The sequence below is a fragment of the Pteronotus mesoamericanus genome, unplaced genomic scaffold, assembly GCF_021234165.1.
Source record: "Pteronotus mesoamericanus isolate MK-2021 breed Mesoamerican mustached bat unplaced genomic scaffold, CSHL_Meso_final contig_27, whole genome shotgun sequence".
Lineage (NCBI taxonomy): Eukaryota > Metazoa > Chordata > Mammalia > Chiroptera > Mormoopidae > Pteronotus > Pteronotus mesoamericanus.
The window spans coordinates 22091863-22335655 of record NW_026555115.1 but is presented as its reverse complement, the minus strand read 5'-3'; the positions used below and the strand labels follow the sequence as shown (position 1 = coordinate 22335655).

General features: G+C 37.8%; 3 protein-coding genes and 2 pseudogenes across 13 annotated transcripts; 1 reads left to right on the top strand and 4 right to left on the bottom strand.

Moving 5' to 3' along the window:
• Positions 1–310: 310 nt before the first annotated feature.
• Positions 311–123435, bottom strand: LRCH3 (leucine rich repeats and calponin homology domain containing 3). Of its 7 annotated transcripts, none has more exons than XM_054575165.1 (21): positions 123155–123435; positions 69484–69628; positions 68379–68505; positions 58818–58923; positions 53114–53250; positions 51935–52044; positions 41840–41933; positions 40816–40936; positions 38192–38337; positions 34301–34377; positions 30174–30222; positions 28999–29148; positions 26184–26231; positions 25199–25252; positions 18952–19023; positions 12544–12592; positions 11803–11913; positions 10341–10459; positions 9596–9733; positions 8628–8705; positions 311–1502 (listed from the first exon to the last, which is right to left on the bottom strand). In XM_054575165.1, the coding sequence occupies exons 1-21, from the start codon at positions 123414–123416 to the stop codon at positions 1359–1361; spliced, it is 2337 nt and encodes a 778-aa protein (XP_054431140.1). In that variant the 5' UTR covers positions 123417–123435; the 3' UTR covers positions 311–1358. The 7 variants fall into 7 exon arrangements, with proteins under 7 accessions (XP_054431140.1, XP_054431144.1, XP_054431138.1 ...); XM_054575163.1 differs by having other exon boundaries at positions 1359–4495; XM_054575169.1 differs by lacking the exon at positions 18952–19023.
• A 5165-nt stretch (positions 123436–128600) lies between these two features.
• FYTTD1 (forty-two-three domain containing 1) lies at positions 128601–158346 on the bottom strand. The gene is made up of 9 exons (XM_054575162.1): positions 158127–158346; positions 152998–153126; positions 143564–143712; positions 138249–138361; positions 136385–136481; positions 135916–135977; positions 134399–134473; positions 133230–133356; positions 128601–131532 (listed from the first exon to the last, which is right to left on the bottom strand). The coding sequence occupies exons 1-9, from the start codon at positions 158227–158229 to the stop codon at positions 131434–131436; spliced, it is 954 nt and encodes a 317-aa protein (XP_054431137.1). The 5' UTR covers positions 158230–158346; the 3' UTR covers positions 128601–131433.
• On the bottom strand, positions 140695–142109 carry LOC129071810 (high mobility group protein B1-like; annotated as a pseudogene).
• Positions 158347–158559: 213 nt separating the features above from the next.
• On the top strand, positions 158560–231589 carry RUBCN (rubicon autophagy regulator). Of its 5 annotated transcripts, none has more exons than XM_054575161.1 (22): positions 158560–158927; positions 183177–183330; positions 200033–200116; positions 201599–201758; positions 202379–202485; positions 203374–203530; positions 204114–204647; positions 206038–206082; positions 208145–208240; positions 208912–209027; positions 209761–209971; positions 210462–210563; positions 212977–213051; positions 219228–219288; positions 223960–224092; positions 224747–224892; positions 225483–225547; positions 226005–226243; positions 226766–226827; positions 227282–227435; positions 228527–228620; positions 228847–231589. In XM_054575161.1, the coding sequence occupies exons 2-22, from the start codon at positions 183292–183294 to the stop codon at positions 229023–229025; spliced, it is 2859 nt and encodes a 952-aa protein (XP_054431136.1). In that variant the 5' UTR covers positions 158560–158927; positions 183177–183291; the 3' UTR covers positions 229026–231589. The 5 variants fall into 5 exon arrangements, with proteins under 5 accessions (XP_054431136.1, XP_054431132.1, XP_054431133.1 ...); XM_054575157.1 differs by lacking the exon at positions 158560–158927 and adding an exon at positions 167299–167558; XM_054575158.1 differs by lacking the exons at positions 158560–158927; positions 206038–206082 and adding an exon at positions 167299–167558.
• On the bottom strand, positions 188643–189350 carry LOC129071808 (pre-mRNA-splicing factor SPF27-like; annotated as a pseudogene).
• Positions 231590–243793: the final 12204 nt, after the last annotated feature.

Sequence of the window (243793 nt, the reverse complement as noted above, 5' to 3'; positions counted from 1 at the left end):
TTTACATGATAAAAAGAGCTAGAACATTATGCTCAAATGCATGCATTGATAAAGAAAACCCAGAACAGTTAACAGAAAAAAATCTAGGTAACTAGTATCTTCACTAACTCTACTTGGTTTATAAAGGCAGTGTATACCAAAACACATCAAGGACAACTAAAAGGGGATCAAAATATAAGGGAAGAAAGATCTAAGTGGCTTAAACTCCGTGCTCTCTCCCACCCCCCACCCCCCAAGGCTCCTGACTTTGTGTTTGTGTTGCGGGAGACCTTGGGCCCTTTTATTCCACCCACAATTGAGTAAACACCACCACTAGTGGTGAGGCTAAATGGAAAGACAGCAAGCTGTTTTTAAGATGCCACAAATACTTTATTTCAGCCATGGGAACCGGCAGTTACCTGAAAGAAATGTAAGACTCTTGGCTTTTCCTTTATTCTTTTTGCTTTGTCTTCATAATCTTCCATTAGTTGGGGAACTGGGTGTGTACTGCTCTGACTGGAAGGTGCTGACAGGTCCAGGTATCCTGGGAGCAGCATTGGGGAAGAGGGTGGGGGGCGCTCAATGATGTCCATGCAGATGATGCTGAGCAGTGCATTTCACTAGCTTGAGGATTTGGAACCTTCCTCTAAGTGTGGTAGGCTGGAGTTGGGGAGAGGGCGTTAGGACACTGGCCTTAAATACAACTCTATTTGTTCCATTGTTTTATTATGCAAAATCTAGACCTTCTACATTGTTTTTGTTTTGCTTTGGACAGAACCGTCCATGTAGTCATAATATAGTTTTTGATTTTAAATGTGTCTGAAAAACACAGTGGAGTCGTTACTCCCCCAAATCATACAACTATCTAGCTTGCGACAGTGGTCTCCATTACGTGAAATACCCGGAATGTTTGTGGAAAATGAAGACACCCAGGCCTCACTCTGCACCCTACTGAATGAGAGCCTGTACATTAACAAATGCTCCAGGACATTCGATTGAACAATCAAGTTTAGACACCAGTAGACTCTTGGTCTTGGAAACAGATAAAGAAAATAGCATGTCTGTGCCTTCAAAAGAGCTAAATATCCTTCTGTGAGATCCTTCTGGTATGTGAAAAAAACTTACCCCCTAGAAAGAACTGCCCGTTTAGGCTTCAGTGTTGGGTTCTTGGTAATGACAGGACTAAGTTTTATTTGCAAAAATGATGTTGTCAAAACAAGTCAATGGAAATGGATATAACCTCCCCTAAAATGGAGAAATGAAGCAAAACATCCCTGTTAGGAGACATGGAAACAGTCCCTTTAGGCAGATGGCTGGCAGCAGCAATCACGTTGCCCTGTTCCATTTGGCCAGGCCGGTGCCCAGCGTGCTGGCAGCCCTTACACAGCAGGTAACTGGTGCTGGTGCTGCGGCGGCGGCGGCTGCTGTTTGGGTGGGGCAAGTTCCAGGAGAGCCTGGACCGTCACTGCAACCTGGCTCAAACCTTTCTCTTCTAAAATGTGGAGAGGCAAACATAATTGCTCCTGAAATGGGAGAACGTGACATAAAAACACAAGAGAAAATAGGATGAACATCACAGAACTGAAAAGAAAAAATAAGCATCTCTTCTTCCCCACATAATGATAACCAAGTGAGATATGAAAAGTCAGTACCTGGGAAACTGACCTCTGTTAATACGAGTTACATAAAGATGGTATCTCACACTATCACTTTATTAACATAACCAAAAGTACATACAGATCATTTTGAAAACTGGAAAATGGACAAGTTATATACACTTACACATACAACAGAAGATAAATAATACTACGGAGTGAAAGCAACATTCTTCATCCCTAATAAATGAAAGAGCAATGCAGATCAATATGGTGAAAATAGAAAAAGTTACACATTATTTCCAGATAGATTGCTCAAGCCTGAAAAGATGTAACATGGTAGGAGAAAGCACTTTGGAAATTACATACCCTAGGAATACAAGATTGTTTCATGCCATCCCAACACTGCACTAGACAGGTTGGCCTGCTTTGTGCATTATACTCTCTTGACCGTGAAAAGCAGAGCTGTCCTACTCAGAGCTCCCATACCGGTCAGGGATCATGGGAGGAAACTGAAGTGTTTCCTTGAGATTTAGATCTATTTGAGAAACTTTCCTCTACTTTGGATAATTCATGGAAGGCCCAGTTCGAATTAGTTAAAAATCTGAATTATAAAATTAAAAAAAAAATTGTATTTGAAAAAGTAAAGTATTTCATATCCTGCTGGTATGTAATGAATAAATTATACTGGAGAATTATGATGTGAGCTTACTCAGGAATAACTTAATTACCATGTATTTAAAAACCATTTACATGTTTGCTTAAGGAAGTTAAATATTCTATCTTGTTTGTCTCATTAATTTGTTTGGTTAATCCTTTTTGTAAGAGAAAAAGACGTGTTAAGAGTGACACCTATCACTGGTTTTTCTTTTAAGAAGAAATATTCAGAAAGAAAACAGATTGCTCTCACAAAGGACAAAGTGGGATTGTGGTTTCATTTAAAAAACAACACTGTACATGTTAAATAAGATAAGTGGATTTTTCTCAACTTTTCATTGGCAGTTACTGTATTATTAGGAAGATGTACAAAGTCAGTTGCAATAAAAAAATATACCAAGTATTTATTGTGTGAGCAGTTATTGGTCCTTATGCTTCTGTCTTTTTTTTAAAAAAATACTTATTTGATAAAACAAGATAACTGCAATCTTTTGCTCTTACAAAACTATAACTATGTATAAATACTTTGAGTATAACTGCAAGTATGGGTTAACTACACTTAAAATGAACTTTCAGGGTGCTTTGCTCTTGGGAGAGACCTAGTTCTTGGCAACGCCTTTGCGGCCTGTGTGGCCCGTGACTGAGACACGTCCGCAGAGGCCATGCTTTCCAGGCGCACGGTTGCCTTCAGCTGCTTAGAGGGAACCTGTATGATGTGAAAAGAATGCACAATCACTCCCTCAGAACCACACATGAAACAATGTATTTTTTGAGGTTTTTTTTAAAGGAACAAAAGTCTACAAAACTGAATGATCTCTGACTCAGAAACATGTTAAAACAGCCCCATCAAATCTGAAAGGCAGTACTACTGTATAAAACTAAAGTTTTCAATACAGTTTTCAATGTTTTGGCATTAACAGTAAACAGTTTTTTAATGTGGTAAGTAACTGTCTCATTAAACATGGAAGAAAATGGAAGCAATCAGACCTTCAGGCTGACTTCTACAACAGCATGTTATATACTCCTTCATACTTGTGATCAGTTGTCTCATTTTGTTAAGAGAGTTTGGGAGATTCCTGAATGTTTAGAAACACTATGAGAACTAGAATCTGCAATTATAAAGTAGTCTCAAGCATTAAGGCTAGCAGCTAATATACTAATAAGCATTCCGAAAGCGACAATATTCACTGCTGCCTAATACTTTACCTACTACTACTGTTGATATACTCTCCTCAACACCTATAAAATACAAGTTCACCTATTAAGATGGTCCAACTGTATTGGAAGTTACATAAATTCCAATTTTAAATTCTCAGTAGGATTCTAGAAGTGAAGTTCAGTTAAAGATAAACGCATCGTAAATCTGGACAGGTGCCGATCCCTGCAGTCAGTTCCAGATCATTTGCTTGTTGTGTACTAAAACGTACACATTAGGCTCAGAAAACAATCTAGAGAACCTATCTGACCTCTGGACTGAAAATTCTGATCAATTTAAAAATTTAAAAATTGAATGACTGGTGCCTTCCAGATGCCAAAGAGCCAAAAGGGAGATTTCAGGGCCCAGTTCAATGCAAGGATTTAAGTGACCACATGCCCCCTAAACCAGAAAGGGTACAACTATTCCCCTTATGAGCAGCTGTTGAAAATGTTCAGCAACTTACAATTTCAGCACTTAAGTTGTGTTCAGGTATGGAAAAATGGCCAGATGGGAACTTTACTATGTAACTTGGAAATAAAGTTCTTAGTCATATTCTAAGAATGGGCTCAGGATTGTATTAGTAGAAACACTTCAGCACTTAACGAAAAACAAGACCACAGGCCAGGAGAATAGTCGAATGACCAGGGGAAAAATGCTTTTGCTCTTTTCTAGTCCTCATCAACGCTCACTAACTAATGTGGTCGCTGCTCACCTGGACATATGAGGAAAGGATTAGTCTACTTTATCGGTTCACTCTTTGATGGCCAGGAAAAAGCACCTGTGTGAATATTTCTGAACAAAGAAACAAACCTCCTTTACCAAACATAGGAATGAGGTGAAAAACCACTGGAATGCAATCTTGCTGCTAGAGGGGGAAGATCCAGTAATAAAGCATACAGAGAGTCAACATTAAAGTACAATAAAATGCCACAAAACCCAAAAGCTGCATAGACAGAGAGACAAAACTGGATTCTTCTGATTGTGCCCCAAGAGAAAGTAGTGTTTCAACAGTTCTCTTAACGCTGAGGTTTAGCTGAAGGATGTCAGAAGGGGAACAAAGATTGTCCTGTCCAAAGTGTGAGCAGGAAAGGAAAACAGAAAAACAAAGTCAGTGGATCAGAAATACAGATTTAAGCATAGAATTCAATTTGATCATCTCAATCATATTCAAAGAAACATATCTCATAACATTTTTTACTATAATGAATGAAAATAAAATGCTGAAAAACAAAATTACAAAGAAATCTCTTTGTGTGGAGCTTGATTTTACTATAAAATAGCTGAAAAAAAAACTAGCTGGTGACTAGTGTGAACATTCAGGCTGAAATGAATAGCGCTGGACACCGGCTGAGGGCTGGGCGAAGCCTGGGAGCGGTGCTGAGGTCTGCGGGGGCAGGACAGCCTCTTTCTCACCTTTCATTCATTTTTTTTCCTTTTCCTTTTATTAAAATTTAATTTCATTTTTTTTAAGTTAATTTATTTTTCCAAATACATTTGTCTCCACCTCCCCCCTCCCTCAATCTTTCCCCACTTTGGCTTTGTCCACGAGTCCTTGCTGTATGTTCCTTGACTTGCCCCTTCCCTTCCTTTTCCCCTGATCACTCCCCCTTCCTTCCCTCTTGTCTCTGTTGGTTTTCTTTTCCTTTCAGTGTTGCTGGTCTTATTTTCCTGGCATCTTTGTTTTGTTGGTTAGGTTCTGCTTATAGGTCAGATCATATGGTATTTGTCTTTCACCCCCTGGCTTATTTCGCTTAGCATAATGCTCTCGAGTTCCATCCATGCTGTCGCAAAGTGTAGTAGTTCTTTTTCTCTTTCTGCTGCGTAGTATTCCATTGTGTAAATGTACCATCATTTTCTGATCCACTCATCTACCGATGGGCATTTAGGCTACTTCCAACACTTGGCTATTGTAAATTGTGCTGCTATGAACATTCTTTCTTATTAATAAAAAAAGAATAAGTCAGAAAGCAAGGACAAGACCTGGGGGCGGGCTGAGAGGGAAGTTTTCAAAACCAGATAAATGGAAAAGGCTCAAAAGAGAAGGAAAGCCTAATAATCAGGGAAATTCACTAGTGGATGTAAGGTGTACGGGATGATTTGGTGTTCCTCTAAACATCAAGGCAAACCCATCTTAACCAAGTCTAGTTCATTAATATGTACAAAATGAATCTACAGCCATAAGGGGCTCTAGAGATCATCTAAACCCGTCAGCTCACAGATTAAGAAATTAAAGAAATATGTTATTGGGCTTAATAACAGGAAAATATTCACCACATAACATATAATAATTTTAGGACACAAGATACTGACCTCATGTAGAAATTTTTATCATCCACTAGTTTTTTTAATGTAACATATATTAATGAAAGCATGATAATAAAGAGAATACACATATGTCCAACCTCGTCAAAGGTTTTTAAGTTACCTTATTTTGTATTTCATTCATTATTTGCCTTGTAAACACTCTAAAAGTTATACTGAGAAGGGAAATTGCTTGCCTTTGTACACAGAATCTGATATTAATATTTACACTATTAAATTTTACATTATACATTTCAAAAGTGATCATTTTTACATCCCTGATTTTCTTTACAAGTCAGAATGAGTGGTGATGTTCAGGTAATTTAGAATATTCAGGAGCAGCGGAGAACAAAGGAAGAAGAGAAGGCACAGGTTTTCTCTTTCCTCCTGTAGCAAAGGGACCTGAGAATGCTAGTTTGAACCCATGAGTTTATGTATTTATTCATTTTCCTTCATTCTGTTCAAAGCAAGTGACTAATTTTTTTTTAGCAGAAGTAGCCGCAGAACAGGAACCCACCTACAGACAGTGGCAGTGGCGGTGGCAGTGGCGGTCTATAGAGACAAGTGTGGAAGGCAGAAGGAGCAGAAGAGGTGGCCTGTGTGGAATGTCTATTTCCCCTTTTTGGTGGGGAGGAGGAGGGGGAGGAAGGACGTGTCAAGAATCCCCACTGACCCGCCCAGTCTTTTAAAGTTATTGTTTTTTCTCCTGCCCTCCAATAGCACAGCTCTGACAGGAATACAGGCCAGCGGGCCCAGAATAAATACTGTTAACCACTTCTTGGCAAATGCTGAATTAAACGCATGCTTTAAGGAACTCTGTTTTTTGCTGACTGATGGTAGGTACATTCTGAAAGAGCTTCAGTGTATGGCCTCTAAATCTGGGACTGATGATGGTTCTGTAAAGCCTAGAGTACAGGCGCCATGACAGTAAACACTGGTAAACAGTACTTTTAACAGGTTTGACACAGGCTAATTCTGCTACACATCTTGCTGTTTGGGGCTGTTTTTAGCACTCTTCTGTGTATGCAGTGACTCTTTTTAATCACTCATACCTTTTTTCTAGTTGTCATTCCCTGCATAATATAATGGCCAGGTTAAGAACCGCTTCAGTAGATAGTAGGGAAGCACTGAATGTTAATGAGTACATATAAATATTGGAACCTGCTTGTTAATATGGAGAAAATGCATGCTATTTGTTTAGAAAATTTCTTAATGCTCTTTTACTGGTTATATGTTTAAAAATGGTTTATTCTAATAGAGACAATGAGCCTTTAGGAAACTATATGATATAAAAATGAGAAAAATTTTTTGAATTTATTCATAGACACAATAAAGGTTCTTGATAACTACCACTAAATGTAGATTTCAATTCTTTTATAATTCAGTTAAAAAAAATACCAAAAAGAAAAAGTGAAAAATAAGTAGTACAATCATGATCTATTTAGTAAAAGGAGAAAAAAAGCAACCTTGAGAATTCATACTAACGCAGATGCTCGATGGACTGAGCACTTTCTATTCCATTTTGCAGTATGTGAAAGAGCTGTGAGAGCTACTCATTGGACATGTGATGCTGTGACCTTGACTCATGGTTAGTTAAGAGACAGCAATGGCGAAGTGGATAAAGAGAGTGGCGTCGCTGTTGTGAAAGCTATTAGGATGGGGATTAATTTCAAGAGAAACAGTGGAGTTGCTGAGTCCAGGGCCAGTATGGGTTTCTGACAGCTAACTAAGAAGGAGACAGAAGACTCATGTTTTTCTTACTGAAGGTTGGACAAAATATGATGACAGGAACCGTAGCAGTTGTGATAAATGAAAAAAAGCATCCAATGTCACCAAGTTGTTTGTTTCTTTAAATTTGATTTAATTAAATATAATATTTCTTAAGAGTAGCAAAAGTACCATGCTTAGTTGGTTTGATATAAAAAGTATATCAAGTTCATGTTCCTTAATCACATTTATAATGTTGAATTTTTTTTGTACTATTAAAGGGCAATGAAGCTGTAACTGAAGAAGCTGGACGCAACAAATCTCAACAGCAGGACAAGAGCCTAGAAATAGCCTCTTGGGAGATAAATTCTAAAGTATTAGAGCTTGGTGGAAAAACTGGGGAAATCTGAGCAAAGTCTGTTACTTGGCTAACAGTATCATCCCAGTGTTTGTTAGTTTGGACAACATACTGTATTTATGGAGGTGTTAACAGTAGAGGAACCTGAATGAAGTGTACACAATAATTCTCTGTGATATACACTTTTAAGAGATTTTATTTATTTATTTTTAGAGACAGGGGAACGAGGGAGAGAGAAAGGGAGAGAAACTTCAAAGAGCCCCCTCCCGCACTCCCGCAACAGGGGACCAGGCCTGCAGTCCAGGCACGTGCCCTGACCCGGAATCGAACTGGCGACCCTTTCATTTGTGGGACAACACCCTTCCCTAAGCCACACCAGTCAGGGCCACTGTGATATTTTTGCAACATTTTTCTAAGTCTAAAATTATTTCAAAATAAACATGTAAAAAAAGTATTAAAGCAAGTGTTAAAAACCCTGAAACCAACTGAAGCATTCTCAATCTGAGATTCACTTATTTTGAAGCATAGACTCTATTGGATATAAAGATGTATTATTACAAGTCAAACAGCAAGTGGGAATGTTTGGGAAAATATCAGAATAACTATTTTTGATTACTTAGCATTAGTTATTACAATATATTTAAATTTATATGTGTATGGTTTCTTTGCCTAGTCCTTGCAAATAATGATAAAAACTGCTCCAAAGTATATTGATTAACTCTAGTAACACAAAATCATGTTGCATTTCTGCAATATTTTACCCAAGTCTATTTTTATCTGAAAATAATACCCAAGTCTATTTAGGCAACATAAAAAATGGTAAATTTATTACCTGAGGTACGCCGATTTTTCTGCAAGCTTCTAGGAAATTCTCCACATTTCGCCTGCATTTTGCCATTGTTAATTTAGGCTGCAAAGGAAGAAAAATGTGGTGTTATTAGCAAAGTTTTAAAACTTTTGCTACTTTAAAAATATTCTTTCTGATTGCTTTATAAACTCAATGTTCTATATCTCAGAATGGGCAAACTTACTCTTTTTCTGTTTTTTAAAAATTGAGTTTAGAGAGAGAGAAAGGGAAAAAGAGGAGGGGGAGAGAGAGAGAGAAATATTGATTTGTTGGTCTACTCATTCATGCATTCCTTGGTTGCTTCTCCTATGTTCCCTGACTGGAGAGCAAACCTGCAACCCTAGTGCACTAAGATGACACTCCAACCAACCGAGCCATCCGGCCAGGGCAGCAAACTTTCTCTTAAAGGATCAGATAATAAATAGTCTTGAGGGCCATATGATCTGTTGCAATTAATTGATTCTGCTAAAAGCCTGAAAGCAATATCGATAATATATAAACACGTAAGTACGACTGTGTTCTGATAAATCTTTATTTACAAAAATAGTTGCTGGCCTTTGGTTTACCTCTCTATATCTCCTGCCATTTGCACCAACACATTATATATGATCTATTCTGAAGAACTTTAAAATTCCTTGAATGTGTCATGATCTTTCTTATCTTTCAAATTTAGGAATACTATGTCAGAATTCCTACAATTTTACTTCTTCTGGGAAGGCTTTCCTGAATTCTCCAGGCAGAATTAAGTGGTCCATTTTTTTGTATTCCTAGAGCACACCTCTTACACACTTCTCTTATAACATCTATCACACTGCTATCAGTCATTGTTTATGTGCTTTTTTCCCCCTCTAGTAGAAGCAAAGGGAAGGCAGGGAATGCACTATTCAAATCTGTTTTGCACGATGCCTCCATTGTATTTAATAAGCCAATGTTTTTTAAGATTATAGACTTACCACAGCTGGTGAGGGAACATGAATACTTGGGACAGATCGAGGCCGCACGTGATTGGCCAAATGGCAAAGAACAACACCATCAGTTAGAGCTGCTCCAAGATCACAAGGCAGAGACACTTTCAACCGGTACTCAATATGCTGAAAGAACAGAACATGTAATATCGTAAGTGAAGACTGCCTGACATATAGGACATAATGGAGTTACAATGGAATATATTAAATTAGAAATCAAGATAAAATGCAAATAACGAGTTAACAGTCCCTAATTTATCATTTTATCTAAGTCCATATGTTAAGGAGAACAATTACATATGTGTGGCAATCATGCCACAGTGGTGCAAAACACAACAAAGAAATTTGTTTACGATTTTCTGTTAAAACACAAAACAAACCTAGATTCTCTTTCAATTCCGAAATAGAAAAAATACCCACTCTATATGATGTACAATATCTATATGAACACATACATATAAATTATTGTTACTCTTATAAGAATTCTATTCATGAGGCAAAAAAATATTTTTTAAATGAGTATTTTTCATATTTAGAAATAAAACTAATTTAAAGGTAATGTACACACTTTCCAGGATGGGTAGAGGGGGGTAAAGGGGGAAAAAATAGAGACAACTGTAATAGAATAAACATGATTTATAAATTTAAAAAACTATAAAATTAAAAAAATCTTTAAAAAAATAAAGAGACTGAATTAAAAAAACCCAAACTACTTTAAAGGCAATGTACACACTTTCCGTAGTTGATCTATCGATTCCAGTTCTTCTTCTCTCTGCCTTGAATTCTGTCTTGTTATCGGATCTGTAGGATCAGTAGTAGTTGCAGAAGATGAAAGAAGGGGTGAAGTATGACCTGAAAAACATTAATGTGTAAGACAGAAAGGCGATTTGCCAGTGTCAGAAAAATACTGATCCACCTGATCACACTTTCCTTGCAAGCATAGCACCTCCTATTCATGCTTTTTATAAAGTTTTAATTACGCTAATTTTCAAACATACAAAATCAGAGTGAGAATAGTATAAAAAAAACCCAACACATGTCTATGAATTTGGCTCAACCACTTTTGTTTGGTGACATTCACTTCATAATGTTTTTATTGAAAAATAACATACATATAGAAAATTACACACAAATCATAAGGGAGAAGCACAATAAATTATCCTCACAAAGCGGGCACGACCAGGTCAATAAATGCAACTTTACTGACATCTAGAAGCTCCTCTCAAGCTCCCTACCCATCAGTACATAAAGGTTACTTCTAACGCCACGGGTTCTAACTATGTACTTCCTGACTTCCAGTACCAGGTTAGTGTTGTCCATTTTTGACCTTTCTATAAATGAAACCATTTTATGTACATATGCTTTTGTGCCTGCCTTCTTTTGATCAACATTATGTTTATAAGATTTATCGATGTTGTGTATATTAATTTGTTCATTTTCATTGCTTATATGGTATCACATTCCATAAATATACCACATTTTTTTTTTATCCATTCTATCATTGATAGACGTTCAGTTTGGGGCTATTATGAATAATGTCACTATGGATATTTTTGTACATATCTTGTATATATGTGTACATATTTCAGAAAGCAAAATTGCTAGTCATAGCATATACAAATATTCAACATCAGTAGATAATGTAAATAGTTTTCCCTGCTAATTTACAATCCCATCAGCAGTATGTTCTCTGGGTTTGATTTTACATCTCACTACAAGTGCACCTATCAGTTACATTAAAAGGAATTTTGGACTTGAAATCTATATTTTTAATTCCAGGCAACTTCTTTTGGGACCAGGAAGAAATTTATCATATTAACTAAAAAAAAAGAGAGAGAGACTAAGTGGATATTTAAAAATTACTGATTCATTTCTTTAAGAACATAGAAAACAGCTTTTATTAACAGAAAAATCTGAAACAGAGTTCATTACAGAGAAGATGAACATTCTCTAAAGCCCTGAAAGATTATTTTATTTGTTCAAATACTAAAACCTGCTTTTAGGTGGTACAAAGAAACTTTCTAATGAAAACAAATTCAAACAAGAGTCTCCTGCGTCAGTGAGATTACAGATAAATGCAGAGTTTAAAGCTTTTGCCGAGCGGACATCTCAGGGTAGCAGTGTGAACGCAGTAACAGTGTCACTGTATAAAGCCTCCATCCCCCGACCCCCCGCTTTGAGTCACTGCCTCCCACCTTTATTATTTGTTTCGGCTCTGACAGCTGATCGGAAAAGGAAGCTTTCAGGGCGCTGGGTCTGGTTTCTCTGGAGAGCAGCAGGAAAAGAATATGCAGGGAAATGATGACCTAAATTGGCACAGAAAGAAAGGAAAATCATTAAATATGTAACAGACACATGTCAGTCACAAAGTTCACTAAATGGAAAATAAAAAATAAAATTAAACATGGCAATGATATAAAAAGATAATTTTGTTAATACAAAATCTGGTACAGAAAGTAACCCTGATAGCAGGAAGACTTCTTGTATTTTTAACTGCCATGTTATTTTTGGAGTATCAGCAAAGGCAGGATGAATGTCATTACATTGAATATAATCTCTTGCAAACAAACCTATAGCACTGCGAGCTCATGCTCATTTGTTCATATCGAACTGCTGAATAGTTGAACAACCAGCTGAATTAAAAGGCTGAAAACGTAAAGAAAGTTCCCAATTTTGTGTCTTATTTCTCATCGCAGAAAAGGAAAGCATAGTTTTCTAAGAGGAAATTTGTCAGCTGGGTGGGTACTTGAAATATTGTGGGCAGGGACTACTTTGTAAATATATCATTGTCTAACCACTATGCAGTACACCTGAAACTAATACAAAATAATGCTCCATATAAACTGTAACTGAAAAAAAAAGTACTACTTTATCAGGAAAATCCTGGTAAAGAATTATAATCCTGATGCAATAAGTTGCACCTTTGTGTTGATTACCTGTTTCTGTTGTAGGTGAACTTGATACAGCATTAGATCGGTCATCATTCTGTGGAGAAACAGAAATATATAAATAATTACTATTCGAGAAGATATACTCTCCACATTTATGACAACTTTGGGATTATAAAAGAAAAAACCACGCAACTCTCCTTCAAAATTAAATCTAGAAATGACGATTTAGCCTAATGTATTAATTCTGTATGTCTGTTTAATGGCCAAATTTTTAATTTAATTCTGTAGAATGTAAGGTTTATGTATTGCATTCTCTAAAGAGAGTCTTATTATATACAGGCCTTTCCTGCGATTGTGAAAAAAGATCATCCTAAGGCAGAAAACTTTACTGGGAAAGGTACAGGAAAGGATAAAATTTTATTTTAAAATGTTTTTTTCTGGTATAGTTTCTAAAGTATTCCCCCGCCATCCTCTGGAGAATAAAATTTAATGTATTAAGAAAGAGTGATGAAGGTTTCTTCATTTTATTTAGGAAATAAAGTGTTTAAATATTACAGAGAGCTGTATTCCCAGATTAGTATTTGAGTCCATGATGTTTTTAATTCATTGAACAAAGGAACTGTAAAAAAGAGGAAGAGCTAGGCCAACTGGTATAAAGTTTACCTTAAAAAAAGAAAATGCAGTTAAGGTAATTTAAAAAGAAGTACCAGTTGGTTGGATTAAAGATGTTGCCGACTTGGTAGGGGAACAGAATCAAGAAAAGCTAGAATAACATCAATTTTTCAGGTCTTAAATCTAATTATACTCAATAATTTAAATATAACTTTATTATAACTAAGACACATTCTTGAACTAACAGAATGACTTTAACACACACACACACACACACACACAAACACAACCACCCACCCACTCCCGTTTTTTCTCTTTTTTGGTTTCAATATTGGCAGAAATCTTTTATATCTATCTGGAGATCAGTCTGATAAAATTACTGACAGGGAATTTTAACTGCTCAAACAAACAAAAAAGAAACAAACAAAGCAAGCCATACTATTAAGTAAATTCTGGGATTGATCTGAAAGACAATTTTGTGGTAAATATTCCTTGATCTGATACTCTTAGGTTGAGAATTAAGACTTAAAAAGCAAGCTGCATTCTTGAGTGAAGCAATGTATTATTTATTCATTAGTTAAAAAGACATGTCCATCAAGTCTCCAGATGGAAATAAACTAAATTTAGAATATTGAGATGAAATGGAAATTTAAATAAATTTAAAATAGCAAGAGGAACTAGTTAAAGAACTGAAGAGGCAAATGAAGCAAAAGCTAGATATCTTTATAAGAAAGACTATCCTTCTTTTCAAAGAATATGAGGTAGGAAGGAGAAGGCTAGTTAGCTAAATAAAGATCTATTCCAGGACCAATGGCACAAACAGAAAAAAAAAGTGGAGATTATTCCAGATATAGAAGATTTTTTAAAAAATTTAAAAAGACATTATTAGTAGGAGTTAGGCTGAGGAATAAAGCAAAAAAAATTAATAAACAACTCTTAGATGAGAGAAGGGCTGAAAAAAATTCCACTGAATGGCAGAAAATGTTCTCCACTTCCAAAAACACCAAACCACAAAACAGTTGGTTGTAATCAAAAGTAAAGCTAGACTTCCGGTCAAGATGGCAGCACAGGTAAATACAGATTGCCATCTTGCACAACCACATCAAAATTACAACGAAAATACAGAACCATCACTCAACAGTCAGAAATTAAGTTGAATGGAGTTCTGACAATTGCAGAATTGAAGAAACCCCATCCATCCAGACTGGTAGGAGTGAAGATGAGGATAGGCTGGTCTCACACTACGTGTGGTGAACAAAACTTTGGGAGGGATATCATGGAAGCAAAGAGTCCCAGCCCCACACCAGGACCCCCACCAGCCCAGGATCTCAGTGCCAGGAAGGTAAGTCCCCACAAATTCTGGCTGCAAAGAACAGCAAGGATTGAGTCAGTGGAAGAAACTTCTGGAGTCCTAAGCATCCCCCTTTAAAAAATCCACATGTGAACTTACTCAAGACTCACTCCCTCTGAGCTCCAGCATCAGGGTAGCAGCTTGGAAGGTACCAGTGGCACACAGGGAGAAACGCAAGTATCTGGCATCAAGGCAGGAGCTGGGGGACAGCTTTCTCCCACCTTTTGTCCCTTTTCTGAGCCCTCCCCCACAACAGAGCCACAGTTGGCAGGTATGTGCCATATTAGAGACTCTGTCAACCTGGCTAACACTGTTTGTCCTGTCCTGATGATACCCTGAGACTCCATCCCACCCAACCTAAGGGCCCACCCAGCTGTCAACAGACACTTTTCCATATGACTAGCTGGCCTTGGCTCATGCTTCACAACTTCCTCAATCCTTTCAAACAAACAACAGCTGGCCTCAGTGAGCTTCCAGTCACCTTTACTCTAAGTGTCCCCAAGCCGGGTACTAGCAGCAGCCAGACTAGATTCACAGCTTGGCTTTGCCTGGGAATCTCCAAGCCCAGCACAAGTAGCAGCCATCCCAGATTGCTTTATAACCCAGGCAGTGGCCCCAGGCAAAACACAGGTAGGGGCTGACCTTGGCCTCCACTGCTCGGGAAACCCCAGAGCCTGCAAAACCAGTGGATATCAGATTGCCACCACTGTGCCCCTGCACAGCTGATCATCCATGGAGGGTGAAGGTTGGTGATCAGTGGTCATAGCCAGTTCTTGCAGCTGACTGGCCTGGGTAAATCCTTTCCATTGACCTGTCAACAGCAATCAAGGCTCAACTACAAGAGGAGGGAGTACTCAGCCACATGAGGGGCGTACATTGAGTACCCAGCTTGGGTAAAAGGGGAGGCTGTGCCACTGGACCCTACAGGACATCTACTACATTAGACCATGCCACCAGACAGGGAGAGAAAACAGCTACACCTAATACATAGAAACAAACACAGGGAGGCTGCCAAAAAGGAGACACAGAAGCATGGCCCAAATGAAAGAACAGATCAGAACTCCAGAAAAAGAACTAAACAAAATGGACATAAGCAACCTCTCAGATGCACAGTTCAAAACACTGGCTCTAAGGATGCTCAAGGAACTTAGTGAGAACCTCAAAAGCAAAAAAAAGATTCCATCAGAAACAAAGGATACATTAATTGAAATAAAGAACAATTTACAGGGAAACAACAATAGACTGGATGAAGCCACGTATCAATTCAATGATTTGGAACCTAAGGAAGAAAAAAACATACAATCAGAAGAAGAAGAAAAAGAAAAGAAAAAAAAGGAGGACAGACTAAGGAGCCACTGGGATATCTTTAAATGTGCCAACAGCTGAATCATAGGAATGCCAGAAGGAGAAGAGGAAGAGCAACACATTGGAAATCTATCTGGAAAACTAATGAAAGAGAACTCCCTGTATTTGGTGAAGGAAATAGACATGCAAGTCCTGGAAGCACAGACAGTCCCAAACTTGATGGATGCAAAGAAGCCCACTCCAAGACACATCATGATTTAAATGCTAAAGGTTAAAGATAAAGAGAGAATCTTAAAAGCAGCAAGAGAAAAGAAGTTAGTTACCCACAAAGGAGTTACCAGAAGACTGTCAGCTCATTTCTCAAAAGAAACTTTGCAGGATAGAAGGGATTGGCAAGAAATATTCAGTCATGAAAAGCGGGGACCTACGGTCAAGATTGCTCTACCCAGCAAAGATATCATTTATAATCAAAGGGCAGATAAAGTGCTTCCCAGGAAAGAAAAACTAAAGGAGTTAGTCATCACCAAACCATTATTGCATGAAATGTTAAGGGGACTTATTTAAGAAAAAGAAGGCCAAAAATATGATCAATAATTGGCCATAAATATGTATCTATCAACAACTGAGTCTACAAAACAAACTAAGCAAACAAAAAGAACAGAGACAGAACCGTGGATATGGAGTGTTTTAATGGCTGTCAGATGGGAACGGGGTGTGGGGGAATATGTGAAGAGTGAGAGAATTAAGAAGTACAAAAAGGATCCTGACTGGTGTGGCTCAGCAGATTGAGTGCGAGCCTGAGAAACAAAAGGTTGCTGTTTTGGTTCCCAGTCAGGGCACATTTCTGGTTTGTGGGCCAGGTCCCCGGTGGGGAGCAGCCAGAGACAACCACACATTGATGTTTCTCTCCCTCCCTTCCTCTCTCTCTAATATTTTTTTTTTAACAGAGAAGTGCAAATAGGTAGTTACAGAATATCCATGGGGGATATAAGGTACAGTATAGGAAGTGGAGCAGCCAAAGAACTTAGCATGACTCATGGGCATGAACAATGGCATGGGATTGCCTGAGGGAGTGGGGCCAAGGGGGAATAGTTTGGACAAATGGAATAGCATAATCAATAAAGTGTAATTTAAAAAATGAAAACAAAGCTAGGACAGAGACAACTTTTAAAATTATGATTTTAAAAATATACTTTTATTAAAATTATAAACCTCAGTGACTTGCACTCTAGGGTACTAAAATAATTAGTTCAAATCGCTTCCAAGCCATTGACTAAATGAGAATTCTTGGAAAATGAAGAGCAAAAAAATGGAATCTGTCATGAAGTCAAATTTTACGCCTGGTTAAGAAACAAAAGAAATAAAATCATGCCTATATATTAGCGTGGACCTGCTGTAAAGTAACTGGGATATCAACAAATAAAGAACAATTTTTTTTAAACTAATCATTTGACAGTGAGGCTGGTCTGACATAAAATTAGACCATCACACAATTTTTGGATCACTCACACCTGGCTTTTCTCAACTATGATTCATGGTAAAATAAGCCCGAATGCCCTAAGGTATCCATTGAGTGTAATGAATTTAATTTCTCTCCTCTGCAATTAGAATGGGAGTACTTATATACCTTCCTTGAAACAATTTTGAAAACAGTTCCTCAAATAATTTTCGGTGTTGCTGTTCAAATAAGGAACCTAATGGAGAAAGGCTAGCAAAGGGTTAACACAAAAGGGAATTACAGTTTCTTCATGAGTCATTCAGGTACCTGCAGCATCAGAGGGAAGGTTTTATCAGGTCTGCAGATGTTATAAGCTGGGGTCAGCATTTAGAAGGGCATGAAGTGGAATTTTAAAGTACTCTGGTGAATTAGAGAAGTAAAAGTGTTCAAAAGCAAAATTAAGTATTCTGGAAAACAAAAAATACAACATATGGAAATTAACTATCATTTAGGAGTATTACTAAAACACTTGAGAATTATTGTAGACACTGAGCAAAATGAGTATCAAAACAGAAAAAGCCAACATAACACTTAGTAAGACATGTCAAAGGCCTTTGCTTCATGCTCAGGACCAGGTGAGCTCTAGTCATGGACATGTTTGCAGTTGGGTACAGTGCAGCCAAAATGGAAGGCAGAGAACCTGTGAAAGTTCATAAGGACTGAAAGGCTGCGAAAGACATGTAAAAAGCCAGAGTTTATTTAGGGAGAATACAAGGGTATAGCACTGTAATAGTTTTCAAATAGGGTCCGGCACAAATAATGCCCCTTCTTTATTACAAGAGCTGCATGTACTTCTGAACCGTAATAATATCATTCTCCAGTGCAACATATGACTTTTTAGGCGACATGTTCAAATTAAACTATAAATTATTACACCCATATTATTACCCTACCAACCACACTCAAACAGGCCTTACTTCTGCTGGACCCGTTTAAGGATTCTTACAAAAGACTGATATTTATAAGAAAATCTCCACTCTGGAAAGAAAAGAAGAAATAAGTGTAAAACAAGGAGGACAGACAGGAGTTAGAAAAGGAGAGGATCTTCTAGACAGTGAAGATTATTAATCATTTCTTATATATCATATCATGACAAATATGGAATTACCATCCCTAGAGGCCTTCACAAAATAGTATACTGCAGGTGCTTATTTAGGATTCTAGGCCATAAGATTTCTGGCACAACTATTCCAAAGTGGTTGCTAATCACAAAAGCAGCCCCAGATAATACAGACACAAGCGGGAATGGCTGGGTATCAGTAAAACGATTTACCGAAACACAAGTCCTGGGGGTCAGAGCCTGCTGACCCCAACTGTTGAGGGTGCTGGCAGTTAACAGTTTTGAGGACTGGGACTCCAAATATTTTGCAGGTACATTAGACATCGAGGCCAAAATAAAATGACTCATGAGAAAAGAATAACCACTGATAAGAAAATTAGAATGACATTTCAGATAGAATCTAAATATAAAGAATTAACAATCTTTATGACTGTCTCTGGCATGATAACACTTTCAAAAAATTTCAAGTGAATTAATGTTAAACTGAAAGTTTTATCAGCTTGATATATTTCATGCAATCCTAGATTTCAGATTGCTTGCTATTAGACCAATCCATTGGAAAAGTTAAGACCTGCGGTACACACCCCCTCCCCAAAGTTCCTGGTAAATAACAGTAACAAAAAGTACCTTAACAGCTGTGAAGGCAGAAGGAGGAGGCAGGGTAGCAGCACAGCCCACTTGATTCAACCCTGACAGCAACTAAATTTCAAAAGAGAAAGAGGAGAAACAGAAACAGAATTTATGTCAGCAAAATGGCAGGCAGGCAGGCAAGGCAGATCTGGTCAGTAAAATTAGAAACGGAAAGGTCACTGACATGCTTTCAAATGGTTTACTAAGATATTAGTAAGGCAGAAAGAATATTGGGGGGGGGACACAATTTATGAAATATTTTTCCACTTTTTAAATTCAAACTATTTCAACACCTCATCAAGAACTAAAAAGCATGATTTGTTAAAAATGATGCTATATAGAAATAAAATAAGAAACATTTTTTTTTGGTAAAATAGCCTTGAAACTAATGAGTCCTGTGCCATTCCTATGACATAAGAAAAAAATCCAAAGAGCTCATTTTGCTTTTTTCATGTGCAACAGGTTTTATAATTTTTTATTTTATTGATTATGCTATTACAGTTGTCCCATTTTTTCCCTCCCTTTTATTTCTCTCCACCCTACACCGCCCCACCCACCTTAGTTCATGTCCATGGGTTGTACATATAAGTTCTTTGGCTTCTCCATTTCCTATACTATTCTGAACCTCCCCCTGTCTATTTTGTACCTACTATGTATGCTGCTTATTCCCTGTACCTTTCTTCCCCCATTCTTCCCCTTCCCCCTCCCCTGTTTTACTGTTCATAGTTTTTGATCTTCTTTTTCTTAGGTAAGTCCCTTTAACATTTCATATAATAAGGGCTTGGTGATGATGATCTCTTTTAACTTGACCTTATCTGGGAAGCACTTTATCTGCCCTTCCATTCTAAATGATAGCTTTGCTGGATAGAGTCATCTTGGGTGTCAGTCCTTGCTTTTCATGACTTTGAAAACTTCCTGCCAGCCCCTTCTTGCCTGCAAGGTTTCTTTTGAGAAATCAGCTGACAGTCTTATGGGAACTCCTTTATAGGTTACTGTCTCCTTTTCTCTTGTGGCTTTTAAGATTCTCTCCTTATCTTTAATCTTGGGTAAGGTAGTTATGATGTGCCTTGGTGTGTGCTTCCTTGGGTCCAACTTCTTTGGGACTCTCTGAGCTTCCTGGATCTCCTGGAAGTCTATTTCCTTCCAGAAGATCCAGATTGGAGAAGTTCTCCATTATTTTTTCAACTAAGTTTTCAGTTTCTTGCTCTTCTTCTCCTTCTGGCACCCCTATGATTCGGATATTGGATCATTTAAAGTCATCCCAGAGGTTCCTAAGCCTCTCCTCATTTTTTTGAATTCTTGATTCTTCATTCTGTTCTGGTTGAATGTTTCTCTCTTCTTTCTGCTTCCAATCGTTGATTTGAGACCCGGTTTCCTTCCCTTTGCTATAGGTTCCCTGTGTATTTTTCTTTATTTCACTTTGTGTAGCCTTTGCTTTTACCTCCATTTTGCAACCATACTCAACCAATTAGTGAGCATCCCAAATACCAGTGAACTGCATCTAATAGGCTGGCCGTCTGTTCATCGCTTAGTTCTACTTTTGGAGTTTTGATCTGCTCTTTCATATGGGCCATCTTTCTCTGTCTCAGCTCACCTGTTACGCAGGGATGGGGTGGATCCTTAGGTATTTGCCAGGGCGGGGCAACCAAGGTCACTGAGTTGTGATGCTGTGTGGAGGGGAGGGGTCTCAGAGGGAATGATGTCTCCGGCTTTCAGTTGCTTCTCCCACTACTCACAAGCCAATTGGGCCCTTTCTGGTGCTGATTCTCAGGTGGGTGGGTTTGTGTACATTCTAGGACCCCGTGAGTCTCTCCAATAGACTCTCCTGTGAGGCTGGGAGTTTCTCCTGCCACTGCAACCCTCACAGGTTTTTACTTCCTGAAGTTTTGAGGCTTTCTTTTCCCACACTGGAACCCTGGATTGCGTCTCACTTCCCAGCTGTTCCTCTGGCTCATCTCCACACAAATGTGGGACCACGTGGTCAGCCAGCCACAGCCTATCTGCCCAGTCCCCCAGCTGCCACCTTGCTGCACATCGTCTCTGCCCCTCCTACAGGTCTGGATGGATGCTTCCTCTTTAGCTCCTTGGTTGTCGGACTTCCATACAGTTCGATTTTCTGGCAGTTCTGGTATTTTTTATTTTTAAATTTGTTCTTTTCCTTCTTTTGGTTGTGCAAGGGGGTAAAGTGTATTTACCTACGCCTCCATCTTGGCCAGAAGTCTCTAACAGGTTTTTAAAAATTGATTATGCTACTACAGTTGTCCCAATCCCCCCCCCCCGCCAGCACTCCCCACTCCCTCTGGCGCTTCCCGCTGCTTTGTTCATATCATGGGTCATGTATGTAAGTTCTTTGGAACTCCATTCCTATACTTGCTCTTAACATTCCCCTGCTGTTCTGTAACTACCTGTTTGTACTTCTTAATCCCTTCACCTTTTCCCCTATTCCCCCAGACCAACCTTACCATTGGCCACCATCCCAATGTTCTCCATATCTATGATTCTGCTTCTGTTCTATTGTTTTCTTAGTTTTTTAAAAATATGTTTTATTGTTTGCGCTATGACAGTTGTCCCAATTTTTCCTCATTAATCCCCTTCCACCAGTTACCCCATTTCTCCCCTCTTAGTTCATGTCCATGGGTCATGCATATTAGGTTCTTTGGCTTCTCCATTTCCTATACTGTTTTTAATATCCCCCTAATTTGTACCTACCAACTTGTGTTCTTTAATCTCTGCATCTTTTCTCCCATTCTCCCCGTTCCTGCCCCTACTGACAACCCTCCAAGTGATCTTCATATCTATGATTCTATTTCTGTTCTGCTTTTTTGCTTAATTTTTTAGTTTCAACTGTTGACAGTTGTGAATTTGCCATTTTAATGTTCATAGTTTTGATCTTCTTTTTCTTAAGTATGTCCCTTTAACATTTCATATAACAATGGTTTAGTGATGATGAATTCCTTTAGCTTTACTTTGTCTGAGAAGCACTTTATCTACCCTTCAATGATAAATGACAGCTTTGCTGGGTAGAGCAATCTTGGCTGTTGGTCCTTGCTTTTCATGACTGAATATTTCTTGCCAATCCCTTCTATCCTGCAAAGTTTCTTTTGAGAAATGAGCTGACAGTCTTCTGGGAACTCCTTTGTCGGTAACTAACTTCTTTTCTCTTGCTGCTTTTAAGATTCATCAATGTACTGGAATCAATGTCAATTTCAAATATAGAAAGGCTAAAAAGCCACTATGTTGGCAAAGAAGGAAAAAGGGAGTGAAGGGAGGAGAAAGTATTTAGAGATAGAATACAGATGCAGATGGGACAAAGATGAAAGCAATGAAGAGCAACCCTAAGAGAATGTTAGAAAAATTGATATTAAATATTACTAATACTTATTTCAAATTCTGTATTTCAAGTTATTTAAATCAAATTCAACATTTACCTTGCTATATCAGCTGACCTTTTCATCATGAAACAATTTGATGAGGATTATTAGATGCATAGCATATACGGGTTCATTCAGGAAATATTTATTGAGCACCTAATATATCCCCGAAACTATGATAGGGACTGAGTATACACATGTAAATGCAACAGAGAATAAGCCTGGGCCCATGAGGCTTACAGTCTAGTAGTCTAATAAGGGATATAAAATAATAAACACCTACCTAAAACTACTATAAAAATTTATAGAGACATACACTTGACTTGAGGGTGGAGAGTTGCAGAAAAGCCATTTTAAAGATGACATTTGAGCTGATAACAGATAGATGAGAAGGAACTAACCAAGGGGTATATGCTGAAAGGAAGAGGCATTCCATGCAGAGGAAATAGCATTTGCAAAGGTAAGTAAGGAAGGGCTTGCCAGATTTAAAAAGCTGAAAACTACCTGTATAGCATGAACACAGAGATGAGACAGACAGTATCCAGAATATGCAAGAGCTTATATGCCATGTTAAGAAGGTTGGATTTTATTCTAAGAAACTTGGAGGTTGTATTAAGAAATACGGACTTTATCTTACCATATGAAGCCACTGAAGAGTAGATTTGGGACGATCAAAGGTAGGATTTAAAATATGACTCTTTTGCAGTGTTGGGCACTATTTTGCATAGAGAAATATGTGACTTGGACCTTGCATTTTCTTTCTTTTTACAGGAGAACAAGTCCATTTTATTTCTTTTCCTTTAAAACTAGTTTATTTATTTATTTTTAGAGAGAGGAGAAAGGAAGGAGAAAGAGGGAGAGAAAGATCAATGTGTGAGAGAAATAAGTTGGCTGCCTCTTGCATGCCCCAAACTGGGGACCCAGGCATGTGCCCTGACTGGGAATCAAACTGGCGACCTTTTGGTCTGTAAGCCGACGCTCAATCCACTGAGCCACAACAACCAGGGCTATTTTGTTTCCAATAAGTTTAAGTCCCTGAGAAGTACAGCATTACACAGATTGTGTGTCCAATGGCCTTAGCAGGAAGGTTGCTTTGGAAATTTAGCATGGACCATGCCACTGTTGCCATGAGCATGGGTTACCTTTTCCCAGACGACTCTGGTTTTGTTTGGTTTGCTGCCAGGAGTCATTGTGTTGTTCTTTGCTGCGTACACAAGAGCACATCCCTTGCGTAGAGAAAATTCACTTTCTCCTTGAGCATAAACTCCTCTAATTTTAAGAAGAGCTGTGTGTTCCTTTTGGCCCAGAGACCTCGCTTATAGCTGGAAAAAAATGGCCCTGGACCACAGCATTCCAGACATACTTGTCGTAGGAGTCCTGTTCCCAACAGGCCCCCTCCAGCTCCAAGATGGCAGACAAAGACCATCTAATTTAGGTGAGACAGGAATCTGATAACTAAATGCAGATGCGTGTGCTTTGAAATGGCTGAAGGGTATTTTGTTGTTGTTTTTCCAACTTCCACTTTTTCCTTAACAAAAAAGTCTGGACATTCAGAATTATATCACTTATTACATGTGTTATGAAACCTCACCTTTGATTTCCTAAATTATTTTCAATTATAGCGTGGGAGGCAATACAGTGTGGTATTTAATAAAGGTTTTCAAGTCAGCTAGATCAAGATTTAAACACAGCCTGGCACTTACTAGCTATGTGACCCTGAATAAGTCACATTCTGGGCAAGATATTCTGTGCCTCAGGATTCATCTGCAAAAACAGTGATAAGTTTAACCTGAAGGGTGCTCTGAGGAGTGAAGGAGAACTCTGGTAACGTGTCTGAATCATCACAGGCACTCAATCATCACAGGAACTCAATATTTTTCTGTGTTAATTTAAACTAATTGCTTCTCATGCCATTTAACTTCCACTAAAACTCCAGAAGCTGGTGGCTATCTTCATCTATAAGACTGCCCAGTTAATATGTGCTTTATCTGTCTCAAAGGAAATGATGATTTCAGAACACACACAAATCTGGACGATGGAAGTTTATGTAATAGGCATCTCATGTGAAGTATGCAGTTCATGCAGTAGTAAACACAATGGAGGCAGTGACGAGCACATAAGACAGGAGTTGATATAGACAGCAGACTTTTGAACTGCTAGTTTTCAATACTACTGTGAAAAAACCCACATACAACATGATGAAAAAAGCAATTATGTAAATGGTTAGAATTATCTTTCCAGGTTGATAAAAGTAAAACAGTCGATCAAGTTCTCATATTATACTGATTTTCAGCTGATAAATAGGCAATGAAAGTAAACCAGTGTTAAAAATGATCAGGAGATAGCATCCCAAGTTAATGTTTCCCTGAGTTTAAGAATGGGCATGGAGGAATAATCTTGAGATGTAAGTAATTTTTTAAAGTGTGGGATTTTCAGTAGTTTAAGACAGATGACAAAATAGGAAGCCAAATACACAGTTGTATGATTAGCATCATGGAGTAAAGAAACCCAAATAACACACATGTGTCTCATTAGCTAAATTAATGATTAATAAAATAAGTGCACCTGGAATTAGAAATGACATTTAAAAAACTCCCAACACACATACAAAGCCAATATGGTTCTCAACGCAAATGTTTTACTTTTGAAAACATTAACAAAGATATTTCAACTGTAGCTGCAGAACACCGGATCACTGGGAAAATCATGAATAGCAATGAAGGAAAACAGTTCTAGCCCTTCTGTAAAGCATTTAGTAATGATGCCCATCATGTTTTATGATATTTAGGTCATTTCTGAATGAGAAATACAGTAGCTATTCTCCAATCTCTAGACGCAGCAATTTAAAACTCCATTTTGCGCAAGGCTCTTACCACTAACAAGGCACTATCATCAGTGTGTTGAGACCTTCTGGATGGGAAGGAACACTGGAGAGGTGGAGAAAATGAAGCAATGTCAAAAACAGACTGCACACACATGACATATCTCACAAACACGCAAGCAAAGAAACATATTAAGACATACTTGTGAAGATGCTAACATACAGGACCACACTGAATATAATTTGCAATTCATACACAATAGCTAAGTTGGTTCTGAGTAAAGATTTTCTTCCAAAGAGTTTGAACAGTTTCAAATATGATCTTACTGCCTAAAAACTTTCTAAACCAAAGTGGGAACAGGGATTAATTATTCTTTGCTCACAGAAGAGAAAGCCAGAATTTGTTATTTAGTGAGCCAATGAAAAGTAAAAACAATAAATTAAAAAATCACGATTTCTAGTCTACGCCTCTCTTTATTACCCTTCTCAGACAAAACAAGAGTATAACCAAAAATTTTAGAATTGTTATTTTCCTGAGAAGCTTTAATTTTTAGATAATGAATTCTCCAGAATGACCATCAAGAAGGAAATGTGGGATAAAAATGGAAGAGTGCATTAACTAATGTGGACAACAATAATCAGTAACACACACCCTGAGGAAATGAGTGATGAAGCTGAAAACACTATGTAGAGTCTTTTTTTGTTTAATACTGACACCACCCCCCGTGCTGGACGCACCTCTCAGGACTAGCTCTCACTACAGGGCACACTTTGAAAATGGATGAGGGAGATGACTCCGCTGGGGGGGATGGGGGGGTAACCCCCAGGCGAATGTGTATATTTTAAAAAACCTCTCATCTACAGATTCTGATAAACTCCCTGGCCTGTGTCTCCTTCCCCTTAATAAACAGTTTTGTGAAGAGAAAATAGAAAACAGCACTATTTTGATCATAGAAAACACATGATAATCACATGCCAAACATTTCATTTCCATTACACTGAAAAACTCCAAAGTAAAGGTGATTATATAGACTTACCTCGCCACTGAAGGGGGCGTGTTTTTGTGGACTGTGTGACGCTTTTTGCTATAGAGCCCAAGGCCCCCCCAAAAAAGGGAAGTTGATTAGAGTGTGGAACACTAGAAATGATAAATTCTGTTTACTAAAAAAATTGTATTAATTTCTGTATCCGTGTGCATAACATTTTTCTATATTTACTGGTTAGAAGATGTTGCTCTTTTCCTTAAATAGCTTACAACTGAAATGAGGAAAGGCAATACAATGACAAACAGTATTTTCATGTCTACAAGCATCTATAAATAGACATTTAAAAAAGTATTTTTTATATATACATGCATACAAACACATTCACAAAGTAGTGAACTCTCACTATATTCTCCTAATGAAATTGTTCTTTCTCTAATGGCTTCAAATATCACTCTAATGCTAAGAGCTTTAGCTCTCACCTTTCGGCCAAATTTCACATTTGTATTTCAAATGCCTGTGGAAACACTCTACTTGGAAACTCTACTCTCACCTCGTGTTCAACACATCCAAAAACAAACTTACAATTTTCCAAACCAGTTGGCTCTTTCCCCCCAACTTGTTAATTTCTGTTATTATGTTAAAAAACAGTATTATAATATCTGTACAGTCAGTGCTTTACAGTGTGTTCTCACATACAGTATCTCAAGTGATTCCTTCTCTTACCCTGAGACAAACAAACATCATAATCATTTAAAGATGAGAAAATTAAGGACAGGAGAGGTTATGTGACATATGCAAGGTTGCAAAGTTGGTACATAGCATAACTGGGATTTGCACCTATGTCTTCCAACTCCAAATCCTACATTCTTTCCAGAATGCTAGACTCTTATTAAAATCAATGTTTTAGCCTCAAAATCTTGCCCTGGCTGGTGCAGCCCAGTTAGTTGGAGCCCTGTCCCATAACCCAAAGGTTGAGGGTTTGGTCCCTGTCTGGACACATGGGAGGCAACCAGTTGCTGCTTTTCTCTCCCATTCATGTTTCCTTCTCCCTTCCTTTGGGACTCCACACCCTGCCCCCATCATCTTCAATGAGTCGGTCAACATTCACTGCACCTCTATACATAAGACATGAGGATGTTTCTCTTGAAATCTCTCCAATAATTCTTAAAATCTATTGTTGTGGTAGGGTGTGTATAGCACTCACCATACTGGTAAAAGTATTAGATGTATCATAATAATTCTGAAATAGTCACTAAAGGTGCAGAATGGTTCAGTAACTTTACAAAAGTCAAGCACATACGAGAAGCAGAACTGGATTCAAATTTAAATATTTCTGATTTTAAGCTCTCACCACTCCTTAGGGACCTTAGAAATTGTCTAGTTTTATGACTTTAATTAGCACCCTAGTCTTATTATTACAATTATTCTCCATTTCAACTTCTTCCTGTCTTAGTCTCTTTCTAACATTATTCAAAACCAACAGATTAGTTTTTCAGAAGTATCTTTCCTCTGTGGGTTTTTTTTCCTTTTTTTTTTGGCTGCTTAAGAACTTACAATTATTTTTTCCACCTAACGGAACACGATTAAACTCTAATTTGACATTCAGTCAAGACTGTCTACAATGAGACTATGTCTTACTAGCTATGATTTCTCCAGAAGGCAAGCTAAACGAGTTAATTTATATAAAATGCATAGAACAGCACTTAGGACATAGTATGAGTTAGCCATTATTATTTACTGACAATCAGTATATATAGCACTGCAGTCATAATGCAGGGTTTGAAGCCAGCTGGTCTTGTTTTTTTTTTTTTTTTTTTTTTAATAAACTATTTCTTTTCCATCAACCTTATTTACATTTTCTGTTCAGCCTGCCTTGATTAGAATCCTTGTTCTGCCACATACTGGCTAAGTATTTAACCTTAGGCAAATTATCATCCTCTCTGATAAACTTGGAAAAAATAATAATTTATCATGTGTTTGGTACTCAAAGAAGATGGTCTTTGGTTAGAGTTAAAAAAACCACAGGAGAGAAAGTGTTTGGAGGACATGAATGATTCATTCATTTAACAAACATTTATTGAGCTTTACTATAAGCTAAGACCTGCTAAGATCTAGGGATATAGCAATGAATAAATAAGAGACACGGTCACTGTCTTTATGAAGTTTACAGATAAATGAGAGAGACAGATATTAAACAAACAAAAATAATTATTTAATTATGAAGGAAAAATTCAAGATGATTTCAGAACATAGAGACAAACAATGCAGGCAAAAAAAAAACCCAAAAAAAAACCCAAAAAACCAAACAAACAAAAAAACCAAACCAGATTTAGAAGCATCTATAAAGGTAAATGTTAAAAAAGAAAAGAAAAAGGAAAAAGTATTAACGAGAGTTGATAGTTGAGTAGGTATGGAGAGAATAGAAAGGAAAGAATCACAGATGACTCTAAAGGCCCAGGAGTCTCCCAAGTTTCTGGTATTTGGCAGTGAGGAAGTCAGAGATAGGTTAGCTAACAATGGTTTACATTGGCATGGCACTTCCATTTTTATAATATTATTGATCTCTACTAATGCACTCAAGACTGAGAAAATGGCAGCTAGACAGTAAAGTGATTGCTAAGTAAGAGGAAGAGACTATTGGCTTAAGAGCAAGAGCATCACTTCTAACTGTCCTCAGGCCTATCTACATGAGGACAATTAATATAATCATAAGTAGGAGGCAGTTAGACTATTTACTCAAGATTCCTTATATGAGGAAAAAAATTGATATTTTGATTAAGACAATAAATAATGACAGCCTCAGTAAAAAAAATGAGCACTTCTACAAAACTTTAGGAATATCATTAAATGAATTCAAAGGACTCACTTTGACAAAGTCCAGGACAGCATCTCTCTGAATCTGCTTGGTCCGTATTTTCTCCTCCTCATACTGTATGGCAGCAAGCTGCGCCTCTCTCCGAGTGTGCTCCACTAATTGTTCTCTTCTCCGATGAAGTTCTAAGTCTGTATGTGATGCCTGAAACCAAAGTCAGTTTGCATATGCAAGTAAGGATAAACATCAACTCAACAATTTTGGGAACTACTACTGGCCCAACTTTTATTTTGTAGTCACCTAGCATTTCCTTTAATGTGTTTACTGTGAATGTTTTCTCATTTTTGCACTGTGTTCTTATATGTACTATAAAACCATCATGTGGGTAAAGACTTATTTTCTGTCTGGTACCTAAAAACACTGTTAGCAAGTATCAGGGGAAAATGTTATATAACTATATGACTGAGAAGAAAGGTAGTGAAGTTTACAGATATCTGACCATGAATTTAAGTATTATAAAAGAAAAAAAAATCTTTGTTAAAAAAAGATCAAATCTGCTCTTTCCAAAAGCGACCAGAGGTGACCTCTGAAAATGGTTCACTATTCAGTTGACCCAAAAACCCCCCACGAAATCACACAAATCAAGAGGTTCAAATCCTTGTGTTTGCTTTAAGAACACTTGCAAAACCTCCCAGGTCATCAAGGGTATGCATATTCAAAAAGCCACCGAGTATCTGAAAGATGTCTCTTTAAAGAAGCAGTGAGTGTCATTCCATCACTGGAATGGTGGAGTTGGTAGGTGTGCTCAAGGCCAAACATGGGGATGGACATAGGATCAGTGGCCCAAAAAGAGTGCTGAGTTTTTGCTACACATGCTTAAAAATGCAGAGACTAATGCTGAACTTAAGGGCTTAGATGTAGTTTCTCTAGTTATTGAGCATATCCAGGTGAACAAAGCTCCCAAGACCCCATGCAGAACTTATAGAGCTCAAAGGCAGATTAACCCCCATGTGAGCTCTCCCTGCCACACTGAGGTGATCTTTCTTGAAAAAGAACAGATTGTTCCTAAACCAGAAGAGGAAGTTGAACAGAAGAAAAAGATATCCCGGAAGAAACTGAAGAAATAAAAGCTTATGGCCCAGGAGTCAATTCAGCATAAAATAAATACTAATAAAAGTTAAAAAAAAAAAGAAAGCAAGCTCAAAACCAAAACAGAAAGTAATTTTTACCTGATTGTGACTTGGTGATAGTGACACGAGAGATGGCTCAACTGGAACCCTGACCCAAAAAAGAAAAAGAAAAAACTCTTTGATAAGAGAAACAGATATGTAAAAGACAAGTGAAACTTCATTGTTAATGTAGCTCTCTATTAATCAATAGGCAAGCTGTCTAGTTAGCACTGAAAGACTAAACGAATTTTCTGTAAACTTGAGCCCAAGTCATTAAATTAAGTTACAGAAATACCTGATGTCTTCAACTCATGTTTCACGTGATTGTATCACTGACCAAGCTACAGACAGCTAACAATGGTCTGTAATCAGTCAGTGCTGACAATAGTTATTTGAGATCACTTTTCAAACAGTATCATTTCTTTATAGCACGAATTACTATTATCTTCTTTATTACCATGACTGAAACAAGATACACATAACTGAAGGTTGTTTTATATACAGAGTCATTTATCAACAGAAATCTGGACTACTACAGAACCTGGTAATCGTACTTGTAAAGCACTCCTACTCCCATTTTCAACTGATGAAGAAATTTTAATAACAAAAGTAAAGGTTCTATTAGTTTTTATTCTTAAGGAAAAGATGAAACCTGATTGATGCTTAAGAAAATAGTAAAACTTGTCTCTCAGTTTTATCAGTGTTAATTCTTGTAGTTTGGTATTTATCTTTTTCCTGAACTGGGTTTAGTGTTGCAAGTTTCTGTTACTCATCTGTGTCTTTAAAACTAACAATGTTGCAACAGTGACTTTTTGACATTTAGGACCTAAAAATTTAAACTATGATTATCAGCCAAATGATTTTTTAAAAGATATATTTTTAAATATTTTATTTATTAATTTTTAGAGAGAGGGGAAGGGAGGGAGAAAGAGAGAGAAACATCAATGTGCGGTTGCCTCTTGTGCGCCCCCAGCTGGGGGACTGGTCCTCAACCCAGGCATGTGCCTTGACAGGGAATTGAACTGGCGACCTCTTCGTTCGCAGGCTGGCACTCAATCCACTCAGTCACACCTGCCAGGGCCAGCCAAATATTTTTTAATTCTGTACTGCTTCTAACAGAAATTAATAAACTGGACAAGACCTAGCTTGATGTTATCATCTCTCCTGAAATAAAATGCCTTTCAGATGTTAGTTTTAACTTATCCTTATTTAATCCATCTTGCCAAATAACTACAAAGTACTTACCAATTTATCATAATTTATCCCCTTACCTTTACTATCCTCTAGGCAGGTGGTATCTATGTGTGTAAGGAAGGGGAAGGTAGGAAGCAATGTACGTGGTGGGTGAGGGGAGGGACGGAGAATTAAGATGAAAAAGTAAGCAACTTTCTTTTTAGCAACTGACTAATGGGTAAGTAGCAGTTTGTTAAACTGCGTCAATTCCTTTGAGTCTTTGTAACTGGAGGACTGATAAGAATTTTTTTGGTTAAGACAGGTTTTGGTAGCCTGAGAGCTGCCAGTCATTTTGAGGTAATTTTATTTTTCTAGGTTCTAATTAATATAATTCCATTTGAATATAAGCTCTAGGAGGATGGGAACTTTGACTAAAGTTAACAGCTGTTTCCCAATACCTAGAAAAGTACTTGGCACACAGAGTGGCACATAGATACTGAGCAAATACATAACTAAACAAATGAAGGAGAGTTGACACTTGAACAATGTGCAGGGTTAGGAGTACCAACCACCTCTTCCTTGCAGTCAAAAATCCACCTACAACTTTTGACACCCCCAAAACTTAGTTATCCCTTGGTATCTATGGGAAATTGGTTCCAGCCCCACCTCTCCCCAGCTGATACTAATATCCACAGATGCTCATGTCACTTACAAAAAGTGGCATAGATCAGTGTATGAAGTTGGCCTTTCACAACCGTGAACTCCCAAGAGCAAACCAAAACAGAACAAGAGCCCTGGCTAGTGTAGCTCAGCACACTGAGCGCCGGCCTGCGAACTAAAGGGTCACCCGTTCAATTCCCCGTCAGGGCAAATGCCTGGGTTGCAGGCCAGGTCCCCAGTAGTGGGTACATGAGAGGCAACCACATACTGATGTTACTTTCCCTCTTTTTCTCCTTCCCTTCCCTTCTGTCTAAAAATAAAATAAAATCTTAAAAAAACAACAACAGAACAAGTATTTATTGAAAAACAAATCCATATATAAGTGGACGTGTTCAGTTCAAACCCATGTTTTTCAAGGGTCAACTGCATTGATCTGAGAGCTTAACTGGTTATTGGGATAGAGTATTGAGCTCCTATCCAAAGACTGTATTGGTCTAGTCATTTGAAACAGCCAATTAAAAGTACAGTCAGACCTTTGAATCTGTGGGTTCTGCATCAGAATTCAACCAACATTTTCAATCTATGGTTGGCTGAACCCCCAATGCAGAACCTGGAGATACGGAGAGCCAACCAAGACTTGCACATTGTGGAATCCAAAGTGGTCCTGGAGCCAATACCCTATGGACAATGAGGGACGACTATCATCATGGCTTCGGTTTCTAGCACTGTTTGGCAGATGACATACTCTGCATGACTCTTTCAATGGAAACAACTAAAATGTTGAATAAAATAATTTTTAAAATCCTGCTGAAGTGCCATTAAAAATAAAGAACCCACAGACTCTAAAAAGAAGTAAAAATAGGAATGCTGGAAGGTTTGATAGGCAGATTTTTGGCCCCTATGATCTCCTCACCGGTGTTATTCCAATGAATATATTATGTGTCAAAATGACTTTGCAGATGAAATTAAGGTCACTCATCAGCTGACCTTAAAATGGGAAGATTACCAGGGTGGGCCTAATATAATCTCATGGGCCCTTAGAAGAAGAGGAAGGCAAGAGAGTTTGAGAGATGCAGTGGAAAGGGAAACCAGACAGAATCAAAATGTGAGAAGGATCTGGCCCACCACTGCTGGGTTAACATAGAAGGAGCCATGAACCAATGAATGTGGGTAGACTCTAGAAGCTGAAAATAACTCCCAGCTGATAGCCAACAAGGTATTTGGGGACTTCAGTCTGTAATGGCAGGGAACTGAATTCTGCCAACAACCTGTATAAGCCTGGAAGTAGATTCTCCCCCAGGGTCTCTAGATAAGAATCCAGGCCAGCCAACACCTTGACATTGGGCAGAGAACCAAGAAAATCCAGCAGAATTGTGACAAAATAAATAGGGGTGTTTTAAGCCGCTAGCTTTGTGATAATTTATTACATAAGCATTAGAAAATTAATACATAAGGCAACCGAGCAAAAGAAGCTGGCTTTCACCTTGAGGGTTTCTACTAAATTCGAGAGATCTTGAGCTTTACTTAGGATGAATGTAGGAACCAAGAGGGATGGGCGATAGAGTGTAAGTCCATCCAAAGTGGGAATATGTAACAGGAAATCCCTGCATGAAACTGGATTCTCAGAAGACCACATCCTCAGTATAAGCAGACGTGGCAACTAAAAAGCCACTTTGAGATAAACAAAGATATACAACTTAACTAAATTGCTATAAACTGACTGATACAACTATAAAAGGCCAAGTTATTGATTTCTTTAATTATTCTCTCCATTTTCCTCATCCAGCTATGTCTCAGTGCCCTCAACAACCATAATATCCTGTCAAGTGTAAGTAAAGGACTATGTATCACACTTCCACATAGGAAATTGACCATTGTTTAAGAATAGGCATGTCAAGTCTACTGCTTAAAAGAGTTCATAAAAACAGACAGGAGAAAAAGGCAAAGGCTGGGAATTTCATTTAGCTGTCTTTGTGCATAAATCCAGACATATCACCATAAAATCTCATGGTGAAGTATTTTCTTTTTTTTTTCTTTTTTTTTTTAAATTAATTTATTTACTTTTTTAAATACATTTGTCTCTGCCTTCCCCCCCCGTATTTTCAAATCAAATAATTCTTTAGATAATGCTTTAAATGATCTGAATTTAGAATCAATAAATCAATTTTACTTGTTTTTGTTATTTATTACATGAGCCCAAAGGCACATTATCACTCAGCTCTAAATACATGGTATCTAAAACACACAGGATGTAAGGTCTTCATTATACCTGGATCTTTACAAAACCAAAATCATTTCACACCTTTTATTGAGTTTTAAGACAGGAACAAAGGAATGGAATTGGTTTTTCACACCTGTTTTGATGTGAATATCTTCTCATGTCTTCTGTTTTTTGAAACTCCCTCATGGGTACTGGCTTTACTGGTGATCCCTACACCAAAAAAACAAAACAAAAACAAACCAGAAATAAATCAACTTAACATATGTACCCAGAATACTGTGATTACACAATTCACATTCAACTTGGCATTTAGGGACACATATATTACACTAAAAATATTATAAACAGAATCTTCAAATGTGAATTTTTATGTTTAGAGCATGATAAGCCTATCTTAGTCCTCCTTTGGTAAACACAAAACTACTCATAATACAAAAATGTTTATTTTATTTTCAAAAAAGTAGATTCCCTTCTCACCACATTATATAAGTTATAGTGGACATACAGTATGAATGCATGATAAGATGTTAGAGCTGAAAAGGATCTTAGCGGTCACCTAGCACAAACTTCTGTCTAGAAGAGAAATTCCGACCTACCCTACTGGGAAAAAGGAACTCACTGGGCAGATCACATTTCTTCTTCATCATCACAAACTGTTACTTTAGTCATACATACAGTCCTGGGGATGTTGGTGGAATATCAAGATAAAGAAAAAAGTAATTTCTTTTCATGGTAAAATATTAATTAAAGTGAAATATTGGCAATTTAATTTATTTATAAACTAAAGGTCATTTAAAAAAACATTATTGAGGAAAATTAAACTGAAGTGATATGGACCACATACTGACAAATAAAATTATAAATCAAAGAAGCTTGAAGGTTATTACAGCATGTATTTTGCTAAGTGAAAATTTATAGAAACAATACAATCTTGTTTCAACACTAAAAATAATCATCAAAATAGGTATTCCTGAATAAAAAGAAAACAACTTATCTAAAAAGTATATCTAAAAATCAAATGTAAAACTAGTTATGGTCTAGCTCCAAAAAACAGGCACGTTACATATAACTAGAAAATCTTTGGTGACTTATTCCAAAGGGTTAAATCTGTTTGGGTATGAGGATCATATAAAATGAGTTACAATTTTAGAATCCTGATGGGAAAAGAATTATTCTAATTTGTCAACATGGCTTTTTAAAAAATAAAAATCTCTTCTGGTATGTAACCACCAGTGACTTATCACCCTGTTTTACACTACAAGTATCTGAAATTATTGCCAAGAGGTAGATGAAATTTTCATAACAAAATGAACGTGACATTGGTTTACAATTTTTAAAAAATGTCATATTTTATAAATGTAAGTCATACCCTATTGTATAATAATACTTCTATGTATGTGAGAGGTATTATAATAAAATTAAACAATAGCTGAATATTTAAAATCTCAAATGGATTAGTTTTTTAACAATCCATTTTCAGATAGTATTCAAGAACACAAAAATAGTTCTTCACGGAGTATTAAACCACCTAAAATAATACTGCTTCATCTTACTTTTTATAGATGCCAAATTTTAGAAAGCCTTATCACACAGAAGTCATAAAGAGCCTTATAACATAAAGACTACCATTCATAATAGGTAGTGGGAATTAAAAACTTATCATTACAAACTAGCCAATATAATGGATTAAAGAAATGTTACTACAATTTTCCACCAGCAGAGTAACAGGCATTACGACTTTTAGTAGAAATACCTCATTTGTACAGCCTAATTAACCATAGAATGATCAAAGAAAGACAAGAAAAGGATTTCCTTTAAGATTATAGTGTGCGTTGTTAATTTTAACTTTATTGTGAACTAGCTGCTCTTCCTGGAATGTGTATAGCCTAAACCACAGTGGTTTCATTAATCACCTCGTACATACTGCTATCTTTGGGTTGCAGGACTTTGGTTTATATAACTTTATCCAACTTTAAATATAAGAGTGTCTTCTGAACACCAATAAGAAAACACTGTTCAAAAGCCTTTAGACAGAAAACCCAAAAGATTTTTAAAAAGAATGATAACATCACTCCATAACATGTCCCATCTGAAGTGATTATTCTCTATTTCATGATTCTCAAAAAAGGCCCAACTGTTTCTCAGTAACTGCTGCTCACGGCCTGGGACCAACTACAGACATTAACAACACATACTGAAATGGAGCCATTTTATTATGCTGACTAGATATATTGAAGAATGCTATTTCTACGTGAGGCCCTTGGGGAACTGGCAGAGAGTCTGCAGTGGACTGAATGCTCATTTGTTTCATAAGGCAACTCAGTGCTCCACTATAAGAGGCACCCAAGAATTTTAATGGCAAGCAATTTATATTCTCTGTGACTGAGCATAAAAGCTCCAAAATAATTAAGCTCATTATGAAAATTTTATGGGTTTGGCTATTCCTGTCCCAGTGAAATGCCACATTTAACGATTCCTCCCTTTTCTCACTTGCGGATTGACTTTCAGTCTCACTATTGTAGAAGGTCAGGAGGACCCACTGCCGTCTGGTCTACAAAGGTGTGTACTGTATAAAATATTCAGAAAATGGAAAGGTTTTATGACCTAGATCTCCATTAGCACCTTTAAAGACAATAGAATAATGGCTATAATCATCCAGAACAAAGTGTGAGAAACAGGCAAGTTAGCAAGATAACTGACCCAGTACCAAGAAGCACCTTGACTCAAAACTGATGTTAAAATGAAACACAAGACAAACAGTCCAGAAGCATTCTTTTCACTCTTTGATGTTCAGACTCTCCCTTTAGGGAAAGAAAACTACCTGTTCCCAAGTATACAACTAATGTCCCCAGCTTCCAAAAATCCAATTCTAAGTAATAAGGCTTGCGGGGAGGGTAGACTGACAAAAAAAATTCTATGGTTAAGTTTGTATGTTGCTCCAAACGTCACCAGTTTGGTATAATTCTTAATTACTGATCAAAATATGATTTATCAGTTAGTAACAATACACTTGTCAGAATGGTCATCAGCAATAAATCAACAAACAAGTGATGGTGAGAATGTGGAGGAAAGGGGTACACCATCGACGCTGTTGGTGGGAATGCAGACCGGGGCAGCCACTGCGGAAGGCAGCATGAAGATACCTCAAAAAATTAAAAACGGATCTGCCTTTTGACCCAGCGATTCCACTTCTGGAAATTTATCTAAAGAAACCTGAAACACTAATTTGAAAGAATACAAGCACGCCTATGTTCATTGCAGCATTATTTACAATTGACAAGGTTTGGAAGCAGCCCAAGTGTCCATCAGTAGACAAGAGGAGAAAACAACTATGGAACATTTACACAATGGAATCCTACTTGGCCGTAAAAAAGAAGAAAAATTTTACCCTTTTTGACAGCAGATCGACCTGGAGAACATTATGCTAAGTGAAGTAAGCCAGTCAGAGAAAGACAAATACTGTATGATTTCACTCACATGTGGAATCTAACTGAACTAACAAGCAAAATACAGACAACACTGATAGAGATCAGGGTCTCAGCTGGAGGCAGGGTTGGGGGGGTGAAGGGACAGAACAAAAAAGGAAAAGGACTCATAGCCAACAATGTGGTGATTGCAGGGGGAGGTGGGTGGGTGGATGGGTGTGAAAGGGGGATAAATGGTAATATAAAAAATATAATAATACGAACTATTATTAAAAAAAGTAAGAACAATGAAAAGCATCATATTCCTCCGCATTTTCTTTGAAGGCACAGGATATTATTAGGACACCTTTAATTCCTTTTTCAAAAGTCTAAAATCTGTCTTTTTGTTTGAAAAATAAACCTGAACCCTATTTGAGACTACTGTCTGATTTTTGAAAAAAATCAATCTGAAAAAATTGGTAATGAAATTGGAACTGAACATAATAAAACAAATAATTAAGCCTAAATCAACAAATCACGGTTATGACAGAAATTTATACCACGACAAATTATTTCCACTAGGGGATAGCAACATTGTTAGGCTTAAATGTGTGTACTACCTCATGAGAGATCCGCCGTTGTTCAATATATGCCATGAACTGTGAACTGAGGCTGTCTGAGTGCAGGCCCTTGGGCTGTCTCGCCTCGTCCTCTTCGTCCTCTGCAGCATAGTCAATGTAGTCAATCTGATCCAGATCATGTTCCGCTGTCCACACCAAACACATCGGAGGGAAAAAATCCAAATTAGAGCACTGAGAAAAGACATTAAATTGCATTTTTTTCTTTTCCCTAACATTTTCTATTCTGAAAGTGGAAGAAATGAGTTTAAATTATGTAACACCTTTATTATTTAGTCCGTTACCACTCACAAAAATGGGCTCCAGAAAAATCTTAGCCCTAATTCACTAAATGGTAATTACTATAATATAGACCTCTAATATTTCTTTTTTCTTAGGATAGCTCTTTACTGTTTTAAATAAGACTACCTGAGTTTGTGACACAAACAAAGGGAGAATAATTTTAAACATCGAAAGGTACACCTTTTTGGTTCTTTCCCATGTTTTAGATTTGGGGTGTAATCATCTCTCTCTTTGAAGAGGTGGGAGGCAGAAAACCTTACACAATCAACTCAAAAGAAAAGAGAAAGGGTGGGAGGAAAGTAAACTTAAGGATAAAGAAATAGATACTGACTACTGTTCCCCTTCCTGTAACTCGTGTCCATAACTAGGACAAAGGTTTTCTATTTTAAAAATGATTTTCTAGAGGTCAACACTATAGATATTTTGTTGCAGTTTATGGATAGAAGAATCTCATTTGGGGAATTTTTCCTTCTCAAAATGTTTAGAGATGAGGAGAAGAATATAAATAAGATTTAAACACATCATTATTTCTAATAAGTGTGGGAGTGCCCCATTACTTGTAAGTTTAGAAAGTAACCATTTTTAAAAGCCTGTTAAAACAGCACACTAGAAAAAAAAAACTTGCTGGTTTCTCGATAGTTTCTCCAGAGATGTATTAAAGTCCAGCTATTATTGTACGATGGTCTACAGAATGCCTAAAAGTTACAGTGTCTGAGAATAGTGAATTTGGAGAATTCCATAACTGCAGTTAACATAAAAATAAATTTCGAGTTACCAGAGTTATAGTAACAGGTACACTCACATTAGAAACCAGGTACAGAGACACATTTTTTTCCCAATGTGCTAAAACTTGTGTGACTAAATAAATAATTCATTTTGTTATGACTAATTCCAAAGAAAGCAATATCATGTTTTCATTTCAAGAGAAATAGAGTGGAGGCCACAAAAGCGAACCACACATGTAATTTTAGATTATCTAATAGCCATGATTTTAAAAAGTCAAAAGAATAGGTGACTAATTTTAAATTTTATTTTGTCCAATATACAGAAAATATTATTTTTACTACATATAATCAGTATAAAATATTACTAATATTTTACATTCTTTTTTCATGCAAAATCTTCTAAATCTGATGTTTTATATTTATAGTACATCTCCATTCAGAAAAGCCACACTTCAAGAGCTCAATAACTACATGTGGCTAGTGTCTACCATATTGGACAGCGCAGATATAGACAGTAATTTATATCAGAAATGAACCAATGAGAAAGATATCTCATATACAAGCAGAATTAAAAAGAAAACTGTTGAAATATGAATGAAATAAGTGACAGGAGTAAAAACAGAATATAGTATGGTAAAAAAAAAAAGACAGCAAACCACTTAGTTGAAATCATGATTAAAAAATGAAAGCTCTTCTCAGATAATATAACGGATTTCTGGAAAAATCTGTCATTTCTCCCTTACACCTAACCTTCAAAATTTAATAATTAGGATTTTGTAATTCAAATTAAAGCAATATTAAATAGAACTAAAATCAAGAGTCTGTCTCAGAAGCATAATGAAGCAAAAACAGTTGTCTGTTAATGGACTATAAAAAGAATGATAAAATTTAAAAAATTTAAATCACAAATTTTAACATATCAGAATAAGGAAAACTCAGATTCAGATGCTCTGGAAAAGCACAATTCCAGAAGAAAAGGAAATTAAAAATAGCGCTGAATTCCTAAGAGGTCAAATAATGACCACATACATAAAAAGTCTTTTAAAAAGAGACTAGTACTTCAAAAGAAGATCCTGGTTAAATCAAGATTAATGAAGATCTTCAGGAAAACTGTCTTTAATAGAGTTTCCTCCCAAAATAAAAATGAGAGGAACACTGTATTTTAACTGAGAGCCTGAAAATTTAGAGAAATCAAAGTTTAATCCCAATAGAAAGCAATTTTTCCCAATCATATGAGAAGAGAAAAGTCTTCAAGAGCTGAAGAAACTACAGATATACAAACCGAAGGACCTGGCGTGGAAAAGACCACTTAAATGAGTTAGAGGGGCCCTGGCCGGGTGGCTCCAGCAGTTGGAACATCGTCCGTCCGGTACGCCAGAAAGGTTGTGGGTTAGGTTCCCAGTGGGGATGCGTACAGGAGGCAACCAATGGATGTTTTTCTCTCAAATCACCGTTTCCTTCTCTCTCTCTCCCCCCGTCTCCCTCTCTCTCTCTCTCAAATCAATAACAAACATATCCTTGGGTGAGGGTTAAAGAAAAACTTAAAAAAAATTAGAGTTATTATATGGACTTCAGATGTCAATCAGGAACTATGTTTACCTCCACCATTTGTTACTACTAAACTGCTGCGATTCTCTTGGTACTGGTTTTCTCTTCGTAGCCTTTGTTCTTTAGTAATTTCTGCTACTCGAAGAGGTAAGTCTGAAAATTCATCTGTAGGCTTAAAAAAATATGAGAAACATTAAGAAACATCATCCTAAATTTTAGACAACAAAGTATTTAAAAGCATGGATGTAATATAAACTCATTAAAATTGATACTTAAGAAATAGCAGAAAAGTTCTGGATATGCAGAGTGGTGACAATTTCTTAACAATGTGAATGTAACTGATGCCACTAAATGGACACTTAAAAATAGTTAAAATGATAAATTTTACGTGTGCTTGATCATGATTTTAGAAAAAGAAATCATATATGACTCTATAAATATGAATACATATGTACATGAACTGAAAGTACCTACATATATGTACCTACACGGATACAGCCACAATTATGAACACACCAACCCACACATAAATACAGAAGCAATTCCAAATTACAAATTGGTGGTTGTCTGAAATTAATTTGCTTTGGACTTTCAGTGAAAGTGTTATGAATGATAGGTCTTGCTTTAAAGAAGTTTATTTGATCATTTAACCCAATCTATAGCTAAAATACTGTATCTTATAATTTTCAAAAAGAGAAAACATAATAACTAAATAAAAGAGAAATATGATACAATTAGCTAGGAAAGTTGTTTATCTTGAGCATGTGGAAATTTTCACTAATGTTCCCACCTCATTACCCATTAGTTGCTACTGACTCGGTTCCCGCTTATATTTTTAGGATATAAAACTATTTATACAAGACAATGAGGTAATAAACATGTAAAACACACATGGTAAAAAGACAGTAGAAAAAATAATACCATTTTTGGGTGGTGTGACTATATGGAATTTTTACCATTATCTTGGCTTTTCTGTATTTTATGGAATGGTGAGTTGAGACCAATTAAGAAACTTTTCATCATCTTATTTCCTCTTAATCAGGAGTTACAATGTGCAGAAGAGAGTAACACTTACTTCATTCCCTGACCATCTCTTATCACCACTGTCAACACTATTGAAACCTGAATCAAGAGCTCCATAGGGGCGACCTGAGAATAGTTCTTCGTGGCTGCCAACAAGATACATTAGTTATTACTACAAAGTTTGATATATTAAAATTAACATTTAAAATAAATCAGATTCAATTTTATAAATAAACACTTTCATGGCATATAGGGGCTTAACTATTAAGAATTAAGTAAGCATTCTTTTCATTTTTGAATATGAAAAGTTCCAAATTAAAACAAAGTAAACAGAACAGTACAATGAACTCCAATGTACTCACTACCAGCTTCAAAAATAACCTTCTGCCATTCTTGTTTCATCTATTCCTCTACCCGTTCCCAATGCCCCTCTCATTTGTTTTTATTTTTAACAGTACTCTTACATACATTAAAATGCACTCACCTTAGCTGTGTGCTTTGACAAAGATATCTTTGTAGTAACATACACCTCTATCATGATACAGGATCTTTCTACTTTGCCAGAAAATTCCCTCATATCCATCCCATCCCAGTCATTTTTCCTCACCCTGCCGTTGTGTGCTCTGAAGAGGCAACCTCCATGGCTGATTTTTTTCACCTTATGTTAGTATGGCAGGTAGAATAATGGTCCCTAAAGATGCCCAAGACCTTATCCCTAGAACCTATAAATGTTACACTACATTTATAGGCAAAGGAGAATTAGGGTTGCAGATAGAAATAAAGTTGCTAGTCAGGTGACCTTAAAATAGATTATCTTGAATTCTCTGAATGGGCTCACTGTAGTCACAAGGGTCCTTAAGAGTTAACGAGGGAGGCAGAAGAGGTCATTGTGATGCGCTGCTGGCTCGAAAATGGAGGAAGGGGACCAACTGCCAGGAATGCAACAGCCTCTAGAAGCTGAAAAAGGCAAGGAAATACACCCTGCCGAGGGCCTACAGAAAAGAACGCAGCTTTGCCAGCATCTTGATGAGACCAAGATTTATACTTCTGACCTACAGAACTGTAAGATAGTAAATTTGTCTTGTTTAAACCTCTTGGTTTTTGGTAGTCGGTTATGGCAGCAATACAAAAGTAAACACAATTAGGTTTGCTTATCGTAGAACTCATAAAAATGGACATATGTACTCTTAAAATTCAACATCATGTCAGTGAAATCCTTGATTTTTTAATACCTTGGAGCGAATGAATATTAATATGGTAAGTGTAGGTTTAACTTAAAAAAACCCTGCCAATCTGTTTTCAGTAGCTGTATTATTTTGTATTCTCACCAACGATGTATTTGAGTTCAAGTTGCCAACATTTGTATTGTCAGTATTTAATTTTAGCTGTTCTGATGCGGGCAAAGTATTATCTCACTATGGTTTTAATTGGTATTTTTCTCATGATTAGTGACACTGAATATCTTCTTGTGTGCTTATCGGTCATTCACTTATCTAGTTTCATAAAATGTTTGAATCTTTTGACCATTTTTAAATGCAGTATCAATAATCTTAAAAATTTTTTTTTTGCTAAGTAAAAGATGCCAGACACAAAACACTACATAATGCTTTATTTCATTTATATGACATTCTAGAAAAGGCGAAACTACACTGACAGAAAGATCAGTAGTTGCCTCGAGCTGTGGGAAGGGGGAAAAAACTTATTATACAAATGGGCATGAAGGTGATGGAAATATTATATATCTTGATTGTGCTGACAGTTTTATGAATGTATCCATTTACTAAAGCTCATTGAACTGCACACTTAAAATTGGTATTTTATTATTTGAAAATTCTATCTCAATAGACCTGTTTTTAAAAATCTGCCAAGTCAGTTTTGCCAAAGCAGGTATCCCATTCAGACTTTTCTATAAGCCATGTAGGACAGCACTGGTTGCTCCATGAGCTTACTAACATTTTATATTGTCAGTCTTAATGTTAGACATTCTAGTGGATGTGACTTAATTTGCATTTCCATGTGTGCTTATTGGTCATTTATATATCTTTCTTTGTGAAGTATCTGTTCAAGTCTTTCATCCATTATTTAATTAAGTTGTCTTTTTAACATTAATTTGCAGGTATTCTTTAAGACAGATTGGATACAAGTCCTTGTCACATATATATTTTGCAGATATTTTCTCCCAATCTGTGGTTTACCTGTTCATTTTCTTTTTTCTTTTCATTTGAATATTTTATTTGTTTGCTTTTAGAGAGAGAGGAAGGGAAGAAGGAGAGAGAGAGAAATATCTAGGCATATGTCCTGACTGGGAATCGAACTAGCAAACCTTTTATTGGTAAAATGATGGCCAAGGAACTGTGAGTCACACTGGTCAGAACTACCTGTTAATTTTCTTAGTTTTTTTTTTTTCATGATAGATGCTTTTATTTGTATTTATTTATTTAAAGAATTTGATAAAAATCTATCATTTTGTTTTTTTATGGTTACTGTCTTCCCCCCAATTTTTAAATTTTATTTATTTATTTTTTTAAAGAGGGAAAGGGAGGGACAAAGAGAGGGAGAGAAACATCAATGTGTGGTTGCCTCTTGAGCATCCCATACTGGGGACCTGGCCTGCAACTCAGGGATGTGCCCTGACTGGGAATAGAACCAGCGACCCTTTCGGTCACAGGCTGGTGCTCAGTCCACTGAGCCACACCACCTAGGGCTTGTGTTTTAATGGTTATTGCTTTGTGTCCTCAGAAATCATTGCCTAGTCCAAGTCACAAAGTTTTATAGCTTTAGTTTTCGCTTGTTCTTAAACATACTATTGGAAGTTAGCTTAATTAGAAATCTAAAACATAATGAAGTCTATTTTTTAATGGTCTATTAGCAGTTTATTTAATAAGCCTGCCTAGGTTGAAAAATAACTTTAAATGGTACAAATTTAAAAGTGTTCTTCTGGTATTGAATTTTGTATTCTGTATATTCTTACATAGTTCATGTACATAACTTTAAAAATGTTATTATGCCAGGTTGTTATAACAAATTAGATCTTAAGGTACAGGGAAAGAGTGATGCACTTACATTTCACAGATAAGGAAATTTTACTACTTAGAAATTATCAGCTCAAAGAAGTCACTTAATCTTTGTAAAATAAAGTTACTGAATCTAATCACATGCTTTTCATATAAAGTGAAAGCTTTTTGTCAACTAGAAACAAAGAACAAGAACCCTATGTGCATGTAAGACAGTTCTTATAACTTGTCCATTATTTTGTTGATGAAGATCTTACTTTGGCCCTGACCAGAGTGGCTCAGTTTGTTGTGTGTCATCCTGCAAAGGGAAAGGTTGCCGGTTCCGTCCCTGGTCGGGGCATGTAGGAGAGGCAACTGATCAATGTTTCTCTCTCACATCGATATTTCTCTCCCTTTTTTCTCCCTCCCTCTAAAAATAAATAAAAATCTAAAAAATAAAAAAAAAGGAAAGAAAGAAAGAAAGAAAAGAAAAGAGCATTCAGGAAAGGTTAATACCAGGGTTTAAAAAAAGATCTGATTTTGTATGTGACAATACCTGTATATTGTATCCTATATACTAAATATGCTGACATGACACATCTGCTCTTATGCTTGTTTTAGAGTCTAGATCTTAAGGACAGCTGCCATGTGTATTTTATCACAGTAAAGTCAGGCCAAGGTGCATAATTTTAAGAGTTTTTAAATGAAATATATATTTACATCACACTTAAAATTCTTTTCTGCAGCTACCAAAAGAAATATGTGTATTTCAAGATCTACCATAATTTTTTCAAGTAAATATATTAAGAACTTTAGAGGACGCTGTTTATGTACTGTAATATATTTTCTATCAAGTGGCCAATCAAAATAAGCCTAACTTTACTGTGCTACTTTTCAGTGGGCAGCATAAAAAAATTAATACACTCTTTTTTCATTAAGCTATTTTCTTTTTTTATTTGGTGACCTTTAGCTTCTCTACATATTCACTCTGGCTCAGAGATTAAACTAATAAGATTAAAGTGAGATATACAGGTTTACTAATTTTCCAGGTTTGGTCAGGATTTTCCTGGTTTTAACACTAAAAGTCCTAAATCCCAGCAAACCCCTTAGTCCCAAGCAAAGCAGGACTGATGGTCACTCCATGTATAATTATGGCCTTCAGGGCGCCAGACAGAGTTCTGCCAGCCAGGCTCCAGCCATGTCCTATCAGAGAGTCCAAGCTCCCTAATAAACTACCTAGACTCAAATGCATCAGTGACTTCTCTGTAACAGGAAGATAAACTGTGAAATCAGTATAGTGCAGTGAGGAGTTTCAAACATGGCTTTTAAAATAGTTCAACAGATCTGGACTAACAACTTGGCACCACCATTTACTAGCTCTATGACTTTAACTTGTTCAACTTATCATAACTTCTGTTTTCTCATAAGTTACAAAGAGAAAAAGGTTAACACCACCACCTTATCTTGGAGAGTTGCTATAAAGAATAACTGAGAAAATATAAGAAAACAGAAGTTAAGGACTTACAAAAACCCAGACTAGTCCAAAGCATTAATTAAAAGTTAGTTATCAATCTATGAAGAATGCACTTTTAATAAAGAACATTTCCTGTTATAACAAGTCACTAAAGCTGCTTCATTTGAGTTTAATTCACCACACATCTACTCAATGCCAGGCAGTGTTCCAGATGCTAGGACTACAAATATGATGGTTATTGTTTTCACTAGCCCAGGCTTGTTGTACAGAATTAATTTCATTACTGGGGTTACAGAGTCAGAACTTTTCTTACCAACAATTTAGTCTTTCCTTAGTTTTTTTTCACTGCCATATCCTCATAAATAAATGTATTTGGTCTGTAATATAAATTTGCTCAAAATCATCTTAACAAAAAAGCATAGGTCACTAGAGTTCACTATTGAAAAATATGTCTGCCATTGTATAAAATGAAAATATTATCACAGCAATGCCAATTGGTAAAGGGGCTGGAAACATTTACATCTGGAAATGAGTAAAACGTTTGTGACCTTCATAAAATTGTTTAAGGAGGATTATGTGTTGTTTTTATGCTACACAGAAGTACTCAGAAAGTTACATCTAAGGACTGAAAGTACCACAGCATCTAATTTGTGTCGAATACCTGAAGAGCTACAGAACTAATAAAAATTCTCTTTAATAAGACAGGACACTTAGGATTAAATTGGCTCTAGATTACAGCATAGAGCTAGTAACTATGACAACTAATATTTCTATAAGGCTTTCTGATCTGTAAAGCACTTTCACACATAGGTCTTTTGATCCTCAGAACTATTGTTAGGGTATAAACAGAGTAAAGATCATATAGAAGACATTGAGATTCAAAAAGGTAAAGTGAACTGCCCAAAAGTACAGGATCTACTACTAGAACCAAAACTTTCTGATTACATGATGGAATTCTGAATAAATTCACTTACTGCCAGTTACAATGCAATTTCACTAATCCGTACCATAGTCAGAAAGACAAAGTTATACTACCTTATTCACCGGTGCATGAGGAGTTGAAGGAAATATTTTTTATAGTATATATAAAGATATAAATTTTCTATATATATATGTGTATATATATGTATATTTTTAAATTTCTAGCACATTCTGAAACCATTACAAATAAAGTAGCATAGCTCCGGAATAAACGGAAAATATAGAATACAGATAAATCTAGTGAGCATCATTAAGAATTATAAAGCCCTGGCTGAGTAGCTCAGTTGGTTAGAACGTTGTCCTGATACACCAAGGTTGTGGGGGTTTGATCCTCAGTCAGGGCACATACAAGAAGCAACCAATAAATGCATAAATAAGTGAAACAACATAGCAATGTTTCTCTCCCCAACCCCTCACCACTCCCCCTTCTCCCTCCTTCCCCCAAGATCAATTTTTTAAAAAAGCTTTATAAAAAAAGAATTATTATAGGGACTGCAGTACATCAGGTCTACAATTACTAATTCCTTGAGAGACATAACATATTTATGCTACTTAGACTTCCCATTTTGGAGTTTTCTCCATTGATTCAAGCTTTCTTTCATCTCTTAGAAACACATAAGTCTGTTCCCAGGTTTTTTAAATATATCTTTTTAAAGTAATATGATGAGGATTGCTATAGTGAAAAAAAAATTGGGCCAAGACAAATGACAGAATCACAGGTCTCATATTTAGCAATGCACTTAGTTAAAGCTCATTATTCATATAGGTGATGATGCTTCCTCCTTAGTTTCTTTAGGCATACCCTCACATATGCCTAGCCAGAATTCACTATTAATTGTCTTACACTCAAAACACACAGGTAGCAGTTTAATTTTCCTATTCTATATTTCATGAAGGAAAAAATTTTATTCTTAGCAAGAATTACTAACTCCAAGGGAGAAAATCAATTAATGTATATATAAAATAAAAGCTACTTTTATTTGTTGTATATCTTCTAAGAATATAGGAGCAGAACAGTTTTAATGAAAATTTTAAATAGCAAAAACAAAACTTCAATAAGAAATAAGAGTTCTAGACTTCTGGTCAAGATGGAGGCATAGGTAAATGTGTTTCGCCTCCTTGCGCAACTTCAGAAAGAATTACAACTAGACCTCAAAACAAGTAAGACCCAGAACCATCAAAAAATCGAGCTATATGGAAGTCTGACAACCAAGGATCTCAAGAAGCCACATATATCCAGACAGGTAAGAGGGGCAGGGACAGGTGGAGAGGCACCGGAACATGCTGTGGCATGAAGAGGTGGTGGCGGTGGCATGGGCAGTCCCACATTCACACGTGGTGGGTAGAATCCAGAGGGGATAACTCGGTGGTGAGATCCCAGGCCCAGGCCAGACCATACAGCCCAGGGTTCCAGTGCCTGGAAGATAAATCCCCATAACTTCCAGCTGTAAAAACCAGCAGGGGTGGGGATGGTAGAAAAAAATGGATGGAATTTCAGGTGACTCTGCTTAAAGGGCCCACATGGACTTAGAATGCACACAGATCCACTTCCTCTGAAATTCAGTATCAGGGCAACAGTGGGAAGGGTACCAGTCACATACGTGGTACCCTTTAAGTGCTGGGCAAACCTCCAGAAGCCAGGCAGCAGCACTGTCCCCTCTCCGAGCCCTCCCTTGACACAGAGCCACAGAGCAGTGAAGTGGGTAGCCCTGCCCTGGCGATCACCTAAGGCTCTGCCCCACACAATTAGCAGATGAGTTTTATACAACAGGCCATAATATTAAGACAGGGGGTCAAGGCAGCTCTACTTAATACATAGAAACAAACACAGGGAGACTGCCAAATTGAGGAGACAAAGAAATATGACCCAAATGAAAGGAGAGAACAAAACACAAGAAAAAGAACTAAGTGAAATGGAGATAACCAACCTATCAGATGTAGAGTTCAAAACAGTGGTTAGAAGGATGCTCAAAGGGCCTATTGAGTATGGAAACAAAGTGAAAAAACCCAAGAGGAAATTAGGGTTATACAAATTGAAATAAAGAAAAATCTATAGGGAACCAACAGTGCAGGGGATGAAGCCAGGATTCAAATTAACAATTTGGACATAAGGAAGAAATAAGCATTCAATCAGAACAGAAAGAAAAAAAAAAGAATGAAAAACAAAAACGAGGATAGTGTATGGAACCTTTGGGACATCTTTAAATATACCAACATCTGAATCATAGGGATGACAGAAGGAGAGGAAGAGCAAGAAATTGAAAACTTATTTGAAAAAATAATAAAAGAAAACTTCTCTAATTTGGTGAAGGAAATAGACATACAAGTCCAGGAAGCATGGAGAGTCCCAAGCAAGACAGACACAAAGAGAACCACACCAAGACACATCATAATTAAAATGTCAAAGGTTAAAGATAAAGAATCTAAAAGCAGCAAGAGAAAAGCAGAGAGTTACCTACAAAGGAGTTCTCATAAGACTGTCAGCTGGTTTCTCAAAAGAAACTTTGCAGGCAAGAAGGGACTGGCAAGAAGTATTCAAAGGGATGCAAAGCAAGGACCTACAACCTACATTACTCTATCCAGCAAAGCTATCATTTAGAATCAAAGGGCAGACAAAGTGCTTCCCAGACAAGGCAAAGCTACAGGAGTTCATTATCATCAAGCCATTATTATATGAAATGTTAAAGGGACTTATTTAAGAAAAAGAAGATAAAAAACTATGAACAATAAAATGACGGTAAACTCACAACTATCAACAACTGAACCTAAAAACAAAAAACAAACTAAGCAAACAACTAGAACAGGAACAGAATCATAGACATGGAGATCAGAGGGAAGGGGAAGGGAATGAATGGGGGACAAGATACAGGGATTAAGAAGCAGAATTGGTAGGTACAAAATAGACAGGGGGATGTTAAGAATAGTATCGGAAATGGGGAAGTGAAAAAACATATGCACAACCCGTGGACATGAACTAAGGTTGGGGGGGACAGCTGGAGAGAATGGGGGTATACTGGGCATAGGGGGACAAAGAGAAAAAATTGGGACAACTGTAACAGCACAATCAATGAAGTATATTTAAAAAAATAAAAATAAAAAACACTACAGAAAGAGAAATAAGAATTCTATATTACAAGCAATTAAATAAGGTAGTAGAAAAAATAAATGAAGAAACCCAGAATGTCATTGCCAAGTTGTTTCTGATGACTTTAAAGTAGAGGAAAACTAGGAAGGAATTAATATTTATATAACCAAACTGACTGTTCATTCATTCAGTAAATACTTGTTGAGTATCTCCTGTGTGTGCCAAACATTCAGTTGTCCTAGTAATGAGTAAGAAAGGCATGGTCTGTGGCGAAGTGCAGAAATCAAATCTCTATGGAGAAATACCTAACATACTTGAGAAATCATGTTCCGTGTAAGTAAAATTTTCAAGTAGCTTGAGATTACCTCTTTATACCATAAACATTTAAATATTTAATTCTAATAGTTTCTGATTAAAAGTTCCAAGGCATATTTCCCTTTATTGCAAATGACACACCTTAATAAACCTTAGCATTTTCTTAATAAGCATGATTATGTTGTGCTAAAATATAATAATAACTTAAAATATGGAAGGTTCTTTGCAAATATTCCAAATGGTGCCAAATTGCTGTTTATAGAGCTTCATTGTTTTTAAATCTTATTAAAATTACAATATATATCATAGAGATAAAAAAGAATACAACAGACAAAGCTTTTAAAACATGATGAAACATTACTGATACCTTTAAAGACCCCGCAACCTCTTTCACACTGAATCTTCCTTCCTCTCAAGAATTAACCACTAACTTGAATTTTTTAATATGTATCTGCTGTTTAGTTATTTTTTTCCCCCTCATGTTACTTTTTATACTTTTAATATGCCTGCCAAATTCTACTAAAATAGAAATTTGTTAAGATATCAAGAAGCAAGCTCATTAGGACTCTGCTTTTATGGAAAATGTGACAGATTCTAAGGGAAGGTTATAGAGGTTCTCTTTTGAGTCAAGTCTATGAGCATTACTTCACCTTCACTGAGACATTAATTTTGCCTGTTTAAAGCCTTTTGAATTTAATTCCTGCTATTTAAGATTGTTCCAGATGGTTGGGAATGCCAAGTAGATGACCTTGTAAGTCAGGTGTTATAGAGCCGAGGAATTCACAACCAAAAAGACGCCAAAGTGACATCAGTAGTCATCATATTTAACCTCTTGATTCCCTATAAGAAAAATGAAGCACACACAGTTTCCTAGTTAACAGCAGAACCAAGGTTCGTATCCAAGTCAATCAGACCAGTGATTTCCAACTGCAGAACTCCCCAGGGGATATCTGGCAATGTCTGGAGATATTAATATTTTTGTTTGCCATACTGGGAGAGTACAATAAAAGCCAGGGATGCTGCTAAATATCTTCCATTTAAAGGACAGCTCGTAACAACAAAGAATTACCTGGTCCAAAATAACAGTGTTGAGGCTGAGAAATCCTGAAGAACTACACTTTGCCACATCTAAGTCATCAACGTTTTACTTAATACAAGCATTCTGAGAAAAACAGTATCAAAATAGGTTGTTTCCCTCTAGTCAAATATTCAGGCAGATTTAAGGGTCTAGTGTATTTCATTTCTTGTGAGATGGAATATGATAAACAAAAAAACAAACAAACAATAGAACGTACTCACCAGGAGCCAAAGCCCAATGGTCTCCTATCATAATCTGGCAGATCTGGAGCAATCTTACAAGCCTGTATGTTCAGGTACTTAAATATGTGGATTTTGCCTTTTATACATATCTAAATAAAGTAACACATATGCAATCAAAATACTCATCTGTTCCTTTTTAATCACAATCAGCTTTTTACTTAATGTACATTAGATATAGAAGGCATTTCTATTTAGTACATACAGTAATATTAAAAATCTAATACTTTAACAAATATTATTTCTTATTTTATGTACTTAAGTGATATAAATACAGGTTTTATTTTCTAGACACTAAGTTTCAGTAATATATAATTTATGATTACAAAGAGAACATCAAGTAAACTTATCACACTGGTTAGTTAGGCATAGCCAGGAATTTAAAGCGTTGCTCCCACATGGATTATATCAACAACTTTTGCTTTTAGGAATGCAACGAGCATGTACAATTATGTTTTCAATCCTACTTTCTGCCAGAGAGAAAAGCAGGAAATGTTTAAATGTTAAAGCTATAGATATTTCTGTTGCTAAATCTTGACTTATGTCCCAGAAGTCAAGACATAAATACTTCAGCATTATGAGAACCTTCTATAGTGATGAGGTTTAATCATAAAGTTTTATATTTGCCATACAGAGGCTTATAACCATCAACCAATTTCTGAAGAGTAAAAAAGCTACAGCCTGGAAATATTTAGATACTTATTAAATAGATTTATTTCAGTCACTGCTAAACAAATGACCAAACTAAATAAAATAGGAATTTACGACTTTACAAAATGGGAAGGTACAAGAACAATGGTTGGAAGAAAGGTACTGATAATCTTTAGTTTTGAAAGTTAAGTATTTTTATTTGTCTCTAGCATTTACATTGTATACATTCAAGTTTTACCAGAAAAAAATTAACTCATTTCCTAGAAAAAACTTTAAGGAAGAATCCTACAATTTTTTTTTAAAAAGTCAATTTAATGAAAGGAAAAAAACACTTCTGGAAACAGTACTTATCTTCCACTGTTTGGCTTCTAATGAATGACCAAGTGTGAATTTATTTTAAAAGAACTTAATTTTCAACAAAAAGATAAATGTATATAACTTAAGTTTAAAGTTTCATCCTTTGCCAAAAAAGTTCATTAACATACTTCAAATCAATGATAGTTTGTTTACCTGTGCAGGAGGAGACTGTAATGGATTGTTATCTAGGGCAATCATTTGTAGGTGCCTTAGGTTCCGGTAACAAACAGGGATTGTTGTAATTTTATTGCAGGAGAAGTCTAAACGTATTAAAGGCAACTCTGCCAGCTCTGCAAAGAGATAAAATGGAAATCAACAATTAATATTTCTAAACTAGACAATTTTAACAGAAGCTTCTAGTTAGTGGATTTAACGTATTCACTTTCATTCTTTCTTAGTAATTAACTGATAGAGCAAAGTGGTATAAAATAAAATTTAGATGTTTACAGACAGGAATACTAATGAAGAGCAAGCTACTGGACTCCTTACAGCCAGGTCCTATCCGTCTCCAATCACCACAGAAGTCAACAAGTTATTCTCCAGAGCAATTGAATTGAAAGGCTCTGAACTCAGGGATCCCACGCAAAACAGAAAGTCAGAATGAGTGGCTTGTTAAAATGGAAAATTTAAGTGAAAGTCTACATGCTTAATGGCAAGACCATAGCACTCTCCTGCCCAGTCCTGTCCCAACTCTAGCTCTTGAATGCTGGTAATTAGGAATATACACAACAATGTAGAAGAAATAAATCATTCTCTGGAGAAACTATATAGTCCAATATAAAAGGCCTTTAGATACTGATATGGAGTCTCCCCTCCCTTCAAAATAGCCAGCTTGCTGCTTAATTACAATTACACAATCCTGCCCAGTAGGCTTGAAATTTTTAATTGGCTCTATACTGACAGTTCACGATCCACAGACATTTAGAATAGCTTCCAACATGTAAGACAGAAATCAAGACACACAAACCAATTGAAAAGAGGAACTCAGAAGAAATAGGTAATGTATAGGAAACAAAAGAAGAGTTTGAAAAACTGAAACTAATAACTAACTTCAGAGAGTTAGGATGCTGAGTTACTAAAACAAGAGAGAAATGTTTTAAAAAAATCACAGAATAATAAGCATTTGTGTAAATGAAAAATATGATGGCAGAAACTAAAAATTCAGGAGAATGGTTAGACTGTATACCACTTCATAAAGCAAAATGACAAAGAAGTAAACAAAAAAAGATAAGTCATAGGATCAATTAAAGGGTTACAACCTCCAACTCATAAAAAATCTAGAAAGAGAAAACAAAGAAACCAGAAGACAGGAAATCATAAAAAACAAAAAGAGATAAGGAGAGGCGGCCCCGTCAGAGGTGCGGGGTGGCGGCGGCCAGGCTGGGCAGCCCGTGTGGTCACAGTGTCTGCCTGGCTGCCAGGCCCTTCAAGATATTTTAACTTCCATATAGCCAAGAAGCTTAACATGATTATGTATGATCATCTGAAAGGTATTACTGATCAATTCAGGTGTATGGGTCAAAAATTTTCTGAAAAATGAAATATCAAACATGGAGAAGTTTTAAATTGGGTGGAAGAAGTCAAACTGAAAATGCATGTGTAAGTCCATTTATCTGATATTTTAGAAAAGACAAGCTATAAAAATGAAGAACAGATCAATAGTTGCCAGAGGTAAGAGGTAAGGGGTAGGTGTAATGATAAAGGGAGTTTTTTTGAAGTGATGGAATACTTAGGTACCCTGATTGTGGTGGTGATGGTTGCATGAAAAAAATGAGTTAAAATTCATAGAGCTGCACTATTCCCACTCAAGAAGTCAATTTTACGGTATGATAATTAAAAAAAAAATAAAAACGTACTTTAAAAAAATGAGATGTAAGATGTGGCTGGTGTGGCTCAGTGGACTGAGCCCCGGACTGCAAACCAAAGCATTGCTGGTTCTATTCCCAGACAGTGTACATGCCTGGGTTGTGGGCCAGGTCCCCAGTAGGGGGCACATGAGAGGCAACCACACATTGATATTTCTCTCTCTTTCTTTCTCCCTCCCTTCCCCTCTAAAAATAAATAAATAAAATCTTTTAAAAAATTGAAATGTGAGACAATTTTCCAGAATGAAGAATGTGAGTATCTGGTTTGGAAGGAGCCCACCAAGTATCTAGTACATTGAATTAAAACAACTTATACTGCCCTGACTGCACATTGTTCAGTTGGCCGAATGCTGTCCCGCAAAGTGAAAGGTTGCTGGTTCGATTCCTGGTCAGGGCATATGCCTGGGTTGCAGGCCCAGTCCCCCACTGGGGTGCCTGTGAGAGGCAACCAATCTATGTTTCTTTTACACATTGATGATTCTCTCTCTCTCTTCCTGAAAATAAATAAATAAATAAAATCTACACACACACACACACACACACACACACACACACACACCCCCACACCCACACCCACACCCCCCCACACCCACACCCACACCCCCCCCCAACTTATGCCCTGACGGGTGTGGCTCAGTTGGTTGGGCATTGTCCCTCAAAGTAAAAGGTCACCAGCTCGATTCCTAGTTAGGGCATTTGCCTGGGTTGTAGGCCAGGTCCCTTGTAAGGCACGTGCAAGAGGCAACCAATTGATGTTACTTTTACACATTGACGTTTCTCTCCTTCGCTTTCCCCCTTTCTGCCCCTTCTCTAAAAAACAAAAAACAAACCCAAAAAGCATATCATTATAAAATTCAGAGCAATAGAAAAAAGGGGAAGATCTTAAAATCTTCTGGAAGAAAAAAAATGAGCCACAAAAAATGGACTGGAATTAGGAATAGCATCAAATTTTCTTTTCTTTCCTTTTTTTCCCCCCCAAATTAAACGAACAAATGATTTTTATCTGACATAGTTCCAAGATAGAAAAAATGGAGCAGGCAGGGCCTTGTGGCCCCCTCACCACCTCCACAGGGGGAGTGGTGGCGGCGGCACATACAAAGTCATAGTAAATTGGCAGAAGAAAACCACAACAGATTCCTGAGAAATAGCATCAAATTTTCAACCATTAATTTTTAACAATGAAAGCTAAAAGTGAAAAAAGACCTGAAAATCCTGAGAGAAAATAATTTTCAACCTAGAATATATAACCAAATTATTAATCAAGAGTGAGTATAGAATGAAGATATTTCTTTTCAAGTGAAATATCCAAAAAAAGTTTTCCTACTAGAAGCCACTAAAAGATGCTCTCCACCAAAATGAGTAAAGTAAGAAAGAGGAATTATTTGTCAATTATACTTCAATAAAACTTAAATTTCTTAAAGAACAAAGAAAGAGAAAGAGATGGAGTGTAGGAATAAGAGTATTCAATAAAGAACAAAGAAAGCTGGGTAGCAATAACAGAACAAACAGCCCAGACTGGAAGATAAGGAAAAAAGGATCAATGAGGAAGACACGCTGGGAGTAAAGAAGTGGTAGGCAATCTGATTAGTTTGACTAATGAGGCTGCTTGAAAAATAGGGGAAGAATTAACCATAGGTACACAAAAAAAAACAAGCAAATTAAAAGAAACAGAAAAATTATTAACTCCAGAAAAACAACAAAACCAAGATGTACAAGGAAGAAAGTGAAATCAGAGTACATTAACTGGCAGGGAACAATATTTATACAGTTATAATAATGTAAACAATGAATAGCAATTTAATAAAAAATTGTAATAAAACTACACTGGGAAGATAAATAAAATAAAGGTATGATGGTGATAATGTAAGGAAGTTTAATCGTCACCTACCATTAGAGAAAACTGACATTAAGTGTCAAAAAGTTGGTAAATTCAGCAATAATGATGTGAAAACATATCATAAGAAATATGTCAACAAACATCAGAAGGAAGCGTCAAAGGAATTGAAAGCAGATGCTTGTGGCCATTGAATTTGGGGAGGCAGATGGCTGAGGTAGGGGAAATGCTATTATTTATTTTAAGCTTTTTAATACTACTTGCTTTTTGGATGATACATTATTTGATAAACATAATTAATTTAAAACCAAATGGCAATATAACAAAGGATGCAATTATTTTATCTACTGAATTATAATGTTTAATTAATTAACATGAACTTCTACTCTAACTTGTGCAGCAGTCAGAATAAAGCTTTCTTGCCATCTAAATTTAACTGAATATGCTGAGATTACAAAATAAACTGACTCTAAAAAACCATCTGAGCCCTGGCTGGGTAGGTCAGTTAGAGTGTCATCCTAATATGCCAAGGCAGCGTGTTCAATCACTGATCAGGACACATATAAGAAGCAAACAATGAATGCATAAATAAGTGGAACAACAAATCGATGTGTCTGTCCACCCCCCACCCCACTTTCTGAAATCAATTTTTAAAAAAACCATGGGACACTATTTGGTAAGTTCACAATTTTCTTAATACACATTCCAGATATGATATGGGAACATATTAGATAACAGAACTATTACACTGCAGTGTCATCTGAAACCCCAAATTTTCATTTCCAACCAAAACCCCAATGTTTTCATTAACTGATTTTCACATCAAGTCTGTATTATTACATTAGTAAGACTTTAAAGATCAACCACAGTAGGTGGGTCCTGAGAAAAAGGGCAATCCTAGATAAAAATTTGGGGCTACAAGACCCTGTTGTCATGATTTTGGTCAGTTCTGTTGAGGCCTTCATTCACATTCCTGAGGTGACAGAAGGCAGAACGAGGGAAAAATCAGGAAGGCTCTAAAGATATAAGATGCAGGGTAACTGAACAAACCTAGTTGAGAGGAAAGAAATGCTGGATTTAGGGTTGCAGTAAGCTACACTAGTATGTTAGAACTAAATAGCACACTTCTGTATGATTTAGTGTCTCCATTAAATACCATACTGCATCAAACGGGTATAAACATTTGGATTCTACAGTAATTTAAAAGTATCATGATATTTACTATACACTGGAAGTCATGTTTTGTCAAAGAATTTACAGAATCACTGTCATAAAAATACCTTTCAAATGTTTCTTATCTTTCTGATATATATTCTGAAATGTCTGCAGATGCATTTCTGTAAGTTGTTTCAAATTAATCTAGAGGATAGAGTAAGGGAAAGTAGATGGGAGTATAGATGAAACAAGAGTTGCCATGAGCTAATGACGTGTAGCTGGGTGATTCAGTGCTCTCACTTATTTATAAGAAATTTTCCATAATAAAATTAAATAAATATCTTATCTAATAAAACACTGGTTCTTCTTATTTTCACTTCTTTTATAGCTTTTTCTTTCATAAATTTGTGTTTTTAAAAGATTGTTAATTATACTTAATTAACTTGCTTAATCATTTTTACCATTCAAATACATACACCAGAGCTTAGAGCCCAGGATAACTAGACGGAGACTGGTTATAGTCTCTCACTCTATTCATCATGAACAAATGGTCATTTAGCCTCTACTTGAACATTTTCAGTGAAGGATAAAGTTATTAGTTCAAGTCAAGTCCATTTTAAAGTTGGAGCTAATTACAGAAATGTTTTTCATGTTATGAAACGATCCCCAGAAATGTTTTTCATGTTATGAAACGATACAACAAATATGTTGTATGTCTCCCAAGTAGTTATGTTTACTAAAACTTCCAGAGACCCTACCCTGTGTTACCAATTATATAGTTCACAGGGTTTAAAAATACAATCATTGGTCAATAGTTATTGGAACTGTTCACTGAAGAGTCTAACTTTTAAAATTCACAGTGGAAAAGATAATATTAAATAGACCATTAAATCTTAAACATTGACTGTAACTCTATACATTTTTGTCTTGTGCCTATCAGTCTGAAAGATCTTTAAAATAAAAAGTCAAATAATAATAAAACATTTATTTCACAATTTCTTACCTTCGGGCAAACGTACTAAGTGATTTCTTCTTACATTAAGATCTCTCAAGGCCTCCAAATTACCAATTTGGGAAGGTATTGTTTGAATTTCATTGCAGCTTACATCCTATTTCAAAAAGATAAAAGTTAGAGAATTACTGTAAAATTCCCAGGTTGCATGCTTTAAACTATCTGTAAAATGATGCTGGACAAGATGATTACTGATAAATTGAATACCTGTAGTCCCACCCAGCGGTAAAAAAATTATGACTGTGTCCAAGGATAATTCCATAGTTTATAGTAGCATTTAATTATAAAAATGTACAGGATTTTCACTGATTCTGTACATTTCATATATATCTACAGTAATTTTATGAGAATTAAAATTAAATGACCTAAGTAGTAGATAGAATACATAGGATATCAGATCAAAAAAAAGATAATGAAAAGAGAAAATAAGAAAAAATATAAAAATATCTATTTAGGATAATATTTTTATTTTATACTGTTCCAAAGAAACTAGAAGAAAATAATATAAATTGTGATGGAATTATTTAAAAGAATATCCTATTTTCAAAATACCAATTAAACTGTTCAAGATTATAATATAAAAATGTATTGAAGATTACTCGAATCATTCCTTGTCAGACTGAAAGTGAGGGGAAAATAATAAAGTACACATAACTCAAAAGACTATGCAAAAAAAAATAGAAACTGCTTTATTAGCATCTGATCAAACTGATTCCAAAACATGTATTATATAGGTCTTCTGGTATCTTGGTAATAGCTTCATTCTGATTCCACTGGTTCTGAAAAGAGACTGACTTTAGGTTCCAACCCTGATACATTCAGGATTACATAATTCTGAGACCCAACAGAATGATTTGTAAACCTATGCGCAGTAGTAGGAAGCTGCCTAGGTTATTAAGTGCCAAGGTGTCATATTAACACTTAAAATTCTTCCAATATAGGAATAAAAAGAAAATATTAATAGACGTACTATGAGAAAAGACAACTTGCCAAAAAGTTTAATAAGCTTTAAACATTTTTAAATTTCCCAAAATAATCCTATTTTCATTTTTTCTACCAATAATTACAGTAGAATCAGAGGCTAGACTTCTGAGTCCAATGCCCTAAGCATCGAAATTAAAAGGGTTCTTCTAAAAGAAATTGAAATGGTAGGAAAATTCACTGCTGGTGGGAATGTAAACTAGTATAGCTGCTATGAAAAACAGTTTGCTGGTTCCTCAAAAAACTAAGAATAGAGTTACCATATGACCCAGCAATCCCTCTCCTGGGTATCTTCGTGAAAAACTTGAAAACATTTTATTTGCAAAGATGCATGTGCCCCTATGTTCACTGCAGCACTGTTCAAGAAGAATAAAATATCTAGGAATACGCTTAACAAAGAAGAAACATTCAATAAGCTTCAAACATTATTTTTAAATTTTCCAAAAATATTTTTAGAAAAAATAATCTCATTTTTTATTTTTTCTATAAATTAATCACTGAAGTAGAATAAGAGGCTGGATTCCTTAGTTGAATTGCCAAGAAATAGAGATAACTAAAGTGTCCTTGGATAGATGACTGGATTAAAAAAAATGGTACATATAACAATGGACTACTACTTAGCCAGGAGAAGAGATGAAATACTGCCATTTGTGACAACATGGATGGACCTTAATTATATTATGCTAAGTAAAATAAGTCAGAAAAAGCTAAGAACCATATGAGTTCACTCATAGGTGTGGTATAAAATGGAAACTCAAAGACATAAGACAGACAACAGTATGGTGATTACAAGAGGGAAAGGGGTGGAGGAGGGTAATAAAGGGTAAAGGGGCCCAAATATAGTGACAGCAGATGACTTGACTTTGGGTCACACAAATGCAATGTACTGGTAATGTACCATAAACACGTACACTTGAAACCTATATGACCCAATTAATCAATGTCATCCTAATACATTAAAAAAAAAGAAACAAGAGAAATCCCAAGTAATCAACCTAACATGAAATATTAAAGCACTAGAAAAAGAACAGGAGTAATCCAAAGCCAGCAGAAGAAAGGAAATAATAAAAATTAAAGCAGAACTGAATGAAATAGAGAACAAAAATACTATTCAAAAAATACAAGAAAGAGCTGGTTCTTTGAAAGATTAATAAAATTGACAAACCCCAGGCTAGCTAGACTCACTAAGAAAAAAAGACTCCTAAAATCAGAAACAAAAGAGGAGTTACCACAAATACCACAGATATACAAAGGATCATACTAGAATAATATAAAAGACTGTATGCTACCAAATTCAATTAACCTAGAAGAAATGCATAAGTTCCTAGAAATTTATAACCTTCCTGGATTGAATTATGAAAAACTGCTAACTCTGAATAGACCAATAAACAATAAGAAAATTGAAACAACCACCAAAAACCTCCTAACAAATAGAAGTCTAGGACCAGATGGCTTCACTACTGATTTCTAACAAACATTTAAAGAAGATTTAATACCTATCCTCCTCAAACTCTTCTAAAAAACTGAAGAAGAGGCAACACTTTCTAACACATTTTATGAGGTCAACATAATCATGATACCAAAATCTTGCAAGGATGACACAAAAAAATAAAACTACAGACCAATATCTCTGATGAATACTGATGCAAAACACCTAAACAAAATACCAGCAAATCAAAGACAGCAATATATTAAAAAATAATATATCATGATCAAGTGGGGTTTATTCCAAGGGCACAAGGATGGTTCAACATACACAAATTAATCAATGTAATGCATCACATTAACAAAAGAAAGTATAAAAATTATATGATCCTTTCAACAGATGCAGAAAAAGCATTTAATATGATACATCCATTTAAGACTAAAACACTCAATAAAATGGGTATAAAAGTAAAGTACCTCAACGTAATAAAGGCCATTAATGAAACCCTCAGCCCATATCATACTCAATGGTGAAAAACAGAAAGCTTTTCCTCTAAAATCAGGAACAAGACAAGGATGCCCACTCTAACCACTCTTATTCAATGTAGTTTTGAAAGTCCTAGCCAGAGCAATCAGTGAGGAGAAAGAAATAAAAGGTATCCAAATTGGGAATGAAGAAGTAAAAGTGTCACTTTTTGTAGATGGTATGACTCTGCATATAGAAAACCCTACAGACTCTACCAAAAGACTAATAGAAACAATAAACAAACACAATAAAGTTGCAGGATACAAAAATCAATGTACAAAAATCCACTACCTTCTTGCCCTGGCTGGTATGGCTCAGTGAGTTGAGTGCCAGCCTGGAATCAAAAGGTCGCTTGTTCAATTTCTGGTCAGGGCACATGCCTGGGTTGCACATCATGTCCTCTGACGCGGTGTGTGAGAGGCAGCCAATTGATGATGTTTCTCTCACTCATTGATGTTTCTGTCTCTCACTCCCTTCCCCCCTCCCTAAAAAATAAATTTAAATGCTCTTCAAAAAATTATCTCATCAAAAAAAATCCATTAATTTCCTACATACTAACAATGAAACTTCAGGGAAAAAAATGGAAAAAAACCCCTCTGCAATTCCTTTGCAAATGCAACCAAAAAAATAAAATATCTAGAAATAAGCTTAATAAAGAAAAAAAAAATATTCCATAAGCTTCAAACATTACTTTTAAATTTTCCCAAAATATTTTTAGAGAAAGTAATCCTATTTTTTATTTTTTTCTACCAATTAATAACTGAAGTAGAATCAGAGACTGTATTCCTTAGTTGAATGCTCTAGGCATCTAAGTTAAAGGGTTTTAAAAGAAATTAAAAGGGTAGGAAAATTGAGCTTGAGCCAGAAGGTAAGAGCAATCTATCGTATTTCTTTCAGGAACCCTGGTTGGTGTAGCTCAATGGACTGAGCGCCGGCCTGTGAACCAAAGGGTTGCTGGTTCGATTCTTTCCAGTGCAGGGCACATGCCTGGGTTGCAGGCCAGGTACCCAGTAGGGGGCGCACAAAATGCAACCACATACTGATGCTTCTTTCCCTCTCCCTCATTAAAAATAAATAAATGAAATATTTAAAAATAATATTTCTCTCAGAAAATATATATGCTGAAAAGCAGCAGTTTACTTTCACTAAAAAATGAATGAGGATGTTGCAGAAAGACCATCAAGTGGGAATCAGGAGCTTTAGGATTACTAATTCTTACTCTGCCACAAGCTGTTTGTATAACTGAGGATATCAATTCACTTGTTTTGTAAGAAAGCTAAAAGCACCTTTTCCAAGGCATATCTGTAAGTATTTAAGATTCAATAAGCAGAAACAGAAAGTTTTAATAATTTGAAAATCAGAATTTGAATGAGTATAACTTACAATTAGTTCATGTTATTAATCCAAGCTCTGAAGAAATGCCAACAAACATGTATTTTTGGACTATTTCCTAGATATAATTGGCTCTAAATAAATAGTGGTCTAATGTCTAGATTTAATGTATTTGTGAATTTTTACATGACCTTTTATATTCCTAATTTACTTGGAAAAAGTCAGTTAATAAGTGATCCAATTACAGTATATGTGTACAGTACTTATTTTTTATGATGTTCATCTTTGTTAATAAACCTACATGGAACTATACTCCCAAATCTCAATGGGCTTAATTATATTTGAGTATTTCAGAAATATGAAACACGGGCTTTGGGTTTCAATTCTCCTTCAATTATGGAAACTTGGGAAAATAACCTGAGTGCTAGTTTCCTCAGCTGTAATATGATGATAATTATAGCAGTCAATTAATAATGTTATAGTGGTGAAAAAAGAGAAAAAGTCTTATTGCCATGCCCAGAACATAAGTACTCAAGAGTAACAAGGAATGGTAGGTGAAGGTTAAGATTCTTAGGTATAGAAAGCAGTAAAAAATAGCTTACTTTGGATTCAGAGATAAGCTATAAAGAGAGCATACAAAGAGAGAATCAAAATGGCAGAGAAATGAGTAGAAGTCACACTGACCACTTCCCTGGAACAATCTGGAATTACAACTAAATTGTGGAGAAATCACCTGGAACAAACAACTGAACAACAAGGAGAGGGAACACTTATAACCTTGTACACACAGAAGAATCATCATTAGCACAGCCTAACTGGTAAGGAGTGCAGTAGAGACTCGAGAAAGCAGGCAGGGCACCAACGAGTAGTAGCAACAGCAGACTGAAACGGCCAGTTGGATCCCCCTGAGAAGAGCAAGGTCTAAACCATAAGCAGGGATCTCCAGCCGATAGCACCAGAGCCCAAAAACTACACAGATAACAACCAGCTGTGAAAAGCGACAGGGTTGCTATCAACCAGAGACAGGCAGCTGGAGACACAAAGAGCCTTTTTTAAAGGGCCAACGAATATATTTTTATTTGCAGCCACTTACCCTGGTCTCTGGCAAAGGAGGGTGCAGAGTGGGCTAAAGATGCCTGAGGAGAGACTGGGGAAGGAGGCCTTGGGGAGAGAACTGAGAGAGTAATTGGCGGGATCTGGGTGCTGACGCATCCTCCATATGGCAGCTGCCATCTGGCTCAGGCAGACCACTACCCTGAGTGGCAGCAGTGTGAGAGGACCCAATAACCCCACCCCCATGAGGGACTTGGCCCTGGCCCGGTGGTGCCAAAGCCTGACTGCTGAGTACAGAGTGGCAGCAACAGATAGTAGATCCCTGGCTAAAGGGGGCGCACAGTAGTCTAGAGACACATGAGGACAGACTGGAGATGGAGGCTTTGGGGAAAGAATGGAGACAGTAACTGGTGGAATCCCTGTGCTGCCTCTTCCCCCATACGCAGCAGCCATCTCGCTTAGGCAGACCACTCCCCTGGCAGTATTAGCCTGAGAGGACACAATAACCCTGCCCCCAGGACGGATTCTGTCCCACTCCGTGGTGTCTAAGCCAGCCTGCTGAGTGCAGAGTGACTAGGTTAACAACTGAAGGAGACACCCACAGACAGTAGATTCCTGGAAGTCTTGAACAGACTGCCTAAGGTCAGACGGGGTCAGATCCAGAAAGAAAAAACAGCTGTCCCCTACCATAGAAGTTCACACCACAAAGTCAGGAAGTCAAGACAGACTACTTGAAGAAGCAGATGCGAAAAAAGAGAAGAGTCTCACAAATAATGGGAAGACAAAGAAACACCTCCCAGTTGAAGGGAAAGGAGGAATCCCCAGAAAGAGAACCAAATGAAATAGAGGCAAGTCAACTATCAGATATTGAGTTCCAAACAACAGTTTTAAGGAAGACCAACGAGCTCAGTGAGCTCAGAGACAATTACAAAAAACTACAGGGAAACTATGAGAAACTTACTGCAAACTCTATCAGCATGAAAAAGGACATGGAAACTATCAATAGGAGACAAGAGGAAATGAAGAACACAATTTCTGAATTGAAGAACACGGCTGAAGGAATCAAAAGCAGGCTAGATGAAGCAGAGGATCGAATCAGCGAGCTGGAGGATAAGGTATGAAAAAACCTACCAGGAAGAGCAAGAAAAGGAAAAAAAGACTCAAAAAGAATGAAGAGGCATTGAGGGAAATGCAGCACAGCCTGAAATGTAATACTATCTGTATAATAGGGATACCAGAAAGGGAAGAAAAGGAGCAAGGGATAGAGAACCTGTTGGAAAAAGTAACTACGGAAAACCCTAACTGGAGGAGAGAAAAATTCACACAAGTCCAGGAAGCACACAGGGTCCCATTCAAAAAGAACCCAATGAGACCCACTCCAAGGCACCTCATCATTAAAGTGGCAAATATCAAAGCAAACAGAGCATCCTAAAGGCAGCAAGGGAGAAACAGGTAGTACCATACAAGGGAGCCCTCATACGGCTAGCAGCTGACTTCTCAACAGAAACACTGCAAGCCAGGAGGGAATGACAAGACATCTTCCAAGTCATGAAGAGCAAAGGCCTGCAACCAAGACTGCTCTACCCAGCAAGGCTCTCAATTAAAATGGAAGGCGAAGTAAGGAGTTTCCCAGACAAAAGAAGGCTAAAGAATACACCTCTGCACCAAATCTGCACCGCAAGATATGCTAAAGGAGCTGCTTTAAGAAGATGAAGAAAAAGAGTCTATGAACACCCAGTTCCTTTCTCAGTCACCAATACTTGATATTACTGATATTTTTAATACTTATTAATCTGATTGTAACAATGATGTTATTTTAATTGTTCCTTTATTATTTGTTGAAACTAAACCTGGTTTTGTATACTTCTTGCCTATTTCTATTATTTTTAAAAAGCTTTAAGTGACTTTTTTGGTATTCTTTATCCATTTTTTGATTAAATGTTTGCAGAATTTATGCCCTTAAAAAAAGAACAACTATTAACCCTTCTTTAGATGTGTTGCAAATACTTTCCTAGTCTATTACTTATCCTTTATCTTTTTTTACATGTACATTACTATATAGTCTTAAATGTTTAATCTAGTCATATTGTTGGTATTTTATTTTATAGCTTCTGGGTTTGAATATCTTACTTCAGGGTAAGAAAAATATTATTTTGTTTTTTTTCTCCTAAAACTCCTCAGACCTTACATATTGATTTTTTGTATAATGTGTGAAACAGGGCTCTATATTTATTTTATTTCAAGTAATAGTGGTCCATGCACCATATTGTTGAATAAGCCTTATTTTCCCCACTGATTTGAAATACCAATTTAATCATATATTTCATTGTTAGATATATAAGTTTGATTTTAGAATGCTCATTTTATTTCACTGATCTACTTGATTATTTCTATGGTGGTGGTATTTTGTTTTAATTGCTGAGACTTATAATTGATTTAAAATTTTTAATATTTTATAATGAGTGTTGACATTTAAATAAATAAAACCAATCTGCATTGAAAAAAAAAAAAAGAAAGAAAGAAGGAACTACTACCTTTTTGACAACATGGATAGAACTGGAGAATATTATGCTAAATGAAATAAGCCAGTCGGTGAAAGACAAATAGCACATGATCTCACCTATAAGTGGAATCTATTCAACAAAATAAACTAATGAACAAAATAAACCACAGGCATGGAAACGTTGGGAAACACCCTGTCTGGTTTCAGGAACTGTAGCCCCACTGATAGGCAAGAGGGCCCCATGGCTGGAAAAAATCAAGAAGGCATTTGGTAACAGGCTACTGAGGAGACAAAACCTGTGCCTCACATCACCATGCTTGGCCCTGTGATGGCTGGTAGTCAATGACAAGTAAGATCCCTCAATGGAAGGGACAACCTAAGCCAGACACAGCCAAAATGGGCAGCAGGACAAAAACTTGGGGGCCATGGAGAAAGGGCAAAAAGGCCTGCACCCCTCGGCTCGCCTTGAATATGGCTGGGGTCCTCATTCTATCTTAAAGAAGTAACCTTGTCTCTTGGCGGCTTCCTCCCCCTGGCTGGCTCAGGCTTGAAACAATACTGGAGACAGTCCTAAACTGGATCTGGCGGTTCCCAGGGGAAATCAGGCCTAGGAGTAAATTCTTTAAAGCATGCTTTGCTTTTCCCTCAAGAGCTATGATAGCCAGCTCATGCTGGTAAGGAAATTTACATTGTTCACAGACCCTTACTCTAAACCCTCTGGCACTCTCATGTTTACGCTCTCATATTTACTAGTCTCCTCTTGGATCCCTGTAAATCGATGTGTTCCTGCCATTTGTTTTCTTCAAAACATCATCTATTCTCTGTAAACATTAACATACTGATGTAATGACATCACCTGGACATTCGTACTACAGAGCCCCACTGATAACCCTTTCAATAAAAGCCTTTAGAAGAAGGGGCTCAGGGCCTTCTCCACTAGAGGGAAGAGCCACGCCCCCTCTCCTGGCAAACAGAGAAGTGTTTGCGACAATTCATGTTTATTTCCCCCATCCCTGACAACCCCAGGATGGGCTCTGCAGGGTTCAGAGTCCGGTGTCCCACCTCAGCTGGCTCTGGACAGTGACCTGGAGCAGACTGAAAGTGATAAGAGGGGATGGGGAAGGAGGACAATGGTGGAAAGAAGGAGAAGGGACTAAACAAAGAATGGCCCATGGACATGGACAACAGAGTGGAAATTGACTGTGGGAGTGGGGGGTGGGGTGGGATGGGTGGAGGGGGGTAAAGGGGGGAAAACTGAGACAACTGTAATAGAATAAACATGATTTAAAAATTTAAAAAGAAATAAAGATAGAATATATAGCATATAAGGAAAAAAAATAGAAGGCTGACCTTCATAGTGTCCATTTCCCTATAGGGGTTAAACCAAAAATCAGAGTACTGATGTTATTAACAAGATTTCATTTGGAAAGTTCAAATGGCTTATTAACTTATACCTCAAAAGTTTAATAACATAGAAATCACTTAATACTGATGAGAACCTAATTCTGATGACCTTTGCCTATTCATTGTGAGCCTGTTAGACTTGTACTTTCAGTTCCTTCTTAATTCTGTGCTGAAGCACTTGAGTCCTGGTCAACTAGTGAAACTTCATTACCAATACCTGAAAATAACTCAAAAACACACCGTAATAATGGACCTTTACCATATAAAAGATTATAGTATGACTACAGATACATATGTGGGACAATCAAAGCATAAAATATTAACTTACAAGTTCTGTTAAATGTCTGAGATGTCCGATTTCTTCTGGAAGTGAGACCAATTTGTTATTACTAGCAATTAAGACTTTCAATGGTAAATTACACATATGCACTGGCAGTGTTGACAGTTGGTTCCGACTAAAATAGGTAAGCAGAAAAAAGAGATGAGTCAGAGCTCACTACTGAAGAAAAAAATTTCCATCTTTGCCATTGTATACTCAGTAAAATAACAAACATTAAGTCTTACAAAGAACAAACAGAACTTTAGATTTGAGGTCTAGCGTACATTTCCTTACTTGTCAACTTTGTAATTTTTAGGCACAGCATTTAACCTATCTGCATCTTATATGGATTCCTCATTTGTAAATTGAGAATCTTAGCATCTCTTTACCTGTCTTACCGGACTCTTGCACCATAAAACACCTTTGTCAATAATAAAGTGCTCAATATATTATCTTAATGAAGTTAAATTTATGTAAGAAAATGATTTAAAAATAGAGTAGATAACTATCATTCTCTTCTTTCCAAAGAAGAGTTATAAACATAAAGTGTTTGTAATCTCCTTCCTGCAGCATCATTACAGTATATGAGAGGTAAAATGAGTTTTAGAAGTATGTCAACTATACAATAAAATGATTACATATAAAAATATTCCCAAAGGATATTTCATTTGCTCATTTTCTCCAATGAGCACTCATAACTTTTATAATAAAATAACAGAATAATTCTTGTAAGGTGTGCAAAAAATGGAGTAGATGAGTTGATGTATTTATATATTCACAACTGAATGCACAAAAATACATAATCACAAGAACCAAACAAAGTAATTACAAGTATACTATTCTCATTTGATGAAACTTATCTGAAAATGTCATTGCAGAACCATTGCTACAAGACTGTTGCAAGCCTATTAGGATAATGGCTATTAGAGTTTGTCCTGATTGCAAAGACAGAGGGAAAAACTAGAGGGGCATAGGAAATATTGTTGAGCTAGCCTAAGAACATGTATAGAAATTGCTGATATGAATAGATAATATGAATTTTAGTGAAAGGGAACAGAAATTTGAAAAGACCACATAAATTCAAATGTTAAAAAAAAAGGAAACAATGTCTTACCTAATATTTAAGAATGTCAGAGCCTGTAGGTTTAGAATTGCCTCTGGTATATACCGAATACAATTTTGGTATAGGTTGAGATTCTCAAGAGAAACAAACTGACATGTTTCTACGGGAATTTCTGAGAGGCGATTTCGTGACAGATCTGAAAGAAAAAATAAATTAAGTTTAAAATCAATCCTTGCAACTTATTTTATTGAATAAGCAGGTTTTGTGAATGTGTGAATACAAGGTCCTATTGTAAGGTTTGATCCAGAATAAACATTCAAATATTTATTAATTAATTGAATAAACAATTTTAATTCATGCCTCTATACCTATTCCTGGGAAATGCTGATTCCTTTTGAGTCTCTACATATACTAAAAAATAAAGCCATTATTTGTTGCAAGTAACACAAATTCTAAGGCATACTGCCTTACAAGTTATATCAAAGATCATACTAAGTACCAAATATCCAAGAAAATGAATGGATCCCTAAATTCTGCCTTCATGAAAACACAGACAATATCCTGAGATGTTTTTAAAGAGCAAAGCAAAACAAAACAAAAAAATACTGTTCCTTTCTTTACTAGTCAAGATGACCAGGATTATGTCAAAGAACTTAGGAACCATCTTTGCTCCCACTGGTCAAAAATGAGACAATATGAGCTTCAATTAAGATAATAATTGTAATAGACTGAACGCTATCACAGATACTGAATCACATATGCATTTAATGACACATCCCTTTCCACTCCCAAAAAGTAATAGAGAACCGATTCATTATTTTGTAAACCGATAAAGGGGAAAAATCAAACATTTATCTTGCCTTCTTTATATGTATCACTGAGCATCCAAAGAGAAAAGAGGCACATCTATATATTTTTTAGCTGTAAATGAAAAATAATGGTAGAATATCATCAATTTTGCAAGCCTCAATAAATTACTGGATCTAGAATTGAGTATTAATAGCTGTTATCTTTACAAAGAGACAATCAGAAATTATATGCCTCCCACTAAAAGAACAGACTATCACAGTCTTCCTCGCTAAAGGGACAAGAACTTAGGCCTAATCAAACCTCTGGTTCAGCTGCAAACTTTCAGGAAATGCAGGGGACAAAGAAATGTGCTGAAATACAATCACTCTACCACTACCCATTTAGATTTAATAAAATATACTATGCGATTCATCTGCTCTCTACTGTCCTCTCTCTGCTTCTGCCCTATCTTAAAAAGTCTCTGTTGCCAATTATTTGGTGAGAATCTTTTACTGAGAACTTTCCCTCTATCTAATAGAGGACCTGAATTTCTGCATATCTTCCTTTCACCATACCAAGTGAATGACATTTTCGCTAGGAATAGTTACAGTTCTTTTCATAGTAACCTGTATATGTTATTTTACTACCTTCCAGTTTCCAGTGTCACACTGAGTAGTCCAGCACATATCTGATCATTTTTCCTCTGTAAGCAGCTTGTTCTTTGTCTCTGAACTACCCCCAACACTCTAGTCTGAAACTCAGTCAGCTCTTTCAATCCTTCTCTAAACCAGACAAATTCTCCTCTTATTTTAATCTTTAGTTGTTGTACCCCTTCAATGTGCTCCTTCTCCTTTATATATTTTTTGTTTTGATATACTCTTCTACTTAATGTTCCAAAATCATGATTTTGAGTCTCAACAATCATCATCCTCTGCACAAATTAATAATTTGTTTTGCTTGTTAAACCTGTCACCTCTTCCAACAGTTCTATTTCACTGAAGACACTTTTTCTAGATATAATCTTTGTTAATCCTCTTTCTTGCTGCTGGAGTTCCCTTAAGAGAATTATTTTCCATTGCCATTCATACCCTGCCTTATCCATAGAGCTCAGGTCAAACTGCTAGAATTAACACTGAAATAATGGCAGCGACCTCTACAATGCTCTGGAACAACTTACTTCACCCTCGACTGTCCCATTCCTCCAGGCACAGTTCTGAGGACTCAGGTTTTGATAACTGCCCCATAGATTTTGGCCTTCTGTTTTCACCTGGACCCCAGCCTCACATACCCCCGAGAGGTCCCACTAGCCTGTGAGCTCCAGAGCTGCTCTACCCTGAAGTGTTACTTATTAACTGAAATGGGGAAAGTCTACTACCACCATGCCAAAATGTCATCATTAGGAAAAAGCTCAAGTAATAGAGAACATCAAGTACTAAGGATGTCTTACCAAATCACTTTGTAAATAACTTCTTTAATATGAAGTGCAACAAGAATTATTTTACCAATTCCTATTTAAATTTTATTTGTATAATTTTACAAGTTGAATAAAATTAAGAAATTAATTCAATTGCAAACTGTTCCTTAAATATTTAAATTTAATTCAAAAAAGGACAACTTTAGGCAACAAATTAAAGGGACTATTAAAAGTCAGTTTGCCAAATACTTGTATTATAAAGCTACATTACCTAAAAATTCAGAAAAATGAAACAAATGACATCCATCTTCTTTTTGTACCCATACCAGGGAGGGGAAAAAAAATGATAGCAAGCCATACACTAAACTTAAATGCGTCTCAATAAACAAGTACTCCCTAGTTTTTTAATAATTAGCTAATTTATGACATAATCTCCTTTTGAACTCAGTTTCTGACTAATAATTCTTATAAGTTTTCCCATTTAAATTGTATTTTGATTTTAATTTGGGAAGACAAGTAGCTTCTTCTTTATGTTAACTGAGTAATTTTTTCACATGCTACAAATTCATGAAAGAGGCTAAACTAGTCAGTTGGGTCATAGATCATATTATGAAAAATATGCAAAGTACAACTGGTTTATAAAGGATAATTTTGCCATACTTCCACAAGGAGGAAATAATTTTACAGCCAAAAAAAGTGTGATAAGAGAGGAAAAAAAGTACCTTAAAAAAAACTTCAGTGAAAAAAAAGTTTTAAGAATGAAACTCCTATTCTGGTTATAAAAACAATGCATAGTAACTTCATGTATTCAAAGACTGCATAAAACATATATGCATTCAAAGAAATAAAATACTGCCAGAACTCTAGGAGCATCAATGTTACACTTCCTAAACATAACCCCTTCCCTCCCCAAAAGAGGAACCAATACACTGATTTTAGTAATAATCATTTCCTTGACAATTTGTAGTTCGACACTTTAAATTTGCAGTTTTGCCTCCTGTATTAGTTTCCTATTGCTGCTGTAACAAAGCTACCAAAAACTCAGTGGCTTAGAAAACAAATTCCAGCCTTGGTTGGTGTGGCTCAGTGGACTGAGCGTTGGCCTGCAAACCAAAGGGTCGCTGGTTCGATTCCCAGTTGGGGCACATGCCTGGGTTGCGGGCCAGGTTCCCAGTAGAGGGCAACCACACATTGATGTTTCTTGCCCTTTCTCCCTCCCCTCCCCTCTGTCTAAAAGTAAATTAAATAAAAATCTTAAAAACAACAACAACAACCCACAAATTCCAGTTTGGTTCAAGATAGTGATCCAAGGAAGATCCTGAACTTACCTCTTCCCATGGACACACTGAGTCTTGGCTACATATGGAACAATGGTGCTTAAAAAGATCCTAAAGAAGGGCTGAGTGATGACTACACATAATGCAAATGAGAAGAAAACCACAATGAAGAGGATAGCAGAGGCTGAGAAACAATCTTACCATAAAACCCACCCTGACATGGAGACCCACATCAGGAGAAAACTTGAAACCCAGAGCTTCTCCTTGAGAAGTGAAAGGTTTGAACCCTACATTGCGCACCTCATCTTTTAGGACCTGCACTTGAGAGACAAGTCCCCAAAACATCTAACTTTGAAAACCGACAGAGCTCATGTTCTGAGACCCCCAAGACAGCTTGGATAAGAAAGCTTGGAATTACCTGCTCCAGGACTCAGCTCAGAGGAAGCTGACTTGTTTTTATTAAAGCATTGGCCTTAAAGGCAGACATGTAATTTAATATACACATTTAAGACCCTGCGAGAATACTCTCTTGAGACAGAGACTGGCGTAAGCCATCTTTGCGCTCTTCCTTTGCCATGCTCCACAGCACCATTTCTCCTAGAAGGGAGCTTTTATGTGTATCTGGTGGCCCATCTTTGCAGTGCTGCCCAGGGAATGATCATTGACTGCTTGGCTCTGGAGACTAGGGGCACTTGCATTCCTGGTCTCATAGGACTGTAATAGTCAGTGTCATTCAGAAAGGAGCTCATACCTCTGCCTCGTGCCCCAATTCTGGCAGTTGGTAACAGGGGTCACTTCCATTATACTCATGGGCAACCAACTAAGAAAGACTTTTTAAACAGCTCCCCCTGCCCGCAGCATAAGAGGCAACAGACACAAGAGGCTCAGTAGTTATGTGGAAGAGGCTTAATCATCATAGCTCTAACTTGAGGGTAGCTTTCTAATTAAACACACATTCAAGGTGTGACTATAATCCTTTCCTCAGACCTTGGACAGCAGGCATTATATTCATGTCCTCACACTCTAGAATGCCAGTGTCTCCTGTAGGGGAGCTTTACCAACTGGTGGCCTGGTTTTTGCAGCTGCCACCCAGAAGCATTCCTTGATCACTGGCTCTGCGCCTCACAGGACTGCGGCAATTGGAGACAGCATTCTTGGCAGGCTGTCATTCCCAGGGCACTGTGCAGGGAGCAGACAGAGGCACTTACTCAGTCCTCCTGTGAAGGACTCTCTGCTTGTTATGTCCTGCAGCTTTGGTCAAAGAGGAAGACTTCAAGTTTGGAACACATACAGTGGACTATGGAGCTGTCCTGAAGGAATGCAGGCTGTGCATACCATCCTGGTGTTCCCTCTCTGCCTTGCTTCGGCTCACTGGTATCTCCCAGAAAAGGGCTTATACACTCATCTGGAGCCCCAATTTTTGCAACTGCCACACAGGAAACATTGCCAGATCACCTAGCAAGTGAAGTTTATACATGTGACCCAACAGGACTATATATATTTGCATGCTCTTAAACGCTGTTGACTATGGATCTGGCTTCGAGAGCTTAAATCTAGGTGCTTAGATCCTACCTGTAGGGACACTGACAGATCTTGGCATGTCCTAAACTACTTGGAGCTATTAAGAAATATAACAGGCTGCTCAGATGAGCACAAAGATTTGAGAGACAACAGGGCTGAGGCAAGGTTGCATGACAATGTTCATCTCCTACATGACACTACTCCTTCAAAACTAGGAGAGGTGACTGTTTCATCTATTGTATAGAAACCAACACATAGGATCAAGCAAAATGAATAGAGCAAGATCTCCCAAATGAAAGAATAAACATAAAACCTTAAATTTAAAAAAAAACCCTTAATGAAATGTAATTAAACAATTTTTACCTGATAAAGAGTTCAAAGTAATGGTGATAAAGATGCTCACTGAACTGGGGAAAAAGAATGTATGAACACAGCGACTACTTCAACAAAGAGATGGAAACTACAAATAAGAAAGTAACAAACAGATGTGACTGAGATGAAAAATACAATAAATAAACTCGAAAAAAAATCCACTAGAGGAGTTCAGCAGCAGACAAAATGAAGCAGAACTGAAAATAAGTGAACTCTATGACAAGTCATAGAACTCACCTAGTCAGAGCAGCAAAAAGAACTAAGAATGAAAAAAGTGAAGATAATTTAAGGGGCTTATGGGACAGCATCAAACAGACTAATAATTTGCATTTTGGGGTTCCAAAGAAGAAGAAGAAAGAAAAGGAGCAGAAACTTTGTTTGAAGAAATAATGGCTGAAAACTTCCCTAACCTGGGAAAGGAAACAGACATCCAGGTCCAAGGAAGCACAAACTACGAAATAAGATGAACCCAGAGAAACCAACACCAAAATACATTATAATTACAATGTCAAAAGTTAAAGACAAGGAGAAACTATTAAAAGTAGCAAGAGACAACTTGTTAGGTACAAAGAAACCCCCATAAGAATATCAGCAGATTTTTTTCGGCATAACTTTGCAGACCAGAGGAGAGTAACATGATATATTCAAAGTGCTGAAAGGAAAAAACAAAAACAAAAACCAAAAAACTTATCAATCATGAATACTCTATCCTTGAAAATTACCATTCAGAATTAAACATGAGATAAAGAATATTCCAGGCAAGCAAAAGCTAAAGGAGTCCATCATCACTAAACTGGTCTTATGAGAAATGTTAAGTGCTGTTCTTTAAGCTGAAAATAAAGAGTGTTAATTAGTAACAGAACATATGGAAGAATAAACCTCACTAGGAAGGTAAATATTTAGTAAAGGTAGTGGATTAATAATTTATAAAGCTACTTAGAAAGTTAAAAGACAAAAGTAATAAAAATTATTATGATTACAACAATAAGTTAAGGGATACATAAGTTAAAAACATGTAAAATGTGACATCAAAAAGAAGTAGGGGGGGAAGTAAAAATGTTGAGTTCTAGAATAGGATCAAACTGAAGATGTTATCAACTTAAAATAGACTGTTAAAGATATAAGTAGTTATACATAATAAGCCTCATGGAAACCGCAAAGCAAAAAACTATAGTAAATACACACCAAAAAATAAATGAAGAGAAAGGAGTGTAAGTATACCACTAAAAAAAGTCATGAAACCATAAGAGAGCAAGAGAAGGAACAGAGAACTACAAAAACAAAACCAGCTAGTAAACAATTAATGAAATAGCAACACGAACATATCTATCAATTATTACTTTATATGTTAATGGACCAAATTCTCCAACCAAAAGACAGAGGCTGAAGAGATCAAATGATGCACCTATATATTGTATACAAGAGACTCATATGTTTTTTAATCCTCACCCAAGGACATGCTCGTTGATTTTAGAGAGAGAAGGGAAGGGAGAGAAAGAAAGGGAGCGAAACATCAATGTGAGAGAGAAACATCAATCAGTTGCCTCATACATGCCCTGACTGGTAACCAACCTGCAACCTAGGGCATATGCCCTAACCATCAAACCTGTGACATTTTAGTTCATGGCATGATGTTCCAACCAACTGGGCCACATGGGCCAGGGCTACAAGAGACTCATTTTATTATTTTTTAAATATGTTTATTGATTTTAGAGAGGGAAACATTGCTTAGTTGCCTCCTATAGGTGCACCAACCTGAAATTGAACCTGAAACCCAGATACGTGCTCTGATTGGGAATCAAACCCCCAACCTTTGATGTACTGGATGACACTCCAAGTACTGAGCCACACAAGCCAGTGAAAGAGACTCACTTTTGATGCAAGGACACACAGACTTAAAGAGAAAGGATGAAAAACAATATTCCATGCAAATGGAAACCAAAAGAAAACTGGAGTAGCTATATTTACAACTGACAAAACAGACTTTAAAACAAAGACTAATTAGAAACAAAGACTGTAATAACACAGATGGGTGTTACATAATGATAATGGGCTTAATCCAACAAGGGAATATAATATTTATAAGCATTTATGCATCCGACATAGAATCTTCTAAATTATAAATCAAATATTAACAGAGTTAAAGGGAGAAATAGACATCAATCATAATATTAGAAGATTTTAATACCCCACATACATCAATGGAAATATTATCCAGACAGAAAATCAATAAGGAAACATTGGATTTAAGATTAATGTTAGACCAGAAAGATATATACAAAGTATTCCATCCAAAAGCAACAGAATACACATTTTTCTCAAGTGTATGTGGAATATTTAACAGAACAGATCATACATTAGGCCACAAAACAAGTCTTATAAATTTAAGAGGATTGAAATCGTATCAAGTGTCTTTTCCAACCACAATGGTATAAACCTAGAAATTAATAACATGAAGAAAACTGTAAAACTCACACATATTGTGGAGAGTAAATAATGTGCTATAGAATAACCAGTGGGTCAATAAATTAAAAGAGAAATAAACTATTTTGAGGAGATGATTTGACTTTGAGTTGCAGGCACACAATGCAAAATACAGATCATGTATCATAGAAATGTACACTTGAAACCTATATGATCTTATTAACCAAAACCACTCCTAATAAATTTAATAGAAAGTAAAAATTAAAAAAATACTTTGAGGCAAACAAAAATGGAATAAAACATACTAAAATTGATGAGATGCAGCAAAAGTATTTCTAAGAGAAATATTATAAACGTATACTTTAAGAAACAAGAAAAGTCTCAACTCAACAACATAATTTTATGCTGCAAGAAACTAAAAAAATGAAGAAAAAATGAACCCAAAGGTTGGCAGAAGGAAGGAGATAACAAAGATTAGAGCACAAATGAAATAGAGACTAAAAAAAACTGTAAAGAAGATCAATGAAACTAAGAGTTGGCTATTTAAAAAGATGAACAAAATTGAGAGACCTTAACTAGACTCAGTAAGAAAAGAGAGGACTCAAAATCAGAAATGAAAAAGATTTTACAACTAATATTAGAGAAACATAAAGGATCACAAGAGAAGTAGTCTCTTGTTCATAGTAATGAACAATTATATGCCAACTTAGAAGGAAGGAAAAATTCCTAGAAACGTACACCATATCAAAACTGAATCCTAATGAAATAGGAAATCTGAACAGATCAATTATTATAAGATTAAACCAATAATCAAAAACTTCCCAACAAACAAAAGCCCAGGATGAGATAGCTTCAGTGATGAATTTTATCAAACATTCAAGAAAGAACTAATACCAATCCTCAAATTCTTCCAAAAAGGAGAAGAGGAAGCTCCTCCAAACACATTTAAAGAGGTCAGCATTACCCTGACACCAAATCAGACAAGGGTCCCACAAGAAAAGAAAATTACAGATCAATATCTCAGCTGAATACAGAGGTAAAAATCCTCAAAATATTAGGAAACAAAATTCAACAATACATTAGAAGAATCACAAACCATGATCAAGTGAGATTTATTCCATGGGTGCATGGATGGCTCTACTTCAGCATACCAGTCAATGTGATACAACACATTACTAAAATAAAGGATAAAAACCAAATGATTTCAACAGATGCAGAAACAGCATTTGACAAAATTCAACATCCATTTATGATTTTAAAAAAAACCTCTCAACAAAGGGTATAGAGGGAACATACCTCAATAGACTCAAGGTCATATATGACAAACCCACAGCTAATATCATACTCCATGGTGAAAAGCTGAAGCCTTCCTCTACAATCAGAAACCAGATAAGGATGTCCACTCTCACCACTTTTATTCAACATAGTACTGGAAGTCCTAGCCATAGCAATTATGCTAGAAAAACAAATAAAAGGTATCCAAATTGGAAAGGAAGAAGTAAAAAACTGTCCCTGTTTGCAGATGACAAAATATTATGTATAGAAAACCTTAAAGACTCCATTAGGAAACTGTGACAACTGATAAATAAATTCAGTAACGTTGCAGGATACAAAATCAATACATAAAAATTTGTTGCATTTCTATACACTAATAACAAACTATGAGAAAGAAAAATCAATCTTTTTTACAACTGCATCAGAAAGAATATACTCAGGAAAAAAATTTAACCAAGGGAGTGAAAGACCTGATATTGAAAAATACAAGACATTAATAAAGGATACCGAAGAAGACACAAATAAATGGGAAGATATTTAATCTTCATGGATTGAGAAAAAAAGGATTTTTTAACTGTCCATATTACTTAAAGCAATATACAGATTCAGTGCAATCCCTATCAAAATTTCAATGGCTTTTCAAAGACACAGAACGGATAAACCCAAAGTTTTTATGGAACAAAAATAAATAAATAAATACATAAAAATAAAAATAAAAAGAAACGCCTTTGAATAGGCAAAGCAATCTTGAGAAAAAACAAACTAGAGGCATTACGATCCTTGCCTTGAAAGTAAATTTCAAAGCTATAGTAATTAGAATATGTTTTGAAATTTATTTTTTAATTTGAATATTTTATTGTTTATGCTATTACAGTTGTCCCAATTTTCCACCTGTGCCCTCCTCCACCCAGAATCCACACTTCTTCAATCAGTCCCCAATCATAGTACATACCATGGGTCATGCATTTATATTCTTTGGTTACTATATTCCCTGTACTGTACATCCGCATAACTATTCTGTAACTACCAACTTGTACTTAATCCCTTTACCTTTTGTGACCACTCCCCTGACATCCCTCCCATCTGGCACCCATCAGAATATTCACAGTACCTATGATTCTGTTTCTGTTCTATTTGTTCATTTATTTTGTTTTTTAGATTCAATTATTGATAAACATGTATTTATTGCCATTTCATTGTTTATATTTTTTATCTTATTCTTAAAGACCCTTTAATATTTCAGAGACTTCTGGCCAAGATGGAAGTGTAGGTAGATACACTTTGCCTCCTCGTACAACCAAAAGAAGGACAACAACAAATTTAAAAACAAAAAACAAGAACTGCCAGAAAATTGAACTGTATGGAAATCTGATAACCAAGGAGTTAAAGAAGAAATGTTCATCCAGGCTGGTAGGAGGGGCAGAGATGGGCAGCCGAGGTGGTGAGGATACATTGCAAGGCGGTGGCTGAAGAGGCTGTGGCTGGTGGACCAGGCGGTCACACATTTGTGTGTGAATAAACTGGGAGAAACAACTGGGGAGTGAAGCAGACCCACAACCCAGGGATCCAGACAGGGAAAAGAAAACCTCAAAAACATTGACTGTAAAAACCTGTGGGGGTTCTGTGGCAGGAGAAACTCCCAGCCTCACAAGGAGAGTTCGTTAGAGATGCCTACAGGGTCCCAGAACTTACACAAAGCAACCCACCTGGGAATCAGCACCAGAAGGGCCCAATTCACTTGTGGGTAGTGGGGGAAGTAACTGAAAGTGGAGCAAGAGCTGAGGCAAAAGGCATTGTTCCCTCTCTGCCCCTTCCCCCACATACAGTGCCATAAGGCAACAAAACGGGTTGCCCCACCCTGGTGAATACCTAACACTCCGCCCCCTCCAATGTAGCAGGCATGCTGACAAAGAAACATGGTCCAAATGTAAAAATAGGCCAAAACTCCAGAAAAAGAACTAAGCAACGAGGAGACAGCCAACCTATCAGATGCACAGTTCAAAACACTAGTAATCACGTGCTCACATAATGGTTGAGTGTGGTTGCAAAAAAGAGGAATAAGTGAAAGGTATGCCAAGTGAAATAAAAGAAAGATATACAGGGAACTAACAGTGAAGGGAAGGAAACCAGGACTCAAATCAACAACTGGGAGCAGAAGTAAGAGATAAACATTCAACCCAAACAGAATGAAGGAACAAGAATTTAAAAAAAAATGAGGAGAGGCTTAGAAACCTCTGGGACAACTTTAAATATTCCAACACCTGAAATATAGGGGTGCCAGGAGGAGAAGAGGAAGAGCAAGAAATTGAAAACTTACTTGAGGAAATAATGAAGGACAAGTTTCCCAATCTGACAAAGGAAATAGACTTTCGGGAGATCCAGGAAGCCCACAGTCCCAAAGAAGTTGGACTCAAGGAAGTACACACCAAGGCACAGCATAATTGCATCATCCAAGATTAAAGATAAGGAGAGAATCTTAAAAGCAGCAAGAGAAAAGGACACAGTTACCTACAGAGGAGTTCCCGTAACACTACCAGCTGATTTCTCAAAAGAAACTTTGCAGGCAAGAAGTAGCTGGAAAGAAGTATTCAAAGTCATGAAAAGCATAGACCTACATCCAAGATTACTTTACCCAACAAAGCTATCACTTAGAATGGAAGGGCAGATAAAGTGCTTCTGAGAAAAGGTTAAAAGAGTTCATCATCACCAAGCCCTTATTATATGAAATGTTAAAGGGACTTATCAAAGAAAAAGAAGACAAAAAACTATGAACAGTAAAACGACAACAAACTCACAACTATCAACAACAACAGGAACAGAATCACAGAAATGGAGATCACATGGCAGGTTATCAGCGAGAAGTGGCAAGGGGAAGAGAACAGGGAGGGGAAACGTACAGGGCATTTGAAGCGTAAGTGGTAGGCATAAAATAGACAGTGGGAGGTTAAGTGTAGGAACAGATAGTGTAGGAAATGAAGAAACCAAACAACTTACATGAATCATTCAGAACATGAACTAAGTAGGGGGATGCTAGTGCGACGTATGGTGCAGCGTGGACAGGAATAAAGGGGAAAAATATGGGAAAACTGTAACAGCATAATCAATAATACATACTTACAAAAAAAAAAAGACCCTTTAACATTTCATATAATTCTGGTTTGGTGATGATGAACTCCTTTAGCATTTTCTTGTGTGGGGAGCTCTTTATCTGTCCTTCAATTCTAAATGATGGCTTTGCTGGGTAGAGTAATCTTGGTTGTAGGTCCTTGCTTTTCATGACTTTGAATATTTCTTGCCAATTCCTTATGGCCAGCAAAGTTTCTTTTGAAAAATCAGCTGAAAGTCTTATGGGAAATCCCTTGCAGGTAACTGCTTTTGTCTTGCTGCTTTTAGGATTCTCTCTTTGTCTTTAACCTTTGGCATTTTAATTATGATGTGTCTTGGGGTGGGCCTTTTTGGTCTCATCTTGTTTGACTCTCTGTGCTTCCTTGAGTTGTATGTCTACTTCCTTCACCAAGTTAGGGAAGTTTCCTGTCATTATTTTTTCAAATAGATGTTCACCTTCTTGCTCTCTTCTCCTCTGGCACTCCCATGATTCTAATTTTGGTATGCTTTAAGTTGTTCCAGGGACTCCTCACACTAGATTCATTTTTCTGGATTCTTTTTCCTTCTAGTTGTCCTGGTTGGGTGTTTTTTGCCTCCTTATATTCCTAATCATTGATTTTATTCTTGGCTGCATCCACCCTACTGTTGATTCCCTGTAAATTTTTCTTCACCAGTTAGTATAGCCCTCATTTTTTACTGTTTTCTTTTTTCTGTTTTCCATGCTTACACTGTTGAAGTTCTCTCTGAGTTCATCTGCTCTTCCCCTAAGTTAATTGAGCATCCTTATATAACAAGTGTTTTGAACTCTGCATCTGGCCGATTTCTTGTCTTCACTGTTTAGTTGTTCTTCTGGGGTTTCGTTCTGTTCTTTCATTTGGGCCATGTTTTTTTTCTCTTCATTTTGGCAGCCACCCAGTGTTTGTTTCTGTTTCTATGTATTAGGTGAGCTGCTAAAACTCCCAGGCTTCGTAGAGTGGCCTAATGTAGTAGGTGTCCCATAGAGTTCAGTGGCACAGCCTTCACTATCACCTAAGCTGAGTACTCAAGGTGTGCCCACTGTGTGGGCTGTGTATAGCCACCTCTTGCAGTAAGCCTTGGCTTCTTTTGGCAGGTCAATGGGAGGGATTTACCCAGGCCAATCAGGTGGAAGGACTGGCTGTGGCAACTGACCACCAACCTCTGACCACTGTGAAGGATCAGCTGTGCAGGGCCCACTCCACAGAGCAGGACTTACTTCAACAAGGCTCTGCTGCCCACTGAGTCCACTCCTTTGAGTGTGTTGCTAGTGGAGGTGGTTGGGTGATGGTACTCCAATATGGTCTGTAGCTGTCCACTGGGTGCACAGTCTCTGGGGCTTCTCAGGAGGTACAGGTCAAAGTCAACTACCACCTGTGTTCCGTATAGAAACAGCTAGCATAAGCTACAAAGTATTCTGCAGATGACTGTTACTTGTGGTGAGCTTGGAGGTGTCCAAAAGAGGCCAAGCTGTGAACCAAGGCCAGCTACTGCTAGTGCCTGGCTCAGGTCCACATAGTGAGGTACAGAGGCTTGCTGAGGCCAGGTGCTGCTTGTTTGAGAGAATGTAGGGAAATTGGAAACATGAGCCAAGATAAGACTTTCATATGGAAAAACCATGGAAACAGTTTGGGTGGGCCCAAATTTGGGTGTGGCAGAGCCTCAGGGAATCACCAGGGTGGCGTAAACCAGTGTAAGCCAGGGTGGTAGAGTCTCAGATATGGTGCCCACCATGCGGCCCTGTTGGGGATGGGCTCAGAAAAGGAACAATGGCCTCTGTCAGCACTTCTGTCTCAGAGAAAGCTGCCCCGCAGCTCTTGCCTTGATGCCAAACACTTTAGTTCCTTCCTGTATGTCTCTTACGCTCTTTCAATCTGCTCCCCTGTGCTGGAGCTCAGAAGTGGGTCTGAGTAGTCTGTGTGCGGGGAACTGCCTAAGACTTCGGCAGTTGCTGTCTTCCACAATCTCAATCTCCACCAGTTTTTACAGCCAGAAGTTATGGGGACTTATCTTCCTGGGCGGGGGGAGGGGGGCCCTGCTGTGGGGCTAAGACACTGGCTCCCATGATATCCCTCCTGACTTTTATCCACCACTGTGGGTGTGGGACTGGCCTGTTCTGCAAGGCCCCCACTGCTACCTGTCTCATTTTCCACAGTTGTAGGACTTCCATTCAGCTCGATTTCTGGTGGTTCTGAATAACGCTTGTTCTATAGTTGGGTTGTAATTTTGATGTGGTTGTGTGAGAAGGCGAGTCATGTTTACCTATAATGTCTTCTTGCCCAGAAATCAAAACAGTGTCGTACTGGCATAAAAACAGACACATAGATCATTGGAACAAAATAAAAAGCCTAGGAACAAACCCACAAATATATGGTCAATTAATTTATAACACAGGAGCCAAGAATATACAATGGGAGAAGAAAAGCTTCTTCAACAAATGGTTTTGAGAAAACTGAACAGCCACAGAAAGAGAAAGAAAAAGAAAGAAAAGATACGCAACCACAATCTTACACTGTATAAAAAAATTTACTGCCAATGGAATCAAAGACTCGAATGTAAGGTCCGAAACCATAAAACTCCTAGAAGAAAACACAGGTGATAAGCTCCTTGACATATTTCTTAAAAATGGTATTTTTGTATCTGACACAAAAAGCAAATATAAATAAGTGAGACTACATCATACTAAAAAGCTTCTGCCTGGCAAAGGAAACAAGCAAATAAATAAATAAAAGGCAATATACTAAATGGGAGAATGTATCTTCAAATCGTATATCTTGTAAGGGATTAATAACCAAAATATATAAAAAACTCCTACAACTCAATAGCAAAAAAAAAAAAAAAAAAAAAAAATTCCGAGTAGAAATGGACAGAAGATCCAAATATGTTTTTCCAAAAAAGGCATACAGGCCACCAACAAATATATAAAAAGGTATTCAACATCATTAATCATCAGGGAACTTCAAATCAAAACCTCACACCAATTAGAACGGCTATCATCAAAAAGACAAGAAATAACAAATGTCAGTGAGGACGTAGAGAAAAGGAAACCCTTGCACATTGTTGGTGGGAATGTAAATTAGTACAATCACTGTGGAAAACAGTATGAATGTTCCTCAAAAAATTAAAAATGTAACTACCATATGATCCAGTGATTCCACTTCTGGGTATTTATCCAAAGAAAACAAAAACACTAATGGGAAAAGATATATGCACCTTCACTGCAGCATTATTTACAATAGCCAAGACATGTAAACAACCTAATTGTCAACTGATGAATGTTAAAAGAAACTGTGGTACATATAAACACAATAGAATATTATTCAGTCAAAAAAGATGAAATCTTGCCATTTGCAACAACATGGATGAACTTTAAGAGCATTACCCTAAGTGAAATAAGTCAGACAGAAAAAGACAAATACTATTTGATCTCTCTAATATGTGGAGTCTAAAGAGAAAAAAGCAAACAAACAAACAAGCTCATGGATACAGCAAAGAGACTAGTGGTTGCCAGATGTGGGGGTAGGAGAAATGGATGAGTAGTATTTTCAGTTTAAATAAGTTGTTTAAAAATAAATTTAAAAACCCACAAATTTATTATTTTACAGTTCTGGGTGTCAGATATTTGGAATGGGTCTTATTGGGCTAAAAATCAAGATATTGTTGGCAAAGCTGCATTCCTTCCAGAGCTTCTAGAGACTGTTCACACATTCCTTGGCTCATAGGCCCATTACTCCATCTTCAGGTCAGCAATGGCAGATGGAGTCTTTCTGATGCTGCCATTTCTCTGGGTTCTCCCGCTTTTGCCTCATACTTTTTCAGGATCCTGTGACATTGCTGGCCTCCCACCCCATCTCAGATAATCAAGGATAATATTCCTACTTGAAAGTCAGCTGGTTAGCAACCTTAATTCCCCTTTGTCATGTAGCCTAACATTTTGTAGGTTATAGGGATTAGTAAGTATTGAATAGACATGTTTGGCGGTTGGGGCGGGGAGCATAATTCTGCCTACCACACCTCTAACTTTTCTAAAAACAGATGCATGCTGTATGTGTATTCTTCTGTGACCTTCACTCAACATTTGAGATTCATTCATGCAGTTGTATATTATAATACTTCCTTCATTTTCATTGACTTCATATGTAATATAAACATGCCAAAATTTATTTATTCTAGTACTGATAAAATTTTCAATTACATACTGATCTATATATGCATCCGATGACTTGTCTAGACACTTAAAGGATTCTCCCACTGTGTTTCTATTACTCTGCTGTTGTAATTTTCACAATAATGTAATTCTTCATTAGATTTTAAGTTCCCTGAAATCAAGAGCTTTTATCTTTAGAATCTAACACAATACCTGACTTATCAAAAGGTCAAGTGTATTTGCTAGAATTAACTCTGTGTTAAACTGGATTATTTCATGCTGATCAAATCTCCAATTAGCTGTTCTATGTTTTTTTTAATTAAAATTGGAAATTATTTCTGAATAATCAAAGTTTATTTGGTAGGTAATTGATTTTTAAAATACAGGCTCCATGAAGGGAATCATAAGCCTACACGCTTAGTAGAGGAAATGTAGGAAACATATTTACAGACCAGGTCAGATTACACCCACACCACTAACAACCCTCTGTAGCATAAATTAAAAATAAAATGGTTAATCTAATAATGGATTAATATCCAGAATATATATGTATTTTTAAAAACTCCAAAACTCAACAACAACAAAAAACAACAACCCAATTAAATAATGGGCAAGGGCTTGAATAGACATTTTCTCAATGATATACAAATCACCAATATACACATGAAAAGACACTCCACATCACTAATCATTAAGGAAATGCAAATCAAAACCACAATGGGATACCACTGCGCATCAATCAGAATGGCTATTATTATTAAAAAATTTTTTTTCTTCTATTGATTTTTGAGGGAGAGGAAGGGAAAAGAACCAGAGGCAGTGAAATTGAGAAACACTGCTTGGCTGCCTATTGCATGTCCTCAACCGGGAACCAAACCTGCAACCCAGGCACGTGCTCTGATCTGGAATCAAACTGGCAAACATCCAGTTTGCAGGACAATGCTCAACCAAATGAGCCACACCAGCCAGGGCGGCTATTATTTTTTTAAAGCCAGAAAATAACAAGTGTTAGTGAGGATATAGATTAACTGGAACCTTGTGCATTGCTGATAAGCATGTAAATGGTATAGCTGCTGTAGAAAAAAAGTACCATGGTTCTTTAAAAAATTAAACATCAAATTAAGTTTATAATCCAGCAATTACACTTCTGAGTATAAGTGTATACCGAAAGAATTGAAAAGAGCACTCTAACAGGTATTGGTAGACCAATAAATGTAGCAGCATTATTCACAACAGACAAAAGGTGGAAGGAAACAACCCAAATGGCCATTAGAAGATGAATGAATAAACAAGATGGGGTGTATGCATACAACATAATAATAATCAGCCTCAAAACAGAATGAAATCCTGAGACATGCTGCAATATGGATGAATCTTGAAATCCCTGTGCTGTAAGTAAACAAGCCAGATACAAAAGGACAAATATTATATGATTCCACATGAGGTCTCTAGAATAGTCATATTCAAAGAGTCAGAAACTAGAATGGTTACCAAAGGGCGGGTAGAGGAAGAGCTAATGGAGAGTTACTGCTGGGATAATGAAAATGTCCTTGAGATAGATACAGGGTAACAGCTGCCCAACAATGTGAGTTTACTTAATGCCACTGAACTTACACATAAAAAATAGGTAAAACAGAAAATTCTGTGTTATCTATATTTTACCACAATTAAAAAAAAATCAAATGTATAGTACACAAAGTAAAAAAATAAATGTAATCTTCCTCTTTTTATTGATGTGCACCTTAAAAATCCCTCTCTAAACTTACGGACTTTTCTAATAACTATATCTTACACTTTAGCAATAAATAATACAATACATAAATTACATAAACAGAAATTCAAAATGTTCTTGAAAGTCAAATTCTCAAAACTTTGCCTCAAAACTGTGTAACAAAGAAGATCAGTTATTAATTAGTGTCTTCCTGATTCCATTTCTCTTTCCAAGAGAGAAAAAGGTTTAATATTTCATTCTATTCTACTATGAAACTATGACAGAATTTATTTCAAATCTCCAGAGCTAAGCCAGGAAAACCTAGGTTCATTCCAGTCCAAATACAAATTTATGTTTTCAACAGTATGGCATTTATTAAGAAATGCTCGCAGTCAAAGGTCTTATGTTCTTCTAATAACTCCTTCAGGCCATCCCACGCAATGACATCATCCTTACCAAATAAAGCCCATTATGCAATATCCACATACATAGTACTATCACTTTCTATGAGAGCAGTCATTGCTACTAATATTAAACGGGCCAAAGACTGTGATAAATATACTGTAAAAGAAATTTTTTACACTGAGCAAGGCAAAGTCTAAAAGCATATTATAGGAATAATATCCTTCAACATATAAAGAAGTGGTAAATACAAATTATAAAAAATTATTTCTAAAACACACACTCAATATGTGATAATTAAATAAATAATACGTAAAATTCTTAGGGAAGGTCAAGTCCCTAAAGGATTATATAAAATTAATCATTTTAAATAAGATTTGAAAACTATTATTGTTCACGTTGCTTTCCACAAGCTAACAGATGCCAAGGAGAAAGAATATAAACAGGTGCCCATTAAATGAAGATACTGTGATGACTGACATATGTTTGCTATACTCTTAAACTTCCTTTAAATTTGCCACATTTAAAACACACTCTATACTTAGGCATTTCCTTTATGTTTTCTACCACTGTGCTATTCCCCTGAAAATTTTGTTGAGAGAATGCAATTAAAATCATTTTATTTAGCTATTAACAAAATTATATAACCCGGGGCAGTCAGAAATGAGAGTGTTTTCTATGTTTTTCATTCTATAATCATAGTATTTTTATATAAGTTGCAGATTTTCTTTTCAAATTTTAATTTTTTATCAAAGGTAATAAATTTGTATAATTTTAAATTCCAATTACTGCCTTCTGCTTCTGGGAAGATGGAACAGATGTATTTTTCCTATCCTTTCTAAGTACAACTAAAACCCTGGCCATTATATGAAAAACAAACATAAGAAGGCTCTGGAGGGCTGAAAGAAGATGACTAGGGACGTCAGAACCCAGGGAACATCATAGTGATCAGTTCCCTGGGTTCTTTTCGCCTCATGCATCCTAGACTTGGAGCTGCTGTCTCTAAGCTGGCGATCCAGAAACACCAATGTGCAAGGACAAAACAAAAACAAAACAAAACAAAGCGCAACAAAACAAAACACAACACACTCCAGCCCCCAACAAAAGCTGACTCTCCATAGCCAAAGGACCAGGAAAAGGACAACCTAAGACAAAAAATTTTTAGACAGTAACTGCTCTACTCCGGCCAAACACCTAAGAAACTACAGCCTCACCCCGCCCCCCTTCCCAGCAAAGGCTGAGTGGGGAGCTAAGCTTCCACTCTTGCAAGGCTGTACCTTGGCCATTTCAATAGCTCCTCCCAGTCATCACTGGTGTGGTGTCAAAGAACGCCAAGCAGGGAACTGGGGTTTTCATGCCTGTCAAAAGGTAATGTGGCCCCCTCACCACCATGTAGAAGCCCCCTCCACCTTCCTGCTGGTGTGATGTCAAGGTCTAGTAGAGACAGACCTTTGTCCGCTCCCCAGCAGTTTGGAGAGGCAGAAAGAAAAGACAAATTGCCTGTCATAAGATTACTATTCCTTTTCAGAAAGCAAGGACCTTTAAGAAATCACTAGATTCCTTAGAGAAAGAAAATAATGGGAGTATACAGGGCTTATTGCAAAATTTCAGGAACTGAAAAAAATTTCAAATTTTCAACCTGATGTTAATGTTAAGTGTCCTGCATTACATCATGAAAATTCAGGCTACCATATAACTATGGTGTCATTACTGAAATAAGAGAAAAAAATAGAGAGGCACACTTCAAGAGAATGTGCCATTGAACCTATTTGACTTTTGAGTAAAGCAAATATTTTAACAATATCCATTCCCTATAGCTCACAACCTTAAAAGTCAAAAACAACGTAAACTAGAAAGACACAGGGATTTAATGATGGGGATGTTAATTGAGTTCTGAAGCAGTACTGGCAATAAAAAGGCAATTAGAGAAAAATTCATTAATGTCTTATTTTGTTTATAATATTAGAATTCATGCTCTGACTGGGGTAGCTCAGTTGGCTGGGCACTGTCCTGCAAAGTGAAAGGTGGCTGGTCTATTCCTGGTCAGGGCACATGCCTTGGTTGTGGGTTCAGTCCCAGGTTGGGGCACGTACAAGAGGCAACCAATTGATGTTTCTCACATCAGTGTTTCTCTCCCTCTCTTTCCCTTTCCCCTCCCCTCTCTAAAAATAAATTTTTAAAAAATCTTATAATATTAGAATTCACACTGAATGATGACCATGTGATATGACTTAGAAAATATATATTTTTCTATGAAAGCTATGAATGCATCACAACTTTTCTCCCCTTATTTTTACTTTCATGTAGTAGCTTTTATAGATTCCAAATATACCTCATTATGAGGCAAGTGTTAATCAGTTAAAAAATAAAAAGCATAGTTTATGATTAGAAGTCAGTTGTTGGGAAACGCCCTGCCTGGTTTCAGGAGCTATAACCCTGTTGACAGGCTGGAGGGCACCAAGGCTGGAAATAATCAGGAGGCCTTGGAGAAACAGGCTCCTGAGGAGACATAGGCTGGCCCCCCTGGTAGGGGCATAGCTCCTGCCTCTCTGCTTTGCCACAGAACACTGGTCATCAATGACAGGTAAATTACCTTGAGCTGAGGTAAACAACCTAAGACAAACCCCAATCAGGTATCCGGAGCAGACAAGAAATTGGGGGACATGGAGAAGGGGCAAAAAGGCCCCCGCACCTCTCGGCTTGGCTTGGACATGGCCGCAGTCCTCATTACAGAGGAAAAGCAGTCTCCTTATCTTTTGGTGGTTCCCTCCCCACACCTGGCTCAGGCTTGAAACAGTGCAGGAATCAGCCCTAAATCAGGTCTGGCAGTTTCCGGGGAAATCAGGCCTAAAGTAAATTCATTGAAGTGTGTTTTGTTCTTCCCTCAGATCTCTGGCCAGCTTATGCTGCAAAGGACATTTCATTATTTACACCCCTTACCTATATCGTTAAGGCACTTGCCCTTATCTTTAGTCTCTTTTGTTTATACTAGTCTCCTCTTGGACCCATGTAAATCAGTGTATTCCTGTCACTTGTCTTCTTAAAAGCATATATTCTCTGTGAAACTTATACTAATGTAATGAGATAACGTATGCATTCCTATTACCTAGCCCCATTGATAAGATTTTCAATAAAAGCCTTGGAACAAAGGGCAACGGGGCCTTCTCCACTAGAGGGATGTGCCATGGCCTTCTCCAGTAAGAGGGAAGTGCCCCATCTGCTCTCCTGGCAAACAGAGAAGTGTTTGCGGCGATTTGTGGTTATTCCCCTCATCCGTGACAACCCTGGGACCAGCTCTGCGGGACTCAGAGCCCTGCTCCCATCTCAGAGGGCCCCCGACAGTTTCCCTCAGATTCAGGGAGCACCGCGTTCCCTGCGGCGCTCCCCCGCCCCCGCCCCCGCGTGGTGGTTGCTGCCGCGGCGCGGGGGCGGGGGTCGGAGCTGTGACCCCAGCTAGCCACTGAGCAGTGCAACAGTCATACTTTCAAATGATTCGATGATACCCTTTTATCTCTGTCTATAACACTTTAAAAGTTAGAACTCTATGAACATTTTGAGAAAATTTAAAATCTCATCACAACAAACTTTAATCGCATCATATCTGGGCTACTTCATTGTGGTCTTCACTAGGATTAGAAAATCTATCTGGTCATGATACTATAAAGAATTTATTTTCAATGAGGTTTAATTTGTGGTTAACAGGTTAAAATTAAGATCACCAGATTAAATGAATGTACTGTAAAATCTTTTTAACGTAATAACATGGAAAAATAAAATGTTAGAAGCAACTAGTTTTCCCATTTAAAAATACCTGTGAATATTAATATTTTACTTGCATGTGTAAATCTGGAAAAGTAACATGTAAGGTTTCTATATGTTCCTTTTTCATTAAAAGACTAAAGCCTTTTTTTTTTTTTTTTTTTTTTGATATACAAAGTGTAAGTAATGTGCCATCTATATTCATCACAGCTAATTCTGGGTGAATGGATTTTTATTTTTCATTGCAATACTGGATATTTTCATTTCATCTATACTATGGTACAGTTGTCCTTGTCTCCTACTTGGAATAGTATTCATGAACATTGTTTTCCAGCACAATTTGAAAAAGATAACCAATTCAAAAACAATCAATTATACACTTCACTTATTAATGAAAGGCTACTTAAAGAGAAAATAAATTTTAAATTAGTAATATCCATGTTTTTAAGAAGAAGCAACTATTTTTCCAGTCTCATAAAGTCTTTTAGGTCAGCTTGACAACCATCAGCTTTGAAATGTGAATTCCTACTGCCAAATTAAAGGCTTCATTTTTATAACACCATGAGGCACTGTATATCTTTCTGCCCTTCCATCCACCTTCTGTTTATAGAAATGCTGGTCTGGAGCCTGCTCCTACCTGAGGACAGTCAAGGTTTGTAGCTGGGTGCTTTAACTAACAAACAGGCAGACACACAAGAATTACTGGAAAAGCCACCAAGAACACTAAAGTTTATACAACACAGGAAATATAGTCAATAATGTTGCAGTAACTATGTAGGGTACTGGAAATATCAGGGGGAGCATTCTGTAAAGTATATGACTATCTAACCACTATGCTGTATACCTGGAACTAATACAAAATAATATTGAATGTAAACTGTAATTGAAAAAAGTGTAAAAAAGAATGCTGAAGTCTAAGAAAGCCCACATACCATGTGTTATAAGTTTGCATATATTTGCTCAGGAAAAGCAGTAACGTATACTGAATGACTTGAAAAATGAGCTTTTTTTTCACTGTTGTTTTCCACATATCCTAAGAGAGCGGGATGCTAAAAAATGTATGTAGGCTAATAAAATTCAGTACATATTTCCAAAGCTGGATCATAAGGAAATTAAAGAAATTAAACAACAGGAATGAAAAATTAAATCAAACTTAGAACTCTACTTTAGCTAACAGAACTATCCTCGTAGTCTGAAGACATGGGTTCTAGTCTTGATTTGTTGGTGACATATGCTGGAACTGGAATGATACAAAAACCACTTTATTGTGAAATGTAAAAATTGTGTAATGAAAAAGAATGAGAAGTCTGACCTTTGAAAAAAGGTACTTTATAAATAGAAGGCATTATTTATGACTAAAAACTGTACTGCCAAACATGAATTTATTTGATAACTTTCCAGCTTAAATAACAAAAAATCTAAAGATAACTAAAATGAAGAATTTCTCCGTAACTTTTAAAAGAAATCTTTGGGACATCCAAGATGGCGGCAGAGTAGGTGGGAGCTAGATCAACCTTCGCCCATGACCAAACAGGAATTATAACTAAATTATTAAAAAATCATATTGAATAACCAACTGAAGACTAGGTGGAGAACAGCCTTATAAACAAGGACTTACAGAAGAAACCACGTCATCATATTGAGACTAGTAGGAATTGCAAAGGCACAAGAAGGCTGGCTGGGCTCCCATGGGCAACAGCTAAAGTTCTAGAGGGATATTTCAGCAGTCAAGAGGGGGGTTCTCCAAGAAGTGTGGGATCTAAGTCCCAAGCCAGGCTCCCCAGCCCAGAGCACAGCACCAGAAGCAGGAAAGGTGCCCACATAACACCAGGTAGTGAAAAGCAGTGGGGATTTTGCCTGCCAGGGAGTCAGCTAGAGACTCGGCATTCTTCTAAAGGGCCAGTGTACAAAATTTCATTTGCAGCCACTTACCCTGGACTCTGGTGGAGGGAGGGCAGAGAGGACTAGAGCAGTGTGACATTCTGGGGTTGCTCGGATTAGTGGAGAGAGCTAAAGGATCAGCTGCCAGGATCCCTGTGCAGGGTCATTCCTCATACTGAAGCAGCCACCTTTCTCAGGCAAACCATTCCCCTCAATGTGGCATCAGCTTGACAGGGAAGCAACAGTCCCACCAGCACAAACTGCTCTAGCTCCATTCTGTTGACCTTAAGCCCTGAGGAGTACAACAGAAACAAACACAAACAGGCAGCCAAAATGGGGAGACAAAGAAACAGGACCCAAATGAAAGAACAAGAGAATTTTCAGTAAGAGATAAATGGAGGCAAGCATTTTATCGGATATAGAGTTCAAACTAATGATTATTAGAATGCTCAACAGCATGAAAAGAGACACAAACCACAAAAGACAGTCAAAAATACAGAGTGCAATTATCTGAAATAAATCATATATCAGAAGGAATAAATGGTCAGATGAAACAGAGGATCGAATCAGTGATTTAGAAGACAACATAGAAAAGAACACCAAAGTGGTATAGCAAAAAGAAAAACGAATTTTAAAAAATGAATACAATTTAAGGAATTTTTGGAATAATATAAAGCGTAACAACATCCATATCATAGAGAGACCAGAAGGAGAAGAAAGAGACCAAGGATTTGAGAACTTATTTAAAGAAATAATGACTGAAAACTTCCATAACTTGGTGAAGGAAAAAGACAGACAAGTCTGATAAGTGCAGAGTCCCAAAAATGATGGACCCAAAGAAGCCCACACCAAGACACATTATAATTAAAATGGGACAGCTTAATGACAAGGAAAGAATCTTTAAAAGTATAAGAGAAGAGCAGCTGCTTACCTACAAGGGAGCTCCTGTAATACTGTCAACTAATTTCTCAAGAGAAACATATCAGATGGGAAAAGAGTGGCATAAAATAATCAAACTGATGAAAAGCAAAGGCCTACAGCCACAAGTACATTACCCAGCAAGGCTACCACTTAAAATTAAAGGAGAAATAAAAAGCTTCCCAGATTAAAAAAAAAACCCCAAAAAACAAAAAGCTAAAGGAGTTTGTTAACACCAAACTACTATTACAACAAATTTTGAAGGGCTTGCATTAAGAATAAGAAGAAAAAGAAATAAAGATGAAAGTAGTTAAAGAAAAGAAAATGGTAATATATACATTTCCATCAATAATCACTTTAAATGTAAATGCCTTAAATGCTCCAATCAAAACATAATGTAGCTGAATGGGTAAGAAAGCCACATATAAGAGATCCATATATTGTGTATGTTATCTTCAAGAGACCCATCTCAGAATGAGACAGAAACTAAAAGTAAAGGGATGGAAAAAGATATTTCATGCAAACTGAAAGGGAAGAAAAGCTGGGGTAGCAGTACGTATATCTGACCAATTGGGAGACAAGGAAGACACTACATAACAATAGAGGGAACAATGCAATAAGAGGATATAACTCTAGTAAGCATTTATGACCCAACATAGGAGCACCTAAATTTGTAAAGCAAATCATGATCAACATTAAGGGAGACAGTGACAGAAATACAGTCCTAGTAAAAGATTTTGACACCCCATTGACTTCAATTGATAGAACTTCCAAACAGAAAATCAACGAGGAGACACTGGCCTTAATTTACACACTAGAGTAAATGGATTTATTTAATTGATGTCTTCAGAGCATTTCATACCAAAGCAACAAAATATACATTCTTGTAAAGTGCACATGGAACGTTTTCTAGGATAGGCAACACGTTAGGACACAAAACAAGTCTCAATAAATTAAGGAAGACTGAAATCATATCAAGCATCTTCTCTGTCCATAGTGCTATGAAACTAGAAATCAATCACAAGAAGAAAATTGAAAAATACACAAAGACATGAAATCTAAACAACATCTTATTAAAAAATGAATGGGTTAACAATAAGATCAAGGAAGAAATCAAAAGATACCTTGAAACAAATGAAAATGAGAACACAACAATCCAAAATTTGTGGGACAGAGGAAAAGCAGTCCTAAGAGGGATATTCATAGCATTACATGTCTACCTAGATAAACAAGAAAATAAACAGTCTAACTTTACACTTAAAGAAACCAACAAACAAAGCCAAAAGTGAGTAGAAGGAAGGAAATAATAAAGATCAGCGCAGAAATGAACACAATAGAGTCTAGAAAAACAATACAAAAGATCAAAGAATCCAAGAGCTGATTCTTTGAAAGTATAAACATGACTGACAAACCTTTAACAAGACTCATAAAGAAAAAGAAAGGACCCAAATAAATAAAATGAACAACGAAAGCAAAGTAGCACTGACACCAAAGAAATACAAAGAACTGTAAGAAAATACAATGAACAAATACATGCCAACAAATTTGACAAACTGAACAAAGTGGATAAATTCTTATAAACATTCAATCTTCTAAAACTAAATCAGGAAGAATCAGAGAATCTGAATAGACAGATTATACCTAATGAAATTCAGACAGTTATATAAAAAAACTCCCAAAATGCAAAAGCCCTGGACTGGATGGCTCCACATGTGAATTTTACCAGATGTTCTAAGAACTAACACTTCTCCTTCTCAAACTATTTCAAAATATTTAAGAGAAGGTAAGACTCCCAAGCTCATTTTACAAGGTCAGCATTATCCTAATACCAAAACCAGATAAAGACACTATAAAAAAAGAAAACTTTAGGGCAATATCCCTGATTAACATAGATGCTAAAATCCTCAATATATTAGCAAACCAAATACAGCAATACATCAAAAAGATCATACACCAAGATCAAGTGAGATTTATTCCAGGGATGCAAGATTCATACAATATTCACAAATCAAAAATTGCGATATACCACATAAACAAAATTAAGGATAAAAACCACATTATCGTATCAACAGATGCAGAAAAAAATATTTGCTAAAATCCAGCACCCATTTATGATAAAAACTCTCAGCAAGCTGGAAATCAAGGGAACATACCTCAATCCAATAAAAAATAATATCACAAACCCACTGCCAGCAACATATTCATTGGGCAAGAACTACAAACTTTTCTCTTAAGAGTGGGATCAAGACAGGGATGTCTGTTTTCACCTCTCTTATTCAACATAGTACTGGAAGTCCTAGCCACAGCACTCAGGCAAGAACAACAATAAAAGGCATCCTAATTGGAAAAGAAGAAGTAAAATTGTCATTATATACAGATGACATGATACTGTAGATAGAGAAACCTAAAGATTCCACCAGGAAAATACCAGAAATGATAAACAAATTCAGTAAAGTAGCAGGATACAAAATTAATCCAGAAATCAGTTGCATTTTTATGCATCAATAATAAACTATTGGGAAGGGAAATTAAAAAAATAATCTCATTCACAAATGCTTCAAAAAGAATAAAATACTAATAAATTTAACCAAGAATGGAAAAGACCTGAATTTGGAAAATAATAAGACACTGAAGAAGTAAACTGAAGAAGATACAAGTAAGTGGAAGCCCATACTGTATTTATGGATAGGAATAATTGACATTACTAAAATGTCCATAACTACCCAAAGCAATCTAGGGACTCGGCCCTGGCCCGGTGGTGCCAAAGCTTGACTGCTGAGTACAGAGTGGCAGCAACAGATAGTAGATCCCTGGCTAAAGGGGGCGCACAGTAGTCTAGAGACACATGAGGACAGACTGGAGATGGAGGCTTTGGGGAGAGAATGGAGACAGTAGCTGGTGGAATCCCTGTGCTGACTCCTCCCTCACATGCAGCAGCCATCTCACTTAGGCAGACCACTCCCCTGGAGGCACTAGCCTGAGAGGACACAATAACCTTGCCACCAGGAGGGATTCTGTCCCACTCCATGGTGTCTAAGCCAGCCCGCTGAGTGCAGAGTGACTAGGTTAACAACTGAAGGAGACACCCACAGACAGTGGATTCCTGGAAGTCTCGAACAGACTGCCTAAGGTCAGACGGGGTCAGATCCAGAAAGAAAAAACAGCTGTCTCCTACCATAGAAGTTCACACCACAAAGTCAGGAAGTCAAGACAGACTACTTGAAGAAGCGGACGCAAAAAAAGTCTCACAAATAAGAGGCTGCGGTGTTGGGTAGGGTGGGGTGGGGTGGCTGAGGGGTAGAGGGATCGAACAAAAGTGAAAAAGTACTCATGGACGTGGACAACACTGTGGTGATTATTGGGCGCAGGTGGGTGGGTGGACGTGGAAGAGAGCATAAGGGGGATAATTGGTAATGGAAAAAAATACAATAAAAAGAACAGAAATCCTTAAAAATAGTAATAAAAAAATTCAAAGTAAAAGAAAACTTTTAAAGTACAATTCAGGAGGAAACTAAATAATACATTAAAAAAACATTCAACAGAAAACATGATATGAATTACCAATAGTAATCAGTCAACCATCTTCAACTTCTATATTGGGAAGACATAGCAGTTTATGACTATGGCAGTACAGTATCTTGGTTTGATCCTGTTACATATTTTATGATTCCATAATGAAATGTAAAATATGAAAAAATTAAAAACATTTTATAACTAGAATTGGTTTTAGATTTTAAGCTTTTTTTAAAAAAATCCTCACCCAAGGATATGTTTTTATTGATTTTAGAGAGAGTAAGGGAGAGAGAGAAACATGGATCAGTTGCCCCTCTTCTGTACCCCAACCAGGGATCGAACCTGCAACCTATGCATGTGCCCTGACTGGGAATCAAACCTGCAACCTCTTGGTGCAGGGGATGATGCTCCAATCAACTGAGCCAGACAGCCAGGGCTACTTTAGATTTTAAAAACATGCATCAGAAAGCCATATTCATGCCTAGAATAACATCTAAGACATGAGCACACAATACATTTTTCAATAAATAAGTAAGTAATTGTGACACTAAACAGGGGAAGGAGGAAAAAATAAAAGAGGCTAATTTTTGCAGAGCACATACAAGCAATGGAACATTTGTTAATTGCTCCATATGCCTACAATGTCATTTGATACATAAAACTTCCTTAAGAGGCAGACATTGCACAGATGAGGAAACCGCCATTTAGGAAAATTAGGGAACATGCCTATGGGTCACACGAAGCTATTAAGTGAACTGAAATTCAAAGAAAGATTTCTCTTAATTCAAAGCTAATGTACAAATATACTTACACAAAAGCAATTATACTATAAATTATTATTGTAAAATGCTGAAAAATAAGTACCTGGCTAACAGGAAGTACCACTCGTCTAATAAAACTCAGGGACTTTTAAAAAGATACTAAGTTACCTTTTTACTAATACTAAAATACTAAGTAATAGTTATTATACAGCATTATATTAATTCTTCAAAGATTCTTACTAAATATTACCTTTAAAATCCATAGATTATAGATTTTATAACTATGGTATGAATATATTTATACTGTGTCATGTCACAACACTGAATACTTCTTCAGATCTTAAAATAGGAAGGCTGAAAACCTATAATGGGAAAGGGTAGGAACTACATTTTTGAGTCTTACTCAGGCTCCCTGGTCTACCTTCCGTTTTCTCCTGGAATTTTTATTCCTTTATTTAGCTGCAGGGGCATTAATATGATTTTTAAAAGTATTAATAAAACTTTGAATAACATGTTTTCACACTGTGATCAAAAAGCTTTACTTCCCTCCACCCCACACTCTTGCAATGGTTCCTAAAAAGTAAAAAGCAGCTTTTCAGTTTAAGCCAAAATATGGTAAGAAGAATACCATAAAGTTTCCATACTGCAGAGAGCAACAAACTATGGTTTCCGAATGCAAAGCTGTAACCATAAAAACTTTTAAAATATTGGCCATTCAAAATTAGCTTTAGAATTTAGATAAATTCCTTAATTTATCAACTGTCAAAAATATTTTTATTATATTTTATCGATTATGCTGTTACACTTTTCCCAATTTTCCCTTTGTCCCACCACACCCAGTACCTCCTGCTCCTACAGACAATTTCCACACCACTGTTCATGCCCATGAGTCATGCACATATGTTCTTAGGCTACTCCATCTCCTATACTGTACTTTACATCCCCATGGCTATTCTGTGACTACCAATTTGTACTTCTTAATCCCTTCACCCTTTTACCCATTTTCCCCCAACCTCCCTCCCATCTGGCAACCATCAAAACCCTCTCTATACCCATGATTCTGTGTCTGTTCATTTGCTTAGTTTATTTTTTGATTCACCTGTTGATAGGTATGTATTTATTGCCATTTTATTGTTCATAATTTTGATCTTATTTTTCTTAAGTCCCTTTAACATTTCATATTAATAATGGTTTGGAGATGATAAACTCCTTTAGTTTTTCCTTGTCTAGGAAGCTCTTTATCTGCCCTTTGATTCTAAATGATACTTTGCTGAGTAGAGCAATCTTGGCTGTAGGTCCCTGCTTTTCATGACTTTGAATATTTCTTGCCAATCCCTTCTAGCCTGCAAAGTTTCTTCTGAGATAATCAGCTAACAGTCTTATGACAACTCCCCTGTAGGTAACTGCTTTTTTTCTTGCTGCTTGTAAGATTCTCTCTTTATCTTTTAACCTTTGGCATTTTAATTGTCATGTGTCTTGGAGTGGGCCTCTTTGCATCCATCTTGTTTGGGACGCTCTGTGCTTCCTGGACTTGCACGTCTATTTCCTTCACTGTATCAGGGAAGTTTTCTTTTATTATTTTTTTAAATAGATTTCCAATTTCTTGCTCCTCCTCCTGTTTGTCTTCTGACACGCCTATGATGCAAGTGTTGGTATGCTTGAACTTGCCCCAGAGGCTCCTTACACTATCCTTGTTTGGGGGGATTCTTTTTACTTCTTATTGTTCTGATTGGTTGTATTTTGCTTCCTTATGTTCCACATCCTTGATTTGATTCCTGGCTTCATCCACTCTACTGTTGATTCCCTGTAACTTGTTCTTTACTTCAATTAGTGTATCCTTCATTTCTGACTTATTTTATGCTGCTGAGGTCCTCACTAAGTTCCTTGAGCATCCTAATAACTAGTGTTTTCAATTCTGCATCTGAGAGGTTGCTCATCTGCATTTTGTTTAATTCTTTTTCTCAAGTTTAGATCTGTTCTTTAATTTGGGCAATATTTCTGTCTCATTTTGGCAGCCTCCTTGTGTTTGTTTCCATATATTAGGTAGAGCTGCTATACCACCCTGTGTTGGTTGCATGTCCTAAAGTAGTAGGTGTCCTGTAGAGTCCTGTGGTACAGCCTCCCATTTCACCCAAGCCAGGTGTTCAAGCTGCACCCACCATGTGGGTTGAATACACCCTTCTCTTGTAGTTGAACCTTGATTCAACTGCAGGCCAGGTCAATGGGAGGGATTTACCCAGGCTAGTCAGCTGCAAGAACTGGCTGTGACCACTGACCACCAACTTCCGCCCTCTGTGGAGGATGAGCTGTGCAGGGGCAGGGTGGTGGTGCTCTGATGCAGTCTGTAGCTGTCCACTGGGTGTGCAGGCTATGGTATTTCCCAGGGAGTGTAGGCCAGGGTCAGCCACTACCTGTGGAACACCTAGGACACCCAGCATGAGCTATAAAGCAATCTGAGATGGCTGCTACTTGTTCTGGGATTGGAAGCTCCCAGGTGAAACCAAACTGTGACCCAAAGCTGGCTGCTGCTAGTGCAGGACCTGGAGCCACTTAGCCAGAGGTACAGGAGCTGAGAGTTCACTGAGGTTGGTTGTTGCTTGTTTGACAGGATTTAGGAAGATGTGAAACCTGGGCAATACCAGCCATTCATATGGAAATGCCACTGTTAACAGCTTGGTGGGCCTGTAAGTTGATTGGGATAGAACCCCATGGACTCATCAGGGTGGAGCCAACCGTGTTACCCAGGTTGATGGAATCTCAGATATGGCCCCAGCCTGCTAGCTCTGTGCCTCTGCAGGGGGAGGGCTCAGAAAAGGAACAATGGCCTCTGCCTGCCTTTCTGTTTGGGAGAAAGCTGTCCCCCAGCTGCCGTCCTGATGCCAGACACTTCAGTTCTTCTCCATATGCCACTGGTACCTTTCAAGCTGCTACCCTGGTGCCGAACCTCAGAGGGAATGATTCTAAGTAATCTGTGTGTGGTCCCTTTAAGAAAAACTGCTTCAGATTCCAGTATTTTCTTTTATTGACTCCAACTCTGCTGGTTTTTAAGGCCAGAAATTATGGTGGCTTATGTTCCTGGCACTGGAACCCTGGACGGGGAGCCTGCTGTGGGGTTGGACTCCTTGCTCCCGAGCTATTGTTCCTGAATTTTTATCCACCACACGGGTGTGGGACCAGCCTGTTCTTCATCTCTGCATCTCCTACCTGGATGGATGTGGTTTCTTTTGTTCCGTAGTTGTCCAACTTCCATGCAACTCAATTTCTGACAATTCTGAGTGATGGTTGTTCTATAGTTTAGTTCTATAATTTTGATGTGATTGTGGGAGGAGGTGAGCCGTGTTTGTCTCAGCCTCCATATTGACAAGAAGTCTCATCAACTGTCCAAATTAACTGATGTTCTAAATTAGATGGAGAAATTTTATTACTAAAATTATATAATTACCATGGGTTTTTAAAAAATATTCCATGGTAGTGCCTTTCAAATGTTAGCATGTATCAGATTAATTGGAGGGCTTGTTAAAACAGATTGCTAGGTTCCATCCCCACAATTTCTGATACCATAGGTCATGGGTAAGACTCAAGAATATGTATTTCTAACAATTTCCCAAGTGATGCTGTTGCCACTGGTCTATGAACCACACTTGAAAAAACAGTGGTCTGTGTGGAGGAAGTTGGAGGAGGGTATAAGGGGAATAAATAAATGGTGATGGACAGAGACTTGATTTGTGGTGGTGAACACACAATGCAATGTGTAACTGATATGCTGTAGAATTGTCCACCTGAAACCTATGTAATTTTGTTAACTAGGGTCACCCAATAAATTCAATAACAAGGGAAAAAAAGGACTTCACTTAATTACTGGGGAGGGGGGAGGACCAGTGTTCTGTGGTAAAGTTACTGTGCATTGGCACTGCATGCCTCAGATTCCTAGTCCAAGACAGTAATTTGAATGATTGCGAACAAGAGAAATAGGTTTGTTTTTTGTTTTTATGGGAGAAGCTAAATGATAGGTATTCTGTAATTATCTCTACATGTTTCTGGTTTGCCCATGTTAGCAAAATATACTAAGAAAGAAATGAAGAACAAGACTGAAGAAAAGTGGCTCAAGGCACCTAGACAGCATTTATCATGAACCTCTTCAAAGAGGTGAGTTTTGAGGGGGGCTAGGGGCTAACATTTATTAATCACTTACTATGACTAAGAATTACTATGAAGTTGCAACTGCGATATAAGTGTATGTTTCAGTAAGGCTTCTTACTCTAGAAACCATAAAAAAATGAAAATAATTTAAACTTTTGATACATATTTTAATAATAATAGTAACATGAGTTCAAGAAAAATGGAAAGGTATGAGTCACAGCAAGAACCCTAGCAAAATAAATTGTTTTTGGACAAGACAACAAAGAATATATTTTATTCTTTAAAAAGTGTAAGTCTTACTGAGGCACAGATGATATGAAATAGTTCAATACTATTTATTCTGGATATTATTATTTTACATTGAATTTAAGTAACAATTGTTATATTATTTAGTATGTTAGTTTAAATACATTTTACGAGAAAGACATTATGCATATGGACTATAAATATTCCTTTAAGAAAATAAACCTTTGGTGAAATTGCTCTTGATTAATCTGTTGGATACCCATATGAAATTACTCTACACTGAGGAAGCCTAATTCAGGACGGTATCAATACCATCACATAAATGAGATTTACTGAAAACAAGCAGTCACAAGTTGGCATTTAAACGTTATTATTTCTAAAACTTTTACTAGTACTTTAATTCAAAATATAGTTTGGTATAATAATATATAATAATATGGCACATAAAATATGACTATACTGTGTATTAAGCTGGTAACTCCGATTAGAACATAAATGGACATAATGAACAAAAACAAACTGAAGGATGATCTTTCAACAGAAATTATGAAAGTCAGAAAACAATGTAATAACACTTTCAAGGTGCTGAAATGGAAAACCAAAAACAAAAAACCCTGCCAAGCAAGAATTCTATACCCAGTGAAAAAGTGAAGGCAAAATAATGATTTTTCAAATATCAAAACAAAAATACTAAAAGAATTCAATATTAGCAGACCTAGTCAAGTTTATGATAGATACATGGAGTAGGGGATCATTTGTTCATTTCTTTATAAGTCTACTCAGGGTACACTTGACACACCCTATTGTAAATACTGGAGATAGAGGAAGAAAAAATTGTTATTTCACTGAAGCTTATATTATAATAAACAATCAATAAATAGAGACAAACTATGAAGGAAATGAAGAACAACACTAAAGAAAAGTGGTTCAAGGCACTTAGGGTGGGAGGAGGCTAACATTTATTTATCATTTACTATGAATGAAGAATTACTCCTTAAGTACTTTGTATGTACTCACTCATATTAGAGCTAAAATCTGAAGAATGTGCTCACTCATATTAGAGCTAAAATCTGAAGAATGTGAGACAGTCACACAAAGATTTGGAGAAAAGGCATTCCATGAGTAGAGGATATCAAGTATAAAGGCCATGAAGGAAAACCAAGTTTGATATGTTCAAAGACTAGGAAGAATAAGTGTAAGTGAACTCAGATTTAATAAGCTAGGTCCAAGGATGAATCCAGTTAAGGCTTAAGAACTAGGCAGAGGTCACACATGGGCTTTTTTGACCCTGGTAAGGCATTTGAATTTTATAAAAAAGGCAGTGGATAAGTACTATAGGTTTTTGTTAGTTTGATTTTAAAGAGATATGACATGATCTGATTGAGATTTTTAAAATATCATTTTGGCTGCTGTATGACGAATGCTTACAAGTGGTGAGTAAGAGTACAAATAGGAAGATTACTTAGAAGGCTACTGCATTAACTGATGGCAACACTGATGACTTAGGCTACAGTTTTAGCAGGGGAGACAGAGAGAAGCGAACAGATTTAGGATATGCTGAAGTAGATATGATCTGCTGAAAGACTGAGGAGAATGGGAGAAATGAGAGAGAATAAAGGATGACTCCCAGGTTTGCGGCCTGAGCTCCTTGCCTGAATACATGGATGATGGTGTAATGGCATCAATGACTCAACAGTAATTGAGATGAGCTCCAGTTCAATAAATAAATTATAGTGTCATTTACTACAAGAACAGGTTTTTAATGTTAGTTTCTTCTCTCTACCTCTTTTTTAGGGGGAAGGGAGTAGGGGCAACAAATCAAGAATCCTTTTTGCTCAAGGTACATTTGAGATGCCTATTTAGGCATCTAGTGAAAATATAAAGTTAGCAACTAAATATATGTTTGGACCTCAGGTACAAGGTCATGGCTAAAATTTCTTGTTAAATGAATACATAACAGAATCAAAGCTGATTCTAGTTGAAGCCATTTTGGGGGGGGGCACAATTTAACTCATACCCATATCAAAGAACAACCTCTGAAGAGACTCCTCCAAATCTCTAGGCCTTCTAAATTTTAAGAACTCCAATCCAGTCTGCCCTTTTATTTTCTCAATGAATAAAGACTGATTTAAGTCAAACAACTAAATAGTAAAGAATCAGGGCTAAAGCATACAAATCTTCTTACTCCCAAAGTAATGAGGCCCCTAACCAGCCCACCATATGAAATCCATAGAAACAGCTCAGCCTTTACTATCCTCCACTTGTTAGCTATCCACTCCTGGTTACCTATCCTTGCAGCTTGGTTCTCCAATCCTCCCATACATGCTAAACAAGGAATCCTTCCTTATCTATAGCTTCAAATTCCTTCAGTCTTTGTCTTCTAACACCCTCTCCTTCTGAACAGGTCCTTATACTTGAACTCCACACTTCAGACAGTCTCCCAGTTCCCATACTGCCTCTAAGCACAGCCTACATATATTTAGTATTAAATCCCCTTTCTCCTACTTAAAGATCACTAAGACGCTAACCACTGTCTGAATCAATTGTCTCCAAGCAAGTGGTGTGAGTCTACTGTCCAAGGAATACACAAAACAATCCACTGCAGCATGTTAGAAAAACATTAAAACTTTTATTTCTATTTATGTTTAATTTCTCCAATTTTTATTTTATGTATAGTTTATAATAGATATAATTTTAGTATATCAGTACATGCATATAGTGTAAATAACCGAACTACATTTGTTGTCAAAATTTTTTACTATAGACAATAGTCTACAATAAAATGGCTAAAATGACAATAGAATACTGTTTCTAGGTATTGAGATTTGGGACAGCGCAGATGCTTGAAGGAACAAGAGGGAGATGACACTGTTCATCTTTCTTCACAAATTAATGCAGACTTCAGATCTTAAAGAGAAACTGAGCATACTCAGAATTAATAAAAAAAATAAGAAAGAAAAGAACAACTGAGGTACTTCTAGAAAAGAGTCTAATTAATAGGTTTTTTCCTCTTTTCCCTACTGAACCAAGAAATGGAGAGTTTGGGTATAGAAAAATTACACTAATTACAGTCAGTAAACTGCCTATAATTTAATGCTTGCTTATTGTGCATAATGATAATCATACATTCCACTGAAGATTTACTTGGTTACTTGATTTTAGTATTAAATACAACTTGTAGTAGACACATGCCATTTTTTTAAGGCTACCCAGGATATAAACACTATTCCTATGTTTGGTGAACCCAATACTCTATGAAACAGAGTTCGTTATTCAACAGAAGCTAAAAAGATGCCACTTACAGTATAACTGTTTTCTGAGCCTCTCTTGCGAGGGGCATAGGCACATAATCTAGGTGCCCCCAAGCAGACACATCCTCCACTAACCTTGAATTCAAAGCACAGTGGTAACAATATACCCCAATTCCAGAGAAAGTGGTGGCTAAATTTCCAGTGCTGGAGTAGTTTCCATTATACTGGTGCTGGTGGTGCAAGTTGAAGTCTCTATCCCCAGCAGCAGTTCTAGTGGTATCTTCCAAGAACAAGTTCTGTCCCATGATTTTGGACATCGCTCCTGGTTACCTATCCTTCCAGCCTGGTTCTCCAATCCTCCCAGAGACTTTTTTGGCTATTCACAACCACAGCTGGTTCCTGTTGCTTGTAACTAAGAACCTGACTAACCATACGTGCTCAATTTTCATAATTTATCTTTCATGTACATTGGTTGTCATTTTAACAACACAGTTTTTTAGTGATGCTACCTTTAAAACAAACAAACCCATCTTTCAAGTGTTTATTCTATACCAACATGTCCAATTTTGCTAAATAAATTATGTGCTTCACATTTTAAAAATACACTTTCCATTGAATAAAATCTTTGGCTTACCTAATCAAGATATCTTTAAGATGTGAAAAGTTGTCTTCCATTTTAAAGTAACAAAAATCTAAGGAAGAATTTTTCCAGTGGAGGTTCTTAGACCACCTGCATCCAAAACCATCACATCTAGCTACTTGTTAAAAAAGGGAAGCTTATGTGCCCAGTCCCACATCTCCCCAGTCAGACTCTCTAGATCTAGAATCAGGAACGCACATTTTTAAAAAATGTGCCACAGGTGATTTTATGCACACTAAATTTTGAAAACTTATAAGCTTCATTTGTCACTTGATAATAGATGGCCAGAAATCACAATGTTACTAAGCTAGGAAAAGCATTACATAGTTATCAGGCTAAGATTTTCCTCAGACAACTCAAATCTGCATAATTATCATAGTTATAAATATTTAATATACATGGAAAGCCTACTTCACTGTGAAGAGTTTAAAATTTATTTCTTTTATTAGCAAATCAAGGTCCTATTTTGAAATTTTTCAAAGACCTAAAAATTCTCATTGCAACTGGTTACGTTTTGGGGAACTGAACATGGAGTACATGTAAATCATCTCTCTTATCCTCTATGACACCAATTAAAAAGGGTTTGAATGCCTGACTTTCTGACATCAAAGGGAAGCCTATTCACTGGTATTATCCCTGAGAATGTTCTGACTGAATTCTACCATTGCTGAAGCCCCAAGGGTCCCCATTAGGCCCAGTCACACAAAAGTCAGTTGTCTCTATTTCCAAAGCTAAGAAAGTGAATAGGCTCTTCATCATTTCCTGTTTTTGCCTTCTCATTCACCCAACCATTCAATATACGTAACATGCATTCAGTAAACACTCAAAGGGCATGGCGTTGTACTAGGTGTTGCACAATAAAAAAGAAGGCAAGAGAGAACCTTCTTTAGTAGGAAGAATCCAAAAATGCTTCCCTGATATTTCCTACCCTTATCCCAGGGACTGTGAATATGAACTATATTCTGATTACATTCCTCCTGAGGCAGAAGGGATTTTGCAGATATAATTAAGGTTGCTAATCAACTGACTTTGAATTAAATAATCTGGCTAGACCCAATCTCATCAGATGAGCCTTCCAGCTGCTAATAAAAGAGGAAGTCAGAGATTCAAAGCAGGATTCCACACACCATGGTGGGCCTGACGTGGAGGGGACCAAGTGTTAAGGAATGTGGGTAGCCTCCAAGACGTCAGAGCAGCTGGAAACTGACAACCAGCAAGGATAGAAAGAGGTCAGTTTTATAACTTCAAAGAACTGAATTCTGCCAAAACATAAATGATCCTAGAAGTAAATTTTCCCCCAAGTCTCCAGATAAAAGCCCAGCCTAGCCAACAAATTGATTTTGGCTTTGTGAGACCCTGAATAGATAGCTGAGTCCAGTTTTCTGTCCTATAGAACTGAAACATAAAATGGGTGTTTTTTTTTAAAGCTGCTAAGTCTATAATTATTTGCTATGCAGCAAGAGAAAACTAACATACCTCCTTCAAGGAGCTCCCAATCCAGTATGAGAAAAATAATACTGTTCGCTGTGACAGTAGAAAAATGTGCGCAGGCTATTAGGGAAGCAAGAAAAAGAAGTGCTTAACTGGGGAAAGGGAGATGGTAGGGAGATAGAGGAAAAAGAAAAAGGGAAGGTAAAAAGTACTATGAGTAATACATGCATTAAAAATCAATGAGTAAGCCTAAACAAAAAAGTACATGAAAAAAGTAAATAAATCATAAATGTACAATTCAGAAAAAGAAATACAGCCCTACTGGTGTGGCCCAGTGGGTTGGGTATCGTCCTGCAAACTGAAAGGTTGCCGGTTTGATTCCTGGTCACGGTACACGCCTGGGTTGTGGGCCAGGTCCCCAGTTGGGGGTGTGCAAGAGGGAATCAAATGATGTTTCTTTCACACATCAGTGTCTCTTTCCCTCTTTCCCTTCCTTCCTGTCTTTCTAAAAATAATAAATAAAATCTTTTTTAAAAAAGTATAACATGAACAACCATATAGATGATGAGCCTAGGTTAAGGCTCAACAGAACATTCCCAGTACTTCAGAAATACACTCCCACCCTTATCTTACTGCCCCCTTTCCAAGTTTTTTTTTAATTGATTGATTTTAGAGAAAAGAAAGGAGAGACAGACAGACAGACATCCATTTATTTTTCTACCTATTCACACACTCATTGGTTGATTCTTGTATATGCCCCAACTGGGATCAAACCCCAACCTTGGCATACTGGAAAGACGCTCCAGCCAGCTGAGCTACCTGGCCAAGGCCCCCTTTCCGGATTTTAGCATTCCCCACTCTATACAGGTAACCATTATCCTGACTTTAATGTTAGTAATTTCCTTGCTTTTTTTCCTTAATAATTTTAGCACTTATGTACAATTTTGCTCAACAAGTTTCCAAGGCTCATCATGTAACTGCATGTAGTTGTAGCTCATTCATTTTCACTGCTGTGAAATCATATAAATATACAACTGATTTTTCTATTCTACTGATATTTCAGTTTCTATTTTGTCAAATAATGAACAATGCTAAGAATGTTCTTATACATATATCCCGTATACATATATATATATACAAGTTTTGTTGTGACGTATGTCTCAGAGTTTGGAATTTCTGGGTCACAGAGTATGTTTTCCATGTTACAGGCATTTTTCTTTTTTAAAGATTTTTTAAAATTTATTTTTAGATAGAGGAGAAGGGAGGGAAAAAGAGAGGGAGAGATCATTGATGTGAGAGAGAAACACCGACTGGTTGCCTTTCATACACTCCTATAAGGGACCGAACCCACATCCTAGGCCATGTACCCTGACCAGGAATGGACTGGCAACCTTTCGCTCTTTGGGATGATGGCCAACCAACTGAGCTAAGACAGTTAGGCTCAATGTTACTGGGTATTTTGCAAAGTCAGTTCACCAATTCACACTCCCATTATCAGTGTATGAGCATCCCCAACACTCTTACTTTCTTTTCAGTCAGGGCTTGGTACTGTCAGCTTTTCGAGTAGTATCTCAGACTGGTTTTACTTTCCATTCATTTATTTGATTATAATAAGGTTGAGTATTTTTTTTTCACATATATTTTGGTCATTTGGAATTCCTTTTTAAAAGTATTAGTTCAAGTGTTTTCTCACTTCCCTATTGGATTGTCTTCTTAGTTGTTTGTAGAGATTCTACACATATTTTGGATATCATTTGTTGGTTGTATTTATTGGAAATCTCTTACTCTGTGGCTTACCTTTTCACTCTCTATGATGATGTGCAGATGATTTTTTTAAAAACCTGTTTTTATTGGAAAAATCTATTATGTAGTTGTTTTTTTTTAAAAAACTTATTTATTGATTTTACAGAGAGAGGAAGGAAGAGACAGAAGGAGATAGGGAGGAGGGGAGAGAGGTGGGGGGAAGAGACAGAGAGAGAGGTATCACTTTATTGTTCCATTCATTTATGCATTCATTAGTTGCTTCTTGTATGTGCCCTGACCAGAAATCAAACCCACAGCCTTGGTGTAATGGGACGATACTCCAACTGAGCTATCTGGCCAGGGCACTATTACCTAGTTTTTGTAAGAAATAAATTTCATAAACTAATAAAAACCCTTTTAGACTACCTGCCAATAAAAATCTAGAAATTTAGAAGAGCAAGGAAGAAAGTTAAAAGTGAGTAAGGAAATATCTGAAACTTTTAGGGCTAGTTCATTCTAAAATTAGTAGCACTACATTTGATATTGCTGGTTACTTCAGGAATTCAAAATAATGTTCCTTTGTGTGAACTGCCATATTTACCACATATTTTTTTCAATGCTTGAGCAAATAATTGTTTCATAAATGAACAGGAAAAAAAAAACATGTATGTTACTACTTAAAAGTAGTATTTCATGTTATAATATGAGGTAATATTAACCATCCAGCCCCCAGATACAACCACTATACAGTGAGAATAATATATAAGGAAATAAACCCTAAAAACAAATCCTTGGCCCCAACACTGTTGCCATCCTTCAAATCTCAACACTGGGTTTGTGGTGATCTGACTCAAGATATCTTCACACCCCTGCTAAAGGCACCATACTACTATTTACTCTTCCTATTTAAAAGACAATGCCAGCAAACTTTAGATTTTTACCCTGAAACATAAATTTAAATCCTATTTGAGCCACCTTTATACCCAACAGCCATGATCTTTCCCATAGTCTTTGCCTCTCTTTATAAAGCACACATGTATTTCAGGCAGGGCAGGGGAAGGACATAAGTAACAGAAGTCTTTCCTATTGAGTCAATACAATATAAGAATTGTACTGTTTCTCACGCAGAAGAGAAAGAAAGAAGTATGTGGATGAAAACACATTAGAGCTATAGGATTTCTCTTTTCAAATGGGAGATAAAAGTTATAAGGGGGAGTCATAAATGTTGTTTCCTGAGATGTGTTCTTAGTATCCCATACTTCAATTCAATATGCATACATACACAGAAATTTTGTTACAAAAAGTAGTGCTACAACCCTAACCAGTGTGGCTCAGTTGGTTGCTGGTTCAATTCCTGGTTGGGGCACATACCTAGATTTTGGGTTCAGTCCCCAGTAGGGGTGTATACTAGAGGCAACCGATTGATATTTCTCTCTCACATCAATGATTCTCTCTCTCTTCCCCTCTCACTAAAAATAAATAAAAATTTTATAAATGTTTAACGATAGTAATAACCATACTGGTGACACTAAGATATGTACGGGGGTGGAGGGGGGGCATGGATTACAGAAAACCAACAGTATAAACATTATAAAAGCTTATTTGGTTTGATCTTCCCTAATGGCTGGTCATTTGAAACCATAGATTGTAAAACAAGCATGAATATACAACTGTGTAGAATGGAATTACTACAAAAATTTCAGGCCTTCAAATTTCAAGTTCCCTACTGAGGCAACTTTGAACTCAGCACTCTAGACCTACTCTGAGTTAATTCTCTCTCTCTCTCAAGACAGAAACATGTAGGAGATTGTGGCTTTTAGGTATAAAGAGGTATGAAATCTGAGTTAAGCCAACTTTTATGTTTAGGACAAAAAAGGGTTTTGATGTTTGGACTATAAACCTAACTGGGTTACACACAATATATAACTGTTTCTATGAGGAACTGCTTTTGAAATTTTGCCTGTGAACTAAGTTTAAGTTTTAAAAACTGCATAAAATTTGTTAGAACAGTTCCATTTCTAGGAAGTACCTGAAGGAAATAAGAAGAGATGTCAGCAAAGAGTTATATACAAGGATGTTCACACTGTTATTTATAATAATGAAAAATTAGAAATAGCCTAAATGTCCAATAAAAGGGATTTGGTTAAGTACAAGGATATGATTAAATATTCTGCAGCCATTAAAATTCTAATACACATAAGGAAATTTTAATACACATGGCACAATATTTCTAATATACTCTAAGATAATCTAAATCTAATCTAAATCTAAGCAAACTACAAAAAGCTGATAACATGTTTTTCAATATATATGTACATGCATTAAAAAAAACCCTGTAAGATTATGTCAAATGCTCACAGTGGTTTATCTAAGCAGTAGTATTATTCATTCTTCCCTTTCTCTACCTTGTATATTTGTTTTTCCAAATTTTCTATGGTAATTATGAATCACTCTTACAATCATAAAAGAATTCAAAATAAAAATATAGGAGTTTATACACATGCACGAAGTGCTTCTAATTCTTTGTTATCAACTGGTTCTACAACCAAGAAAGAAAGAAATATTTTCCCCTGGAATTTATGAGCTTTTTTTTGTAGGAAAAAATTACATTCCTCAAGTTGCAATGAATACGGAACATGGAGATACAGTCTCTCGTCTATCAGTCTGACATAGATTGAAAAAATGAGAGGATCAACGGGTGCAAAGTGACGACAACTCATGCACTGCTGGTATAAATCTAGGCTGAATATCCTTCTGGAAGGATAGTTTTACAATCTGTATAAAAACATTACAAGACTTCCAGTCAAGACAGTGGCGCAGGCAGACAGGGCTTCCCTCTTCACACAAGCACATCAAAATTACAACTAAAATACAGAACAACCATCACTCAAAGCGATCAGAAATCCAGCTGAATGGAGTCTGACAACGGTAGGGAACTGCCCTGCCTGGTATCAGGGTCTGACCTGTAAGACTCAACTGGAAAACCAGGAATGCTGGCTGGCAGGCATGAACCGATGTGGGCACAGGTGGTCCCCCCCAGGAAAATCAGGCCTGAAGAAGAATACATTGTTTCCTTGAAAGCTTCTCCTGCTAAGAATACTGTCTTCTAGTTAATTGAGTTAATGTATACTAGATGTTTAGGTTCAAAGCACAAGGTTGTTTTAACCATCGAGCATCATACTGTTTAACAGACCCTGATTTAAGGAGACCCCTATGTTCTTGCAATTGTTATTTCTGAACAGTATCTATTCTCGTTGATCAACACTATGTGACATTGATTGATGAACTATTCGTACATGCTATGTAATCTCACGCTTGCTGAACTCACTAAACGCCTAAGGAAAAAGGAGATCGAGGCCCTTCTCTGAGAGATTGGCCAGCCTTTTCTCCCGAAGCAGATCTTGTGTTCATAGACTGATATCACCCATGGCTCTGGGGAACTTCATGGGACGAGGTCCCCACAGACAACTGGAATTAAGGAAACCCCATCCATCCAGACTGGTAGGAGGGGTACAGACGAGGAACAGGCTGGTCACACACACATGTAGTGGATAAAAATTTGGGAGGGATATCTTGGGAGCAAGGAGTCCCAGCCTCACATCAGGCCTCCCAGTGCAGGGTTCCAGTGCCAGGAAGATAAGTCCCTACAACTTCTGGCTGCAAAAATCAGCTGGGATTGAGTCAGTGGAAGAAACTTCCGGAGCGCCAAGCAGTTCCTCTTATTAACAACCTACACATGGAATCACCTGCTCAGACTTACTCTCTCTAAGCTTCAGCAGTGGAGTAGCAGCTTGAAAGGCACCAGTGGCATACTGGAATAAACTGAAGTGTCCAACATCAAGGTGGGCAGAGCAGCTGTCCCTTTTCTAAACTTTCACCCACAGAGCCACAGAGCCAGCAAGCTGGTGCCATATCTGAGACTCCATCAACCTGGCTAACACTGTTTGACTCACCTTGGAGATCCCCAGAGACTCTGTCCCATCCAACTTACGGGCCACCCAAGCTGCCTTTCCATAGGAACGGATGGCCTTGGCTCATGCTTCACAATTTCCTAAATCCTGTCAAACAAGCAACAGCTGGGCTCAATGAGCCTCAAGCCCTGCACTAGCAGCATCCAGCCTAGATTCACAGCTTGGCTTTGCCTGAGGACCTCCAAGCCCAGCACAAGTAGCAGCCATCCCAGATTGCTTTACAGACCAGGATGGGTGGTCACAGACAAAACACAGCTGGGGGCTGACCTTGGCCTGTACCACCCTGGAAACCCCAAGGCCAGTGCACCCAGTGGACAGCTACAGACCCTACTGGAGCACCACCACACTGCCCCTGCACAGCTGATCCTACACAAGGGCATAGGTTGGTGGTCAGTGGTCACAGCTAACCGTAGCAGCTGACTGGCCTAGGTAAATACCTCCCATTGATCTGCCAACAGCAATCAAGGCTCAACTACAAGAGGAGGGTGTACTCAGCCCACACAATGGGTGCACCTTGAGTACCAAGTTTGGGTGATAAGGGAGGCTGTGTCACTGGACTTTACAGGACACCTACTACATTAGGCCACACTACCAGGACACAGAGTCAAAGCAGCTCTACCTAATATATAGAAACAAACACAGGGAGGCTGCCAAAATGGGGAGACAAAGAAACATGGCCCAAATGAAAGAAAAGATCAAAACTCCAGAATAAAAAGCTAAACGAAATGCAGATAAGAAATCTATCAGATGCAGTGTTCAAAACAGCGGTTATAATGATGCTCAAGGAACTTAGTAAGGACAGCAGCAGCACAAGAGGCATCTGGTCAGAAACAAAGGATACCTTAATTGAAATGAAGAACAAGTTTTAGGGAAACAACAGTAGCATGGATGAAGCCTAGAATCAAGTCAAATATTTGGAACATAAGGCAGTAAAAACAACCAACCAGAACCACAAGAAGAAAAAAGAATCCAAGAAAATGAGGATAGTGTAAGCAGCCTCTGGGAAAACTTCAAGCACTCCAACATTTGCATCATAGGGGTGCCAGAGGGAGAAGAGAAAGAGCAAGAAATTGGAAATCTATTTGAAAAAATAATGAAAGAAAACTTCCCGAATTTGGTGAAGGAAATAGACATGTGAGTCCAGGAAGCACAGAGAGTCCCAAACATGATGGATGCAAAGAGGCCCACTCCAAGACACATGATAATTAAAATGCCAAAGATTAAAGATAAAGAGAGAATCTTACCAGGAGCAAGAAAAAAAGCAGTTAATTACCTACTGGGGAGTTTTCATAAGACTGTTAGCTGATTATCTCAAAAGAAATTTTGCAGGCTAGAAGGGATTGGCAAGAAATATTCAAAGTCATGACAAGTAAGGACCTACAGTCAAGACTGCTCTACTCGGCAAAGACATTATTTAGAATCGAAGTGCAGAGAAAGAGCTTCTCAAACAAGAAAAAACTAAAGGAGCTCATCATCACTAAACCATTATTATATGAAATGTTAGAGGGACATATTTAAGAAAAAGATCAGGAGGGAGGGAGGGGGCAAGGGTAAGTGGTGGGGGGAAGGCAGAGACAAATGTATTTGGAAAAATAAATAAATTAAAAAAAAGAAAAAGATCAAAGCTATGAACAATAAGTGGCAAAAATATATCTATGACTAAGAACAATAAAATAGCAAAAATGCATATGTATCAACAATTGAATCTAAAAAACAAACTAAGCAAACAAGAGACCGAACCATGGCTATGGAGAGCGTTTTGATGACTGCCAGATGGGAAGGTGGTGTGGGGCACTGGGGGATGAGATGAGGAGATTAAGAAGTACAAATAGGTAGTTAGAGACAGAAGAGCCATGGGGATGTAGAGAACAGCATAGGAAATGGAGTAGCCAAAGAACTTATTCACATAACCCATGGACTTGAACAATGGAGTGGAGTTTGTCTGAGGGAGTGGGGAGTACTGTGTGGAGGAGTGATAAAGGGGGGAAAATCAGGACAACTGTAATAGGACAATCAATAAAATGTAATTTTAAAAATTAAATAAATAGAAAACACATCACAATTGTGCATATCTTTTAAATAATCAATTATATTTCTAGGAACCTATCCTAAAGAAATAATTAGACAAGCTGGCGAAGATATACATACTAAACCATGCTCAGCAATATCATTTATACTAGTGAAACTTGAAAATCCCAGTGTGCATCAATAGGGTAAATTACTGAAAATAATGCTACAGGTCTCTATTTTCTGATAGTCTCTCATGTTTAAAAAAAAGAAAAATTAGATGATAAAACAGCCTTTGTGTGATCCCACTTTTACAATTAAAAAAAGTAGGGATGTGTATATTCATGAACAAAATTTTTGGAAGATTTTTAACCCATTGTTTACTATTAGTTATCTCTGGTAAGTAGAATTATAAATAATATTTAGTGTCTTCTTTACAACTTTCTACACTATACTGAGTGTATAGAACTCTTAATATCAGAAGGAATAATTTTTAAAGTTTGCTAAATTGAACCAGTCTGATTAATCAAAATAGTTTTGTCCTTTTCTACTCTTTCATTTCCAAGGCTCTTCAAAGATTGTTCCCTGTTTGAACACGTAATATCAGTGGATGGTAAATGTGTCAAATATATACAGTCAATGCCTCTGTTAACAAAGATGACATGCTTAAATGGCAGTCACTGTTAACAAGAGTTTATTTCTAAAATGAAAAATTAAGTATCACCCCTGACCCTGAGATGCTAGCAAGGATCTTTCAATTATGATCGGGCCTCCATTTGTTGCCAACTCCTCCCTTTGCCTCTGCCTTCTCAGCCATTATTTAATAATGTTTCAACTATAGTCACCATGATGGCTTATTGTATTCATCGATATAGAAAAACAATGCCAAAAGAAGTATTCTATAAAATAATATAGAAGAAAATTTCAATTTTATTCAAGACTGTATGCCTCAACATTACTGTCCAATATGTTTCTGAAATGATAGAAGGGTTCTATTATCTATGCTGTCCTGTATGACACACAGTAGATCGATCTACTTTTCTGCCCAATATGACACAGGTGGCTACTGAGCACTTGAAATGTGGCCAGTGCTACTGAAGAACCAATTTTTTAAAAACATTTTATTTGTTTATTTTCAGAGGGAGGAAGCGGGGGGGAAAGAGGGAGAGAAACACCAACATGTGGTTAACTGTTGTGCACTCCCCACTGGGGACCTGGCCTGCAGCCCAGGATTGTGCCCTGACTGGGAATCGAACCCGCAACCCTTTGGTTAACAGGCCAGTGCTCAGTCCAGTGGGATACACCAGCCAGGGCTGAAGAACCAAGTTTTTAAATTTTAATTTATTTTAATAGCCACCAAGGCTAGTAGCTATCATATTGGACAGTAGATGTGTTAAACATCTGTGTTTGATACAAAATATACATTAAATAGGATCCAAGAAAAATATGATTTCTGCTTAAGATCTGGCACTCCAGTCAGTATGTATTTCCAAGACTAACGAAACCATAATTTTGTGGGTTACAAACTGCTTCCTTGAAAAATTAACTGGTCTTTTAGCAATCCTCATTCTTTACCCAGGAAATAAGGATCCATTTATTGAAAGTCTCAATTCTCATGGCTTCAACAGGACGGCATTACTTTGGCTCACCCACTACATAACCATTTTTCTTTCTTTTTTTTTTGTGCAGTGTTAGGCTTCCCCTTCTTCTTCCCCCCAAGCTGAGTCCTTAGTTTCTTGTTTGATCTTCCATTCAGAAGAGATTTCTTACTTGCCTTCTGTGAAACAACGCCACACTATATAATCCTAAACACATTTAGCCTCTTTATTACTGCTTCTCATTTGTGAAATAACTTAAGTTACTATTGTTCCTTCAGTGTTAGGATTCTCAGAATTCTATCAATAGTACAGGCCTAGTTATGAACTTTTTTCTCAGGCTGATTCCTCTTCTTGCCTCTTTAAATGCTGGTGTACTCCATGGCTGTCAGTGACCAGCTTTTCTACTCTCCACATTTCTTTCTCCAAGCATCTCAAACTTCATTATGACTCTCAAATTTATCCTGTAGCCCTAACTTCACTCTTCAAGATCCAAATATAAATTTTAACTTGCTGTACAAGATTAACTAGGTGTGCTACCAGCCCCTTAAAGGTACCAGGCAAACCAGAGATATTATGTGTATGTGTATGTGTATGAAACTTCTTCATCAGTATGGTTTGTGATCAAAAACACGTTTTAGGATCAGATGTACCTGAATTTGAATCCCAGTTCTGTCACTTATTAGCTGAGAAACCTTGATGAAATGAACTTTGTCTCCATTTTTTCATGTGAAAATGGGGTTGAAAACAGTACTTACAACTCTTATGGTTTTTCAGATTAGTACAATACCTGGAACATGCTAACAGCTCACTAAACAGTTAATATTATTATCAGTAGCATTACCATTTTTCTAGTCCTCCTACGAATGTTGACTAGCCTGTCTCCAAACCTATCATCAATCTAGCTACTTCATATGCAAAGATGACTGAGGTTCCAACAGCTCAGTCATCTTTGATACATTCTTTTTTTAAAAAATAATAAATCCAATCAGAATTTATAATTTTTAATCTCTATCACGATCTGTATTTCATTCCTTGATAATTTAGGATTATTATCATAGCCAACTAATCAGATTACTAGATTTTATGTTTAAAGGAACCTAAAGAAACCTGTTTTTGTTTCGCCTATATTATCTAGTATAATGCCTAACGCATAAAGTTTGCTATTAGACACTAATATAATCTTTACACTTACTTATTCCTCCACAGACCCCTTAAGTTCTTTGAAAGCAGGAAGTGTCTTGGTCCTCTGTGTATACCTTCACCTGCCAAAATCCCTTAGTAAATAAATGTTTGTTGAATGAATGAATGTTGACTAGCCTCACTGTCTCAACCTATCATCAATCTAGCTACTTCATATGCAAATGGTAGGTCTTATATTCCCTCATCTAACCATTTATTCTGACCAAACTGACCTCACTACAACATTGTCAAGAGCAGTCTCACTTTATTAGTCAGGACTTTTATTTTGCATTCAAAAATGCTACTCAAATTAAGCAGAAAAGGGAATTTATTAGCTTGCATAATTCGAAAGTCCAAGGATAGCACTAATTTAAGGCCTGGCTATTGATCCAAAGGTTCATACAGATCCAAAGGCTCGAACACTCTCATTAGAACTTGGCTTTACTCTATCTTTGGCTCTGCTTTCCATTTACTGGCAAGCTCCTGGATCACATTCTATTTCTCAGCAACCCCATGGTTCAAAGCATGCCTTTTTCTCAACAGTTTTAATAAAAAAATTCAGAATTAACATTCACATGGGCTGACTGGAAAATATATCCATCTCTGAAAAATCACTGTGGCCAGAAGAATGGACAACATAGATTGGCTAGGCCTGAATCATGTGCATACTCTTGTGTCAGGGTAGGATCCATGTAACTGAGAGGGGTGGTTCCCTAGGAAAACTAGAGTACAGTATTGTTATGAGATGAAAGGAGTATGTGTGAGATGGACTAGCAAAATTAACTGTTGTGCCCTATACTCTGAGACTGTTTGCATGTCTATCAGTGCCTGGAATGGCCTTCCTTCTCCTTTCTGCCTACCCAGAACCAAGCTACATCCTTTGTTGACCCTGAAAGTCTTCTGTGATTTCTCCTAAGATTTTCTTGTCCACTCAATCAAGTCACCCATTCCCAAATAAGTATTTCCATACCCCTCCCCCCACAGCCCTCAAAGCTCTACTGTTTAAGACAAACAGGAAAGGGAAACCTCCAGAAAATGTTCCATGATGAATTCTAACTATGTCAAATTATAAATGGTATGGGTAATATGTACTGTTTCTTTTCTTTTCTTTTCTTTTTGAGAGAGGAAGGGAGAGAGTTACACACATCAATTTACTCTTCTACTTATTAGTTTGATTATATCTTGTCTGTGCCCGGACTGGGGATCGAACCAGCAACTTGGCATATCAGGCTGAAGCTCTAACCAAGTGAGCTACCAGGCCAGGGCTGTGTTGTTTTTTAGAGTGTAAACTCCTGGAGGACAATAGCTCTACCAGATACATTCTACACTTATGAAAGAATAAAATGTGTGGCAACTTTGATACATGCAGCATTCAAATAATTTTCTTGGCTTTAAGTTTCCTACAGAGTCTAACCAAAACTTTTTTGCTAACATAAATTGGGTCTGACTTCATCAAAGTGATAGGGGAACTCAAGAGTTAAAGATTATAGTTTCAGCCACAGCGGACAGGCTTAAGTGACTAATGCATGTGGAACACTATTATTCCAGGAACTGGAATGAATGACCAGTGACTCCAGGTGGTCTACAAGCATTTTAACCTTTGTGCCCCAGGGGGTCTGCAAGCAATGGAGATGGTGTCTAAGCCACTGTGTTCCTGAGAGGAAAGTACAGGACACAGATAAAGAATTGTTGATCAACAGATAAAAAAGTACTAGGAAAATCACCAACTGGACTGCAACTCTGATCCAATAAAGTTTTGTCCCAAACCCCTTACCTACTCTTTCTTCTCCTTATAAAAAGGTCATCTTGAGATTAGGTATTAAGACTATTTTTGAGGGTACATAACTCACTATTTTCTCAGATAGCCAACATATGAATAAAGCGCTCATAAAGAGTCAATCCTTGTCTCTATTTATTGGTTCTGGTAGTGACAGGCAGCACAAATGCCAACTTTTCCAATTTCAAAGGTTGCTGGTGTAACAGGTAGACTACGGTTTTGGAATTACCTCCAATGAGGCTCAAATCCTGGCTAATACCACCTTCTCTGGCATTTAGCTACAGGTCCTTGAGCAAATTATCTTCTCTCTCCAAACCCTGGTTTCACTATCTGAAAAACAGAATGGTAGTAACTGTCTGTACAGAGGAGACTAGGACATGTGGTATAGTGGAGAGAAAAGAATCAGATGGCCCTAGGCGGAAATTCTGCCACTAATACTTGTAATATGACTTTCTCTGAGTGATTCCTCACTGTAAATTTTAAATACTTCCTCATATGTAAAGTGGGGATTATAATATTTAGTCCATTGGTTGTTACACATGTAACAAGGCAATGTATTTTAAAACATCTGACACACTGAATAGCAAACAGTTAAAACTCAATAAATGATGTTATCCACATCAAATTATCTGTTTAAAATGATTCAGGAAATAACTCAGTATTTTTGTACTTACCAAAGTCTGCCACAGATTTCTTATACTTAGTAAGTGATATTTCTAACATATTAAAAAATGAATTTAGTACAATAGGTTATAAAATACCTTGTAATTGTTTTTTCCTTTTTACACTTTTTGACCAGATAAAATATCAACCAATCAAAAATATGGTTTATATGTAAACTATTAAAATAATAAAATAAAACATGGATAACAAGTTCAAAATTCAGAGCACAAGAAAAAATTCATTGGGATTACTTATCAGTCTTCATAAATGCTCCTGGGTTTTCTTTGCTAGTTAGTAAAATATTTCCTAAAGGCAAAACACTTCAGTCTTAGGACTATTTAAAAGCAGTTAAGATAATGAGCTAGATAAACTAGTATAATCAACTTGTTCTTTAGCTTCAGGCTAAATGTAGTAATATGAAATGATGCACACCAATATGAAATTGCTATGCTACCCCCTGAATACACAGCCATTTCCTGAACAGAATCAGAAAATATGGGTATTAATGACAATTTTAGATGTTACCTATCAGAACACATACAAAAGGCAAATGGCTGTTCACGTCTACCTTAGCAATTAAGTTTAACTTTAATGTCATTCACTAAAAAAATACACACTACATTCGGTACGACTGTTTCCCAAAAGTGATTAGATTTAATAAGCAGGCATTTAATTTCTTCCATTTTACACTAGAGAGAAAGTTTCTTTGGAAAGAAAGCTCCTGAAGCAGTTTAACACTATGTTTATTTTTCTAACAAGAGTGAATCATGTTTACTACTTATCAATCTTTAATGAGTGCACAAACATAGGAAGGTGTTAAACTGAAGATTTTAAAATAAATAAAATGGGATTATTACAGATACATAGTGCTACACATTCTTCGGTTGCAAAAACACTATGAAAATAAAATATTTAATTATATTACACACACTTTTTGTAAAGGACTTTTTTTCTCCTTTGTATTTGAGCAAAACATGAATAGACTCAGCTTTTAATCTACTCCCTGAGGACCTGTATTTTAAACACAAGAGAAACATTATGGTGAACCCCTCAGTCAACAGACATTGGTCTCTACAACAGCTCTATACAACGAAGAAAACCTAATTCCTTATTATGTTTCTTGTGTTCGAAAATATGTATGAAGCAAAATGTTTGTTTTTAAAAGCATTAAATACAGATATGGTAGGCAACCTTTGTATCTTTTCGAAGTAGTTTTCTACTTTTGGGGGCGGGGGATGAGGAGAGAGGGGGCACAAGTAAATGGTAGTCTGAGGGTAGGCTCTAGCTATTTCAGCAGGATCTTTGGTAAGTCAACTAGATGAAGGTGGCCAAAGCGAAGTTACCGTGTTCGGGTACACATTAAAAAAAACTCTCGAAAAAACGCCAGTGCTGAGATCTAAGCATTCCTGATCATGCAGTGACCAACGCTACTCAGATCTAATTAAGGGCGCGCTATAATCCCCGATCTTAGCAGAAACCCGGGCGCCGCAGGTTCTGTTTCAGCAGCGACTTAAGTTAATTTTCTAGGAAAGTAAATCACCACCCGTCAATCCCCTACTGTCTCCCCTGAGATGATGCTGTCCGCCTCGCCCATGGCTCGGGATCTGGCCCGTAGGCCGGGGCGGGGGTTGGGGCAGCCGCCTTCTCCCGTTAGCCTTCTCCCGTTACCCGGGTCCCGACCAGGAACTATGGGACTAGTGCTGTAACCACCCGCGAGGCCCCCACAGGCTTGGGCGGCCTCCTGCCGCACCCAGGGCCTCCCGTCGGCAGGGATGTCCCCAGTCCCGCTCACCAGCCCGGGTGGTGTCCGTCAGATCGTGGTTGGCCGCTCCCCGAGGAAACTCCCTCAGTTTCCGGCCGCTCAGGCTCAGCACCCCAGTTATCGCCGCCTCCTCCAGCGCTCGATCAAGGGAGCGGCTCCACGAGCCCGGGCCAGGACCGGGGCCTGCCCCAGAGCTTGGGCTGCAGTTAACACCGGAGAGGTTACCTCCTGACGTTACTGGGCCAGAATATTCTGCAGCTGTAGCCACAGCGACCAAGCCCGCGGCCGCCATTTCCCAGACAACTACCCGACCCGCCAGTTCAGCGCATGCGCCGCCAGACCTGATGGTTGGGCGGGGAAAGACACTGAATAGACCCCAGACGGTTCCCTTGACCGACAGGGCTGCGGTGCCCCTCTGCGCATCTAGGTGCTCGCCTCCGCCCATTAGGTTTTCAGGGGAAAATTAAAACACAAATCTGGAGCCACGGCTGCTACTCTAGGTTCCAGCAACATTTTAAAACTGCCCCTGCAAAAGTATCTTTCAGACAACACTCCTCACCAAATCTCTGCTTTCTTCCCTCAGCACTGGAGGATTAGATTAAGCATCAAATTAAGGCTTCTTGCTGCCAGAAACTTTGGCATTGAGAGGAGCCTGGGATGCGACATAAAACACTTCTCAGCTTCTGCCATTCTGTAAACCAAATGTCCAAATGGAGACTTGTGGATGTAGCCACTATTATTGCCTGAGGGAAAAATATAAACTAGACTGGCTCCCAAATTCCACAGGTCTGATCTAAAGGATTATACAAATATGTTGTAAGCTTTCCTTCACTTTTATAAAATAGTTCTTAACAAAACCAAAGCAAGCATCTAAAATTGTATTTGTCCTTTAGGCAAAATTTTAGGCAGCATAAACAGCATTAAAGTCTAAAATTTCGTTTTGTAACCAAACTTGAGCAAGAGAAAATGATCTGACCATAATCTAAATGTGAGAATTAAAGGTAGAACTGAAGAAAATGGTTAAACAATATTTAGTTTCAAAAAAGTGGAAAATATCACATTTTAAACCAATTAGACTTCACTTACATTGCAGTCTGTAGCCCATTCCTGGGTTTTTTTTTTTTTTTTTTGGACATTTACGCCATCACTGCTACATCATATAAATTTCCCCTACATTCAATCAATCATCAAATATTTACTGTGGGAAATAGAAGAGGCTGACAGATACAGTACTGTTCCTAGGATATTATAATACTAATTATAGAATCCAGACAAATAGGACAATTACAGAACAAGACAGCAAAAAAGGCCTGAGTAGGGGTAGTGTGATTATCAGAATTCAGAGAAAAGGAATCTGTCATGGATGGATGAGGCTCTGAATCAAATATGGATTAAATGAGGTAGGGTGGAAGGTGGGAGCAATATTCCAGATTGGATGGAGGATCAGCATGACCAAACCCATGCCATGCATGATTTACAATGGTACATGTGGAGAATATCAGGACCACGGGCCAAAGATCATGTCAGAAAGCATTAAGAAAGTAAGGTTGGAGAGATCATACTCATCATTCAAGGCCTAATTCTTCAATGAAAACCTTGATTAGCATTTCCCCAACTCCTAATTGGAAGAATTGTAAAAATGCTTCATCTCAGTGCCAAAGATGATTAATAACGACTACTCAGAGTTGTTCTATGAACTCAAGGCTACACGTTAGGTTCTTCAGGAACAAGTTTCATGTTCAATTATCAGTGTTCTTTATGAGCATGGGTCACTGTAATGGTAAGTGATATACTGATATTTGTTATTCCTGGCAAATCACGTTTACCCAATGCATGAATTGGTTTTTATTCTGGTATTCCTAAAATTTTGTTACTCTTAGAAAGATTTTAAGCTGTTTAAGAGCAGGGCCTCATTTTATACTTAGAGAAGCAGAATTTCAACCACAATGATTAAGCATAATCATATATTCCATACTAATGCTACAATACTATAGAAATAGTTGCTAGATCTTTCTAAAATGCACTATATATAATCTATATTTGATTACCTGTTACTTTCCACCTTTACACTAAAGTCTTCTGACAAGTCCTCTGTTATATGACCTCACTTCTTTCTACCAGCACATCTCATAACAACATTCCATAGTAATTGTGGTCTCTGCATTTCTGGCCAAGTTTATAGATTGATGTTACTTTGCCCATTCAACTAGATTTTAAGGTCCTTAATATGTGAAACTCCATCATTATCTTCCATAACCCAGGGCTAAGCATATCAATAGGAGTTAAAAAATAGTAGAAAAAAGCAGAGACAGAAGATGGGTTATATACTAACAAAGTAAAGGTTATGTACAAATACAAGAAAGAAGGTTGGGAGGAAAGAAAAAAGAATTACGGCCCTGAGCAGCATGTCTCAGTTGCTTAGGTGGAGTTCTGAGAAGCAAAAGTTGCAGGTTCACTTCCCAGTCAGGGCACATGCCTGGGTTGTGGGTTTGATCCTGTTCCAACCAACTGATGTTTCTCTCCCTGTCTTTCTTCTACCCTTTCCCTCTCTCTAAAAATATATAAATAAAATCTTTTAAAAAATAATTACAATTTTTGAGAACAAAATAAGTACGTAAATATTTGAAGGACAAAAGAAAGGCTTGTGATTAGAGGAAAATGAAGGTTCTATATATACCATTATACTAGAACAAGTCCTAGGTAAAGAAAGCTGGAAGATAGATCAAGGAGTTACTTGTGAAGACTTCAAAGAATTCAAGGTTTCATTTACAAAGGAAAGGTAGAACATGAAGGAATTCTCATTCTACTCTTTCAGTATTTTTCATAAAGCAATTGACAAGGTCATCTTGCAAGAATGAGATATATAAGAAATGGAGTCACTGTGGGAAGTTCACCAGAGACTTGTGATGAAAAAAAGTGATGAGAAACAGTTGCAAAAAGGCTATAAGCAAACGGGCTACAGGGATCTATAATTTATTCCACTACTGCTCTGTAGTCTGGAAGCAGATGAAGAACAGGCAGTGGGAGTTACTGAATGTTAGAAATGGATACAGAGAACATCCCTGCTTCTTCCTGTTTTATCGGCTGAAAGGAGGAAAGGTTTCACTCAAATCTCAATAGCTCTCTTCAGCTCTACCTCTCTCTACATCATGCAGAAATAAAGCCTTTCCCCCTTTCTATTAACTAAAAGTATATTATGGTCACTTCTTTAAGGCTCTACTTTTATAAACTCAAAGCAGTAGGGTTAAAGTCTCGGTGAATCCCATTCTCTTCAAACATAAAGCACAGAGACTGGCTTGCTGAATATAGTCAATGTTTGGTCCTTCCCTTTCTGACTCCTTTAATAAACACTAATAATTGACTTTTTAAAGCTTTATATAAGAAAATTTAAACAATGTGATTTTTCTTCTTACTAGGGAAAAATGGATGCATAAATTAAACATATACATACTAAGGAAATCATTTTCTATTCATCTTTAAACATCTGTAAATCTCATCTGAAGACATTAAGGACAAGGAATTTCAGTGCCAGAATGGTATCACATTTCCTTATTTTATCAAACTTTATGTTGAAAAGATTTCCAATAGTAAACTGTAAAAGCAGGGAATAAAAAGAGACATTAGAAGTCAACAATTTATAAGCAAATCTCTAAATCCCTATTAATGGTCCACAATAGTCCAAAATTCTAGTTGTAAATGCTTGGGCTTATTGGTATCACTTTTGAAAAGGGACAAATTCCAAATTGATCTATGCAAAAAGAACTCTCCTTAAAGGGAAGTTTAAATCACATGTTTCTATTTTTTACAGTGGTAAAACACAATTATATAATTCTGATGAAAGTTCAAAGGTATACTGAGTAGAACTGAAGAAATCATTTTCTGCCCTAATACTGCCTGCATTTAGCATGTATGTTATCAATTCTCTTTAGTGCAGTCAGCTATTTTTTTCCTCACTCTTCTCTCCTCACAGTAAACAGAAATAAACAGAAAAATCCCCCCCACAAAAGAAAATTACCAACACTGTATGTTGTGAGAATTATAAAGCTATTGACAGCAAAATATGATATACATATTTATCCTAACAAAAAAAAAAACACCACTGGGCAATGAAACCTATTTTCTTCATTCTTATAAGTATTTTATGATCTACTTATAATTAAAATTGTAGTACGCTGTACCAATAAGTGATGCTCTGTTTGCTTTTGCCATTTTGAAGACTTTCTTATGAGTTTACTAATCAAAATTATTGTATAAGTTAGCCAGTAGAATCCTTAGGTTAAAACGATAGGGGGGATTTTGGAGTGTTTAATGTAATGGACATTTTTGCACATTTTTTAGTAGTATTGGCCCTTTGCTCAGCATTTGAATGTTTCCTATGTTTTCGTTCCACAGTTAACCTCCCCTCCCCAAATTTCCTAGTCACATCCAATTCCTCAATGACATTTTCTAGTAGTTTGACATATTTACTGAGGAAAAATTTGTGACTCCAATGCAGGTGTCTTCATTACTGCTACCTTAACATTGAGGGAAAAGCAAAACCCCTTTGTTAGAATTACTGCATGTTTGTAGAAAAAGTATTTTTTGAAGGCTAGAATTATACAAGTGAGCAAAAACAAGTTAGTTAGCTTGACTATGGAGTGGTGGCAATAATGTAAACATTCCAAAAGACAATGAGCTGAACCTAAGCTCCCTTGGAATCTGAACGGACACAGGAACATGGAACTGCCATTTGAAAACTGTAATTAGGTAGTTTGACCCTCAGAGGCATAGCAACCAGTAGCCTAAAGTCATTTCAAGTACAGAAACTATATTGGGATTATAATGATATAAATTTGAACATTGAGTGTAACTTCTCATTTTTCTTAAGAATATTTCTAAACTCAAAGCTAAGCAGAATTGACTATACTTCAAGTATGATATTGAGTTGACTATGTTTCTTTCTTTACCACCACCTCATTGTTCCCGTTTCCTTTCCTAAGACAATATCGCACAACTTAGGCTATTTTTTCTTCAGAAATTTGAATGGAAAACTTCATGTCATGATTTTTTTTTTTTTTTGCAAGACACCTGTTTATCGCCTTGTTCAAAATAAATAGTCCCTTATGCTTTTGAAATAAATTTTTCTGTAAAACAAAAATGTGGTAAAGTTTATGCTTATGAGGGAAAAAAAAATACATAGTCTGTTTAGGAACACTAGTTTTCTCTAATAGCGCTGTCTATATAACTTGAGTACCAAAGTAATGAAGTCTCATAATCACCATTGCTAGATTTATTTACCATACTACAAATGCTAAAGTATTATCATTTCTTAGATTAACTGACAAGCCTCACACCATTCCACTACTTTCTGTCAGCGTTCAATTCACAGGAGCAGCTTATTAGGAACTAAGAATTAAAAGACCTAGCCTCAAAAAGACTCTGCACACACGTCTTGGATAGCTGGAACTCACTTAACTAAGATGTAAATAGTGGGGCTGAACTGGGTGATCGCTACAGGCTCATCTAACTTAACATTCTGCATTCTAAGTAAATTTGATTTTCTATTTTATTTTTTAACTTTTTAAAAATATTATTGATTGTAGAGAGAGCGCGTGCGCAAGAAAGAGAAACATCTATTTGTTGTTCTACTTATTTATGCATTCACTGAATGCTTCTTGTATGTGCCCTGACCAGGGATCGAACCTGCAACCTTGGCATATCGGGATGATGCTCTAACCAACTGAACTACCCAGCCAGCGCCTTTGATTTTCTATTTTAACTCATCCTGGCTATTTCCTGTTGGGGCTATGAATGAAATGTTAAAATGCAGTTACCAGGATTCCATATCAGTTTAGATTGATTTACCAATTTAATTGGTAGGTAATTTCAAATCTAAAAATTATAATCACTACAACATTTTTTGTTACATAGAATGATCTAAAAACCACAACTCAATCTTTACAGCTAAGAATAAATCATGAGACCTGTAACATTTTATTTGTTAAAAATGAACAGCTTCAGAATAGATCTAAATGTAACTTTTCCAAAAAACACCAGAAAGTACAGTGTAAAGGTTCTCCTCATTAAATATAAACTTTCATTTTGTGATGCACTGCATCAATGTTTTGCATACACCTTGATGCAAAGGAAATTTTAAGTTACATCTTGTTTTTTAAAAAAAAAATTTTTAAGAACTGAAAAAGGATGACTACAACCACATTCCAAGAAAGAAAATTTTCCTCCAACAAAGCATACTCTTATGTTTATATATAACACATTAGCACTGAAAAATTTTAATTTAGTTGTAACAAAAGCAAAATGTTATATTAAAAAGAAATGAAATTACAGATGCATGAAGAGCAAAAGTTTAATATACCAAAAACACTGTGTTGTTGCTTGATATACTTAATATTAATATTTGGGGCAATTTTAAGGTTTTCCCAAAAAAAAAAAAAAAAGCATTAGTAATAGTTCTGTATAATGCTTAAAATAATAAGAAAATGAAAACATCTTCATACCATATTGTCACAAATTGTTTTAAAGACAGCAAACTCATACTCAGTTGTTTTTCCTCTGCTTTAAAATAAACTACCAGTTATTCTAAACCAGTCTAAAATCTATTGTTAATGGATCAAATCTAAGCACTTGTGCTTGCAAAAACGTTTTGCAATGAGCGAGGCCTTGGCCTAAGGAGAGACTAGAGTTTATTTTCAAATTGTGTGACTGGCTTCCAATAATCCCACACCAGTAGACTTACTGGCAAAATACCAGATATTAAGGATCAGATGTAATTCTTTGGTAGAAGCGTAAAACTGTTTGTGATAGCTTTCTGTGGCTAGCATAAACCAAGTAACCCAAGGAGCATGGGAGACAATAATGAAGTCTATTATACAATGCAAGGCAGACAGGAGCCATAACTTAATGTGTCTGTCTTTCTTTCTTTTTTTTTTAAAACAGAGAAATCAATGCTAATAATACACTCTAGGGAAGCTAGCACCTACTTAGAGGCTTTTAATGTTATAGTAAACCAAAAGGTGAGGCTTCCAAATGACCAAACTTGTAAATGGATATTTTGCTGCATTTTGGCATTATGCTATAACTTGCAGTATACAGCCATCCGAGGACTCTTAGCACTAGCTTGGCACAACTGATAACTAATTCTTCCGATCCCTTCAGAGTGTGGCAGGAAGTAATATTTTTCTCACCATAAATGCCTCAACTTTACACGAATAATCAGGGTGAAAGGTATAAAAAAGGTATTTCTGTATCATTTTGCATTTTTTCCTTTGTGACATATTCAAGTATATTTTTGTTTTTGGAGCTGTATACTGTTTAATTTAACAAGTTTAAATGTCTATAAAGTTTAACTTTTCAAATAAGAAGAGTATAGGAGGTTATGGCTATTAATTTTACTATCAAAATATCTAAGGGAGTCAACCATTTTAATAATTATAATTTTTCTAAATATCACTTAAAGAATTCTTTGCACACACTAGACTCGAGACTACACTAAATCCAAACAGTATATCTATGACCAGGGTTTTAAAGTTTATCACCTCAGTAACCTGTCTTTAACCTGCTACTTCCTCTCATGCTTTTTTCATTAACTTACACAAATTGTTAGATTTTTAGATAGGACTTTTTCCTCCAAGGCGCTATTAGATAATTTTGTAAACATGCCTTTATGGCCTTTAAACAGCAACATTTTTAGACTGTGACTAATGCCTAGAGTCACATTTCTTGATAAAATTTAAACTTTAAAGATTTGTAACTCTGAAGCATTAACCTAACACCATCTGAAAAATGAGCCAAATTCCAGATAGTCCCATAAATCTTAAAACCCAAAAGTGCAATTCTAACTTTTTAAATATGACTTGTGAAGAAAAGTCAACTGCACTTATTATATCAACACTGTTAAAGGTAAGTGACGGCAACAAAGGTGCCTGCCTACTCATATATCTGAAGACCAAGATTTACCATGGCAAAGTATAAAAAATGGGCAAAGAAGATGAGATCCTAAATACCACTATCATAAAAATAATCAATTTCTGTCTTTCTGTCTTCTTTCTGCTGTATGAGGAACCAAAGAAGTCAAACAGAGAATTGTTCTGTCTGGGTCAACCAAAAAATCTTTAAGAACAGATAGGTATATTCCCTGTTATTCTCTCAGGGCATTATTTATACATGTTAAAAAAAATTCAAAAATAACAGTAAGAGTATTTAGCCTTGTAAATATTCTGAAATAAAGTTTCTTGAATTTCTGTGATAAACTCTTCAAGCAATTCAGCTTTTTTAAGAGTCATCACTCAAAAGTCCCTTTAACATGAGTTCTATCCCACAGTTACAAAGCGGCTTCCACCTTTGTTGAATGTGAGAGTGGCTCTTTGTTCCTTCAGAATCCCAAATCGCTCATTCAAAGTCATTCCTGTCTAGAGAAAGTAAAACAAAGCAAAATTAACAACTTGACTGTAAGCAGTATTTACTTTGGAACAATGTGATGATAATGGTAATTCATAGTAACAATAGGTAGCCTTTCCTGAAATTTATGTGTAAATTACTCTAACTGACTTAAATTGACTCTAATTATAACGAAAACCATTCAAAACAGGTGAATTTAGTTGACATTAAGAGAAGTTAGTTAACTTGCCTACTTGCACAGCTCCAGCATTTAAACCAGGAAGCCTGACTCAGAATCTCTCCTAAGCACTATAATGCCTACATTACACGCTACATAAAACACATATGCTATAATGCCTACAAGTCATATACCCAAGTATTTCTCCATCTGAATTATTTTTAGTCTCTGCAAACACTGTCACCAACTCTAGTGATAAAAGAAGTTGGTTAGTCTTGAGAATGTTTTCAAATAAATTTTCTTGAATTTCTGAGTTCTTGAATTTCTGTGATGCATTCAAAATCAAATCAAATCAAAGTCTGGTTTTTTATTAACAACAGAAAGCACAAACAAGTTATATTCACCATTTCTGAAAGGAAAGTAACAATGACAAAATAAAGTAAAAATAAGCAAAATAAATTTGGTCAAATTTCTGTCTATACTTTGCATCTTCAATTCCACATATTTTTATGTCAATATATATCAAAAAAGCATTAGACATAATCCACCACCCAGTCATGACAAAAATTCTCAGCAAATTATGACTAAAAAAGAATTCCCTAAATGTGATAAAGAGAATCTACTACAAACCTACTGCTAACATCATACTCAGTGATGAAACATTTAATGCTTTTTCCTCAAGCCTGGGGACAAGGCAGGCGTAAATGATCTCACCACTTCTATTCAGCATTGTACTGAAGGTCCTTGCCATTGTAATAAAGAACACGAGAAAAGGTTTATAGATTGTAAATGAATTTGGAGAATGACATGATTGTTTACATAGGAAACCCTAAGGAATCTACAAAATTATAAAAAGTAGTAAGTGAATTTTAGCAAGGTCACAAGATCCTAGGTTATTACAAAAATTATCAAAACCACAGTGAAATATACCACTTTACACACATTTGGGTGGCTATAATCAAATGATAGATAACAAGTGCTGGTGAGGGTGTGGAGAAATTTAGGACCCTCATATATGCTTGTAGCAAGGTAAAAATAGTGGAGCCACTTCTTTGGAAAGCAGTCTGGCAGTTCCTCAAAAGGTTAAACACTGAGTTACGAGGCAACCTAACAATTCCATTCTTAGGTATTTACCAAGTAGAAATGAAAACATAAACTCATATAAAAACCTGTAAATGTTCTGAGGTACACTATTCATAATAGTCAAAGAAGGGAAACACAAATGTTTATCAACTGATAAATGAATAAAATATGGCATATCTGTATGATGGGACATTATTTAGCTATAAAAAGAAATGAAATCTTGATATACTATGAATGAACCTTGAAATACTATTCTAAGTAAAAAGAGCCAGTCACAAAAGAGCACATATTGTATGATCCCATTCATATGAAATGTCCAAAATAGGCAAATCTGTAGAGACAGAAAATAAATAGCTCAGTGGATTCCTAGGGGTGAGGAGACTCAGAGCACCCTATTTAATCACTTTGTTTTGTTAACTAAAATATTCTCAGTGAATGGCTCAAAGAAATACAGAGGGAAAAATTTACCTGTTTTCCAACACTGTTTATGTCAAATTGTAGGGGAACACCTTTAGGAACTTTCTTTACATCAGATTGCTCCCGTTTTGTCAAGAAGGAGGGTACAGCAGTACGAGTTAATCGTGGTTTCTGAGTTCTATCAGAAAAAAATTAAAATGAAATTAGAATAGCTTTAATAATCAAAAGAAAAACAAGTATTTTAGTACACAAACACATCTTGACTTTTACACATGTTCAAATGTGTAAGGACAACTATTTTATCTGTGTTCTCTAAAAGAAGTACATGGTTCTTAATTGACTAATTTAGAGACTATATATAGTACCTCTTTAGGTAAACTAAACTTTTCAACAATTTGGAATGCTTCCTGATTTCCAAGTCTTGATCTGCTGCTAAAATAAAACAACCTCTGAAGTCTCTTTAAAGACCTATCTTACATTCTTTTCATTTCAATCATTAAAATGGCTAGGTAGAGCAAAAACTCCATAAACTTAGAAAGTTTATAATGCAATAAATATAATGGAATGGTTAACAAAATTAAGGTCATCTAGATAAAAGAACATCTATAAAGACTTTAAAAAGAAGCTACTTTAAAAAAAATGCTCAAAATATACTACAAGAAGAGAAGGGAGTATGTATAGTTTTATTATTATACCTGAAAATAGATCATATATTATTTGTTATACACTCACCAAACTTTAAAATAAAAATATAAAATTGTTGCTCTGGCCAGTTGGCTTTGTTGGTTGGAGCGTAGTCCCATACACCAAAAGGTTGCAGGTTCGATCCCCAGTCCAAGCACATACCTAGGCTGCAGGTTTGATCCCTGGTTGGGGCATGTAGGAGAGGCAACCAATCGATGTTTCTTTCTCACATCGATGTTTCTCTCTCACTCTCTCTCCCTTCCTCTCTCTCTAAAATCAATAAACATATCCTCAGAGAGGATTTAAAAAATGACATTGTTAAAAGTGGTTACTTTGGGGCTAGAGAACCACGAATCAAGGGAGCTTTTCCTTTTAACTTTATGCTATACTATTTTCCATTTTGTAGTTTAAGTATTACCTTTATTCTTGTCTCAGTTTATCCTAATTTGGACATCATACTCCAAGCAGAAGTCTAATACTTTTCTATTATCTTATATACTTAGAGGTTATAACTTCTGTAAAATAAAAAGACGTACACTGGGCACTGCACTGCTCCTGGGTTATCAATGGATACAGTCAAAATCCCTCCATTTGTGGTGGAAGTCCGCCATCTAGTTTCAAAAAACCAGAAATGTCATTAGAATAAAGTTTATAAGTGTTACAGTGTATTTAACATAAAAAAACAAATATTTCAAAGTAGATACTACTTTTTCTTAGCATTCCAGAAATACAGCATCTTGGGTATAAGAAATCGATGCTTTATTAAATATTTTTCAGTATAAGAAACACATACACATTTTTAAAAATCAAAAAATATAAAAAGACTTTTAATGAAAAGCAACAGTCCTCACCCCACTATTCTCCCCTTTCTTGCTCCCCTAGAGGCAGTACTTTAACACTTCCTGTTTTAACTGCTTGCATGTTACCTCCAGTTCACTAAACAAGATGTTTGCATAATATCTTACTATGATTATGATTTAGCTCAGGCACAATATTCTTTAGTTTCCCTACCTAACTCTAAATGATTTGATAGTGGTATCACAATTTTACTCCCATTATAACTTCAAATATACTTAAATATCTTTCTTTCAGTAGTATCTCTTGACACCATCCCCTCCCCACTTTGTATAAAAGAATAGTAATACCTCTATTCCTTCCTTCCATCTTTTCTCCCACTTTTTCAGTTCTACTTTTATACTTAGGTCAGTCAAAATTTGACATTCACATCATATTGTTACCAAATTAAGAATTTTGTGCTTTTTTTCATAGGTTGATTCTCAAAGTTGAAAACAAACTGTATTTATAGTATAATTATATAAATATTGTTCATGTAGAAGCAAACAAGCTATGATTATCTTTTCTTCCTTATGGTTTCCAATGTCATGAACCTGTGCAAAAGAATACTGCCAGCATCAAGTTCAAGTAGTTCCCTTTTTTATACTCTGATTGCTCAAAATCATGCCCCATTTTAGCTGGCATCATATCTGGACCATGACCATGTTTTTTTTTTCCAAAATGTAGCTACAATTTTAAATAGTTTATTCTCAAAACTTGACCATAATGATGGAATTAGAATGTTACAATTCATACTTAGGAAATGCAATTCTAACAGACAGAAAAAATTAATGGGAAAGAAACACTAATGGGGTAAGGGGAAAAAAGAATATGTGAAAGGGGAAAATATTCTAATGTTTTTAAGGGATTACAAATTTTCTAAAAATTCTACTGGATTTTATCCTATTTATTCACTGAATAGATTCCTACGTATATAAGCAGCTACAGAAAATAAAGGGTTATTTCATTAAGGTGGAATAATTAGGCAATAAAAAAATTAAAAGTAGAGCAATGTATTTGGTGTTAAAACATATATACTGACGTGAAAATACAAAAGTTTTTTGGGGGGAAAAGCAAAAAAAAGGATTGATTTAATTCAGGCTCAATGGTTAATGAATTAAATTCATTCAATTTCATTTAAACTAGGGCACAAAGTATTTGGGTCGCTAATATTCTGAGAGTTTTGAGATGACATCTTGAAAAACAAATTGAAACTTACTGACGAGTTCTCTTTGCTACTACATCGTCTAGCAGTTGTTCTGTGTTCAACTGGGCCTGAACCTGAAGGGAAAAAAAAAGCAGTAGATCCCACAGAAAGTAGACGATTTGAATTCCAAAGAGCTATCCTCCAAACTTTTTACCCCAGTATGATATGTATGAATATAGGAGAGGTGCATGTGCCTATTCTGGCAATACCTCTTTGTTGGGGTTCAGCATGAGAACAAGCAGTAAAAACAGGTTTATTCCTAAATAACGTTAAATTTTTATAAGATGTTGCTATTGAGGACAAGAAAGAATGAGGTGGGGGTGGGGGGATGAAGAGGAAGGAACTAATCTAATGTCATGTTCTCCATACCCAAACCCAACCCCAACCTCAACCACGGTCCATTCCTATGATTGAGGAGTAATAAAAATGGATGCTCAGGATCCTTTGGGTAAAAAGAAAACATCACCAAGGGCTTTTATACCTTTAGGCCTCTTCTGAAAAGAAAAGTTGCCTGACGAGTGTCTTTCTGATGACTTAATTTATTTCCATTCCTGGTATAACTGGTTGGAATGTTATTTCTGAAAACAAAACAAACAAACAAAAAACCCCCAAAAAACCTATACATATGCATGAACAGTCTGAGACATTTAACGATTTTCAAACATCCTGAGAAAACAATACACAAAAATAGTTATATTCATAGGTTCATAATGTGAAGTACACTAAACATAGACTCTAAATTATTTCCTTATTTACATGAAGCTATAAAGATGTGATTTACAAATATCTTCCCCTGTAGCATATTACATAACAACTTGGTTCATTTTGAGCTAATTTATCTTGCAAATATTCAACTCTCTAATATTCAAAACATAAAAGATCTCTTCTGAAGACCTTATAAAACAACATTTTTAATGCTATTTATTAAATTTGGTGGAAGATGTAAGTACAGATTTATTTGCAGGATTAGTACGAAGAAAATCACACCTAGGCACATCATAGTCAAACTGGCTCAAAAACAAAAATAAAGAGAAAATCTTGAAAAATAACATATTTTCCAGTTTTCCTTTCTCACTTGGAAACTTTTATAAAGTAACATAAATCACAGAAAAACTTACATCTTCCACAGCTTGCCCTTTCACAGAACAATGTACTCTTAATGATGTTTGACTTGACCGTTAGCAATTCCTTTCTAATTTCTATAGAAAGTTGGTAATATAGAAAACAAATTTTTATTTATCTACTTGTTTATTCTTATAAATAAATGCTTAAATATTGCCTAATATTACCTCCAACCCTACAGAGGCTCAAATGCAAAATTTCCCTTGCTAGGCCAATAAACATGGACTCATTAATGGCTCATGTAATTTCCAAGTTATTATTTGAGAAGTTCCCCTTTTCCAAAAGGTACTATCAAATGACTTTCATCCCTGACTGGTGTAGCTCAGTGGGTTGGGCATCACCCTGCAAACTGAAAGGTTGCAGGCCAGGTCCCCGGTTGGGGGCATACAAGAGGCAACTGATCTATAAATGTTTCTCTCACACATTGGTGTTTCTCTCCCTCTCTTTCTCTCTCTCTTCCCCTACCTCTAAAAACTAAATAAAATCTTTTAAAATAATGATTTTCAAAGGAGAAAGAGATAATATTTAAGTAAAACTGCAATTCCAGCCGTTCTACTTATAGAAAGACTTTATTTCAGGGGTTTTTGTTTGTTTTGAACTATCTTCCATAAAAGATGAATAAATAGTATTTGAAACTTAAATAAGGAAACTTCACAGCTTGTCAACTTCCTTTGTGCCCACTTCCACTTTATCCTTACAAAGAAGAGAATGCCGTAACAAGTCATAATTTTTCAGATTTTGTTATAGGCTTTCAAATTAACATAAAAATAATCTCAGCTTAAGAAGCATTCATACAGAATTCTTCCTAGTTTGCTTTTTCCACAAACAGCATACACAGGTCTATTAAGAGCCCTTGAGACTGAATAACAAATTCAGCTTTCAGAATTCCCAATTTTGAACAATTCTGTCAGAGGTATTTTTATGAACACAATCACCTTCTGCAATTTTATTCCATATGTCAAGTGAGGTAAAGCAGCAGGGTGATTTTTTTCAAAAAAATGTTTATATTAATTAAATTCATCAATGACAGTGGGTCTAAGAAATATGTAAAATTATTTGTAAATGCTTCCATGTTGAATGATCTAATAGACATCCCTAATATCTTGAAAATGACCAGATAACTACAAGAATCATTGAAAATTCATTCCTTTGAACACTTAGGCAAGAAGTATATCTTTATTTATGTAGGAAAACATATTATTGTCTTATACTTGAGTACTTACTTTCTATTTAACTGGTTAGGTCTCTTGAGAACTGCAACTGGTTTTCTCTGAACTTCATTTTGTCTCAGAAGGTTTGCCTTCCTTTTTAACACTGGAAAATATCGTTCTATATTCTTTCAGAAGGCAAGAAATTATGTTAGTCATATTGCTTTTTGCTATATACCTTATCACAATAAACAGTTCTGAAGCAGAATGGACAGGGACTGACCACTGCTTAGATGTGCAGGTTACAGAGAAGCTAAAATGATTTGAATATTTCCAGTCTAAGTGACTGAAAAGACAACCACATTAAACTCAAAATAGTTACAATGAAAAGAAAATTTGGACAGGAATATAAGTTTTTTCTGTTTTGGCTCTGTTCAGTTTGAAGTGCTCTGGGAGATGCATAGATGATGGGAGATACATAGGTCTGGAGCTCAAGAGAATGAGAGCCAGAGATGTAAATTAAGGAATCGTTTATATAAATATGGTTTCTGACATCAAGTAAAGAGTAAGAGGGGCAAGTTCCAAAACAAATGTGTGAGAAAGAAAAAAGAAGGTCTTAATAGCACAGAAACCTGAGTGGGAATGGTTACAGAGGAAAAAAAATATCAATAATATTCAATGCCATAAAAAATAAGCACATGAAATGTCAACTTTTTCTCCATCCACATATATCAGTTCAATCCATCATTAAAGCCTCATTCAGGTTTCTCAATTTTCCATGAGGTCTTTTCAAAAGTCCCTAAAAATATGGACCATATCTTAATCTGAATTCCCTTATATTTTAAGCATATGTAAAGTACTTCATAAATATCAGACAGACTAAAAACTGCAAAAAGTATGGAAGTATTTTCATGAACATTTGGCAAAGAGATAGATGTAAAAACAGGGATAACGAATTATCAAGAGTATAAGAGAAATGCTATGAAATCAGACTAATGGCCCATTTTGAGCTTTGTATTTTGTTTTTAAAACCACCACCAAGAACCCTTTTATAGATAAATGTGAAAGCTCCTTCTATGATGCTGTCGTCACATTATTTTCCTTCAAAGTACCTGCCATATTATAATCATAGTCATTTGTGTGATAATTTAATTAATGTTTGTATGTGTTCTCCATAAGGATAGGGATTTTTCTATTGAATTATTGCAAAATCCCTTGCATCTAGCACACAGTGGGTAATCAGTCAACATTAGTTAAATGATAAATTTAACTAATGGAAAAAAACTGTAACACTCCTTTAGTATATAATGAGTTTGTGATCCCATGGATTCAATGTTTGTATATGCGTATAAATGTATACCTGGGTGTGTGCATGGATACATATATCATTTTTTTTGAAAGGCAACAAGCATTACTTGTGATCCAAAAAATAGCTATTTGGGAAGCACTAATTAAGGCCAAACCCAAATAGTGTTCTCTCTTTCACAATAATTTTGATATAAAAAAATTATTCCTTGAGGGAAAGAAATTAAGGTATTTAGTTTATTTTTATTCATTTTATTAAGATATTACTTAATAGAATTTTGAGTATACAGTTTGATGAATCTGGATAATTATATATATAACCAAGATACAGAACAGAGTCCTCACTGTAAAATGTTTCCTTGTGTCCCTCTGCTGTAAATTCCTCTCCCTCACCAGACTCCTACCCTAGGCAAAGACTAATCTATAACTACAGTTTCTCCTTTTCTACAATTTCAAATACAGCAGTTCCTGGGATAAAACTGCTTTGTCCAATATCATTTTGTTATAATGTTGATGAGATGCTATCAGAACCTAACTCTTGTTTATATCAATTAGCCTATGGTAAAATTGCTTTTTTAAAATAAATCCTTGTGCTTAAAGTTGAAGAATCTATCCTCAATGTTAAATGAGGACTTATTATAAGTAGAATCATGCAGTACCTAGTCTTTGTGTTTGACTTCTTTTGCTTAACGTGATGTTGAGATACATCCTTGGGGTCTTGTGTATTAACATTTATTCCTTTTTTATTGCTGAAGAGAATTCTATAGTATGGAGATAAGGTGCTTATTTTTAACTGTCATAACAGACCAGATGATTGAAACTACCTGTTAGTAGAAAATAACATATATGTGTATAATCATACATACATACACACACACACACACACACACAGAGCAACAACGATTTTTTTTTTTTTTTAACTTCACAGAAGTAATAAATGGTTTAGTATTATCAGAAGCAAGTTAAAAGTTCTACAAAACATACCTATAGTTTTGGGCAATTCTAAAAGAAAAAAACTTTAGAACTGACACTTGACAAAATCCCTAAATAACTTAAACATAACTTTACTTCTTGGTAGATATTTTAAGTTGACTTTCTCTAACCAAAAAGGAAATTCATTCTTAGAGACAACCATTCCCTTCTCAGCACAGCTATTTGCTCTATTTACACTACTAGTATTTAGTAGTAATGTAAATGAGCATGTAATCTTTTCCACTTCTTCTCTTCACAGGTAAGGAAAATGTACATTTCTACTGAAATAAAATCTCACTAATATATATAAACTATAAGGAAGAGATAAAATAAATCTATTTAGAACTTTTTTTAAAAATTGTATTTACTTAGAAGCATTCAGAATGTCAACAAAACAGCTGCAACTTTTTTTTTTGTTAACAGAACAACAATTATTTTGTATAAGCTGCATCAGAGACAAGTGAAGATGAAAAAACTACCACCCCCATATGTAACTAATTTGTGCTGTGCACCAACAAGAACCTGCTTTAAACTTCCATGCCCATTTACAACCCCCATACTGTACCAGGCAAGGTTAGTAGCTATTGAAAATACCATCAGGACAGGACTATCTAAAGACACATTCGGTAGTGTGTAACTATACAAAAAAAGACACTGTACAGTTTAAAAACAAATCTTACACAGCCTTACATTTCAATTTTTTTTTCTTTCAAAGGAGTGAGTTCTGTACAGGGGGGTTAAATGCTTTATAGACAAGAAAAAAAAACCTGCACTAGAACCAACTGATTCATCATTTTCTTCATCTTCCTCCTCCTCCTCCTTTTTCTTGCCTTTTTCAGCCTTGACAACTCCCTTTTTTGCAGCATCACGCTTTCCTTTAGCTCGGTATGCAGAAATATCCTTTTTGTATTTCTCCTTCAACTTAGCAGCCTTCTTTTCATAAGGCTGCTTTTCATCTGCAGCAGTGTTATTCCACATCTCTCCCAGCTTCTTTGCAACATCACCAATGGATAGGCCGGGATGCTCTCCTTTGATTTTTGGGAGATACTCAGAACAAAACAAGAAAAAGGCTGAAGGAGGTCTCTTGGGTGCATTGGAATCCTTGAACTTCTTTTTTGTTTCCCCTTTAGGAGGAATATAAGTTTGCATTTCTCTTTCATAACGGGCCTTGTCCGCCTTTGCTATGTCTTCAAATTTTCCTTTCTCTTTGGCAGATATGGTCTTCTACCTCTTGAGTACTTCTTAGAAAACTCTGAGAAGTTGACTGAAGCATCTGGGTGCTTCTTCTTGTGCCCCTCCCGGCAAGTTTGCACAAAGAAAGCACATGATGACATTTTGCCTCTCGGCTTCTTAGGATCTCCTTTGCCCATGTTTAATTACTTTTCCTCAGCGAGCACAGAGTTGCCCAGTGCCTGTCCAGCTTGCACTTGCCCCAGCTCTGTCTCTATGGAGCTTAACATACTGCAATAGCTGTGAGAGCGGGAGCCAGATGCAGCCCTATTTAAAACTTTTTTAAAGTGTAAAAATTTGAAGTACATATAGCAATTCAAGGCCAATTAAGTTATTTAGGTGACATATAAAGAATGAAAAAGGATGGTATGAGTTTTTCCTGTATAGACAGACATTTTCTAAATTGCTGAAAAGTAATCTGCTTCACCATTACTGAATTATATCCTAATCAGACTATTAATCTATATTCAGGTTGAGGAAAGGGTTAAAAAAAAAACAAAACAGAAAATTTCAAGCCATATTTTGGCCAAAATAAAACATTCAAACTTCGAATATATGGATCTTAAAATCCAGAACACTGTTAGCATTCTATAATTTAACACTTTCAATTTTCACACAAGTCAAAAGACTACCCACATGTGGTAACTTAAACGTTTTACTGGAGGAAGTAATTAATTAGCAGTTAAACCCAAACTCCTTTCCAGTATCCATATATCACGAATGTTTTTTTAATTTCAAGATCTGTGATAAAGCTTTAGAGGAGAGAACTTCTGTTGGTTACGGCAGAACTGAAAAGCTGAGTAAGAGATCTAAGACAGTTGTGGGTCTTAATCAGAATACATACACTTAAGATAATTTAAGGAATAAATGTTATGAAATTTTTTATGAGTATGTATTACTTTCATTATCAGAGAAACCAAAAAAATTAAAAGTAGAAGACTACAACATTAAATTCCTTGGTGGATCAGACCTACTAGACAAAAAATAAAAGAAAAACCATTTGTGAAACTATTTTAAAGAATGCTTTAGCTAATTCAAAAATTATTAATTGAGATGTAAGTAAAACCAGTTAAAATTTGAGAAGTAAACTTATGATAGGTAAATCACTGTAACTCTTAATTTAAAATATCAATGAGGGGACAGCTTTCTACCCAAAAGAAATGAAATGTTCACAGCAACATTATTTATAATACCTAAAAAGTGAAAGCAACCACACTATCCATCAACTAGTGAATGGAAACAAAATATAGTATATCTATATAATGGAATATTATTCAGTAATAAAAAGGTATGAAATATTGTTACATGCTTCAACATGACCCTCAAAAAAATTACGGCTAAAATGCCTGACCAAATATTATTGTATGATTCCATTTATGTGAAATGTGCAGAAAAGACAAATTTATAGAAAATGTACAAAAAGTAGATTAGTGGTTGCCCCACGCAGATGATGACTGAAAATGGACATGAGATTTCTTTCCAGAGTGATAGAAATGTTCTAAAATTAGATTGTTGTGATGATTGTAAAGCAGTAAATCATTTAAAATTCATTGAGTATACGCTTAAAACAAATGAATTTTGTAGTATAAAATTATACCTCAATAACCTTTTAAAATTCTCTCTCACACACATACATACACACACAAAAGTGCATGTGTGCACAGAAAGTCAGGAACCTGTAAAAATTTTTAAATTATTTAAGAATGTGGAAATTCAGGCAGTACTCATGAGAAAAAATGATTTTTTAATCTCAATTAATTACATAAATTACTATGTAAAAAAATGAAAATACTCAAATAAAATGCTCTCTCCAGGTCATTCACAAAATATTAGTTCAAATAAAGGAAAAAGGTATCTCACCCAAAATTAAGCCATCATCCTACCTTGTCACTTAAAGGTGGCCGATTCATAGGACTCATCCCTTTTCGAATTCCAGTTGTTTTCCTAGCTGCAAGGCCAGTGATAACTCCGTAAGGACGTCTCTTGCCAGGCATTATTCTTCCTCTACGACTCAGACTATTCTTACCAAAACCTGTAGGAGAAAAAAAAAAGAAAAAATATCAATCTATGAATGCAACTGAGGGGCACACGTGTCACAAGGTATTATTTATATATATATTTCTTATGAATTATATAAAATATCTCATTTTTAAAGAGGCACTAAGTTGCACTGGAAAGGGTTCTCTTGCAGTAATAAACTGCAAAGGAGTAGAGGATTCTCATATTTGCCTCCTGGCTATCCCTCCCTCTTTGACATTACTTTCTTAATAAGACAGTCTCAATTTTCCCTGTGCAATGTTTTGGCCACTAGCCACTTGAGTATTTGAAAAATGACTACTCTAAAATGAGATATAACAAAAGAATATACAATATTTCATAAATAATTTTATATGTTGCAATGATATTTTGGATATATTGGGTTAAACAAAATATATTATTAATATATGGCTCACATTTTAATTTCTATTGATGGCATTGATCGAGAGGGGAATCACTATCTTTATCTCCTATTTACTTACTATGTTGCAATCTGGCTTCTTTATTCTCAGTCCTACTGTATTCAAACTGTTTTTTGCTAAAGCCCCCAATGAGTTCCAATGGATGTATTTTATTTATTTTTCAAATTATAATTTATTGATTATGCTACTATAGTTGTCCCAATTTTTCCCTCTTTCCCCCTCTCCACCCTGCACCCCCCACTCCCTCGCGCAATCCCCACACGCAATGGACGTATTTTAATCTCTGTGGTGTGTGATATTAACTGATTCTGCTTTTCCATTATGTATATTACCTATTTACTTTTTTCTAATTATGAAAAATTGGCTTAATGCAGAACACTTAGAAACAAATTTACATTATGCCTTATTTCACACCTGGAAATAATCACTACTAACGTTCTATGTCTTTCTAGTCTTTACTTGTATATGTACACTTTAAAGTTAACATTTTTAGTTTCAACTATTTTTAAGCTACTCCAAAAGCTATCATGAGGTAAATCATAATTTTGTAGTACCAAGTGCCTAGAAGGTAGACTGAGTCAATATTCCAGCACGATCACACTTCCTATTATTCTATGTCCTAGTTTGTAGTCTATGAGGGGGTACCCCAAAAAAGTGGAATTTATTTATAAAAAATTGTGTATTTATTCTTACATATTTAAACTTCTGTCACCTTCAAAGTACTCTTCATTTGATGTAATACACCTATCAAGACTTTTTTTCCACTGCTCAAAAACAGTTCTTGAATTCCTCAATTTTGATGCCTTTTAGTGCCTCTGCCTTTTTTTTTTGTTTCACCTCTTCTATATGTGCAAAAACATATCCCTTTGAGGACTTTTTTCTACCAGTTAAACAAAACAAAGTTGCTTGGGGCAAGATTAGGTGAATAGGGAGGGTGAGGCATGGGGGTTTGCCTTTTTTTGGTCAAAACCTGGTCAAGAAGCAGCAGGGTATGGGCAGGTTCCCTGTTAAATCACGAAATGGGCAAAGGTGTTGTAAAAGGCTTGGAAAAAAAAAGTCACTGAAGCTGAATGCAGCCTCTCACACCACCATGAACTGGTACACTGATATAGATACGTTCCTGGAACACTCACCTAGCAGGGAAAGCCTGTATTACAAGGGGCCTGCCCTCCAAAAGATAATTCCAGTATTTTTGGGGCCCCCCCTATATGTGAACACTATACTGTGACTATTATCTCAGGTATTTAATATCCTTCTATTACATTATTTTTTAATGTACATATACTTAATCCAACGAATTTCATACTAATCATTTCAGTTACTTCTAAAGTTACACTATTATAAACATTGCAGTTAACACTATAGATAACATTTTTATACACATTCATGATTATTTTCTCGAGATATAAATTTCCAGAGGTTGAAATGCTGTATCAAAGAGTAAAGCAAATTCTTACAGATCATGATTACATTATAAAATTTCTCTCCACAATGACTATATTTACTTAAATTCCATTAAGGTGCCGCTTTTTCCATATCATTGACTACTCTGCATATTATTCTTTTTAATCTTTACCATTGGGTATTTTAAAAGAATCTTGTTAATGAAGTGAAGCTCAATATGAGTACTCTGAAGTCCAGCAAGAAAAAAATAAATACAACTGTCTTATTTGGTAATTTACTAGTGAAAATAAATGTTTTCCATGTGTTTTTTGGCTACCTGTATTCTTCCATTCGTGAACTGTCATGTTCATAAATCAGTTTTCTAGGGTCAAGTTCTAATTTCCTTTGATGCTTTGATAGAAGAATTACATTAAATTTACAATTAATTTTTCAAGAATTTACTTCTTTACAATACTCAGAAACATAGTATGTCTCTCCTCTTATTCAAGTCTTCTTTTGCAACTAAATTGGCTCAGTAAAGTTGTAAGCTTTCCCTCCCATAGATCCTGCCCATTTCTTACTAATTTTATTATTAAGTATTTTTTTTGTTGTTGTCAATCACAAAATATCACTTTTCTAATAATAATTTTCATACTGTCATGCCTAGGATTACAAGAAAGCTATTGAGGTTTTAATTATTACCTTTTAATGAGCCATCCCACTAAACTCACTTTTAGTTTTAACAGTTTTTGAAATTATTTACTTGGGATTTCTGAGTGACAATCATATGACCCACAAATAATATTGTCTTCTTCATTCTAATAATTACACCCCAAATTCTTTCATTTCTTACTGAAACAGAAATTCCAGAGAGCCATGCTAAGTAACAATTGTGATACTGGACATTCTTAATTCTAATTTTGGGGAGAATCTCTTTAGAATAGCATCCTGTATAATACTACACACCTGCAACATGGTAGCAGGTCTTCCAACAGAAAAGTTTCATGATCAAACTAAATTAGAAGCTTTCTTTACCACAGGACTCTCAGGACTAATGTGTATAAAGATTCTCCAGAACAGGTATAATAGTATACAAGGTCTGTCCAGAAAAAGTCCAGCCATTGTTAATATAATGAGAACAGTTTGTCTGAAATTGATGTAACCTGGCACCTAAGGATAGTGGACTGGAATGCGCATGCATGAACAATGACAACCTCACTGCATTAGTCAGTGGGGGGTGGTAGACACTGTTGAGTGAGCACGTGTTCTGTATGGCCGTCACATTAAAAAATGACTGAGCGAGTAGAGCAACAAATCTGCATCAAATTTTGCATTAAGCTTGACCATTACTCTGTGGAAACTATTCAGATAATTCAGAAGGCCACAGCTATGGGCAACTGGTGATTGGCAGCTTTATCATGACAACAAGACTGCTCACGCATCAGGTCTTAAGCAGTGTTTTGGTGAAACATCAAATCACCCAGGTGAATCAGTCCCCCTACAGCCCAGATTTGATAACCTGTGACTTCTGGCTTTTCCCAAAACTAAAATCACCTTGAAGAAAGAAAAGAATTTTAGACCATCAATCAGATTCAGGAAAACACGATGTGGCAGCTGATGGTGGTTGGGAACTGTGAGGTCCCAAGGTGTCTACTTTGAAGGGGACTGAGGCATCATTGTCCTATGTACAATGTTTCTTGTATTTTGTTCAATTAATGTCTCTATTTTTCATATTATGTGGCTGGGTACTTCTGGACAGACTTCATATGTCATTCCCAAACTTATTTTGAGTTCAACAAAAAGTTAGGAAAACCTATTATGTTATGACAGTTACAAATTAGTTACCAATTTATGGCCTTTCAGCTCCCAATTCACTTTATACTGCCCTATTTCAGTTACAGGAACATTTCTCTTACCAGCTGGAACCAGATTGAGCTTTCTCAGTAGAGGGCTATGGAGGTACTCTAGAGGAAGAAGAGGCTTTTCTTCCAGGTTCCAATGCGCACTTTGAGGCTTGTTCCCAGAGCATAGGACATTCAGTGGCACCCATTATCCCTCCCTCACAAGCTGAGATTATGGTGAGGCAAAAGATGTGCCTAGGGCACAAAATTTGAGAGTAAGTGATGCCTTATATTTTGGACCCTGGGCATCTATCTAGATCTCATCCCAGGCATCACTATAGTCTGACCCTACTCACCCTCCAGTGAATTTAAGTTGTACCACCCCCACAGATGGCTTCCCAGTAAGTTCCATCAGCATGGCAGCTCAGTTGGTGGGGAGATCTTCCAGATTTGTTCCTTTCTTGGATGCTCTGCCTCAGAACTAAAGGTATTGAATTTATTACTTTTATAAACAAAGAAAAAAGCAATGAAATTACAATTTAAAAAATCCAATTATTGCTGCTCTCTGTGTGGTTTCTTCCGGAATTGTAACCAAGGGAAGATTAAGCATGCTGGGGGAACATGTCTGTTCAAATTAAATTTACGATTACTTGTTATTTTTATTTGTATTACATGAAGTAGCATTGTGCTGAATACTTCAACCTAAATGAGAACTTGATGAGGTTGATGCTAACATTTCAATTTTGCAGGTGTTCAAAGTGAGGCAAAGAACAATGACTACCCAGAGGTTATAGTTAGAAAATTAAAGAGCAGAATTCAAGTTTGTATGGCTCAAAAAACTGAAGATTTTTCCAAACTGCTATGTAAAAACTAAAGAACAAAAAGATATAATATGCTCTATGGTATAATTACAAAGAGAAAAAACCATTACAGAAAAAGTGGACTCAAAGCTAGGTATTACAAAATAGGGCAAGATTTGAATAGAGATATTGACATGAAGTGACAAGTACTATGACACGAGCAACTACACCATATTGAAGGAAGAGACAGTCTAGGGGAAAGGGTAAGAAGTGAATGAATGTGGTGCAATGAAATCCGAGGGCTTTCCGTGGGAATGAAGATTACACATGATTAGGAACTGGGGGTCACAGAATTCATGATCAGATTATATCAATCTAGAAGTAGTATCTTAGACTGAACAGAAGAGAAAGGGAGAAGGCAGAAGGAGAATAGCATTTCAAATGCTATTGCAATACTCAAACATGACAATGATAAAGGACTGGGAGAAGAACAAGGAAACGTGAAAGTACCGTATTAAAAAAAAAATTAATGAATTAGTGGAGCAAAGAGAAAGATTAAAGAGAGGAGGAATCCATTATTATACCAATTTTAAACTCAGATGACAAAAATTAATGAGAAAGTCTAACAAGAATAAAACTGATTAGGAGAATAGTATGGGACAGAGTTCTGTTTCTGGTTACCTTCTATTTCTGACTGTTATAGTCATTGTTTCCATACTCATTAACCTTTCCACTATCTTTTCTTTCTCATAGGTGGCCTCTTCTCCACCTTCTGGCAAGACTAGCTCATTCCTTGTCCCTCCCTCCCCTTTCTACCTTTGCATTAACCTCACCAGCCATATCTCAGTTTTAGGAAAGGTACTATTTTTCACTCTTTCATTTGTCTTGTTTCATAAAGACCCACACATACTGCCCCAATTCTCTTCCTTCTTACCCACTGTAGCTGCCTAATATTCTAAAAAGCACAATAAAGAGGTACTAAAGACATAATCTAATGAAAATTTTTTCTTAGTTTTTATCCATTTAGCCCCTCTAGAAAGGTCTCTGTTTTTCCACAGCACTTTCATTCTCATTACTTCAATTACTACCTCTATGAAGATTCTTTCACATTTTCAGCTCCACTGCAGCAGCAGTTTAACACTAGCCATTTATGAGAACCACATATGGAGCTTTAAAAAAAATCTCTAGGCCCAACTTCTGCAGATTCTGGTTCAGTAGAAATGGAGTGGAGCTAGAGCATTGGTCTAGTTTATAAAGTTCCACAGATGCAAATAAGGTTGATAACAACTAGAACTTGAGGCAGAATTTTTCACCTTTCCTTTGAATCCTTAGCCTAATCCCTTCATGAATTTCTTTCACATACCTTGCCTCAATAATTTCTGGAGTTTGATCACTTACATGAAGATATGAGGGGTTTTCTGGAAAATGTCCTATCACAGAGTACGCAATTATATTACTGACTCCTTTCTGAAGCAACATACAAGTATTCCCGTCTCTTGTACCTCTCTGAAAGAAACAGCAACCTCAAACTTTTTGGTCTCAGGGCCTCTTCATACTCTTAAAAATTAGTGAACACCCCGAAGAGTTTTTGTTTCTGTGGGTTTATGTTTATTGATACCTACCATACTAGAAATAACATTTATGAAACACTATGACATTTAAAAACTATTATTTCATTTAAACAGTAACAAACCCATTACATATAGAGCAAATAACTTATTTTTAGTAAAAAATAACAACTGTTTTCCAAAACAACAAAAAATAGGAATATTTTTTAGCATTATTTGCATTTTATTTAGTGTTTGGCTTAACAGAAGATAGCTAAATTCTCAGACTGTTTCTGCATTCAATCTGTTTTAATTATCAAACGTAATGTAAACCCTGGAAAGGTCCACTGTACGTTTATGAGACAGCAAGAGTGAAAATACAATGAAAATCTTAGTACTATTATAAAAATAGTTTTGAACTTGTGGACCCCTCCAGTCTTGCCCAGGGTCCCTGGACAACACTTTGAGAACTGATGTTATATAATATTCCATCACTGAAGGGTATCTAGGTCGTTGGTACCAGCCAGCACTTACTGAGTGACTAAATTATATTTTGGGCACAATTAGGGAGCCTCCCCTCACTTCTTCAGCCATCAAAAATAATTTATTGAGTATATGCCAAGAGCTCCCTGTCCTACTTGTGCTATTACCTCAAGCTAATATCCCCACTGACATTACAATGTGGAAATCTGAACTTTTGCTAACCAATCAGGGCTTAAGACAATTCCATCTCTCTCTACACATTCAATGACAGCAGCAGCTGTTCTATTTTAGGCCCAGTTACATACAAGTGGAGAACACACAAGCACAAGTTCAGTCTTATAAGATTCTAAGTTGCCCTAGATATCATTTATCTCTAGACTCAGATCATCACCTACTGTTAAAAGGAAAACTTTTTCTGATCCTTTATGGACCAGATCCTATTTCATCTTATCCATTTAATCATCACTGATCTTGTTAGCATAAAATCTCTACCTAAAGTCCTGTCAGAATTTCTCTTATGACATTTCTCAACTCAATGTTTTCTACCCTATCTCAAGTTAGCAGAAATTCCTTAAAGTAAAAGTCTGCACCTTTACATATCTTGAACATCTGGTCAGTTCAAAGTATTTACTAAGTATTTAACAAATGGTTAGCATAAATGACTATATTTCTGGCTTCTATGAACTCAAATTATTTTAAAACAAGTTATATATAAAATATGGGATACTATGCAATATTTATTTTAAAATCTTCAAATATAAATTACTGGAATTAAATATTCATTTGCTATAGCTAATTACCAGTCATGAAATTTACTCAATAGAGTTCAGCTGTTCAAGAAATTATTAAAGAAAAAGTTCTTTTCTGTCAGATCTAATCTTAGCCACACACACTATTTATAAAAATATGTATTTTAAGAGTATGTTGGTATGTTAGCTGTTAATCATAGAACTAATTATGCTTGACTCACTGAAGATTTTTATGTTTTTCAACGTATAAGATAAAAATCAACCCTGGCTGGTGTGGCTCAGTGGAGCGCCGGCTTGTGAATCAGAGGGCTGTGGGTTTGATTCCCAGTCAGGGCACATGCCTGGATTGCAGGCCAGGTCCCCAGTGGGGGCTGTACAAGAGGCAACCACACATTTATGTTTCTCTCCCTCTCTTTCTCCCTCCCTTCTCTTCTGTCTAAAAATAAGTAAATAAAATCTTTAAGAAACAAAAAATTCTGGACCTTTGTAATCTTACAAGGTTTAGTAGAAGGAGGTATCAAAAAAATTTTAAAAAAATCAATTTAGAAACTAGCTTATCAAACATTTTTTCATATGTGTAAAAAAGATATAGTTTTAAAATTGTGAACAGTTTTATTCTAAAATGCTGATACAACAGCTAAAAATGTTAACAAGTCATATATAATTAAGTGCCCAGTTACTACCTTAAATTCGTTTTGGAACATTATGGTTATAAATAAATAAGCTTCCTAATTACCAAAAATAACTGTATATGTAGAGTTCCAAGCTCGTTAGATCACATCTAAAGCATTCATTTCTGATTTAACAAATTCTAAAGATCCCAGGTAATAAGATAAAGGGTCTAGAAGTCACTTTCTATGCAGAACAGTAGTCTCCATATACTTAAGAGGTTTTTATATAGAAAAGGGAGTATGCTTCTTCAACTGTAGGATTAACAGATGGGCATAATTTAATTCAAGAGAATTTTCTAGTAAAGAGAGCTATCACCAATAATGAAAAAACTCTTGAGAGGTGGTATGCTCTTTCACTGAATGTTTTTAAGCTGCGGTTATATAATCATCCACAGGACATACTGTTAAAGGAACATGTAAGAATGAAGACCTCATGACATTACAATGTGGAAACCTGAACTTTTGCATACAAAATCCTTTACATATTATGTTCATAAGTTATACAAGGACTGTCTAGCAGGTACCCAGCCATGTAATATGTAAAAGAGACATTTACTGAACAAGATACAAGAAACACTGTACATAGGACAATGATGCCTCAGTCCCCTTCAAAGTAGGCACCTTGGGTCCTCACATAGTTCTCCCAGTCGCCATCAGCTGCCATGCTGTATTTTCCCAAATCTCATTGACAGTCTGAAATCCCTTTCCTTTCAAAGGTGATTTTAGTTTTGGGAAAAGCCAGAAGTCACAGGGTGCCAAATCTGCAATGTAGGGCAACTGAGTCACCTGGGTGACTAAAAAACTCTGCATGAGATGTGATGCATAAGCAGGTATGTTGTCATGATGAAGTTGCCAATCACCAGTTCCTCAGAGCTGAGGCCTTCTGAATCATCTGACTAGTTTCCATGGAGGAATGTTCAAGCTTAACAGAAAATTTGATGCAGATTTGTTGTTCTACTCGCTCAGTCATTCTGATTATGATGGCCACACAGTAAACATGCACACTTAGTAGTTTCTACCACCCCCACTGACTAGCACAGTGAAGTTGTAGTTCACACATGTGCATTCCAGTCCACTCTCCTTGGCTGCCAGGTTACATCCATGCTGCGTAAACCATTCTCATTATATTAACAATGGCTGGACTTTTTCCAGACAGACTTCATAATTTACACATACTTTAGACTATTTCTATACTGAGGTTTAGACAAAATTTAAGGCAGCTTAAATTTTTACTCGATTTTAAGATTACACAAAAACCTGACAGTAAATACAAAACCCAAACAAAAGGTACTGATATATTTCCTCCATATTTTAAGTATGTACCAAAAATAGTATACTATGAACCCAAAAATAACAGCTCTTTAGTCTTACTTGCAAAACTTACCAGGATTTTGTTGGATTCCCCATCGTACTCTCATCCTGAATTGCCGGGCACCGCTTTGCTGAAGTCTTCTATTTAGTCGTGGAAAATTCTGCTTCTTTCCTTCCTTTCGATTCAATTTGATGATATCATCTGTGACAGAGGAAATGCAATGATTATTTATTTTCATTTTAGCTTAATGACTCAATTACTTAAGTCTCATTTTCTAGTTGATAGATTTCCATGTCCCTAACTTCTTTTCTATATTGAAAGCACTACCATAAGATGGTAATAATGATAACAAGATAAAGGTTCAAATCAACCAATGCACTTGGACCACTAAAAAAGGTTTGGTGGAAAATGTTCCAATCAAAAGCCCAAAGAGACCTACCAATTAATGAAGATTTCTGTTACTCACAGTATACTATTTCTTTCTTTCCCTGATTAATATAAATAAGTGAAAGCCTGTTTGTAAAAATTACTAATATTTCTGCCCATAATCACAGAAGTCTCCAGTTTTTAAAGATAACCATCTTTCAATAAAACCACAGGCAGTCAGAAAATATATCATCCCATTAAGAAACTAAATTTATTGCCCTGGTTGGTGTGGCTCAGTGTACTGAGTGCTGGCCTGCGAACCGAAGGGTTACCAATTCGATTCCCTGTCAGGGCACGTGCCTGGGTTGCAGGCCAGGTCCCCAGTTGGGGGAACACAAGACGCAACCACACATTGATGTTTCTCTCCCTCCCTTCCTTACCCTCTCTCTAAAAATAAGTAGATAAAATCTAAAAAGAAAAAAAAAACCCTAAATATGTATGTTCAATTCAGCAAATATTTAAGTATATACTATGTGCAATAAATATATGTGGCAGACTATGCTATAACAGAAACAAACATAAAATATGATCTCTGTTCTTAGTAAGTTTAAAACTATTGAGGGAAACAGACATGTAAAGAGCAAATAAAAATTAAATAAGTACTATTATAAAGATATAGTGCCAAAAGAAAATACTCTTGGTTTCTGCTCCTCTAGCAAAGGAATTCAGGGTTAACTTATTTTTCTTTTTACACTGATCTTTCTAAGCCTCATTATTTCCCAAAACACTTTCAAAGTGCCCCAAAGTATTTCACAAGCCTTACACTGATTGAATACCACAAGAGAACAATGTGAGGATCAGGGAACGAAATGTTCTTCAGATTCCCTTTTACATCTATTAAAAGTACTGGCTGGTACTGGCTGGGTAGCACAACTGGTTACAGTGTTGTATCTGATACGCCAAGGTTGTGGGTTTGATTCCAAGTCAGGGCGCATACAAGAATCAACCAATATAAACAAATAAGTGGAACAACAAATTGATGTTTCTCGCTCTCTCTTCTTTCCTCTCTCTCTCTCTCCAAAATCAATAAAAAGAAGTAAAAAAACAGGTTACCAAATAGGAGATATAATCAATAATATTTTTAAAACTATGCAGTGGTTAATAGACTTATTGTGATGATCACAAGGTAAGGTGGTATATATATTATTGTTGAATAACTATGTTGAACACCTGAAACTAATACGATACTGTATGCCAACTATACTTTAATAATTTTTAAAAGGTTACTAGAAGCCAAAACTATTCATAAACAAATATCCAAACAATTCCTCTACAGTCCCAACTCCAATATTAATTCTGATTGAAAATAATGGAACTACACCAAAGAAACTGAACTTAAGAAAATTTCTTAACTGTGATTTTTCCCCTCAACTGCTCAACAAATAATCTAACAATGATATCAATAAGTCTATTTCTACTCTACCTAACCCATCTGCAATCTTTAAGACCCTTGATCACATTCAAATAAATACATAGTCATATAAAATAATTAATTTCTCCCCAGAGTACTTCGTTACCTTCTGGAGATCAATCCTTCAACTACAAAAAGAGTTCATAAAAGTTAGACACTCAAAAGCAGTTTTCAAAAAATAAAAAATAAAAAGGTTTCATGAATATCAAATGTATGAGCATGTTAAATTCTCAGTGAGCAGAAAGAAAATAGTGAGAAAGACACTTCTTTTGAAACACGACTTTCCTTTAACAAGGAATGGTGATGTTTTTAACCAGAAGTCTAAAATTTCAGAGCCATGAAAGTACACACAAAAAAATGAATTTAGTCTGGGAACCACAGTTAAAAAAAGTGGAAGGGCAGGGGACACAAGGGTATAATTTTAACTAACCAGCTTAATTTTAAAATAGAACATTATAGAGTATAAACATAACAAAAAATTAAAAGTATAAAGCACATCAAATATAAAATTATGTTTAAGTATTTTATTTTCTAAGTCCTCAAGTTAAATGAGCTACTATGACAGAGAGGAGTCTTCCAATCTAAGAGAAGAGAATGGCTTTCTCCTACCCATGGAGCAGATAGGGTGGGTATCAGAAGAAAAAATCCATTATGATGAGCTACTTTTTTAAAAAAAGTTTTTTCCATAACACTAGGGGTATACACATGGTATTAATAATAGTAACAGTAACAAATGAGTACTAAGGGGCATTGTTCTGACATGTATTCATTTAATTTTCACAATAATTCTATGAAATAACTCATTTTCAAATTAAGAAAATAAGCCACAGGGAGGCCAGCTACTGGTAACCTTGGTAGATATTCTATATGAATATTCATGTAATCCTGGTAAAGACATGTTTTAAAAGCAAAACAAAAATTAGATTCTAAAACCCCAGCAGACCTGATAAAATGAAATATTCACAAAGCGTAACAATTGTTTCAAATAGGTATCTCTCCATCTCATCTCTGTAAAATTCTCACTAAAACAAAACAAAGACACCTGACAAAATGCTCCTGGAGTAGACCTAACAGTATGTCATTCGAGGAGAGAAAGAGATCATGTTCTGTTTTAGCTATCCACAGCATTTCATTTCTACATTCAAAGATAATTATCCCTCAGTTATTTTTACTTGAGCATCCTATTCAAACAAAATACATACAAAATCCCTACAAACTTAAGATAATGTATTGATTATGAAAATAACCTGCTTAACACTTTCTTAAATATCTATAGCCAAACCAAACCAAAATCCCTATTCCACCACTTAAATTATTTGTTGTATGACTTTGGACAAGTTACAATTTCTCTACACCTCAGGTTTTGTAAAATGGGAATAACAATGGTTTATAAAGTGTGTGTGTGCGTGTGTGTGTGTGTGTGTGTGTGTGTGTTTAAGTATAAAGCTACTGCATTTTGCCATGTATAATGTGCACTCTTTTGCCCAGATTTTTGAGGGAGAAAATAAGGATGCACATTATATATGGGTAGTACCTGAAATACCTTGTGTCTGCTTTTGTGTTTTGTAATTATTTGTTATATAAAATTTCTTGTACCATAATACATTCAAAAATAAATGCTAAAATTCCTTTATAATACAGAAGTATCTAAACATAAATAAATAATTGAATTAAACAATTTAATGAAAGATTTTTTTTCCTCGAAAGTTTCAGCCAAACACATGGGTGTGCGTTATACATGGGAGCACATTACACATGGCAAAATACGGTATCTGTGTACCAGGTACTGTTCTAAGCAGTTTATATATGCCTCTTGACTTGTTTTACAACAACCCTCTAAGGCAGACAAGCCTATTATGACGATCACGTTTTACAGATGAGGCACTGAGAAGTAACTTGCCCACAAAGACGTGGCTTTTAAATGGCAAAAGCAAGATCTGAACTGAGTGCGTGCCTGGATTCTGCGCTTTTTATCATTAGGAGTACATACCTCATAGGGTTATTATGAGGATAAACTGAGTTTAGATATATTAAAGGCATAGTCCAGTGTCTGGAAGGTAGTAAGCACTCAATAAATATTCGTTATTATATTTTTTCTTGGCTTAAGCTCAAAATGTTTCTCTTTTCTTTAGGATTCACTAAGACAAGACTTGAGGCCAAACGTTATTTCTGATGATTTACTTAATTAATATAGTGGGTTCTGACTTGCGGCAAACATAGAAACCAAGAATTCTTGATTTTGACTAAACACTTCGCAGATAAACCACAACAAAAGAAAAATGCCGTCCTGGGAAAAGTTGCACCTCTGTATCCACTAGTCAGGTACTTTTCAAATATGCCAGCAAATGTAGTCCACAGAAAGAGTAGGCAGAGCAAACTACACCTAACTCTGTAACTTGAATTCCGACAAAAAAAGGAATTCCTTTTAAGCGAGGTAAGCCGAACAGACTTGTAGTGCCAGGTCTAAATTTTTAATTAAATTACCGATCCTGCTGCTTTTTCCAAAATCATCGGTAAATTTCCCCACCCTTAGACGTGCTAGATTGCATGTTACCCGGCTTCGCATCTATCCATGTAAATCTGTCTTTTGGTTTTTGCTTTATTCTTTCCTAATTAACTAGGCCTGGGTAAGGAAATTGTGGGGTTTTTTTTCTAGGCACCGCCTAATAAAACACCATCTGATAAAGTCCATTCTAACGATATTTTCTTTCAGACTAACGCTCCGAGGTCGGTGCCCCGCTGTGGCCCCGAGGTCTGACGCCCGGCAGAATCACCAACTCTCGGGAGGCGTCTTTACACTTCTCTTTCGGCGCCCAGCGTAGGCCTGGACACAGAAAATGCCCAAAGAGCCCTTTTCTGGAAGCACTTTTCCGGATTTTAACTGAATGCGGAGCCAGCCGGTCTCTCCGAGCTTTCCTCAAAAAGGATGGCTTCGTGGGACCATTCCCCTCCCTCCCGAGATAACACCCACAGGGAACACGCTGGAGGGGAAGCCTGCGGAGTTTTCCTCACAAACAGCCGGGGTTCACCCGCATGTGGTAGCGCCCCTCTGGGGGAGCAGACGTTATGCACCCCTCAATCCTCCAAACCTCCGGCCCCGCAGCGCCACCCGCCCCAAACGCCACCCCTCAGACACAGGCCCGCCGAGGGGGCGCTCGGGTCGCTCAGGCTCGACCTTAGCCTTCGGCACCAGTCAGCGCTCCCCAATTCCCCAGAGGCCCTCACTTGGTTCCGCCCACCCCCCCCCCCAAAAAAACCCTCGATTGACAACTGCAGCCAACCGCCCCTTCCCCCACAAATAGGGGTACTTCGTCCCACCGCCACCCTCCCCCCCACTCCAACTCCGTCCAACTCGGCTTCTCACCGAGAGACATATCAATTTTGTCGAGGTTTTCATTACTGCGGGATTTCGGCGGCGGAGACGGGGTCGCCGTGGCTCCAACTAACCGGGTACCAAACCGGTTCATGTCTGGAGACGTCGCGCTGTTTCAGTCAGCACAGAAGGCCGAAATCTGAGGCCTGCCACCTCCCACTCACGCTCACGGACTAGCTGCACCGAACGAGCGCGCACGCGTGCTGGCTGCACCCCCGCCCTCCCACCCTCGGCTGCGGGCCGGGGAAGGGGTTACAGAAACCAGCGGTCGACGAGAGTGGCCCCATACGGGTACTCAATCCTGGCGACCCCTGTCGGACTGGAGGAAACATTGCACCTGCTGCTCTGGGCTCTTGCCGGTTACGTTGTTTCAGCAGTTTGCCTTTTCACCCAAATTTGGGGATGCTGGACCATGAGCACCTCAGAATCACATGTCTTAAATGAGATCATGTTCCTCTGTGTCCTTCGAGTCTCTCCTGTTACAGAAAGGCCCCTAAGCTTTGGCACACACGCACCTTGCACACCACACTGCAATGCAGCCTCGGAGGCAGGAGAGACCCCAGTGAACGGAGAATGCCGAACGGCGTCCCAGTTCCCCTATCCCTGGACAACTCCTCCACCTGCAGCATCCGGAATCGCCACGTCTGGACGCAAAGAAGAGGTTGAAATGACAATTCGTGCGTCACTAGCAATAAAAGTAAATGCTAATGTTTCTCCTATCTGTACCATTTCTCAACCGGCACTCTCAAAATATTGAGGAGGGTACTCACTTCATCTTCCCTTGAGAGATGGGTAAGTACCTGTGCTTATTTGGCTACTTTTTTCTCTAATTCATTTGCGTTGGGAATTAATAGGATTCGTTTTCTTTCTAATTATCCCTACAGGAAAATATTACTATTTGACGCATGCTTGCATAATATCTTTTTTCCTACTTACAAAACGTGATATTCCCTCTCTGCTTACCTTCTCCTCCTCCAAAGTTAATTGCACTTATGTGGAAGTTTAGTTTAGGTCATAACAATGACCTAAAATATCTCAAAACCACAAATCCTGTGTTTATTTTTTTCTGTCTGAGACAAAAACATAACCATACTTTATATACAAATATAACTTTAATGGTGGGGGAAACATTTGGAATCAGAAAGATCTAAGAACAACATTCTGCATATCAAGGAGAACAGCTAGTATGCTCTTAGCACAACGTGTTTGATTTTACCTCTATTCCATCCTGCAGCTGCCACCCCTTCCCCACTGCTAAGAACTAGGGAAACTGGCATATAAAGACAAAAGTAGGAGGGAGACCTAGGTTTTACTGAGTTGTGTTCCTCCCCCCCCACTCACTTTAGTCATGTGATCATTGTGTGAACTTGGAAGTGTCTGGGCCTCATATTCATCTTCAAAACAAGGAAGTAGTTATACTAAATATATGTTACGCTTAATTATTACTAAGATTCCTTACAGTTCTAAAATCTTCTAAGCACAAGACATTTTTCTATACACTATCCTCTTAAAAAAATAACTTCTACAATCTTTGCATGTTTGTGGTTATAGGAAGGAATGTTAGATTAAGTTCTTAATTTTATGGAAGAAAATTAATGCATTTGGGGTTTAGATGCACTTTTGTACTTCAGCTATTTATAGGACAGATAATAAAAATCCCAAGTGCGTATAAAATCTTTCCCAACACTGGTATATAAAGATTTTCTTTTATTCTGTTCTCCCCAAAACTCAGTCCCTTACAAAGTCTCCTTAGCTCTAAAAGGAACATGTCCCAATATTCCATAAGCAAATCTAGCTGTTGTAATTCAGACTTTCAGATTTTTCAAGGGCTAAGGATTTCAGAGTCTGAGAGTAATCACCCAGATTCCAAAGGGAACAAGAAAACAAGAGACGTTATAGGTAAAGATAGGTCAGTTACACACAAAACAATACAAAATAAAACAGCAACCTGAGACACACACAGCAATAGTGAAGAGGGAAAAAAGCCAAGAAATGAGAACTGGGGCTTGTGGGAGAAGCCAATCAGCTAGCTTCAAGGGCAACCTTGTGATTTTCCGGGGCATGAGAGGCAACTACTCATTTTAATCACATACTCATTGAGCACCAGGCATTGTAATAGGCCCTAGGGATAAAATGGTGAGGAAGATGGATGCAGATTCCATCTCCACACAGCTTGCAGAGAAAAAAATATCTTCTAAGCACCTACTGTGAATGAGGCACTGTGCTGGACTCCAAGCATACAGACTTTTTCTGGAGTACAGTAGTTGGACAGCTTCACAAAAGTCAAAAGAACAGAATTCAAGCAGCTGCCCTTTTTAGAGGCTGGAGTTCATCCACTGTAGATAAGACAGTATGCAGGATTGTCGGATAAAATACCAGACTAGTTAAATTTGAATTTCAGATAAACAGTTAACAATTATTTAGTGGTATAAGTTTGTTCCAAGGTTCAGATAAACAGCAATTTTTTACTATGTTGTATGCAATATTTCGGATAATATATGCTAAACAATTATTCATTCTTTATCTGAAACTCAATTTAATTGGGAGTCATATTTTATTGGCTTAATATGGCAACCTTAAATTAACAACATTATACTTTTTGATTAATATGTTCTGGATCTCTTTTCACAAGAGATCTACATTCTCTTCAAAGGTAAGCACAAGTCTTACATATAAAACCCTTCACTATTTTCATTAGTTTGATATGTCTTTTAAGCCCCCCTTTTTCAGCTTTATTGAGGTAAAGTTAATGGACAGTAAAAGACATAAAGTATGCAGTTTATACAGATGTACAGTATATATATCTTTGAAAATACCACCATAATCAAGATAATAAATATACCCATCATCCCCCAAAATTTTCCAGTGCTCTTTTGTAATCCTTTTCTCCAATCACTACCTAAGCAACTACTGATATGCTTTCTGTCACTGTAATTTGACTTTTCTAGATTTTAATAGAAATGGAATCATACAGTTTATACTTTTTTTATCTGGATTATTTCATTCAGCATAATTGTTTCAATCTCTATGCCTTGTATTCTTTTTATTGACTTATGCACTGATTGGGCAGTCTAATACCATATTTAACAGGAATGGTGAAATTGGACATCATTTAACTGGGAGTCATATATTTTTACTTACTGAATTTTTATCTCATTTCCAAACCCAGAGAGAAAGCATTCAGTCTTTCACCGTTAAGTATGATCTAAGATTTTTTTTTGTAGATGTACTTTATTAGGTTGAGGAAATTCCCCTCTACTCATAGTTTGCTGGAATTTTAATCGTGAGTGAATGTTGAATTTTATCTAATGCTTTTTATGCATCTATTGAGATGCCCAAATGTTTTTTTTCTTAAATGTATAAATATGGTGAATTACACTGACTGATTTTCAAATATTGAACCATCTTGCATTTCTATGATAAAGCTACTTGATCATAGTATATTATCCTTTTTATATATTGTTGGATTTGGCTTGCTAATGTTTTGTCAAGGAGATTGTTTCTCTTTTCATGAGTGATATTGGTGTATAATTTCCTCTTGTAATGTCTTTCTCTGATTTTTATATCAACCTTTTTGCATTTCAGATGACGATTTTAGAATTCATATGTTGATGTAATTTGTATTATACTGGTATAATAAGGGAGCTGGGTATAATTGCATTATTTGTAGGTATAATATGTATTAGTTAGGAATAACTATTATTATTATACTTAACTCCCTTAAGCTATGTGCATGTGCAGTACAGTTTTTCTTATCTTCTGTGCTCAATTCTTCTCATTTTACCCCCTTTGTCACTGTTTTCTGATGCAGTAGCTTTTTCTTTGCCAGTTTTATAACTTCCTGTTCCTCTTTTGTGTTGCCCTTTCCTTTGTTCTAAGCTGCTCTAGCTGTTCTAGTCTTCTGCATTTTAATCTCAGGATTCATTCATTCATTTATTCAAATGGAGTTTGACTTCCTACTACATGCAAGACACTGTGCTACAGTACTGTTATACAGCAGAGAACATGACAGGCAGGGTTACAGGCATAGCTTAAGTCATTACTGGTCTCCAAGTCCCTGACCATCATCAGTTTTTCTCTCTGGGTAAGCATGGAACTTGAAGGGGAATTTTTCCTGGACTCAGAGGTTGGACCTCTAGCTCACTCCTTATTAGGCTTTGTCTTCTCTGGGCAGGGTAGGAGTCCTGTCTACTAAGGGTTCTAGGCCTGTTCACTGAAGGACTAATTGTGGAATTTTCTAAAGCTACACAAATTTACATAAATCACAATTCCTCCCTATTTACATAATTTTTTTCTTTTTAAAATATATTCTCAATTTGTGCTAAATTGATTGGCAGTCTATGAAGGTCTGGAGAGCCAGATTCTAGAGTCATGGGGCCTTTAGGTACTTATCCTTCTCCTATGCTTCTCTCTTTGCCCCTTGGGCTCCCTGCTCTGGGATGAATAGCCCGGGCTGGACTAACTCTTATCTCCCCCTTTCCCTCAGTAAAAGATCCCTTCTAGAGTGCAGGGAGCTGGGACAGAGACACGGTGAACATTCTTCAAATGTGTTAAGGATTTAATCAGTCCAGAAATAAGATTTTTAAAATTTTCATTGCAACTTTCTAAATTCTGGAGTTGTATGTATTACCTGTGGCTGGCAATGAGCTTTACTGTATAATTGAATAAATGAACCTAATACTATTTCCTTCAAGGGGGTAGACATGTTGCTGTAAAGACAAAATAGAAACCAGTCAATTAAAACTTGGCGAAATTCTTCAAAATCTTTTTAAAATCAGCTCATCCTTTATGAACTGCTATAACCTTTATTAAAAGAAAGAAAAAAGAAATTTCAGTAAATCAGTAAATTTGGTAAAGTCAATGAATTGGCCATGTGGCAAAATTGGTTAAAGATTTCTACAGATGCCAAATTGTGGAAAAAACAAACATTAACTTAAAGTATATTCAAAATTAATCCCTTATAAACTAAGAAACTTCCATCTGAAACACTAAAATTTTTGTTTTATTGATTAGGATGCAGTAATAAGAAAACAAATCATATTAAGATACATATTAAGATATTATGTTTTAAAAGGATTTTAAAAATCCTTTGCTATTTTCAAATCTAAAGAGACATTGGTAACAATAGTTCAATATTCATATACCCTTCACCAAGATTCACTAATAATTAGTTTTGCAACATACGCCTTCTCTATGTATAGATATATAGTTATAATTAATACTATTTGTTGTTGGACAATTTGAGAGTAAGATGCAGACATCATGATTCTACAGAATATTTCTCTAAGGATATTCTTTTACATAACCATGATAAATTGATCAAATTTAGGGAATTTAACATGCAACTCTATACTGTAATGTACATAGTCCATATTAAAATTTTGCCAATTATCCTAATAATTATCCTTTTTAATATTTTTTCCAGTCTACGATCCAATCCAGGTTTACATGTTGCATTTCTTTGTCCTGCCTCTTGTCTCCTTTAAACTGAAAAAGTTTGTCTGCCTTTCTTAATCTTTTAGGATATTTACATTTTTGAAGATTGAACACAGTTGCATAGATTGTCCTTCAGCTTGTTTTTTGTCTTATTGCTATCCTGTGATTAGAGGCAGGTTATTCACTTTGTCAAGGATAAGTAATGCTATGTCCTTGTGAGTACTCAACATTAGGAGGCACATGGTACCTTTTTGTCTTCTTGGTGGTCTTAACTTTAATTGCTTTGTTAAGGTGATGTTCACCAGATTTCTCCATTATAAAGGTACCCAGTTTTCCCATTTATATTTGGGAAAGATAGTTTTAGAGTAAGTAAATATCCCATTTCAGATTTCACTAATGGCTTTAGCATGTATTGGTGACCCTTGCCTGAATCAATTATTACTATGGTGACTAAAATAATGGTTTTCTTTGAATTTCATTAGCTGACTTCTACTGTAAAAAAAAAAAATTTCCTCCCCCCATTTCTTCCTTCCTTTTTCTATTTATTTATTTATTTGCATACTTATCTATATATAGATATAAGTTTCCATAGAAATTCAGACTCGTTTTGGGTTCAGAAATTCTCTTCTGAAAAACAAACGGGTGAACAATGTAAGGGTTGTACTTATGCTTGAGAAGAATGTCAGTATGTCTACATATCATGAATTTGATGCTCAAATTGTTTTGGACTTGGCCCATGGGAGACACCACTTAGCTCTCAAAATTTGAATATTTTCCAAAATGCTGCTAAGAATAACTTTAGTGAGTATAATGATAAAAAGAACATAATCATGACTATAATTGGTATTTGTTCATATATTCAAGAAGACTATTTCTTAAAACCAAGTTTTTGGCAAATAGGTAAGAAAATGAGTTTTTAAAATGTTGTTATTTGAATAACTGATTCTTGAATGAAATTGGCTTTCTGCCAGTTGTTCTTGAGGACCTAGTATTGTTTATATAAAAATAGCATCCTGGTGATCATGAAAACAAATAGGTTGCCCTGATGAGTGTGATGGGTGAGTTAGCTGGGCGTTAGTCTGTGGTTGTTGGTTTAATTCCCCACCAGGGCACATGCCTGAGCTGCAGGCCCAGTTTCCCGTTTGGGCCTGTGCAAGAGGCAGCCCATCATATTTCTCTCTCATATCCGTATTTCTCTCCTCCCTCCCTTCCCCGCTCTCTAAAAAACAAACAAACAAACAAATAAATAAATAAAATCTTTAAAAACAAAACAAGTAGGTTGATCAAGATCAAATAAACTTTTTTCAGGTTTTTTGACTTTCAAAATATTAATTCATCAACAAGTTGCTGAGTGAGGCCATTTCATTTATTGAATACTGATACTAGATACTTTTGCATATTTGCCATTTTTTTAATTTGGACCCCAGATGCACAAAGTTGTATTAATCATAATCCTTGGTTCTTTACATACTCTCATCATTTTCCATGCATGCCCAATTTTCACTTAGTTGGTTGTTGTAAGTAACATTATAGTTAGTTATAATTTCATAACTAATTTATTTTTCTAATTAGTTATGTTAAAAATTGTACACCTACAAACCCACCATTCAAAACAAAAGCTAGAACAGACAATAACCCTATGACTTCACAATTCTACTTTTAGGCATGTACACAAGAGAAACCCTTGCTTACATACAAGAGGAGACATGTAAAAGAATATTCATAGCAGCACTGTTTACAATAGGAAGAACCTGGAAACAGCCCAAATGCCTGTCAATGAAAGAGCATGAATAAACTGGTGTAGTCACACAATGGACTTTTATACAGCAGTCAAAATCAATGAACTATAGTGACAAACAACACTATGAGTAAATCTTGTCAATGTCATATTAAGGGAAAAAAGTAGGCCCCAAAGAATAAACATAGCTTAATACCCTTTATATAGTTAAAATGCATAAATTTTATTTTATTTACTTAAAGATTTTATTTATTTTTAGAGAGAGGAAGGGAGGGAGAAAGAGGGAGAGAAACATTTATGTATGAGAGATATGTTGACTGGCTGCCTCTCACACGCACCCTACCAGGGACCTGGCCAGCAACCCAGGGGTGTGTTCTGACTGAGAATTGAACTGGCGACCTTTTGGTTGGCAGGCCAGCGCTCAGTCCACCGAGCCACACTGGCCAGGGCTGGAATGCATACGTATTAAAAACAATACTTCTTAGGAATATAGCTAGATGTAAAGAAACTACATAATGATGGAAGCAGTAGAATCATAAGGGATTCAAAATATGGCTATCTGGGGTGAAGGAAAGCAGAGGGATGGGTAGGAGGGTGGTGAACACATGGCTAGTGTACGTTATTGTCATGTTTATTAACTGAGTGCTTTAAAGAAAATACATGCAAAGCCAGACTTGGTCATGTGAGGAAATTCCTGTTTTCTAGAACTTTTACTACAATTTTAGTTCTGCAATTCCCAGATAGAGCTGACTCTCATGTTAAGATTATTTGGGATTATACTGTGTGAAAAAATGGAAGTTAATACACTTGCAGAAACAAAAGGTAGTGAAATCCTAATATCTAAAATGGCCCCTTTATTTTTTAAAAGATTTTATATATTTACTTTTAGAGAGACCGGAAGGGAGGGAGAAAGGCAGAGAAACACTCATGTGAGAGAGAAGCATTGATTGGTTGCTTCTTGCACTCATCTGACAGGTACCAGAGTTGCAAGCCAAGCATATTCCCTAACAGGGAATCCAACCTGGACCTTTTGCTTTGTAGGACGATGCTCAACCAACTGCACCACACTGGTCAGGGCCTTTCTTTAAAAGTGTAAGTCTTTGTTAGGAAAATAGGAAAAAGTTTGAACGAAGAGTATTTTTTATATAAATGGAAATCAGAGATAATTTGCATTAAGGAGCTCCTTCATTTCACTTTTTACTCACAGAAAAAGTTATCTCAGGTTTGAAAATTCCCTAAAGTAATAAATTATTTATAATACAGTAACTTTTCATGGAGTTCATCTAAATTCCTCCTTTACAAACTAGTGCTATGCTGCTCTCCACTTTTCCTTCCATTCTTCACGCTAATTTATAAGCATCCAGAAAAATTGTTCATCCTCAGTCCTCCAGGAAACCTTCCCCCAAAGCCTTTTCCTCCTGCCCTTCCTTTGTAATTCCTAAGTACCCTGTGCTCTTTCGAGTTTGTGAGCTCTTCATTAAAATGCTTGACGTCGGCCCTGAACGCGTTGTGTTGTTCATTGGTTAGAGCGTCGACCCCAGATTCCAAGGTTGCCGATTTGATGCCCCGATTTGATGCCCTGTCAGGACATATGCTGGAGTCAACCAATGAATACCTGAATGGGTGAAAAAACAAATCAATGTTTCTCTAAAATCAAATTAAAAAATTTAAAATGCTTGAGGTCCCCCAACACAGCAAGTGTTAAACCAGTACAGGCTGAAGAGAGGTTAACCGCAGTTGAATTTCCTTGCCCAGATCTCCGACCGAGTTCGGTTCCAAGGGTGAAGTGAGACAGCAGCGTGTAAGAGTCCACAGCGGCCGGAACTCCACAGACGAGCGCAAGGTGGCATTTCAGCCTGGTGCACGCCCACAAGCCCGACGCCAGGGTCCGCAGTCGGAGGCCAGCGAGGCCTCGGATTGGATAGAACGGTGCATGCCGGGACGGCCGGGCCTTTGTAGTGCTTTCTGGGAGTTGTAGTTTTTGGAGCCGGAAATGGAGGTGGCAGGGATAGAAACCGCAGCTGAGGCAGCATTTACCACCGCTGCCGTCAGGCGGGTGTAGCGCACTACCCTGAACACAGCCGCCGTGCGTTCTTCCCCTCTTTCTGGGAGGGATCCGAGAACCCTGAGGGGCGAAGCGTCCGGGACGCCTCTCTTTAGAGAGGAGGCATGTCGCAGTCCGGGATGGGGCCAGAGCGCGCGGGAACGGAACTTGGCGACTGCGAGGAGCGCCTGCCGGAGGAGAGCAGGTGGGATGGGAAAGGGCCGGGGAGTCGGGGGCGGATGGATGAGCTAAAGCATCGGGAGGCTCGAGAAGGCTAGGAGTGCTTGCGGGGACGTGCTGTGTACAACAGGCGTGAGATGACTGCCGTGGAGACTTGTTTGGGAAGAAATTTTGGAGGAGGGACGGGCAGGGCGTGGATAGGATGGAGGAGGGGACCGGCTTAGAGAGGGTGAGAGAAGGTGAATAGGGTATGTTAAGGCCAGGGGGAGCAAAAGTGGGTGCTGGAGAAGAGCTGAATATTGAGAGGTGCTGTAGGGAGACTTTCTAGGCTATAGTCTATAGATAGGAGTAGGGCACAAGGTTGGTGCCCTGGCTGAAACTTGCGGTTGACACTAAGCAAGTCGGGCCAATATTACAAAGGTTGACGTAAAAATTTCTGGAAGCAAAGGTTAAGCGTTGTGAGTAGCCTAGAAAGAAGCGTAGACAGCGATGAGTGTGAGGAAGAAGGAGAGAAGGAGGGCCTTTGGATGAAAGTGGACAATTGTAATGGCAGTGGTGACTTGCCAATGAGACTAGAAATTGTGTGCATGCCTTTTGTCAATGCTAGATCCCTGTCAGAGAGCGGCAGGACCTCTCTGTCAATTCCTTTTCATTTTCATTTTCAAACTCTTCACTCCTTCACAAGGCAACTAAGCAATTTCACATTTATTTATATGGAACTATTGTCATCGAGTTCATACTTTCTAGAAGTTAGAGGGTTTAAGATTTTAAAAACTACTTTAAATGGTGACAAGTAGAGGTGCTTTCCCTATTTAGGATTTGCTTCATTAATAACTCTGATCTTAATCTCTTAGGAATCAGCAGTGGTGGCAGGATAGAGCAAGACTGTGGCTTAAGGGAGGCTTGTTTGACTTTTAAAAACATTCAGATACAGGTACGGTCTCAGAAGCAGCTGGGGTCCAAAGATTGTAGGTAGAATATTTAATTCTGAGGAAATTAATGAGATGTGCCTGGGTGAAAACCTAGCTGTTTTAAAGGCTGACTCTTTTATGCTCACAGTTAGCCTGTTTCCTGCTATATGAAACTTGGACAGACAGGATATTGGGGTTCGTGCCTGAGATCTATTAATGATGTGTTCAGTGAGACTGAACATCTTACTTCCCTTTTCCATGTTTCAGTTTCTGCCTGTGTATATTTGGCTATCTATCCTTCCTCCATATGTCTGTGAAATGCTTCATGTAAGAGGTCCCATATAAATTCTAAACAAGTCTTAGAGGTATTTTCATTTCCCTTTACCAGTTTATGTGGGAGAGATTGGGTTGGAAATTCAAGTTCAAATTTTCTCCCCGTCTAACTGAACATCTAGCTGGACATCTAGCTTGGTTAGTTATTTACTTAATATATTTAACAAACATTTTTTTACCTCATGCCAGGGCTGTTTAAGAACCTTACGCGTATTAACTGATTTAATCCCCATAACAAGTGGATGAGAGACTTTTATCACTGTTTAACAGATGAGGAAACTGAAACATAGGATAAATAACTTGCCAAGGTCATACAGTGAATCCCTAATGGAACTTTAATTCAAACCCAGGCAGCCTGGCTCCAGAGTTTGCTCTTTTCATACCTATGCTATGCTGCCTCTCACTTTGATGATGTATAGTGAAAAAGAAATTTATAAGATAGTGAACTTTGTAGCATTCTTTGCCTGTTATTCAGGCGAGTAGGATAGTTCCTTTGCAGGTATCTTTTTCTGTTATTCTGTCCATGCTCAACTATACAATTATTTATTTTTCAATTACAGTTGGCAGTCAATATTACTTTATATTAGTTTCAGGTATACAGCATAGTGATCAGACAGTATATAATTTACAAAGTGATCCCCTTGATAATGCTAGTAACCACCAAGCACTATGCATAGTTATTACAATATTATTGACTTCACTATGCTGTGCTTAAATCCTCGTGACTGTTTTGTAGCTACCAATTTGTATTTCTTAATCTCTTCACCTTTTTCACCTAGTTCCTCAAACCCCACCCGATTGGCAACCCTCAGTTTGTTCTCTATGTCAATGAATCCGGTTTTGTTTTGTTTGCTTATTCATGCTTGTCTCTTAACCATAGTACTCTGGTCAAAACTTAATTTCTGCAGTGGGATTATCCCCAAAAAGCCACTCATGTAGTTGCTATAGTCTACTCTCTATTGGTTAACTCAGAATATGTTGTTTAGTGACGCTTCATGGCATTGATGGCCTCTTTAGCTCCAAATAGGCAACTGGTAAATGCATGCCTTGTGCCTAAGAATTGAGGCATCGTGGCTGGGTTACTGCAGGGTTACTGCAAACCTAACCTGTATGTGGCCAAAAAACACCTAATTCATAAAAAAAATCTTCTTGAGGAGATGGCATCATTTTTTTAATATAAGAAAACAACTTTTCAGTATATTTTCTGAAAGCAGTTGGTATAGTGAAATGTGCATAAGCTTTGTAGCCAGACAGACCTGCATTTGAATTCTAGTTCTACTGCTTAACTTGGCTCATCCTGTCTGCGTAGGAAGAATGATGCGTTCCTGACTAGTATAACTTGTGAAGATTCGATAAGATAATACGCATAAAATTCCTCATAGAGTGCCTGGTATGTAGTAAGTGCAAAAAAATGCTATTGTCCCCTCCCCGGTTTTCTTGAAATAAGATGGGTGTGTGCTCTTTTGGTTACTGTTTGTAGTGGTATAGTCTGTTCTTCCTCCTTCCGTAGCTTCTCTGTCTGAGTTGAGCACACTGAGGACCAGGACGTCATCCTTAGAGGGTAGTTATGTCATAGTTTCCCCTATTGTTTTCCATCTAGCTGGTTATTACTGCAGCAAAATGCTGTAGTGCTTAGGAATGATACTTCACTTTTCCGAGGGTTTCCTAAGTGCCAGTTCTTTTTGGAAATTTTTCAGGTGGAAGTACTAAACAATTAAAAAAATGGTTCTTCTAGCATTGCTCTGTTACCCTAGACTAATTCTGCACTTAGAACCCAGGTACATGTACAGTTTTCCTGGTGTAGTGATCTATCTAGACAGACTCAGAATTCAAGTATTAAGATACTTTTTAGTGTTTCTAAACAGCTCATTCCATTGACCAAAACCTTTTCCTCTTCCATTCTCTATCTCATTTAATAAAGTTTTCTACTCAATCAACCAAGCCAGAGAAGCCTCAGGGTTATTTATTTTTTTATTTATTTATAGAAATTTGAGGGCAAGACTTTTTTTTAAAATCTTCATCTGAGGACATTTTTGTTTTCATTGCTTTTAGAGAGAAGGGAGAGAAAGGGAGAGAGGGAAACATTGACGTGAGACAGAGAAACATCTGTTAGTTGCCTCTTGTATGCCCTGGTGCCCAAACTGGGGATTGGTAGCATCTGGACCATGGGTTGCATGGGTCTGGATCAGAGGCCTCATGGGCTGTACCTGGACTGGGGATCAACTGGCAACTTGAGTATGTGCCCTGACCAGGAATGGAACGAACAACCTTTCAGGTATAGGATGATGCTCCAGCCAACTGAGCCACACTGGCCAGGGCCAGAGTGAAATATGATGATACTTCCCTCTTCATTTTCCATATCAAAGCAGTGACCAGGTCCTCTGAATTCTGTTCCTGATTTTTCTCTTGAGGATTTATTTTTTTCTCCATTTCCAAATATATTAGCTTATATTAATGAAAAATCCAGAGAGTAGTATTGTTTCAGGAATGACCAAATATAGGTTCATACTTACACAAAAATTTGTCCCTATCTGTGTGGTCTTTATTCTGGTATGTTGGCTTCATCCTTCATTCTCAGGCAGACTTTTCTATAGGTCAACCCTTAGAAAATTCAAGTTTAACGATTCCAATCCTAAAAAGAAAAAAGAAAGAATGCAGTCTCAATAGGTATAGCGAAGGCAAAAATTCTGGGCTGACTTTTCAGACTGAGTTGAACTGTGTTCCTGTTCCAGAGTATGGAATATGCTGCTTGAGTTGAGCCTAAATTATATGCCCAACCCTGGGTCCTGGGTAGGGTGACACTTCCTTAGAACTTTATGGGCCAGAGGTTTCCCTGTGGAAAATTGGGGTTCTGTTACCAAAAGAAAGGGTCACAAATTCTAGGCAGATACAAACAAAACATTTACTGAAGACCTTATTATTTGTCATTGTGGATTATCTTGGTAGCCTCTTAACTAACTCCCAATCTAAACTCAGTCTCCCAATTCCAGATAGCCTTTGCATTGCTATTAGCTTAATTTTTCAGAAGCAAAGTTACTATAGTATTTTGTTCACTGGTTTCCAATGTTTACTGGTTTCTCATTAAAAACATAAAATAGTCAAAACTCCTTCGCTGGTACTTAATCTATACCTTAGTCTCTATGAAGTTCCCAGTTACAAAATCATGCATTCACTTGATCTTGCATCTCCTCTCTCACCATTTTCATTCTTGCTCCTCTACATTCTCTGCAATACCTCCTCCTTAGTCATCCTTTAAATAATGTTCCTTTGGAGGACATCCCTTAACTGTCCTTTTTCATCTCTTTTATTATAGCATTTCTTACTTTATAGCTTCACTTTTATGTAAGTGCCCATTTTCCCCATTGTATTCTGAATACCCTGAGAGGTAAGGACTCTATCTCTTTAACTGCCATAAGCCTACCATAGTGCTTAACGTATAATTGGTGTTCAGTGAATCTTCAAGGAACGAAAATGTAACGATTTGGTCATGCCTCATAGTTGGGCAGGTGCCAGTGGTACTGTTGCCATTGCAAGGGCCTCTTTTTTCCCTTTATTCTTACTCATTGACCATGCCAGGAGTTGACAGTTTATATAGCCCTGGCAGCAAAGCAGGATAATTACATGACTTTTGAACAATCCATGCTGCTAGTCCAATTATCAAAACAAGAAAGACCCCACAGAAACATACTGTTGAAGTTTTTGGGGATGAATGCTATTGTCAGAACCCAAAGAAGGGGAAGGGACTAGACAAAAAACATGTACAAGTGACCCATGGACATGGACAACAGAGTGGGAACTGACTGTGGGAGTGGGGGGTTGGGGTGGGATGGGTGGAGGGGAGTAAAGGGGGAAAAATTGAGACAACTGTAATAGAATAAACATAATTTAAAAATGAAAATAAATAAATTAATGTAAAAAACCCCCCCAGAAAGTAGAGATGTAGGCCAGTTCAGCTGACAGCAGGGTCCCTAAGCTGAAGATTCTCTCAGTATCTACCTTCCCCACAGCCGTTTCTCCTTTTTATAGCTACTTTAGCACCTCTTTGACTAAATGGAATTTTTTTCCTGGTTTTTAATTTTTTTTTCTGTTTTGTAATTTTTATTAAGTTTCACAAACCTACCTGGGTGGTTATAGTACAGCTCTGTCCAATGTGGTAACCACTAGCCCGATACAGTTATTTAAGTTTAAATTAATTAAAATTAAATACAATGTAAAATTTCCGTTCTTTAGTCATACTACCCAGATGCTACCTAAAGGTGCTTAATGCCTAGGCTGCCATATTGGACAATGCAGATATAGAACATTTCCAGCATCACAGAAAATTCAATTGAATGTGCTGTTACAGATGTAAATCCGAATTTTTCAGGAAGCAGCTACAGCATACTTACATGTGTTTAGTTCCTATGGATTGGGGGCACTTGAAGTTTAACTTACACTTCATTGGGAGGAGACAAGATTGTTAAAAGAAGTTGTAAATTGTAGTGACTAAATAGAGACTTGGCAAACTATCTCTCAAAGTTTGTGGAGCCATGACTTTGCCAATGAAACTCATATAATAACCCTGCTGGATTGTAAGACTGATGAGAGTTTTTACTAGGAAATAGTCAATAAAATCCCATAATTTCTGAAGGGTTCTAAGATAGTCTCTCTATTTATGAGCTCTCGTTTGGATACTTTTGAGAAGAAAGCAGTAACAGTAGTAATGATTCCTCTTCCACTCCCCATCAGCACCATTCATTATTTTATTTTTTGCTTCCTCAAGAGTTCTCTGAGCCGTGGCTGGTGCGGCTCAGTGGATTGAGTGCCGGCCTGTGAACTAAAGGTTTGCCAATTCGATTCCCAGTCAGGGCAAATGCCTGGGTTGCAGGCCAGGTCCCCAGTAGGGGGCATGTGGGAGGTAACCACACATTAATGTTTTTCTCCCTCTTTCCCTCCCTTCCTCTCTCTCTAAAAATAAATAACATCTTTTAAAAAAAAAAGATTTATTTGAGAATTTAAAATTTTCCATGGATTTTATTTTCTATTTGTTTCTTCTTTGGCTTTTTGCTCAACTGTTTTATTGCTTTCTGGCCAGAGAATATGTCTGTACTACTTTTACTTTTGAGGATTTACTGACTTTTTTTGTGTGTGTGCCTTAGCGCAAGGCCAATTTTTGTGACTGTTCTATGAATGTTTTAAAAAAGTGTTCTCAGTATGTAGCTTTCTATATATAATAGAACAGTTTTATTATTTATCTTTTTTCAGCTCTTATCACTGTCTTACTTTTGGATTTCATGATCTAAATGTCAATCCTCCATTATCATTGTTTGCTCATTTCATTTTCCTTTTTTCCCCTGCAGTTTTTGTTTTGTGTTTGTGTTTTTTATATATTTTGAGGCCATGTTATTAGATACATAAATATTAAGAGAGGTATATTTTATTATGCCCACTTTGTCATTTTAGTGATTGTTGCCTTGAATACAACCTTGATATTAATATCATAGTTTCCTCCTGCCTTTTTGTTCAGTTCACTTTTTTGTTTTAATTAGTAGAGTTTATTCTGTTGACATTTATTTTTATTTCGTATCTCTTTGGTCTTAATTCCATCATTTAAAAACAATGACTTTTAGTGGGGAGTGGGAATGGGGGTAGGTGGAGGAGAATGTAGAAGGGATAAATGGTGAGGGACAGAGACTTGACTTTGGTGGTGAACACAATACAGTGTATAGATGATGTATTATTGAATTGTGCACCTGAACCTGTATAATTTTGTGAACCAGTGTCACCCCAAAAATGACTTTAGTAATGTTATCTTGCTGTTTCCCTCCCTGGCTCAGTACTTGTTAAGGTAGTTTTAGTTCTAGCAATGGCCACCTTTTACTTTAAAATAGTATTCCTGAAACTGAGGTAACTGAAGCACTGTCTTTCGTCCTGTGCCTTTGCCATTGAGGGGGTGGTATGTGCCTCTTTTACCTTGCTTATAAAGCACTCTGCTACCCGGATAACATAAGGTGTGACTGTAAGGTATGAGGTTGGCTTTCTTATGTAACCCACGAAATCAACCTTATTGTGTTGCAGTAAAATTGATAGGTTATTTGCATTCTATCAAAGAAGCAAATTTGAGTCTCTGTTATATACAAGGTACATCCAATATTGAGGAAGTCTTTCCCAGCTTTTCTTCTTCAGTGAGAGCACCATGAACATAAGCAGGGTCTCGGAGTCTGTGCTCATTAAGAAGAAATTTGACCTTAGTTTAAATGCATTTGAGATAGTCTTTAGATGTGGAGCACTGTGACCAGTCTTAATTATTTTGCAGACTGTCTAATCCCAGATTGTTTTTGGCAGAATTTTCTCTGAAGCAGAATGGGTAAGACAGTTCTCTACTAGGTACCGTTTCTAATTTAGTTGGATTTAGTAGATTTATGCAATGGAAGTTCAAAGGTAAAGGACAGAGAAAAGGAGAGGAATATTTCTATAGATTTCATCACTCTGAAGCAGTTGTTGTTAACTTCATTTTTCAAATGAGGGAACTGAAGCTTAAAGTGTTTAAATGCTTAAATGGCTTCCCCAAAGATGCACAGCCAGTTTGCAGAGAACTATGATTCAAATTTAAGTAGGCCTGACTGAAGCTTGTTCTCTTTCCACTGAAGGACGTTTTTCTCTTTGCTTATTAAAAATACAAACGAAATAGAAAAGACATAGTCCCTGTCCTTAAGGAAACAAACCACATACTGTTAAATAACAATTTTTTTAAAGGGTTACTAGGAGGAGTGGTATATTGACAGTATATGAAATGGAGTTTCTTACAAAGGATTTATAGCAAGTCAGATTATTTAGAATTTTGGGGGAGGTTGAATTAGAGTTGAGCCTGAATACCTGGTTGGGACAAGAAGAGAAGCCTTCCAAGTGGAAAGGTCTGCATGAATGAAATCATGGTAATAGGCATGAAGTTGACATGTTTTTAATAGAGTGTGTTAGAGAGAGAGAGAGAGAGAGAGAGAGAGAGAGAGAGAGTATTTACATTAAGATTACTAAGCCGGAAAGTTGGTATTTAGAAAGGGCACACAGGGTAGAGAATTTTGAACTCCATGCTAAGGAGTTTGTACACATTATATGGTTAAGTTTCTAACATAAAAGATTTTACCTCCTTTTGGTAAATCTACTTGTTGAAATTCAATAAATTTGATATATTCAAATTTAGTGTGATTGGTGAGACATTTTTTGAATAGGTATGAAGTTGCACAGCATGCCTACAAGTACTGATAATTCTCTTCTAGATATTAAGATTCTGCTGTCAGCCATTAAAGGAATGGTACTCGCCAGTGGTTAGGTTCGCCTAGGCACACCAGAGTGGAGAGATGATTATAATACTCAAGTGTATTTTTTTCTATAGGCATAATATAGTATTTCTTTTAAAAACATCATCAATATTTAACTACATATTCTAAAAATTAAATACTTTATAATTAAAAACAGAAAATATGGAGCCAGGTAAGAAGAAAATTGCTACCTCAGTGTTACCAATCATTATTTTACTTAATTATGTTTTTCTGTACTTTAAGAAGGAATCCATTACTTCTCTCCAGGAAGTACTTTCTGTCATTAAAAGGCTCAAGTACTTGCCTGACCAGTCTTTCAGCATAAGATGCCCTTGATACTTCAGTATTTTAAAAATCCTCATGATGCTTTACAACTTCTTGTTTAAGAACTTTGTTTAGATTACTGATCTTTCATTAATTGATAGCCTCAAAGAAGACCTAAAGAACTCTATTCTACTTCCCCTCATATAACCAAAAGTAACTACTATTAACATACTATTTCTCAGTGTTTTTGTGAAAGATTTTATTTATTTATTTTTAGAGAGAGGGGCAGGGAGGGAATAGAGGAGAGAAACATCAATTGAAGAGAAAAACATTGACTGGTTGCCTTCTGTTTTTAAAAAATATATTTTATTGAGTATGCTATTTCAGTTGTCCCAAATTTTCCTCCTTTGCCCCCTCCGCCCAGTACCCCTATTCCCTCCAGAAATCCACCCCTTCCTAGGTCATGTCCATAAGTTGTGCACGTAAGTTTTTTGGCTTCATATTTCCATACTATCCTTAACATTCACCTTTCTATTTTGTACCTACCAATTTATGCTTCTTAATCCCTGCACCTTTTCCCGCATTCTTCTTCTTCCCTCTCCTGGCTGATAACCCTCAAAGTGATCTTCATATCTATGATTCTGTTCCTGTTCTTGGTTTGTTTCTTTTTTATGTTAAGTTGTTGATAGTTGTGAATTTATTACCATTTTAATGTTCATAGTTTTGATCTTCATCTTTTTCCTACAGTAAGTCCCTTTTACATTTCATATAATAATGACTTGGTGATGATGATCTCCTTGAGCTTTACCTTGTCTGGGAAGTACTTTATCTGCCCTTTAATGCTAAATGATAACTTTGCTAGATAGAGTAACCTAGGTTGTAGGTCTTTGCTTTTCATGACTTTGAATACTTCTTGCCAGTCCCTTTTTCCTGTAAGATTTCTTTTGAGAAATCAGCTGATAGTCTTATTGGAACTCCTTGGTAGATAACTGTCTCCTTTTCTCTTGCTGCTTTTAAGATTCCTTATCTTTAATCTTGGGTAATGTAATTGTGATGTGCCTTGGTGTGCGCTTCCTTGGGTCCAACTTCTTTGGGACTCTCTGAGCTCCCTGGATCTCCTAGAAGTCTTTTTCCTTTGCCAGATTGGGAAAGTTCTCCTTCATTATTTTTTCAAGTAAGTTTTCAACATCTTGCTCTTCCTCTTCTCCTTCTGGCACCCCTATGATTGAGATGTTGGCACATTTGGAGATATCCCAGAGGCTTCATATTTTATCCTGTTTCTTTTTTTTTTTAAATTCTTTATTCTTCTTGCTCTTTTGATTGAATGCTTTCTTCCTTATGTTCCGAATTGTTGATTTGATACTCAGTTTCATCCCTTCCACTGTTGGTTCCCTGTAGATTTTTCTTTATTTTACCTAATGTAACCTTCATTTCTGCCTGGGTCTTTTTTATGCTCTTGCTGTACTCAAAGGAGTTCTTTGAGCATCCTGATAACCAGTGTTTTGATCTCTACATCTGATAGGTTGGTTATTTCCATTTAATTTAATTCTTTTTCTTTCAGTTGGGCCATATTTCTTTGTCTCCTCAATTTGGCAGCCTCCCTGTATTTGTTTCTGTGTAATAGGTAGAGCTGTTTTAATTCCCTATCTTAGTAGCATGGCCTATTTTTAGAAGAGCAGACCTGTAAATTGTGTGGGGTGGAGCCTTAGGTGATCGCCAGGGTAGGGCAACCTGTTTCACTGCTTTGTAGCTCTGTGTTGGGGGAGGACTTGGAGAGGGGAGAGTGCCACTGCTGGGCTTCTGGAGGTTTGCCTGGGAGGAAGCTGTCTCCCACTACTCGCCCTATTTCCAGTTTCCTCTCTTTCTCCCCTATGCCACTTGTGCCCTTCCAGCTGTAGCCCTGGTGCTGAATCCCAGAGGGAATAGGTCTGCGTAAGTCCTAAGTCCAGTGGGGCCTTTAAAATGAGTCTCCTGATAATCCGGCAGTTTCTTTCACCACCCTAACCCCCACTAGTTTTTACAACTGGAAGTTATGGGGATTTATCTTCCTGGCCCTTGAATCCTGGGCTGCTGGGTGGTCTGGTTTGGGGTTGGGACCCCACGCTCCTGAGGTATCCCTCCCGATTATTATCCACCACATGTGAATGTGGGACCCCTGTTCCATCACCTCTCCCTACCACTCCTGCAGCTCTCCACCTTTCTCCGAGTCTCTGGCCCCCTACATGTTTGGATAAATGTGGCTTCTTTAAATCGGTGGTTGTCAGACTTCCATACAGCTTGATTTTCTGACAGTTCTGGGTGATATTTGTTTTATAGTCTAGATGTAATTTTTTCTGTAGTGGTAGGAGGAGGCGAAGCATGTTTACCTACACCTCCATTTCAACCAAAAGTCGACTGTGCCCCAACCTGGGGCTGAACCCACAACCCAGCCTGTGCTGGCAATGGAATTTAACTGGCAACCCCTCACTTTACGGGATGACACCCAAGCAACTGGGCCACACTGGCCAGGGCTATTTCTCAATATTTTTATGTTGAGATCACAAATATAATAATTATTTTCTGCTTTTTATACTTCAACTTACTATTATTAGCTTTGGAAACTCTTCTTAATCAAAAATTTTAATGGTTTCATGATATTCCATCATATGATGTTACATACCTCTCCTCACATTCCAGGGATCAAATCATTACCTGACCTGAGACAACCTGATTTTCAACTCTGATCTCAGGTAGAGACCACTATCCATTTCACATAAATGACACACTGTAGAGGGGATATGCCAATAAGTTGAAACTATTTCCTTTTACTACTGAAAAGAGCATGTGGGGTTGAAAATAGACTATTATATGTTTCTTGCATTGAGTCCCACTTTACAGTTGCATAATACTTATTTACTACTTATTTCACCTATTGAGTGTAACATTTTAAAAAGTCACATTTGCTTATAACTTTTCTGTTTTAACCCTGAGCGTCACATCTAATAGTGATTTGACAACCTTAAGATTGAGTTGGCATTTAGGAAAACTGTTTTTCCTTGGATATCCTGATTTGAGTTGCTTAAGCAATTCCTGTTCCTCTTTAAAGGAGGAATGTAGTTAAAAACCTCCCAGAAGAAAATAGGTAGGACTTTATTCTGAGATTGGCTTTACTGCTTGTTGATGAAAATTATTCAGGTAGAGGTGAATTATGCTGGTCCTTGCCACTCAGGCCTGATGCTTCCGTGGTACATGGTAAGTGGCTTAGAAAGACAGCTTTTCATTTATAGCTATTAAAGGAGAATACTCTTCGTACTTGCAGAATTGGCTCTGCAAGGGGGTTTTGAACCTAAAACACTGCAAAGGCCTAGCCTATGCCCAGGTAAAGGTTACCTGTGAATACAGGGTGATAGCATCCAAATAATTATTATCAGACAGGTTTAACTTAGGAAAGACTGACAGTACTTGCTAAAATGTGGTTAAAGAATGAGGAGTGGTGTTTGATTTCTGGTGGTGATCTGTTTACTTGCATCTAAGATTCCAGTATGAATGAATTAATCCAACCACTATATATGGGCTTGAATTGAATTTAGTATTTCAACTCTCTGAAAATGATAACTATATGATTAGGATAAAGGGTCCTAAAAAAGGTTAAGATACTAAACAGACTAGCTATATAAATTAAAAAATTTTTTTAAGTTTATTTTTTTTCTGCATGAGCAGGTATCAAGTATAGATGGCTTGGTGTATCTTAGAGTAAGAGCCACTTTCTTTTGTAGGTTTGGTATCTCAGGGACACTTTAATGTGGGGAAAGAAAATTCTTTAGTTTTGCCCAGAGAAGTTTTCAGTAGATCTGAATGCTCAAGGTTTCTAGGATTTCAATGCTCTTTATACAGTTTTGGCATCAAAGCCCTAGGATGATAGGGTACTTGGTGTTTGCTTTCAGGATTTACCATGGTGTTCTTTGATAATTAAGCTTGTAAGATTAGTAGAGGATGAATCAGAACACAGATATGCATAGTAATTTGGGAACCAGGCTGACAGTCAGGCCTGCAAGACTTAATTGAAACTCATTGGAATGTAAAAACTGTGTCAGTCTGAACAGGCCAGATTAGCTCTGAGGAAGCATAGGAGATGGAGAGTCACTTACGCAAAAGTTGGCATTCAGGTGGTCTCTGTAATGGCAGTTTTTCACAGTACAACAATAAATGGCATTTTAATGACCATCTCAGTCCTGTGTACATCTTAGTTATCTTAAGATATCCCTCAGGCCTGGTATAGGAACAGAACAGGGAGATTGCCAACAGGTACATGAAAAGGTGTTCCACATCACCAGTTATCAGGGAAATGCAAATCAAAACCACAATGAGATGTCACCTCACACCTGTTAGAAAGGCTATCATCAAAAAGACAAGAGATAACAAGTATTGATGAGGATGTGAGGAAAGGGGGACCCTTGTGCACCGTTGGTTGGATTATAAATTGGTGCAGCTACAATGGAAAACAGTGTGGCGATACCTCAATATTTAAAAAAGAATTACTGTATGATCCAGCAGTTCTCTTTCTGGGTATATATCCAAAGAACAAAATCACTATCTCAAAAAGATACCTGCAATAATTTTTAAAAAGATATCTGTACTTCTGTGTTTATGGAAGTACTACTCATACTAGCCAAGACATGGAAATAATCTACATGACCACTGAAAGCAAATGGATAAAGTAAATGTGATATTGATACCCATACAACGGAACACTAAGCAGAAGAAGAAAATGTCACCATTTGCAACATTATGGACTTTGAAGGCATTATACTAAGTGAAATAAGTCAGACAGCGAAAGACAAATACTGTATGATCTCACTTATGTGTGAATCTGAAAAGCCCAAAATCATAGCAACAGAGAACAGATTGTTGGTTGCCAGAGGTGAGGGAAATGGGTGAAGGTGGTCCAGAGGTACAAACTTTTAGTCATAAGATAAATAAGTTCTGAGGATGTAATATACAGCCCCGTGACTATAGTTAACAATACTGTATTGTTTATTTGAAAGTTGTTATAAGTAGATCTTAAAAGTTTTCATCATAAGAAAAGAAACTGTAACTATGTGAGGTGATGGATGTTTACTAAACTTATTATAGTAGTCATTTTACTATATATATGTCAAATCATTATGTTGTGCACCTGAAACTAATATAATGTTATATGTCATTTATATCTCAGTAAAAATGGGGGAGGGCAGAGAAAATAGAACAGGACTCTGGTGACTGAAATCTTTAATGATGTCAGATTCAGAAAGCCTGGTGTTTCCCAGTTAGAATAAATATCTGATCTCAAGGCTTTCAGAGCAGAAGACCAGAGTGAGGTCCATCTTGGTTTCTCTTTTTAGATGAAATTCCTATACCAGACCTAGCTCCATTCATTTTGTTTTATTTGTCTGCCTTTACTGTACTCATCCACTTTTTTAAAATGGCTCAGAAAATGTAGAAAAATGTGTGAGAGAGGTTAATTTTGAGTACAGATAGAAAAGATTCCAATTCGGGACTCTCCTATCCCTGTAGGTATTTCAATAATGTAAAATAGTTAGGGTGAAAGTTCCTGGAAGAAATCATTACCATTCTCATTACTGTTCTTGAAAAGAGGAGAGTAGTATTCTAAAAAGAAATTAAGGGGCAGAGTAAAGTTTCTAGCATAACAGTTGGGGACCCAAAAGGAGGAGTTCGGAATCTCGTCTCCTCATGTTTTTCCTTATCCAGTGTGATTCAGTGCATCCAATTTTTTTCATTCATATGAAGCTGGTTTTGAGTTTTTATTGGATTGGAAGCTGTGGTGAGGAAATGCTGGAGACTTAGAAAAACCTTGAAGATTATCTAGGGCAGCAGTTTTTAAACTTTTCCACTAGGAGAATAACTGAATAGTTGACTGATTTGGGGGCATGCCCCAAAATGGCTAAGTGCAAACATAAGACATTTTTGTCTCAATTTTAGCTTTAAAAATCATGGGGGGAAAATCATGGACAGTTTATATTATCCTTAATATTTCTGTATAGGTATGTGTACTTAGTGCTGGAAATAAAGTGAATAAAAAGTTGTTTTTTGGCTTTTATGTTTGGCAAATATTTCTGGTTTTGAGCGAATGTCCTCATTTCTTTGTGTGTTGTCCATGTAATGTCACTGCCCAGAAAAGGATCTCACTGGGTCATACTCCTAGAAACACAGGGTTATTGGCTACTTATGTAAGGATTGAATAATACTAGACAAAGATCACCTTGCAAAGCTTAGTGTGCCATGTAAATGTGAGGGTTTTTAAAAAAATCTTGGTGTTCTACCCTTTGTGACAGCATAGATGGAACTGGAGAGCATTATGCTAAGTGAAATAAGCCTAGGAGTGAAAGACAAATACCATATGACTTCACCTGTAAGTGGAACCTAATAAGCAAGGCAAGCAGGCAAGGAAAATATGACTAGCAATAGTGAAAAAAAGAAGAAACCCACGGGGACGGGAGGGAGGGGTGTAGCGGGGAGGGGAAGGGGAAGGGTCAGATCAAGGAACATGTGTGAAGGACACACAGACAAAGCCAAGGTGGGGAAGGATTGAGGGGGGCAGTGAGGGTGGGTGGGGCAGGGGAGAGTGGTGGCGGGTAAATGGAGACAAATGTATTGGAACAATAAAAATCAATCAGTCAATCATGGTATTCTTTATAGCTTCGATCCTCTCAGAATTGGGTCTTATGACCAAGTAAAAAATTAATAGCGGAAATGATGTTAGGATGTGGGGCAGAAGGATTCTTCCCTTAATCATTCTTTGACATCATCAGGGTTAGGTACAACAAGTTAACTAAACATTGTTATAACATGTTCTTGCAGGAGGGAACACTGGCAGTTGCTGGGTAATTTGAAGACTACTGCGGAGGGTTTAGTGTCAGCCAACAACCCCAATGTCTGGTCCAAATATGGTGGCCTGGAACGGCTTTGCAGGGACATGCAGAGCATCCTCTATCACGGGCTCATCCATGACCAGGTATGTAGACCCTTTTTGCCAGATTGTGTAAATCAGTTGTTGGAAAGAAACAGTTGCATTAAGTTGATGGGAGGGAGAAGGTGATGGCCGTTAGTCTGTGAGCCCTTGAGGGAAGTACTGTACAATATTACAATGACGACAAAGGAAGAGGATGAGGACAGTGATGATCAGTCTTTAGGATCATCCTCGGACACATCTGAGAAATACTGATGAAATATTGTTATTTTTAGTATATCCTGTGAGCATTATTTCATAGACAACTGGGTGATGCTTATGAATAGTAGTTGTAGTTATAGCTTACTTTTTAAAATAGAAACTTTATTGATGTTGAGTTTCATTTCCTTAACATCCTCAAACACTAATATGCTTTGAATATTGAAAATGAGTTGAAGCTAATAATATTTAATGGTTTTTGCTTTATCCTAGGCAATTAGTCCATTTGCAGTGTTTTAAATAAGGTTAGGTCTGAATAAAATTGTTAAGTGAGTCACTGAGTCTGGTATCCTATTGCTTTTTAAAAATCACATCTCGCAAATACGTTCGTAATTGTGTGTTCCCAAACACTTGTGCTGTTTCCATGTCAAAATCTAGTATTTTTTCCTAAGACTCTTTTCCCTGAGCCAGGCTTATCTTTCTTTTTTATCAGAATTTATTCTCAACTAGCAGTCATGTTGGAAAAGATCTAATCAATGAATTGATGTGAAAGTATTTGTAGTTGATAGGATTTATGGTGCTCCCTTCCCTTCTAAAAATGTGTAAATTCCCTTTAAGCAATATCTTTAAGACATGTTCCTACTGGATATTTTTAGAATTTAGTGGGAAAGTTGGCTTAGGTTAGATTTTCTTTATTCAGAGTAAGTTCTAAAGGCAAGGCCTTCTCTTTTAATAAGTTTTGAAAATAGGAGAAATTTTTTGTCCTTTAAAGAAAAAAGAATGGTCATCATTATTAAAACACTAATCTAGGAATTGGGAGGCAGCTTTGTGTAGCAGACTGACACAAGAATTTAGAATCAGACATAACCTAGGTTTAAATCCAGACTCATTGCTCAGGTCCTTCAGGATTGGGGAGGAAATGACATATAGTAGTTACAGTGATAGGCTTTTGAGTCAGACTGCTCATATTTTAATCTCAGCTTCCCTACTGTGTGGTATTGGGTAAGTCTTGTGGGACTATTGTAAGAATTAAATGCGATAATACATGCAAAGCTTTAGAAAACATAATAAATTATCAGTCTTAACTACTAGGTAATACTACTTTTTGAGCATTGCTTTTGTCATCTGTAAAAATGAGGATAATATTATTTATATCATAGTGTTTGATGGAGAGATTAAAGGAAAAAACATACAGATTTGCCCATTGAAGTTTATGGCACACAGGAATAATTCATAAATGTTCCTTTTTCTTTAAAGTTTCAAGTTACATGTACTCATTCCATTAGAAAAAAAAGAAAGAAAAAAGTTACATGTACTCTTATGAAAAAAATAATTATGAACATTGGAATTTCAAAACAGACTAAATTAACCCACTGTAATTTGGTTTCTTCTCTTACCATTGGTGCTAAAGTTTAGGTGAAAATGACATGTTACCAAATCCAATGAACATTTCTCCTTTGAACACTGTCTTGTGTTTTTCACTATTGATCACCATCGGTCCTTGACTTTTATGGCATTCTTATTTTGCCGTGTCATAGGGACCTTTTCTTACCTCTGTGACCACTCTTTCTTAGATTCTTTCCCTGGAATCTCTTCCTCTTGGATTTTAGCCTTTAATGGGGTTCTGTTCTATGTCTTTATCTCTTCTTTCTCTGTTAATTATCCTGAAATAATGTTATCCACCTGCACCATTTCAATTATCATCTATACACTAATAACCCCAGGCTCAGACATCTCTGCTGAACTCCAGATCTATAAGACTAGCTGTCTGTTATACTTAGCTGGCTATCTATCCTACAGACCAAACACAACATGACCCAAAACAAGCATTTTCTTCCATGAGATTGTCCTTCCTCCTGGTATTTTTAATACTTATTTGTGGCATTGCCAGCTACTCAGTCTTTCAAGTTAGAAACTAGGGAATCCTGCCAACATGTTGTACAAAAACTCAATACATAAGCTTCCCAGACTGATGACTAAAATAACTACCAGCTTAGTGGCCCTGCCTTCTAGTTCTATTACTAATTTTACAATGTCATCTAGAGTAATCATTTAACCGTACTACAAGACTCTTACCAGCTGTGCCAGAAAGAGAAAATGTGTCATGATGAAAGAGTAAAGTCAACGAAGTTCTCAAATGAAAATGCTTGGTAAATGCAAAACAATATTAACATATCTTGTTACAGTTATTAAAAGTGTTGATTTCTGTGAAGGTACCTGGTTATCACAGTAAAAAATACTAAAGTATATGACCAACTGCAATACAGCAGCTGTGTAAATAGTGAAAGCAGAAAAAAACTAGGCCAATCTGTCATACACACACAGCAACTATAGGCCTGAGTGCGAGAATCAAAAATGAAAGCTTCATAGTAATTTCACCACTGCTCTGTTCTGTCTCGTAAAGACCTAAAAATTGAAGTCTGTGTCAAAGACTTGTTTTTCCCTTTCATTCCCTCCCTAAAGAGCTGCCTGCTGTGTCATCCAGAAACTATTCTGGGTGTTGTGCCCTAGCAGAGGGGGAAGAGGTACAATGATTTATGCAGGTCATTTCTTCTGGGCTTTCATAAAGAATGTGTAATGTAATGGAGGGAGGGAGGGAGGGAGGGAAGGAGAGAGAGAGAGAGAGAGAGAGTTAGTTTTAAATCAGGGCCTGAGAAAGGCACGTGTGCGTTTTAAATTGGCTGGGGGCGGGGGGGGTGTGTGTGTGTGTGTGTGTGTGTGTGTGTGTGTGTGTGTGTGTGTGTGTTAAATCAGGGCCTCAGAAAGGCTTTAACATCCTGATTATATTCTTAGAAGAATCTCATTTTCCTTTGACAGCCTGCATCTGGGCTTTTAGTCCTTCCATAGCAATAACAATCACTCTTTAATATTTTGGTAGATTTTCTTATTTTTTCTCTGCCCTTATGTGCTTTTTAAAACATTAGGATCCTACTGTATTTATCACTCCATAGCTTGCTTTAAAATATTTAATTTTTTAAATGGACAATATATTTGTATGGTTAAAAAACAAAAAGTGTAAAACCATATACAATGAAATATCTCATTTCCTTCTGATCCCACTAGTGTTCAGCAGTGTCCTTCCAGGGAATTTTTATGCATATAAAAACAAATACAAATAACTTTCTTTGCTACCTCCTGATTTTTAATACAAATAAGAGCACACTATAATCTATTCTGCACCTTGCTTTTTTCACTTGATATATCTTGTCATTAATTTAAAATCATTACCTAAAGAACATCATTCTTTTTTACAACTGTCATTTGTTAATGTTCCATTGTATGTATATATCATAATTTATTTAACCAGTCTCCTAGCAGTGGACATTTAGATTGCTTTCAGTCATTTGCTGCTTGTAATAATGCTGTAGTGAATAACCTTCTATGTAGATCATCTTGCCCTTTACTATATTCCTAGAAATAGAATTCTTAGGCTAAAGGGTATGTGCTCCCCTTTTCTTTCCTTTTTTATCACCAAATTGAAATTTTTTATTTTGCTAATGTACCAATAGAAATAACAGTCCACTTTCTGTGGTTTCTAAACATTTAAGCCACTGATGATTTTCATAAGATGCCGTTGGCCTTCATAGTTAAGGTACCTGATCATCTGTGAAAACCCAACTTGCTTTCCTTTCTACCCACCAAATTAATTGATCTTTATAGAAGTCTTGTAGGATATTTTCTTTCTTGGCCTCTCCATATTGCTACTTTATTTGAAAGACTTCATTTTCTAATTGCACAATAGTCCTTTCAATCTTACAAATTCTTACGGACCAGGCCGACCCATTTTTTTTTAATAGTTGTATGTTACTTTTTTCATGAAAGAAAATTGCTGGTCTTAATTTTTCCTAATACGATTATTTAAATATTTTATTGATTATGCTACAACAGTTGTCCCAATTTTTTCTCTCCCCTTTATTCCCCTCTACCCTGCACCAACCCCATCAGCATTCTGCCCCCTTACATCATGTCCATGGGTCGTACATATACATTCTTTGGCTTCTCCATTTCCTATTCAATTCTTAATCTCTCCCTGTCTATTTTGTACCTACTATTTATGTTGCTTATTCTCTGTACCTTTCCCCCCATTCTCCTCCTTTCCCCACCCCTCTGATTTCCATTTCTGTGATTCTGTTCCTGTTCTAGTTGTTTGCTCAGTTTTTGGGGGGTTTTTTTTAGGTTCCATTGTTGATAGTTGTGAGTTTGTTGTCAATTTACTGTTCACAGTTTTTGATCTTCTTTTTCTTAGATAAGTCCCTTTAACATTTCATATAATAAGGGCTTGGTGATGATGCCGAACTCCTTTAAATTGATATTATCTGGGAAGCACTTGATCTGCCCTTCCATTCTAAATGATAGCTTTGTTGGATAGAGTAATCTTGAGTGTAGGCCCTTGCTTTTCATGACTTTGAATACTTCTTTCCACCCCCTTCTTGCCTGCAAAATTTCTTTTGAGAAACCAGCTGACAGTCTTATAAGAACGCCTTTGTAGGTAACTTACTGCTTTTCTCTTGCTGCTTTTAAGATTCTCTTCTTATCTTTAATCTTGGGTAATATAATTATGATGTGCCTTGGTGTGTGCTTCCTTGGGTCCAACTTCTTTGGGACTCTCTGAGCTTCCTGGATCTCCTGGAAGTCTATTTCCTTCTCCAGATTGGAGAAGATCTCCTTCATTATTTCTTCAAATCAGTTTTCAATTTCTTGCTCTTCCTCTTCTTCTGGCACCCCTATGATTCAGATGTAAGAATGTTTAAAGTTGTCCCAGATGTTCCTAAGCCTCTCCTCATTTTTTGAATTCTTGTATCTTCATTCTGTTCTGGTTGAATGTTGATCTCTTCCTTTCTCCAAACTGTTGATTTGAGTCCCGGTTTCCTTCCCTTTACTGTTGGTTCCTGTATATTTTTCTTTATTTCACTTTGCATAACCTTCACTTTTTCCTCCATTTTGCGACCATACTCAACCATTTCTGTGTGTCCTGATTACCAGTGTTTTGAACTGTGCATCCGATAGGTTAGCTGTCTCTTCACTGCTTAGTTCTGTTTTTGGAGCTTTGATCTCTTCTTTCATTTGGGCCATACATCTTGGTCTTGGCATACCTGTTACGTTTGAAGGGGCGGAGCTTTAGATATTCACCAAGGCAGGGCAACCCAGGTCACTGCCTTGTGATGCTGAATGTGGAGGCAGGGTCCGAGAAGGAACAGTGTCACTTGCTAGGCTCTCATCTGGCTTTCAGTCACTTCCCCCATTAACCACAAGCAAATTTGGCATTTCCGATGCTGATTCCAGGGTGGGTGGATTTGTGTGTGTTCTAGGACCCACGGCTACCCATTTTGACTTCATTTCCCTTAACTTAGATCCAACTGTGAGTTGCATGTTCTTTCGCTGCCAGTTTAAATTTTGAATATGTTTCCTTAACTTCTGGAGTTTGTTCTGTGCATGTTCAGTCATGTGAAGTAGATTTTCATTATATGCTTTCCAGACATTATATCTGTGCTGTGACATTACTTCCAGATTCTCAGTTGGAACCATTTGATGCTATAGCTAGGCCATAAAATTTTTTACACATTCTTGCCATGCAGTAATGTCATTTTTCTGACCCAAGGAAGGGGCTGGAAGTTCATATTGTTTTATACTGAGCAATTCAATTGGTTGTAGAGCAGCTAGTCTTTCAAATTCATTTCTCATTCTGTCTGTTTCAAAAGCAGAATAATTCAAGGCTGTCAGAAGTTCTTAGTAGGTCGATATCTGCAAAGTTTCCTTTTCCACCTGTGCTGCAGCTGTTTTCTACACACCAGGCCCTTCATAACCTTGGTCAAAATACAGCAGCCATCCATTATAATCTCTCCAGCCACCAAATGTGTACCCACCATTCTGAGGTTCACCTCAGTTTTCTGAAGGGTATGTGCTTTTCAGCTTTTTTATGAAAGATTTTATTTATTTAGTTTTAGAGAAAGGAGTAGGGAGGGAGGAAAGGAGGGAGAGAAACATTGACCTGTGAGAGAAATATCCATCAGTTGCCTCTCTTACATGCACCTGGCCAGCAACCTAAGCATGTGCCCTGACTGTGAATTGAACTGGCAACCGTTTGCTTTGTGGGAGGCCATCCAACCAACTGAGCCACACCGATCAGGGCTGTGGTTTTCAATTTTGAGAGCTGTTGCTAAATTGCCCTCCAGGAAGTTATGTCTCTTCGCACCCTCACCGATACATAAGAGTATCTAATTTTTTATACCATTGCCAATACAGGACGTTACTAAACTTTAAACTATCCCCAATAATACTAGGTGAAAAGTTACATTTCTCTTACCATTAAAGATGCTTATAAGAGTCATTAAATTATTTTTCTGTGAACTTTTACTATTTTTTCCCATTTTCCTTAGATTTTTAGTTTCATCCTGTGGATTTATAGGAGCTCTGTATTTATTAAGAAAACTAGTGGTGAGCACACAGTGCAATATACAGATGATGTATGATAGAATTATACTCTTGAAACTTATATAATGTATTAACCAATGTTACCGCAATAAATTTATTTAAAGAAGAAAATTAGTCCTTTGTCTTGTAATGTGAGTTGTGAATAATTTTTTGTAGTTTGTCTTTAGACTTTTTAAAATTTAATCTTTATTGTATTTTTTTCCATTACCATTTAGTCCCTTTATACTCTCCTCCCCACAGCAGTCACCACACTGTTGTCCTGATATTTTTTAATGCTGGCTTTTACTATGCAAAAAAAGTAAGTCAAATTAATCATTCAGGGCTTCTGGGCTCTGTATGATGCTTAGAAAGGGCTTCCCCACTCTAGAATGATTAAAAATGTTTCTCTATGGTTTCTTTATTACTTTTATGGCTAAATTTTATACATTTAAATCACTCCATATGTAATTTATTTTGAATATACTTAATTCCCTTGGCACATAGGTCTATTTCTGGATTTCAAGTATGGTTTGTTCTCTATTTGAGTGCCATCACAACTCAGGTTTAATTACTGTAGCTTTTCATTATGGTATGAGTAGTCCTTCATTCATATAGCATCTTTAGTTGTTGATTTTTTTCCCCAACATTCAAACATTTGTTTTATTTACCCATTAACTACCACATCATTTTTGATAACAACAGGATAAAAAGCCTTTTTATCCATCAAGATCTGGATCATTTGCTGATTGATTAAGTGAAGGGAATCAAACAGTGGTAAGATATAACGCTCAAACATTTTATTTTAATTTGAAATATCTAAATTTACATTTATTCAACAGTCTGTGGCTATAAGGCCAAAACCTTTTCTGTGCGTGTAGATACACTGATGGCATTTCATATTGTCTTTCTTGTATGAATTGTCCCCATGATACATCATGCAGGACTTCCAGTTTCATGTTCTTTATATTGGACTAGCAATTGGACGATTCTATAAAACAAATATAAAACATTCTACGTGTTTAGTTGGGTTTTTTTCCCTAATTTTGAAAGTTGTCTTGCCCATACTTAATTTGACATAAAGTCTTTATTGAGGATTTTCAGAGCACATTATTTCATGCTCATTAAAACATACATATTCACTTCATCAATATGCATAATCATTACTTTCAGTGTGAAATTACAAGTACAGTAGACAGAAATAGGTCTGTGAGCATAAATAACTGCCCCTCCATTAGCCATGATTCAGCTGGTGGGAGTAAAAGTACATTAGTTATTCTAGAGAGTAGAATGCTACATAGTTTAGGTGCTTCTTCCTCAGGATCAGGGGAATTGGGAAGCCGTCTACTCTTTCAGCAAATATACAACATCATTTTTGTATTATACTCTTTTTAAAATTTTATTTATTTATTTATTTGAAAGAGAGAGAGAGAGAGAGAGAGAAAGACTTCAGTTTGTTGTGCCACTTATTGATGCATTCCTTGATTGACTCTTGTTTGTGCCTTGACTGGGGAATCGAACCCACAACCTTGGTATTTTGGGACAATGCTCCAGCCAGGCCAGGGCCACACAGCATAATTTTTAATGTGCATATAATATCACATGCATTCATATACCCTAATTTAAACAGTGCCCTACTGATAAATGTTCAAGTTGTTTACATTTTAAAATATTTTTTGCTATTATAAAAATGCTGAACATTCATGAGTTTGTAAGGTTTTTTTTAATCCTCACCTAAGGATATATTTATTGATTTTAGAGAGAGAGGAAGGGAGAGAGAGAAAAATACATGTGAGAGAGAATCATTGATCAGTTGCCTCCTGTACCTACCCCGACTGGGGATCAAACCTGCAACCTAGGTATGTGCCCTGACTGGATATTGAACCTGAAGCCTTTTGGTGTATGGATAATGCTCCAACCACCTGAGCCACCCAACCAGGGCATGTCTTTTTAAATTTTATGCACAGAAATTTAAAATTTATGCATCTCTCTGTTCCTTTTTGATATATACTTGTGCTTTTGTACATTGAAAAATTTTTTAATTAAAAAATCCAATATTCTCACTTTCCCTTACTATTCCCTTGTAGGATATACAGGGTTTTTCTTCCCTCCTCCTCTCCCCATTCCTTCCCCTCCCCCCTCCTCCTCCTTCAAGATTTTATTTATTTATTTTTAGAGAAGGGAAGGGAGGGAGAAAGAGGAGAGAAACGTCAGTGTGTGGTTGCCTCTCGAGCCCCCTACTGGGAGTCTGGCCCTGCAACCAGGCATGTGCCCTGACTTGGAATCAAGCCAGTGATCCTTTGGCTCTCAGGCTGGTGCACATTCCACTGAGCCACACCATCCAGGGCTCTTCATCTCCTTCTTCTCCTTCTTCTCCTTCTTTCCCCCTCCTTCTCTGACTCCTTCTCCTTCCTTCCTTTCTTCCTTCTTCCTTCCTCTTCCTCCTCCTCCTTTCTTCCTCCTTCTCCTCTTCCACTCCCTCTGCCTCCTTCTTTCTTCTTTCTCCCTCCCCATCCCCCCTATCTTCTTTCTTCTCCTTCATATTTAGGTCTTCAATTCAGCTGGAATTTATTTTGGTAGATAGTTTGTGGAGAATGCTTAAATTTATCTACTTCTAACTAGCCAATTTTCACAACAATATTTGTTGATTAATCTATTTCTTTTCTATTTTTTTCCAAAATTGGTTTATTAAGTGAGCCTAAAATTTTTAAAAATGGACTTTATTTTTTTAAAGCAGTTTTAGGTTCTTAGCCAAATTGAGTGGAAAGTACAGAGATTTCCCATTAACCCTGCCTTCTCTTATGCATAACCTCTCCCATTATCAGCATTCCCCACCAGAGTGGCACATTTGTTACAACTGATGAAGATACATTGATACATCGTTATCACCCCAAAGTCCATAGTTTACATTAGGATTCACTTTTGATCTTATACAGTCTGTGGTTTGGACAAATTTTTAATGACATGTAACTACCATTATAGTAGCACACAGAGTAGTTTCACTGCCCTAAAAATCCTTTTGTGCTTCACCTATTTATTTTTTCCATCCTACCCCTGCTCTCAACCTGGGAAACCACTGTCTTTTTCACTGTCTCCATAGTTTTGCCTTTTTCAGAATGTCATGTAGTTGGTTGGAATCATAAGGTATGTAGCCTTTTCAAGTTGAATTCTTTCATTTAGTAATATGAATTTTAAATTTCCTTCATGTCTTTTTATGGCATAATAACTCCTTTCTTTGTAGTGCTGAATAATATTCCATTGTCTGGATGTACCGCAGTTTATTTATCCGTTTACCTACTCAGGGACGTCTCTGTTGTTTCCAGGTTTTGGTAATTAAAAATAAACCTGCTATAAACATCCATGTGTAGGTTTTTACATGGACATAAGTTTTCAGCCCCTTGGATAAATATTAAGGTGTGTGATTGCTGGACCACATGGTAAGAGTATGCTTAGTTTTGTAAGAAACTACCAAACTGGAAAAAAAGATGGCAGAGGAGTGAATGGGAGTCACGCTGACCTCCTCCTCCCAAGACCAAACTGGAATTGCAACTAAATAGTGGAGTAATCACCTGGAAAACAATGGAACGATAGTGGGAGAGGAGCCTTGGAGCTGCGGACAGTGGATTCAACTTCCACACATCCCAACGGGTGAGAAGTGTGGTGGAGGCTCGAGAGGGTGGGCTCGGTGCCCATGGGCACCAGCACCAGAGGGACATTGAAACGGCCAGTTAGCTCCCCTCGAGAAGAACGGGGTCTGAATCATAAACAGGGACCTCTAAACTACAGCAGCTAAAACCAGGAAAATACAGACAAAACACAACCCCGAAAAGCTATGGGGCGCTCTCTGCCAGAGACAGGTGGCTGGGGATGCAAAGAGACATTTAAAGGGCCAATGCAGAAATTGCAGTGGCAGCCACCCTCCTTGATCTCTGGGTAGAGGCGGCAGCAGGGTGGGCTGGTGCCTGAGAAAAGACTGGTGAGGAAAACTGTGTGAAGAGAACTGAGACAGCAGCTGGTGGAGCCCCGGTGATAATGCACCTCCCACCCTGCAGCTACCATCTCGCTCAGGCATAAGGGAATCAGTTAACCTGCCTTTTGGGCGCTCCGCACACAGCTTGTGCGCGTGTGAGCTGTGGGACTGAGTGCAGACTGGCTGGGAGAGCCCTGAGGAAAGACTGGAGACGGAGGCGTTGGGGAAAGAACGGGAGAAGGAACCGGGGAGTCCCGACTCCCTCCCTGTTCCGTAGTCTCCATTCTGGGCAGGCAAGGCGCGCCTGCAAAGAGGCAGAAGTGGGATGTGCACGTACCAGACTGCCCGCCATTGAAACGCAGTCCACACAGGTGGTGGATCCTTGGGCGAAGGGGTCACAGAACTGCCCAGAGAACCCTGAGGAGAGACTGGAGACAGAGGCGTTGGGGAAAGAACGGGAGGAGGCACCAGGGAGTCCCGACTCCTTCTCCTTTCCCTAGTCTCCATTGTGCGGGAAAAGGACACACACCCAAAGAACCAAAAGCCGAAAAGCACACAATAGAAAGCCCAAAACCACCCAGTGCAGGCGCGCACACTTGCGCCGAGTGGCTGGCGAGGGTTGGCGAGTGTATGTGAAACCGCGCGGGCTGGCAAGGCCTCCCACAGGTTGGCACTAATGGGGCCTGCGAGGGAGTGCGCAGATGGGCGAACGAAGGTGTAAATCGACCCGCACGGGCTGCAAGTGCAGAGCAGGCAGCAGAAATAGTGGATCCCTGGCCGAAGGGGTGACACAGCTGCCCAAAGCAGGAGTCAGACATAGACTGTAGACTCCTGGCAGGCTCAAACAAATGAACCAAGGTCATATAGGGTCAGGAACTGACATCATCAGAGGCAGGCCCAGAAAGAAAAGGAAAATAAATAAATAAATAAGACCCGCCTACTACCATAGAAGTTTAATCCACAAAGTCAGGAAATCTAGACGGCCCAATTGTAGCAGAAGCAAAAACAAACAAACAAATAAATTACTTAACAGACTCTCACAAAAATGGGAAGAAAAACAACTTTCCCCCAAATGAGTGGAAAAGGGGACTCCCCACAGAGAGAGCTAAATGAAATAGAGGCAAGGGAACTATCAGATATGGAATTCAAAACAGTGGTTCTAAGGAAGCTCAATGAGCTCAGCCAGCTCAAAGATAACTATGAGAAACTGCAGAGAAACTATCAGGATCTTACAACAAACTATATGAACCTGGAAAAGGACATAGAAACTATCAAGAAGACACAAGAGGATATGAAGAATACCATTTCTGAATTGAAGAACACAGTAGAAGGAATCCAAAGCAGGCTGGATGAAGCCAAGGATCGCCAGTGAGATGGAGGATAAGGTAGAAAAAAGTTCCCAGAAAGAACAAGAAATGGAAAAAAGACTCAAAAAGAATGAAGAGGCATTGAGGGAAATGCAGGACAACCTGAAACGCAATAATATCCATATAATAGGGATACCAGAAGGACAGGAAGAGGAGCAAGGGATAGAGAACCTCCTCGAAAAAATAATGGTGGAAAATTTCCCTAATGTGAGGAGAGAAAGGCTCTCATGGATCCAGGAGTCTCAGAGGACCCCACTCAAGAGGGACTCAAGGAGGTCCACTCCAAGACACATCGTCATTAAAATGGCAACTATCAAAGACAAAGAGAGAATCCTCAAGGCAGCAAGGGAGAAGGAGAAAGTAACATACAAGGGGGCCCCGATACGCCTAGGAGCTGACTTCTCAACAGAAACACTACAAGCCAGAAGGGAATGACAACAGATATTCCAAGCCATGAAAAGCAAGGGCCTACAACCAAGGCTGGTCTACCCAGCAAGACTCTCAATTAAAATAGAAGGGGAAATACGGAGTTTCCAGACAAAAGAAGGCTAAAAGAATACGTCTCTACCAAACCAGAACTCCAAGATATGCTAAAGGGACTGGTTTAAGAAGATGAAGGAAAAGAGTGAGAAAGAGAAAAACACAGGTACAAAGAGAAAAAATGAATAGGTTTCTATCAGTAATAACTCTCAATGTAAATGGACTAAATGCCCCAATCAAAAGACACAGGGTAGCTGAATGGATAAGAAAACATGACCCACACTTATGCTGCCTACAAGAGACCCACCTCAGAGCAAAAGACCTACACAGATTGAAAGTAAAGGGATGGAAAAATATATTCCAAGCAAATGGGCAAGAGAAAAAGGCCAGGGTTGCCATACTAGTATCAGGCAAAGTAGATTTCAAAACAAAGGCCATAAAAAGAGACCCAGAGGGGCACTTTATAATACTTAAAGGAAGAATCTATCAAAGACATAAACATTGTAAACTTCTATGCTCCCAATATAAGAGCCCCCAAGTATATAAGGAAATTGTTGGACGACTTCAAAAAAGATATAGACAGCAACACATTGATAGTAGGGGATTTCAACACCCCACTTTCAAAAATGGACAGATCTTCCAAACAAAACATTAATAGATATTGTGCAGCTGAATGACACACTGAATCAAATAGACTGAACTGACATATATAGAACCTTACATCCCAAAGAAGAAAAATACACATTCTTTTCAAATGCTCATGGCAGTTTTTCAAAGATAGCCCACATGATAGGACACAAAGCAAACCTCAGCAAATTCAGGAAAATTGAAATAATATCAGAAATGAAAGAGGAGAAATAACAACTGATACCACAGAAATACAAAGGATCGTCAGAAACTACTATGAACAATTATATGCCAAGAAATTTGAAAATCTTGATGAAATGGCCAAATTTTTAGAGAAGTATAATCTTCCAACACTGAAGGAGGAAGAAACAGAAAGCTTGAACAGACCGATAACAGCTGGGGAAATTGAAGCAGTCAGCAAGAAACTCCCGGCACACAGAAGCCCAGGGCCGGACGGTTTCACAGGCGAATTTTACAAAATATTTAAGGAAGAGCTAACCCCTGTCCTTCTCAGACTATTCCAAAAAATCCAAGAGGAGGGAAGACTCCCAGACTCTTTCTATGAGGCCAGCATCACCCTGATCCCAAAACCAGATAAAGACCCTACAAAGAAAGAAAACTGCAGGCGAATTTCACTGATGAACATAGATGCTAAAATCTTTAACAAAATATTGGCAAACCGTATCGAGCAATACATTCAAAAGATTATCCACCACAATCAAGTGGGATTCCTCCCAGGGATGAAGGGATGGTTCAATATAAGCAAGTCAATAAACATAATACATCACAGAAGTAAAAGAAAGGACCAAAACCACATGATCATCTCGATAGATGCAGAAAAAGCATTCGATAAGGTACAGCACCCATTTATGATCAAAACACTCAGCAAAATGGGAATAAATGGGACATTCCTCAACGTAATAAAGGCCATATATGAAAAACCTACAGCCAATATCATACTCAATGGGCAAAAACTGAAAGCTTTCCCACTAAGATCGGGAACACGCCAAGGATGTCCGCATTCACCGCATCTTTTCAACATCATATTGGAAGTCCTAGCCACAGTGATCAGAGAAGAAAAAGAAATAAAAGGCATCTGAATAGGACTGGAGGAAGTAAAGCTATCATTGTTTGCAGATGACATGATAGTGTACATAGAGAACCCTGTAGACTCTATGAGAAAACTCCTCAACCTAATAAGTGAATTTGGCAAAACAGCGGGATACAAAGTCAATATTCAGAAATCAAAGGCATTTTTGTACACCAGCACTGAAATAGAAGAAGAAGAAATCAGAAAAAATATACCATTCGATATAGCAAGAAGAAAAATAAAGTACCTAGGAATAAATTTAACCAAAGATGTAAAAGACCTGTACACAGAAAACTATACAACTTTGAAGAAAGAAATTAAGGAAGACACAAATAAATGGAGCATATACCGTGCTCATGGATTGAAAGAATTAATATCATCAAAATGTCCATACTACCCAAAGCAATTTATAGATTCAACGCAATCCCTATTAAGATACCAATGACATATTTCACAGAAATAGAACAGACATTTCAAAAATTTATATGGAACCATAAATGACCCAGAATAGCTGCAGCCATTTTGAGAAAGAAACACAAAGTAGGAGGGATCACAATACTGGATATCAAACTGTACGACAAAGCCATTATACTCAAAACAATCTGGTACTGGCACAAGAACAGACCCATAGACCAGTGGAACAGAATAGAAAGCCAAGAAATAAGCCCAGGTCTCTATGGGCATCTAATATTTGACAAAGGGGGCAGAGGCATAAAATGGAGCAATAATAGCCTCTTCAACAAATGGTGTTGGGAGAGCTGGACGGCTACATGCAAAAAATTGAAATTGGATCCTCAGCTGACACCATACACAAAAATAAACTCAAGATGGATAAAAGACTTAAATACAAGTCGCAACACCATCAAAGTCCTAGAGGAGAACATTGGCAGGAAACTCTCAGATATCCCACGCAGCAATTTTTTCACTGATATGTCTCCTAAAGCAAAGGACATAAAGGAAAGAATAAACAAGTGGGACCTCATCAAAATAAGAAGCTTCTGCACGGCTAAAGAAAACATCAGCAAAATGAAAAGGGAGCCAACCATATGGGAAAATATATTTGCTAATGATACATCAGATAGAGGTTTGGGCTCCAAGATATATAAAGAACTCACTTGACTCCACTCCTAGAAGACAAACGATCCAATCAAAAAATGGGCAAAGGACCTGGGCAGATGCTTTTCCAAGGAAGAGATACAGAGGGCCCAGAGGCATTTGAAAGGATGCTCAGCATCACTAGCCATCAGAGAAATGCAGATCAAAACCACCATGAGGTACCTCATGCCGGTCAGAATGGCCATCATAAACAGATCAACAAACAACAGCTGCTGGCAAGACTGTGGAGAAAAGGGAACCCTAGTACACTGTTGGTGGGAATGCAGACCGGTGCAGCCACTGTGGAAAGCAGTGTGGAATTTCCTCAAAAAGCTGAAAATGGAACTGCCTTTTGATCCAGTGATTCCCCTGCTGGGACTATACCCTAAGAATCCCAAAATGCCGATTCAAAAGAACCTATGCACCCCAATGTTAATAGCAGCACAATTTACAATAGCCAAGTGTTGGAAGCAGCCTAAATGCCCATCAGTAGATGATTGGATCAAAAAATTTTGGTACACTTTCACAATGGAATACTACGCAGTAGAAAGAAAAAAAGAACTACTCAACTTCGTGACAGCATGGATGGAACTCAAGAGCATTATGCTAAGCGAAATAAGCCAGGGGGCGAAAGACAAATACCATATGATCTCACCTATAAGTGGAACCTAACCAACAATACAAAGATACAAGGGAAATAAGACCAGCAACACTGAAAGGAAAAGAAACCAACAGAGACAAGAGGGAAGGGGAGGGGCAGGGGAAAAGGAAAGGAAGGGGAAAGTCAAGGAACATATAGGAAGGACTCATGGACAAGACCAAAGGGAAAGAATTGAGGGAGGGAGGGAGGGAGGGGGCAAGGGGAAGTGGTAGCGGGTAGGCAGAGACAAATGTATTTGAAAAAATAAATTAATTAATTTAAAAAACAGAGGGAAAAAAAAGAAACTACCAAACTGTCTTCCAGAGTGGCTGTAACATTTTGCACTGCTACCAGTAGTGTATAAGAGTTCCTTTTGCTTCAAATTCTTGCCAGCATTGGCTGTTGGCATTGTTCTGAATTTTGGCCGTTGTAATAGGTACATAGTGGTATTGTGTTGCTTTAATTTGTGTTGCCCTGATGACATATGATGTGGTGTATCTCTTCATGACTTCATTTGCCATGTGAGAGTCTTTGGTGAGGTGTCTGTTAGTGTCTTTGGCCCACTTTTTAAATGAGATTTTTTTTTCTTATTGTTGAATGGTGGAGAGATAGGGATAGAAAACAGATAATTTTCACGCTATAACCTTCTATATCATATTTATGAATTAGTTCAAAAGGACAATTAAAATAATTTTAAACAGTTATCCTTTAAAAAGGTGAACATGTATATGTATGTACTCTGATTACTGCTGAGAGCTTTGTTTTAGGCAAAGGAAAGTTATGCTTTTTTTCCTCTCTTTGAATGCCAACACTAGAACTAGATTTGGTCCAAAATGGTAATGATTTGTTTCCTGTATGTATTACAACAACAGGTGTGTTGTCGCCAGACTGATTACTGGCAATTTGTGAAAGATATCCGCTGGCTTAGTCCCCACTCGGCGCTTCACGTGGAGAAGGTAAGAAGTGAAGGTAACCACAAGGCTTTGTTGTTTGATGTTGTGTTTGGAGAGTCTTCTAGGATGGTGTGGGTTCTTATTAACTGAGGAGAGGAAATTATCCCTGTAGAACTGATTTGGAAGCGAGCATTATTTGCTTTAAAAAATAAACCTTGCAAACCTTTTACTCTAGGCCACTTTCTCTCCTCTGGAAAAGGGGTGAAAAAGTTTTGTTGTTTTCAAAAGATCTGCATATATGGGACCAGAGTGAAGCTTTTCAAAATGCAGGGCATAGGGCAAGAGGTTCCCTGGAGTGGTTGGGGGAAGTAGGACTGAGATGCTAACAAGTGTTTAAGAAGAAAAGAACGCACTAGTTAGAAAAAACAGATTTATGGAACCAATAGCCAAGCGTGTTCCTAACAGCTTTGACTACCATCATACCACTCGACTCTTCTGTCCTCTCAGCTCCTCACAGTACCCCTGATTTCTAGTCAGGAAAACAGAGCTTGAGAAGGTAGGTGTCTTGACCAGGGTTACACAGCTAGTTCCAGATCAATCACTGCCAAATTTATGTATCTATTTATTTAACTCTATATTATAGTAAAATTTAATGTATACAAAATTAAAGAGAATAGTGAACTCCAAAATAGACATCACGCATCTTTAATACTTATTGATTCATGGCCAATCTTATTTCATGTGTTACCCCACTAACTGCCAGATTCATTGTTGAGATGGTGTTTGGAAAGGTAATTTGTTTTTAAATGGTCAGGGAACCAAATAACAAGGTCTCACACTATCCTTTTTTGTGAAGAACTCAGAGCCCAGTGATTTTCTTATGTAGATTTTTTTTGTCTTCATTTTATTTTTCCCACCAAACCTCCCACTAATGTATTTTTATAAAGTATATTGCTGTGGTAATATACTCTTAGAAGCTGCTTGAAATTTTCATCCATACATTTTTTGATCATGGGCTGTGAGACCTTGCCTTCAGAAACACCGAAGTAGAAGGAGGTTCCAAATAGAGAATACTGTGGCTAGAGGCAAAAAAGAGGGGCTCAGATGTCTTCTCTTTGGTGATATTTTTCCTAGATTTTTCTCCCCCAGGTATTTTTTGCATCCTTTTATGAAGGCCATCTGAAGTAGAGGACTCTGTGAAGAGAAGGCAAGAGGTCAAGTTTATTCTTCCTCTGAATACCTCAGAATAGATGCCTCTTTGGAGACAGAACGTAAAGAAACACATGTAGCAGCTTTGTTTTATCTAGGAGCTGCATAGTAGGTTTTAACTGCTTAGTCCCTTTCCAGTGGCCCAATCCAGCAGCGGAGCCATTAATCTCTTCCTTCCCTCTCCTTCCTCAGTAACCTCTAAACACTACCTGGAGGAAAAATACCTCTGATTGCCTCCCTTTGACCTGTCTCAGTTGCATTCTCAGGTCATTAGGCCTCAATCTTGCTGCGTTTTACCAGTATACATGTTTTGACCCATGCCTTTTTGTCTTCTAGTTCATTAACTTGCATGAGAATGGCCAGAGCAGCACTGATGGCGTGAGCGAGCGCGCCATTGCAGAGCTGTGGCTCCAGCACAGCTTGCAGTGCCACTGTCTCTCCGCTCAGCTCCGACCTCTGCTTGGGGATAGGCAGTATATCAGAAAATTCTACACAGGTAGGTACAGGACACTTAGCCAGTATTATGGCATATACTTACTCATTGTTTTTCACTTTACTCTTCCTTTATAGCCTCATTGTTACCCGAGATGTCATAATTTTTCTTGATGCCATAGAGATTCTAATCAGAAACATGTAACCTTTCTCATTTCCTATGTAATGCACAAACTTATTCCCCTACTCCCATACACACAAACTAATAAGAAAAACTGTTTTCTACTGATAGTTTCTTTGTTCCAATCACTGTCACATACTTTTTGTACATATACTTCTAATATAACCCGGAAAGTTGGATAAATATGTCTGTTTTCCAATCAGGGAAGTAGAGCTCAAGGAGGTTAGGTTACTTGGCCAAAACCACCCAGAACCAGGATTCAAATCTGAGTCATTTGGACTTTGAAGCCTCTTGTCCTGTCCCCTCTCCTATACTGCACATCACTTAGCCTCTCTTGTACTTTATTTGTTGCTGGCTTCCCTTCTTTCCACGTTAATATGATTCTCCTCAAGTCATGTTTACCTTTTCCCTTTCTCCTTCCCTCAGCTTCTGCCAGGGTCAGATAGGGAAGCCAAACATCTCCATATCGGACCCCATTACTGTGGTAGCTTTTCTCTCCCCAGATACTGCTTTCCTGCTAAGTGACGCCCATGTCACGGCCATGCTCCAATGCCTAGAAGCAGTGGAACAGAACAATCCCCGCCTCCTGGCCCAGATTGATGCATCTATGGTAAAGAGGGCAAGGAATTCTCTATGTCTGTGCTGACCTCCTAGACCTCACTTGGATGTAACCCTCTGTAGCCAACTACTTCTTCACTTAGGCAGTTGTGAACTGAAAGGTTTTCATTTTTAAAAAAAAAACATAAAGCTTGGAAAAGAAGAGGACGTACTGTTAAGTACCTGATGAAAGTCAAAAGTCTAAGCTTAGGTCTGTTTGAGAAGGGAGGTGTCTATTTTTTAAATGCTTTTAAATATCCTTACTTTGAGTAAGCACCTCCTTGGCAGGCTTGCCAAGCCTTTGTAGGCTTGGCAAAGAGCTGGGGAGAAGAAGGATGACTTTGAATCAGGAGTAGAGTTTATAGCACCAGACCTAGTACGGCCTAGTATTACACTGGATCATTTTTGTTCTTGAAGTATAAAGAAATGTTGTTGCTTAATGTTGATTATTAACTCTCCAATTTATTTACCCCATCACTAATAGCAGTGCTGCAGCTAGAGTGTAATTATAGTCCCTACTCTTTTTAGGGAGGGATCCCCTATCTCTTCTGTTTTAAAATGTTTATCCTTTACTACTCATTGAATACTATGGATGTGTCAGGCATGGTGCTATGCACAATTAATGTGTAATCTCAATTCGCACAACTCTATAAGGTTGCCGTTAACCTCATTTTATAAAGGAGGCCCCCAAGGGACAGAATAGATAAGTCACTTGCCCCTAGTTTGGAACAAATAGCTTATAAGTGATAGGGCCTGGATTTGAACCTTAGTCTGACTTCTGACTCCATCTGCATAGCAGTCCAAGCCTGCTGCTGAAGGTCAGCTTCTACTAGTGTTTCTGTAATGCTTAGTACACCTCTGAGAACCTCTGTCCTTGAATCTGACGCATGTTTTTTTGTAGTTTGGCAGAAAACATGAGAGCCCACTGCTGGTGACAAAGAGTCAGAGCCTGACAGCTCTGCCTGGTTCCACATGCACCCCTCCAACCAGCTATGCTCAGCATTCCTACTTTGGATCCTTCTCTAGCCTCCACCAGTCCGTACCCAACTATGGCCCAGGTATGGGGGCAGGAAGGGATAGTCATGACATGTATCCCAAGCCTGGAAAGAAGACTCTGTGGGTGCTCACAGGCTGGGTATAGATAGAACCTTGGGTTAGTGCAGTTTGTCAAACTTAATGTCTTAATAATGAACTTTGTAGAAAGTTATACAGCAACTAGAGTAAGATAACTCAGTAGAATCATTAAAGTAACAGAAGAAAGAGAGGTTTTTTTACATTCTCCTGGGTTTCTAATCTACATTGCCAAGAAGGCATTTCAATAATAATAGCTAACATGTATTGAATGCTTACCATGTGCCAGGCTCTCTTGTGAGCAATTGGTCCTCAAAACAGTCCTATGAGGTAGGTGTTCTTATTGTGCGTTTTATAGATGAGGAATACATACTAATAATCCACAAAGCCACTGTTTTAAGAGCTCATTTTCTTGGCTCAGCTCAAATGACTTAACTTTTCTGAGGTGACACCATGTATTCTAAGCACCCAGTAATGATAGGGAGTTTGATCCTTAGGTGTGGAGAAGCTCTTCATATATACCAACAGCTTCCAGCTCACCTTTTCCTTCCCTTTCTTTTTATATTGTAGAAAAAAGAACTACTTCCTTTTCTCTCTCTGGCCCTCGCTGGAAATCTCAAGAAAACAGAGGACATGTCTCCCCAGCAGAAGATCACACCATCCAAGCCCCTCTGCTTCCAGTCTCTGGATTAGCTAGGGATTCCCCCTCAACACCAAATGAGATGAGCTCCAGCACTCTGACCAGCCCCATAGAATCATCCTGGGTCAGCAGCCAAAATGATTCCCCAAGTGATGTCAGTGAGGGCCCTGAGTACTTGGCCATTGGCAACCTGGACTCTCGAGGCCGGACTGCCAGTTGTCAGAGTCACGGCAGCAATGCTGAGAGCAGCAGCTCCAATTTGTTCTCCTCCAGCAGTTCCCAGAAGCCAGATTCTTCTGCTTCTTCCGTAGTGGACCAAAAGGGAAGTGGGCAGACCCAGCTGTCCAGTGTCCTTCGCAGGTCCAGCTTCTCAGAGGGCCAGACATTCACTGTCACTGGTGGAACAAAGAAGAGCCATATTCGCTCCCATTCAGATACCAACATTGTCTCCAGAGGAGCCCCAGGTAATGATAATCACCAGGCCTCTAGTTTGTACGGGGGCCCTCCTGAATTTTCTTAGGATGGAAGGGAGAGTTTGTTCTTAAGGGTCTGCAAATGGCAAAAAGAGAAGTTATGTTTTGGATGACATGATGGTATGCTGCTTCTAACAAAAAAAGAAGAAGTTTGTAACGTAACACGGATAACCAAGAATTCTCTCTGAGAATATTTGTGTTTGTTCCTTTATACACTGGACCAAAGCTAAATAGTAAATGCTTTCCTGGATTTTTTCACTAGTTCTTTAGCATCAGAGCATACACAGTGTGATTCATCACAGTTCAAGTTTTCAATGTATCATTCAGACAGGGGAAGTACTAATAAGCTTTAAAAACAATTCCATTAAATTCCCTCCTCTTCCTGTGATTCCTGAGACGTTTGGTCAGCATGTACTACCAATATAAGAGAGGCCAAGTGATACTAAGGTTTTCTTATTAAAACTAGAGATGAAGTGAATATGGGGTGGTGTAAGCTTGTAAACAAGCAGGTGGGGCAGACTGTGCATCACTAATTCAGGGTGAAAGACAGTCAAGTAAGGAGGCTTTGGCCACTGAGACCTCCCTCACACAAACAGCGGCTGCTAGCAGCAGAGGGTACCATAGACACAAGGAAGGTGGGTCTCATTGCTTTTGCCATCTTCCTGCCCTCATCTTTCCTGGACTGTTGGTGCCTGGCAGGCTTTGGTTGGGTTTCATTTGTAAGAGAATCTCCATAACAGCAAATGTAACATGGGCCTTTGTGCTTAAAGCCAGTTCTCTGTGGGAAAGCCCCAGAAATAAAACATAAAAAATTAAGAACAAAAAAGAAGGATTTTCTTTAGTAACTAGAGCTGCCATTGATTTCTCTTTGTAACTTATTGAAAGGTTAGAGCTAAGGCCCTCATCAGAAACTGCTGAATGGCAAATTTTTCTCTGTTTTCCTGTCAAGAGGGTAGTTTAGCTTGTTGGAACTCTTAAGGAAAACAAAACTCCAAGTCAAAGCCTGTCTTCCCATGAGCTTTTTCAGATGTGAAGAGTGCTTAGGTGAGAGCTTCAATTCACATCTCCTGCTGCTATACGCCAGGCCACTGGTCTTTGAACATGTAATACTTCCCTGTCCTCATTCTTGAATCCTCCTGGATTCCAGAAATGATAGTAACCTGCCTTGGAAAAGGGAGCCAGAGAAAACCTAAGCAGGAGGGTCTTAGCGAGTGTGGGCCATGTATAGCTTCTTAAACGAGTCATTCTTCCTTCAGCACATGGGTTCCCTCTCGGGAGTCAAATCCCCACCTCTGCTAAATAAAAGGACACTCTTTTTTACTTTCTCTATTCTCGTTTCCTCTGTCTGGACTCTCCTCTGCACCTATCTGTCTACATACAGGAGGCCCAAGGAGTATCACCATTATAGTTGAAGATCCCATTGCAGGTTTGGAAACCAGTCCCCCTCCTTTCTGTGTGCCACCTCCTCCTGCTGCTCCTCTGTGACCAATGTGCTTAGTTGAGAACCTCCTTTTCCATTCTGGTGTCAAATCAAGTCTGGCTAGTCTGGTCCTGCTATGATGCTTGGACCTGTCTGTAAAATGGCACCAATATGTTGTATGAAATGTTTTCTGCCCCTGACTTCTAAATGTTTCATTCACTCTCCCAGCTGCTCTGGGTAGCAAAGTCAAGACTTGTCAATCCTCTTTACCCAAAGATGAAACTGAGGCCTGCCATTTATCTAAGGCATCATGATGAATCAGTGGCAGAATTTTTCTTATAACTGAGTACTTAGAACAGATTATTTTTCTTTGAATTAACACCAGAATGCCTTTTATTTCCTGCCTGTGGTCTTAGATGTGGGTGCATGTTTTTTTGTTTTTTTTTTTTTGCTTCTAGAGTCTCCTGTTTCTTTTCTCTGTTACCCGTATTCCTTCCCCTATCTCCCTACCCCTCATTCCAGCCAGGGTTTTTCTAGGGACTTAGTCTGTTTCTTTGGTTTTCACAGTGGTGTTCAAACTGAATGTTGTGTACCATAATGCGTGGAGATATTAACACCAGAATGTGTCTGCAAGACAGAGTAGTGAGGGAGGACTGAAAGCCGTGTTCTCCTGGTAATGAGTGAAATCACTGGGTTTGTTAACTTGGAAAAGAGAAGGTTAAAGAGGAATACGTCTGTGAGACCGTTGTTTAGAGGAGCACTGTTCTAAGGAGATGAGAAATTTTAAGACAGATTTCAAGTGAGTATGAGAAAAGTCTAAGGATTAGAGATGTTCAGCTGAATGGGCAGCACCAGAAGGTAGTGAGCTCAGTAAGCAAGACTGGATGGCCTTTATATATTGTAAAGGAATAGGGTGCTGGTGTTGGAGTCCGTGTTGTGCTCTGAGTTTGACTGCGGACCTCAGAGATCCCTTGCAAGTCATGGTTTCTTAACAAGGCATCATGGTACCTGCTGGTTTGCCTTCAGGTCAGTACTGAGGAGCAGAGCCTACTTCCAGGACTAACAGAAATCTTTAAGGCCCAAAGAAAACCCAGAGTTATCTCTTACCATGTAGTAGCATGTTTTGTGAGAGGAGCAGCTGACAAGTTGGCACCATTTGTCAGGGAAATGGATCGGATGCAGTCGTTTATTCTCCCTGAGCACACAGCTCATTCCTCAGTTACCCATCTGCTTTCCTGCCTGCTTTTCCCTTCTGTGCCACTGGAATTTTATTTAGCTTTGGAGAATTTCAGTTTCTCAGTGCTGTGAGCCTTGCCTGCTGCTATTCCTCCACTCCCAACTTTCATTGTTTCTTGAAAGCGTCTATACATGCACTTGCTACTTTGCCAGCCTTCTCTTGAAACCTCTCCCTCCCTTCTCCAGTAAGGCTGGGCCTCCAGCCCTTTGGTTACAAGGCATCATCCTTGGCTTCTCCAGCACTGTCTTGATGCTTTTAGGGACATTGCTGGATTTTGTTTTTTTGTTCTGCCATTTCAGAAATGGGTTAAATTTGGAGGTATGACAAATTTACATTTCAGGTTGAAGAGAAGCCGTGTTCTGGTATTTCCTTAGTGAGTTCAACCCTTCTGATACTGTTTTAAAACCTAGTGTCAATGTATCAGAAAAACGTCAATGTGTTTATCTTTGTTTTACCATATGAAGACAGTTTTGTAAATTGGTTTGTCAAAAGGTAGAAGTTGGCTGATATTTCTTGAACATTTGGTAAGAAGTTCGAAGAACAGAGAACTAAATACATGAATCCACTTCCATTCGATTCTTTTTCACCTCTGTGTTATTTCATTCTGGGTCTTGTTTTTTCTCTTTTCCCCTTAGAATATACTGACTTTCTACTCCTCTCCACCATGTGTTCCTGCATTCTGGGACTGTCCCCTATTGGAGTGCCACCTCTCTCCTGTTTGGGGGGGGCATTGGGAATGGGAGTGGTTAAACAATGAAAAGCCGAAGTTGGGGCTGTATCTGTGTTCACCTCGTATGTGTGTTTTTACTCCCTGGTGGTTACTGACACTAGAATCCTGCAATGATAAGTCGAAGTTGAGAGGCCACTTGCCCTACTCTGGCCAAAGCAGTGAAGCCAGCACACCCAGCTCTCTGTACACAGAGGATGGTAAGTAAGTACTGGGGAGGCCAGGGCTGCAATTGTGTCTTTGCTCTCCCCTTGTGCCTGCTAAGCTCTGAGCCGTGTGGCTCATCTCAGTTCTTTGGAGGGTACACACGGTACAGCCTCACTCTCCCTTTCTTCATTTCAACCCCTGTGCTAGAAATCACACTGCCCCTCCATTTCACTTGCTTCTCTCTGACTTAGGGGTCCCACCTTCTCTTATGCCACGGGTGGTATCACTGAATGTCTGTTGAGCCAGATGGAGTGGCTTTCCGAGTGGGTTAAGAGAGGCCTCTGAGTGTCTGGGCTTAATGACTGGAAGATAAGCTCCACATGGAAATCATCTACAGGAGGAAACCATTTGCTTCCTTTTCTGACTTTCTTTTTTGTGGGGTAGGAGGGCGAGTATGTCATCTGAAATTTAGGTGGTAAAAGAATTTTCTCCAGGCCCTCTCCATTTATTCCATCATTCTTTAACCAAGAGGCTTAGTGCTCTGGGATCCTGAAATTCTGATAAATTCCTTTAGAAGCTAGATATCTTTTCTCCAACCTGTTACCTGGGAAAGCTTGGGGCCCTTGTGAGTGGTAGAAACATCAGACTTCTTGAGGAAGCATGACTATTACAGATTTGCTTTTCAAAGCAGAGCTTTTCATATCCGTATTCCATTTTCCCACAGAGGGTGGTCAGTACCTATGCTCCGGTGAAGGCATGTTCCGAAGACCATCAGAAGGACAGTCCCTTATCAGCTACCTGTCTGAGCAAGACTTTGGCAGCTGTGCAGACCTGGAAAAGGTGAGAAATCTAAGGGGCTACTGAAGAGCCCGTAAGTCAGGAGATCTGAGGACCTGCAGTGCCGTTTGTACTAACGAGGTCGTGGTGTACACAACAGTAACAGGAGTAAAGACTACAGTAAAGATAACTTCACAGTAAAGATACGCTCAACAAATTCTATCTCTGGAGAACTCTTCAGGGACTTGTGCTTCTTGAGTCCAAAAATATTATTGATTATGCCTTAGGAGCTGCCTTAGACAGAGAAGCATTGTATTTTAGCCACATGATTTTTGTTTCCTTGACCCTGGAACCTTAGGGAAAATCTGTTTCCAGAATGAACTTCTATATTTTATTCTAAGGTTCAGATTTGTTTGTAATAAATAATGCCCCTGTAGAACTTTATAGCTTACAAAGCACTTTATCTTGAGATATCACATTTACCTTAATAATTTGTGTACAGGTGTATGGCTTTAGGAAAGACCCTGATATGAAATTCTGGATCTCTTCTCTGTCATGCTTTTATGTAGAAAGTAGGATAGGAAGGCCAGACATGAACAGGGTATGAGCACAAAGAGAATGGAGAGCAGGTTTTCTGGCCATCGTCTTTGCTTATAAAAGTGTACATTTCCCCTGGGTGATTTGAATAAAAGCAGTGCATGCCGTGGAAGCTTTATCTTCAACATTATAATCAGTGAGGTGCTCAATACTTCTAACCCTTTGCTGAACAACTTCTTTGCTGCTTTCCTTCTTCCAGGAGAATGCCCACTTCAGCATCTCAGAGTCCTTGATTGCTGCCATTGAATTAATGAAGTGCAACATGATGAGCCAGTGCCTGGAAGAGGAGGAAGAGGAGGGAGAAGACAGTGATAGAGAGATCCAGGAACTGAAGCAGAAGATCCGCCTTCGTCGCCAGCAGATCCGCACCAAGAATCTACTCCCCATGTACCAGGAGACTGAGCACGGAAGTGAGTGATGCTGGGGACAACTCTGTTCCTGCTCCTTCAGGGCTTTAGGATAATGACTTGGTGCTTCTTGGGTTTTCTTTTCTGTCTTAATTTATGGTGTTATAACCAAGCCAAGGGTCCCTCTTTCTGTCAGAGTTCTGTCCTATTTTTTTTCTACCAGACCAAAATTCCAGAGTTCATCTACTTCCTACCTCAGAAATACTTTCCAAAAAATAGGTTTCTGATATGAAGAGAACTAAGACCATTGGTCCCAGATTCACTTCCCAGATAGTAGTACCTTCTATTTACATGAAATTTTCTAAATTTCATGAATGAATTGGGGATCAACCAGCAAGAAGAACTACTTTCCACTTCCCCAGCATCACTCCCAAGGTTCTGTTAACTTCTTTGTTGAAGTTGTACCAGGTCCCTCTTGTTGTGGCTCCAGAAGAAGGAGGGGATGTTTTTCTGTCCTGTTTATTCCCTCCCCCACTTTTCTTACTGTTAACAGGCTTTCGGGTCACGTCCAGCAGCTCCCAGTTCAGTTCACGTGATTCTACACAGTTTTCTGACTCTGGTTCTGCTGATGAGGTTGATGAATTTGAAATCCAAGGTAAGAAGTGACACTTTGTTTCAAGGGAGCATTCATTACTTATTTCTTTGAATTTCTAACCAGGCTGAGGAGCTTTCCCTAACTAGGGATCTTTAATATAGTCCATTATGGAATGTTTTGGCTATTGTAAGGGGCAGCTTCTCTTGTAAAAAACAAAACCCCTTTAAAATTTTAGCAGAAAAGAACACAGAAGGGAAGTGTTCCAGGGGAAGTGGGCTGGCTGTTGAAGTCACCCTGGTGCTTCTTCCTCATTTGCAACTTTCCCTTGGATTCTCACTCGGATTCCTCCTGCTAAGAGCCTAGGACTGGCCCTTACCTACATGAAATTAGAATCTTATTCTCTTGTATTCTGTAACACAACTGAAATTGTTTCATTGTGTTTAAAAGGAGCTTTATCATAATCCTAAGAGAAAAGGACAGAAAGAGTCACTGAGGGGGGAAAAGGAAGAACAATAAAGTTTACAAAGTAGAGCTTCATTTTCTATCCCACTGTTGCTAAGTTGCTTAGCAGAAGCACAGACTCTTGTAGTTGTTCTTGTCATAAGCATCTGCAGAGGGAAGAGGAGGGGTTGTAGTCTGGGAAGGCAGTTGTGTTAAATTAGGTTAACCCATGATTAATGGGTTAATTAATTCCTGCAAATCATAGATTTCTTCAAATTCCTATCAGTGTAACAAACCAACAAACAGACAAACTAACCAAAATATAGTTCAGGGACATAGCTTTTCCCCCATGGGTGAAACCAAGAGTAATTTTCTTATAGAAGATAAATTGAATCTGTAATTCTCCATTGTAACATGATGATGAATAGATAGGTCTTTTATTGCATGAGGCTCTGATTTTCTGTTTACACCAATTCAGAGTACACATTCACCTGCACAAACGTCCAGGTGTGGTAGCCAGGTTTTCTCCTCATTCAGAAATAGAATTTTTATGCATATTTTTCCAGGTTTCCGGGAAGTCTTCCTTCTGTATTCCCCATAATGTATCTGATCTCTATTCATTACAATAGTAGTCACGTAAAACTCATTATTATTATTTGTTGGTTTGTATGTGGTTTTCCAATAATTCTCTAATTCTCTGACACCCACTGAGTATCCTGTAATTCAACTCTAACACTAACTTCTGGAGCACTCACCCGACTCCACAGCTTAAGACCTCAATCCCATATTAGATGCCAGCCATAAATGGGGTTACCAGGCTACCCAAATGTCTCCCCAGCCAACTACAAATTCAGGGGTTCCTATGACTCCCCACTCAGGTTCAATAATTAGCTAGAATGACTCACAGAACTCAATAAGGCATTATGTTTATAATTACAGTTTATTATAAACATGTAAATGTTCATTTTTATGTACATAGGTACATGGGACAAGGTCCCCAAGGGAAAGGTCATCATTCTGAGTTTTTATCACAGTTTCATTATGTAAGTGTGAATGATTAAATCTTTGACCATTGGTGATTAAACCTAATCTCAGGACCTCTCCCCTCTTGGGAAATGGGAGTTGGGGCTAAAAGTTCTGGTAACTGGACCAATCCAAGCTATCTGGATGCCCCCCAAGAGTCCCCCTATTAAATAGCATAAACTCAGATATAATAGAAAGGGGCTCATTATAGATAACAAAGGACATTCTTGTCACTGAGAAAATAACAACGATTTTAGGAGCTCTGTGCCAGGAACCAGCCCCCAAACCAAATATATACTTTTTATTATATCACAATCTGATTGACTTGATCTCCAAATTAGAAAAAAAAATAAAAAGGTTTTGCCTCTCTCTTGGGATCAACAGTCAGAATTTCATGAGGATAATATTAAGGTAAATTCAAAACATCCTACTACACTGGGCATGGGTAAGTCTGTTCCTTGCAGCAAAGCAGAGAGCCAGGGGGAGCAGTGTAATCTGGAGGGAGCCAAATTTGGAATAGCCTGCCTGAGGGTATCATGAAATACACCAGTGGGCCTAGAAAAGATGTTCAATCAACTAACTCTCTAGTCAGTTGAAAACAGAAATCTTTAAAGGAAAAGACCTTAAGGCTGGGTTTCTCAAACTTTTGGCCCCATAATTCTTTGTGTGATAGACTGTCCTGTGCATTGTAGAATGTTAGCACCATCCTGGCCTCTACCCACTAGATGCCAATAGCACAGCACCCTCTCCCAAAACTGTGACAATCAAAAATATCCCCAGACATTGCTAGTTATAAAGTCTAGCAAAATCTCCAGTTGAGAACCAAGCTACAGTGAATAGTATAGCTTGTAGAGTATGCCCATAGTTTTAAGTTCCTAAAAGCAGTTTCATCTTTTGGAACAAAGTCAAGTCCTGAGTCCAGGAATATGTGGCTTAGAACTGTCATTTTCATTGGTTCTCTTCCTGTCTGAATACTAAAGGGCCTCCTTTTACAATCATTATTACACAGATGGTAGCGAAGGATCTAACCTGACTCACATGTCAAAGAACGGACTCTCAGTGTCAATGGCCTCGATGTTTTCAGGTAGTCTGTGTTGTAAGCATGAGTGCGCTTATACATGCATGCGTGTGAATGTTTGCGCCAGCCTTTGTACATAGGTTATGTGACATCTATCGACGTTACGAAGACTACAGGGTCTGAAGAACCAGCTGGACAAAACTGGACTTAAGCCAACTAAGAGCACTTTAGATGTTCATTTTCTTCTTCCTCATATGATCCCAACAATCCTCCTCACTGAGATTGTCCTTTTTTATCTTTCCCTACAGTGATACTTCTAGATGAAGTGGTTGTTATGGCTGATGGAGGTAGTAGACAGTTTAGAAAGGAATGATCAGATGAAGAAATTTTAGTTCGAATCTACAGCTAAGCTCCTGTCACACATCCAGATAGCAAAAGTCAGATAGAATGGTATGAAACTTTTAGTGTCTCTTTAGAGTTTTGAATTTGCAGAACCAAAAGCTATCTCTTTTATGTACTTTACATACAATTAGGATTTACTGCTGCAAATGTTGGATTTTAGTAATTGCTTTGTGATCCAAACAGATAGGCCTTCTGTTAGGTGGGACTAACTGTAAAAAAGTAGCAGTTTCCTACTCAAAGTGGCTTTACAACACACAAACAACAAAACTCAGGACTTTTATTAAACAGTTAATTTTAACTTAATATTGTCAGCAACTAGAATTTGAAATAATTATATTTAATTAGATCAAGATTTAGAGAAATAAAAGTAATTAGGTACCTTTTTCTGTCTTCCTGAACTGTTACAGTTTATTCTAACATAGTCTTCCCTTGCTTGAAAGGTAATTACCCTGTCACTTTTTAAGTGGTTTCTAATGTGCTTACAACCACAGTCCTTTGCTATTGCATTTATCTGCTGTAAGCCACTTCTCTGTCAGTCTACTTGAACCATAAAGCTTACCTTTATTTGATCTCCCTATTGTCCTTCACCCATTTTGGGAATGTTGAAGCTTTTTATATACACCAAGAATATGAAACGTTTTTCAATTAAAAAACTACTTTTTCTTGTGACCCGCATCCCCAGTGGGGCTTAGGGGAAAAGCAGTCAGAACAAGCCTCTCACAAAAGTTTACCTTCTTTTTACACATAGATTCCCAATTATGAAAGTATAATATACAATTCTTCTTTCTCTATTCTAGATTTCTTTATTGCTTTCTGTTTCTTTTCATCTCTTTCTGGCCTTTAATCAAGTTTATTACTGGTACCAAATTCTTTCTAAAAAGTGTCATACTTTTTTAAAATAAAATATTTATTTATTTTTTAGAGAGAGGGGAAGGGAGGGAGGGAGAGAGAGAAACATCAATGTGTGGTTGTGTCTCATGTACCCCCTACCAGGGACCTGGCCCGCAACCCAGGCATGTGCCCTGACTGGGAAACGAACCAGCTACCCCTTGGTTTTCAGGCTGGTACTCTATCCACTGAGCCATACCAGCCAGGGTGTAAAAAATGTCATACTTTTTATTAGCAATCTTTTTGATCATGTCTAAAGGGTTTTCTTTTTCTTTTTTTTGGTGCCTACTTTTAAGTTATCTGTGCTATTCAAGAGTCTCTTGGGCCCTGGCTGGTGTGCCTCAGTCGATTGAGCAGTTGCCTGAGAATCCAAAGGTCACCAGTTTGATTCCCAGTGAGGGCACATGCCTCGGTTTCGAGCCAGGTCCCCAGTTGAGGGCATGTGAGAGGAAGCTGATGGATGTTTTTCTCACACGTTATGCTTCTTTCCCTCTCTTTCTCCCTCCCTTACCCTCTCTCTTTAAAAAAAACACAACAAAACAAAAAAACTCTTGGGATCAAAATCCATAACATCCTTGGAAAAATTAAGAATCATGTTGCGGACATCACCTATGATAAATACTCTGTGTATTATAATACTCTGCCCAATAGAATCACTTTTCTTAGATTCTGATTCATCAAGTAGACCATATGGAACAGAAGTGTTTATGAAGGAAATAGATTTGAGAGTTACCTCCTCTTAGCTATATAATGAATATAAACCTTGTGATCATAGAAAACTTTGTATTCATTAACATCAGTTTCTTTTTAAAAATAATTTTAAAAACATACCAATATTTTATGGAGGTATAATTACATATCAATATTTTACCTACTTTAAGTATATAATAATTTTTAGTAAATTTACGAAGTTGTGCAACAGTCACCACAATCTAGTTTAGAACATTTTCGCCCTCCCAGTAAGTGCCCATTTACAGTTATTCTCATTCCCATTTCAAGCCACAGCCCAGTGCTAATCTACTTTCTGTCTCTGTAGATTTGCCTTTTCTGGACATTACATATTAATGGAATCATACAATAGTTGATCTTTTGTGTCTGGCTTCTTTTACCTTACCTATTTCTTTGATGGTGTCTGCCAAAGTGGTATGATTGGCAGTTTGGGAACTCGTGACTATTCGTGAATAGTCACGAGCTCCCAATTCCAGATAGTCTTTTCAATTTACTTAGTTATAGCATTTTGTTGTTCTTTTTATCTCCGTACCCCACTTTGTTCACTTCTGTTACAGCTGCATCAATTTTTTTTTCATCTTCCTTTGTACAATGGAGTCTTCTAGAACTTCAGTCTTCTGCACGTATATATCTATTTAGGGTCCAGTCAAGGGACAGAAACCACACAGTAATTTGAATAGAGAAAGTGTACTATAAAGAATTATTAACTATAATGAGGGATCAGAGTAATGGGAAACTGGCTCCTAAGGAGTAAAGAGAGCAGTAAAGCATACAGGACCAGCAGATACAGGCAGCAATCACTGTCCCTAGGGCCGAGATAGAGACCTGGGCTAGGAAGAAATGTAGAAGAGGGCCACATCTCCAGGGCTGATATTTAGACCTCCGAGTTCACTGGATGGTAGAGAAGTTCTCTGAAGTTGCAGAGATGCCCTGAGGGAGTGCCAGGGGATGCCTTCCACAGGAGGTGCCATGCCAAGGGCCTTCACCAGGAAAGCATTCTCTGGGGTGCCGGAGGAGGCTTCCGCCCAGAGAGGTGTCATATCTCCAATCTCAGGGGGAGCTGGAAGTGGCACTTGCTCTGCAGCTTCTCCAGGAGATGTCAAGGGAAGCTGTTTATGAGAAGTACCAGTACCGCTGGTAGCACTCCACTACAAAGCCGCCTGAAAGCATGCTTGCCTTGGGGAAAGTCACTTGCATTATAGGAATCTGCCTAGAGGAGCACTCAAGAACCTGCAAGAGAAACCCCTTACCCCTTCAGTGTCCCTCCGGTGCACTCTACTGACAAAGCTTAACATTGCACCAGCTCGCAAAAGATTAATGCTTACAAATCTGGCTCCGTTATCACAGAACAATAAGAAAGGTTTGGAGCTGAAAGGCAATAAATTGATAACTGGCACACTATATAAAAAGGGGAGTTCATGAACTATTTTCTGACAAGTTTTAAAATTACATTCCATTCAGAGCAATCAGTTACTTCTCCCTACCCTCCCATTTTAAATAATTTGTTCTCCTTTTATAACAAAAATAATTCCGGTTCTTCATTTTGAAGTGTTTTCTCTTGAGTCAGCGTAGGATTTCTAGATGTGTTGGGTAACTTATCTGCTAGAAGCAAAGCAAGATGGAAACCAACATTAAACTGGCCAGTAAATTTTGAAGGTGACTCTATTCCTGTCTTTGCTGATTTTGGTAGAGTAACAGGGTTTTAGCCACTTTTTCACTGATCATCCCTATACCAGTGTCTGGACATGCAAAAGTTCTCCTTATAATAATGTCATTATTTTTGTTGTTTGTTTTTATATTTTTTTTAAATTTTTTATCCTATTAAAACATCAGAGGCATTTGAAATCATTCCTTGTCAATGAATTGATAAAAAGTTTCATAATTATTTTAACTTCCATTTGGAAGGCAAGCTTCTTAAACATCTTTCTAAAGTATTTTCATTTGGGGTTCATTTAATCCATCCAGATGAAAAACTTCCTCCTCTTTCTTTACTCCCTAATTATCTTAGACCCTTGTCTACTTTTATCCAAATACTCAACTAGTGTTTCAACTGCATTAGCTTAACCATCTTGAACTGACTTGAGAGTCAACAGGATGCAGCAGAAGCCTAGTATCCACAGGCCTTCATGATACTTGACCAGCGTGAGGTGTCACGTCCCTTTTCATGTCAGACACTGCCATTTCCCCTTCACTCCTTGGGTAAGATTCTCACATCCAAACCTGTGTGGACTTCCGCACTCTTGGAAGTATTCATGATTAGCAAGGAAGTCATTGTACCTGTGGTAAAAATAAGAAACATGATAAAGTATGACTTGACTATATTGAATATTCTCCAAAGAGGAGAGACCGATGTTTTTCCCTCAAAGAAAATAATATTTTCTCTCTTTGAGGATGAAGAATTGCTGAATTTTTTTAATGAAGATGATTATTTCCTTAGCAATGATGAAATATTAGTCACCTTTCTGGCGTGCAGTGTTTTGTTTAATAGTCTAGTCCTAAAGTAACAACATTAGTTAGCTCTTTATTCAAGGATATTTGTCTAAGATTTTCTCTCATTTTTCCTTTTTTATCACAGTCAAACAAGCTAAAGTTTGCTTTTTGCTTTTAGCCAATTAATTATTTATTTGGGAAATGATTTCTAGAAACCTATTATGTACAAACCACTCTGAGGACTGTAAGGACAAGGCAAGACTTAAGTACAATCCAAGACAGTGTGTTATTTGAATGAATGTTACAAACCAAATGGCCTGTAAAGGTTTACTACTGCCCAGAATTGTTTTTTCTTCTCTTTAGAATGGAATAGACCACTACCAGTATATTGGGATCTGGGTTTTGGTGGTGCAAATTTAGGTGGATAATTATGATATATATGAACTTCTTTGTTAAATAAATTAAATTTTTAATTAGTCAAAAATATTGTTGCTGTCTAAAGTTTTTCTGTGCTTAGAGAGAATATAAAAGTTGACAGATTTCAATCCTGATCTCTTACTTGTGTATATAGCTTTGAAGACATTGATTTGTTAGGAATATTGTTTGAATATAAACTTGTATACAGAGCCCAGTGTTAAGTATTTTAGGGCCTAACAGAAGAATTAGACAACGATCTCATTTACTCACAAGGAGATTTTTATCATCTAATGATACATACAAAAAATAGAGGAAATGTGAAGAACAATTCAGCTACTCATAGGCAAGTACAAAGTGATGTCATGCAAGCTCTGTTGAGGAGCTTGAATGCAGTAGATTGATCATTGTGTAGGTTTAATTAGGAAAAGAAGGTCTTTTCTCTGGCATCAAGGAAATGAGGGATTAGACTTGTCTCAACAGTCTTGTTTTCATGAATAGGTTCTATATGCCTTTCTTGAACATGGCTGCTATATTTCACATTCCCCCCATCCAAGTATTTGGGTAGGTGAGGTCTGTGGAGGTTCAGGCATATCATTATTAGAAATCCTCTTCAAAATCCTTTATCAGAAATATGTGTTGAAAAGCCTGAGAGTGCTGTAATAAAGACCATGTTGAATAGCTCTGTGAAAATGTTGTTTATCACGCTCCTCCAGGGACTTGCCAAGCCATAGAGGAATTTTTTTCTTTCCTGTACTGCCAGAAAGGAAGCAAATCTTTCCATTAAGCTTTTTAAGGATAAGAAAGACTTCTCACCTTCATGGGTAATAGCAATAGTGCTCAAATGTTAGAAGCAAAGTTCCAATTCCACATATATTTAATGAGTAACTTCTGTGATCCAAGTTCTGTGTTAGGTACTGATTCTGTTATGAAAAAAGAGCTAGTTAAGAGTTCTTGCTTCTGAGAGTTTATTATTTAAGAAGCCGCGAGATACAGAGAATGAGGGAGAGAGTGGAGTAATTTATTTCATGTTCCTGCTTGGTAGAGGATGTGTCCCTGTGTGCCTTAGGATGCTTCCTTTTCTTGTTCACTGTTTTGCACCAAGTCTGTTTGTTATTCCACCTGGATCTGTAGCCACTTTGACCCTCTCAATGCTATGTTTACTGTCACTAATTCAGCCTGGTTGTGACTTGAACAGAGTCAAACCATAAATTATGTGTAGAGCTGCACCTGGACTTTGCTCCTTATCCTGCATAGAATGTAGCACCTAGCTGCTTCCCTGAGTGCTTAGCTGGCAATAGCTTGGAAAGGTTTCCATTGTTATCTCTTATCACCTCTCTTTCCATTTCCTATTCCACTTACATCTGATTTCCATTTAGATGCTGACATCAGAAGGAGCACAGCCTCAAACAACAAATCCTTGATTTCCTCCCAGACCTTGTAAGTACTTTTTAAAAAAATAAGTAAAACCGTAGTTCATTTATTTTGTTCTTTAGCTTTCACATGTAAGTAAAATCATATGGTATTTCCCTTTCTCTGACATATTTTACTTAGCATAATACCCTGTAGGTCCATCCATGCTGTTGCAAATGATAAGATTATGTTATTTTTAAAGGCTGAGTAATATTCCATTGCATATATGTACCACAGATTTTTGCTTTTTCTTTTTTGATTGTTTTTATTTTCATTCTTTTAAATTATGTTTATTTTATTACAGTTTTCTCAATTTTTCCCCCTTTGCCCTCCTCCACCAGTCCCACCCCGCCCCTCCTCCCACAGTCACTTCCCACTGTTTCCCCATCCATGGGGCATTCACACATGTTCTTTGTTAATCCCTTCTCCTTCTTTCCACCATTGTCCTCCTTCCCCATCCCCTCTGGTCACTTTCAGTCTGCTCCATGTTTCCATGCCTGCGGTTTATTTTGTTCCTTAGTTTATTTTGTTCCTTAGTTTATTTTGTTGAATATAGTCCATGTATAGGTGAGGTCATATGGTATTTGTCTTTCACCAACTGGCTTATTTCACTTAGCATAATATTCTCCAGTTCCATCCATGTTGTCACAAAAGGTAGGAGTTCTTTCTTTCTTTTTCTTTTTTAAATGTAGATTGATTTTATTTATTTATCTTTTTAAATGTCAAAATCCATTATAAAATATATGAAAATTTAAATCCATTATAAAGTCTCAGCAATTAAAACAGCATAACACCAGCACAGAAATAATCAAGTGAATCAATGAAATAAAGTGAGCATTCTAGAAATAAACATATATATCTGTCAGACAATGTGATATATGATTAAATTGATATTTTGAATCAATGGGGAAAATAAGTTTATTCAACAAATAAGGGGCATGGATCACTCTTGAAATAAAACAAGTACAGAGCCCTATTTCACACATTTATACAAAAAAATATTTAGGTGACTTAAAAATCAATATGTAAAATCTAAGGAGTTTTAGGAGAAAATACAAAATAATATACTTCTTACCCTGAAGTGAAATATTCAAAATCAGAAGCTATAAATATTCACCGAATATGAATATATTAAACATCTAACACAGCATAGTAATATACATATAAAAGAAGTTAAAGGACAAGTAATAGAATAAGAAAGTATTTGCAACACAGCTAAAAAAGGGGTAATTGGTTTTTTTTAGGGCAAAAATTCTACATTTAGTCAAAAAATGGATAAAGAATACAAAGAAGTCATTTAAAGGTTTTTAAAATTAATAGAAATAGGCAAGAAATATACAAGAAGAGGTTTAGTTTCAATAATAAAGTGACAATTAAAATAACACATCATTGTCACACTCAGATTAATATGTATTTAAAAATATAAGTAATATCAAGTATTGGTGACTGTGAAAGGAACTGGATATTCATAGACTCTTTTTATTTATCTTCTTAAAGCAGTCCCTTTAGCATATCTTGCAATGCTGGTTTGGTGGAGGTGTATTCCTCTAGCCTTCTTTTGTCTGGGAAACTCCTTATTTCGCCTTCCATTTTAATGGAGAGCCTTGCTGGGTAGAGCAGTCTTGGTTGCAGGCCTTTGCTTTTCATTCCCTGGAATATTTCTTGCCATTCCCTTCTGGCATGTAGTGTTTCTGTTGAGAAGTCAGCTGCTAGCCTTACCAGGGCTCCCTTACTTGTTACTACCTGTTTCTCACTTGCTTCCTTTAGGATTCCTGTGTTTGTCTTTGATATTTGTCATTTTAATTATGCTGTGTCTTGGAGTGGGTCTCATTGGGTTCCTTTTGAATGGGACCCTGTGTGCGTCCTGGACTTGTGTGACTTTTTCTCTCCTCCAATTAGGGAGGTTTTCTATAGTTACTTTTTACAACAGGTTCTCTATCCCTTTCTCCCCTTCACCTTCTGATATCCCTATTATACAGATATTATTATGTTTCAGGTTGTCCTGCATTTCCCTAAATGCCTCTTCATTCTTTTTGAGTCTTTTTTCCTTTTCTTGCTCTTCCTGGGAGGTTTTTTCTACCTTATCCTCTAGCTCGCTGATTCACCCCTCTGCTTTATCTAGCCTGCTTTTGATTCCTTTGACTGTGTTCTTCAATTCAGAAATTGTATTATTCATTTCCTCTTCTCTCTTATTGATAGTTTCTATGTCCTTCTTCATGCTGATATGGTTTGCAATAAGTTCTTCATACTTCCTTGTAGCTTTTTGTAATTCTCTCTGAGCTCACTGAGCTCATTGAGCTTACTTAGAACTGTTGTTTTGAGCTCAGTATCTGATAGTTGACCTGCCTCTATTTCATTTATTCCTCTTCATGGGGATTTCTCCTTGCCCTTCGAGTGGGGGGTGTTTCTTTGTCTTCCCATTATTTGTGAGACTCTTCTTTTTTGCTTCTGTTCCTTAAATTGATCTTTCTTGATGTCCTGACTTTGTGGTGGGAACTTCTATGGTAGGTGACCATTGTTTTTTCTTTCTGGATCTGCCTCTGATAATGTCAGCTATTGACCCTGTCTGACCTCGGGCAGTCTATTCAAGACTTCTAGGAATCTACTGTCTGTGGCTGTCTCCTTCAGCTGTTAATATAGTCACTCCACACTCAGCAGGCTGACTTAGGCACCACAGGGTGGGACAAAGTCCCTCCTGGGGGTGGGGTTATTGGGTCTTCTCACGCTGCTGCCTCTCAGAGGAGTGGTCTGCTTGAGCTGGATGGATGCTGCTGTCTGGGGGAGGAGTCAGCACCGGGATCCTGCTGTCTATTCTCTCAGTTCTCTCCCCAAAGTCTCTGTTTCCAGTCTCTTCTCAAGTGTCTCTGGACCACTCTGCACCCCCTTTAGCCAGGGATATACTATCTGTGGCTGCCACTCTGTACTTAGCAGTCAGGCTTTAGCACTACCAGGCCAGAGCTGAGTCCTTCCTGGGGCGGGGCTATTGTGTCCTCTCATGCCCTTGCCACTCAGGGGAGTGGTCCACCACCTGATGGCTGCTGCCACATGGGGGATGAGTCAGCACCGGGATCCCACCAGCTACTGAGTTCTCTCCCCAAAGCCTCCTTCCCCAGTCTCTCCTCAGGTGTCTCTATCCCAGTTTGCACCTGCCTTTGACGGAGACCAGGGTAAATGGCTGCAAGTACAGATTTATGCATTGGCCTTTTAAATGGCTCTCTGTCTCTGGCGGAGAGCAACCCTGCCAGCTTTCACCGCTGGCTGTCATCTGTGTACTTTCTGGGCTCTGGTGCTGTAGGCTGGAGATCCCTGCTTATGATTTAGACCCTGCTCTTCTCAGGGGGATCCAACTGACCGTTTCAATATCCTTTGGGTGTTGCCACCCGTGGGCACCCTGCCCGCCTTCTCGAGTCCCTACCGCACCCCTTACCAGTTAGGTTGTGCTAAATCTGATTCTTCTATCTGTCTGAGATTATAAGGCTCCTCTCTCGCTATTGTTCAGTTGTGTGTTCCAGGTGATTTCTCCACAATTTAGTTGTAATTCCAGATTGTTCTTGGCAGGAAGTCAGTGTGACTTCCACTCACTTTTTCGCCATCTTGATTCCCCCACCTGTATCACAATTTTTTTATCCACTTGTCTCTTGATGGATGCTTGAATTGCTTCCATACCATGGCTATTGTACATAACACTGCAGTGAACACAGGGTGCATATATCCTTTTAATGTTTTGGGTTTCTACGGATATATTCCCAGAAGTGGAATTCCTAGGTCTAGGAAGCTCAAATTGGTAGTTACAAAATAGTCAGGGGATGTAAAGTATAGCATAGGAAATATAGTCAACAATATTATAATAACTATGTATGGTGCCAGGTGGGTAACTGAAATATTGGGGGATCGCTTTGTAAAGTGTATGACTATCTAATCACTATAACTGCCTGAAACTAATATAAAATAATATTGAATGTAAACCATAATTGAAAAATAGAAATAAAAAAATAAAAAACTGCTGTATATGAAGAAACAAACCCTGTTCTTGGCATTTGGAATGGAAAGACCATGGATAAAGCCATCCACATTCACGAAGAGGCAGAGATAAAGGGATGGGACTGCCTGATGGCGGCAAGCCCAGGGGAAGAGAGCAGAAGATCATTGGTTCAAAAGGGTTAGAGCAGGGCTAGAGGCAAAGCTTGCAGTGTGAATTGTTCCTTCTTTCCTAACAGATTGTACCAGAGGCCCACAGAAGATTAGGTCTCAAAATTGAAAAAGGTGATCATGATTTCTGACTAAGAAATCAAATTGAACAGGTTCCACATTGTAATCACTCATTTGGGAGTAGCAATAGCCCTTTATAGTCCACAAAGCAGTTTTCACACTTTATTTTTTAAACAGGCATTATGATCCCCACTTTGCAGTAAAGTGGAGTTTAGAGAAAGGAAGTGGTACAGAATTCTTAACTAGCAATGCCATACAATGCTAGTAAGTAGGATATGAGCCTCAGTCTTAGGAGTATAAGAGCCATATATTTCCCACTATACATGTATCTAAAGAGAATGAGAAAAGAAACTTAGCAGACAACACTTAGTAGTGCAAGTGTTTTCTCAGCCCAGAAATCACTGCATATGATACCAAATTCTGAAGGGAAGGCTCCTATATTTCTGTCTTTTCTCTTTGTTCAGCTTTCCTTGAATCTGTTTTTTCCAGTTCCCACTGCTCCCTGCACTCCACATCCGCTGAGGCAGTGGCCATGGGGCTCCTGAAGCAGTTTGAGGGGATGCAGCTTCCGGCCGCCTCGGAGCTAGAGTGGCTAGTTCCAGAGCATGATGCCCCTCAGAAGGTAGATTCCTCAGCTTTTTCTCCACCCTCTGTACAGCTCCAGGAAGTCATGAGCCTTTTTGATACGGTTCTCTTTTGTCACATGTCCCCAGTTTAGAATGAGCCTATGTGTCTCCCTCCTTACTCACATAAGACATTCCTTATGATTTGTGAATGAATGACTGAATGAATGAATGCTTGCCTAGGTGTTCCCTAGCACTTATCAAAACAGGAGATAATGGCTCCTTCACTGTCCTTATTCCACATGACTGCTCACTAGACCCAGAGGCAGAAATCCTGTATGTGACCACCGTTGAGACACTGACTGTGAGAAAGTGAATTACTCAGATTCTTCTTTGCTCTGCAGCTGAGTAAGGCATGAAGCACCCTGGAATCCCAGGAGTCCTGGGGTGGGTTCTGGGACTGCATCAGCAATGGGTGTTACCACACTGGGATGCTGTTTTTGTTCCTTTTACTTCTTGAAACCAAGGCCCTTATTTCTAGTGGTCTGGTGCCTTATGGTTTCAAGGGCCAAGGTTCCCTGAATCCCTTACCTAACCTATGATATTCCTGAAATGTCTTTCATTGACTAAGCTTCTTTCATGACCAGAAGGTTCAAGCATGTGTGTTCTCCCAGACTGTTCATGTTAGATCACCCTGTGCTTTTCTCCTGTAGCTCCTGCCGATCCCTGACTCACTGCCCATCTCACCAGATGATGGGCAGCATGCTGACATCTACAAACTGCGTATTCGTGTTCGTGGCAACCTGGAGTGGGCGCCCCCCCGGCCTCAGATAATTTTTAATGTTCATCCAGCCCCAACGTGAGTAGCCAGTGGCTGTGCCCTCTGAAAAACAGATACATTCTCTTTGGATTGTCAGATTCTCATCCTCATCCTCGTCCTCTAGCCTCTGTATCCAATTGTACATCCCACACAATTCTAAGAGGCAGAAGTAGCGGATTATCCATTTTGTCTGAGTCTTACTCTTAAACCTCCCACTCCTTCCCAGAGCTACCTGGAAATGAGGTTTTTTATCATTGGCCTTTCTAACCTGTTGCCTTCCTCGCAATAGTTCTGTGAGCTTACTGGTTTTTCTTCTCTTTTTAAGATGGATGGATGATTGCTTTTCTTTTCTGTTGTTTTCTCTTCTTTACTATTTCTCATCTCACATTTGTACAGAAAATGTGGTTCATTATTGGGGAGAGTCACTGCCTAGACCTAAATTCTAACCTTATAATCCTTGGTTTGAATTGGTTCTCTCAATAGGTTCAGTTTGTCCAGTTCTAAAAAATAGGTAAATGCCCTTCTCTTCCCACCCTTAACAAGAACCCTATGTTTGTATCCTCGTCCTTCACATTTGAGGCCTCATATTGCTGGTGTCTGCCAATCCCCTCTCTTTCCCCTTTCCTCAGGAGGAAAATTGCTGTGGCCAAGCAGAATTACCGCTGTGCAGGATGTGGCATCCGCACTGACCCTGGTGTGTATCTTCTCTGACCCCCATACAGACTCCAGGGGCTTTATTCTTTGACATGCTTGGGCAGGGGGCTGGTCAAAGAAGGTGGTAAGAGGAGGTGACAGACAGAACTGTGGAAAGGGGTCTAGGGGGCAAGGGGTAATACTAGGCGAGAACACTGTCAGTCAGGGAGAAATTATTGCTGGGAGCACATTATCAGGATTGGGTACTTTCAGCCAGGTTCTTGGAGGCTGGATCTTACCAATTCTGGCAAGGTTTGTTTCCTGAGTTGCCTCCACGTGGTACACAAAAACCACAGGCCCCACTATGTGGGTTTCTGCCACCTTTGGGAGCTCAGAAAGAGCTGGCTAGAGCTCACTGGCCATCCCTTCCTGCTCTTTCAAAAGGAAAAGCACAGCTGCCTCACCAGCTTATAGATGGGAAGACCACATCTGACCTTTTGACTTCCTGGTTTTTCCAGATTATATCAAGCGTCTGCGGTACTGTGAGTACTTGGGCAAGTACTTCTGTCAGTGCTGCCATGAGAATGCCCAGATGGTTATTCCCAGCCGGGTTCTGCGCAAGTGGGACTTCAGCAAATATTATGTCAGCAATTTCTCAAAGGACCTGCTCATTAAGATCTGGAATGACCCTCTCTTCAATGTGCAGGACATCAACAGTGCCCTCTATAGGAAAGTCAAGCTGCTCAATCAAGTTCGAGTAAGATCCTTGAAACGGTCCATCATTGATTATCCTTCCCGTCCTCTCCCTGTGTTCATTTGTACAGGCTTTTCCCAAGATCACCTCCTGTCTCTTTGTCACCATGTCAGAGCTGTAACCATCTCATCATTCATTCTTTCTCTATGTACTTTCTCTTGCCATTTCCCAGGTATCTGTCTAGTTAGCATTTGAAACCTGCCCAGGCAGCTCTGAAGCTGTAGATAGCACTCAGTGACAAAAGCAGGATTTCTCCCATCTCTGAAAATATTATGAATGGAGGAGAGGGTATCAGGTGGGAAATTCAACTTCTGGATTTCTTAGCTGTTCCCAGCTGTGTATGTATTTTGGGCAGATTGGCCTAGCAGAAGGGCTGACTGGAATTCACTTGAAATTGAGTTGTTGAGTTACAGGCATAGAGAACCATCTGGCTCCCAGGGTTTAAAGGTAATGGTCTAATGGTTGTTTCTCTCCTTTTCATACCCTTTCTTACCCCCCACCCACCACTACAATGTCTGTCCTCAGCTCCTACGGATCCAGCTGTATCACATGAAGAACATGTTCAAAACATGCCGATTGGCCAAAGAGTAAGTCTTGTGTGGAGGTCAGAGGCCTCTGGCTGAGTTAATGTCTCTGAAAGAAACATGTCCCAGCAGTTGGCCCTTGTTATGTGAAGGAGAGTGAGGGGATGTTACAGAAAATTCCAGAAATGGCAAGTGAGAAGCAGTAACTGTATCCTTCTCCCTAGAAGGCGAAATTTGTGCTGATCCTATCCAGTCAGGCCCACCACTCTTTGCAGGCTGGCATGAATCACTCTACAAAAGGGTGTAACAGTCCCTTCTGCCACCCAGACACCTGGTAGTATGGGAGGGTTGGGGTGGCCCAGAACACCTGGCTTGGCTGAGTGTCGCCCATTTTATTACCTCTGTCTGGAACCCTTCTCTGTCCTTATCCTGCCTCTGGATAGAGATCTTTCTACACGGATGTGCCACATGAGGTTTTCATTCTCTGCTCCCACCCACTTCCCCTCTTCTCCTGTAGCCTTCTAGATTCCTTTGACATAGTTCCAGGCCACCTGACAGAAGATCTCCACCTGTACTCGCTGAATGACCTGACTGCAACCAGGAAGGGGGAGCTGGGGCCCCGGCTTGCTGAGCTCACCAGGGCAGGGGCTGCCCACGTGGAGCGGTGCATGGTGAGAAAGCCTTGCTTTAGTAGGCAACGGGACCCTTGCTTAGAGATTTAGGTTGTGGGGTAGACCCAGGGTTCTTGGCATTTAGTTCTAGGAAATTGAAATGGCCTGTCAACACTGAGAGGAACTGGACAGGATTGCTATTCCCTGGGTTGGTGAACAGCTAAATCATCCAGATTGAAAGAATCTAGAATTAGAAGGGCATTTGGTGCTGGCATTGCCCCTGGGTAACTGGGCAGTTCTAAGCAGACCTTCACTAAGGAATCGTCGTGGTGTGGGAGGAGAACCTGGCTTAGTATCTGGAGAGGGCCTAGGTCGCGACTTTATCATTTTCGGTCACTGTGACCAAAGGAAATACTTTGCCTTCTCTGAGGTGAGCCTTAATCTTTTTTTGTCTCAAAAAATGAAGTGCATAATTACTACGCAGTGTCCTTTCTTCTTGCTCTTTTTGAGAATTGATGAAATAATTTATGTGATCGCATTTTGTAAGCTTTAACAGTTCTATAGATTCAAATTATTGTTCTTGATACACTCAACATGCCAGAAATTTAGAAATTTTATTTTTAGAATTTCCCATTTTAGATTATGCCCAGTTCGTTTTCCTGTTATAGTCCCAGAATTAGTGCTTAAAATGTAACAGAGGCAATTTGAAAGATATAACTGTAATGTAACTCAAGGGTTGGGCATTATTTTGGAGAGAGTCTTGCCTTCACATTTTATCTTAATTGGCTGTGGTTCCTATTTCAAAATAAAATCATTACCCAGACTGGAATTTTGACTTCAGGAAACCTTTTGGGCACTATTCTATTCTTTTCATCTCTTCATGGGGAGCCACTGTCATTGGCAGGGTTTCTCAAACTCATGTCTCTCTCATCTCCTCCTTAAAGCTTTGTCTAACATTGCCCAGCCCTGTCCTAGTTTAGCGGTCACACTTCTAAGTCTTGCCTGGCTCTTTTCTGAAGGCGAGAGAGAACACCTTACAGCCCACTTAAGTCTCATTTATATTTTGCACCTCCCTTCACTTTTGTTCGCCCTCTTGTACCAGTTCCTGGTGTGCTGTCCATCATTTTGCTGCCTGTCTTTTTCTTCCCCAGCTCTGCCAAGCCAAGGGCTTCATCTGTGAGTTCTGTCAGAATGAGGATGACATCATCTTCCCTTTTGAGCTCCATAAGTGCCGGACCTGTGAAGGTGAGGTCTGGTGCCAGGGGTGCAGTGGGACAAATAAGACTGAACACACAGCTGATTTACTTCCCTTCAGCCAGTCCTGTTAATAAGAGTTGGGCTGGATTCAGCAACCCCCTGAGTTTCACCACAGGCACCCTGGATCACCGTGGTGAAAGGGGCTATAGTAGCAACTTCCTGCCTGAGATAATACAAATTGTGCTCTTCTCTCTCACTTTCCCATCCTGAACAGAATGTAAAGCATGTTACCATAAAACTTGTTTCAAGTCTGGAAGCTGTCCCCGGTGTGAGCGGCTACAGGCCCGGCGGGAGTTGCTAGCCAAGCAGAGCCTAGAGTCCTATGTGTCAGACTATGAGGAGGAACCCACTGAAGCTTTGGCCCTAGAGGCTACCGTCTTGGAGACCACCTGAAGCAAGCACGTAATGCCCTTTCTGTAGGGGCTAGGGCCACAAAATGCAGAACTGAGCCACTGGGTTTTTTTTTGTTATCATTATTATTTTTTTATGATTTGTCTAATGTCCATTTGTTGCCAACCTTTGTTCAGTTGGTGGGGTCCAGTCTGTTCTGACAATTTGTAGGTACCAGGTATTTCCATCAGAACTGACACAAGGGTTCTTAAGTGAAGCTTTGTTCAGGGAGTAGACAGTGAGACCCAATTCTTCTGACATCCATGGCCTATTTCACTTGGACCAGATCTGGTTTCTGCTGCATCTCAAGTGTCATTTCCAGTTTTATTTTGTTTTAGTTCTGGAGCTTCTGAGCCAGGCCTGTCTCAATCAACCTACTGCTCCTTTGTTGCTGAAACAAGATGATGGAGTTTTCTCTCTCCCAGTCCTGAAATCAGATCAGACTGTACCCTGAGGAGAAGCAGCAGAGAATGGTACTACATTGTGGACATTCTGTCCAGCTTAGGTATTTCTGAGGACATAAAGACAGCATTATTACCACCCTGGAATCCACAGAGACCTCAAAGAGGCAGCCATGACTTCCTTGTTTGAAGTATTTTTGGCATAAATGATGTGACACCTTACTTTCTTTATCTACCCCAGTGCTCTTGAAGCAAAGAACAGAAGTAATAGTTAGGCCAGGCCCATTTATAGCCTCACACCAAGCATAAGTGAGGCTACAACTCTGTTGCTTAAGGAGAATATATTCAGTCAGAGGAGCTGTTGGTCTTCTTTTAGATGATAAGGTCCCTAGCTCTGGCATAGGTCTGATGCCACCCTAAACTGAGGACAGAAACCCCATCCACCATTGTCTTTTGTGCGTCACTTGCCACTGTGTCCTCTGATAGATGGTCATTGTGATTCTGAGTAAAGTGCAGCCCAACTCCATTCTCTCTCTCTTCCCTTCCTGTAACAGAGCTGGGACCTTTCCTGGTGGCTGATCTCTTGCCTTAGTTTTTTTTTGTCAAAGTTGGAGAAAAAGCTTCCTGCTGTTAGTGGTGTTAGAGAACTTGACAATTTATGGATGTGAGTATGAATGTTCCTGTATTCTTGGCATAACAAGAGCCTTTATGCTAACTCTGCACTGAACTTTTTAGCCTGGTGATAGTCCTATGTTCATTCTTTTCGTATTATTAATTTTAACGCACATTTTTATTGTGTGTTTTAATCTGTGATCTGTGGGAAAAGTTTTTCACGGGACCATGTATATGCTTGTGGTGTTCTTTAAGTTGCTGTAGCTCCTGACAGGCATGTAAAAACACTGACCTGTATGTAAAATACAGCAACTTAAAGAACATTGCTCTACGGGCTGGCAGCTCTGTGACCTAAATTGGCATTTTTGTTCTGGGACTGCTTCCTGAGCACCTCTCTTACTATAGTTGCTTAGTAGTAGAAAAAACTTGGTGTGTGCGCTGCCCCAGGAAGCTAAACAGAAAGTTGCACGTGGTTGGTGGAAGCTGATAAGTGCCTTAGCTGGAAGCAACCAGGAGTCATACAGGAAGTAGAAGGGGCAGTAAGGTTAACAGTCAGGTCTGCGGCTGTACTGGGGCAGGAGGGAACAGAGAGGAACTGACCGGTGGCATTGGTCCCTCTGCCTCAAACTTGGGATCTGAAGGCTGCATCAGGCTGGAAAACCCTGAGGCTGTTCTCCCTTCAGTTCTTGGGGGAAGCTCTGAAAGCCAAGACCTCCAGCCCAGCCCTGTTTTAAAGGGCTGACCAGCAGCTTACTTGTCCTTCAAGGAGCTTTGGGAACGATTCCGTAAAACTCAGGGCTCACTAAGCCTGAGATTCAGATTCAGGGATTTGTAAAAATGATGAGCTCTACTTCCAGTTTTAGTTGAAATGGCAAATCCAACTCCTTACTTCAAGTCACTACACTGGAGGAGAAACATCTTCTCATTATTGTCCCTCCTGTTTCATATTAACATAGGATCAAAGGATGGAAAATGCAGGCACAGTTTCTAAAGCTGAGTTCAGCAATCTTACATGCTCCTGGTTTTTCACTTTTTTTTCTTCACCTCCCCGACCCCATCCCTTTAGATTGCATATCTGTTTTAGTGACCCTGACACTCTGCTGTCATCACTATTCAAATACCCATTTATTTATTTATTAGAGAGTAGGGGGAGAGAGGAATGAGAGTGGGATATTTTGAAAGCACTTTGCAACTTATCAGTACCTGAAAATCCCTGCTGAGGGGAGAAGCTTCGAATGCACTGAAGAGAGTTCCTTCTGAATGAAAGCAGGAAGAAGTGTCTTTTTCTATAAATAAAGGGGAAAAATTTTGCTTACAACGTGGAGACAAGATTCAAGACACAGCAGAACAGTGGAGCGCAAATATTTTCTACTTGAATGAGGCTGTACCTGACTTTCTCTGCTAAGGCTTAAGAACTTAACATTAAATTAACATAAATGGAACAAGAGTCTAAATCGAGATGTCCTGTGTGTGTACAACTCATGTTCTGAATTGGATTCCTATTTGCTGTAATTCATACACACCTAACAGCTCATTGTCATCTTTAATAAACTAAGGAAAAGAAATTGTGCCTTTCATTTGCCTGCCTTGACTTATCAGGAAATGGTATTGAGTGTCCACTGTAAAGAAGGCATGTCTGAAAGTTCAGGAGTTTTCTGTGTTATAATGCCAAGAAATCTGGCCCTTACAAGTCAGGAACAGTGGGTTGGAGTGCCTTGTCACTGATTTGCAGTGTGACTTTGAGCAGAGCACATCACCTCTCTGGATTTCTATTTCTCCATGTGTAAAAAGACTTTGTGGCACATAGTTCTTTTCCAGGGCACGGGTATGCCCCTGTAGATCCCCTTGCTGTAATGACCACTTAAGATAAGGTGCATGTTCCTCTCCACAACATCTGAATTGTCTTAAATGCTTTAGTCCCCACTTCTGTGAGTGATGGGCTCTGAGTTTCTATCTTGTGGCCCACTGGTGCTCCAGCTCCACCCTGCAACTTTCTGAACATGACCCCTTCTAAGACTTTATTCATCTCCAGCTGATATATCTAAAACCAAACATAAATATCATATTTCCCCAAATGTAACCATTAGTGAGTGACCCCAGTTTGAAAATGTAGTTGTCTTTGACTCCTCTGAGTCAGGTGGCATGTTCACCTAGTAAAGTATTATCTCCTTCCTACTACCTGTCATTAAGTTCTGTTGATTTTTCTCTTTAAATTAACCCCATTTCATTCTTTTTCTACCACTAGCACACAACTCAAGTTCTTATCTTACATCTCAGCCATCTCTGTTCATGCCAATCTTTTCCTATTTAATCATCCACCAAACATTTGGGAACGTATTGTGTTCTGGTTTCTGTGCTAGGCTCTGGGGCTGCAGAAGGGGACAAAATGGAGACAGTTCTTACCCTTAAGGTGCTAAGAGTCTTGTGGGGGAGACAGACACTGCCCAAAGTTGCCAAAATGAGTATGTAATTACAAGCCATAATAAGCTATAAAGGAAAAATGTAAATACTATTTAAAAAAATAAGTAATGGGAACTAATTTAGATTGGAGAAAAATAAGTTTCCTGAGAAAGTGATACTTCAACGAAGACCCCAAGAATGAGGCTCAGGGTAGGGAGAAAAGGGCTCCAGACCTGGACTAGCTAGCACATGTCCTGATCCTAAGATAGGAAGAGTTTGGGCAAGGAACTTCAAGGACTTACTACATGTTTTAGATTTTATCATAAACATTGGAAAGATGTGGAAGAGTTTTAATCAGAGGAGTGGCTGATCTGGTTAAAGTGTCAGTGTCCACTTTGCAGAGAATAGAGTAAAGCGAAAGTAAAAGCAGTGGGACATTCTTCTAGGGAGATGGCCACCATTGTTCAGGAAAGACATTGGACTAAGGTGTGGCATATTATCGCCATTCACAGACACCTCATTACCCAAAAACCTCTAAAAACAAGATAAATTCCAAAGCTGCTGCTCTGGCATTTTAAAGCAGGGAATGAAAGACTGGAGGGAAGATGTTGAAAAGTTACTGGCATAAATTACAGAATCCAAGGAAAAGGAACAGCTATACAGTGACACCAGGGCTAGTTCTGGGAACTTCAGCTGCAGGACTTGGAGACCTTCTCTTGAGTCTCATGCCAGAGAAGCATGCCAGAGGATAGAGTTACAGGGATTCTGTTGGGGACTCACCTCTGAATACAAGGGGCACAGCCTGAAGAAAGGGGAACTGTGAGCTGGCTAGTCATCCGTTGTGGCATTGATGTTCATCATTCTCTGGCCCCAAGTGTGTGTGTGTTTACTATGCCCTCTAATAGTATAAAGAGTAGACGTAATCTTCACAGCATCCTGGTTTAAGTGAGGCCCAACCCTGCTTCATTTTTCCTTTGAACTTTTGGCTTAGAGTATGGGAGAAAGAGATCACTGTGCTTGCCATATCCTGCTGGCTTTTCTGTCCTCATCAACTACAGTCGCCTCTCATATACAGTCTCTAGGGTATCAAGCTGCTTGCTTTTAAAAATTTTAATGATAGTGGCTGCCAGATGGCCCAAACTTTCCTTGATGTTCTTGGGATCAAAGAGGAATGTGATTAAAAGGGAAAGAATCTGCCTGGCACTACTCTCCTAGGAGCATGGAAAACATGATGTGCCTTGCGTACACACTTTCCTCCCTCAGTTCTGTGAACTGTTTCTGAAGGAGGAACTGCAAGCAGAAAGAGCTGTGCTCTAGCTTTGAAGGTACACTCACCAGTCAGATGGGTTGGTTTAAAATAAACCTTGAGTGGTGGGGTTTTGGTAGCCACCCCACTGAGAGGCCAACAGCAGACCATTTAGACACAAGTCTCGAACAGCAACACAACATACATGACCTGTAATCTTTAGGCAATGAGCCCTAGAGTCCCTGCCTTTTTTCTCTCTCTTGAAGCCCTGGAATTTCTCACCTGTTTTCCTTTCAGAGTCCAGAGTGCTAACCATGACACCAAGGAAGCTGCTCTGTTTTCCTTTCAAACAGTGACCTTTGTAGTCCCCAATTGGTTTTATGTCCCACTGGCCCACTGCCAGCCTCTCACCTACTCCCCCAAGTTTGTACAGGGGACATACAGGAAGCACACAACTACTTTAGCACTAGCAGTAGTGAGGGGAAATGAAGTAAAGAGCACCTTTCTCACCTCTACCCCTCACCTCCAGCCTTTTAAAAAAAATTTCTAATTGAAGAAAGAAATTCAGCCTAGATGCCAACAGTAGTTTCTACACAAAGAACTAGAATAAGTTTTTTGTTTTTTTCCCTTTACCACTGGAATCCCTGTAACCACAAATTAACTAAAAGAAAGCCCTGGCAAAGGGAAAAGCAGGAAATAAGGTCTGCAGAGGGAAAAGGAGTGAAAGAGTTTTCTCTTTCTCTCTGACTCAATAATATTTAAACTTAATTTTATAATATATGCTTTAAAATCCATACAAAGACAGTGAAAAGTTTCTCTTGCATTTCTATAGCAATGTGCCCAGTTTCTGTTTCATCCCCTTTGGATGCCACCCATTATTTTCTGCTTATCCTTAGAGTTTCTTTATGCAAATACAAGCAATTGTTTTATATTTTTTTTTCTTTTCCTTTTTTTAAGGGTTTTAAAAATTTCTCTTTAACTTATTGATTGATTTTTTTAGACAGGAAGGGGGGAGAGAGAGAAACATCAATTTGTTATTCCACCTACCTGTGCATTCATTGGTTGATTCTTGTTTGTGCTCTGCCTAGGGATCTCGCACCCTTGGTATACTGGGACAATGCTCTAATCAACTGAGCTACCTGGCCAAGGTACCCTTCTTTTTTCATTAAATTTATTGGGGTGACATTGTTCACAAAATCATATAGGTTTCAGGTGTACAACTCAGCAAAACATTATCTGCACCCTGCACTATGCACCCATCACCCCAAGCAAAGTCTCTTTCCCTCTCATTTCCCCCCCTTTCTTCACCTTCACCTACCTTCTGCCTCCCTGTCACGACATTGCTCTGGCTGTCACCACATTGTTGTCTATATATCTGTGTTAGATGTAAGTGCTTTTGGTTTGGTTTTTTTTTTTTTTGCTTAATCCCTTCACCTTTCATCCAGTCCCCCAACCCCTCTCCCCTATGAGAGATGTCAGTCTGTTCCGTGTATTCATGCTTCTGTTTCTATTTTCGTCATCAGTTTATTTTGTTCACTAGATTCCACATATAAGTAAGATCATATGGAATTTGTCTTTCTCTGACTGGTTTATTCACTTCTTTAAAAATTAGCATGCTATTCACACATTTCTGAACTTTGCCTTTTCTTTTGCTAACAGTCGTCTTAGAGAATTTTCTGTATCAGTCATGAAGAGTTACCTTATTCTTTTTTATAGCTGCACATTTTTCATTGAATGGATGGGTTATAATTTGTTCAACCAGTTATGTATTGATGGACAAATAAGTTGTTTCCAATCTTTTATTATTACAAACAGTGCAGCAATGGAAAACCTAATTCATGTATCATTTCACAAAGGTGCAAGTACATCTGTAGGATAAATTTTCCAAAGTGGGATGACTGGCACAAAATGTATGTGAATTTTTAATTTGTAAAAACATTTCCAAATTGCACTCCATAGTGGAGATAAAGAGATTGGAACAGTAGGGAGGAGAGAAAACATTACAGTGGGGTTACATTCTCTTGCCTAAAACCAGTATTTTTCTCTGCCATATGATAAGTTTGGTCCCTTCCCCCAACACATAGAAAATCTTCAGAAACTACCAGTCATGATGGCAGCGTAGGTAAACATGGCTTGCCTCCTTGCACAAACACATCAAATTTACAACTAGATTATAAAACAATCATCACTCAGAACCGTCAGAAATCAAGTTGAATGGAAGTCTGACAATTACAGAATTAAAGAAATCACATCCATCCAGACTGGTAGGAGGGGGTAAGACATGAAATGGACTGATCTCATATCCATGTGTGGTGGATAAAAATTCAGGAGGGATATATTGGGAGCAAGAAGTTCCACCCCGACGCCAGGCCCCTCAGCCCAGGCTTCCAGGGCCAGGAAAATAATTCCTCATAACTTATGGCTGCAAAAACCAGTGGGGACTGAGATTGTAGAAGAAACTTCTGGAGTCCCAAGCAGTTCCTCTTAAAGAACCCACACACACTTACTCAGACTCACTCCCTCTGAGCTCCAGCACAAGAAGCTTGAAAGACACCAGTGGCATACTGGGAGAAACTGAAGTGACTGGCCTCAAGTTGAGAGCTTGGGGACAACTTTCTCCCAGACAGAAAGGTGGGCAGAAGCCATTGTTTCTCTTCTGAACCATCTCCCCAGAGAACCACAGAGCTGGCAGGCAGATGCCATATCTCAGGCTCCATCAACCCGAGTAACACTGTTGGCCACATCCTGGAGATCCCCTGAGACTTCATCCCACCCAAATTATGGGCCCTCCCAAGCAGTTAACAGAGACTTTTCTATATGAATGGCTGGTCTTGGCTCATGCTTCACAATTTCCTAAATCCTCTCAAACAAGCAACAGCTGGCCTTAGTGAGCCCTTAGCCCCCTTACCTCTTGCTAAGTGGCCCCAGGCCTAGCACTAGCAGCAGCCAACCTAGATTCACAGCATGGCTTTGTCTGGGAATCTCCAAGCCCAGCACAAGTAGCAGCCACCACAGATTGTTTTATAGACCATGCAGGGTGGTCCTGGGGAGAACACAGGTGAGGGCTGACCTTGGCCTGTACCACCAAGGAAACCTGAGTTTGTGCACCCAATGGACAGCTACAGACCATGTTGGAGCACCACCACCCTGTCCCTATACAGCTGATCTTCCATGGAGAGTGGATGTTGGTGGTCAGTGGTCACAGCCAGTCCTTGCAGCTGACTGGCCTGGGTAAACCCCCCACACTGATTTGCCTACAGCAATCAAGTCTCAACTATAAGAGGAGGGTGTACTCAGCCCACATGATGGGTGCACCTTGAGTAACCAGTTTGGGTGATCTGCAAGGCTGTGCCACTGGACTCTACAGGACACCTACTACATTAAGCCATGCTACAAAGACATGGAGTCAAAGCAGTTTGCTCTAATACATAGAAACAAACACAGAGAGGCTGCCAAAACAAGGAGACAAAGAAATATGGCCCAAATGAAAGAAAAGATAAAAACTCCAGAAAAAGTACTAAACAAAATGGAGATAAGCAATCCTTCAGATGCAGAGTTCAAAACACTTGTTATAAGGATGCTCAAGGAACTTAGTGAGGACCTCAGCAGCTTAAAAAAGATCCAGTCAGAAACAAAGGATTCATTAATTGAAATAAAAATAAATTACAAGGAAACAACAATAGAGTGGATGAAGCCAAGAACCAAATCAATGATTTGGAAGATAAGGAAGCAAAAAACAATCAGAACAACAAGAAGAAAAAAGAATCCAAAAATATAAGGATAGTGTAAACAGCCTCTGAGATAACTTCAAGCATTCCAACATTCACATCATAGAGGTGTGAGAAGGAGAAGAGAAAAAGTAATAAATTGGAAATCTATTTGAAAAAAGAATGGAAGAAAACTTCCCTAAGTTGGTGAAGTAAATAGACATGCAAGTTCAGGAAGCACAGAGAGTCCCAAGCAAGATGGATGCAAAGAGGCTTACCTCAAGGCACATCGTTATTAAAATATCAAAGGTTAAACATAAAGAGAGAATCTTACAAGCAGTAAGAAAAAAAGTGGTTAGTTACCTAGAGGGGAGTTCCCGTAAGACTTAACTGATTTCTCAAACTTTGCAGGCTAGAAGGGATTGGAAAGAAAAATGTCAAAATCATGAAAAGCAGGGACCTACAACCAAGCTCATTCTACCTAGCAAAGCTTTCATTTAGAATTAAAGACATATAAAGAGCTTCCTAGACAAGAAAAAAACTAAAAGAGTTCATCATCACCAAGCCATTATTATATGAAATGCTAAAGGGACTTCTTTAAGAAAAAGAAGATCAAAACTATGAATGATAAAATGGCAATAAATACCTGTCAACAATTGAATTTAAAAAAACAAACTAAGCAAACAAGAACAGAGACAGAATCATGGATACAAAGAGCATATTGATGGTTGCCAGATGGGAGGAGGGTGTAGGGGAATGGGTGAAGAGGCGAAGGGATTAAGAAATACAAAAAATAGTGGCAGAATAGTCATGGGGATGTAAAGTACAGTATAGGAAATGGAGCAGCCGAAGAACTTACATGCATGACCCATGGACATGAACAACGGTGTTGGGATTGCCTGAGGGAGTGGGGGTTGCTGGATAGAGGGGGACAAAAGGGGAAAAATTAGGACAACTGTAATAACATGATCAATAAAATATAATTTAAAAAAAGAATCTTTAATACATAGCCACACTTTAGCTTCCTAGCCAGATTTCTTGTCATTCCCTGAACTAGCAGTTTGCCAAATACACCTTGATCTTAACTTCTTTAAAGAGCTAATTCAGCTACATCATGTCTTTCCTGACTGCATTATACTGTACTCACCCTCTATGAATCCTTGGAACTCTCTAAATCTACTGTTGGATCACTTCTCAAACAGTCTTGTTATTTAGTATTTTCCCTAATAGAACAACAAATAAGAATGAATGGAATGAATTGAACGAATTGCCAGGTGGCCATTTGAATGTAAGGAACTGTTCTCCATGGAGGCAAATGGAAAGATGAAATGACCCTTTGAGGGTCCTTGCTGACAAGGATTGCTTTTGGGTCAGCAATGGTCCTGATTTACCAGTGTCAAACACCTAGCCTTATTAATCACCCTAAGTTCAGCAGCCCTTCCTCTGTAGGAACTCAACAGCCCCCAAAGACCCAGCACAAACCCTTCCAAATGAAGCCAGAAGAGCCCCTGCTGATGTCTTAGGCAGAAAGGAGGCCCTGACAGTGTCAGTCCACATACAATTTTCCTGGTTGTCTCCCTTTCCGTTATAGTCACTGGGGTCCTGCAGTCAGATGAATTTGCTCCATTTTCCTCTTTGCCCCACGGATCTTTGTAATAATGGTTCTCTACCTTATTACTACCAGCATGAGAAGGTCTGATTTCTTCCAGCCAAAAGAACCTCAAATCTGAGATAAACATGAAGCCAACTGACCCTGGGGCTCTCTAGTCTAACTGCATGATTGGTCTTTACATTGTCCCTGTTATTTTTCCCCAGATGAAGTATCCACAGGGGACTCTAATATTGACAAGTTCTATAGGTGTCTACCATCTCAGAGTCTATGTGGGTTCAACTATTAATTGGCTTTCTATATAAATAGACATGACTTCTTGGAGAATGGGAGAACCACTTGGTGTTTATTCTCTTCTTGATGTTTTCCCCTCCCTGCCTCTCAGTGGGAAAAAGAATGATCAGAAGTGAGACAAGGGACAGAGTGTTCTGACCTTGCCTCTGACTACTTCCCCTCTTAGCTGTCTTAACTTTTACCACCAAATCTCTGCAGTAGTTACTTTGATTTGATTTGATTTCTACAGAGTGCAAATCTTGAAGTGATGAAAATGTTCTTTCCCTTCTCTTCCCTCAACTACTTTTTCTGAAACCATTTCTGTTTTGTTTGGTCCAGCAGTCATCAGAGTAGATAACATTCCAAATGTCCTTCATTCACTTTATTATTAAGTTGCCAGCTTTTTGCTTGCCAGGGATTAAACCAAGAGATATGATGATATTTGTATGTCTTAAAAACACCCTAGGAATTTAAAATCTTCACATCTACAAGGCAAGCTGAGAGAAGAATGCTAAAGCCATGTGAAAAGCTGTTGAAGCTGATAAAATATCTAAATGTGTTCCAACCAGAGATAGAAAACTAGCTTACAGTCAGTACAAAATCTTATCTTTGTTCTAAGGACCTTTGTTTATTGTTAAAAACTTGATTTGGTTCACAAGCAGCCAGACATTGATTTCCAAGTCCTCAGATTTCTCTTCACATTTAACCTAGGCTTGAGATCTTCATAGGCCAAGAAAGAGAAGACTGTTTGGAATTTCCTCAGAAAACTAAAAATGGAACTAACTTTTGACCCAGTGATTCCACTGCTGAGAATATGTCCTAAGAATACTGAAATACCAATTCAAAAGAACTTACGCACCCCTATGTTCATAGCAGTGCTATTTAAAATGGTCAAGTGCTAGATACAGCCTAAGTGCCCATAAGTAGATGAGTGGATCAAAAAACTGTGGTACATTTACACAATGGAAGACTACATAGCAGAAAGAAAGAAGGATCTCCTACCTCTTGTGACAGCATGAATGGAACTGGAGAATATTATGCTCAGTGAAATAAACCAGTTGGTGAAAGACAAATGCCATATGACCTCACTTATAACTGGAATCTAATGAACAAAATAAACTTAACAAGAAAAATAGAACCAGAGACATGAAAACATGGAACAGACTGATAGCTGTAGGAGGGGTGGAGGGAGGGAGGTAACGGTGGAAGGAGGGGTAAGGGATTAGTCAAAGAACATGTATAAATGACCCATGGACATGGACAATGAAGAAGGAATTGACTGTGGGAGAGAGGGGTGGGCTGGGTGAAGGGGGGCAAAAGGGAAAAAAACACTGGGACAAATGTAATGGAATAGACACACACACAAAAAGACTACTGGCTTATATTTGCCAGCCTAGCATTAATTCATTCAATTGATTCACTCATTCATTCATCCATCCCAAATAAACATCTATTGAACACTATGTTTCTGCATTACAGACACCATGCCAGGGCTGTAAACAAAAAATCATAGAACATTGTTTCATATACGGGCAGATGGCAGCTCAGTAGGTGGAAGCTGAACCCACTTGGTCAGGCCCCCAACATGGATTTTCTGCTGAACTTCTGACAAGTGACCTGAACAGTCAACAGAACGCACGCTGATATGAATTTCTGAAGCCAAGGGGTACAGAGGAAGCTTTGTACCATTCGGTAAGAGATTTTATCAGTTGAAGGGGAAATACCCTGTGCAAGGTGCCTGCAGCAGAGGAGAGAACAGAGGAGAGAAAACATGGCTTAGTAGCACCTGCCCCTCCCAGAACAGGGAGCCCCAGTCCTGCACAGGAAACCCCCAACTTTAACTGGGAGAGACTGGGGAGGATACAGGGTCTCTGAGAAACTCAGGCTGTGCATACACAGCAAGCAGCACGTTCATAGATGCAGAGTCTACTGGGAGAATTCAGGAGAGAAATTCAATCTCCTAGAACTGAACTGCCAGAGGCACTGGCAGTCTGTGGCCAGCCCTGATTGAGAAAGACTTTTTGCCTTTTGGGAAGGTGGAGCATGTGGAAAGCCATGTAGTGACTCAGCACTGCAGTGTGAGTGCCACATAGGGACTTTTTATTTTTATTTTTTTTAATAATTTTTTTATTATTTAGACAAATAGGAAGGGAGGGAGAGAGGGAAAAAAAATCAATGTGTGGTTGCCTCTTGTGTACCTCCTACTGGGACCTGGCCCACAACCCTGGCATGTGCCCTGACTGGGGATTGAACCATGACTCTTTGGTTCACAGGCCAGTGCTCAATCCATGGAGCTACACCAGCCGGGGCTCCCTTCTGCCCCCACATAGGGACTTTTTTTTTTAAAGATTTTATTTATTTAGAGAGAGGGAACGGGAGGGAGAAAAGGAGGGAGAGAAATATCAATGTGTGGTTGCCTCTTGCATGTCACCCCCTGGGGACCTGTCCCATAGCCCAGGTATGTGCCCTGAATGGGAATAGAACTGGTGACCCTTAGCTTCACAGTCGGGTGCTCACATAGGAACTTTTTAAAGGAGGAAAGCAGAGGCATGACTGGGCATGGACTACACGTGCACGCACAGCTGCCCTGCCATCAAAGAGGCCAGACTGAAAGCGAGGTTTGTGCCCACTGAATCCAACGGCCAGGAAGAGTAGAAGGCTGTATGGTGAAGGGATTGCTGGGCCCCACCCAGCATGGCTGGAAAGCAGAGGGCTGCATGCACAAAAGAGGGTTTGGATCTGAGCCTCCTGAAAGAGCAATGAGCTAGGAGCTGGACAGGCAAGAGCTGAGCCCTTGAGATTCTTTGCAGCCAAGCAGGACACTCACACCATGGAGCACAAACATCTGGGAAGTGGAAGATGTTACCTATCCCCCACCTGCAGGATTACAAACTCTGCAAAACAGTAAGGCCAGGCTCAAGAACCCCCTGCCAGGCACATATCTGCAGGGGAAAGAAAGTCTCCAGAGGAGCCCTTTAGGAACTTTTATTAGACACTATACTGGCTCCTCCTCTGGCCCTATTCCACTGAAAACAACAGAGCAGAGATTAGAAAGTAGTGCAGCAAGAGGTATTCAGGGTCTCGCCCGTCTTCCACTCTCACTAGAGCTGTCATTAATGCCAAGCAGGAAAGAGCCAACACTTTTACACAGATTGACCCCTCACATGAATGGACAGACGATTCATCAGAAAGTATACATTATTGGAAATAATCTGGGACAGACCAAGATGTGTGGTGCAGGGGCAAGGGAACACACCCACCATCTTCCCTGAAGACTGAAGAGTGCCTGCCGAGAGGTGATCTAGGGATCCCACCCTCCTGATTGCTCCAAAGGCTCTCCCTGGAGGTAGGTGGAAGTGACACATGTAGAGCTGTCAGATGTTAGAAAAACCACCCCTGGGCTTTATGCTGATAAAAAGCCAGCAGGGCAGAACAGTGAGGACCAGCCAAGCCTGAAGGAGACACCCACAGACAGTGGATCACTTGTAGCCTCAAACAGGCTGCCTATAACTAAACTGGGACACCAACTGACATCAGGCATGGATCCTGAAAGAAAAGACAGTCGGCAAACACTGGGCTCTGCTGAGACGAATTCCACCTCATTCTTTTTCATTATTCACATTATGTTTTCTCCTGCATAGCTTTTTAACACTGTTTCATTGTCTTCAATTTTGTTCCTATTATTTCACTATTTTTTATTTTATTTTATCTTTTTATACATATTTTTATTTTTAAAATAAAAATATAAATTTTGAAATATACATATTTATATATATTTAAAGAGGTGTGAAGGGCAGAGGAGAGTAATGGGAGAAAAATGGGGACAACTGTTGAATAACAATTAAAATTTTAAAAAAATACTAGATAATTTGTAAGTTACATTTAAACTAAATAAACATTAAATTAAGTAAAAATACAGTTGGAGGGATCACAATACCTGGTACAACTATATTACAAGGCCATTGTAATCAAAACATCCTGTTACTAGCATAAGAACAGACACACAGACTTTCAGTCAAGATGGAGGTGTAGGTAGATACACTTTGCCTCCTCGCACAACCAAAAGAAGAACAACAACAAATTTAAAAGCAAAAAACAAGAACTGCCAGAAAATCCAACTGTATGAACGTCCAACAACCAAGGAGTTAAAGAAGAAACATTCGTCCAGATTGGTAGGAAGGGTGGAGACGAACAGCCAGGGTGGAGAGAACACATGACAAGGTGGTGGCTGGCAGACCAGGCAGTCCTACATTTGCATGAAGATAAACCAGGAGAAACAGCTGGGGAGTGAGACAGGCTGTACAACCCAGGGCTCCAGTGCAGGAAAAGAAAGCCTCAAATCTCTGGCTGTAAAAACCTGTGGGGGTACGGCAGCAGGAGAAATGTCCAGCCTCACAGGAGAGTTTGTTAAAGAGACCCACAGGGTCCTAGAATGTACACAAACCCACCCACCTGGGAATCAACACCAGAAGGGCCCAATTTGCTTGTGGGTAAGTGGGGGAAGTGATTGAAAGCTGGCTGAG

Bases quoted from the DNA above. Each gene is read 5' to 3' on its own strand.
- FYTTD1 (XM_054575162.1), bottom strand. From the start codon at position 158,229: ATGAACCGGTTTGGTACCCGGTTAGTTGGAGCCACGGCGACCCCGTCT. The intron at 133,357-134,398 runs GTACGTCTTTTT...TTTTTCTGATAG, and splicing joins GGAGCAGTGCAGTGCCCAGT to AACTCAGAAACCACGATTAA. The intron at 131,533-133,229 runs GTAAATTTTTCC...TACTTTCTCTAG, and splicing joins TAAACAGTGTTGGAAAACAG to ACAGGAATGACTTTGAATGA.
- RUBCN (XM_054575157.1), top strand. From the start codon at position 167,479: ATGTCGCAGTCCGGGATGGGGCCAGAGCGCGCGGGAACGGAACTTGGC. The intron at 209,972-210,461 runs GTGAGTGATGCT...TACTGTTAACAG, and splicing joins CCAGGAGACTGAGCACGGAA to GCTTTCGGGTCACGTCCAGC. The intron at 213,052-219,227 runs GTAGTCTGTGTT...ATTTCCATTTAG, and splicing joins AATGGCCTCGATGTTTTCAG to ATGCTGACATCAGAAGGAGC.
- LRCH3 (XM_054575163.1), bottom strand. From the start codon at position 123,416: ATGGCGGCCGCGGGCTTGGTCGCTGTGGCTACAGCTGCAGAATATTCT. The intron at 68,506-69,483 runs GTAAGACATTGT...TACCTATTTTAG, and splicing joins CTGACATTCTTAAATATTAG to TCGGAACCAACTGTCAACAC. The intron at 12,593-18,951 runs GTACTTTTTGTT...GTTTCTCCACAG, and splicing joins CTGCCTTCACAGCTGTTAAG to AATGATGACCGATCTAATGC.